We start from the raw sequence: 245,314 nt of genomic DNA on the forward strand, positions 1-245,314 counted from the left end.
AATCAAGTAATTGTAATTCTTTATAGTCCACTACTGCTTTTTAACTACAGTATAAGACGATGGCCAGGGAACCAACAGCTAACGCTGTTAAAACTGCAGCTCCATGTAATTCTCATTGATAGAAAGTGATCAGAATTAGCTCTATCCATTTCTGACACGCTTTATCCCAAGCGTGGGGGGGGTGGGGGGGGTCCATCTCCAGCTTTCTACGGGCGAGAGGAGAATTAGCTCTAATTAACTTAAAAATGATGAAGAATTTAAAGACAATTTTAGAAGGATTGTTTGTCTAAAATATATTAAAATAAATTAATACTTTCACTAGGAAAGAGAGACGGTTACATCCTGAACTATTGCAAAGAGAGAACATGTAGTTAGTGAGTGGCGGCCATGTTGGCACGGCCAAATATGGCTTCTATAAAGAAATATATAAACTAAACCAAAGCAGAACGTTTAGGTTTGTAGGCTCGTTCTAGTTCAGTTTCATAACACTTTACCTTGATGATTTCAACTTCTAGAATGTTTTACTTTGGTGTTTTGATGCTTAAATAAGCACTTTGGTTGCATTTTTAATTTCTCAAGGTTTCTGAAAGGTTTAGACATTTAGTAATTGCCCTCAAAAGCCAAACATGGGTCACGTTAACACACGTCCCTCTATTGCTGCAACCGGTGTACTGCAAAGCCTCCTACGTTTAAACATATTATTACATCATCTTCGGCCTCAGTGGTCTATCAGCGGTGGATGGATTCAACCCCTCGAGGCTTCGTACTTTCAGATGACATCAATGCAGAGTGAGGGCGTATTAGACCTGGGTTGATTTTTTAAAGGTTTTAATGAATCATAGGTCAGTTTTAGGTGAGTAATTAAAAGATTAAATAAAATGGAACGGACCTTGAGAACCGATGGAGATCACTGATATAAAGGACAATCAAGTCTAGCTAATCAAAAGGGAGGAAAACATCCCATGTGGCCTTTCTTCTCAGAGAGATGACCTCTGCTGCCTCATCTATGTAGTGATAGAAAGTGAGTTTGTGGCCCCTGGTGTGAGTCAAATCTCCTGGGGCTCCGTTTCACAGCTTTAGTTTAAGTTTCAACAAACAAAGCTCTAGAGATTTCTGTACGTGTTGGGACTTGTACGGTAGCTGCTACATTCAGTATTGAGTTTTTTGATGCTGTCTGCTACCACAGATGCTACTGAGTAAATGTGCACACATTTAAGGGACATTTTGGAACCCCTTTGAGCTTGGTACTGGATTGACTATACTTTGTCTTTTTTAATCCCCCTTTCAATTATTTTTTCTGCCAAATAAACCCTGCTAATATAGAAGCAGGAAAGAAAACTTCTACAGCTTAGTCTAATCTGGAGATCTGAAGTTTCAACATGAGGCTGGCACTTATAATCATCAAACAATAATAACTTTTATACTCTGTATCAAGGTCAGCAGAGGATGCCTTTATTCCACCTGTTTGGAAATGAAATGGTCTTAAAACATGCCTTGACATGACCTAACATGCCCTATCATGAAAAAACATTGTGGTTTGATCAAAGTTTCAATGTTTTGATATGTGTTCCATGTAAAAACACCTGCTGGGCAGAACCGAAACAGGTGTCCCACATCACCAAGTCGTGTTCACAAATGCACGAGAAGCTGGACGCACCGATGAGGCAAGCTGACAGCTGAGAGCAAACATCTGCCCGTGGGACGGGGCTGAGGGGGCACGCATCATGGTTTCATAACGTCGTTTCCTCGTCTGTAGTGCAACAGGCGAGGCTCAGGCCCAACTGCAAAGTGTGCAAGTTCAGTAGCGTCAGTGCCAGCGCTGGCCATTGTTTAACATGTTTAAAGTAAATGTCAAGCGATAAGGATATGGCTGCTGTGGTGAAAGATGAGGTGTAACAGAAGACAGGGTCTGACGGGGAAAGTCCTTAACAAGAGATACTGCAACGGTGTCGGATTAGCAGGGATGAGGGATTTTTTATACGCTCACTTTGGACACAACACGGGTATTTCTGGTTCAGCTGACACACTGTTGGAGCAGTAAGGTTTGGTTATTCACTCGCAGCCCACACACATCCTGACGGCTGCTCAACAGAGTTTCTAAAAAGTGACGACTCACGCTCACACCTGCTGGCTTGCATCATCCCAAGTTTGAAGACAGAGCCTGAGGCCGCTGGAGGAGGTCGACAGGTGGCCTAACCACAAGCGAACCTGATCAATCATAGCATATTCCCCACAACACCTCACAACAATATTTCTGGTGGTTTTTTTGATGTTTAAATCAGCCCTTCACAACAAGCAGAGACAATAAGCCAAGAAGATGTTTGTTGTGTTTCCTGTTGATTTGCGATCAAAGAAGCTGAAATTAAGTGATGAACCTGGAAAAAATGGCAGAGGGTTACAGAAAGTACAAACCATTTGGGATGAAAACTAAACCCAGTTATTGGAACTGAAAGGAAAATAACAAGTACTTTGCCCAAGATAAGAGCCGTGACACATACTTGGTCAAATATGAGTGAAATAAAACTTTCAAAACAATAAAAGTAAAACTAAAATGAAAGTCCCTTCCAGCAAGCCTAAGACTCTCTGTCTAGACATAATGCTCCTCTCAGAAACTGTTTGCCCTTTTACAAAACTTCTCTGAGTTGTTTTTTTGTCACCTAAATGTTTTACATCAGGCTTAACCTACGCGGTGCCGGGGGGCTCCAGGGGGCCCTCAAGGACCACATGGGGGGGGCCTCAGCGTCTTCTGAAAACAGCATAACTCACTAGTGGTCTAAGTTTGAAATGTTATTTTATTCTGATGCTCTTCTTTTTTTAATCAGACTTGGATTTATAGAGCTTTCAAAATGAAAATATGTTAAATAAATTTAGAAATTAAAGGAAACATAAAAAATGTATATTATGCATAAAGTTCTGGTAAACACGGACACCTCAGTACATGAAGGAGCTCTACACTGGAAAAATGATCTAGAAATAAGTAAAAATTTCATAAATTCTGTGTATTTACCCTTAATTTGAGTAGATAAATGAGATGATCTGCCAATAGAATGAGTATTTTTACTCTTAAAATAAGAAAATTAGATAAAAGGCACTTGAAATAAGACAATGTAATTGTGTTTTCTTATTTTAAATGTAAATTGTCTTGTTCCATTGACAAAATGTCTCTTTTACCTCCTCAATTCAAAAACAAATGCACTTATTTTAATAAAAATGACTTATCTAGATTTTTACTTTTTCCAGGGTAAGCCCTAAAAAGGTTGGTGACCCCTGCTTTAGATCTTTAAAGCAATTTCAAATATTGGAAAGAAATCCTTTTTTATATATTATGATTTAATTCTTTCTATAATCCACATTTCTATTTTATTGGAACTTTTCGTGTTTAAGACTAAAAAGAAAGACAGCAACACTTTGCAAACCAGCCTTCTTAAGGGACCCATACATCGTGCAACAGGAAGCCGATCCTAAAGGGTCCAGTAGAAATCCAGCAGTGACCTCTCCAACCCTGGATGCTCATTTAGTGCCATGCCATTAATTGGGATCTCTTCTACTTCAAGTTGAGCTCCCTAAACCGAGTGGTCCTCTGATTAAAGCTGCTTCCAGAGAAAGGACAGAAAACTCCAGCCTGGGTTGGTTTGATCAGAGCCAACGATGCTCCAGAATCAAGCATGTTAGAAATGTCTGGAGCGTCAACCTGCTCGGATGTCAGCAGTGAGGGAAGAGCGTCGTCCTTAAAGCTGGGAAACCTTTTTCAGGCTCATAGATGTCGAGAAAAACGCCTCTCAGCTCTCGAGTTGCTTGATTTGGGGGAAAGATGTGTTGCCGTTTAAAAATCCTTTGGCTTATTTCCTGCTGTTTTTGGTTTCAAGTTGGTTCAGCCGGAGGTTCTGCTGGAAGCTTTGGCAGCAATCTAAATTCCACCTGCAATGTTGGCTCCATTATCATCTGTAACATTCTTACAGATAACAGTTCAGCTTTGGCAGGTTGTGGTTAAGCCAGTAAAGACACGGCAGCTGGATCAGCTTTCAGTTCCTACAAAACCTGCAGAAAATCGAATCAGTTTCTTCAAAAACTCCTCCGTAGAAGGAAGCATGAGGGACTAACAGTCTGACTCATCGTCCCTCCGACTCTGGGACCTGAACTTCTAAAAGAAATATCAACTACTTTCATAAAATAATACTAATAATAATAAAGAAAAAATAGGACTTTGGATCTCTAGGCAATGGTCAAGTTCTTTTCACATGCACATGTCCTATGGGATTAATCTATCCATGCACTGCAAAAAATGTAAATCTAAAGTCATTGAGGAGGTAAGTGAAAAACTTTCCAATGAAACAATTTACATAAAAAATAAGAAAAAACAATTGCATGTTATATAATCAAAGTAGGGCTGCTCAGTGGGTAGCGCTGCTGCCTTGCAGCAAGAAGGTTCTGGGTTCAATTCCCGGCCCAGGGTCTTTCTGCATGGAGTTTGCATGTTCTCCCTGAGCATGCGCGGGTTCTCTCTGGGTACTCCGGCTTCCTCCCACAGTCCCAAAACATGACTGTGAGGTTAATTGGCTTCTCTAAATTGTCCTTAGGTGTGATTGTGTGCATGAATGGTTGTTTGTCTCTGTGATGGACCGGCGACCTGTCCAGGATGGACCCCGCCTCTTGCCCGTTGACTGCTGGAGATAGGCACCAGCACCCCTCGTAACCCCACTTGGGACTGGAGTGTCAGATAATGGATGGATAATCAGAGTATTCATTCCAGCAGCAAATCACTTAATTTACCTTCTCAAATTAAGGGTAAATACTAGTGTTACACTGATACCGATACCAATATCGGACAGGGCCTCAATCCAGCACTAAAATAGTGGCATCAGTATCGGCGAGTATCAACAAATAGGGCAGTGATACCATTCTGAGAGTTTCTTCAACTATTGTTACTCATTCCAGGTAGGCAATAAAAAGTTCTACTGGATTCACTTTTAGTCTTTTTCCTGCTTCACAAAGGAAGGCAGCAGCTTGACAAAGCCATGATGGCAATTATTTTACATCCAAGTAGAATGCAGTTCTTCATATAAACACAGACACATCAAATTCAAACAGATGGTATCGGAATGGGGCAATACTCCACAGCCAGGTATTTTGGCCAAAAAATGCAACACTAGTAAATACACTTAAGACATTTTTATTTATTTATTTTGCAGTGTATAGGAGCTCCTGTTCGTTTCAGTCCACTCTAAAGATCCCCAAAATTCATAATTTCTCATTGCTTTGGTTATAGTCTTTGAATAATGCTCCTCTGAAGAAGCAGCGTCTTTAGGGATATCAGTCCTCTCTAAGGGTGCAAATGGCTGACCGAACAGTGTTTTCCTGTTACCTGCTGACGCAGTCTGAGACTCTTTAAATGCTCAACAAACAGGCGTTTTCATCAGATTTCATCTGTAATGATGCTTTTGAAATGGCCAAGATGGACCGGTGTGTGTGAGATGTTTGTCACAGCAAGAGTCGATTCAGTGTTTTTTTAAACTACAAGTTGTGATAAAAGGAGTGAAGGATTTTTTGTTTGGCTGCGACTCCTTCCAAGAGAGAACTAGCTGTGCTGCTGCCATCAACACCCTTGTTTATAGATTTAGGAGACAGTCTTGTTTTTCAGTGTAGTCCTGTTTCTCTCACTGTGACTAACTGGATGTGCTCTCTTCATCCTCTGACATGGGAGCTGGCTTGGAGCTCGTCTGCCTGGCTGTGTGTTTCCTGGACGGGGCCGCCTTTCTTTTTTTTTTTTATCTCTGCTTCTGTCTCCTTGAACCCCAGTGGGCCTCAGCAGATGGCCGCTCACACTGAGCCTGGTTCTGCTGGAGGTTTCTTCCTGTTCAAAGGGAGTTTTTCCTCTCCACTGTCGCTACAAGCATGCTTAGTGTGAGGGATTGCTGAAGAGTCAATGAGTCGATGCAATCAGCTGGTTTCCATAAGAGAGAAAACTTTGAACCAATTTGACTGGATGATCAGGTGAACTGGAAAGTGCCTTAAGATGTGTTGTATAAATACAGTATATGAATAAACTGAATAGAACATATCATTGAGTGTTTTGAATCTATATGAATGTTCCTTTATGATATGGGGGGGGGGGGGGGGGGGGGGGGGGACTTTTCACTGTAGCTTGCATCCATTGGGCCACGTTTAACTAGAGGGGTTTCCTCCCGTTTTTAAAAAATGAAACCATTTGAAACGTGCTTTCTGTGTTCATTCAGGTTTTTTTTTTCCTATTATTTGTTTTAAAGATCAGAAAAAAATCAATCAGGGGGAGAATACTAATCAACCAGAAAAAGAAAAGACACTGAGCCAAAGAAGGATAATGTAGACCAAGTTTTAATACCAGAAATGAACCCAAACACCATCAAACCTCAGACTCCACCATGATTCAGGTCCTTCATTTCAGTAGCTTTCTGATTTACGGCACAATATGGCACACACTCACTCCTTTCTTTCACTCCCTCACACACACACACACCTCATACACGTTTCTCCATCCTCGTGGGGACTTTTATTGACTTCCATTCATTTGTAACCCATTTCTACAGCCTAACCGTGAACCTAACCCTAACAGAAGCCAATTCACAACTTACTCCTAAACCAAACCCTAAAACAGCATTTATACCCGACCAGACATTAGTCCCCCCCAGGGCACTCAGTCCCCACGATGTGCTGGGATTTATGGTAAACAGTCCCCTCACACACACACACATTCTCTTAAGTCCATCTAATATTATCATCCAAATATTTATATTCTGTCTGTTCATTAAGCTAAATCACTACTTGAATTTGTACACCGCTGGGCGAAGATGAGTCAACCATCAGTACATTTAAAACAGACTTTTCTTTTTTAATAATTAAAGCATTTCTCCAGTTTATTGGCTCGTTAAGCTCCAGGCCGATCGAAGCGTCGCTTTCAGAGTTAGAGGCTCATTTTAAAGTTCCACGTCCGTATTTCAGCTCCAACCATCGTCTGCAGCTGATGAAGACGAAACAAACACGCATGATGATGAGCGAGGATTGGCACGGGAAATAACAGTCCTGAGAGGATGTATGAAATAACTACTTTGACTCTTCTGATAGAGTTCTGCATTAGGAATCACATTCCTCAGAGTTTAAATAAACGGATGGAGGATGAAGCAACGCCGCGCCTCTGATCCGGGGCGTTTTTCACCAACTCATTCCGCTTTTCCTTCCCTGATGCTGCAGAGCCACCGACTGAGGGTGGCGGTTTACCCGCGTCTCTCAGATCGGCTTTTGTTTTCTTAAGGGTGTGGGAGGTTCATCCGATCCTCTATCAGAGTGTTGTCTAGACCTTGTGCTTCCATGCATTGCTTCACGGTTGTTATGACTCCTGTCAGACGCCTGTCCAGAGCGGACAGGTGAGGTTCGGCCAGGACGGGATAAATGGGATCAAAAGCAAGAGCTTGTCGCATGGTGGAGCTCAGAACTCCACCTTTCAGGAAGTTCAACCTGTTCCAGGTGGAAACGCGAATCCTGTAACAGAAAAAAATAAAAATCGTGCAAAAAGGATTTTAGTGAAGGACAACTAGATAAGCTGGATCTGATGGGAGCCTGAGGAGACTTACATGCAGCACTGGTAGAGTGGTGCCAGGATGCTTCGCTCATCCAGAGCTGCATTCCCAAAGCTGCAGAACAGAAACACAAACATGGAGATTAAAATGTCTAGCTTGGGCTTTAAAGTACACCGCCCTGTTTTTTACCCTTTGTCACATGTTATGTGCATCGGGCACATTAATTATTTTTCCTTCTATTGTTGCATAGACCTTAGTTGAATCACTTATTTTATTGAGTCTTGATAATTCTTTTTTCTTTAGTAAATTGATGACGTTAATTTGCGTGATATTGGTCGCCTGTAAGGCTGGGTTTAGTCTCTCTCTCTCTCTCTCCCTTCCAGCCTTCTGGACGATCCATCGTCACAGAGAGCGCGTCCGGACGCGATGCGCACGTCTCCTGTCTTTGTAGGCCGCCGCTGACCTCTCCAGCCTGCCATGCGGTATTTTTGTTCGTTAGCCTTTGTTTTTTGCTGATATTTTTGTAACTTTGACCTGGTGGGAACCGGTTGTCCTGTTTTCGTTCTTTTTTTATTTTTATTAGAGTTTAAACCGTTAGTTCGTTACTAGCAGAGGCTTCGGCGGCCCTCTGCTGTAACATTTTGTTTCTTTGGATCGGCTCACCAGGCCCAACTTTCTGTTCATAATTTGGGTTTTTTTCTTTTCTTTTTTCTTTCTTAGAGTTTCTTTTTGGACACGGGGAACTAGGGGAAAAAATCTGACTCTCTGTTTTTTGTCTCTTTGCAGAACACCTGATCTAAAAAGAAGTTCCAGAGATTAAGAATAAAATGGTGGCCTGGGCGGTCGTAACATCACGTTACAGCCAAACTTCCACGTGTTTCACCCACCAGGTACTCGAAGGCCTCGGAGGTCGGGACTCGGGTCCGGTGACCCCACTCAGAGTCATGGCTGTGTTAGCGCCCACTCAAACCCACTGTGTTATTATCACACCTCTAACTGTGGAACACCTAGCATCCCATCATCTTAACACAGAACCACAAAGAACACGGTCAGGATCCGGTTATTTGGTCTAGAACAGGAGTCGCCAACCTGCGGCTCCAGAGCGCTCTTTAGCGCCCCCCTGTGGCTCACTGCAGCTTTTTCAAAGTAAAAAATATGAAAAAAAGATGGATTTTTGATTGTTTTAATATAGTGTGCAGAAGGTAAAACATTATTTATGTTTTTCAATGCTGTAAAAATTTATAAAAAATAAACTCATTCTTATCAACAATTGTGTCATAGCCTGTGACACGTTTCTGGGCAGCGCGGAGCCAGATAAGTGGCTGTTGTAAACAAACTGGTGGGTTCAATGTAATTAAATTATATCGTAGTAATGTATTATTTTCGTTTACTATTTATCTTATCAAAAGGCTGCGGTTTATTGCACTGTTGCCCCGATAATGAGGGGAAAAGAGGATTTGCGGTTTGAAGTGAACTGCATTTTTTCCCACCTTAAGTTTTGAAATTACAGGAGTGCTATTATGCACTTTTTTTTTTTCAAAGCCTCAAAATAAAAATAATACCAAAAATCGTATTTCTTTATTGTATTTCTATAATTCCATCGATTCCAGATATAATAATACATTAATAATGTGATGGAAGTTAAAGTTAAAGCATCAAATATGAAACAGCAGATTTGTCACATTTCCTTCAGGATTTGCTGCAGTAAAAAAGAAACATTTAATCATGAATGCTTATTATGTATTTAAGCCTAATTAGTCATTTTGATAGTGGTTTAATAAACACTTAGAGCCCTTAGGGGGCTTAAAGTAAAATTTAATATTTTTGCTGCTGCAGACAGATCTTATTTCGGTCCAATACGGCTCTTTTTGCCGACCCCTGATATAGAGGTCCAAACGAACGATGGCTCAGAAAAAAAGACAAAGAAAGTGTGAAAAACTGTGCTTAGACCAGACTGTGACATATAAACTAATTTAATAGACAGACTAGACTAAGCTGGTTCTGTGGGTGTTTGGTATGACTCAGTTATAAAGCGGTTTTAGTGGCGGGAAGTTGTTTGAAAAAGAGATGGGCAAACTGGAAGACATCAAAAGGAGGCATGAGTGAAAATATTAAGGGATTTCAAATGCAAGATGTCAAACTGGATAAACAAGATCCTTACAGTGCTGGTACGTTTACTAAAAGTAAGAATTTTACTGTAAATCTTTAAGAGTGACTAATTTGTTTTTCCGTGTTGTGGGAATGGTTCCAGTATCAGTTACTGTAAAAGCGGTGGTTCATGTTCATTTACTGTCTGCTTCAAGATAAACCAAACAACCAATTAAAGGAAAATTAAACATTCAAAGGATTTTATTCCCTCTAAAAAATCTCCATCTCTAGAAAAAAAAAAGGTTTCCAACAGCTGTACAGTTCTCACCTCTTGGCGTTGTCGAGCAGAATGAGCATGCTGGCTCCTCCGTCATCCTGGAAACTCTCGTAGTGATGGCGATCGGCGTTGCCGATCAGATAATCAAAGATAGCCGTATCAATAACATCAAGCAGCCTCGGCCCCGCATCGTACGGGGGCATTTTCTTCACCGCCTCGCAGTAGCTTTCATCATACTCCCACCTACATGAGAAACAAACATCAAAGCTCTCTGATACCAAATATATGCAATTTGTTAGCCTTGATCAGCGAGTCCCTTCCTGCCACCTCTTCAAAGATAAGATAAGTGGTTACTGTGGCATTTAAGAGGAAACGTCATTAAGTTGAAGACATCACAGATAGTAAATCAAGAGCTGTATTTGTTCAAAACACGTGAAATGCATTTGTCCGATGGGTCTTTCCCTGGGGAGGCATAGCAGATCTATCTGTCACAACAGATGATAATGGGCATGAAACTAAGGTACTATCAGATGGACTATTACTACATGATGCAGCTGTGAATGCAGCTGTGAATGCATCAGTGCCAGATGAGGGAACCTCCTCCAGTCTGGATGCAGTTAGAGAAACAAGCTTATAGGAGAATGTGATGCCATCTAATAATGTGTTTTAAAGAAATGGGAGACATAAATGCACCGATTCATTCTGCGACATATTATGCCAGCTTTAGCAGAGTTCTACAGTTACCTTTATCTGAATGCATCTATACAGATATGAGGAGTTAAATCCACATATGAGTAACCTGATGAGCCCGACTGATGAGGTTTAATCTGTGGGTTTAGTTTACGACTAATCTGTTCAGAAGGAGTAGGGACATTCAGGAGCACCGTCCGAGCTGATTGGGTGAAGCGCCACCTAAGCACCCGCCTACCTATCTTTGGTTTTAGCCAATCACAGTAACACATGAAGAAGCAGCAGGCAGCATAAAAAAACACAAAAACTCATGATATTCTTGCTGAATGAAATAAAATAGTCATGGATTCTGCAAAAATTTAAATAATAGGGGCACCGGTGAGCACCTCGTCCCGCACTGCCATCTTTATTTAGGTTCACCTTAAACCATAGAGGTACGGGATTAGTCCAGGGTTTATACAGGAATTAGTTACTTTAATTTAATGCTTTTTAATGCTCTTAGAAATCATTTTAATGCAACAAGTACCCAAGACTCTCTATCTCATATACACTATATTGCCAAAAGTATTTGCTCACCCATCCAAATTATTGGAATCAGGTGTTCCAATCACTTCCATGGCCACAGGTGTATAAATTCAAGCACCTAGGCATGCAGACTGTTTTTACAAACATTTGTGAAAGAATGGGTCGCTCTCAGGAGCTCAGTGAATTCCAGCGTGGAACTGTGATAGGATGCCACCTGTGCAACAAATCCAGTCGTGAAATTTCCTCGCTCCTAAATATTCCACAGTCAACTGTCAGCTGTATTATAAGAAAATGGAAGTGTTTGGGAACGACAGCAACTCAGCCACGAAGTGGTAGGCCACGTAAACTGACGGAGCGGGGTCAGCGGATGCTGACGCGCATAGTGCGAAGAGGTCGCCAACTTTCTGCAGAGTCAATCACTACAGACCTCCAAACTTCATGTGGCCTTCAGATTAGCTCAAGAACAGTGCGCAGAGAGCTTCATGGAATGGGTTTCCATGGTCGAGCAGCTGCATCCAAGCCATACATCACCAAGTGCAATGCAAAGCGTCGGATGCGGTGGTGTAAAGCACGCCGCCACTGGACTCTAGAGCAGTGGAGACGCGTTCTCTGGAGTGACGAATCGCGCTTCTCCATCTGGCAATCTGATGGACGGGTCTGGGTTTGGCGGTTGCCAGGAGAACGGTACTTGTCTGACTGCATTGTGCCAAGTGTAAAGTTTGGTGGAGGGGGGATTATGGTGTGGGGTTGTTTTTCAGGAGCTGGGCTTGGCCCCTTAGTTCCAGTGAAAGGAACTCTGAATGCTTCAGCATACCAAGACATTTTGGACAATTCCATGCTCCCAACTTTGTGGGAACAGTTTGGAGCTGGCCCCTTCCTCTTCCAACATGACTGTGCACCAGTGCACAAAGCAAGGTCCATAAAGACATGGATGACAGAGTCTGGTGTGGATGAACTTGACTGGCCTGCACAGAGTCCTGACCTCAACCCGATAGAACACCTTTGGGATGAATTAGAGCGGAGACTGAGAGCCAGGCCTTCTCGTCCAACATCAGTGTGCGACCTCACAAATGCGCTTCTGGAAGAATGGTCAAAAATTCCCATAAACACACTCCTAAACCTTGTGGACAGCCTTCCCAGAAGAGTTGAAGCTGTTCTAGCTGCAAAGGGTGGACCGACGTCATATTGAACCCTATGGATTAGGAACGGGATGTCACTTAAGCTCATATGTGAGTCAAGGCAGGTGAGCAAATACTTTTGGCAATATAGTGTATATATATATACAATACAGCAAAATCCTTCAGGGTTCCTACAGCATAAGGCAAGTTAAATTCAAGACTTTTTAATGCCACTTGAAATAAAAATGTAAGACCAAATTCACAAGAAACACAAGAAAAACCTGCTTGCTACAGCTTAACCCAAAGGTTTATTCTAACATAAACCACTGAACTAATGTTTCAAATGTTGAAAAGCTTCCCATACAGGAAGAAAGCTAAAATCACACAAATGACAGATATATTTGAACAATTATTTAACTGAATTCACTAACTTTGTTTTAGCAGGGAATAAAAAAAATCAGTTTTAAAGCCCCAACATAACCAGTGCTAAGTCTTTTTAGCAGCTATTTTTCTTTGTATGGTTTTCTTAGTATGTTTGATTTGGTGATAAGTGGAGGCGTTGCAGAGACAAGGGTGGAACTAAACTGAGAAATACCGGCTGTTTGACTCCACTGCCTTAATTCCCATCGTTCTGAGCTTGAATGACTTCTTGCACTAAATCCACTGAGCCTCATGTATGTTTCCTGGTTTTATCCATGGAGAAAAGTCTTGGCTGGAGACAATTTTGGTTACATTTATACTTGCTCATATTTTCCAGACAAAAAGTTAATGGCGCATCTCCCAAATGTCCCGGCCGCAACAACGCTTTTATTGGTTCCGCTATCGGGACGGAACCAATAATGGCGAGCCGTTATTTTTTTTTTGTTATAAAAAAAAAAAAAATTGTCAATTTTAACGTCTTCTTTTCAGAACATACGGCTTTGCGATCAACCGGAGGCAGTTCCGCACAAACACGCAGAACAGTTATATCTGATACGATATATCTGATCTAATTGTTTTTATTAACTTTTTTTCCTTAAATAAAGCATTTTAAATGCCACTATCATCACATTTAATAATTTTTTATGCCAATTAAGGCCTTAATTTAAAAAAAAATAATAATTTAAAGGCTTAATGATTGTTAATGACCCGCGGAAACCCTGGAGCCGCTCCGTTTTGGGTCTGTCTGGAACAGATGAAGCAGGAAAAGATGAATTGTAGTGTGACTGTGAAACACTACGACAGAGATCCCAGCTTGCAGGCGTTAGCATATTAGCCTTATGTCAGCCAGTTTATATATAGATTTTAAAATGACAATATCTAAAAGAAAATTTGAAATTAAAGGAACAATAAACTACTTTTATTGTGCATAACGTTTAGATGACTCCACAAGTTCATAGGTCAGTATTTATAGTCCTTCCTATGACTCAGTACCCATGAAGGAGCTTAGCCTTAAAAAGGATGGTGACCCCGGGTTCAACACTGATATCTGCTGATTTAAAAGTATCGAGAACATTCAACCTAAACAGGAAAATTTGGTCTTTTCTTGACCTTGCCTTCCATGGAGGTGGAAGTTTCATTTGACGTTTTTTTTTTCCACTGCAACCTTTGCAAGTTTTGGCAAAAGGACAAGTTTCACCCACTTCTCCAAATTGCATCATCACTGGTGAAGAAAAGTGGTACCAAAGGTTTCAAAAACCTCCATGTTGAAACTTTTCCTCTATTCTATATTTATATTTTCCAGTGCCATGGGTGGTGATAAAGTTAGCGGCTGTTAGATCCATTAGCCAGTTGTTTCAGTAGGGACCCCTTCCCGCTGTCTCTGAGGTAGCTGGTGGAGCGAGCCTCTATCTGAGAAGCCGTTGTCCTGCAGAAATATGGAGCTCCATTCATGGAAAATCGTAAATCCATTTCAGGGCTGTTTACTTCAAATTTGCAGCTGGTTTAAAAGATAATTATAATTATTCAATGCTTAATTAATTAATTGCTGAAATTACCCTAAAGACTTCTGTCCTCCAGATGAATCGACTTTACTGATTTTCTTTTGCGTTCCGTCTGTCTGCAGTTTCTGTGTCTTAAAGCAGGTGTTACTGAAAAGAACACCTGCTTGTAACATATTTATGTTGTTAATTTTTATTAGAGGGATAAATGATTAAATCTTAATAAATAATGCATCCATGCATCCAAGTACATCCGTATAGTTAATTCATACTGAATATTCTTCCCCTCCCAAAATGAGTCACTGCTGAAACTCAAAGAAATACGCAATGAAAAAAATATTGATATTAAAATTTGATTTGTATCTATGTTGGACTTTGATTTTTAGAAATTTGATTTTTTGAATTTACTAATAAATTAAAAAGTATTTAATAAAAAAATAAATAAATAAAACATTAATCCTGGTTTAACTGTATTTTCTAAGGGCAACATGTTCTTCATTATGACTACACCCTTAAGGATTCATTAATTTTCGGATAGTTTCGTTCTTGACAAGACTGCAAGTGAGTAATCGTAGCTTGTTAACTTTTTGTTTTCCTAAAAATTAAAAGCATATGTGAGGGTAAACAGTTTAAGGATCAGTTTGATGCAGAAATGTCAGAATGTTTTCTGTGGTTTAGACATAATTGTGTCAGTCTATTACCACTGTCTGCAACTATCTTTAGCCCCAACACCGTGGCTCTGACCAAAACAAATGAAAAATATTTTAATTATCAAGGCAACAGTGGTTGTCATGCGTATCTGCATGAAAATATCTTAACAGCACATAACTATTGTTTTCCAGCTTTAACTATATGTGTTATATTTTTAAGGTGGACTGTGTCCTTTATATCTATGGTGGCTCACACAGCTTGACTTATTCAGATTATTTTTTTTTATGTTAAATTATGATTTTCTTTTAAATGCTAAAAAATAGAAAATCTTTGATTTCATTGGCTTTCAAAATGTATAAAATTTTTGTTATGGTTCTTGGCAAATTGAATTGTGTGGTGGCCAGAGCGTGTGAACGGTGCGGAGCGCCACACAATTCCCGCTCAGGAGGATGTTTGCTCATTCGCTCCGCCGCTCAAAGTTGCTCCGTTCAAAATCAGCTCCGCGCTCACCTTAACTTTCCTGCCACTCCGGCGAAATCGCTCCACGCTCGCTCAAATTTTCAGCAGGCATTTTCTGACATTTTTCCTTCCTTGTAATGATGCCAGGGCCCTGGGACTCATGGCGTTTGATTTAATGATGCGACCGATACACGTTGAAGTTATTCTGTCAAAGCTCAGATTCTCCGGTCTGGAAAAGACTGGACCTATGGCTGGGCGATATATCGAATATACTCAATATATCTCCAGTTTTCCATCGCATGACGACATTAGGCCGTCAGCAATTATTTCATTGAGTTTTATTTTTCCCACATGCTTTAAATGCATCATAAACCCCTCCTCAGATTATTTTCTGAGCGGCAGGCACACTACAGTTCCTTTAAATCAAGACTAAAAACACATTTGTTTAGGATTTCCTTCGACTGTTCTAGTTAAACAGTTCAACTAAAACATATTTTCTTTAATCCAACTGTTTTTAATATTCTTTTTTTGTTTCTGCATTTTTTAATCTTATTTTATTTATTTTTTATTTTTTTATTTTTTCCTACTTGCTTTGATTCTGTTTTATCTTCCTGTATTTTAATCATGTAAAGCACTTTGCATTGTCTTTGTACTGAATTGTGCTATACAAATAAATCTGCCTTGCCTTACAGCAACCAGCAGATGAAATCTGGCGACAGCAGGTCTTTCAGCTGAGCAAAATATGGCAGAGGTTTGAATTTCACGCCGAGGACGTCGAACAAAAGGCGCTAATCTGTAAGATATGCTGCAAAACTATTGCTGCAAGAGGTAGCAATGTTTGCCTTTGTGGCTCACAGTCTTGTATTATTCTTCATTTCTGTTGAGTGAGTGTGTTTGGAAAAAGCTGGCTCTTTGTCGCATGTAAATCTGTACTAGTCTGCATCCATTTGTGTTTATAACTTGAAGACTGAGGCGTTCCTAAAGGTTATCTTCTTCCTCAATGTTTGACAGCACTGTTTATCCCTTTCTTTCTCTGCCTTTTCTTCCTCTTTAATGTTGATTTTTATCATGTTGGCTCCTTTGTTTTCCTTCAGTCGTATTTGAAGTGCTGGGAGAAAGAGCTACTTCTTAATGTCCTCTTTTTTTCACAGTCTTGTCTTAAATTTATTTCTTTGCACCCTTGCACATAATTCATTGACTTTCTTCAACCCTTTCTCTTCTCTTGATTTTTGTTTCATTCCCTTTCTTTTAATGACTACTCTTTGTACTTCACTGGGGCACAGGAGAACAAAGAAGAAGAAAAAATCAGTTTCTGACCTCCCTCAGTCTCTCTGCTCCTGTTATTTGGGGCAGTTTCTCTTTCTCTCCCTGTAAATGTTAACCACAGAAACGAACATTACTGATACATTTTAAGCAGGGATTCATTAAAAAGCCTGACCAATGTAACTAAAGGAAAAGTCTGACTTAAAGGTGCGGCCTTCATTTGATCCAATGGACTTTTTGTCAATTTCAGTAAATAATTGATGACTGTACTTTGCATGAACTTAAAAACTTAGTGGCCTTCATGCACAGCAGGTAAAGAGAAGTTATTTGGAAAATTCACCAACAGAGCGAAGAGTTTTCAATTCATCACTACAGAAACAATCAGAGGGAAATCTAGTTAGTGATGCTTAAGTGCAAACATGTAAAATCTAATTTTTCTGCAATAAAACTAAAACATTTTTATTTTAAATGCAGAAAACAGGTGAACTCAATTAAGGTTATACTAATTTTTAGAGATCTAGTCCTTTAACATGCAGCCAAAACCTAATAGGGAAATAAAACTTAGAGGTGTAGTTTAAATTATATTTACATTTCCATGTTGCTGGGAGTTATTCTTTTGGTATATATGTGCTTTCCCCCTTCAATACATTTTTGTTTCCTTACTGGTTATTCCTAAAAATGGATGCGCTAAGAAAGATCATCTAACCAGGTTCTAAAGCATGTTGCTGCATTTCATTTGGTCTCTACAAAAAAATAAGACACCTACTACTGCAACTAAAAACAGTTAAACTTCTGGTTGCTCATGTTCTCAATTGTTCATATTTGGCAACTTGGAGCACTTTTACTAGAATAACAATGACAGAAATACTTTTATACTTTGCTGCATATGACAGCAATAAAATGTACAGACTTAAAATGATCAAAAATTTGCATCTTAATGAATGAGTAGATTTTCCAAAAATAATAAAGAACGACAACAGTCAAAGGAGCAAAGTTTTGGACTAAGGCTGCAACTAACAATTATTTTGCAAATTGATTGATCTGTTCATTTTTTTATTTTTTTTATTAATCGATTAATAAAAGGATAGCCAAAGGTTCCTTAAAGAAGATTTTTTTATGAAGGTAAATCAGATTAAACTAAAAGTTTTTCATTTGAGGAGTTATGGATAGAGCGTATTGACAATTTTATTTTATTTTTTTTCAATTTTATCTTAAATGTTAAATGTTTATATATTATTTTTTACAGTTTTTCTAAGTGGGTTTCTCTGTCAGCTAAAGGCAGGTTTCAAAGTCTCTATGCTCAATTAAAAGATAAATCGATTACTAAATTAGCTGATTATTATTTCAAGAATTGATTAATATGATTAACAGTTTCAGCTCTAAATCAGTCCAGGTCATTCGTGTAGCAGTGCTTGACCGACGGAGGCCCAATATTTAATGGTGAGGAAAGACAAAATTGACGTTTTGGTGGCTTTATTAAACTCCAGCTTATTCAACTCCACACCAACATCTTTTCACACTAAAAAGAACAAACAACATGTTTTACCAAACTCTATTCAGGTGACATGAAGGAAGGAACCATAAAAAGGGATTATTGAGAAAAATTAAGCAAAAAAATACACATCCAAACCCACACAATAAACTAAACACCCAAAGTAATAATTACATGCATACAAATAAATACAATTAAACAAATCTAAAGTCAATCAAAAAAAAACCTAAAATTTAACAAAACTCATCCAAAGCTACCCGCCTGATCATCAAATGCATTGCAGCACCTGGAGCATTTCTACCTTTTCCTGCCACGCCCTGCTGAGGAGCCAAACCAGGAAAAGGTCGGTACTTTGACTTAACATAACAGGAAACCAATATCAGTCATTCTGCTTCACAAGAATGAATGCCAAAAACGTCCAAACAAAACTACAAAAAAGAACTCAAACAACCCAACTCTTTGTTCCAACTTATTACATAACACTAAATCAATAATCATATTTCATGGTGTAATGGGACTCCTGGTCCCCATTACAAGCATCCACTGAACAGTTCAAAAGGTGAAAGTTCAAAAGTTCTGAACATTCAGAGGTGGTTTAGTTGAACCGACTCTCTGACTCAACATTAGGGGGCGCTCCAGTTAACATTTCCAACTGAGGAGGTTGTAAACTCCTACTTGTGAGTAGAAATGGAAGGAGCCATACTAGGCTGTGTTCATGGCTTAAACTCAAATGCAAACCAGTAATGTCGGTCTCTGGTTTTCAACTTCAAGCTAAGTGTGAAGGAAAAGGAACTACTCCATAGATTAGACTCTTGTCATCTAAATGATTAGCCTTAATTTTCTACTCACCCCCATGCTGAACAACACTCTGGAGTACTTTTTTGATATCTCAAATGCATCTGGAGATCTGGGAGGCTTCTTGCTGTCTGCTGACATTCAAATAATGGAGGTCTATGGTGCCCGAGGCAGAAAGGTCCATAAAAGTCCATAAAAAACGTGTCAATATTCCTCCATACTGCTCGTCCAATGTATTCCAAGTGTCCTGAGTGGGTAGCGTCCAGAATTTACTCGAAACGAAGTCATTTAGAATGTTTTTAGAGCATAAACAGTAGTGTATAGGATTTCCTGAAAGCGCGCTCACGACTCTACGGAAACCGCGGCAGACCAAACCAGATGAAAGTGCGCATTCAGCGTCTGCTCTGCCGATAATGCAAGCGTAGAAGAAGAAATGTGCTGTTTACCTGTGCAAAGAAAGAAACAGCGAAAGAAAAATGTCTGAGGACTTCAGTGTTGAGGAAGAGCATGAGTTCTTTGCTGAGCTGAATGCGCACTTTTATCTGGTTTGGTCTGCCGGCTTCCGTAGACTCGTGAACGTGCTTTCAGGAAATCCTATACACTACTGTTTATGCTCTAAAAACATTCTAAATGACTTCGTTTCGAGTAAATTCTGGACGCTACCCACTCAGGACACTTGGAATACATTGGACGAGCAGTATGGAGGAATATTGACACGTTTTTTGTGGACTTTTATGGACCTTTCTGCCTCGGGCGCCATAGACCTCCATTATTTGAATGTCAGCAGACAGCAAGAAGCCTCCCAGATCTCCAGATGCATTTGAGATATCAAAAAAGTACTCCAGAGTGTTGTTCAGCAAGGGGGTGAGTAGAAAATGAAGGCTAATCATGTTTTGGGTGTACTATTCCTTTAAGCTTAAACCAAATGCAAACCAGTAATGTCGGTCTCTGGTTTTCAACTTCAAGCTAAGTGGGAAGAAAAAGGAACTACATCCTTATATTTGACTCTTGTCATCTAAACTGTTCTCAACTTTAAGTTAATATATTCACATTTAAACTGCTTATATACAATAAGCCACTTAATGGGGTCTTTGGATCCTCTACAGGCTTCAAATAACCAATAAAAACAGCTTAATGTTTAATGTGTAAAAAATATGAATAAAAAACAACCAAAACTATAAACATTGGGTATGAAGACTGTTAATATTAGGGCTGTGAAAATGTATCACATTAAAGGTATAGTGGAGGATGTTCTTTTTCTGGGTGGATCATCTAAATCAGTGGTTCTCCTAACTGTCAGTCATTCTGGTGATATGTTTATGTAAGGCCGTCCTTCGTGCTCGTCCCATTAGCCATCTTTTTTCTGTGACCTTTCAGCCACATATCTGTGGTGAGCTCCGGTTTCAGAAAGTCACTGAAGATCACCGTGAAAATGGCCGAGGGGTTGGAAGAGAAAAAGCGTATTAGAAGAAAAGAAAGGCCTCAGAAGAGGCAGATATCTGCTCAATTGATTAGTTTTTGATATACATTAAACTTTAACCCCCCCCCCCCTTTTCTTTTTTTCTCTATCTTAATTTATTTAATATTATTTTTATACAACTTCTTATTCTACTGTATTTTTACTCTGGGTTATATCCATTACCTGACTGATGGTAATAATTATAGTACCTATTCCAGAATCTGTATTACACATGTGTACACTCAATAAAATAAACTGTGCTTAAAAAAAGAAGAGGCAGATATATCCCATAATGCTTTGCATGGAGAGCTCTCCTCGCAAAGCATTATGGAATTTGCTGTCACAGCGGCCCGTTGTCGACTAATATCAAAGATGACGCAGTCACTGCGAGGTGGAGGAGGAGTTACGTGACCAACTGGGAGCAAAAAGTAGTGATCATCTGTCCAAACGGTCAGTTAACCGAGTTCACCATTAAGTCCACTATATAGTCCCCCCCCTCTATATGGTGATGGAGGGATTTAGGAGAGATGGACGCTCACGCATGAGTTACAGGGTTAAGCATTTGCATTTGTCATTTAAAGCGGAGAAGGCGGGTCTTTTCAAAAACTCCACTATACCTTTAATCATTATTGAAATAATCAACTATTTTAGTGATCAATCATTCACTGGAGTAAAAGAATAATAAATACCATTAGCTAAAGGGATAACCCACTTAGAGCAATAATTACACCAATTATTTGAAAGAAAATACATAAAACATATTTCCTTTAAGACTAAAAACCTTTTTGTCTGAATATTCAGAACTCCTCCAGAAGCATAACTTTAGATTCATTTGGTTTATAGTCTGTTTAAAATTGTTTTAAGGCACCTTTTATTATCTTTATTAATCGATTAATTGGAAAAATCAATCAACAGTTGAAATGATGAGCAAAACAATCGTTAATTGTAGCCGTCGTTTTTCATATTCATGATTTATTAATTTTATTTCGGTCTCAACCAACAGTCTGGTATTAATATCTGTTTTTTTCTGTACAGCTCAGCCTTCCCTTCTGTAAGCATATAAACCATCCATATCTATCAGTGAGCAGCGGATGCTTAAAACCACAGGTAGCAAAAAGTCTTGCTTGTTTACTCTTATCTAACTGTGCAACAGCACCAGTGATCAGCTAGAGAAAATGATCCTTACTATATTACTTTACTACTATATCATTAATTCTTCTGTTTTTCAGGGTTATTATTTTTTTCCTATTTGAGGTTGTTTCTATAAAAACAATGTAAATATACACAAACTGATTGTTTCAGCTGATTTTCCTTTCCTTTAGGCATCCCAGGTAGAAGCTGATATTGATTTATATATTCCTTCTCATTTCAACAAGAGTTGCAAGTCCATCAGAATATTAGCAGTTTGGGTATTTTCAGCTGGATAGGATCTGTTGTGTTTAGCTGGGAGAGAATAAGCAGAACAGAGATTGATGTGTGAGATAAAGAGCAAGGATCTGTGGAAAATCGCTGCTAATCATGCTAGGAATATCAGTCAATGGTTTATATGAACAACAAGCAATAACACTGGATATTTGTTTTTCAAAGCTTGAAGAAAATTCAGATCTGAACATGTTTAACCAAAGGAGCTGGACGCTGCTTTTTGAGGTTCCAGACTGACAAACTTTAAGGACTTTGTAACATTCGTGTGGACAGAAGTGAGCTATGGACAATAGTTTAGGCAGTAATCAGGCCTGGACAGCCTCTTAATGCTGGACTTGGCCTAAAAATGTGAAAAAAGTTCTCCTTACAGGCCCCTTCCCCTTGCTTTCTTTATCCCTCGCTCCACAGCCCCTCCACCACTGTGGAGCCTGCTGTGAGCATGCAGGCTAGTAAGCTGGGCTACGATGCAATAAATAGCTTTGTGCTCAGACTGCATGCAGCAGGAGCAGCAAAAACACACGTGCTGCTTCATTTTTGATGCCTGTACAAGTTTAGTCCTGACACGCGGCTGAAGCATCTTTGCTGCTCTAGCTGTGTGGTCGAAAATTGGGTTTGATGTGCGATGGGCGGAGCCATCTTTTCTTTGCCTGGAACAATGGCAGCTATATTTACTGTGATCAGTGGGTAAAAAGTAGTTTTAATATGTTTTTAATTGAGAAAGTCCAGCTGGAAATTTAATCTGTGCAGTCAGTTCATCAAGAATACAATCCTGCCTTCAAATATTATTTCTCTGTCGGAGCCGCTCAGACCCCCACATACCAGCGGTGCGCTGTCACTGGGAATCCCATTCAACGGCAGCCTCTGGCCCAATTGCCTCTTCGTGGTTTTCCCGCTACTGTGTGGGCGGCTGGAAGGCATTTTTCATGAACGTGATCCTAACTGCAGGCACCAGGATAATAAAGCAAACATATTTTGCTGGCAGGTTTCTACATTTCAGTTAATTTAGGCATTAATAAACTGTTTCAGAGGAGTGATCAAAGCGCTCTGCATCAGCAGGGCTGTGTCTGACTCCCTGCCAGCTCCCAGATCAGCTTCTCTGATTGGTTGATGTGGCGCTTTTAGCAGAAGTTAAATTTTTTCAACTCAAGCAGCTGCTGCTTCTGAACCGTGTTGCGCTGCTCCTGCTGCTTAAAACGCACTGCAGGAACTTTTGGTGCACCAAGATGCAAGTCGACCATCAACTTTGCATGTAAACTAGCTGCATCTGCTGCTTGCGGTGTGAACGTAATCAGCAGATAGTTCTTCAGTTTGAACGTTGGCACATGCTGTGTGAGGGAGGGGTATAAGCAGCACATATGCGAGTGAGGCTGACACTCCTTCTGGCTCGAACTGGTTGTTTCTGACTGAAAGAGATGAATTTCTGCTAAATGCAGAAAGACCAGTGGGAGGAAGTGCTTGATTATCTGTCAGATAACAGAGGTAATTTTAGCTCATAACTTACCAAAAGTTACCTACTGCACCTGTAATGTAATGTAATGTTAAATTTGATTTTTGCCAGTAATTAGGATGGATCAGTCTGATGAAAGCATCTGAGGAATAAGACCCAGAACAGATCACTTTTCTTCAGCACTGTGGTTAATGCTCCATTTTTTTCTGCTAGAATGCAGCATATTCCTTATCTTATACCAAACTAAACATAAGCAACTCGAAATCATGTTAACCACGAGTTTCCACTCCATCTACCCAGAGGAAAGTCAAAGTGAGCCTCAGAGGAGTCTTGGGGAATTAGGGGAAGTTTGCGTTTACAAAAGGGAATTAGTTGCTGACTACAGATCTGTGTCTAACGTCCTCCACCAGAGGAGATGATATCCACGGCCCATTGCATTCAATGCATTTTCTTCATAATCATCAAACCAAACACGTTGGCGTCACAGAACATTTCCCAACAGCAACACTCACCTGGCCAGCTTCCCCTCTCTGTACGTGCGCCCCCACGGGTGTCTGTGTTTCTGCAGGGGCCAAACGTCAGGCAGCCAGAGGGTCACAGAGCCCTCCATGACCTCACCCTCCGCACACGCCGGCTCCGTCTCGCGGCAGTAGTAGCACTTTCCGTAGAAACAGGTGTTATTTCCTGAGGGGGGGGCAAGGTGAAAATGAATGAATGGATTTTTACTGCCATCAATAAAACAGAATCAGGTCAGAGTTTACATCTCGGCGAGAGACGCTTGAAAGGAATTGATCAAATAAATAAAAAATTTTAAATGTTTGAGGCTAAAACATGGAAGTCAGCTCTTAGAAATGTTTACATTTTCCAGGTTTATGGGCAGCTGTAAACTTGCTGGGTTTTTAGTCATTTAAAAGTGAACTTTGAAGTTGTAGGTGAATGAGATAACAGACGCGATCAAATTTCTTCATCTGCATGGCATCAGCTGTTAGCATCAAGAGGAAGGATAAACAACGAAGCTCAATCCGTCATGGACTCAGAGATCAATCACTAAAACAGGCTGAACAAACAGTGACTGACCACAAGGTGTTCAGATCGCCATGTTGTTTTTTTCTCTTTAATGTGATGTCATAATGACCTGCTTTAGCACAGCTGGTTGCAGTTCAGCAAAAGCCTGTTAATCAGCAATCAATGAAAATCAGCTGTCAGGGCTTGATGTTAACCATCGCCCGATCTCCCTGGGAAAGGCAAGGCAAGGCAAGGCAAGGCAAATTTATTTGTATAGCACAATTCAGTACAAAGACAATGCAAAGTGCTTTACATGATTAAAATACAGGAAGATAAAAGCAAGTAGGAAAAAATAAATGAAATAAAATAAAAAATGCAGAATATTAAAAACAGTTGGACTAAATATGTTTTAGTTGAACTGTTTAACTAGAACAGTGGAAGGCAATCCTAAACAAATGTGTTTTTAGTCTTGATTTAAAGGAACTCAGGCTTTCTGCACTTTTACAGTTTTCTGGAAGTTTGTTCCAGATAAGTGGAGCATAGGAACTAAATGTTGCTTCTCCATGTTTAGTTCTGGTTCTAGGTATGCAGAGCAGGCTGGAGCCAGAAGACCTGAGTGGTCTGGAGGGTTGATACACTGATAGCAAGTCTGTGATGTATTTAGGTGCTAAGCCATTCAGAGATTTATAGACTAACACAAGTATTTTAAAGTCTATTCTCTGAGATACAGGGAGCCAGTGGAAGGACTTTAGAACTGGGGTGATGTGCTCTACTTTCTTAGTCTTAGTGAGGACACGGGCAGCAGTTTTTATTGTTGGGAGAGTAAAAATTTCATTGCATTTGCCCGCCGGGCTAACTATCAGACCAATCTTTTTTTTTGCCAGTTAAGGCGTTAAGCAGTATTTTCAGTGAGAAAGAGGCTTTACTGAGGGTTTGGGGGTAAACCTGAAGAGACCACATGTGTTTCAGATTTGATAAAATATGGGTTTCTGAGGTGGGTTGGTAGGAGAATGTTAGCATTCTCCTACCAACCTGCTTAGTAGAGTAGATTCAGATCCACTCATTTTATGAAATGATTCACTAAAAACAGGGTTCCTACAGCATAAGGCAAGTTAAATTTAAGACTTTTTAATGCCACTTGAAATAAAAATTTAAGACCAAATTCACAAGAAACACAAGAAAAACCTGCTTGCGACAACTTAACCCAAAGGTTTATTCTAACATAAACCACTGCACTAATGTTTCAAATTATGAAAAGCTTCCCATACAGGAAGAAAGCTAAAAACACACAAATGACAGATATATTTGAACAATTATTTAACTGAATTCACAAACTTTGTTTTAGCAGGGAACAAAACAAATCAGTTTTAAAGCTCCAACATAACCAGTGCTAAGTCTTTTTTGCAGCTATTTTTCTTTGTATGGTTTTCTATGTTTGATTTGGTAATAAGTGGAGGCGTTGCAGAGACAAGGGTGGAACTAAACTGAGAAATACCAGCTGTTTGACTCCACTGCCTTAATTCCCATCGTTCCGAGCTTGAATCACTTCTTGCAGAAAATCCACTGAGCCTCATGTATGTTCCCTGGTTTTATCCATGGAGAAAACTCTTGGCTGGAGACAATTTTGGTTACATTTACACTTGCTCATATTTTCCAGACAAAAAGTAAATGGCGCATCTCCCAAATGTCCCGGCAGCAACAACGCTTTTATTGGTTCCGCTATCGGGACGCAACCAATAATGGCGAGCCTTTATTAGTTTTTTTATGAAAAAAAAAAAGTAAAAGTTAACGTTTTATTTAGATTACAAAAATAAATCGTAATAAAAATAATCCTATTTATGATGTTTTAAAAATTAAGATGTATGAAAGACTAATTTTAATACCAATTAAGGCCTTAGTTTTATTTTGAAGAATTTAATGCCCTTTCAGACTTTTTAAGGACCTGAGGGAACCATGTCACCCCTACCCAGCTTTTTTTTTTGTTTTGTTTTTTTGTGGGGGAGGGGGTGTTAGACCAATCTTTTTTTTTTGCCAGTGGGAAGGGGAGCCAAACGCCAATTGTTAGCGGGTTGACCCATGTTTGAAAACAGGCGTTAAGCGGTATTTTCAGTGAGAAAGAGGCTTTACTGAAGTGACCACATGTGTTTCAGATTTGATAAAATATGGGTTTCTGAGGTAGGTTGGTAGGAGAATGTTAACATTTAAAGGCCTAGTAGTAGAATAGAGACAGATCCACTCATTTTATGAAATGATTCACTAAAAAACCCATAAACATACAATAAGCTCCTGATTTTAAGGACAAAGTTTACTCTTCTAAGTGGGAACCTCTGCTGTACTGCAGAACTCTCCCTCTACATTCACGTTGGAAAAGTGTCTCATATATTTAAAATCCTCCTTTCTACCCATGTGATTTTTTTTTTTTTGTTGTTGTTGTGTTTCTTTGTCACTTTAAAACTCAGACTTTTACTTCTGATGTAAACTGATCTGATTAACTGCTGCAAAATGATGTGAAAACAATGTGTGATTAAGCTCAAAATCTGATTGGTCTCTGGTCTGAACTAAATATAACACTTTTAACACTTTAAATCTAGTTCAGTTTTTTACTCACATGTAATTACTTTTATTTTATTAGTTAATTTTATTTATTAATGTTTTAGAGTGGGATTTATAGTTTTTTATCAGTAACCCTTATTCTACTGATGCTTCGAGTCTGCTACTTTATTTTTTTTTATTTTGGTTATTAGCAAAGGATTTTAAAAGATGAGGATATTATATTTTTGAAATAATTTCATGTGAAACAAAGAAAACAATTTACCATTCTTAAAAGAATTTAATAAAGCTGAAAAATAATTTTGCAACAGAGAATAAACTGACAAAAACCCAAAAAAGAATGCTTTTAGTTAGTTTGAAAACATAAAAGATAGTTCTGGCTGGTAATATTTTTTCCATTTTAACAAAACATTTTAATTTAATTTGATATAATTTCACTTTTTGATGCGACACAGCAGTTGGTTTGGGTTTTTTTTTAAAGGTGTGAGCATTAATCATCAGAAGTAACAGAAATAAAAGCTTAGACTGAATCACACTGAATAGTTAATATGTTTTAGTTTCACCTTTTAAACCGAACTACAGAAATAAATGATTGTTTTTGATGAAGGTCTGATTCAAAGAGTTGCACCTGTACCATCAATGTGAAAAATGAAACCACCTACGCAGCAATATGAAAAGACTTTATCAGTCATCTGCTCCAGTCTGTTATCCACACAGCGCTGAAGCTGATCCTCCGGGTCTTTGGTAGAACTGGGTTCTCCTGCGTTCTTACAGGGGTGTGAACATTTTTTTGTCCCTCGCAGTTTCAAATTTAGCTAATTTACTTCACTTCATATTATCAGGAAAAAAAAAAGTGTAAAATTTCATTGAAAATGTGAGTAAATACAGAAAACTTTTTCAGTTGAGTATTTCACACGTTAAGAGTGTGTAGCCGACCTGGTTCTCTGTTTAAAAGTTATTACCAGGTTATAAATGAACAAACCACGTTTCCTAGAAAGCTGAGCTCGATGTTTGAGCTAAAATGAAGATAAAAAAAATTTACCTGACCTACAGATATTATAATTTAAATAGAGACTTTAGTTTGGCTTAAAGATTTTTTTAACACCTGATAAAATATTTTAAAAAAAACTAAAACACAGTCATCTATCAGTGTGGAAAGGCTTTTAAAAATCTCAAACTTACGACGTGATCCGTAATCCACAACAGGAGAAAACAAGCAGCAACGCTGAATGTTCAATTCAGTTTATTTCTATAGCTCATCATCTGAAGGCACTTTATAGTTCACCAGATCATCCAGTCAAATTGATTCAAAGGTTTCTATCTAAGGAAAACCAGTTGATTGCTTTAAATCATTGACTCTAATGCAATCCTTCACACTGAACATGCTTGTAGCGACAGTGGAGAGGAAAAACTCCCTTTTAACAGGAAGAAACCTCCTCAGAACCGCCTCAGAACCAGGCTCAGTGTGAGCGGCCATCTGCTGAGGCCCACTGGGGTTCAAGGAGACAGAAGCAGAGATAGAAAAAGAAGCAGAGATACAAAAAGCAGCTGTAAAAGGCGGCCCCGTCAAAGAAAACACACAACCAGGCAGACGAGCTCCATTTTCTTATATTTTGTTTTATTATGTTTAGTTTGTATCATATTTATTTAGTTTCTACTCTAAATTTATCATTTCTAGATTTTCAGCTAGAAATTCAAGAAGATTGCCCGCTTAAGTTAGATAAGAGAAAAGCAGGGATTTTGAGAAGACAGTATGGCTTCCAGACACATAAAGTGGGATTAAAGTTAGTGGACAGTTTTTCTGCAATTTCAACAGCTTGGATCTGATTGCACCTGTTGCATTGATAGTGGTTTTTTTCTAACTCTTCTTGCTAAAGTTCCCCCTAAATGCTTACATTTTTATTATTTAATTAAAAAAAATAAAAAAGCTTTGATCTGCATCACTAATAATAGTTCGCAAAGCAAGATCAGAAAACCCCTCTGGTTTTTATGCCTATATTAAGAATGCACTCTACTCAGGATTCTTTTCCACTAGACTACCGCTAAGCAATCACTGAAAAAAATTTTTTTTAACCTTTTTATTCATTTAAAGTTAACTAAATTGGCCTGAAGTTGTTAGAGGTGTTATTTGAGGGATCAGCTTTTGGTAAAGTCATAAAAAAAAAAAAAGAATTCTACCTAAAGGTCTATTTCTATGCAGCTGCATGCTTACATTTTATAGGGTATTCATCTGGGAATAGACTTTAGAGGCTAGATTGACTATTAAAGAGCTTTACTCAAAATTAATCAGCTGAACTGATGCCAGCATATTTCCTCGGTTTCCTCCTGGTGGGAATACTTATTACATAGGCTTTGTGTGTTTTAGTCGGTTGGTTCCTCGGTACCGGCTTGTTTTGTTTGTATGATCGCCATTGTTGAAAATGACTCGCGAAGACGGACCAGCTAGAAGAGCACTGGGACCTTTTTTCCACCTGGATCCCCGCTCTTTTTCGTCCACATCTAGTTCCTCATTGTCCCTCTTGCGCTGTGTCATGGAATAACATGAAATAACATTGACCACGCTTCAAAATTAGGCATAAATCAAAAATATCTGCGTTATATACACACACTGCTGCGGAAGGATAAGCAGCCCTTAAGCCACCCGTGGAGGATCAGGAATCAGAAAGGTGAAATAACTTTTTTTTTCACTTTTACCCGATGTATTCCAGCATCCAGCTGCCATGCACGTGGGCATTGTCAGTTTCACTATAGCTCTGGTGAATTTCAATGGTGAAGTCCTCTGGAAATCTTCAATAATTGTTGTTGATTGCAGATGTGTCTAGTAGTTCCCATTGATTTAGCTTGTAAAGCGGGGAGAATGGCGCTAGGCTAACCGCACCGTGACGTCACTGCTGGAAGATGGCAGGAGGGAGGGGTTACTATTAGGGGTGTAAACCCATCATGGCGATTCGATTAGGGCTGCAACAACAAATCAATAAAATCAATAAAAATCTACTTATAAAAGAGTTAGCAACAAATTATTCATTGATTAGTTGTGTTGCGTGATTAATGCGTCATCCACCGCCATCACTGCCACTTGATTGAAAAGGGGAAAAAAATACGACAGAGCGAGCCAGAGCAAAGGTGAGCAAAGGCTGTTTTCAAAAGGCAGTAACGTCAACTGTTCTAATGAGCGATACCACAAACACAGTTCGAGCAAAGTCCTCTAAAGTTTGGGAGCATTTTACGCTTTGTAAAGCAAAAAAAGTCGTAACATGCAACTTTTGCAAAAACAAATTAACATGGCACGGAAGCACCACTGTTATGACGCAGCACCTGAAAAGAAAACACGTTGGAGCCTTCAATGGCAGTGAAGAGAGCTGATCAGCAGGATGAGCGGCCATGTTTGTTTCATTTTAAAGTGGGGAAACGTAACATTAGTTTCTCAGGTAGCTCATCTGATGCTTTCCTTACCGTGTTAGTAGGTTACAGACAGTGATAAGGTTGGCTACTTATTTTACTTTTAATTTCATTTGAATTAGCTTAAGCAGCGTTTATATTTTCTTTATAAATAAATTAACTTGCAAATTATGAGGGCAAGACTTTTAAAGTTTAAATCTTCTGGCAAAGATAAAGTAAAGATCCTGCATAGGGCTGGGCGATATAGAAAAAAAGCTTATCGATAAAAAAAAATGCATATTGATCGATATCGATAATTATTGAAAAGATTTGAAACCATATTTTATGTGCAGCTCTGCCTGGACGTTTTATAATATTGCTAAATGATTTAATTTAATAAAAAACACAAACACAGACTTCCAATTAAATATTTATTTAACCAACTTTTTTTAACAATATCAGAATTGTTTTAAAGAAAAATAACTTAAGAGACCTGAGTTATGTTATTAAATACTGACAAAGAATAAACTAAAGTGACCAAAAGTCATTTTACAGATGACTGTGGTTTGTTTTTTGTCCGACTTGCCATGACCGAAATACTGCCAAACTGGCGAACTAAAAAAACCCTTCTTTGGAACAATTTCCTCCGCCTCTCCTTGCTGCACATCTTCATGTGCTCTGTGTTGTGGTTTGAGAGGGCGGCGCTTTGTGACGGCGTGCCTGGGTCCGCGATTGTGATTGGTTGGGAGGAAGTAGTGACTAGCATAAACCTACATGCTAGGCTACAATGAGAAGGAAGGAAAACTGCGTTTCTTTATCGAACTTTTATCGACTCTCTTTTTTTCTATTGCGCCACACGTCTATCGATCAATATAAATCGTTATTGAATTATCGCCCAGCCCTAATCCTGCAATTTATGGAAGTAAAGCAGAATCAAATCCAGCAAGATCAGTAATATGTCAATTCATTTTATGCCACATTCCCATGTAAATATCTGTCTTTGGAGGATGTGTTTTTTAGCACCCCTAGTTCTCTCATTTTTTTTTCCAAATACAATTTATAATCTGAATCACAGGGCTATTTTTATCTCTATGGTTCAGTATTTTCTCAAGTAGCAACTTTAACTGCTATACTTTCCTGTCTTAAAAGGCAGAACTCTTCTAGTCTAAAAAAACCTCATTTGTTGAAATGGGAGACAAATTTGAAGAGTTAATTCAGAAAGTAAATCAAAATATTTGTATTTTACAGTAATGGAAAATGAATGAGCAATTAACTGAATATTTAAAATTTAAATGGCACATCAAAAAGAATATTAGAATTTTTTAAATTAAGACTACAACTTTTCATTTATGTCTATAGAATGATAAATGAGGAAGTTTCAAAAATGCAAAACTACTGCAGAACTCAATCTTTGAGAAAAAATATTTATAAATCAAAACATTTCTAATTATTTACACAAAGCATTAAATAACGTTAAAAAATTTTAAATTCTAATTATATGCTGCAGGGGTGTAATTCAACAGTGTCCTTCTCATTACAGAAGAAGGATCCTGGAACTTCAACACCCTCTGAGCGTCTTTGCTCTGCAGCAGGAAACATAGCCTCCAAAAAAAGAGCCATTCTTAGCCAGGAGCACGTCGACATGCTAACCTTTTTGCTTTTCAATGCCAAGTTCCTGAGTAAAGCCAGTTAGTGACTGTGTGCAACTCTGGGTGACTAAATTAGTGTCATGGAAGGCTATGTTTATTTGTTCTATATATTGATAGTATTATTAAGCAAACAAATTCTGTTATTGAGTTTTGTTGTGTGGATATATTTATCCTATTGTTATTTGTTATTATTAGTTTTATATTATTGCAAATGGATAAAAATGCCTGTCTTTTTTTGCGCTTTATGAAACAAAGTACCTTCTATTTTGTGGATGTATAGCTACATTTCTCATGTAAGTTTATATAGTTTTAACAAAAACATTTATTTTTCATATTGCAACAGTACAGTTAATGAGCAACCTGTACTTGTGTGCTTGTTTGTTCTGTCTAAAATGTTTATTTTGGAATAAAGAGGTTAATATTAAAAATATTTTTTGTCTGATTCATCGATTAATCGAAAAAAAATAATCGGCCGATTCATCGATTTTTAAAATAATCGTTAGTTGCAGCCCTAGATTAGATTCAGTATCAATTTCCTGACCCAACGATTCGATTATTTTCAATACTCGAGAATACACCACGATTCGATTTGATTAATGGGTAAATTTTTTTTTTACCTTACAATGTTTTAAATTTGAAATAAATCAATGAAAGCTGTAATATCGTCATGCATTTTATTTAAGAAACAACAGGAACTAACAGAAGTAGCACAGCTGTACTCCACCTAGGCCTATGAAAACCTCATTCACTGAAGAAGAATAATAAGGCCTCTGTGTTTATGCGAGTGTGTGTGTGCATTAGAGACTGACATTTTGGAGTCAGTATTAGTAACAATCACGTGATTGGGACGGTACAGGATTAAACATTAACGGGAGCAGACGGGAGCGGGAGCAAACCAATAGTAACTAAAAAAAAACTAGGATTGATGCCAAAAAATAAAATAAAATAGAAAGAAAAAAAATCCAGTACTGGCGCCGCCATTTTGTAGTTTTTTTCCTTGAAGCCTACACTATAATGCGAATCAAAAAAACTACATGACCCAAAAACCAACAGTGCTTCTGCTCTGAGTTTTTCACCCGCGCTCAAAAACAACAATGGAGGGACCAACAGTTACTACAGTTAGAAACAGGAACTTAACTGACCCTTCATAGAAATTCAGATTCAATGTATTGGCAGAAATCTTATTGAAGACAACAAGAATGGGAGTGGTGCAGGAGCAGGGGTCATTCTGAATGGGAGTGGGAGTAATTTCACCAGGAGTGGGACGGGACAGGATTTAGATTTCTATTCTGGCGCGGGATCGGGACGGGACACCATTTTTTTCTGTGGGAGTGGGACGGGACAGGAGTGAAAATCCACTCCCGTGTCAGTCTCTAGTGTGCAAGCAGAAAGAGGGTAGGGAAAAGTAAGCGCGGTAGGAGAGCAAAATAGGTTTAGCGCCACCGCAGCACGGGAGTCAGGATTACGTCCAGGAGTGAATGGATAAAAATAGACCGGAGGAAAAAAAACAAAAACATGAATCGATACTCTTGGAGACATGTCGATGCATCGACACAGAATTATTATTATTTATACTTCTAGTTACTATATTTGGGCAAAAATGGCTGCTCACAAACTTAATGATCGCAACGAAAATTATTGCTTTTATTTCTTTACTTATTAACGCTAAATTCATTAAATTACCACAAACGTATTAGTTTCAGGTATAAATAATGAACCATTGGTTATTCCTTACTGACTGAACTTTTCCTTTAATGAGGATGAAACTGACCCTGTAAATTTAGTCTGACAAAATGCTCAAATTATAATGCTTAAATTCAACAGTAAAGCTTTTAAATTTTACAAACTAATAGTTTGAAATGTGTAAAAATAATAAATATTTTGAAATTTTAATGAGACCGTCTCAAGCTGATTTTTAAAATAAGGATTAAGGCAATAAAAGGCGCCTCACGCCCTTTATCACCTTTCCCCAGAAAACGGGATAACACACTTGTCCAGTGTGACGCCTTTATCACGTTTTCAGGGAAATGAAACCAGCCGTTTTATCCCGGCTGTTTGTCCAGTGTGACGGAGCCAGAACCACAACGGACGGAGGATTTATTTGACTGTCAATAAGTTCAAACTGAATCAGAACGAGAGCAAAGCTGGACACAGAAACAGAAAGGTCTTTTATCCCACATGTTAACCACGATGACTCAGAGGATAGAAAACAGAAAACCTCTTACAAGAAATTTGCATGTGGAGTGAAAGGAAAAGGGCGGTTGGAAGGGCACGAACTCACCCTGCATGAGGAAAGTGCTGAGCAGCTGATCAGTGGCCACGGGTTTGATCTCTGTACGCAGGTTGACGTAGCGACCGACCACCAGAGGCGCCCTCCTGAACCCAAGGATCCTGAAGACACACCAGGAAGGAAATATCCAAGGATTACAGATGAATGAGTGCGAATAACGCCCAGCAGTGATGCTCACTCGCCTGTCCAGGTGAAAAGCAGCCACCTCTGCGTTGTGTCTGTCGTATCCTGCGTATGGCTCTCCTTCAACCACATAATCTCTGTTGTATCTGAGCAGGAAAAACAGCGTAAGAACCTGAACAAGAACATTTGTAACTGAATGTCTGACTCCGTCTGACCTCTTGGGTTTAAAGACCACTTTCTGAGCTCCGTCCAGCACCAGCAAGGCTTTGAGCTGGGTGCCCTTATAGCCCACATCGGCGCGCTCTATCCTGGCTGTGCTCAGCGAGGTCAGCACAGCAGCCAGCTCAGGGGTCTCCTCCGGGTACACCTCTCTGGGGCCCACCCACTGACTCGCTATCTCCCACGGAGACTGGAGAGTGTGTGTGAGGCGAGCTCCTCGAGGCAGAGAGAGACCCGACTCCATCTGCGAGGATTATCATGCAACCGACAATAGAAAACTATCGTTAATAATGTAAAGATGGCACATCTCTGTTGAATATGCTCCATGTAAACAGCAGGAGGGAAATCCTGATCTTTCTCTCTGTCGGTAGTTAAAGCTCCATCCAGATGCTGACCTTACGAAACGCCCGCAGGTCCCGGCGGCTGGCTGCAGAGCCCTCGCCTCCATCTAGCAGGAAGATCTTGGCCAGGCCCAGCAGGAGGAGCACGGCACACAGCACCACCACGCGCTGTTTGAGCTTCATCTCCGCGCCACCTGCCCCCCGCCGCGTTGGTCCCTCGCAGTGGTCCCCCCCTCACCGCTGATGCATGGCTCCTGTAAGTGACCGTCTCCCACCAGCCAAGCCCACCCTGGAGGAGGAAACCTTCCAAGAGACGAGAGATCCGCTGCCTTTCCCCGTCTTACCTAGGAGGGGATGAGGGGAAAAATGAGAGGAGGGACGGAACCAGGACAGCTGTGCTGCTGGTGATGTTGAGAAAGAGATTGATTTGCTGCCTCGATGGTCCACTTCCCCTCCTAGGGGCAGATGACGACCCAGTTCTGCAGCTCGGCGAAAGCCTGCACAGCGTATAACCCTGTTTCCAAAAAAAACACAGGACCTAAAAGTGGAGAGCAGATAAAACAGGAGGGACTGCTATGGAAACCCTTCAGCTCTAAGCTAAACCCTGTAGCCAGCTGCAATAAAAAAAATAAAAATCTATCATTGTTTCCGGGAGACAGAGTCAAAAACCTGACCTGCAGTCTGATGGCAAAAATCCCTAATGCTCTCCTGAAATAAAGGACATCATCCTCTAGGCCACAGAGGGAGCATCCAGGTTTTTATCTCAGCTGACAATAGCTCATCACGGTGAAAGAGCGCAAACTTCCATTAAAGCTCAGCAGCATAAAGAGGTTAAGAAGCAGCATATGCTTCAATACCCATGATGATACCGTGTGACATTCAGAGCAGGAAAAACACTGAGCTTGCAAAACTAAAACAGTCTGAGAGAAGTGATGCAGCACACAGCTGTTCCTCCACCCTACCTGCACCAGATCAAATGTTTTACTCCTTTACACACACAGGACAACTTCACCTGCAAGACTCCAGGAAAACATCTACCTGTGATGTCATTGCTTGATACTCCAATGACATGAAAAGCCCCAAAACTTTATTCATTTCCAACAAATCTGGACTTTATTGTAAATTAGCAGAAGAGCCACTGAGGAAAGAAAAGAAAGTTTTCTAAAAGCCATAAAATGGATGCAGCAATAGCGCGGATGATATTCTGCTCGGGCGAGATAATGTAAACTAAGAGCTGCGCCTATCGATTTTTGTTCCTTTATTTTTTTTTTTTTTTTTTAAATATATAATTCTGGTATATTAACATTTTTAAATAAATAAACATTTGAATTACAGAAAAAAAATGTATTTTCATTTTATATGCATTAAATATTCCAAAGAGTCAAAGTTAGAAAATAATCCACTGGACTTTGTTTCCAAGTTTGGAGACGTTTCGCTTCTCATCCAGGAAGCTTTTAAATTCAAAATGTTTGGATTAGCGCCGAGCTCCAGGCTTTTATAAAAGCCTTTATATGGCTTAGAAAACATGCATGTTGAAGCTAGAAAACCAACCTATTACAAGGCTTTTGTTAGGCTGCGATTGAGGTCTTCGTGAGCGGGGAGGAGCGCTGACGGACGATGTGGAATCTGGGGGTCAATCTGAAGGATCAGAGGTAGAACTGGGTAATTAATCAGTTTTATCAATAGAGAAAATCTGGATTTATTTTGCCCACCAATGCACTTCTTGGGCTGATCTACCAGTGTGGGATTCCCCAACTGCAAACAGTTAGTTATATTTTTTATCTTTTTACAAGCAGGTTTCACAGATTTACCTGCATTAATATCAACTTCCAGAGGGGATGAATAGATATAAATGCTAGTTTTAAAAGTAATATAAGTTCATTTTTTTTTTAAACTAGAATATTACAATTTAGTAGGAACTACTTTGCAAAGAATTTACAGAAAATTCATTTAAAAGCAGACAGAAACGTAACGTAAAGGTGTGACAGCTGTTACCACAGCAAAAGGTTTTCTATTATATGTTGACTTTAAAAACAGATGCATGCCACACCTTTCAGATAACTCTTGATTATAACTTTCTCCTTCATCTTGGTCAGACACAGTCCAAGTTATATAAATATGAAGGCTGTTGTTTAAACACAATATGTGGCTTTTGTGCTTTTAATTGCATTTCAGGAAGGAAAACAGCACAATAGTGTTATGGATGACAGGGTTAATAGATGTGGATCATAGTCAGGTCACATTATAAAAACCAGTAAAACCTGCACAATAAACTGGTTTATAGTCAGAGCATTTAATCTCTCATGGGTCCAAAGGAAACAACTATCCCAGAATCTCTGCTAATAGCCTCCTGATTCACACTGACCGGTTTCCTCCATTTAAACCTGGAATATCAGAGTAAAAACCTCGATCTGTTTGTTAAATGTTTCTGTAAATGAGGCTAAATCGCGGCTAGCAGTGGGAATTAGCCAGGTTACCTGCATCCCCAGCATGACGCGTTAGCCACGCAGGCAGCGGCGGTAAACAGTCGCTGCTGTTTAACAGCTCAGAGGAAAACCAAGCCAGCGGCTAATATCACCCACACAGCATGAGTCTGACACCTTTCATGTTTTCCGAAGCGACACGCGCGTTTTCACAGTTCGCTAAATCCTCCACACCCTCCCGGACAGAGCTAACAACTCAGCAAAGCGATTCTCATTGATGGTGTTAGCTAAAGATGTCGCTAGCAGGATAGCTTCTGCTGCTGCGGCTCACTTACCTTATGCTCTTTTTATGCGACTCATCATCAATGTGGCGGCCGCTGGTTTTCTTTGATAATGTGAAAGCAAACAATACGTCACTCTGGGTAAAAAATGAAAGCTAATGTCATTTTTCCACAGTCCACTCGCTCTATCTCCCCTCTCTCCTTCGATCCCTGCGCTGCTGTGAGGATTCTCTTCCTTCTCCTGGTGCTGCAGTGGCTGCAGCTGCCCGCCAGATGGCGGTGTTTCACCGTGGCGCTCAAACGCAACAGGCATCTCAATCATCGAAAAACAGAATGCTGTTTTCTTTTCTTATTTTTTTATACTATAACCAACGTGTAGATTGTTCCTTATGTTCCTAACAGAGCACTTCGCTCTCAATCTGCAGGTTCACTAGTGGTTCCTAGAATTTCTAAAAGTAGAATGGGAGGCAGATCTTTTATTTATCAGGCTCCTCTCCTGTGGAACCAACTACCAGTTTTAGTCTGTGAGGCAGACACCCTGTCTACTTTTAAGGCTAGGCTTAAAACTTTCCTTTTTGATAAAGCTTATAGTTAGAGTGGCTCAGGTTATCCTGAGCTATCTCTATAGTTATGCTGCTATAGGCTTAGACTGCTGGAGGACATAGGGACCCCTTTTTCATCATTCTGCTTCATTCTATCTCTATTCTCCCACTCTGCAGAATCTGTTAGTTCAATCTCTAACGTTCTGCTCTCTCTGCTTTTTCTCATAGTAGCTTCATCTGGTCTGTTCCTGTTTGGCTGTGACTCCATCCTGGAGAGAAATATCAGCTGTGCTGCTGCCATCATCACCTTTGTTTCTAGATGTTGGAGCTTGGCCTGTTTTTCAGTCTAAACCTGTTTCTCTGACTGTGACTGAGTGGATGTGCTCTCTTCATCCTCTGACATGGGAGCTGGCTCGGTGCTCGTCTGCCTGGGTGTGTGTTTCCTGGACGGGGCCGCCTTTTACAGCTGCTGTTTGTATTTCTGCTTCTGTCTCCTTGAACCCCAGTCGGCCTCAGCAGATGGCCGCTCACACTGAGCCTGGTTCTGCTGGAGGTTTTTTCCTGTTAAAAGGGAGTTTTTCCTCTCCACTGTTGCTACAAACATGCTTAGTGTGAGGAATTGTATTTGAGTCAATGAGTCGATGCAATCAGCTGGTTTTCCTTAGATAGAAAACTTTGAATCAGTTTGACTGGATGATCTGGTGAACTGGAAAGAGCCTTGAGATGACATGTGTTGTGAATTGGAGCTATAGAAATAAACTGAATTGAATTTACAACAGACAAGGTATCGGCATCAGATATATATAAACCTGGAAAACCTGTACATGCCAACTCAGGCTGCTTCCATGTTTACAGAAAGGACACAAAGAAAAACAAAAAAAATGTTTATCATATTATGCAGTTCTGCATCTTGTTCTTTGTCCTTCAATTTTAGAGATAAGAAGAGGTGGCAGAGTTCCTTTTGAAAAGTAAGGCAAAGATTGTTGGACTTTAAGAAAATTACATTTGTGAATGAAAAACTTTCCCATGATGATTATTACATTTAGTATTCTTTCAAATTTCGTTTCTTTTCTCAGAGTACAGACTGCTGTTGTTGAGTCACACAAGTTCACACGTGCGTGCAGGCATGTGTGTGAGACCCAAAACCACACAACCAATACATCTGATAGAAAACTATGAATATTTTAATAAACCATATTCAGAATGAGTATAACACATCATGCACCCTAACGTTTTTTTATGATTACAGAGGGAATTCCAGCATTTTATCAAACTCGACATTTATTTTCACACTCATTTCTGAACTCCTTTATCACTCATTTTTGAGTTTGATGTTTTTTTTACCTGCTATTTGTGGAGGTGGTGACCTGAATTTGTAGTAGTCCCTTGATGAAACATTGCTACATTATGTGCAATAAAGACAAACCAAACCACAAATTTTAATATAAAAATCCTATCCCTAAAATGCCATCACAACGTTTAGAATTTTAAGTGTGTCTCAGCCCCCCCCCCTTCAGTGTCCACCATATTGGATCAGTCCATTTGCTGCACATGTTCAGAAAGGTCCAAACAGACAGCAGCAAACCATTTGAAAACAAACCATGCAAAGAGCAGTGTTGCCAACTTAGCGCTTTAGTCGCTATATTTAGCCACTTTTCAGACCCCTCTAGCACTTTGAGTTCTAAAAAGCTCCTAGCGCCAAATCTAGAGACTTTTTTCAGCTACTGGAGACTTTGGAGACAACATCAAATAATGGATGTCTATTCTATTAACATTTCTCTATCTGTAGAATAGCTCTGTTTTATGTGTTGTCTTCTCCATTCAGAGGGCCCCCTGCCTGTCTTTGCCCAGGGCCCCAAATTTCCGAAATTCACCCCTGATTACAGCTGGATCTCAGTAAACTTGAATATAACCCATATATCACTTAGTAATTCAACACAGAGAGGGAAACTCATTTATAAAATAATTAGTTATACTTCCAAGTAGAAATCCGTATTAATCTTCATTATAAGGCTTATAGCTAAAGACTATCAATGTAGATTTCTAATACAAAATGATTATAGAATGCTTATGTTATATGCATAGGTTACCACATGATTAATGTCTATAATGTCCAGACAGACTAAACCACAAAGGTTATCATGATAGTTAATATGATTTACTAGACTGCTATTGTCAGAAATGTTAATAAGGTATAATGAAAGGAGCGGAACAAATATTGATATCATTAACCTTAAGATTAATATGAAAATAAGTCTTTTAAAGGTTTGTCAGAGATTCGTACCACTTGGCGTTGAGTTCAAGGCTTTATAGAGTGGACCAACAAAGTCTTGTTATTGTTTAGAAAACATGCTAATTGAAACGGACGAACGGGTCCATCTATTTGGAATGAGGGTCATTTGGCTTCTTTTGTCAGCCTGTAATGCCCCATACCTGTCTATGTCTCTGAAAGGGGGTCGTTAAAGGGAATTGTTGACCTGCAATTTGCATGTTTTCTAAACAAAAACGAGTTCTTGTTGGGCTACGGTACAAAGCCTTTAACTCAACGCCACTTCTCACATTTACAATTGAAAAAGCTTCCTGGATGGGAGGAGAAATGTCTTCAAACTTTGAAACAAAGTCCAGTGGATTGTTTAACTTGTTTGGAATGACTGACCTGGATGACTGAGAGTCTGCACCAGCAAACTCTGTATTTCATATAGAAACTAAGGTTACGGAGGCTGGAAGGAGAGTGGAGAGGCTCACTATGTTTCATCAAACTCATCTGAGTGCAAGATAACTTGGACCTTTGCTGAGATTCTGATTTCCTTTTCTAACACCACTTGGCCATCTGCCAGAAGAAATACCTATCAATACCCCTGGGAACTGGAAACTGGCTCCACCTAAAATCTCTAGAGAATATATGGCTGTTGTCAAGAAGAGGATAGGAAAACCAGAGTAACCAACCCTTCAGCCGAGTCACAGAGTTACGCCGTATAGATGCAGCAATTCATGCAAGAGAGTGAATAGGCATACCTGGATGGCATATCTGTGCTTTTCTTTAACTTGGTCTTATATTCTAGTTTTCTAAAAGCAAAAAAATAAAAAATAAATAAATAAATAATAATAACAATAATAATAATAATAATAATATGAACTTACTTTAACTACCAAAACTAAAAGTACCTGTTAACAATATCACTGCAAATAAGCCACATCATCCATTCAGGGCAGGGCAATAATATTTGATCAATATACAGTGGGGCAAAAAAGTATTTAGTCAGCCACCAATAGTGCAAGTTCTCCCACTCAAAAAGATGAGAGAGGCCGGTAATTTTCATCATAGATATACCTCAACTATGAGAGACAAAATGAGAAAAAAAATCCAGAAAATCACATTGTCTGATTTTTAAAGAATTTATTTGCAAAATATGGTGGAAAATAAGTATTTGGTCAGTTACAAACAAGCAAGATTTCTGGCTCTCACAGACCTGTAACTTCTTCTGTAAGAGGCTCCTCTGTCCTCCACTCGTTACCTTCATTAATGGCACCTGTTTGAACCCGTTATCAGTATAAAAGACACCTGTCCACAACCTCAAACAGTCACACTCTAAACTCCACCATGGCCAAAACTAGAGAGCTGTCAAAGGACACCCGAAACAAAATTATAGACCTGCACCAGGCTGGGAAGTCTGAATCTGCAATAGGTAAACAGCTTGGTGTGAAGAAATCAACTGTGGGATCAATTATTAGAAAATGGAAAACATACAAGACCACTGATAATCTTCCTCGATCTGGGGCTCCACGCAAGATCTCACCCCGTGGGGTCAAAATGATCACAAGAACGGTGAGTAAAAATCCCAGAACCACACGGGGGGACCTAGTGAATGACCTGCAGAGAGCTGGGACCAAAGTAACAAAGGCTACCATCAGTAACACACTACGCCGCCAGGGACTCAAACCCTGCAGTGCCAGACGTGTCCCCCTGCTTAAGCCAGTACAGGTCAAGGCCCGTCTCAAGTTTGCTAGAGAGCATTTGGATGATCCAGACGATGACTGGGAGAATATCATATGGTCAGATGAAACCAAAATAGAACTTTCTGGTAAAAACTCTACTCGTGCTGTTTGGAGGAGAGAGAATGCTGAGTTGCATCCAAAGAACACCATACCTACAGTGAAGCATGGGGGTGGAAACATCATGCTTTGGGGCTGTTTTTCTGCTAAGGGACCAGGACGACTGATCCGTGTGAAGGAAAGAATGAATGGGGCCATGTATCGTCACATTTTGAGTGAAAACCTCCTTCCATCAGCAAGGGCATTGAAGATGAAACGTGGCTGGGTCTTTCAGCATGACAATGATCCCAAACACACCGCTCGGGTAACGAAGGAGTGGCTTCCTAAGAAGCATTTCAAGGTCCTGGAGTGGCCTAGCCAGTCTCCAGATCTCAACCCCATAGAAAATCTTTGGAGGGAGTTTAAAGTCCATGTTGCCCAGCGACAGCCCCAGAACATCACTGCTCTAGAGGAGATCTGCATGGAGGAATGGGCCAAAATACCAGCAACAGTGTGTGAAAACCTTGTGAAGACTTACAGAAAATGTTTGATCTCTGTCATTGCCAACAAAGGGTATATAACAAAGTATTGAGTAACTTTTGTTATTGACCAAATACTTATTTTCCACCATATTTTGCAAATAAATTCTTTAAAAATCAGACAATGTGATTTTCTGGATTTTTTTTTTCTCATTTTGTCTCTCATAGTTGAGGTATATCTATGATGAAAATTACCAGCCTCTCTCATCTTTTTAAGTGGGAGAACTTGCACTATTGGTGGCTGACTAAATACTTTTTTGCACCACTGTATGAGAAATGGTCGATATCAGCAGAAAATATTAAAGATAAAATGTAAGAATTTCACTGAACTGAGCTGTAAGCAGAGAAAAAAGGATCTGCCTCTGCTGTGGCCTTTGCCTCCTAACCCCTCACACTCAAACGAAGCAGGGTTTGTGGTTTTCGGTGACTGTTTTTGTAATGTCATACGTTCCATCTAGACAGAATAAGGCTTACATTTTATTCCTTTAAAATGCAAAGCAACAAAAAAAAAAAAAAAAACTGATAATTATTAATATTGACTGATAGGGAAGGCTTTTATCTTGATACCCTTTTAGATATTCAGCCCTACATTCTATGCATAATTAGTAATAAATTACATTTAATCTTTGGCTGAAGTGATGAAATAAATTGTAGAACAGCTTAATGATATTTTCCTTTCAGATAAAACTTTGTGATTAAGAAACCACCGTAAGATGGGAACCACAGAGTCACATGTCCTGTTTTTAATTTTAGCGACCACAGAGGTTATTCCTGCTTCTTATCACGCTGACTTAAAATAAAAGTAATAATTTTTAAAGATCCACATTTGAATCACAAATTTTGACCTTTAACGGGCTGATCTGGTGGTCAGATATTATAACAACCCTTTCATCTATATATAAACAACATAAACCTTTTACTTTACCATAAATAGTTAGATATTTATATCTAAACAGCTTAGACAGAAAGAGGAAAGATGTCTGATCACAACTAAACCAACAACTTCCTGACCAGTGGTGGTTCTAGACCAAATGTACGAGGGGGCCAGGAGGGGGCCAGCGTGTTTTCATGGGGGCATAAAAAAGCATGAAATAAAAAACAGGGCAAGAGATTCCAATAAAAAGAAAATTGCATGAAGTATAAATTCTATTTAATTAGGTGTAAGTTGAATTCTATGTCTTATTAGGTCAATATACATTCATAATTTAGGAATTTTACATAAACAGGCACAGTTCAAAAGAATAACAAACAGAGAAGGGGTGCTTAAACATGAGGAACAGTTTTACTGTGGGGAACAAGAGGGAGCTACAAGCATGGGTCAACTGCAAGCTGCAGAGCAGTGTCATGTTGCCATGAATGAGAGGGTTGATAGTGTTGCAGAACTAGTGGAGGACGCCATGCATGTGAGTAACAGAACCAGCACACCAAGACATCCTACAGCCTTCATGAGAGGGTACTCTACCTATGCCTCCTCAATATTAACACAGAAAAAGCTCGCCTACTCCCAGCCTCCAGACCCCGTGGGAGTCAAATATAATCTACGCAGTGAAAATGATCAAGGAGACGGTAGCCCAGACGCCATTAGTTCAAACATATAACGATGCTGGAAGAGTACAAACCGTCAAATTTCCAGATCCTAAGAAAGGAGCACAAACCTGGATTAAGGAATTTTTAAATGCATTTAGTGGACAGATTTTAGTGATTGGTGACCTACGGACCTGCTTGGCAGCCCACCTACATGACATAGAGCTACATGACATAGAGGTACGGGCAGGGACGAGTAACTTGATATCATCCGCCCCACTAGCCCCTGTGTCGGGTCAGATTTGGGCAGCCCTGAGGGCAACCTATCCGATCAAAACAGACTGGAATCTTCTGAATGATACCACCCGGAAAACGGGAGAGAGTGCAGAAGCGTACGTTGGCAGGATGTTAAGATCATGGGAAGAACAAACGGAAACCAGCCCACTAACAGGCATGTTCCAAAAACTTTTCAAACACACAATGATACAAGGGTGCAAAGGGCAGGTGAAGGCAGAAATGTTAAAACTAGTTGCAGGTGACGCGATACCCATGGATCAGTGGACAGCGACACTGATCCATCACATGAAGATGGCCGATGAGGTGGAAAGGAAGGCTGCTTTAGAATTAAAACAACTGCAAAAACAACTAATGGCTGAGCAATTACGTGAGTTAAAGGACAAGAAAAAAGAAAAGAAAACTACAAAATCTCAAACGAGAGCCACTCAGACGAATGTGACTAACCCTGAATGTGTGACTCTTACCAGAATGCGTCCGGAGGGGGATTACCCGATGTACCAATACGCAGCGGCTGCACCGCTGGCTGAGAACCGTGGCAGAGGGAGGGGTAGATCGTACAATCCACACGAGAATACTATGACTTGCTGGTTCTGCGGTGGAACGGGACATAGAGCTAGGTGGTGTCCAAACACTAATCTTACACACCGATCGCAGTCACAGAGGAGCGAGCCAACAGATGGACAGAAATGCCAATGCCACCCCACCCCCGGCAAATGCCACAGTACTAGGGGGGCCGGGATCCCGTTAATGGTGTAGTTACAGAGGTAGATTTTGAGAAATTTCCAGCAACAATAATAGATCTTTTGATTGAGGGCAGTCACTGTCCTTTTATGGTCGATACGGGGGCCGGATACAGCAACCTAATACTCACGACCTCTCGAAAAGCTACACAGGTAATGGGATTTTCTGGAGAAAAACAAACTTGCCACTTTTCAGAACCCATTCGATGTTTCCTCTATTTAAAATTCTAACATGTCATTTTTTCATGAATTTCTGATTCAGAGACAGCGCCCCATAAATCTGTCACCCTGAGCGGTGGGGGGGGATCTCTGTTCCCATGCATAGAGATGTCTGTGGCATGCACTCACTTAACATAGACCTACGTAATCCTACAATAACATGACATTTACAGTTGATTTATTAAAAATGCTTTTCAGTAAAAGTCAACAGCAATAACTTTAATACCAAATGATAATTTCATTCAAAATTTATTTATTGAAAATGCTTAAAGGAATAGTGCACCCAAAACATGATTAGCCTTCATTTTCTACTCACCCCCATGCTGAACAACACTCTGGAGTACTTTTTTGATATCTCAAATGCATCTGGAGATCTGGGAGGCTTCTTGCTGTCTGCTGACATTCAAATAATGGAGGTCTATGGCGCCCGAGGCAGAAAGGTCCATAAAAGTCCACAAAAACGTGTCAATATTCCTCCATACTGCTCGTCCAATGTATTCCTAGTGTCCTGAGTGGGTAGCATCCAGAATTTACTCGAAACGAAGTTATTTAGAATGTTTTTAGAGCATAAACAGTAGTGTATAGGATTTCCTAAAAGCGCGCGCCTGCGAGTTCATGACGCTACAGAAACCGCGGCAGACCAAACCAGATGAAAGTGCGCACTCAGCTCGGCAAAGAACTCCTGCTCTTCCTCAACACTGAAGTCCTCAGACATTTTTCTTTCGTTGTTTCTTTCTTTGCACAGGTAAACAGCACATTTCTTCTTCTACGCTTGCATTATCGGCAGAGCAGACGCTGAATGCGCACTTTCATCTGGTTTGGTCTGCCGGCTTCCGTAGCGTCCTGAACGCGCTTTTAGGAAATCCTATACACTACTGTTTATGCTCTAAAAACATTCTAAATGACTTCGTTTCGAGTAAATTATGGATGCTACCCACTCAGGACACTTGGAATACATTGGACGAGCAGTATGGAGGAATATTGACGCGTTTTTTGTGGACTTTTATGGACCTTTCTGCCTCGGGCACCATAGACCTCCATTATTTGAATGTCAGCAGACAGCAAGAAGCCTCCCAGATCTCCAGATGCATTTGAGATATCAAAGAAGTACTCCAGAGTGTTGTTCAGCATGGGGGTGAGTAGAAAATGAAGGCTAATCATGTTTTGGGTGTACTATTCCTTTAACAATTCCTGTAATGAATGAATAGCACAATGAAAGAAATAATGTCTCATCTAAACATCCCTCACTTAACAATAAAAGTTAACAGTAACTCTCAACTCTCAATAACAGATGATACTCAGCCTCAGCAATGAACGAAATAATGTCTGTTCTGTAAGCTATTGGAAAAAATAAATTAACAAATGAGCTAATTAACAAAAATACCTCTTGTGTAGCAAAAATTATTCAAAATGTACCAAAAACGAACAAACATATCAATAGACTATCTTTACTTTCGGAGTCCAGGTGGTTTTTCAGATTCCTTGCACCTCCATTGGACACCGAGACATATGTGCATAAGGCCTCCCGTTTGTCTCGACCCGGTCTGAAAGCGGGGAAACTCTTTCGTAAATCATCAGTAAACATACATTAACAATTTCGCATGTTGTTGGCGTACTGACAGCCACGCTATATATATTCTGATTAAGAACAGGGCTGCCCGCACTGCCGCGGCTCAGGGATTACGTCACATGCAGCGTTGTGCGCAGTGCCCTAGTGCCTGTAAATTTAATGGTCCAATTAAGGTAATTTAAAAAAACAGGACATTTCCTCACTTTATAAAAAAAACCCGGTACGCTCGGGACAGGACGTGAAATACGGATATGTCCCGGGAAATACGGACGTTTGGTCACCCTAGTGTTAGGGGCAACTGTTGTCTCCTACACCGACGTCATTTTCCCAAACGGGAAGATTGTCAGAACCCAGACCTCTAATGAAAGTCAGTTTGGTCAATTCCCAAATAATGACGAGGCGAATGCACGTGTTTGGTGGGGGTGAGCAGTCCACCCAGAGGATCATTCTCTGATTGATGTAATGACGCGATGGGATGTTTGGTTAGCTTCTCTTCATTCTTACAGCAGCCCACCGGATCCTCTTCACGTCACACTAAACTATCTGAGATCCCCAGGGTAGATATGTGACATATAGCTATCAGGATGCATGGGACATCGTGGTTACATTTTTGCAGGATTCACATCAGACTGAGCTGGAGCTGCGAATGGGTTGTCTAATATTTATATTGGGCCAAAGGGATCAGTGCAGCAGCCATCTTGCCTCTAGAGCTGCAGATGATGTATCGGTTTCAGAAAGAAATGCACCACCATTTCCTCATGAAGGTCACTAACCGGGAGCAGGCGAAAAACCTGGGTCCAATGATAAAAAAAAGGCTGTAATTGCCACTGATTGGCAGGGTTCTCCCTTGATGACTACAGCTCCAGCTGCGACACCTACAAGCTCCTTTATGAGTAAACTTGGAGATGGTAAAAAGAAGCAGAACATTTGGGAGGGAGAATAGATTCAGAAGTGGCCCTAAGGTGGCCTTATGTGGATTCCCCGGTATGGATTGATGCGGTAGGTATACCAAGAGGAGTTCCAGATGAGTATAAATTGACCAACCAGATTGCAGCGGGTTTTGAGTCTATATTTCTTTGGATCATGCCTAAAAAATGTGGGTCACAGAAATGATGTACACTAAAACGTTTAACGCTTGTCGAACTACAGCCGTGATGGTTTTGAGGCTGTGCACGGACAGCTCTCAGCGACCTCCCTGAACAGGCTCGCCTTGGACATGGTCCTGGCTAAGGAAGGGGGGGGGGGGTAGTAATATTGGGGACAGTTTTTGTTCTTACATTCCAGAAAATACAAGTGGATCAATGATGAATGCTTTGAAAGGACTGAATCCCTATCAGTAAACTCATTATCCAATATGTTTGGTTCATGGTTTGGAAAACGGGGAAATCTTTTGGTGAATATTTTCAATTCCACCATTATTGTTGCTGTTGTGATAGCAGTTTGCTGTTGTGCGCCTTGTATCCGTGCTCTCATCCTTAGGTGCGTAGATAGAGCTATTAGCTCTTTTGATGGAAATAAATTGGGTGGAACGGCCACCTACCAGATGCCACTGACTCCTGTCGACACCTTTGCTAAGGGAATATGAGCAGGAGTAGCCGGTGATCCGACTGATGCGGACGGAGGAGGGTGATGTATGAAGGAGACGGAGCATTTAGATAATCAAGATGTATAGTGGGTAGATTTTAGTCATTAGTTTTCATTATGATAAATGTTTCATAGTTTTGGATCATAGAATAGAAATGAATGGGGACCACTGACCGTTACAGGCACATCAGCGGCACAGTGTTTTTTTATTTTTATTATTGTGATTTTATAAACTTTTCATAGAAACATTGAGTCTAGAATTAATGATGGATGGTGCCAGAGTCCTTATAGAGTAGGGCTAATCGCTTCTTTCAGGTGTGCCATGGAGATGCCCGTCGAATGTGGGAGGACGTCCATCGGGGGGGGGGACCACGGAGGACTTTGAATCATTTATGCTTAGGGTCTACAATATACTGATTCCATGATGTTAGAGTAGATTTTGTTGCTGTGCTTTTAGGCTTTTTCTTCCTTCCTTTTTATTTAGAATCCAGCTCATACACTTTTTGGGGTTTGAACTTTTTTTTAGAATTGTGATACATTAGGGCTCTCTCTGCAAGCGCACACCGGGGATCCACCTGAGAGATGGCGTTCGGTACCCTTGAGAGGGGGGCAAGGGTTTTTTCCGAACTACGCGACAGCTGGAAGGGGGTCCTTCGGTCCCATATAGGTTTCTAAGCACACACTTCAGGGTTGGGTGATTTTTTCCTGGGGAGGGGGGGTTGCCCAATTACAGATGCTCTCTGAGTCACCTGGTGATTCAAAGGATGTGTCACTTTCTGTGGTTTAAGTTACCTGTAAAAACAGTTACTTATCAGGGGGAGTTGTTAGATTTATTCTTTATTAATCATGTGTATTGTTAATCTGTTAGCCAGATTAGACGGAGTAGAAGGCCTTCCTTCACACGGTGGATGTCACTGTGTGAACAGAGGCCGTCTAATGAGGACCGTCTTCTTGTCTTTGGAAGATACACAGAATAAGGACACATCCTGGAGCCGGACTGATAGAGGAGAGCTGTCTGTAATCCTGAGGCATAGAGGCAAGATGCATAAACGTCAGGGCATTGATGATGTCTCAGTTTCTGACACGAACAGATAAGCATCCACCTGATGCAACACATAGACTCATGAGGTTTAAGAAGCAGGAGACGACCTCGTTCGGGGCTCAGTTTGCCGGATGCCAACGCTCGCTGACGTTTTGAGCCCACAGCTGTGCCGACTCCAAGCATTTTCTCTGTCCTGTAACGACCTGAACTGGAATAAACTTTGTTACTTTTTTACTCCTGTTTTTATTGTCCTTTTTATATAATTTTACCCAGTTTGAGTTCAGAATAATTATACCAGGTAACTTTCTCCCAGAAAAAGAACTGGAAGGGAAGTTCCGAGCCTTCAGGGGGACCTAACTTCCTTATTTAACGCTTGAATTAATTTAAGTTAAAAATACAGTTTTCTATAAAATCTGAATAAGAACACAAGAAAAACTGATAAATTCAGGTGTAACAAATACAGTCTTTCTTTTGTTTCCATTTAAATAAATATTTAGCAGATGACAACTGGGATCCAATCTCAATACCACTGAAACTATCACCTCATTGTTTTTAAACAGAATTTGCAAAGAAAAAACATGAAATAGATCCAAAGGACCAATCAGTAACCATGTCTGTTCCATCGCAGATTATCATTAGAATTTCTTTGAGAATTATGCCTTCAGTACAGGAACCATAAAACAGGGGCCAGGACATGACCTACAGGGGCACTGGCCCCCATTGGGCCCAGTCTAGAACCGCCCATGTTACCCACATTAAAACTCTTACATCTACTAATTTTACTTAAAAAGTTGACTTCATTTACTTCCATCCATAATCTCCTGACAGGATAAAGATGAATTAATAAAACATTTAACATTTAATAAAGAAGAACAACTTCCTGTTAGCGAATCGGTTTATTAAATTCCAACTATGTGCTTAAAGTGGTTTGCTAAATGCTAGTTGAAGTGATTTTAGTAAATCAAAAAGGTTTTAATAAGTTATCAAATTATTGATACCACTCCGTTATATTTGTATTATAAAGTAGTTTTATGGGGAAATAAATATAAAGAAGTGAAAACTGTGTGATACTTTATATTTCTGTATGTGTTCATGTAAAGAACGGTATGAGGAGATAAGATCACATAAATTTATTAATAAATAATATAATATTAATAAAACATTTAACATTTAATAAAGAACAACAACTTCCTGTTAGCGAATCGGTTTATTAAATTCCAACTATGTGCTTAAAGTGGTTTGCTAAATGCTAGTTGAAGTGATTTTAGTAAATCAAAAAGGTTTTAATAAGTTATCAAATTATTGATACCACTCCGTTATATTTGTATTATAAAGTAGTTTTATGGGGAAATAAATATAAAGAAGTGAAAACTGTGTGATACTTTATATTTCTGTATGTGTTCATGTAAAGAACGGTATGAGGAGATAAGATCACATAAATACCTTCAATCAACTGTTTCTTTTGAACAAAATGAGGGAGAAAATAATGATGCAGTGCTTTTTTTATATATATATTTATGTGTAAATGTAGGAAGTACATTTACATTGCTTCAATTATTTTATAAGCTATCATTTTTATATACCCTTTTTACCTTATTTATTGAAGCTCTTCCTGATGAGATTTAATTTCTTTCTATATTGGCAATGATGTGATTTTAAACTGTGGGAACGAACCATTGCAAAAATTCATAGTGGATTCTTTGATATCAGTAACTGGTTCATGACGAGATGAGGAATTTATTTCGCACAGGGAAGCTGAAAGTGTGCATGCTCAGAAAAACATAACTGGGAGCACGAAGTACCGCCTTAATGTGAACATGTCACCAGAATGATTGACGATTAGGAGGACCACTTATTTAGATGATCCACCCGTAAAAAAATCAAACAAAAAACTCCACTATACCTTTAATGAAACAGGTGATCAATCTGGTTTGCCAGGTAATTGGAAAGCATCCACACAGCATAATGCTGCCATCACCATGTTTCAGTGTTCAGACAACATTAATTACATTAATAATCTGGCTTCTTCCTACTTTACACCACCCCCAATAAAATACTCAAAAATAATTTAGCAAAACACATTCTGTGCTTGCGGTTAGCAGCCATTGGAGCGACTGAAATGGTCTGAGTGTCAAATATTTAAAAAAATAAAACACACAGAGCTGAATTGGAGTAAAAAATAAAAACAAAGAACACGGCAGAGTGTTTATTGGTTCTCAGTCTTCACACCAGGCAGCACATCACTCAAAGAGGTCACAGCGCTCGCCACAGTCATGACACAGGTAGACAGAGACACGGGGTGGGGAGGGGGGGGGGTCAGGAAGGGTCAAGCCGCCATCGTCCGGCACTCTGATCCAACCACGGCTGCTGCTGTCACTGGTAAATGATATCCAGCAGAGAATAAACAAACGTCCTCAGGTTGAACACTCTGCTCCACTTCAATCAGCTCAGCCATTTAAAACAGTTCATACAAAGGGAAGCTGTACATTAGCAGAGCGGATGGTCATTTAAAGGAAACCAGCTGGGAGAGCAGATCAAAGGAGGTTTAAAGGGTGACTAATACCAAAGGAGGGCAATGCTGGCTCAGACTGAAACATCCCAAAACAAATGTTTCCGTTACGTTGACCATGCCCTGTGCAGACTGGAATAGAAAACAATAATAATAATATTAATAATAATGTAAACCCAGGTAACAGTGAGGGGAAACATCACAAAAAGTGCTCGTCACGATCAATACACTCAAATTCACAGATGCCCATAAAGCACTTAATTGCTATGGTATAAAACTCAGTTACATTGGATGTTATTTCATTTTTCATTGTCAATTAGCATCAGATAAAGCAAAGAAAAGAAAAGTGATTGCTGTCAAGATTGGCGTCCATCCCAGCTACTTTGCTCCGCAGTCCTTCCTGCAGATTCTCACATTCTTCGTTTTGATTCTCCCTGGGCTGCGTGTCGTCACTCGCTAACGCAGCAGTTAGGAAGCAGGATCCAGGGTCAAGTCCAGTTTAACCCTGTTTTTTGATTTTTTTGTCCCTTTGGGTCAAAAACACCACCCGGATCCACAGTTTGTGGCACTGTCCCTCTTTCTGCTGCCGATCCGGCTCAGGGTCCCTCCTTTCTTCACTCGTCCAGTGCAAAACAAGCCGGCGTGGAGTCGTCAGTCACACGGCTGATTGGGCAAGCCGGTCGCCCGCCGCCGCCCAGCTGCTCAGCAGTGACAGGCGGCTTCATCTGGCTTTGATTACATTGCTTTTTCTTAAAAAAATAGACAAGTATGAACAGGCACCCAAATCCTCACACATCCTTGCTGCGACCGTCACATTACGTCTGCCTTTCTTTGGCGTCCTCATTCATTCCTCCACAGGTTCGTCCACATGAACATCACTGTTTTTTTCTTCCTGAACTCATTCTATCCAAATACATGTCTGAGCAAAACAAAAGTGGCTAATTTGAACTTAATCTGTACAGGATGTTGTGCTAAAGGAGAGTTTTCTTGGTGGGTGAGACCGTGACGTGGAAATGACCTCAGAGTTTAATTAAAGGAGGTAACAGAGAGACGGGCGCTGCACTAATCATTTCCCCCTCATAAAGCACCAGAGGCAGTGTGAGGGGGTAGGGTGGGGGGTCGGGCTGTGTAAACATACAGGTGCATCTAAATAAATTAGACCCTCACCAAAAGAATTGGCTTATTTCAGTTATTCAATTAAAAACCTGCCGGTTATAGAATATAAATTCATTCTAAACGAGCCGAGCTTTTATTGCTGTAAAGCTTAGAACCAAAGCAGATGCTCACACCTCCCTCTGGCAGCGTGAGCTACACACGGCCACCGCTAAGGACGCTTTCATCCAGGCAGATTAATGGAAGGTTTAGTGGAAGGAAAAAATATGTTGCAGGAAGGCGCCTTTTTTTTAGATTTTGGGTTCGATTCAGTCGTTTTCCCTATAAACTGTTCTCCAGTGAGTGTGGCGTAGTGCCAGAGGGAAGATGAGACACGACAGAGCAATACGGATCAGATGAAGGTAAAACTGCTGGTTTATGGCCTCTAAGCTACGCAGCAGTGATGCAGGAATTCAGGCAAAAAGGAGCAAAGATCAACTGCTGAGTAAATATACTTTACAGCTATTGGATATTTATTTTAGCAAGTTTATATTTCTTTACTAGCTTATGGAATGACTAAAGTTCGGATAAACTGCGCTGCTGTGTTTTTATTGCCGTAAACTTTTACAATTTGAACTGAAATAAACCAAAGAGTTTAATGATTTTCTAATGAATTGAGAAGCACCAGTAGAATGTAAACTAACGCCGGATTTAAAAAAGCAATTCTCTCTGAATACCTGCCCCCCCCCCCGCCGTCTATTCAGGTTTTTAAATTAGTAGTCCTGTGGCACACTGACTGCAGCTAATAACCCTCCAACGTCGCATCAACCTGAGGGAAATTAATCAGTGAAGTTAACCTCACTTGGCACCAATTTCAACCTATTAGGCTTTTATTTCTCCCCTCCAACCAAGACGCCATGTTGGTAGGGTCCAAAAGCCGAGCTGGGACTGGTTTAAGCTCAGAAAAATAAAAAAAGGATGATTTTTCTGAGTAAATGTTCCTAAAGTAGAAATAGAAAAAAACAGAAAAGCACTAACATTCGTAACAGACAAACCTGCATTGCTGTGCAATCGTCAACTAAACGGTAATACTGTGAACTGCACCATCCCTCCCAAAAAAAAGCAAATATTTGACCAACTTAGAAAAAAAAGACTAATTAAAGCAGAGTGAACGGCTCCGCGTGGCTTCGAGTGTCCGCTCCAACAACCAGAAGGACCAGAGGAGATAAAAACACCCGTCATCACTTCTCGCTTCTTTTCCTCCTGGACTTTTCACAGCTTCAAGTCTTTAGTGTTTTGTATTCCAAGTCCAGGAAACCCAGCATTTCCTCAACGATGATAACAGAAAAAAAATAAAAAAATAAAATAAAAAAAAAGCATCAATCTAACCGTAAACACGCCTTAGCTTAGATTCTGGGATGATCGTACCACTGTGGACCACAGACAAGGTTTCTGCACATTTAAAGAAGCTCCGCCCATCCTGATGCGTTTTACAAACATCTAGTAAATTCAGTAAATCACAAAAAAAAAAACACAAAAAAAGAGTAAGCTTTCCACTAAAAACTGTACACATTCTGGAAATAGTTTCTGCAGGAGCTGGAGCCCTTACATCGATGTAACGGGAGAACATTCTGTGTGTGTGATCTAAATAATGCTTCCTTTAGGCCAACAGGAGCCACTAAAACAATCAAATAAAAAGGTTTTCTGGAGCCTTCTGAGCCCAGCATGTTCTAACTGTGTGCACAACTGAACAGGAGCTGGAAATCCTGTCTGATGATGGAAGAAGATGTGATTAAAATAGGTTTCCAAGCTGCGGACGCTCAGTGTCGGGGCTCTACCAAAGTGCTGAACAAAAGACAGGGAGAGGGAGCAGTGGTGCGGGTCCTTGTTCAGTGGTCGGGACGTCCAAAGCGGTAACTTCTCTCCACACAGACCTGCGCTCACACACACAGACACACTAGGAACCCTGGTTAAGGCAGTGGTGGTAGGTGAGGCTGCAGTGAGGTCGGGGGCGGAGAATCGGTCTGTCGGGGCTCCTGGCAGTGAAAGCTTCCACTTCCTCGTCCTCCTAAATCCGTTTCCTCATCCCTCTCATCTCACCCGCGTCACTCAAATGACATCAGATTGGCTGGTACCTGGAGGAAAAATAAAAAATTAGAATGTAGGAGACTTTCCTACGATGTACTCTGTGTTTTTTTAAATCATTTTTTATTTACCTGTTGCCTGTTGCTCTGACAGGCAGCGCTAAGATGTTTGAACCAGAGCAGAGCATTCATCCTGTTCCCTGCCTGGTATTTGTAGGTGTTACCTAGGCAACAGAGACAGGGAAATGTGAAATGAGGAGTGTCTGATTTCCACCTGTGATCTCAGTGATTGGATGGCTGAAATAGACTAGAAATAAGTAAAAATGTCTTAAATTAAGGTATTTACCCTTAATTTAAGTATGGATATAAGATGATTTGTCAATAAAATTAGTATTTTTACTCCAAAAATAAGATATTTAGATAATATGCACTTGAAATAAGACAGGGCTCGATGTCAACCATCGCCCGATCTCCCGGGGCAAGTAGTTTTTATTGTCGGGAGAGTACAAATTTCATTGCATTTGCCTGCCGTGCAATGATCGCAAAAAAAAATATTTATCACTCAAAATTACTTCAAAATCACAGTAATTCGCTGAAAATGACCCACAAGCGTTGCCGGCGCCATTTTTGTTGTTTTGTACACATTCTTGCGTGATTTGAAAGAGCCGCGTGATTTTCCGCTAGATGGCGTGATTCAGCTCTTGGGGAGAGAATTCTGCAGAGCAGCAGCTGGATGATGAATTTAATCTATACTATAGAACACGCTAGATTAAAAATGATCAGTCAGGGATTAGGAAAATAATAATAATAACTGTATGCACACAGTGTAAATATTTCTATCATATGGCAGACTTCTGTACAGTGATGCAGGTCATACATAAAAAAATGTTCATTAATTTTTTTCTCTTAGACATTGGAGAGGTGCATTTAAATGTTATAGAGAATTTAAATTAAATTGTTATAATACATATACATCCGAAGATGCTTCTCTTTCATTCACCCTGAGTGAATGTAGCCTTGGCCAGGAGGAATCAATGTCATCAGGTGGCATCCACCGTTCACTGGCTGTTTCGACCCTGAACCACTACAGCCTCCCGGTGGTGGGTCGGCAGTGGTGGCCAAGTCACTGCCCATCTCCTCCTCCTGGCTTCCAGCTAACCTCCTCCCTCCTACTCCATAACCAGCATGAGGCTTTTAACTTTCTGCTCGGCTGTCCCAGCCAGTGTGGTTTCTAGAATCTTGTCGAGGTCTTGATCTAGTTGGTTCCATTCCTGGTTATCACTCATCTTGGGCCATTGTATTCGTTCCCTCGCAGGATGTGGTTGGCTCACTGGGTTGGAATGAGGTTCGTCCCTCCTGAGGTCTTGAGGTAACTCAGACCTTAAACTTAAATTGGTGAGTAGTAGTAGTGTAAGTTTTTAACCTGTCAAGTTTTTTTTTTTAGATTTTTAACATAACAATTTATATTTTTCCAAGCACACAACAGTTTAAAGCAAAGTTTAGTTTGAAAAGAATGTGCAGGAAGGATTGAAAAGCATGTTAACACGGTAATGTAGGCTTGAGTTCATTATCTGACGCATGCATATACACACCAGGAACCTGGAAACTTAAAAAATACTGAATTACAAAAAACATTTAAAAAACAAACATGTTTCATTGAGATATATACAAAAATGAATATTAGGAACTATATTTATCAAACATTATACTGGGCAAGTAAAAATTGTTTCTGGGCAAATGAAATGCGAAAGTGTAAAAATCCTTAACGTCAACCTGTAAGACAATGCAATGTTTTTTTTTTATTTTAAACGTAAAGTAGTCTAGTTCCTTTAAAAGTGTCTCACTTACCTCCTCAATTCAAGAAAAAAATGACTTATTTAGATGTAAATGTTTTGCAGTGCGCTGCTTGGCTTCTAACGAGCCAGTTAAATTGAAAAGGAATGCATGATGGAAAGGCTGCTATTTTCACAAGGAACACCAGATTTAAGAAGCACGCACGCACAGATTTATCTTCCTACATAAAACACAGCTTGACCAAAATTATTCTACAGAGGTCCCCTAAACAGTAAATAAAACTCAAAGCTGTTTCAGATCAAAGAAGTTTGACCAAATACAGCATGTTGGCTAAATAAAACAAACATTAGCGGGTTTAGAGACGTATTCTTAGCGTGTCTGAGTCTCACCATGCTCCGAGTCGGTCAGCAAGAAGACATCAGGATGCTCTGGATCATCCGCCATCATGGCCATAAGGCCAACCACACACACGCTCTTGCTGGATGTGGACTTAAACTGACAGGAGAACAAATAAAACACACATTTAGCTTAATGTCTCAGAATGCATGCAGTGCAGCAGGAGATCAGAACAAACAACATTTTCAGGGTTGTCATTCTTCAATAATACACCATTTGTAGATTTTTTTTATTTTTAGACCATCACAGCCTCAGCACGTAGACAAATGAGGAACATTAGGTTTTTTTTTTGGTTTTTTTATTAACAGTGAATAAAACAGAACCCTGGGGTCTGCCTACATAATTATCTACCACATTCAATTCTGGGATTTACCAGGAAAACGTCTGTTTGTCAAATATGATCTATATTATCACACATGTGGATAAAAATGAAACCATCTGGTTAGAAAGACGTTTAACTGCATGACGGCCCAATAAAATGACTAAATAAACCATTTATAATAGCAAATTTACTTTGAAAAAGTATTCCAAACATTTTGATAGAAATTCTTATTTTTAAAAACGCAAATGCAATAAACTAAATATAAAAAATAATTTCTTTTTTTTTCTTTTAGGATTAACAGGAAAAACCCCACTGATAATAGGTTTGCTAAATTTAAATACTGTTGCAATTAATTTCTTGCTATTATATATATTATATATATATTATACTTTATGAGTTTTATAATCATATACACTCACCGGCCACTTTATTAGGTACACCAGTCCACCTGCTCGTTAACACTTAATTTCTAAGCAGCCAATCACATGGCGGCAACTCAGTGCATTTAGGCATGTAGACATGGTCAAGACAATCTCCTGCAGTTCAAACCGAGCATCAGTATGGGGAAGAAAGGTAATTTGAGTGACTTTGAACGTGGCATGATTGTTGGTGCCAGAAGGGCTGGTCTGAGTATTTCAGAAACTGCTGATCTACTGGGATTTTCACGCACAACCATCTCTAGGGTTTACAGAGAATGGTCCGAAAAAGAAAAAACATCCAGTGAGCGGCAGTTCTGTGGGCGGAAATGCCTTGTTGATGCCAGAGGTCAGAGGAGAATGGCCAGACTGGTTGGAGCTGATAGAAGGGCAACAGTGACTCAAATAACCACCCGTTACAACCAAGGTGGGCAGAAGAGCATCTCTGAACGCACAGTACGTGGAACTTTGAGGCAGATGGGCTACAGCAGCAGAAGACCACACCGGGTGCCACTCCTTTCAGCTAAGAACAGGAAACTGAGGCTACAATTTGCACAAGCTCATCGAAATTGGACAATAGAAGATTGGAAAAACGTTGCCTGGTCTGATGAGTCTCGATTTCTGCTGCGACATTCGGATGGTAGGGTCAGAATTTGGCGTCTACAACATGAAAGCATGGATCCATCCTGCCTTTTATCAACGGTTCAGGCTGGTGGTGGTGGTGTCATGGTGTGGGGAATATTTTCTTGGCACTCTTTGGGCCCCTTGGTACCAATTGAGCATCGTTGCAACGCCACAGCCTACCTGAGTATTGTTGCTGACCATGTCCATCCCTTTATGACCACAATGTACCCAACTTCTGATGGCTACTTTCAGCAGGATAATGCGCCATGTCATAAAGCTGGAATCATCTCAGACTGGTTTCTTGAACATGACAATGAGTTCACTGTACTCAAATGGCCTCCACAGTCACCAGATCTCAATCCAATAGAGCATCTTTGGGATGTGGTGGAACGGGAGATTAGCATCATGGATGTGCAGCCGACAAATCTGCGGCAACTGTGTGATGCCATCATGTCAATATGGACCAAACTCCCTGAGGAATGCTTCCAGCACCTTGTTGAATCTATGCCACCAAGAATTGAGGCAGTTCTGAAGGCAAAAGGGGGTCCAACCCGTTACTAGCATGGGGTACCTAATAAAGTATATATATATATATATACTTTATTATATATATAGAGAGAGAGAGAGATTTTTTATTTTTTTTTTACCCACACACAGGAAAGGAAGGGGACATATTCTGGAGATGTTATCCAGTCCTTTTACCTCCTGAAGCCCTGATAATTAGGCGGTATGCTCTCCTTTGTCTCTGCACTTCCTTAAAAGCCACTTACCTAAATGAAGATGCCTCTTTTTGGAAGAATAAGTGCTAAAAGCTGTGAGCGAAGCCTCGTATTCATGGCTCCTATTATACACTGAGAGCTGCCATCTGTGCCCCCTGGCTGCAGCACACTGACGGCCATCCTCTGAACATCGCGTTTACTCAGTTATCCTCACTTTGTCCTCTTATCTGAGGAGATAAATTATTTCGTCTCTTTTTGCCTTCATTTTCTTTTTCAAAACAAGTAAAAGCCGAGTGTTTTTCTCTGAGTTCATTCAGTAATTAAACTGTTTTAGAAGTGAGTGGGTAATGGCTATCACATGTGGAATTCCTATAAAACAAACCAGTGTTTTTAAGACACTCCAATCACAACTGCAGCTCATAAGATGAACTCAGTATTTCTCTTCTGTTTTCTCGCTCCCGCCGTCCTGTAATAATCTGAACTAACGTCAATCTCCGGAGACAAATATGTGAGCAATGTGGGGATGTTTGGGTCCGACTTACATGCTTCCTCTCTGTGGCCTTCAGGGACTTGGCAGGATAGTAGTAAAGCTGAGTTCCACAAAGCGCAACCCAGTATTTAGTCCAAGATGCCACCTGGATGCAAAAAAGACAAACTAAGATAAATGCTTCTACCTTTAACATGAAAAAAAATGTATGTGAAATGAATCGATAATAAAAAGAACAATTTACACCATTCAAGAAATAATGAAAATAAATAAAATAGGGAAGATGCAAAAAAAGGAACACAGAAGTTATTAATTTTAGGTGATAGGCTAGAATGGTGATATAAAAAAAAACAAAAAAAAAACAAATAAATTATTAAATCACATAGCAAAGTTTCATGCATATACAAATTTATTTGGCTAAAACAAAGAAACTAGAGCTATTTACTCCGTGCTTATTTTTTGAGACAACAGTAATGGAGAAAAAAATAAAAACACTCTGCAGGTGATGATTTTATTTATTATGAAAAACAATAAAAAAAAAAAAAACTTCTGTAGAAAATTGACCTGATTAATGGTCGTTCCACCATTAGTGCCCACATATGTCCAACTTTTGTTTTTATTGCTGTTCTTTTTGTTTTTTCCATATTTATGAACTGATTGAAATCTACCATATTGAAGGTTATAAAATGTGAATAATTCAATTAATAATTCACAAAGGGTGTTTTAGAGATGCAAACCTTGGCTTATCACAAAGTCCTAATGATATTTATCCAACGCTGCAACATATATTTAAAAAGAGTGGAAGAGGACTATAACCAGCTTAAGTTACCATCTTTAAGGATATGTAACTAAACTAAAACAACAAGCATTTTAAAAATAAAATTCTATTACGACACAAAACTTACCATATGAACATATTTAAGCAACCTTCAGTGACCCGTTATTCCTCTACTTCTGATTAGGGAGCATTTCTGCCCCAGTAAAAGCAAACCAATCACACAACCGCTGGAATCAATTTAACATTTTATATGATGTGTAAACATGTAAACATCTAAGCCACATATAATTGTTTTGAAAAGAAAAAGCTTTTCCAAAGATTTCTCTTAAAGAAATCCTACTAAAGTGATTTTGTTGACAGGAAGCTTAGCGAGCAACCATTGCAGCCTGCTTGCTGTAATGTTGGCAGTGATCATCTTTAGATTTCTGCTCATTTTCAACCTCAACTTGTGCGATTTTATTTTTTCTTTCATGAGAGTGCATTGATTTATCACAGCCCAAAGAATTTACGTATGAATTACTAAATTCTGTTTCATAAACTTTAGCGCATTGGATATAAATGCTTTTTAGTTGTCTTATGCTATTCATCCACAGGCTAAGTCTCTTTGACACAATCACTCATCTGTGCTGAGAAACTATGGAGCTTAATATTTACAGGGTTTGTACAGGAATGTACGGAAGAGGATTAGGGCCACTGAAAAAAAAAAAAAAGTTAACTGATTTTTAAATTTTATTTCAGTTTAACATGGGAAAAAAGTCAGAATTCTGACTTTTTTCTCAGAATTCTGACTTTAATCTCAGAATTGTGGATTTTAATGTAGATGGGCAGTATGAAGGAAGAGATGTGGAGCACTCAGCTTCACTGACAAAGATGTGAGTTGTTTGAGGTGGCCAGTGACACACTGGTGGAAAATGACGGAATTAGTCAGGATTCTGAGAAAAAAGTCAGAATTCTGAGATTAAAGTCAGAATTCTGACTTTTTTCCCATATTAAACTGAAATAAAATTGAAAAATCAGTTAACTTTTTTTTTTTCAGTGGCCCTAATCCTCTTCCGTAGGAATGTGTAACTCTGATTTAATGCTTTTTAATGCTCTTACAAATAATTTTAATGCCATCAACAAGTACCTGTGATTGTCATATATATATATATATATTTTTTTTTTAAATAAAGCATTTTAAATGCCACAATAATCACATTTAATGAATTTTAATGCCAATTAAGGCCTTAATTTAAAAAAATGATAATTTAAAGACTTTTAATGACCCCTGATTTAAGGCGCGTTACCTTAAAACATTTTATTCAAATGAGTTTGGACAAAAGTTGTCGAAAGAGGAATTTCTTCACCATAATCACTAAGAAAGCCAACCCTAATAATAAGACATTTAAAATATTGCAATATATTCAGTAATCACTCTGACTGTAATCAGTATGAGATCGCAGTGCGATGAGTTTCTCTGCATGATGTGGCGTCTGGCTGAGCCTCGCTATGGAGCTCAGACAGAAGCAGGAGAATAAAGCAGAGAATAAAAACAAAATGCAAACCGAAAACCTTATTTTTACATCAAAATCGTGAAGGTTGGCATCTCTGGTGTCTGTTTAATTTTCCTATAGGACGCTTGAATACATTAGATAGATTTCTCACTATTTCATGTTTTTTTGTTTTTTGTTTAATCAGATAATTATCGTCTAGTACTAAAATCTGTTTGATGATGTGAAGCCTTTAAATGTAAAAAAAAATAAATAAATAAAATAAAATAAAAAAGAAGAGATAGAAATGAGCAATATGCAGTTTTATAGCAGCTTAGAGTCTCTGTGAGGACCAGCAGCTGCTCTACTGATCCAGCTTTTACTACCAGGCTGCTTCTGACGGGGTTTTTATATGAAAAGCACACAGGCGACCATTTTACAGGAATATGTTGACGTGTTCTTACGGTTGGCTTCTTGCCCTCCTTGAGCACCGTCTTCCGTCTTAACACCCCCTGGACGGTGACAGCTCCGGGATACAAGTGAACGGCAAGCTCCTCTGACTCAGCCGAGCTGCACCGGGACAGAGACAAACATCACAGGCGGCGTAAACAAACTGGTCACATGCACCGCCATGCAGATCAACGTACCAGAATCAACCAGGAAGAGAATGAAAGCAGAAACAATCTGCAGAGCCACCTTTAACGTGTCTTTATGGAACCGTTTTATGATACAGTTCTCCATCTCGCTTTGACAGGGCTGAATTTCACAGATATAAATCTTAATGGTTGTATTTATAGAGACGGGGGGGCAGACGTTAGTAAGGTGGTGTGCAGATTGTGTCTGTCTGGAGGATCAGAGCAGGAAACTCAGTGAAGAAGCCTGATAGAAAAAGAACCACCAGCTTGATAAACACCCTCCAGAGAAATGGTTGGAAGCAGAAAGCTGTCGTCCCTCTATGAAAAGGATTATGACATAATGACCATCAGGTCATACTGGCAGATTCGCTCAAGGAAATAAATGCTTAGTTTGAGCTCACAACATGTAAAGCGACAAGAGAATTCTCTCTTTGAATCCATTAAAGTTTTCAATATCGGAGCTTCAGACAAGTTGATCCTTGCTCTCCTGCTGAGCTTCCTCTGGTTCCTACACATTTAGACACCACATTTTACGGAGTTCTCAGTTCTTTACGGCCAATCAGATTCATCTACAATGAACAGGCTGCAAATATAAACCCAGAAACAAGGAAGGGAGGAAGGAAGGAAGGAAACGAAAACTATAAAGAAAGATAAATCACAATGACGGAAAATTAAAGGAGAATAATTAGGAAGGAAGGAAGGAAGGAAGGAAGGAAGGAAGGAAGGAAGGAAGGAAGGAAGGAAGGAAGGAAGGAAGGAAGGAAGGAAGGAAGGAAGGAAGGAAGGAAGGAAAAACCACAGGAAAAAAGAAGGAAGGAAGGAAACACCAGACGAAAAAGGAAGGAAGGAAGGAAGGAAGGAAACGAAAACTATAAAGAAAGATAAATCACAATGACGGAAAATTAAAGGAGAATAATTAGGAAGGAAGGAAGGAAGGAAGGAAGGAAGGAAGGAAGGAAGGAAAAACCACAGGAAAAAAGAAGGAAGGAAGGAAACACCAGAGGAAAAAGGAAGGAAGGAAGGAAGGAAACGAAAACTATAAAGAAAGATAAATCACAATGACGGAAAATTAAAGGAGAATAATTAGGAAGGAAGGAAGGAAGGAAGGAAGGAAGGAAGGAAGGAAGGAAGGAAGGAAAAACCACAGGAAAAAAGAAGGAAGGAAGGAAACACCAGAGGAAAAAGGAAGGAAGGAAGGAAGGAAACGAAAACTATAAAGAAAGATAAATCACAATGACGGAAAATTAAAGGAGAATAATTAGGAAGGAAGGAAGGAAGGAAGGAAGGAAGGAAAAACCACAGGAAAAAAGAAGGAAGGAAGGAAACACCAGATGAAAAAGGAAGGAAGGAAGGAAAGAAACGAAAACTATAAAGAAAGATAAATCACAATGACGGAAAATTAAAGGAGAATAATTAGGAAGGAAGGAAGGAAGGAAGGAAGGAAGGAAGAAAGGAAGGAAGGAAGGAAGGAAAAACCACAGGAAAAAAGAAGGAAGGAAGGAAACACCAGAGGAAAAAGGAAGGAAGGAAGGAAGGAAGGAAACGAAAACTATAAAGAAAGATAAATCACAATGACGGAAAATTAAAGGAGAATAATTAGGAAGGAAGGAAGGAAGGAATGAAGGAAGGAAGGAAGGAAGGAAAAACCACAGGAAAAAAGAAGGAAGGAAGGAAACACCAGAGGAAAAAGGAAGGAAGGAAGGAAGGAAACGAAAACTATAAAGAAAGATAAATCACAATGACGGAAAATTAAAGGAGAATAATTAGGAAGGAAGGAAGGAAGGAAGGAAGGAAGGAAGGAAGGAAGGAAGGAAGGAAGGAAGGAAGGAAGGAAGGAAGGAAGGAAGGAAGGAAGGAAAAACCACAGGAAAAAAGAAGGAAGGAAGGAAACACCAGAGGAAAAAGGAAGGAAGGAAGGAAGGAAACGAAAACTATAAAGAAAGATAAATCACAATGACGGAAAATTAAAGGAGAATAATTAGGAAGGAAGGAAGGAAGGAAGGAAGGAAGGAAGGAAGGAAGGAAGGAAGGAAGGAAGGAAGGAAGGAAAAACCACAGGAAAAAAGAAGGAAGGAAGGAAAAACCACAGGAAAAAGGAAGGAAGGAAGGAAACGAAAACTATAAAGAAAGATAAATCACAATGACGGAAAATTAAAGGAGAATAATTAGGAAGGAAGGAAGGAAGGAAACACCAGAGGAAGGAAGGAAGGAAGGAAGGAAACACCAGAGGAAAAAAGGAAGGAAGCAAGGATGGAAGCACCAGAGGAAAAAAGGAAGGAAGGAAGGAAACACCAGAGGAAAAAAAGAAGGAAGGAATGTAGGAAGGAATGACAGAAGGATTCCATTAAGGGAATGAGATGAGGAATAAAGCCTGGAAAGAAAAACGTGTTTCCATTTTTATTCTGTTTTTCCACATTTGTTCAAACCTGAAAAACATCTAAAATAAATTCCAGACTTTTCTATTATTTTCCAGAAGGAAAACCAGGCTTTCTTGTAGATGGCCAATGGTGCATTTAGGTACCAATCTAAACTACATCATTCAAAATAAACTTGCAATAAAAACCTTTAATTGCTCTAATTTGAAACATTAGTTGACAAAATATTGCTGTCATGTCCAGAAAACTAAGCCATTTAAAAAGAAATAAAAATATCCTGATAGGAAGCAAAATTATGAAAGATCAGACTTGCAGCCAAATAGAAACTATTGATAGGTTCAATCATTATCAATCATTAAAACACAGACTCCTTTATCATCTTTAATATCTCCATCCTGAACCAGATTTTCAAATGTTTAACAAAAGCTGTAACTATGACTGTAACTCCTAACAGGTGGCTTTTAATTACCCTTCTTAGAGGATTCCTATCTGCAAACAGATTTTGCAGGTGTTGTTCAATCAGAGTTCCATGAAGCCCTCGAAAGCAACAGATTATAAGTCAAAATATGACCTGTCAAAACTCCTAGAAAGTCAGGATAGAGAATCGTTGTTCCAAGGAGCTTAAAGTTCAGCACCTCATGCTGTAGAGATTCTTTTGGTTTGTAGTAGCCTAAACATCGACTGCAGGGAAGTTAGTTTTTTATTTCAATATTAACCTCTGAGCAATAACAGATGAATGTTTTTTTCACTTAATAGTATGAATTCCTTAGTTTCTATGTGGTACCTAAATGCACCATAATGGCTGGTCTCTTTGTACCCGATTTGTTTTTTTTTAGCTGATTTGTTTTTTTAAATGATTCTCATCTTGTGAGCTCAAAAACATGTATCTTTGGGCAAATGCATCTCGGGAAAAAGAGTTTTTTTTACCCCCCTCTTTTGACACCATGAAAAATATCCCACAATAATAATGCCTTCCATTCTCTAATGATATTAAAAATATTAGATGAGGGACAGTCGGTCTCTGCTTCCATAGAAAACCTCTTCACTGATTCTAGAAGCTGCTCTGCTCTACTTCAGCAATCAGGACCTGCATGTGGAGCCAGATGCATCTGCTGGGGTTTAATCAAAACACCCTAAAACTGCATAAAGAACTAAGATGCTGGTTCCCTCAGAAGCCTCACCATCACCAGATAATCTATATGTTGCAGCATCCATTAGGCTAGGAGTGGGCGATGTGACAGAAATATCATTTTAGAGTAAAAAAAACACAATTTTTACGCAAATTTTCTATAAAAGGAAAAAGCTCCAAAAGAAAAATATTCAGGGCTTTGAAGCTTAAAAATATTTTTGGAAAATAATTCAATCCATGTTTGCTTTTTGATATGAATTACAATGAAACAAATGCATAAAACTGAATATTAAACTGAAGACTATTGCTCTATCTGCATTTTTATTTAAAAAGAAAATGTAACGAACAACTGCCCTCTAACTAATCAATATTACTCTGTAAAGCTAATGGGAAAAAAATGGTTGAATTTGAACTAAATGATAAAACTGCAAAAATCAGCCTCATAATGCCGGAAAGATGTGACAAAAGTATTTAGACCCTTACAGAGTTCTTTCTTTTTTGATGATTATATTTATTCAACTTAAACATTTCAGATCCTCAAACAATTTGGCATCAAAGATAAAAAACAATTTTTTAAAAATAATTATTTATTTTCTTCAGGGGAAAAAAAATAAAAAGATGTGGCCGGTGAAGGTACCAGATTGACTCGGGGGCCTGCGCCTTTTGAAATGCGTCAGAGCATTCGCCATCTTAAATGTGGCAAATCTGCAGTTTCTCAGTCACTTAAACAGTATCAGAGGGACTTTAATCTCTGAATATACTTTGTATTCGTAGTATACAAAGTATTCGTAGATTTTGTAATATTACAAGTTTATTTTTTGTATCCCTTTAGCTTGATTCTCCTGAATTTATTGTCGTTACAAATGCAGACCGCGGGCTCAGTGTAGTTTGTTTGAGTTGCGTTGCCATAATGTCACGTCATCGGGAGGCGCAAGGCCCATGGCGAATTCGGTGACGTCATCGGAAGGCGCAGGGACCATGGAGAATTTCTTCGTAAAATTGTCCGTTTACAAACCGCAATCCCGCTTTCGAATAAAGCCTACACCCCGCTATAATTACTTTAGTAAGCTGTCCAGACCAATCAAAATGTTTTGCGCAATTGTGCAAACGTTAAAACTATTATGTATTGTGACGTCATCAAAAGGCGCAGGCCCCCCCGAGTCAATCTGGTACCTACACCGGCGGCAAACCGGCCGGTGACCGAAATGAAGAAGAAAAAAGTTTGCCATCGGCCACTTCTTCCGGAGCTGTTTGTTAGTAGCTGTTTGTTTGTTAGTAGCTGTTTGTTAGTAGCTAACTGACGTTTTGTAATTCTTTCCGCGATGCATTGATCGCACTGATTGCGATCTTTTAGCCTGATTAGTGTTTCCTAACAGGTTGTTTCTAAAGGATTCCCTGGGCTACATGTTTGAGACTAATCTGGATGTTACTGGAGACATCAGGAAAGAAAAAATGCTGTTGATCACAGTTTATGAAAAATTGCACAAATGGGGCCTTTTGGTTTCATTACTTCTTACTCCTAAAACACAAAAGCTTTTTGTTTTAATTCAAGTTTTTTTTACATATTGAGATTTTTTTGATTTTATATAGGACACTATAAATCATTACAGAAAAATTAAGCTAAATCAGAGGAAATCTGTAAAGAAAACACTTTTTAATCCAACTGCACTGTATGCATGGCAAAAACAATCTAGAAATAAGTAAAAATGTCATAAATCAAGTGTATTTACCCTAATTTGAGTAGGTAAATAAAATGATTTGCTAATGGAATTAGTATTTTTGCTCTTAGAATAAGATGATTAGATAATATGCACATGAAATATTAAATGTAAATTGCTCCATTGGAAATGTGTGTCACATACATTCTCAATCCAAGAAGAAATGCACTTATTTAAAAAAAAAAGAAGACTTTTTTTAGATTTAATTTTTTTGCAGTCTGAAGGTCTTTGTATTTTCCTAAAATTCAAATGTTTGTGTTTTTCTGGAGTAAAGCCTTACTATTTCTTAATAACAAGGATGTTAATAATTCTCAATTGTATTACGGCTGAAGGTGTCTGAAGTGAAGTTGTTATAGACTATTATTAGCTGAAGGTTTCTTCCTGTTAAAAGGGAGTTTTTTCTCTCCACTGTCGCTACAAGCATGCTTAGAGTAAGGGATTGCTGAAGAGTCAATAAGTCGATACAATCAACTGGTTTTCTTTAGATAGAAAACTTTGAATCAATCTGATTGGATGATCTGGTGAACTGGAAAGTGACCTGAGATGACATGATGTGAATTGGTGCTATAGAAATAAACTATTTAAGGCCAGATAGCATGATGTCTCTGCTCTGGCAGATAAAATGTTGTCATATTGCACACCCCTATTTTAACCTGCAGCTCTTTTTTAAATCATTTTATTCAGTCCACCTCCTCTTTAACCCCCAACATGTGTTTCAGTGACAAACATGCAAGAAATTGAAGGAAGCTGCAGTTAGAGCACAGAATTCACTGCAGCAAAAGTCAGGAATCTGTAACCCCCACAGAGAGCCTCGTGATTTCACCAACACTCGCACTACTTCCAAAAACCAAAGATTATCCCCAACACTACGCAGGCTAAGCATCAGCACGCAGCGGCCTGGCAGCGAATGAAGCGTGCGAAAAACCATAAAAACAAAAGGGTTCAGAGAGAGTCTGGTTGAGATCGAGTTGGTTCTGCTGGAGGTGGGTGTACCTGCTGGGCCTCAGGACTCCTCTGTACGGGATGCGGGCCACACGGGTCACTGGGCCCAGAGAGTGATAGAACCGAGTCCTGTTCAGAAATTGGATGAGATAGGAGGACAGGATAGGGTACGGGGCACGGGACACTGTTAAGCTGTGTGGTTTATTTAGCTAGTTTTCTAATTTCCTGTTCAAACGGCACAGGTTAGCTGTAAATGAGGAGCTGTCAGTCGGTTAGAAGATTTAAAAATGGATGTGGTGACCTTGGAGGGGAAAAAAAAAACCACAAACATAAAGAAGAAAATGGTGCTGTGGAGAACAGGTTAGGATGATCTTCAGGCCAGTAGACTTCATTTCAGATCAGATCAGTGCTGCTCTTTAGCCTTCGCACATTAGTAGAAAGATTTATGCGTTTGAGGCTGCTGGAGAGGCAGTAGCGTCTGCAGTTCATTGCTCTTTTTTAGAGCAGCAGTAGAGGGGGTGAGGCATGACAGCATGATGGCCTGAAAGCAACGCTGTGCATGGTGAATTTCAAATTTATTGCAAATCATTTTGCACAGGATTTAAAAAACAAAAACAAACAAAAACAACTGATCACAGCAATGAAAGTGCTGAATGATTTCTGTTTTAAATGATGAACTGGTGGGAAAAGCACTGCAGAAATGGATGCATTACCTCTCAAAAGCTGGCCAAGACATCTCTTCACTGAGCTCGGAGCCCTCACTGCTCCCTGTACCGGGGACAGAAACCATAAGGTGAATGTCACCGTGAGACAATCTGGGTACGGCTTTGGTTTCAACGTTACAGGCTTTAGTCTCACCGAGCGAAATGCCACTGGACAGAGTAGAGCTCTCTGCCTGTCCCCTGCTGGGACTGTGGCTCTCCAACACACTGTCATCCAGCAGATGACGGGAGCCAGCGTTGGGAAATGTGGCACTTTTAAACTCTACTGTGTTCATCTTATGGATAAAACTGAGGAGAGACATACAGCAGAGCAAGTGATATAAAGGGGACCTGCCAGCTTTGGCTCACGAACTGTCGCCTCTTGCTTCCCAGCTAACTTAAGGCCATTAATGAAAACATAAATAAATGAATGAATAAATGAATGAATGAAAGAATGGGAGAATGACAGGGAAAGCAGACTGACTTGTAGCCCAGGCTGTGGCACTTCCTGTGTCCGTAGGGCAGCAGATTCCTTGGAGATGGAGGCGTGGCCGGGACTTCGGCCGCTACCGAACCTTTTCGGCCACAGAGAGGAGAAGACGACGCTTCCTGGCCTGAAAAAGTGAAAAAAAAGGAGACAATTAGAAATGTATAAGAGATGTAAGATGATGGGCTTTAGCGCTAAAATCTTCCCTACCAACAAGATCTTCTTTGGAGGCGTTGGCTCGAGGGGTGCTGGTGCCTGGCTCGATCTTCTGTGACAACCTGAGCAAAAATTCAATTAACCATTCAATCAATAATGATCACTGTGATAAAGACCAAGAACTGGTATCAAATAAGATAATTAACTATTTAGATGGTCTATAAGCAGATTTTTAAGTAACCCCATATCTGAAGATAAAGGATTGAACTTAAACTGAATCTTTTTCCCTCCACCTGATAATTATTCAACACTTTTTGTCAGTTTGTTACATAAAACCCCTTTAAAATGTTTCCAAGGTCATTAAGGAAAAAAAATATTCTGCAAAGCACTGGAAACACTCTGTGTCGCTTTAGTAGTTGTGTTAAATCCAAGTGATAAAATTCTATATTTATTTTCCTTTCTATTATGTCTGTACATAAATGATCACATTGAGGTGATTATTTATTATTTATTTATTGTATTATATATATGTATATATGGGGTCACATTGAAATGTCCTTATTTTTGAAGGAAAAGCACTGTAATTTTCAATGAACATAACTTTAAACTAGTCTTAACTTTTAAGAAATACACTCTATACATTGCTAATGTATATTCTAGCTGCAAATGTCTGGTTTTTGGTGCAATACCTACATAGGTGTATAGAGGCCCGATTCCAGCAACTATCACTCCAGTGTTCTAATGGTACAATTTGTTTGCTCATTGGCTCAGAAGGCTAATTGATGATTAGAAAACCCTTGTGCAATCATGTTCACACATCTGAAAACAGTTTAGCTCTTTACAGAAGCTACAAAACTGGAGCATCACATTTGTCGGGTCAAACGCTCAAAATGGCCAAAAAAAGTGAACCTTTATCTGAAACTCGACAGTCTATTCTTATTCTTAGAAATGAAGGCTATTCCATGAGAGAAATTGCTAAGAAATTGAAGATTTCCTACAACGGTGTGTACTACTCCCTTCAAAGAAGAGCACAAACAGGCTCTAACCAGAGTAGAAAAAGAAGTGGGAGGCCGCGTTGCACAACTGAGCAAGAAGATAAGTACATTAGAGTCTCTAGTTTGAGAAACAGACGCCTCACAGGTCCCCAACTGGCATCTTCATCAAATAGTACCCGCAGTAGCCTGTTTGTGCTGTCCTCTGAAGGGAGTAGTTCACACCGCTGTAGGAAATCTTCAGTTTCTTAGCAATTTCTCGCATGGAATAGCCTTTATTTCTAGGAACAACCATAGACTGTCGAGTTTCAGATGAAAGTTCTCTTTTTCTGGCCATTTTAACGTTTAATTGACCCCAAAAATGTGATGCTCCAGAAACTCAATCTGCTCAAAGGAAGGTCAGTTTTGTAGCTTCTGTAACGAGCTAAACTGTTTTCAGATGTGTGAACATGATTGCACAAGGGTTTTCTAATCATCAATTAGCCTTCTGAGCCAATGAGCAAACACATTGTACCATTAGAACACTGGAGTGATAGTTGCTGGAAATGGGCCTCTATACACCTATGTAGATATTGCACCAAAAACCAAACATTTGCTGCTAGAATAGTAATTTCCACATTAGCAATGTATAGAGTGTATTTCTTTAAAGTTAAGACTAGTTTAAAGTTATGTTCATTGAAAATTACAGTGCTTTTCCTTCCAAAATAAGGACATTTCGATGTGACCCCAAACTTTTGAACGGTAGTGTATATAAATATATTTTTTTTCACACAGACAAGGTTTACACACATTAAAACAACTTAATATGACATGTAATAGCTGCCCATAACAGTGATATTAGTAAATATCTAAAAGACATTTTCTACTAAACCTGAAAGAGATCCACTCACAGGACGGAAAGGCGCATCTTTGAAATTATGAGGAATAAAAAATGATGCGAAACAGATTTATGTATTTTAAGGCTTTTAATTCCAATATACCCAGTTCCCTGAATGATGTTGCAAATCTGAAGGTTTTTTAAAAACGGAGAAACATAACAGCTGGATCCTTTAAACAGATTCACTCATGCATTTAAAAATGTTCCTTACTTGTAGTGTTCATCCTCCACAAACTTCTGCAGCTCCTCGATATACCTGACAGAGTTCAAATACTTCTGGATGTGAGGCAACACTGGGATGTCTGGGAGAGGAGCACACAGTTATAAGTCAGAGAATAAAACACATGAGAGTGAATTCAGTTTAAGACAGAAGGAAATTAATTTTCAATATAAAATACAAAGTAGTGCATAAAAAGAAGGAAACATTTTTTCCTTATTTTTTAACATTTATTGATACTTAAATATGGTTGAGGTCAAAAAGTTAAATAGCTTTCAGACAAGAGCAGATAAGGGAAATAATCCAGAAATTTGACTAAAGGCCAGATCACACCGGCAGCTAAACACTCTTTAATCTCTGATCTGATTTTTTTCCATGTCTCGCTGAGAGGCTCCGACTGGGCAGGGTGAGCAGATCTGTGCAGATTTTTTTATCTTACATCTCTGTTGTTTACAGAACTTATAACAATTCCCCTTATTTCCCTACGACAGATTAGAAAAGTTATTAAAAAATAAATAAATAAAAAACACTGTCGCATTCTATAAAGCAAAACCCCTCTAACAAGTCTGTGCAGCATCTCAAACCAGAACAGATAGAAAATGTTCATATATTAATAACATAATGAGATCTACGTCTAAAGAAAGAAAACGGCAATAAACGGCGTGGGACGGTTTCTATGCCGACTGAAGCAGAGAGATGATTCTCAGAGAGAAATCTGAAGTTTATCGGAGTTTTTCTTTCTTCTTTTCATAAACAGGTGAAACGATACGCTGCGCTTACCTGCTCTGTCTGCCCCTCCTTTTGTTTTTTTGTGAGGCTCAAAGAGGATCACTACTTTACCTGTTCTCTGTCCTCCTGAACTCCTATCAGGGGAAACTTTTCTATTTCTTAATGTTTCATTCTTTGTTTTTACACAATGTATGACTCCAAAACTTACTGAGCCCCTAAAGTGACATGGAGGGAAAAAATAAACTTTTGCGAGATCTCGCAAAAGTATTGCGAGATCTCGCAAAAGTGTTGCGGGATCTCGCAAAAGTATTGGGGGATCTCGCAAAAGTATTGCAAGATCTCGCAAAAGTATTGGGGGATCTCGCAAAAGTATTGGGGGATCTCGCTAAAGTATTGAGGGATCTCGCTAAAGTACTGTATTGCGGGATCTCGCTAAAGTATTGCGGGATCTCTCAAAAGTATTGGGGGATCTCGCTAAAGTATTGGGGGATCTCGCTAAAGTACTGTATTGCGGGATCTCGCTAAAGTATTGCGGGATCTCTCAAAAGTATTGGGGGATCTCGCTAAAGTATTGGGGGATCTCGCTAAAGTATTGAGGGATCTCGCTAAAGTACTGTATTGCGGGATCTCGCTAAAGTATTGCGGGATCTCTCAAAAGTATTGGGGGATCTCGCTAAAGTATTGGGGGATCTCGCTAAAGTATTGGGGGATCTCGCTAAAGTATTGGGGGATCTCGCTAAAGTATTGGGGGATCTCGCTAAAGTATTGGGGGATCTCGCTAAAGTATTGAGGAATCTCGCTAAAGTACTGTATTGCGGGATCTCGCTAAAGTATTGCGGGATCTCTCAAAAGTATTGGGGGATCTCGCTAAAGTATTGGGGGATCTCGCTAAAGTACTGTATTGCGGGATCTCGCTAAAGTATTGCGGGATCTCTCAAACGTATTGGGGGATCTCGCTAAAGTATTGGGGGATCTCGCTAAAGTATTGCGGGATCTCACTAAAGTACTGTATTGCGGGATCTCGCTAAAGTACTGCGGGATCTCTCAAACGTATTGGGGGATCTCGCTAAAGTATTGCGGGATCTCGCTAAAGTATTGCGGGATCTCGCTAAAGTATTGCGGGATCTCGATAAAGTATTGCGGGATCTCGCAAAAGTATTGCGGGATCTCGCTAAAAATAAACTTTTGCGAGATCCCACAATACTTTTGCGAGATCTTGCAAAACTATTGCGGGATCTTGCAAAAGTATTGCAGGATCTCACAAAAATTCTTTTTTTCCGCTCCATGTCCCTTTAGGGGCTCCGTAAAAACGGACTCTTTCCCCTTGTGATGAAAAGATTTTATTTTGTTTTTTCCCCCAAAGCGGATGTGTTTTACTTTGTAACCGCGTCTCTCTTCCCGTCAGACCCATAAAATTGCTGCTGAATTGCTGCTTAGTCCGACTAAAATAGACCTGGGCTCTATCTCAGTCAGAGCTCCAGAGCCCCCCTTGCATAAAATCGTGTCGGGTGTGATCATCCACATTGATTTTCAATGAGCGCTAAATGTCACAACCTCATCAGACGTGATTTTCTGTCGGATCGGATGCAACATCGGATAGAATGTGTTCTGGCCTTAACAGAGCAGATACCGGATGCTTTGGTCCATCAATCACTCTCAGCTTCTGAATATTTAAAGAACCACTTAACCTTAAATCGCCTCTGTTTGCAAAGAACCTGTACATAAAGATGCCATCTATCTATCTATCTATCTATCTATCTATCTATCTATCTATCTATCTATCTATCTATCTATCTATCTATCTATCTATCTATCTACCCACCCATCTATATCTATCCATATACATACATGTGAACGCACAGAGAAAACATCATTAAATGTGACAGTTATTGATTTGATAAGATATTAATTTCATATTTTAATAATTTAGTTTGTTCAATTTTGAATAAATTTTCTCTGTAGAAATAGGCTATAGGTTAAAAACTTTTTCATTCTTTTTCATTCATGTAAATGTACAACTTATTGTTGCAACCTTATTCCCAATCAGCACCGACTCACATAAAGGACTAAGTTATTGGACAGCCGTCCACTGAGGCGTCCACATTCAATGATTACATGTGGACCTACGAGTCTGACGTTATGAGGGAGTCTCACCGTAGGTACAAGATCTCTGCAGGTCTGATATGATACGCAGGATGTTGTTCATCAGGTTGGATCTCTGCTCGTTCTCCAGTATGCTGCCTGTAGAGGGGTAGGCCGAGTCGATGTACGTCAGGTCAGACAGGTACATCCCTAAAGGAAAGCAGGAGACAGAAGGAATGAAGTGATGCATTTAGGAGCAGAGCTTCTTTCAAAGCTGATAGGGTTTAAAGGGCCTTTAATCAATCAGAAGTGGAGCAAAGCCATTTCAATTCAATTCATTAAAATAGCAATAATTCACAACATGGCATCTTAATGCTCTTTACAGAGACAATTAAATCACAGAGTCAAGATTGGTTCAAAGTTTTCTCTCTAAGGAAAACCAGCTGATTGCATCGACGCACTGACTTTGCAGAATTGGTTCATTCCAGATGAGCTTGTGGCGACAGGACTCATTAAAGCAGAGCAACCATCACACCAAGCATGCATGCAGCAACACTGGAGAGGAAAACCTCTCCTCCAGCAGAACCAGGCTCAGTGTGAGCAACCTTCTGCTGAGGTATGAAATGGGGGAATGGCGCCTAGTGGTTAAGGCATTGCGCTTGGAATCCAGAGGTTCCGAGTTAAAGCCCTACTCCCACAAACCGCCACTCTGGGTCACTGAGCAAAGACCATTAACCCCTCACTGCTCCCAGAGCGCCGCACGATGGCAGCCCACTGCTACCCTAGCGGATGGGTTAAACTTAGTTAATTTTGTTACTCTGTAATTGTGACAGTGTAATGACAATAAAAGCTGGAAACAATAAAAATACATGTGTGGCGCCCACACATGGAGGTGATTTTGAAGTGAAGGAGCATCTTTCCTCCAACTTAGACGAAGACCATTTTATCACGAGTGAAATCTATTGCCAAACATTGTGCCAAAGGAGATATTTGATCATTTTTATGCCTATAGTTGACTTTGAAAGGCTTAAAACCTTCAAATAAGACCGAATTAGACAACATGAAATATACTAGCTTAATAATTCAAGTGTGAGCAGCTTCATTCAGTGGAAGTCCAGCAGGCTCAGACGTTTCTGCTCCCTGACTGGATCACAGATCCTCCATCTGACAGCCAATGGCTGTTAAAGACCGACTCCATAAATAAGGACATTACGGGACAAACCCAGGAGCCGCTTCCCACCGCTCGGACGGATTCATGAGCGATGAGCGCATTTCAGAAGCAGTCTGATCATATTGTCTGTCTTACACACGCTTGTCTTGCTCAATGTTTCTTTCACACGCCAGGGGAGAGATGAAACACAGATGTGCAAAGTTTATCACCGAACAGATGAGAAGAAAACCTTCAAATGTTTATCCTCCTGGAGAACAGAGCCGTTCTCAGATTCTTGTGTAAACTAATGGCTCAACTCCAGGACAAGAAGGCAAAACAAAGAAGTGCAGCTTTGTTGTGTGCAAAGAAAAGAACAGACGTTTTTCTATTATATTATTTACACAAATGCATCTGGTTTTTCTTATCAAACTACTGTTAATCTGATAACAGTAAATAAATAGTTCGGTATCATCTCCGTATGAATACAGCCCAAGATTTAAACCCTCAGAGATGTTTAACATTCTACAACATTAGCAAAGAATAAAGTTGGGAAATGTAAAGCAGGGCTAGGCTATAAAACAGCATTCCAAGCTAAAGACGTCTGCTAGCGTTCTGTTCAATGCATCATCTGACAATAAGTTGAACTATCCTCAACTAGAACTCAGTGGAGGAGTTGCAGGAACCATTGATGAAACAGAGACAGTGTAAAAACTAACATTAAGGACAGACTGGAAATGTTAAAAATCTGGATTAATCAGACCAAATGTAAACTTTTTAGGCATCAAATCTAAAAGCAATAAGGTGAACAAACCCATCACTCCAATAGTGGACCATGGTGTATAAAAGATTTCACAATTTAATCCTTTTCACAACACATGTCATCTCAAGGCTTTTTACAGTTCATCCAGATCATCCAGTAAGATTGATTCAAAGTTTTCTATCTAAGGAAAACCAGCTGATTGCATCGACCCATTGACTCATCAGCAATCCCTCACACTAAGCATGCTTGTAGCGACAGTGGAGAGGAAAATCTCCCTTTTAATAGGAAGAAACCTCCAGCAGAACCAGGCTCACTGGATTGGAGGTTCATCCTCCAGCAGGACGACATTCAGATTCACCCAAAGCTACGGGGAAGATGTTAGAAAAAGCTAAACAGTGCTGTGTTAAAACGGCCTATTTAAAGTCCAGACTAAAATCAAAATAAAATAAAATAAAGAGAGCCACAAAATATGGAAACAGATGTTCACGTATATGGTCGTTCTAATCAAACTAAGCTTAAAGTACTTTCATCTCCGCATGGATCCCACATCTTATTGTTTTTTTTTGGCGTTTTGTGTTGTTCCTGCATGCTTCCTTTTTTGGCTTTTTAACGTTACCACTTGCACAGCTGAATATTTCCATATATGGACAGTAACGGAAATTTCTCTTCCATTAAATTCTGCAGAGAATATAAAAAAAATAACTAGCAGCTGTAGTTACACTACGGCTGCAACTAACGATTATTTGGCAAATCGATTAATCTATTAAAAATTGTATAGCAAAAGGTTCCTTAAAGGAGACTTTTTATGAAATTAGAAACAGATGAAACTAAACTTTTCCACTGAATAGAGAATATTGACGGAAAGAAAATTTTTTTTTTTTTTATCTTAAATGCAACTTCTTTATATTTATTTATTTTTTTACAATCTTGGTATAATTACTATAAGTGAGTCGCTCCTTAGGCTAAAGGCATGTTTTAATGTCTCTATAATTTAGTTAACGATTAATTGATTACTAAATTAGTTGACGATTATTTTTATAATCGATTCTTCTGATCACTTGTTTCAGCCCTAAATAACAATAAAAAATGTAGGCAAACGTCAAATGCACAGAGCCCTTTTCATTTTTATTTAGAAAACTATATGAAAGATGCATAATATATTTATTTTCAATCGTTCTCTTTTTGGCATGTGCCAATTTGAGTTGGTTCTCACATAAAATTCTATAAAAAAACAAAAGAAATTTGGGTTCGATTTAATAAAATGTGAAAAAGGTTAGAGGGGTTTGCATACTTTTCCAGCACTTAGACCTGCATACAGAGCAGAGCCATATGAAATAAACTGAGATAAATAAATGGTGGGAAACCGAGAATCAGATTACAGGAACTTGGAGGCTGTAAGGGAGGATGATTAGAGCCACATAGGGGAGGAGGGAAAGATACTTTCTGGAAGCTTAACTGCTGTAGTTGCTTTTCTTTGAACATATCAGCCGTTAGTCATGTATAAATCCACACATCATCGCAGCAGAGAGTAATGCCCAGGGAACCTGTGGTCAGAAAGCATGGTTATAACGCGTTTACACGTGGTGAAAAAAAAAAAAGATCCATAAAAAGTCAGAGAAATAAAGTGGAGCCTTCTTTAAAGACCATCATTTTAGCATCCATCTTTCTAGGTCCCAGAAATGCAAATGGAAGAAATGATGAAACAAAACAAGTTGTCAACAAGTTGAAGCAACACTTAGGGCATGCATTCTGCTGCTTTAGCGCCACAAATCAGTTTTATCTGCCTGCCTGCTTGTGTCCAGCTGTTGGACAGGAAGGCGCCCGAAGACCCCGGCGGCATAACAAACAAACCCTCTGGTTGCTACAGAAGATGGCTGCTAAACAAGAGCTGCAGCTCAGGACGCAGTTTTTCTTTTAAAACTCCTTTTCTCAAACGAGAAGCATGACTGCTGTTGTTGAGGAGCTGAATGAAGTGGCTGTTTTTCTCCTTTTGGAGTTTCTTCTCCTCAAAGTGACATCAGATGGAGGCTGGGAACCCCCCTCCAAGAAAAAAAAAATAACCATGGAAGAGAGAGGGAGAAAAAAAAAAGCAAATCTCCCACACCCTCTTACCCCTTTCCCCCTCCCTCCCTCCCTCCCCCGGACCCTTTGTGAAAAGCTCAAGGCATCAGCGGTTGGACCTCAGTCTGCAGAAGAGGCTGGCTTTTGAACCATGCCCCAGCCTGAGCCCCGGGGCAGAAAGGCGCACCTTTAAGGAAGCAGGGCCCTGAGCTTCACCCCGGTGCCCCGCTGCTACGTACGGGACAGAGGGAGGGAGGGGGGAGCAGCTCAGACCCCTGGGACAAAGACGGACGGAGACACGAAGAGGGATGATTCCTGAGCGGCTCAACTCCATGAAACCTCAACACAACAGGCGCATTAAACCATAACCGGACCGAACCAGCACCGACCCACCGCTGCTGTCAACGCAGGTAAAAGTTGCAGAAGATTATGCTGGGAATGGTGTGTGTGTGTGTTTGTGCAGCTGTTACAGCTGTGCGAGACGTTTCGTGACTGGAGGCTCTTGCTGCAGACGCTTAGCAGAGCCGCTTTAGTCTGTGATATCATGTGTGCAGCATCTTTATGAATGCAGCACAGCTAAGGATCCCATCACGGTTTAAAAGGTTAAAAAATCTGAGGACTAAGCCTGAATACAGGCAGCGGGAGGGAGAGGAATGCGATTTAAACACATCCGCCAACACTCACAAAGGATGTCGATAGGATCAGATGGAGAAATCAGACGGCCTGCTGCAGGATTGTTTATTTCTTCACACTTCATTTTTATCTTTGGTAACCCAGCACCGTCTGAGTTCTGACTCTGAGCTGGAGCAAAAGAGCAGCTTACAAAGTAAAAGGTTTATATGAACAAAGTACAGATTGGTTTTCAGGACGTCCCATTGTGACCTGATATAAGGAGAGCCAGCAGCTCATCAATCACTCCCTGTAGATGAGAGATGCTTCAATCACATTGTTTTAAAAGACCAACATCAACATGCTGCGTTTTCACACTTTACTGTCATCAAATGTTCCCACATTAATCCGGTCTGCTGTGATGATAGAGCCCGAACTGACCGAGGGACGCGCACACAGCCCTTAAGGAAGAGGCTGAGAAAATATTTCATAACTTCCTCGGTTTTCCCTCGGAGTAATAAATCCTAATAGGAATAACTCCAATAACTCAGGCTGGAGCAGGAGGAGAAAAAGCTAAAAAAGATAAAGAGGAGGTCAGAGGCATAGCCAGAACATTCCATGCCGGGGCGCAGGAGCCTGGACCTTCAGAGGAAGAAGGAAGGGTGGAGCGGCTCTAAATGGCTCATTAGAACCAAACCAAACATAAACTCACTATCCTCTTAACCTTCCACCTCCTGCTGGACTCCTTTTCTATTTCAAGTTGTGAAAACTTCCTGGATGACGGCAGTCAGGTGGGATGTGGTGGAGCCCATCCAGCTGTGCTGCTGCAGCTGCACGCCGCTACGAAAATCAACATCGGTCTGCAACAATCAGCTGCGGCCTTCGGGTGACAGGCATGCATATAATCACATTTTACCGTTTGTATGCTCCACAGAAGCATGCTGGATCCACTAAAACCACTAATCTGGCCTTGCAGACCGCATGAGTTCAGGTCCGTCCACAGAACACCGCTAGAAGGCAACCAGCAAGTTATGGAAGCTTTAAATTGAACAAAGAGCCAAAAACAACAAGGTTGCAGCACAAACCCTGGAGCCACCCGATGGAGCTCACTCTTAACGAGGGTCTGGACACAGCTGGATGGACAGGTTACAACAGAGAGTGGGGGGTCAGCCAAAGGGGTCGGGGTAAAAACCCAGGAGGCATGTAACTCAGACGAGCCGCTGGACAGGAGAGCTCAAAGCTCACGCAGCTAATTTACGAGCGTCTCTGTTCTGATCCAGCTAATAGGATGCATGTGTTGATCGACGTAAGAGGCAGAAGGTTAGGAGCGACTCAGAGGAGAAATAAAAACGAGTCTGTCTGAGGTCACGAGTCGCCTCCTGGATCAGAGAGCTTTAAGGCGTTAAGCCAAACGATACATGGTAACTTTTTTAATTCTCTCCTGGCTCTCTGCTTTCTCCTCACTGCCCTCCAGAAGAATGAAAGATTTGGTCAAAATCAGCAGTCTGTCAAACCAGTTCAAGTAAGAAACCACCTGGGTACCGCATCACACAGGACACCGGGGGCTGAAATAAAGAAAGAAATAAAGCAACACAGAAAGGTGGCTGCAGTGGGAGAGAAATAACTCAGAGAGGCACAGAGGAATCAGCAAATTAACGGCTCAGCCCGGACATGTGACATGTAGAACAAAAACATAAAACATTCATTCGTCTCAGTAAGTAATAAACCAAAACACTATGAGATATAAAAGTTAAAAACGAATCAAAAGTCAACATTTTCTCTTCAAGCATGTGAGCGTTCAGGTTGTAAAAAAGCAACACCCCATAACCCAGAAGTTTTCACGCTAAAATACGACGGACATTAAAACTCGACTCCATTCCACTTATTTATAAATAAAAATACAACAGTATAAAAAAATCCAGTCCGCTATTTAGTGCTAACACATAATGACAGGTTTTTTTTATCAAGTCCATATTTTTGCACCAGCCCACCTAATATATTCACTGCACTGACAGCAGCGGGGGTGGGGTGGGGGGGAGGGTCCCGCGCCAGATATTGAAAAATAACCGGGATTTCTGAGCAGTTATTACGAGGAAAATCATCTTAATTGCATCGTATTTTTTCTGGACCAAAATAATTCACTTTGTAAGTTAATGAAGATTTTAAGCAGTCTAGCATTTTAGTAAATATGAATAAAATATAAAGCATTTAGCTTAAATTATCACTGTGAAGACTGAAGTGTAGGATCAAATCAAATGGTTTGTTTTTTTATGTACCTAGTGTTTATTAACTGACCTTTAATCCTGGTTTGCTCTAGTTTCAACACCTGATTTAGACCCAGTTTTAGTCCATGTTTTGCTCATAAGTTAAATAATTATTGCTCAGTTTAGTTTAATAATTTCCCGTTGGATTTTAGGACTAATTAAACCAACACTAAACTACACTAAGTGCTTAAAGCTTTCAGGTATTCCTCACAAACCCATGAGGTCCACAAAAAGAATCATTGCATTTTATTTTTCAAAAGATCAGACACCCAAGAAAAAGACCAACCACATTCAGAGAGGAGGTGCAGAACAACTCAGTTATCCAGGATTGATGTAAGAGGAACCAGAGCGATGTTCTCACTTTATTATTATTTATCTTATTCATGTTTTCTTATTCTGGTCCATTGAATACGTTTAAAAACTTAGTTTCCATTAAATTTACCAAAATTAAACATCAACAGAAGTGCTGTCTCATGTCATGGAGAGCTTTTATAGAATCTACAGCCTCTTAGAAGGTTTGAATCGTTTACCTGTTTTGTCAATTGTTAAAAAAAAAAACTGAAAAGACATATCTGTAAGCTCTAAACAAAAGCCCTAAGCCCCCAAAAATGGTAGAACCAGGAAATGGTCCCTTGGTTTACATCAAAGTTGAGCTTAAACAATTAATCGGATTAATCGTGGTTAATTAATTATTTAAATAACTGTTAACTAATTCAGTAATCGATTAATCATTAACTGGAGCATAGAGGCTCTAAAACGTGCCTTAAGGTGACAGAACAACCTGCTTAGAGCAGGAATTTTAATAAAAATGTAAAAATATACATAAATATCTTTTATTTATGTGAAACTGCTCCATCCAGAAAACCTCAAGGGGAAAAGTTTTAGTTTCACCTGGTTTAATTCTGTAAAAATAATCTTCTTTGAGGTACCTTTAGCCGTCCGATTATTAATCGATTAATATAAAAAAAAAATAAACAGGTTAATCGATTCAAAATAATCATTAGTTGCAGCCCTACATCAAAGTCCTCCCTTTAGGGGTCAAATGTGTTCTCACTTAGCTGCAGGTAGCAGCAGCAGCAGCAGCAGAGTGACATCACCAATCTGAATAATCAGAGCGTCCAGGACAAAAAGCACCTTAAAGGATGTTGGTTATAGATTAGAAAGGAATCATAATTCTTTCTAGGAAGAAGAAACCCGCCTATTTGGGAGAGAAAGATGGCCTTATATGAACCTCAGCCACTGGAGGCCCATAAAGATACCGCAGAACATATTATTATTCCATAGCCATGCATAAAGAGAAAGAGGGAGACCTGCTTCCCACAAAGACCGATTGAAGGAAAGGAAGGGTGGGTCTCCACGCCAAATCCCACTTATAGACCTCTGACCCCAACATCAGCCCACATCTTTAGAGCCTCTATACCCAAGAAGCCAACCAGAGAGGGGGGGGGGGGGGGGGCAAGAGGAGAAGAAACTTTCTTTAATTCAACATTTAAGTTTTTATTCTAAAATAGGATCGAGGTTAAAACTGTTAAAATCTTTTTTGCAGCCTGTTTTTCTCTAAAGCTTTGTGATGTTTTGCGCCTTAAAGACATTCTAAGGAGATCAGCTCAGCAATGATCAGCGCCAGGAGGAAGAAACATTTTATTTAAAGTTTTATAATGTTTGTATATAACCGTTTTAAACTCTGCCTTTTTTTTTTTTACTTTTTACCTTCGCTCTCACACAATGTAAAAAGAAACAAAACAAGAAGCTGAAGCAGCTTTAATACGATGCAATTAGAAGCAGGATTTCGCTTTCTTTTAGGGCGCCTTTTTTCAGGAGTTTTCCTTGTTATTCTTCATCAGTCATTGTGTGCTTGTGTTGGTAATTTCCACCCATTAATACTTTTTTAAAGTCTGTGGTTTTTATGCCCCCCCGTCTCATGCTGCGTTCCTCTCCAAAGCTGCTCCTCTGCTGTGATTTCCCTCCATCATTTATTTCAATTCAAACTTCCTTCCTTTTGTAGAACTGTGAAAAACGATCAGGCAGGACTACAAACATGGTTAATAATGTAGTCAACTCGCTCCTTAGACCAGTAGTGGTGGCGGGTGGCATCATGCACAGATGTTCTGCAGGGGGGACGTTTATATCCAGATGTTCAGACACAGAACACTGAATTATTCCTCTATTCATACCCAATCTTCACCTTTTGCTTATCCAGACATGGTCTTATCTTTTTTTGTTCTTCTTACCCTCTGCAAGCAATAATGAGTGTTTTAGGGTTGTGTTTTTCTTCTTCTTTTATGGCTTGGAGGTGGGAAAGTCTGAGCAGCAGATAGGAGGCAGAGGTGTCTTAGCAGGGGATTCTGAGTGGATATAAAAATCAGGCTGCAGAGCTGTAAATCATTGCAGGACGTCCCGACACCAGGACTCCCAAAACTATTACAATACAGACAGGATTTTGGAGGAGAAAACATTCCTCTTTATGGGTTTCCCCACATAGGGCAGTAAATTAAAAAAATCCCAAAACAACTTGCCGAAAATGATTTTTAGGCCGTTTTCTAATAATATATGATAACAAAGTTAGAGCCAACTTGTTGTAATATTACTATTAACATGTTTATGTTAAAGATACAGTGGAGGATGTTCTTCGTCCGGATGGATCCTCTAAATAAGTGGTCCTCCTAATTGTCAATCATTCTGGTGATGTGTTTACGTAAGGCCGTCCTACGCGCTCGTCCCCATTTTTGAGTCTGACATAGTGGAAAAATTGCAAATCTTCTTTTGGAAAGTATCTTGAATGAGTGATGCTAACAGCAACTATCAAACAGAGCGTGCACGAGGAGAAATGGGCTCGTGCACGCTCTCGCACGCACCCATTGGAACGGGTACAGTGCTTTATTTTTTTTAAATGGCGAGGGCGGATCTTTCCAAAAATCCTCCACAATACCTTTTATTCCTCGACAGTGCACCAGTTTCCTTTGACTAGATTACATAAAGTACTGGAGCGCTGCCCCTCTCCCACCTGTTGCTATGCAACTAAATCCTATCTCTGGAAATATTCCCTAAAACATGGGAAGTCTAAAAAGACGTGTGACTTGAAGAACTGCTTTTCATTGAGGCAATGGTGACGTTAATGAGGACGACTGACTTTGACAAGCAGCAGAGTGCAGGTATCCTGCAAACAGCCAAACAAAACGCACTAAATAGCAGCTTCCCTCCTCAGAGGAAAGGATTAAAAAAGCATTTTTTTATGTATCAAGTTCAAAACTACAATGAAATCAATAATTGAAATAAATAGCAAATATTATTGTACACGCCTTCAATAATGTTCCGTTATGTTAGCTAGGGCAGGGAGACTTTTGATGTGTTTTATAGAATAGCATAATATTCTGCTTATACTTTACCCTGAAATCAACATTCTTTTAATGATAATTCAATTTTCAATTCAGTTTATTTCTATAGCGCTGATTCACAACAAATTATCTCAAGGTCAGATTGATTTAAAGTTTTCTATCTAAGGAAAAGCAGCTGATTGCATCGACTCATTGACTCTTCAGCAATCCCTCACACTAAGCATGCTTGTAGCGACAGTGGAGAGGAAAAACTCCCTTTTAACAGGAAGAAACCTCCAGCAGAACCAGGCTCAGTGTGAGCGGCCATCTGCCGAGGCCGACTGGCTCGTTCATATTTTCGAGTTTTAACTCACAGCAGCTATGTCTGGCTAGCAGCATCATAAAATACTCAAATACCTACAGGATGATCAGCATCTGACCCTTTACACTCTTTCTGAAGGGACTCATGATTATTAAGTCCAAAAGTGCATATTTAAAACCCCGAAACACCCTTACTGATTCAGATTTCTATGCAAACACTTTAAACTGTACATATATTAATCAATTTGTTTGAGTAACAAATGATACCAGAGTTTTCACAGGCTGAACGCCAATAAATACAGAGTGACACAGGACCGTCGGAGTGCCGTATGGCTGCCTTTGTGAGGAACAACCATTCATATAGCACCTTCGACACAGACAGGGCTAGTTTTCCTCTCTGGAAGAAACAAAGCAGCCGGATGCTAAATGACTTCTCATTTCCTCTTGCACAACATCCAGAAAATAATGAAATATCAGTTTCCATGAACAGAATCAGCTGCCACACACAGACTCAAGATGGATGAGATACGGTTAGTCTCGAGATAAAGTACGATAAATGGAGCGTGGCAAAAGCCTTGTGGAAAGCTCGTTTATCTTGACATCACTTCATTTCTTGTGCCGGGGGTGTAAACGTCAGCGCATGTAAGGAAATAAATATGCAAGCCTGCTTTTGTTTGTGTGAAGCAGTCAAGAGACCCTGAAGTATTAAAGCATGATTCCACACAGGAGGGAAATCTGTTCCTTAGAAAACAGATCATCTTAAGCTGGAAATAAATGGGAAAACAAAAGGAAACCATTAATCAAAGTAGAGCAGTGGTTCTCAAACTTTTTCTGTCATTCCCCACTTTGGACAAGGGGGAATTTTCAAGCCCCGCCTGTCCCCATCGCCCCAACACAATGCTAATGAAATATGAAACGATCTTAAAATGTTCCAATTTTATTGAAGTAACAAGTAGTATCTAAATACAAACTACCTACATCAAATAACAGCAAGCTCAAAAATAAAGAAAATAAAAACAAAAATAAAGAAAATAAAAATGCAGCTCAAAGATAGAAAAAATTAAAGTGCCACTCTGCAATCTGTTAATAAAAGAAAAGAAGTGAAATCCATCTGGCAAGACAGGTCTATTTATCCCTGCATTAGTGGCTGCAATGAGCCTGTTTTGCATTGCACAGTTTATCAAAACGGGGTTGTCATGCTTTGTTTTCAGTGAAGCAACAGCTGAAAAGCCCATCTCACAGAGATATGATGTGGCAAAGGGAAGAAGAATGCACACAGCTCTCTGCCCGATGAGTGGATACTCCCTCTCCACTCCAAACCAGAAACATGAACATGTGGCTGTGTGAATCAAACGCCGTTATTTATTTAAGATAAAATATTTCAAATTCAGTTATTTATGATCAACCTGCGCCGTCAATCCCGGCGCATGTGCGCTTTATTTGCAGTCTGGACGCTGAGGGTAAACATGCTGTGTCTCTGACTGCAGCGCTGAGAGGGACTCCTGCGATAGCGGGGGAGAACGGGGTGGGGATGGGGGAGGCGCCCCACGGCAGCACCTGCCGCTGGAGGACAAGAAAAGGAACGATACGTGCTTTCACGTAAGAGTCTCCAAAAGTCGCTAGATTTGTCGCTAGTCGCTTTTTTGAAAAAGAGTCGCTGGAGGGGTCTGAAATATAGCGACAAAGTCGCTGAGTTGGCAACACTGGGGCGCGAAAGTTTATTCCGTTACAAATAATATGCCGACGTCACGTCAATCATTATTTTGGCACTTCAGTTCCAGGTGAAATTTTTCTCATATCTAATGTTCTTTTAATTAGACTGCATGTAGGCTAGTAATGATTACTTTGTGGGTTTGATTGGTCTAAAAAGCGGCAACATACAGCTATAAGGACAGTTTGCTCTCACACGTTCTACATTTATAGTCACACAACACACACCGGAACTTGGCGCGCCCCACCTGTCACGTCTCAATTCCCCACCAGTGGGTCGCGCCACACACTTTGAGAACCGCGGAAGTAGAGCATCTCTGGAGCTGAAGAGAATCTAATACCTTAATTTGCTTTAAACAAAGAGAAAAACGGTTTTGTTCATCTGGAGCTGATTTCAAGCTGTAAAGAGTGTTTGTGGTCAAATAAGAAGAGGAAGTATGTTCAACCCTTCAGACGGACCCTATAGCTGCCTTTACGTTCAAGGGACTAAATCCCAGAGAAAGGCAGGAAAGTAAAAGTGAGGAATTATGAATTCGAACCCGTTTGATCAAATAGAGAGTTATTAGCGAGGGATGAGACTTTGGAGCCACAGCAGAGATGTTCTCAGATGTTGCCAAACACAAGCCGGGCTAAATGAACAGCAAATCCACTTTTCCAGACATGATTTCACTACTTGCACCAAGATATTATGACAATAAATAATGTTTTTCAGTAAAACCGAGCCAACGAGACGAATAATAATTCACTTTAGCTTCAGGGGGAAAAGACTGTAGGTTCTATAAATCCTTTAACTACTTCCAGCACCCAACTTCCATATGGACTTTAACGCTGTTTTAAAAAGAGTAAGAGAGAAAGGAAAGAGTAAGAAGCTGCCAGAGAGGAAGGAATAGAGAATGATGACCGACTGCAGCCAAAATGATAAAAAAATTAGCCTTTTTGCATCTTAGGGAGGATCAACTGAAGTTGCGTTGATGGTAGGGGTGTGCAAAATAATCGTCATGATGATGCATCGTGATTCTAATTTCCGTGATCTACTGCATCGATTCTTGACGCCAAGTATCGATTATTAATTTTAAAAAATTTAAAAATAAAATTGCATGAATGGTTGGCGAACATCAGCCAAAAACAAGTGTAATACAACTTCCAGTCCAGTAGATGTCGCTGCGGATGTGTTGACGCACGCTGCCTTGTGTCACAAGCATTTCCGGCCACGGGATACTGCCACGAGTCATTCAAAAACAAAACATGGAGGAGAAAATATTGCAATGCATAGCAATAATTCAAGTATCGTGATGCATCGTGATAGAATCGCATCATGCATATGAATCGTGATTCAAATCGAATCGTGACGTCTTTGGCAATACCCACCCCTAGTTGATGGTGTCTTTTTTTGGTTCGTTCTTTGGTTTTTTCTTTTCAAAACAAAAACGAAAAAACAAAACAAGCATTTGGTTTTTCTGTTTTTCCGTTTTTAAAACCTAAATCGAAAAAATGAAAAATCGAATTTATAGAAAATCAACAGCGTTTGAGTTTTGTTTTGCCAGCTAAATGAAAATAAAGTACGGCTGTTGTTTTAATATGAAGCGGTACCAGAAATGAAGTGAGTCGCCAAAGAAAAATCATTTACAGCGGATGAAGACGGCATCAAAACAAACTATTTCTAAAACAAAAGGAAATGGCTGCACTTGAAGCGTTTTCTGCATTGATTATCGAACTTTTTGAGAGAGAAAAAACACTCATTAGTGATGCTTTGAGCCGCCATGGAGCTCCACATTACTCGGGAATGAGTGTCAGAAGGTTTTGTATGGAGCACAACTTGCGAAGACACAACAATGTGTCGGACGCCGATTTGGAACTTGGAATATTAAAGAGATCTTGTTGATCAGATTCAGATCATTAGCTCAATGAAATGCCAGTTCTAAGGAAGCATTTTAAACTCTACACCTTCATGTGACCTTTCAGCATATCCTGGAATGTCTCTGATATGTTCTGGTTTTATGAAAGACGTGAGGCCCTTCATAGTCGAAACAACAGCGTCAGAGGAATTCAAAAAGAAAAAAAGAAAAAAAAGCAGGAAGTAAACTGAAACAAATTTGTGGCTCTGGATGAACTCTGTGATCCTCTCATTTATGAACCTCTAAACCGTGAACTCTGATGCATCTTGTTAAACAGCGACTGTACTAAGCTAGGATTAGAAGAAAGGACACAGAGAAGATCTGATGCTGCTGTTTAAGTCATCAGCAGCTCTCGCTGAGGTCAGCAAGGATACAGTACCAGGTTATGCTGTCAGACACACTGTTAGAAAAACACGATGAAGATGAAGAACGTCTCTGGATAGTCATGCAAACACTCGGAGCATTCAATCACTCAGACAGCCGCAGAAACATACACACGCTGCCATGTAGCCTGCTTGCATGCACGCCAACAAGCTGCAGCACCGGCTGCAATCTGGTCCTTTCTCAACATTGTTCCAAGTGACATAACTGCCAGAATTCCTGAAGAACCACAATGGCGTCATGTGAGAGATGCACGGGACCCGGGCTTCAGGGTGGAGGCGTGGCTTAACCGCGAGGGGATGGAGGGGAGGACCGAACAGTTGGACACAGACAGAGGAGATGAATGGAGGTTTAGGAACAGGTCTCTGGCTGGTTTTATGTTTGTTCATTAAACAGAACCAGAATAGACGCGGTAGAGGAATGATGGTGCAGAGAGTTAGACATCAGAGATTCTTTGCTTTATTTCTCATCCCTGTGAGAGTGACGCAAACATTGTCTGTTACCCAGAATCCCTGTCAGCATTTAACCTGATTCTGAATAGAAACGTAGGGTGGGGTTGTTTTCCCGTTGGGGTTGTGCGATTTGAGAGAAAATGGCAGAGTAGAATTAGTCTCCACTGCTTTAATGTGCTGCGACCTCTGATGTTATATTAACCCAGGAATTTAAATCAGAACATATCTATGCCTAATTAATAACCCAAAGATTTTTACTCAGATCCAACTTTTTGAGAAGCCCTGCATCATTTTCTCCATTTATAATCATCAACCATTTTCTCTGTTGTCCATCAAATGAAATCCCAGGAAAAACAGAGATTAACTTAAAATTCAATTTCAATTCAGTTTATTTATATAGTGACAATACACAACATGTCATCTCAATACACCTCCAGCAGAACCAGGCTCAGTGTGAGCGGCCATCTGCCGAGGCCGACTGGGGTTCAAGGAGACAGAAGGAGACATAGAAATGCTTCTCATTTATAAAAGATTAGAAGTAAAAGTGTGATGACAGAGAATAGGATCTAAACTCTTCCTTAAACTAAGCCTTTATTTACTATTCGCATATGTATTCGGGATTATCGGCGACTAAAATATCAGTACTTGGGGTAAAAAAGAATCTGGTATCTGTGCATGAAACCGGCCAGCCCATCTCAGCTCAAAAGATTCATCATTACAGACACTATAATGCTCAATATTTAGGAATTTGGTTTAAAGCTTTATTTATATGTTTCATTTATATACAAACTGAGAAATAAACCAAGAGTTTAAGGAGTCATGCTGCTTCCAGAAGACCACATCTGTAGCAAGGCTCCCTGTGATGAACGAGCTGAAAGATCCACAATGGCTTCCTGGGTAGGCTTGTCCCGATCCGATCCACGTATCGGATCGGACGCCGATATTGGCAAAAAAATGCGTATCGGCAAAGCATGTAAAAATGCCGATCCAGTAAAAAAAAAAAATCCGGTCCGTATTTTCCAGTTTCACCTATTGAAACAATTCATTCCACTATTTTGCGCCAGTGTTCCCCGAATCCGGTCCGTATTTTCCAGAAGACCTTCAAAACACCCACAAGTCTTTTAGGGTCTGTCTCCCGGCCTAACCATTAAAACAGGTGAATTGGAAGATAGCGGGGAAAATGTCAGCCGTGTGGGATTATTTTATCCTGCACGATGTGTAGATGGAGACTAGGTGTGGAGGAGATTGGGGAGTATAAGGCATTTTTGTGTAATAGTTCACTATTATTTGCACTGATTTTTTTTTAAGCAGTGTCTTTTTTCAAGAGTACAGTCCTGATTCTTAGTTAATAGAGTATTTTCCATATTCTGTTTTGCATTTTTATTAAAACTTACAGTAATACTTGCACCTTTAACTGTTTACGGTTTTACTGTTCACTGTGCAATTTCAGATTGCTATTCATAATTTTGTCCAGTTTGTGTTTATCTCTTAATAAACAGGTAAGTTTGTTGTTACCAATCATTGTGTTTAATTCAATCTCACCTAATTCAGCTGGCTAGATGTTATCAAGAGTACTAAAACCCTTTTCAACATGAGTCTTACAACTAAGGCTAAATACTTTAACTTAAACTTAAATACATGCTCGGATAGGCTGGTATCGGCCAGTATCGGTATCGGATCGGAAGTCCAAAAACAATATCGGTATCGGATCGGAAGTGAAAAAACCTGGATCGGGACATCTCTATTCCTGGGAATCATTTTGCAGTCAGGTTTTATATTGTACAAAAATCGATAGAATGAGTTTCTTAAATGAAATCTTGAAATGATTTTAAAATCCAGGTTTTAGGACACATAGCAAAGACAGAGTGGAGGGACGTCTGGAAGCAGCAGGTCTTATTAGAGGGAGTGGAGAAGAAAAATGAGCTGGGTGTCAGCTGAGAACTCATCAGAGACCAAAAGCAAAAAAAAAACACTCTTCCACTTGGCTGGACAGAAGAGATTATTTTACTCCTTCCATCCAACAGTTATACATAAGGCAAGCTAGTACAGACGTTTTTGTCAATTAAAAGCAATAACATGAGTCCATTAGAGTGCAGTAGAAATTTGTTTTGGAATAATATACAATGAACACTTTGCTAATTTTGTTAGTCACTTTCCTTACATCACCCGGTCTTGTATTGTTTCAGAGAGACCTGGAGGGAGCCCCAGTAGCCGCCCATCAATCCATCTATCCAGCCAGCCAGCCGGCAGCGATGCAGGGGCTGATCTGGAGCCTGTGTGCCTTGCTCTGCCTCTCTCTGTGGGAGGAAATTTACTGCAGGAGCTCAAGGGAGGTGAGGGGAACCAGAGAGCTCTCCCTCCAGAGGAGTAAGAGGGCTGCTCATGATCTGGAGAAGAAGTGCTCCTATACTTTCCTGGTACCGGAGCAGAGAATCACAGGTAAAAATGCTGCCACTGGGAAGGACACCCTCACCAGCAGTTTTTACTTCCAACAACTTCTTGCCTCTCTTCTAAAAATGATAAATTTCCTCCTCTTAGGTCCAATCTGTGCCAGCACCACGGGCCCCGAGCCAGACAAAGACAGAGTGACCCGTATGGACATCTCAGATGTCCGGGAGGTTCTCAACAAACAGCGGCGTGAGATTGAGACGCTTCAGCTGGTGGTGGAGGTAGATGGTAACTTGGTGAACGAGATGAAGCTTCTGCGCAAAGAGAGCAGGAACATGAACTCCAGGGTGACCCAGCTCTACATGCAGCTGCTGCATGAGATCATCAGAAAGAGAGACAACTCCTTAGAGCTGGCCCAGCTGGAGAACCGCGTCCTGAACGTGACCTCGGAGATGATGCGACTGGCTTCGCGGTACAAGGAGCTGGAGGCCCGGTTTGCCACGATGGCCGGGGTGGTCAACAACCAGTCCGTTCTCATCGCCGCACTGGAGGAGCAGTGCATGAGGACGCTGGGACGGAGCGAACTGCCCCAAGTGCCTCCGTTGGTGCAGGTTGTGCCGCAGAACATACCCGTCGATAACCGCTTTACCAACGAAATCGTGAGGAACAATCGGAACTTCCTCAGAGACTCGCGGATGGACGCCCCCACCGCTAGCCCCTTTGGGATGGAACCTCCACCACCCCAGGGCACGATCACCTCCGACGGTATGCATCATTACTCCCCAAGCACCCAGCGGCCTAATGAATTTCAGCCGACATCTTCTATCCTTATATAACCTCTTAAGCAAAATTAGCAAAGAAAACAATCAAAATGTCTTTTCTGGCATCAGTCGGTGGTGCTGTGGCACAGTTGGCTCTCCCTTGGCGTGCTACAGAGGCTGTGAAATCATGCATTCCTCTGTTCCCACTTGGCTGTCTGCACTGACTACACTGCCCTCAACATATGTAGTGCATTAGTAGGACGGGATTAGGTCTCTTTGAGCAGCTTTGGGAGAGACTTCAGGGTATCAAACTACTTAGGTTTGGAGTTAAAATGCATGCTATATGGAAGGCTTGCTAAGGCAAAAGAATATGCACCAATCTGATGGATGATTTAAAATCCATCCGTGCACATGTTTAGTGCACTAGTGCTGATTTTCCACAGACAGTCTCATACCGACACCTTCAACAGCTCATCTATGAGGTTCAATCAATTTTTCAGCTTTTGAATTTCAGTTGCAGGGAATTCCTAAAACTGGGTTCAGGTTCAGGGAGTTTTATTTTGACTGGCAATGGGTGAATGCTGAGGAATGCTTAGCGTTACGCAACCCAAAAGTGAAATGGATGAAATCATTCATAAGATCCATGATGCAGATGGAACAAAAAAAAGAAAAAAAGACTCCTTTTTGTCTAAAGGGTCAAAATCTAAAGGGGTGAAATAAGATTTTATGATCCGGTTTATTGACATTATTAGGGCTGTCATGCTTACTTTAGCCCAACTGATACTTTAAAGTAAAACACAGGTGTTCATTTTAACTCTGGTTGGAAAACAAATGGATAGATTAGGAGCTGCAGGTATTGCTAGGAGACAACACAGTATGAAAACTAATCTAGAAGTTCTTTTTGGCATTAGTGAAAAAAAAACTAAATGCATGGACCAGGACTAACTCGATTACTAATTTTAACAACAACCATTTTACAGTAATAAAGGTTCTTCTTGTTATCTTTAATGCTTGAAAATAAAATCAAGTGAAAACCGAGAATCAAAAATTTCCCATTGTTAAAGGCAGGGTCTCGAATTTAGTAAGAAAGGGATGCTTTAACAACTCAACGCTGTTATCCATAGTGATCTGGTTTGCCAATTTATGGTATGATCCGCAGCTTTTTTCCTACTATTTGAACAATGCAGCTTATAAGAAGATGCAGCTTTTCTCTGGATTTTAGTGGAAGCCAAAGTTGGAAACAAAAGAATAAGGGGCCAATTTTCCGTTAGCACAAGAACATGCTAGCAGCAGGCAGTTGGAGAACAAATGTCTCTAATTCACACATTTTGACATTTATTTGCAGCGTTAAAGCTGCCGAACCAATAAAGAGACTGAGCTCAACTCCTGCAGAGCTGAAATAAAGAGCTGAAGAAGCTCCACCTTGCAGTAGAAGCTCTAACTGCTGCTAGCCGGAGCTAGCATTCTTCCTCGACCATAGTGTCACTAACTGATCCGTCCCAGAAACACGATCCGTACCCTCAGCTCATTTGCAAATTTGCAACCAGATATACATCAGGGTGTCTTATTTCTATCCTTAACACACTGAAGAATACTGATACACGTCTTTAAAAAATGTTTTATGACGTTTTCTGAGAAAACTTTGTTGCTTTTTAAACTACTTCTCTGACATCATGGGACATCCTTGGAGCAGTCCGGCAAAATATAATTAAACCATGTTTATCTGCGAATTAGTTGTTTCTTTCTTTATATTACGCACCGTATAGCAAAATGTTAATTTGAAAGGAAAAAATAAAACTCTAGAAGAGCGAGTAAAAGACTAGATTGATGTTTAAATCCAAAGCTGAAAAATTTAGCTCCTGGAAGGAGCGTAGGATCCCGTTTCCGGTGCAGATCGGACACAGACGAGTGATAAAACAGAAAGGATTTAAAATAATTTATTTTCTCAGGAAATACAATGTTAACCTTTAACACATTATAGTTTAGTACACTTACTATTTTTAAGGAGGAAAAACCGTAATTGAGGTATTTTTTACAAAATAAAATCAAGGGCGACCTGGATGAATGGTTGCGCAAATGAGCTGATGGTACGGATCATGCTTCTGGTAACTTGTTTATAACTGTATAACTTTTTGGACCTTATTATTGTCCAAGGGTGTCTGCTTATACTCAGCCAGTATGCCAAAATATGAGGCACTTTTTTTTTATTTTTTGATGATCTCCTTCAGTTTCCTTTTTTCCTTTGTGAAAGGTGAAGGAATGTGAAGGAAGTTTGATGGATACTTTGTCGTAGATTCCTCACTAAACGGTCATTCTCTTTTTCTCAAAAGACACGGGTCTTCATCACCTCTCAGTGATCTTTAGCAGCGATAACGACAGGTAGAGGGGGAAAAAAAGACAGGTAGAGGAGGTTGTTTTTAAAAGCCTCAAAGGAGGGAGAGCTGGAGCTGGAAACTTTTTTTCTAAGACGTAAAAAATGGCAGTTTTACTTTGACGATATTTGAATGAATCCCAACAGAAAGAGACAGCAATAAAAAATGTGAGGGTAGAAGCAGCATTTTTTCCATTTCACTATTTATGTTTAGCCTCCCACTTTAAGCAGACGGTGACACATCGAGCAGCCACTGCTTTTAAACGGCTTGTCTTCCATGCATGTTCGGTGCTGCTGTAATTACACCCTGCTGGACCACAGTTTGGTCTAGATGAACACGTTTTGAGTCAGCATGTACTGCTCCGTTTATTTTCAAGCTAAGCCTGAGGGAACCTGGTGAGGTTTGGAGAAGACACCGCCGGACTAAATGAAGCCTGTGGTTTTAGATTTCTGTCCAGAGGCGTTAAACTGGGTCCCTTCAGTTCACACAAAGCCTGTGTAATAAGTATTCCCACCAGGAGGAAACTGAGGAAATATGCCGGCATCAGTTCAGCTGATTAATTTTGAGTAAAGCTCTTTAATAGTCAATCTAGCCTCTAAAGTCTATTCCCAGATGAATACCCTGTAAAATGTAAGCATGCAGCTGCATAGAAATAGACCTTTAGGTAGAATTATTTTTTTATTTTTTTCAATGACTTCACTAAAAGCCGATCCTTCAAGTAACCACTTTAAAAGCTTCAGGGCCAATTTAGTTAACTATAACAAAAAAAAGGTTAAGGAACTTTTGTTTTTCAGTGATTGCTTAGCGGCAGCCTGAAGCTTGGATCTGGAAAAGAATCCTGAGTAGAGTGCATTCTTAATATAGGCATAAAAACCAGAGAACCAAAAGATGATTTCTGGTCTTGCTTTGTTTACTATTATTAGTGATGCAGATCAAAGTTTTTTTGTTTTGTTTTTTTTTTTTAAATTCAGAATAAAAATGTTAGCACTTAGAGAGAAGTTAAGCAAGAAGAGGTAGGAAAAAAAAAAGACTAATCAATGTAACGGGTGCAATCAGATCCAAGCTGTCAAAATAGCAAATAAACTGTCCACTAACTTTATCCCACTTTGTGTCTGGCAGCCATACTGTCTTCTCAAAATCCCTGCTTTTATCTTATCTAACTTAAGCGGGCAATCTAGCTGAAAATCTGGAAATTATAAATTTATAGTAGAAACTAAATAAATCTAATACAAACTAAACATATAAAAAAAAACTAAATATACAAAAACGGAGCTTGTCTGCCTGGCTGTGTGTTTCATGGATGGGGCTGCCTTTTGTATCTATGCTTATTTTTCTATGTCTGCTTCTGTCTCCTTGAACCCCAGTCGGCCTCAGCAGATGGCCGCTCACACTGAGCCTGGTTTTGCTGGAGGTTTCTTCCTGTTAAAAGGGAATTTTTCCTCTCCACTGTCGCTACAAGCATGCTTAGTGTGAGGGATTGCTGAAGAGTCAATGAGTCGATGCAATCAGCTGCTTTTCCTTAGATAGAAAACTTTGAATCAATCTGACTGGATGATCTGGTGAACTGTAAAGTGCCTTGAGATGACGTGTTGTGAATTGGCGCTATAGAAATAAACTGCATAGAAACTCACAGCTAGAGATGCAGAAATACCAAAATCAGGTCAGATGCCTCATGTATGTACACATCCTGGACATTAGCATTAATTTCCCACTAACTGCTAGCATTAGTTTACAAACAAATACTGGCTCCAATAAGTTGAAGTAAAATGCCATACAGTTAAGAAAAGGCACAAAAAGAAAAAAGAAGCAGTAGAGAGGGCAACAGTGGGAGCAGCAGTTCTACAACAGCCGGACAAATGAATGGCAGCTAGCTTTGGGTGGCCAGCCTTTGGAGAAGGAGTTATGTAAGTGTGTGGGTGTATCACCGAGAGAAATAAGATGACAGGAAAAGCAGCCTCTGCTTGACTACAGTTGAATCAGTCGGTTACCTTAACATGCAGACTGGTCTGTAAGCAGAGCTCTGCATCTCCAAAAACGTAGCAAGCACAGATCAGAACAGGGATATTTTTAATGAAGGCGAACCGTGAGTAATGTTCAGCAAAGTTAAGAGACATTAAGGCAGCCATACGCTGTATGATTTTTTTGCCGTTTTTGGGCCGATTCTCCAGACGTGTGAGAATGTTTTCGATCAGGCCGACTTTTACCACATCAGGAACCGTGAGGTCGGGAGAACATAAAACATGTTTGAAATTCAGTCAGAAGTCGTAAGGTTGTCGGAGGCAAATCGCTCAGTGGGCAAACAAGGATTCTTCTTCTTCTCAGATGAAAACCCAGAACCATGGCGGGGGTGCAATGAGTGAAATGGAGTTCTTTCTGTAAAATTGACAGACCGTAGTAGCCACATTTGCTCAGCCATGTCTTTGTCCAAATACATTGTCGCCAGGCTGCGACAATGTATTTTTGTTTTGTCGTACAGTTTGAACTGTAGCTACGTGCAACGATTGAAAACATCGCACAGTGTATGCCTGGCTTTAATAAAAAAACAACCACATCCCGACTATACTTTACACTTAAGTTCATCTTTGTCTGCTTAGCTTATCAGAGAGTATGATAAAAAAAAACTCTTAATTTAAACTAAGCTTCTATTTATTATCTGGATCAGAAATCTAAACCAGGGAATACTACAATGTCAGTTCTTCCACAAGTTTTAGGTTGAAAAACTCTTGCATCTGTGAATGCTTAGTCGCAATATATCCGCATGCTCTCTTTTTAAACCACTCAACTACCCCTAGATTATTTTTTTAAATGTAGTTCTCACACTGCTTTAAGAATTCATTCTCTCTCTTTTTCAAACCCTAGGACCTTTTAAGGATTGTTTCCAGGTGAGGAAGGCGGGTCACACCACAAACGGTATGTACCTGCTCAAGATCGACAACAGCGATCACCTGATCCAAGCCTGGTGTGAACATAGCCTCGACAACGGGGGATGGACGGTGTTACAAAAGAGGAAAGATGGCTCTGTCAACTTCTTTCGGAACTGGGACAACTATAAGGTAGGTTTAATAAACGGGATTCTGGTAAAGAAAGGACAGAGGAAACCTTCACCTTGTGAACCAGTCTGAGCAGTTCATTTCTGGGGGATTAAACGAGCATTATTCCATAAGGTTAGCCTCTTCCTGATAGAGCCAAGAATATGTCCTGAGAACTATAATAATTAGCTGCTAGCTTATGAGAATTTAAAGGGATTAATTACTGCTAAACATGCAGATGAAGAAAGAGATTATTTCCAGAAGGGAGAAACATGGATAAGAATCAAATGGTTGCCCTTCCAGGGAATTAAAAAATACATCAAATCTAGATTTCAAAGCTACTGGTCTTGGCTTTTCTTTTTAAAGGAAAATAAGGCAAGAGTTTCCCTGGATTATTAAATCAGGTCTTGAAACCAATACTCAGAGTCTGAAAAAGAAAAAAGGAAGTCTGTCTAAGCAGCTCTGACTTTGCATTGCTCCATCAGACCTCTGACAGATCGCCGGGGCCTCAGACGTTTACCTAATTTGCTGAGTGAAAGGTTGTGAATCACATTATGGTCTCAACTGGAAGCAGATGTGCACTCATGTTGCTTGATTACAAACCTCAGCTATATTACGACGCAGGACTCTGAAATTTCATCAACCTGATTTAGGTTTATTGTTTGTGTTGTTTGGACATGGCTGCCCTCACTTACCGTGTTATAAAATGTTCTCGTCTTTCCCCAGTTAACAAAACCACAGTAACTAAGCTTAAGTAGGATTCATTCCATGCTACAAAAAAAGGCAATAATATTTAAAACTGACTTCCTTTGCCTGCAGAAAGGGTTTGGCAACATAGACGGTGAACACTGGCTCGGGCTGGACAACATCTTCAACTTGGTGAAGCAGGGTGACTATAAGCTGATGGTGGAGCTGGAAGACTGGGCAGGGAAGAAGGTATACGCCGAGTACAGCAGCTTTTACCTGGAGCCTGAAAAGGAGGGTTACAAGCTGAGGCTGGGGACCTACCAAGGAAATGCTGGGGACTCCTTCAGCAGCAACAACGGCAAACAGTTCACCACACTTGACCGGGACAGGGACGAATTCGGCGGTAGGTCATTGTACCAGAAGTGTTACTGTTAAATACCTACTAATTCGCCTGGCTAAACCAGTGTCCTTCTTTCCTTTAGGCAACTGTGCACACTTCCATAAGGGTGGCTGGTGGTACAACGCCTGCGGTCAAACCAACTTAAACGGCGTTTGGTACAGCGGAGGAGTTTACCGCAGCAAATTTCAGGATGGGGTGTTCTGGGCGGCTTATGGAGGCGGTTTTTATTCTCTAAAGTCTGTCCGTCTCATGATCCGGCCAATTGACTGACTTTGAAATGTGGTTATCGCTTGCAGATCTTCATCTACACATTAATTATTAATATAAAAGGTAGAATCTTTCCAAAACAGTTAAAAATGACTGCCCTGACTATGACCTGGATAACTGAGAATCTTTACCAGCAAAAAGGTAGAATCAGACATTTCTATCATTAGATAACAGAGTGGAGAAAAGGGAGTTGACATCTGCCTGTTGCAAGAAAGTAAAGAGACTTCTTAAAGTATTGCCTTCCTAAAGAAATTACTCGCCTAGGAGATACTTGGTAATAGGCTATCAGTCTCCTCAAGGTCATTCTGTTAAGCCGGGCGTACATTGTACGACTTTTTTGTCCTTTTCAGGCCGATTCTCCTAACCTGGCTCCGCATATCCATCTGGAAACCTTCCGTTGAAGTAATTTTAAGAAGGGGCGAAAATACTGGTTAGCTGATTGGCCTATGTTGGTGATAGACGGGTCAAATAAACCAATCAAATCAACGAAGCATATGACGTACTAACAGATTGATGACGAAAACACAACCACAAGCCAGGCTACTCTTGCCGAAACCAGTCGGGAGAAGAAATACTCTTAATTCCGATAAAACTTGTTCGATAGCCACGCTAACGCTAGTTTCATCGGCTGAAGCCGCCATTTTCTTTAGACTGAACTGTCGCGCTTCTCGTTGCGTCACACTTCAACCCGCCTCAAAGCCAACGCTGATTGGACGTTCGTTTGGTGAACGGCTCCAAATGTTCTTTAACGGAGAGTCTCCAGACTGATTTGCGAGTGAAACCTTGAAAGCTCGCGAGATCAGGATGGTCTCACGAGGCTAGGATTCTTCAGTTGTACAAGAATTTTTTCGATCGGGCCGAGTTTCAGCCTCATCGTGAGTTCTGCGTCGTGTAGTATACAGGGGGTATCGAAGGGTGATTAGTTTCTCACGACCACCTCCCGATCAGGAATTGTAAGGTCAGGAGAAAATCAAACATGTCTGAAATTCAGTCGGCCGTCGTAAGGTGTTGGAGGAAAAATCCTGCTGTGGAAGCGCTACCAGATTTACCAGAACCTCGAACATTGCGCATGTGCAAACAAGGCAGTTCCTCCTCTTCTTCCGGATTGATGAGTCCGACCAGCACCATCTCTCGGCACCGAGTCCAACGTGTGGTTTTCAGACGTACAGTGTGAGCAGGTAGATCGCATCAGAGCGTCGGGTTGCATAGTATGCGAAAATGTATCTTGAGCTGTGAACTTTTATACCTGCGTTTTTGTCGTACAGTTTGAATTGTAGCTGCATGCAAGGATTGAAAATATCGCAGTGTATGCCCGGCTTTACGCTAACGTGCCTTACTTGATTCTGTCTTTTCAAGACCAAGTATTTTATAAAGGAGGAAACGAGATCCTGAGCAGCTAATGATGACTTATTGAAAGTAGTGCTTCTTATATCGAGTGGCACCAGATATTTGTGTAACTCAGTCCTAAAGGGCAATGGGAATTTATCCTATTTTATTTTATAAATGGGAAAATGTCTAAAAGGAAACCCAACAATGGAGCAAAGATCTTGCTAGATACATTTTTTTTTTCCATAAAAAAAAAAAATTAAATCCAGTTTAAAGTGAACTCAATGACGTGTGCTTGTCAAATGTGCATCAGGCTAAGCTGGCTTTAGTATGTAAATATTGTTGGCTTTAACTGTTTAATTTAAATGAAAAAAAGGTATGACTCGACTCAAGCCCTATGTTCACAGTGTTGCCACTCCGCCATCATGTTATTTATCAACATATTTATAGTAACTGTAGTCATTCCTGACAATGCCATATCTATTCTTGTAACATTACAATTGTTAATGTTTTATCTTGTGTACAGGTTCATTAAAAAACTTCTTAATTGTTGTACTAAGGGAAAATATAAAGAGTTAGGCTTTGAAAATGGATGGGAAAAATATGTGAACTTTCAGCCCTTCAAGACAAAAATAAAACATTTAAAAAATGTCTTTCAGTTGCACTTTTAGCAGTGTTCAGATGAACTGCAACACATGAACCCTGCAGAGGTACAATTGTTTTCTGACTTTTTGTGGTTGACCAATAAAAAGTAGTGCATGAAAGTGCATTATTGTGAGGTGAAAGGAAATTGGTACATGGCTTTTATTTCTTTTTCTCCAAAGTTGATCTTGAATAAAAAGAAAAAACCCCAATTGCCTTAAATGGTCCCATCATTCCTTGTGTATAATTTATTCTAACCCGCTCTGTGAAGGTCTCAGTGGTTTGTTAGAAAACATTAGGCTACACTAGTAGCAGGCTATTGCAACCAAAACATGATCTTTTTGCTCATATGGGACCCACAGACTTTTTTCTTTCCACCTCATTTTGTCCATTTCAGCTAAAAAATTAAATGAAATTCGAAAAAATCTGAAGTTAGCATAAAGACCTACTGTCGAAAAAATAGCCTTTGTTAACAAACAGCAAGATGAAAGGGACACAGTAGACATGTGATGCCTGTCAGCCTAAAGTAATTAGATAATAATTATGTCTGGCATCACCTTCACCCACAAATAAACTTTGTGGTGGAAGCATCAGGATGGAGATGCTTTTTTTTGCAGCGGTAACAAATAATCTAGTTGGAGTTAATTGGGCATAAATGAAGGACAAAAAGCTGCAAAAGATGCAAGACTAATGCATTAGTTTCTTCATCTCCATGCAGTAAAAGCTTAAGATAAAGCAATACACTAAATGCATGGCATTTGTTTTCTGAATTATATAGATATATATATAATTGTTCAATGATTTGAAAACTATGCATCATAAAATAAAATCCCTATAGGGATGTGAGTGGTTGCAAAGTGAAGCAGTTCATAAACCCTTTTGCTAAATAATGTTTAAATGATGAAACTAATACATTAATGATTGAATTACAGTATTTTCCCCCGACTATAGAGGCAGCTAACTATAAGCCGTGCCCACCAAAAAAAAAAAAAAAAAAAAACTTGAAACGTACATACATCAGCAGCACCATATGGAAACTCCTTTTGGACAAACTGTATTTACCTGTTTAAGGATCGCAATTCTTTTGGAGTCTCAACATATTATTACCTTTATTTGCTTTTATTTTACATTTCATTGGCGATCTAAAGTAGCAGAAAGTAGAAAACAATCATTGTCAGTCATGAAGGAAAGTGCTGCATTTTAAGACTGAGCTCTGCCATTTAACAAGGTGACGAAAAAGTCTAAACTTATTAGTATTCTTTTTATTACAGCCTGAGGGCAGCGGAGGACAAATGGAACATCTTAAAAATGACTTTTGTAGAGATTTTAGACAAATAAAGCAGTTATTCTACTTGTAGAAAACGAACGGTGTTGTTCACACGAATATAAAAGTAGAGTAGCTTAATGTCGTTAACTGACCAAGCTAAAAGAGGCTAACCTGTTATCTACTGAACACAGCTTGCCACAGAGCTCTCCCCCTTTTTATTATAGTATAAAGGACAATTTATACTTCTGACGCATAGCCTCTGCAACCATCAAATCTGTCTCTGTCTCGAAAAAACCCTGACAACGCGTCGGACGGTTGCGCAGACCCAAAGCGGAAGTGCGCAGACAAAAAGCAGCTGTGATTGGTCCTTGGTATGCCTTTTCCGGCTGTCTGTGTGGTCGTCCTTCTCGATTCGGTGCGATCTGCTGAAGTTCTCGCGAGATCAGGTACATACACCAGGCTGTAAGCCACTGATATCTACTGAACTGTCTCCCACCAAACCTGTAGGGGGACCTCTACATGTAGCCCCTGGAGAAGGGAAGAATGCTAGCTCCTGTTAGCTTGTTGGCTCGCAGCAATAAGAGCTTCTACTAAAAGACGGGGCTTCGTCAGCTCTTTATTTCAGTTCTGCAGGAGTTGAGACCAGTCCCTTAATTGGTTTGGCAGCTTTAATGCAGCAAATAAATGTCAAAATGTGTGAATTAGGGACATTTGTTCTCCGTTGTTCCTGCTGCTAGCATCATCGTGTGCTAAATGAAAATTATGCAGAAAGATAAGTAAGATTAAGATTAAGATCCACATAAGCTGCATGGTTCAAATCATGGATAAAAAGTAGTGGCTTATAATCCTTAAAATACGCTATATTAACATTGAGATCTCAACAGATATTGGATTTAATGTTTTAAAAACGCAATTGTTGTTTGCCCTGTTAGTCTATTTGTTGCCCTGATATAGATTGGCAACCTGTCCAGGGTGGACCCGCCTCTCGCCCGTAGACAGGCACCAGCTCCCCTTGCCACCCCAGCAGGGATAAAGCGTGATGGAAAATAGATGGATGGTTCTGAAGCGCTCTTACCTTTGCATTAAACATAAATAATACCGTATCAATTTACCTGAGTAATGTGGTAACACTGATTAGGGCAACTTATTTTTTACATTATTTGTGGAAAAAAGGAAATGCCAAAGTCATGTTAAACCTTGAAAGCACTATATCAATATAAAAAAGAACTTTGCAAAGGAAAACTGATCCTTATTAAACAGAGATGCAGATTATAGAGCAGACGTTAATTAAAACAGTCATGAAAGAATTCAGACTGAAAGCAAAGCTGCTAGAGACAGTAAGAACCATTAAGACCACGAGACATCTGCAGAAAACCCCGGGAGGAACATTCTTTTCACATGAAGCCATTGAGCTTAAACTTAAGAAAAAAATCAGCTTGTGTTGAAATTACTTGTTCCTGAACAGCTTCCTCCGGAGGCGCTGGATGTAAGAATAGATCGGACCTTTTGTTTAAAAAAACAAACAACTAACAGAGGAGCTACATCCAACTAAATGTGTCTCATAAAGACTGAATAAGAGCGAATTGACCAAAGTTGAAGAGTTTGCTCAAAAAACGCTGAATGCCTCCACAGTCGCAGGGGCCCGACCTTGGAGAAGACCAACTGTGCTGGCTCTCAACATGTAGATCCCAGCGTCAAAGGAGCCAGAAGGGAAATTATTCTCTTAGTTGGCTGGCTTTTTTGATCTGAGACAACACTTTAATCCCGATGTTTTCCATTACATTGGTGTTCCGTACACGTGTGTCCCTCTCCCACAGCAACCGTTTCTGCGAATAAACAGAAACGAGGCACTTGTGCATGTTTTTTGGCCCTCAGCGAAGTCCCTCTCCGCCAACAGACGCCAAACATTAAAAGAAACATGGACCAGCATATCATTAAGTCAAATAAATTCATGCAGGGATCATAAAATATTTACAAGGAATATTAAAAAAGTGACATGTGTTTCCATTGTTTCTCATTCATTGGATACAGAGGCTGCATCTGTATTTTTTTATTTTAACAACTCCAAATATAAAGTAAATCGGTGCAATTTCCAGCAAATACTTAGAGAACTGAATGCATCGTTCAGGTATATGCACCTGTATGTAGTTTCAGTCCCACAGTTAGTGGCAGCTGAAAGTGTTGGAGAATGAAGACTGCTGCTGAATAAGGTCAGACTTCATCCTGTCACGAGAACCACTCCAGCACTTATAAGACAGATTACAGTCTTTGAAGAACATTTTTTTGTTTTTTACTGTAAAATATCTCTAACATTGTCTTTTTTTGACACTGCACAACTAAAACATGGTTTGATGAGCAGATGAACACCTGAGCATTGCAGCACTGATGCATCTATTAAACCTGTAGCCTAATTTTCTGAATGTACTTCAGGCTGAAAATTCCCGTGCTGTTCGGGGGATGTGACGTCCAGCAATGCGACCTAGCAAACAATTGAAGCGTTATTCAAGATGATTTTGTGACCCTCAGAAGTGACCAGCATCCGGCTCAGCTTTATTAAGTAGAAGCAGAAGAGAGATGCAGTTCCGTGTTTTGGCCACAAGTGGCAGTGTCATCAGAAAAGCAGTCACAACTTTTAAAGGAAAAATCCGGAGAATTCAAACTTCTGAAATTACTTTAGACATGAAATGATTCCATCCTGTTCAATAAATGATCAGTGTTTTTAATTCAGAGTAATTTTCATGTGAATGTGCTTTACTGGAGGCATCCATGTTTGTCAAAGAACACTACTGCCACCTACTGGTTAGTGACGTCACGGTGCGGTATCGGCTGTTGATCAAGTGCCAGTGCTGTATCTGGTGTTTGTCACAACGAGCTATTATCTAAGTCATCTTGAAAACATTCTTCTTCCAAATGTTGGCTACATATTACGTGTTTTTTCTCTGGCCAGAAGTTCGATGGCAAATCCTCCCTCTTCAAGTTGGCGATCCAACGACCAACCCGTCCGTGGAGGATCAGGAATCAGAAAGGTGGAATAACTCTTTTTTTTCCACTTTTACCCGATGTATTCCAGCATCCAGCTGCCATGCACGTGGGCATTGTCAGTTTCACTATAGCTCTGGTGAATTTCAATGGTGAAGTCCTCTGGAAATCTTCAATAATTGTTGTTGATTGCAGATGTGTCTAGTAGTTCCCATTGATTTAGCTTGTAAAGCGGGGAGAATGGCGCTAGGCTTACCGCATCGTGACGTCACTGCTGGAAGATGGCAGGAGGGAGGGGTTAGTATATTTGGGCTAAAATGGCCGCTTCCAGACTCAGTGATCGTGAATCCGACCTGTGGTCCTTTGCCGCATTTCTCTCCCCCTCTCTCATGCCGCCTTTCCAATCAGCCTACTGTTGAAAAAAAAAAAAAAAAAAAAGCTTTCAACACCCATTTTCCCGAGGGTGGCTGATAAGAATGGCAGTAATGGTTAAAAGTGGTCCACTTTAGTCACAATTTAGATGCAAATGCAGCAAAGCATGCTTGAAAGTTACATAGGTGGTTCAGAACTGCACTTTGAAAACATAAAAAAAAAAAAACAAAGTTCAAACTACCCCCTTGTGAGCTCTGACTTTATTTTAGGCTCAGGAAAAAATAAACTGGGTTCTAATATGCAACAACACGCCGGGACACATTCCTGATTTCTGCAAGGCGTGGGGAAGCTTAAATTAGCAGAGATGCATTGGAAAAAAGCTCTGCTGTTTTCAATCTTTCTGTGTGATGGAGTGAATTTATGATTAAGGGAAATGTTCCAGAACAAGCCAGTGGCCATTTCCCTGCTCTCAGCCAACTTGGCTCTTTTCATCCTCCAAGACAGCCAGACGGTCACACAGAACATATGTGTTCACATTACAAAAAGGCACATCTCATAAGGAAACACCATCCCACTCATACATTAATACCCAGAGAGACTCCACCCTGTGACAGAGCAGCTGGTCACAAATCACCCAAACGCTTAGCAAACGGAAAGTCTTTCCCTCCTCAAACACACTGAAGACAGTTATGCTGGAGTTTGTGTCCAACTTCACGGCCCTAAATTTGCATTGGTCTCCAGGTCCGTCTGCGTTTGCCTCTATGGCGGCAAGGAGGAGATAAATGGGCACCTTCTGTGGTGACAATAAGACAAAGGTTTTCTATGCTCGTCTGTGTTTGTTTGTACAGATTTACGTCTGCATGTTTGAACCACGACGGCAGCGATGAAGGGGAAAAAAACAGTTTGACAGTAAAGAACATCAAAGTCATCATCAAGCCCAAACAAGAACAAACAGTACGGCAGTAAAACCACACACACGGACCGGAGCATTTTTCCTGCACTGCTCATAAGGGATCCCTGCGTGATGTCAGCGTCCAGCCAAAACAAAAGAAAGCTTTTACATATATTAAGGAAAAGGAGTAATCCCCCCCCCGTTTTCCTCCTGATTCATGCGTTTGTTCTTGCTAAAAAGAACCTTGAGATATTTCTCCACAGAGCACCGGAATTTATGAGCGGCTCGCACTCCTCCTCTCAGGTCAAAGCAGCCAAGCAAAACAAAAAAGCAAAGACAGTGAATGATGGAGAACAGAAAAAGGCCAACGCTACAGTGGAAACAAACAGCATCCTGAGAGGACGGAGAACAATAAACGATAAAACACATCTATATGGGTCCACTTAATAATCTGTAGGATGGGAATACCAGGCACAGCTGCAGAGGCTCAATACGCCATTAATCACTAACCTGAAAACAGACTTTAAAGCTGAAGAATCTACATAAAAAGCTTTGCTGCAGAACAATTGTTTCCCTTACCTAGGTACGGTATGCAAGAGACCATGCTCTGGCTGCTAATGAAGTCTCTCAGACGTTTGTAGTTGTCTTCTTTGGACATCAGGTAGTCGAGCCGATCGAACGTAGACTTGTCCTTTCGACTCAGCAACTGTGAGGTTGATGAAAAAATACCACAAAACCAAAAAGGACAAACAGGCAATCAGTGCAAAGAAGAAGAAAAAAACCCAAATAACTGGCCTTATTTCGCTGCCAGTGTCAGGTTGGCCCTTGTGTATAAGGAAACCACATATGGAATAAATAAAAGTATAGCTACTCACCGCCCATGTTTTTGTGAGCCTGAAGATGGGCGCACTTTGTAGCCCTGACACCACGGCCATGACGGCGTGCAGGTTGTTCATGTCACACAGTTTCTGGGAAAAGTTACACAACATCAATCATCTGCACTGCCAGAAGGTCCTAAACAGCGGAGTTATAGATCTCCCATAAAGCTACCCCCCCCCCCCCCCCCCCGAGCTTTTTTATTGTCATTTCACTGTCACAGGTCCAGAGCATCCCCTTGGGGAGCAGTGGGCCGCCATTGTGCGGCGCCCGGGGAGCAGTGTGGGGTTAAGAGTCTTGTTCATTGAGCCAGAGTGGCAGTCTGTGGGAGTGGTGCTTCAACTCAGAACCTCTGGATGCCAAGCCGATGCCCCACCCACTTATGGAGGATAAAAAGTGCCAAAATTAAATAAATAAATACAGCATTAAATAAATAATTAAATGTGTCAATAATTAATTAAATGTGGAATTAAATAAATAAATGTGTCATTCATGAATTAAAACCACATCACTAATATAAAGTGCCACAATTAAATAAATAAATACAGCGATAAACAATGAGATCAAAGTTAGGGGGCGGTTATCTAACACCTGATTGGTCACCCTGCACATTAAGGCGAAGCAAATCAATTACAGAGACTGTGATCCACAGGTAGTGAACATACTCTGATACAGTAGGTGGCGACTCGATTCGCGTTAACCCCGCCCCCTAACTTTGATGGGTGAGTTTGACAGATTCTTTTAATGGTTTCCATGCACTGCGACACAGGACCATGAAATAATTAAATGCACACTGAAATAATTATATATATATATTTTTTTATAAAATGAAGACGTATTTTATTAAATTAATGACACGTTTATATATTAAATTCCTTATTTATTTAATGAATTACACATTTAATTAATTGTTTATCACTGTATTTATTTATTTAATTGTGGCACTTTATATTAGTGACATGTTTTTAATTAATGAATGACATTTATTTATTTAATTCCGCATTTAATTAATTATTGACACATTTAATTATTTATGTAATGCTGTATTTATTTATCTAATTTTGGCACTTTTTATCCTCCATACCCACTAGGCCAGGGGTCACTAATTAAAAATCAGTGGAGTCTGAAAAAAGAAAATCAACAACCAGTAAAGATCCGGAGACATTTTTTATTCTAATCCGTAACTTCAAACAGCATTTAACACTGAAATAAAATGCAGGTGTTTATGCATCCATGTTATACTTAATAAAAAATGGAAAAAAATTTTATTTTAAAAATCTAAAGTGCTTTATGAAACAATCTTTCACAGTTTGGTATATAGACGATTTCCTGACTTCCATATCTTTTAGAAAACACCTGAACTGAACTTTTTTTTTTTTCCTTTTAAATGGCTCAATGAGAGCCGTGGGCTTTAGGCTGCCCTGGGAGGATTTTTAAACCTGGGTTTGAATGGAGACAAACCCATTCTCCAGCACATGTCAAGGTGCTCATTTTGATCCTGGATCCATCTTTATTTTCTATTATATTGATGGTGGAGAATGCCGTTTTCATCGTCTTCTCCTTCCTTCCCATCGCCCGTCTTGCCACAGGTTTGCCTGCTGTGTCTAAAAGTAGCAGCAGCAGCAACCCAGACTGACAGCTCATTGGCTAATGGATCATGTGCAGCCTGGAGCCGGACGCTCCGGAGGGCTTTACCGTATTAACAGGAGAAGCGGCGCAAGTGAAGTTAGTCACTGTCCTCGGACAACATGCGGTAATTTATAAATGTTTTAAGCCTGGTTGGGTCCGGATCCGGACCCCGGTCCGCTCATCTGTGACCTCTGCACTAGACCATCTATCAACTTTTATATATGTATGCATCCAACCACAGCAGTACACCTCCATTTGTTTTTGTTTTTTATTTTCTAATAACTCCTGCTTACTCCTTATTAAAGCCCAAGTGATACTTTTTTTTTTTATCAAAGCCACACAAACTCAAACACAGAATGTTTGCACATGGAGCTGTTATCTGAGGTGCTACAGCAGCTTTAGCATGCTCATTCTGTTTTGATATGACTTGTTGATCATTTAGCTCAGAGCTTACTGTGTCTCAGTATAAATAGTGCTATTTTGATCCTTTATATTAAACTTAGAGATCAGGACAGTAGCTAATTATAGCCTTTATTAACTGTAAATGTAATTTTACAAAGTAAATGTCACTTTATGTCAACAAAAACTTGCAATTCTAGCTCTTAATACTTTTCAGTTTGATAAAAGGATTTGGATAAACCCATGGGAAACACTCAGCAAACCATCCATGTAAATTAAAGAATTGATGTCATTGATGTTTACCTTGGCAGTGCGTATGTATAGACTCAGCACTTCAGCTCTGATCTTCAGCGTTTGGGCATGGAGGATCTCTCTTACCACCCAGAAACTCGTCTGAAAAAAAAAAAAAAAAACACAACAGGTTTACTGGAATGAGCAACACTTAAAAAAAATCCCCCAAAAAGAGTTCAAGGAAACGATAAGAAGTTCTAGACTCCAAAGCAGAATAAGAATTTCAGATATATTACAACAGGGATTGTTCTCCATCACTAGATCTCTCAATCTTTGAGCCAAAGCTGCAATAAGCTATGACATCACAGGACAGATCATAAACAGTTCTGCTCCATTTAGGTCAATAAGAAACCATCTCTGGATAAAAGGATCAGAATCAGTTGGTAGATCAGTTTCCACTGGTAGATATGACGCACCATAAGCCTGTGGGTAAAGGAGGTAAAAACGACATGTGTTTGTTCACAGGATTCAGCCAGACAGTGATGGATGTCGGAACTTTGTCTCTTTAGGGAAGCTGACAAATTTCTGGTAACACATACGCAGTTAAAGCAGTCAGCCAATCAATCTGGGCTTAAACCATCGGGGAACCTTTGGAAGAGGGTGAGCGAAAAGGGAGAGAGTTAAGTTCAGAACAGCAGTTGTCTGGACATTGTGTTCTGGAAAAATAAAACAAGCAGTTTCACAATTGTTGTGTCTTTTTCCAAGATGATCGTACTTTTAACCATGACAAATAATTAATTAAATCTCTCTTTTATATCCTTTTTTTAATACAAAAGATATATATATTTTTCCATACAAATAAGATATGAACGAGTCCTTTTCTGTCAGCAACTTTCCATCAAAGTTGACAAACATCCCATGTGGGGTTCCCTGAGGCTCCATCTTGGCGCCCGCCTATATTTTTATCTAAATGCTCTGCCATAGCTCAAATTATAACAATTAATAACTCAGGAGAGATCCCACTGCTCTATACTACAATGTCTCCAGGTGACAATGGACCTATCAGCTGCTCAGTAAATACAGAAATCAGTGCACAGGTGCCAGAACTTTCTCATGTTAAATAAAAGTAAGAACTGATGTAGTTTTTGGACCAAAGCTGTAGAGATGGACTCAGACTGGAACCTTCAGTCACATAAAAACACTAAAATTTCTATAACATGCAGAACATTTCTAGGATTAAAGGACTCATTTCTCAGCAAGACCTGGAAAATACAATCACCGCAATGTTGTTACACACAGGTCTGCTTAAAAAGTCCATCCCACAGCTACAGCTGATCTAGAAATCCTCATTAAAAACTACAAATTATTCTTACACTGGCTCCCTGTATCTCAGAGAACTGGGGTTCAGTTGAATGTAGTCACTCCTTCATAAAAGGTCTGGAAGAAAGGAGGGAAACAAACTCCGGTATGTTTAAACTGGGAGAAGATCTAAAGCTCCTGTCACACCTCCACTATTTATCCAGCGTATGCCTGACATCCCACAATCTTCTAAAACGCTGGCATACGCTGGACTTTCATAAGAAGTCTGAACAAGTCTAAAGCGCATGTCCAACGACAGCCTAACTTATGCATAACACGCGGCAGCACACTATGCCTCCTGAGAGGGGCAGCGATGCTCCCGGTCTGCATTAAAAGATTTGTCTGATTTCAGTATTAACCTAGCAGCTGTTTACCTCCTGCCAGAAAAAATAAATAAAAGTATAATGAAAGAGAAAGAAAGAAGGTTTGCAGTGGCAGCAGATTCAGCGCCATGTCAGCTGGGCAGTTTGCTGGTCGTAAGAGTGAATGCATCACTCCCCTTCTGGCTCACCCTATGATGGGAATAAAGTCTGGAGGAGAACTGATGGTTTCCTCCTGTGAACCCCCATTATACCAAAACGCTGCCAATACGCCATAATACAGTAGCTGGAAGTTAGAAACACGTTCAGCGTTCAGAAACGTTGATATGCGTTGGAAATGCATGCTCAAACTTTCTTGACGTACTCGCCGTATGTCGACGTGAGCCAGCGTGTTTCACCATGCTCATAACTTTTGCCAGATTTTTTATACGTCAGGCATAAGCTGGTCTAAATCGTCAAAGTGTGACAGGGGCTTTAAGATGTGTTCGACTTCCCAGTCTACCTGGACTGGATCCTTCAAGGACCATGACAGTATGGAGGCTGGAAGAGTTATGGCTATGGATTCAAACAGGTCCAGCTTTCTCCGGCTTTCACCGCCCGTACGTTCTGTCGCCTACCAACCTGACGGTTCACACACAAAGCAGGCAAAGAATGGATGCCGAACTTCTCACTACTGTTCTGGGCGCTACTAACATTTTTAAGGAGCTTCAGCAGCAGTTTTTCAGAAGCAAAGATAATATTTCTAGTCCCCACACTGCAGAGCTACTGGAATCTGAACGTAACTGTCAGCCAAAGCCATTTACACAGGGACAGATAAAAACCAAACTGCCACATATCTGACTCAATAACCATTTAGAAAAAATATTTTCATTAATTTTAGACTAAACTATTGACATACTTGTATTTTATTAAACTGCATGTACAATATTCACCACTGTTTGGCACCTTTTTCCTTTGAGCACAGAGCAGCAGGCTTGCTAGGACTCGCAATGAATCATGGGATACCAAAGGCTACGCCGGATACACCAGACCCTTCCTTCAAAACGGGCAAAAAGAAGGCTGGATTTGTCGTCCGCATAACGAGGAGTCCTCTAATCTGAACAAAGCTCAGACACGACATATTTATGACATATTTAGCCACTGAATTTGGCCTTTCGAGGACGCAGCCGCTGAATTCAGACTCAGTAATTTTTTATTCAGTATTCTATTCATACTATATTCATTCTATATTTTAATTTAGCTTGTGTATTTTACTATTTTAAAAGTATTAAATTACATAATGTTGATTTAATTACAATTAATCCCATCACAATATTCTATATATTAAAAAAAAAAATCAAAATTTGCAAAGTAATTGTTTTAACGACGTGTCCAGAATATTCCCAATCTAGCAGTCCTATATAATTGACAGTTTATTCAAAATGAAAATAAGTCATTTCCAGATAGCAAAGTGTGTAAAATGAGCTCAAATGAAAAAGAGCCACAAACAGAGAACATTTCAAGCTCCAACAAGACAAACCTAAACTTCAATAGTGCTCATCCTTTCACTTCCTTCACCGCTTTATACTTTTCCTGGTTTTGTACGTTCCAATGAGTAGGTGGCCAGCACAGGGACCCAGCTGTTAAATTGATCAGATATCTGGGCGGCTGAGAACATTACAGAGCAGTTTCTCTGTGACCAGACTGATGTTTCAGCCTCTAACAGGAAACATGTGTGAAAGGTTAGATGTGAAATACACGCTGGCTCAGATGTACCATATGTACCTACTAATGTTAACCATGGCGACAGGCAAATAAAAAAATGGAAATCTCAGTTTTGGTTTTTATTGCCATTAGGAGATACCTATGGTAGATTCTCTCACACACACTTTATAGGACGGTGCCTCAGCTTCTATTAGGAGTCATGTTCATGTTGTTGTTCAGGTGTTTACTGTTGATTAGTTGATTTAAGACAATTTGTGAATAAATATACAAGTTATTTTATTTCATATTTTGTTAATGTAAGTTAAAATGCATTTAAATATTATCCGGTACAAAATCATATAAGTTTTCTTTGTTTAAAAAGCCCTTTAACCGTCTGCTGCTGAATTCTTGTGTAAAACTGACTCCGAAATCCCGCGTGATTTTGTTAATCTCACGAGATCCCGAAAGGGCGGGAAAAAATAACTGACCGTTACTAAGGAAATATGCAGCGGGATTCTTACTGTAAAGGTGAACCTGAAGGGTGCTGAAGATTAAGAAACTGAAGTCTTTTCATGACAAGCAGCCAATGAGGTACGTTTAGTTTGGCTTATCAGAACTAAAGCTGGTTGGACCTGTAGTCTTCATATTTTCCTTTACATTTTGGTAAAATGTATTTTCATGTCCTGTGTGTTCAATTAAAGTTCTTACGGCGTCACGAGGCACGATGTCCCATGATGTTATGGTATGAGGAGGCTGCTTCTGCATGGGCTTCAATGAATAAACACCCGTTCCAAAGAATCAACCTCAGTGTTGCCAACTCCTCAGTAAGGAAAGTAGCTATCGGCTGTGCTAAAAGTCGCTAAAAATCGCTAAATGACGTCATCGCCTAATTTGCATAATCTGCCAAGGGAAGTGATGTGCATGTTATTGATGCTGTGGGAGAAATAATATTGTTACAGAAAGACAAAAAGTGAGTAAAAACACTATATAATAGTATTTTTACTCACTTTACTAAACAATATATAGAGCTACTTTTTTCTGCCCATTAATGTTTATTTATTTTTTTATTTATATATTTTAATTATTGTGATCAATTTGCGCTCTGACTGCAGCGCTGAGAGGGACTCCTGCGGGAGAACGGGGTTGGGATGGGGGAGGCGCCCCACGGCAGCAGCTGCCGCTGGAGGACAAGAGTAGGAACGATACATGCTTTCACCTAAGAGTCTCCAGTGACACCGTAAAAAGTCGCCAGATTTGTCGCTAGTCGCTTTTTTGAAAAATAGTCGCTGGAGGGGTCTGAAAAGTCGCTAAATATAGCGTCAAAGTGGCTGAGTTGGCACACTGATCGACCTGTGTCTGTGGTGTCGTGAAGAGAGCTACAAGTCATTTTCCTCTGATTGCAAGGCAGGTAGAAAAAAAAAAAGGAGGGCTCTTGTTAATTTGTAAAAAAAATCTTTCTGAGCAGGTGAGAGCTTTACAGAAATCCGACTGAAAAGCAGCCATAAATCCCTCATTGGTGCACCTCTAGCTACCCTCTGAAGCTCAAGGCTTTATGCTCATAAAACAGCACTAATCTGTGGAGCAGCCAAAGGCATCAGCTGCAGATTAACCAGTTTAGTGGCCTATTGGAAGAAACCAATGAATGGAAAAAAATCTGCAGCTAAAAAGCATTATAAGATCTGAATTATCATCATTCAACGTTTGGCTGGGGAGTATTAAAAATCTACAGAACAAACTGAGTTGTTGAAAAAATGGTGCTCTTATTAGGGCATAACATTTCATTGAGTAATGCTTAAGGAACAGGTAACAGAGCAATGATCCTTGCGGTTTATAAGTATCAGCAAATTGCTTCTTTATTGGCTCCTAAAAGCACTGAGTCAACAAAACTTAGAATAAAGGAAAAATAATGTGAGCTTAGCTCATGTGTAAGGGGCTTTCCAGGACACTCTGCAGTCTAAGACCGTCGATCCAAAAAGCTGATTTTCCTTGGATCCCAGCAGCCAAGTGTCTGCAGCAAACATCTTGAATCACCATTTGGGGTCGGCCATACATGAAGAAGTTTCCACAGAAACACATTCCTCTTGGATCGTTTGGAGGGCGGTGAAGTGGTTCTCAGAAAAGATTGGCAAAAACATTAGGAAGTGGATTAAAGGGCACGGTTACCCCCACAGCTTCCCCTTAACGTAACTGGGCACCGAGAGAGCAAGCATAAGATTCTTCAACATATTAATCTGTTTACAGCTGCTAGCAAAAAATATTCATACCCTGGGAACCTTATGATTTGTACGGGTGCTGGGAATCCTTGAAAATGCTTGAATTTTTACGTTGTGTTTTCAAGGTTTGAAAAGTGCTTATATTTTGGATGAAATGCTTGAAAATGCTTGAAACTGTAATTATTTCTTTCACAACAAATACCTATCTAACTGAATCGTGTGTTTATTAAATGGAGAAATAAAAGGTTGGAGAGCCCAAAAGAAACCTGCTCGCTTATGTGTGACTGCGATCTGCCAGTCTATTTCCATGTGTGACTCCGCCCCCATGAAACCACTACTGCACCATGCCGGGAGGTTGTCGTTTCAATGAACGTTGGCTGGAAGATGAAAAATACAAATTATGGATTAAACGGGGACAAACCCCACCAGTTGCGTCTTGTAAAGTCTGCAAAAAAGATGTGCAGCTTTTCACAATGGGCGAGTCTGCGCTCTCGAGTTACATGAAGAGTAAGTCAAAGACTTTTAAGTAAGCCAACTGAAGTAGCCTAGTACACGTTAACGTTAGCGCCTATTTGTTTACGCTAGTAACTGCTAGCTAGGAATTTACAGGCTAAGTTACTGAGTGACTGAGAGTACGGTGTGATAATGTAATGTTAGTATTGCAGTGTTTCTCGAGCACTATCTTGGCGAGGCAGTCGACTCGCCAAACTCACGCTAACGCCTCGCCAACGTTAAAAAACAAAACAAAAAAACGAAGTTTTAATTCATTGCCAGGCCCAGACCTTAAAACAGCATTGATAACTCTACGGCTGATAATACTGAATTGCGACCCCCTCTGGTTGGTTATATTACTACGCCATGGCAGAAGAGTAATTTTCTTTGATCATCCGAGGAGACGTGTGGGGGGAAAAAAGCGTTCGTCGTCTTCATCATTGGTGAACTATATGTGGAAAGGTAAGTAATTAATTAAAACTGATAATAGAAAATAAATATCTGCTTCGTCATCGTCCGTGCAAAACTGGTTCCGTAAGGTGCTGGAAAAACTTTTAGAATGGATCTTGAAAGTGCTTGAAAAGCGCTTGATTTTGACTTTGGAAAAGGTGTACGAACCCTGTAGTACGCATCGTAAGAACCCTGAACTTCTGCTTTTTGGGGGGAATATTGTGCTGAAGGTAGGGATGTAAATAAATAATCGACTTATGATTAATTAGTGATTAATGGTTGATTAGATGAAATTTTGTTTCATCTGATTAACAGGTAACGTCCACTAAGAATAAACTTCCTTCTGTGTTGTAGTGTCACTGTCGTCCACTAGAGGGCGTCCCTGTGTATTCTCAAGTAGCCGCTTAACAGTATTTGCAAGAGAAGTAACGCCAGAGCAAAGCGTGCTAGTGCAGAAAAGTGAATCAATCCAGAAGCCAGTCTGGGAATATTTACAACCTTTAATGATTTTAATCATTTTTAGGGCTGCGACTAACGATTTTGTCAGTTTATTAACCTGCCGATCATTTTTTTTGATTAGTCTATTAATAATATACAGAATTAAACCAGGTGAAACTAAAACTTTTAGACTTGTGGAGTACTGGATAGAGCATACTGAAAGTAGAAAAGTTTTTTTTTTTTATCTTAATTGCAAAATATTTATATATTTTTCACAATGTTGGTACAATTCCTGCTCTGAGTGGGTCGATCTGTCAGCTAAATTCATGTTTTAGAGTCTCTATACTCCAATTAACGATTAATCGATTACTAAATTAGTTGATGATTATTTCAATAATCGATCAATCATGATTAATTTGATAATTGTTTCAGCCCTATTCATTATATTAACACACTATAAACTGCTTATTTCTCCTTAAAACTCCTTAGTCACCTAAGTAACGCCCATTTAACAACCGGTTACGGCACAAAGTCTCTACTAACACTGAATGCTGGATTACACTGAAAAACAGACTACATCCCAGTTGCCATCCACTCAGCTGAAATGAAGAAGATGTCAGAGATTCATATTCTGGTCTTTTATTCGGAGCTTTAGATCCCCAGACTTTGGAAATTAAAGTGTTTTTACACATTTAATTAATAGTTTTTCTTTCAGTCCTGTTTTGTTTTTAAACACAAAAAACAGACGTCTTTAAAACACAAGCAGTTTAAGAATGTGTAAAAAAAAAAAACTTTTTGTCTGTTTATTCACTTAGGATTTAATGCAGCTGGAACAATTAATTGTTCTACTCTAATGAACTCTTTTTAATTCTGCATAATTTAAAAAAGAAAATATTTATCTCTCGATGTAATGGGAGAATCATCTGAATACAAGAGAGAACTTATGCTTATTAATTACTTGTTAATCAAACAATTAACTCAGTGAAAGTTAGATTAATTCATTAATAGAAAGTTTCCTTTTGATCAAATATTTTCTAATATTCCAAACTACAAAATAAGTGATGACTGCAGGTATGATTGATGTTGATATTTTATCGGGTCAATATTAACATCAGTCTTTATTTAAAGCTGCAGTATTAAGGGCTGCTTTTCCTCCTGCAGCAGTGTGTCGCAGTGAGCTTGTCTCAGGTATGATGCAGACATTTTTGATTTATGCTCCATATTGAAGCGTGGTCTGCGCTGTGTTATTCCACGCCACAACGCCAGAGGACCAATCAGGAACTAGCTGTGGGTCCAGATACGGCCGAGGCGGTGAGGAAGTGGGGGCAAGTTCGTGCGACAACGGAGCGACATTAGGGCGAAAAAGAGCGGGAATCCAGGTGGAAAAAAGGCTCCCAGCGTTCTTGTGCACCTCGCTCTTCTAGCGGGTCCATCTTTACGAGTCATTTTCCACAATGGCGGTCATACAAACAAAACAATTTGGTAAGGAACCAAACAGGAAATACGCATAGTGTGGAGCGGATGTAGAATTGACCAATCAGATGCCTCCTGTCTGCCGTCACTTGAGGTGCAGCAGAGTGTCAGCGGAGGGGGCGGAGATGTCTCTAGGTTCACTGTGATGCAGACGACCTAGTTTCAAGTAAAATCAGCCTTTAGTATCATATGCCATCATATCGTTATCAGGACATCCCTAACTCTGACGAATGCACTATTAGCTCATTATTATAGTGGTTACACAATAACTAGTGGGATATCCCACTGTAGGAGTTCCACTTAAACGCTTCCACCACAGAAACACATTCAATTCAAATAACTTTTTTTTTTTTTTTTATTGAATTGAAAAGTACCCATCACTGCTGAAAGACACCCAGGTTTGCTATTATGAAAAACTCACTGATATTTCTGCATTCCTCCTTGGTGACCTTCATGCTGTGTCCTCACTAATGTTACTACCGTTACTAATTCAATTTAAATTCTATTCAGTTTATTTCTATAGCTCCAATTCACAACATGTCATCTCAAGGTACTTTACAGTTCAACCAGATCATCCAGTCAGATTGATTCAAAGTTTTCTATCTAAGGAAAACCAGATGATTGCCTCTTCAGCAATCCCTCACACTAAGCATGCTTGCAGCGACAGTGGAGAGGAAAAACTCCCTTTGAACAGGAAGAAACCTCCAGCAGAACCAGGCTCAGTGTGAGCGGCCATCTGCTGAGGCCGACTGGGGTTCAAGGAGACAGAAGCAGAGACACAAAAGGCAACTATAAAAGGCGGCCTCGTCCAGGAAACACACAGCCAGGCAGACGAGCTCCGAGCCAGCCCCAAGTAAAGAAGTGTCAAACTTTTGCGACCCTCTTATGCATGTGAGTAGCTGAGGAACAGAAAGCAGGTTACCCACAGATATGCTTGTGAGAAATACATAAAACCATTTCACTTACAAGGAGACATAGAAGCTGCTCTATAAAAGCTGCCATGATAAACAGCTTAAAAAAGAAACACATCTGGGGGAACCGGGGTGATGATTTGAGACCAGGAGGATGGAGATGGAGGGCATCATGGAAAGACAAGCTGACATCTCTTCAAACCTCAGAGGCCAAGACTCATAAATCCCCCCAGACCACAGGAGGAAGAGTTTCCCTTCTTTGGGTTTCTGGGCGAGACGTTAGATCGGACTTGGCTGTGTTTGCAGAGGATGTTTGAGTCTCACCTGATTGAACCTGCGGGTGAAGGCCACGACGTTTGGAGCAGAGCTGTGCTTCTCCTTCTTGTTCCAGCCGCAGCTAGAAAGCTCCTGTAAACAGCAAACCAAATCCAGATTATGCTCCAACTCAAAGGGGATTCTGTTTACACATACATTTGACTAATGTATTTCACAGGAAAGAGGAGAAGGACCAGGTTACAGCAGAGGAAAGCAGATGATAGGAGGGAGGAGAAAGAATGAATTAGTGAAGACAAGACTCAGAGGGATAAAAGAGCGACAGGAAAAACAAACAGCTGAGGTCATCCAGGAACAGGTCTGTTTTCTATATATACACATAGAAGACAGATTATTCTGAGACACAGAGGAGGAAAAGCTACACGTGTTTCAGCACAATTCAGAACAAACATCCAGGATTAGTTTGGATGCTGAAAAAAACACTCAAAGAAACAAACAAATCAGTGACTTTAAAACAACTAACTCAACTTTAAGAGAAATTCTTCTACGATTTTGAGAAGTGAAGGTTTTAAAATAGTAAATTATTCTAAAACTCCACTAGAAATTCTGGATATTATTTCACAAAGAAATTTTCTTCATATGATGAAGATTATTCTGAACCGCTAATGGCTAAATACACAATTTAATTTCCTCTGGGACTTTTAAATCATTAATGAAAGAGCTGAAACAAAAACATGGGGCCTGCTGTTCCAGCAGAGCTTCTCATGTTAGCCACACAAAATGGATCCTAAAGACATAATCAATTAGTGTTAAAGTCGTAGGGAAGCAGCTGTTCTAATAGTTGCATTTCTCCCAAGTGGTGCTTGACTTTACACGAGGGAATAAATCAAATGCGATTGGTCAATTATCAAGGGGGTGGGATTTTTGTGGTGGAAGGGTCGCAATCAAGTTTGGTTTTGTCCGATTTGTTGGAAACATCTTGCTAACCAGTTAGCAACTTAGTGCTAGCAGGTTCCCAATGAGAAATTCCATTGGGACCAAGTAGCACTAAATTGGTGACTTAGAAACGACGCTGTCAAGGAACGCTATGGACAGAGGAAACATGCAAGAGGAGCAGAGTTTAGTGTCGGAGGTCGTGGATGAGTCTCCTCCGTCATCCATTTTTTATTTAGAGGAGGAAAGCGGGGACGAAGATGTTGATGAAGAGGACGCCAGGGCGGCAGAAGCTTGGTTTGGTGTAGAAGGCTTCCAGCCGTACATGTTTGAGCCCTTGCCTCGCAACGCTGCCAGTTCTGTTAGCTCTACGCCTGCCTAAGACACAGACGTCCATCCCCGTGAACACTGGGACGCAACTCAATGGGACAGGAAAGGATTCTGATTTCAACCGTTGCGTATATTAGCTGCAACATATGAATCAAGATGCTATGACCGAAAACATTTGATTGACCGATATTTTAAAACTCATGTAGCCGATAACAGATATCGATACCGATGTTAAAGCTGGACAAAAATAAGTAGTCATTTAAAATAGCAGTTTTGTTATCCATTTCTGACACTTTGAAAAATAATATACTCAAATATATTTTCATATGCTGATATCAAATTGATTTTTAAAAACGCGGTATCGATCTATTTTACTTTCAAAATCTGGTGAAATTTCATCGTTCTGTTACAAACTCTCGTGATATTTAGCAAATTCTTGTGAGATTTTGTTCGTAAAATAGATCGATACCGCGTCAATATATCAACATATAAAATATGGCAAAATTTCGTGAATTTTCGGGGGATTTCGTAGCATAACGATGACATATAGCACTATTTCATTAGTAAAAGAGATTGATATGGTGTTTTTAAATGGCAATATATCAGCATATGAAGATATTGGGATATTTTAATGTATCAATATTTTTTCCCTCGTCTTTAGAAGTTTTTAAGTCTGTAAAAAAGAAGTTTTTGAGGAAGAAGAAGAAGTAGTATTTTATTATCTTTTTTAGACTTTAGAAACTCAGAAGCTGATCAAATATCGGGTTAAATATCAGTGTGGTGGCCGATGTCCGATATTCAGTTTTAAGGCCGATACCGATAGGGAGCCGATTATATTGTGCATCCCTACAGATGACCATTATATACGATTGGCGGCATTAAGGTGTTCAGGCTGACCGGTCTGAATAAGGACTATTTTCAAATAAAAATGTTTTAACTTTTGGGACAATATCAATGTCTGATAAACAGTACATTTATATACAGGTAAGCCAGAATGATTTGACATTTAAATATGATTTCCCAAAACTAGAAATGTATTATCTTTTATCTTAATGATCCAAAAAAAAAAACCCATTTAACTAAACTTAAATAGTTAATAAAAAAGGAATTTATGTCCCCCTGAAGGCGATTACATCTCATCTTCCGGTTCTTTTCCTGGAAGCTACTTGGTTTAATTACTGTTACCTCAAAACTTGGTAAAACTATATAAAAATGACTAAAACCAGGAGTAAAATAGAGTTTATTCCAGTTCAGATCGTTATAGAACAGAGATATTGCTTGGAGTCTGCACACCAGTGGGCTAAAGTCATCAGTACGTAATGGCATCCAAGGTCATCTCCTGCTTCTGATACTTCATGAGTGTTTCATCAGGTGGATTATTAGCTGTTCCTGTCAGAAACTGACACGCCATCCATGCCCTGACCTTTGTGCCTCTACACCTCAGGATTTCAGATAGCTCTTCTTTATCAGTCTGGCTCCAGGATGTTATCCTGTGCTTGGTGTACAGATAAAAACACTGTCCTCATTAGACGGCCTCTGTACACACAATGTGATGCACCCTGTGAAGGAAGGCCGTCCACCTAATCTAATGTAGCTAAAAGTTAAACAATACACATGACTAATAAAGAATGAACCTAACGGCTTTAAAAGTGAAAAAAATTAAAATCTGCTCCAAAATTCTGATTGAAACATTGAATTTAAAATGCTCCCAGTGTTTATCTACAAAGAACAGAAGAAAAAAATATACGTATGTGTAATAAGCATGTTGAAAACGGCTATTAAATTCATCAGGGCAAGTTACAGTTTTAGATCATTTGCATGCCCCTTAGAAATGGAGTCTAGAAGCACTAGATCTATATCCAGCCATTCAGCAAAGATTCTGCTGATTGAAAAGTTTAAAGTTAATATACGTAGTTAACAATTATATTTAGGTTTATAAACTAAAAAATGTAAGTGCCAGTATCAGCATTAATGCCTCTATGTTGGGACAAAAAAAAAAAAAAAGTTTCTTTCACTCATGAATCTTTCATGAATTTCTTCTAGAAGCATTTTTGTTATTTTTCTTAATATATTCGGACAAGTTGCTGTTTCTTGTTATTACATTGAAATTAATTTTTGCCATCATAATATCCATATTTATTTAATATTACAAAGGTAAATAAGGTAATTTCCTGGATTCCAATGACACTATTGGATAGAAAAAATGATTTTCGAAGTCTTTCACAGAGTTCCCTACGAAGGGTTAAGGTTTTTTTTTATAAGCCTTATTCAGTAAAAAAATATGCAATAAAAAAATATGTTGGGATTAATAATTACGGATGCACGATATAATCGGCCCCCTATCGGTATCGGCCTTAAAACTGAATATCGGACATCGGCCACCCCACCGATATTTAACCCGATATTTGATCAGCTTCTGAGTTTCTAAAGTCTAAAAAAAAAAAAAAAAAAAAAATACTACTTCTTCTTCTTCCTCAAAAACTTCTTTTTTACAGACTTAAAAACTTCTAAAGACGAGGGAAAAAATATTGATACATTAAAATATCACAATGTCTTCATATGCTGATATATTGCCATTTAAAAACACCATATCAATCTCTTTTACTAATGAAATATTGCTATATGTCATCGTTATGCTACGAAATCCCCCGAAAATTCACCAAATTTTGCCATATTTTTATATGTTGATATATTGACCCGGTATCGATCTATTTTATTAAAAAATTCTCACAAGAATTTGCAAAATATCACGAGAGTTTGTAGCAGAACGATGAAATTTCACCAGATTTTGAAAGTAAAATAGATCGATACCGCGTTTTTAAAAATCTATTTGATATCAGCATATGAAAATATATTTGAGTATATTATTTTTCAAAGTGTCAGAAATGGATAACAAAACTGCTATTTTCAATGACTACTTATTTTTGTCCAGCTTTAACATCGGTATCGATATCGGTTATCGGCTACATGAGTTTTAAAATATCGGATATCGGCCAAAATCCCAATATCGTGCATCCCTAGTAATAATCAATAAAAAGTATATTTCATTAATATAGCTGGAATCTATAGAATATTTTTGCACATTTATTTTAAAATGTAACCCAATGTAAATAGATGTAATCTTTATTATTTATCTAAATATCGGCATAAAGGCATGTTGTCGTTAAAAGTAAATGGAAATAGAGTCATGCAGAGGCCCACCATCTGTCAAGAGACAAAAACAGCTGCATATAAATGATACTGGAGCCGAGACTGGAAAATGTTTGAGCTCTTACAGATTATGAGAGCTGAAAAGATTAAGTTGCTGAGATTTCTGTTTATTGTTTTTATATCCAAAAGTTAATAGATGACCTAATGCTGATGTTCTGAAGTAGCAGCAGCTGTGGGAGCAAAGCAGCCGTTTTCACTAAACCCCATTAAAACAAAGGGCAGCGACTTTGGAGGCTGAACAGAGAAAATTCACTCGTTCCTGTTTGAGTGTGAAGCTGGAGTCCGTTAGGCCGTCAGCTGCTGTCCTCAGCGGCAGAGACCACCCATACAGTCAGCAGCTGAGAGGAAGGGACGGGGACATAACGGTTGGGGGGAATGTAGTCCTCCTAAACCTCCGTCCTGCCCAGCTTACTCTGGATACGGACTAAACGGCTGAATCAGGCTGCAGCGCCTCCACGCAGTCACCCCTGTGACGCAGTGCGACTGTCTGGAAGCAACAGCGGCCAGCAAGCTTCTCACTGCTGAATGATCACAAGAAAAGCTTGTGATCATTCAGCGGTACGTCTCAGAGGCTGTAGATCAAATACAGACGTTAAATGAAGACGTTGCTGACTGAAGGTCAAACCTTCAGTCTATGTTGGAAGGTCTAAAATAAAACTCTGGAAAGATGGTCTTAGTTCTCTTTTAAAGATTTTTACCGCCGGCGTCAGAATCACGCTTGTTTATTTGTGGCGATGCTCTATAGACAGAGCTCAATCCTTCCAGGACATTTCATCTTTTTTTTCATTACTGATCTTAAAAAAAGGACAAAGGACTTTAATACGTTAAACCAGACCTGCTATATTTAGAGGCAGGTTGGTTTGTTTTCTCTGTGCCTCACGGCTCCTCCCTCTGCTCTGCCACCCAGGCAGGTGGATGCCATGGAAACAGATCAGACCTACAAGGATGTGCATAAGCTGAAAAATAAAATCCTACTTTAATAGTTTGGAATAATGTAACGGAAAATTAAGTTCAACTTTTGATGCAAACGGGTTTCAAAAAGAAGGTAGATGGAGCATTTTTTTTCCGAGCTGATCAAAGTTTCTACAAAGCTCTTAACTTTATGGAATGAGTCGTTTTCACTGCGGTCATAAAATGAGTTTCTATACAATTCTTCACTCTAAAGTTCGGCCATGTCTAAAACATAGATACTGAAATCCACAGTTAATGGCGGATATCTTTCGGTCGGTACTTTAGATATGAAACCTACAAAAACTACAGACGGCAAAAGAAGGGCACAGGAAACAAGGAAGGCAAAATGGACTCAGAAAAGAAAAAAAGGTTTTTGTGAAATTAAACCAATAAAATTGATTATGCTTTTATACAGTTTGAAATGATGCGCACACATTAAAAGAATGCCTATATAGTCTTTTCCTGTTTGGCTGTGACTCCATCCTGGAGAAAAACATCAGCTGTGCTGCTGCCATCAACAGCTTTGGTTATAGATGTTGGAGCTTGGCCTGTTTTCCAGTGTAGTCCTGTTTCTCTGACTGTGACTAACTGGATGTGCTCTCCTCATCCTCTGACATGGGAGCTGGCTCGGAGCTCGTCTGGCTGTGTGTTTCCTGGACGGGGCCACCTTTTACAGCTGCCGTTTGTATCTATGCTTCTTTTTCTATGTCTGCTTCTGTCTCCTTGAACCCCAGTGGGCCTCAGCAGATGGCCGCTCACACTGAGCCTGGTTCTGCTGGAGGTTTCTTCCTGTTCAAAGGGAGTTTTTCCTCTCCACTGTCGCTACAAGTATGCTTAGTGTGAGGGATTGCTGAAGACTCAATGAGTCAATGCAATAACTGTTTTTTTTTTTCTTTTAAATCAATCCGACTGTATGATCTGGTGAACTGTTAAGTGGCTTCCGAATGCGTGTTGTGAATTGTCGCTATATAAAAAAACTGAACTGAATTTTAACGTTCATTTATTCATTGCAGGTAGTTTCACAGTTGAAGGCTTTCAAAGCTCGGCTGTCATTAACTGGCACCATTAGGACGTCCAGTTGCTTCATATATTTCCTGCTCTACAGTCTCTCCAAAACTTGTTAGGATCGAATTTCTCATTTTTTTCCAGTGACTTTTCTACCTTCTACTTTTTACACTCTGACAAAATGCCTGGAAGCACGAGGGAGGGAAAAAAACTAACAGTGGAGAAAAGCTTTGAAAGGCGAAGGTTTTAAACGCGGCAGTAAAACAGTGCAGTAAAATAGCTTGCTCCACTAAACCACAGCCAGCCTGTCATTTCCTCATGCTGGTGGAGCTGAACAGCATTTTCTTTTCTTTTTAAGTGCAGTCCTTCAGGGCGGAGAGAAGCTGGTTGCATCAACACTTTTGCTGGAGTTTGATTAACATAAAAAAAACAATTACGTACCCTTTAAACCGAGCATTTAAGGGATATTATCAACTAATGCGATTAGATTGGATAAAAGATTCTCACAAACACAGACTCTGAGATGAAAGAGATCCACAACCCGACAATTACACACCCGATCTGCTATGCGTTGCATCAAAGTGAAGACTGCGCCGGCTGCAGATGAACCAAGAATTGCCATGAGCTCATGTAAGATGCCACAAGTATTCCCTTTGTTTTCTGTCTGCTCTGTGAGTGGAAAACTGTGTGGCGGGACCCCAGGGAGCCCCGCTTTTAGACCAGGGGCCAAGACAGGAAGCTCTGATAAAGATGAGGAGCTTTATGGGGAGAGAAAAACAGAGGAAGATGAGAGCAAGAAAAAAACAAGAGGTTTGCAGGGAAAAAAAAAAAAAAGAGAACATAGCACTGATGAGATTTACTGTGACTGACGGGAAGGACCGCCATAAAAAATGACACGATCCGTGTCTGTCGTTTGATTAGTGCTTTAGGATGAAGTGAGATGGAGGAACCCTGGGCCCGTTGCCTGGTTCGAACTAATTTATGGGTCTGCAGATCGGACTCCCTGCAGATCTACAGGCCAGAGAAAACACAGGAAGGCAGCAAAGATAAGAGACGCAGAGCAAGAGTAACAACCTGATCTAAAATCATTTTTCCTCGGCTTTAAACTTTCAGGCACCTTTGAACCAGCGGTCACCTTCGTCCCAAACCTTTTCTGCAAGGAACGGACATTTCTCCCACATGGATAGAGATGGACGGTGGTCTATAACGCCTCTGAGCAGCTTTCAGACCCACACATCTAAAAACCTTAAAAACTCAAGCTGCTTTTTTCACAACTGCTAAGGATTACTGAGAATGGTTGAATGATTTATTCATGCAATTTTCAGTTAGAATTTACAAAAAAAAAAAGGGAAATTCTTTTAATTTTTCATTAAGTGTACACTTTGAATCCCATCTCATTATGTGGGACCTTTCTGGAGAACTTCTTGAATGAATAAAAAAAAAAAAAAAAAAATTAAATGGAAATCTGCTTGGCTTGACACCCTGTGTGGAATCAGCTGAAATTAATAGAATGGAATAGGTATTTTTTGCGGGGTTTCAAACTTACAGATTTTATTCTTTTACTTGCACATTTTCTTTGTTTTCGAACTTGCAGTATTGTTTTGAACTTGCAGATTTTTGTTAACTTGCAGATTTTTTTTGGAGAAGCAGCGTTTAGTTCCTATGCTCCACTTATCTGGAACAAACTTCCAGAAAACTGTAAAAGTGCAGAAAGCCTGAGTTCCTTTAAATCAAGACTAAAAACACATTTGTTTAGGATTGCCTTCCACTGTTCTAGTTAAACAGTTCAACTGAAACATATTTTCTTTAATCCAACTGTTTTTAATATTCTTTTTTTGTTTCTGCATTTTTTATTTTATTTATTTATTTTTTTTTTTCCTACTTGCTTTGATTCTGTTTTATCTTCCTGTATTATAATCATGTAAAGCACTTTGCATTGTCTTTGTACTGAATTGTGCTATACAAATAAATTTGCCTTGCCTTGCCTTAGATGAAAACAATCTGAATCTCAGAGGATAAAATTCAATCTTATTTCTGCAGCATTTCAAGTCTGTTTTTACCAAGTCAAATTTTTTTCACTTTTTGAACAACGTTTTTTAGGTTTAAAACTTGTTTTTGTAAAAAAAAAAAAAAAAAAAAAAAAAAAAAAAAGCATTTTTTCCAGGTATTTTTTTTTTCTTTTGAACAAACTTTAAAGGAATAGTACACCCAAAACATGATTAGCCTTCGTTTTCTACTCACCCCCATGCTGAACAACACTCTGGAGTACTTTTTTGATATCTCAAATGCATCTGGAGATCTGGGAGGCTTCTTGCTGTCTGCTGACATTCAAATAATGGAGGTCTATGGTGCCCGAGGCAGAAAGGTCCATAAAAGTCCACAAAAAACGTGTCAATATTCCTCCATACTGCTCGTCCAATGTATTCCAAGTGTCCTGAGTGGGTAGCATCCAGAATTTACTCGAAACGAAGTCATTTAGAATGTTTTTAGAGCATAAACAGTAGTGTATAGGATTTCCTGAAAGTGCGCATCTGCGCGATCACGAGGCTACGGAAACCGCGGCAGACCAAACCAGCGCATTCAGCTCGGCAAAGAACTCATGCTCTTCCTCAACACTGAAGTCCTCAGACATTTTTCTTTCGTTGTTTCTTTCTTTGCACAGGTAAACAGCACATTTCTTCTTCTACGCTTGCATTATCGGCAGAGCAGACGCTGAATGCGCACTTTCATCTGGTTTGGTCTGCCGCGGTTTCCGTAGCCTCGTGCACACGCTTTTAGGAAATCCTATACACTACTGTTTATGCTCTAAAAACATTCTAAATGACTTCGTTTCGAGTAAATTCTGGATGCTACCCACTCAGGACACTTGGAATACATTGGACGAGCAGTATGGAGGAATATTGACACGTTTTTTGTGGACTTTTATGGACCTTTCTGCCTCGGGCGCCATAGACCTCCATTATTTGAATGTCAGCAGACAGCAAGAAGCCTCCCAGATCTCCAGATGCATTTGAGATATCAAAAAAGTACTCCAGAGTGTTGTTCAGCATGGGGGTGAGTAGAAAATGAAGGCTAATCATGTTTTGGGTGTACTATTCCTTTAAGGCCCAAATTAAGCCCCCTTTAAATCATCCAGTAGGGAAAGAGCTTTAATCGGAGCAGAGATACGACCAGGCTAAAGCTTTTAAAGCAATGTCACAGCTCTATTGGTAGAATTTGCAAAAAAATAAACCTGATTATTACACAAGTTATAATTAACAAGTTTACTACATATATCATATGTTGTATATTTGTATATACACGTATATACGTATGTATATTTAACAGATTAGAGCATTGCTCTTTCTGTTGCGTTGGTTCTAATTCAACTCCCACAGACTTCCGCTCCATGTCCCTGAGCAAGACCCTTAACCCCACACTGCTACCCGGGCGCCATCAGAGGCAGCCTACTGCTCCCCAAAGGGATGGGTTAAATGCAGTGAGTGGATTTCCCCACTGTGGGACAATAAAAGGGTTACAATCTTTGGAATCATCCAAAGATTCTTTTTATTGACCTTTCTTCATGAATTATCCGTTTGCATGAAAGCGTACCTAATAATGCATGAATACAACGTGCATAGTACTGAAAAAGAGGTCAGATCATGCAGTTAATGCATCTAAAGTCAGCTGCACTGAAGCTGTTAGCAGACGCCTGCTTTTCTTGTACAGTGCATCTGTTAAGCATCATTCTCCTCATAGCTGTTGGTTCACACTTTAAGAAGGCATTAAATACAATGAAGAAATGACTTTAACAGCGGTGGAGGAATTCTCTTCAGACAATGGAAAACGCGTCACCGTGGGTTTTCAGTCTCTTCTGCCAACGCATTATTTTCTCCCTCTTTTACAGAGATGAATGTGTCCAGAGGCCGGCGCTGACAGGCTGGAGTGTAGCAGGGGCTCCTTCTTGTTTTTGTTGCGTAGCAATCACTGTCCAAACAACACGTGCAGACTATGAGGAACGAAACCGTTCTAACAGGCGGGAGAGCGTCTAGAAACGTGATGGGATCTTCGACATACATCTTCCTATCAAATACAACCACAACTGAATTTATCTAAACTATCCTTATGCTTTCTTGGCATTTTATTGCTGAAAATAGACTCCATCACACCTCGCAACACAGTATCTCGCAAAACTGAATGCTGTCTTTAATAAAGAAGACAGTTTACAGCTTGTATAACTTTGTCAAAATGATGTAACTGTCAAAATAAAAACTTAAAAGCTTTATTATCTAAACAGCTGGCAACAAAAATCAGCACAGCTCTGAATGAAAGTGTCCAAATTCTGTTCCATTGATCTGTTTCCCATCGTCGTCGTTGTGATATTTATTTTTGTTGCAAAGTCTCAGGTGTGAATGGGCAGTAGGTGTGTAAAAGGTGAAATCACTGCTCTCATTCCCATCACTGGAACTTCAGCAAGGCAGCTTTTCGCAAAAGATTCTCAGAGGTTATGAAAATAGGTTTTGCTCTAATAAAAGGTGGCAAAAGCTGCAAGAAGAGTCCTTACAGGCTGAAATGGAGCTGCAGCAAAGCGGCCAAGAGCAAACAAAGTGTCATCAGGTCTAGAGGAGATGTCTAGAGCACGCGCTCAGCGACAAAGGGAGGAAAAAATAAAAGAGTAAAGAAATGGATAATTGGAACCAGGTCTGTGGTCTGATGAGAGAAAGAAACTCATTTAGATCTGATGCCGTCTTTTTTGTGTGTGGAAGCAACAGGGTGAGGATTAGAAAGACGTCCATCTCTTGCTCACAGTCAAGCATGTTGGGGGGAGTGTCATGGTTTGGCGCAGCGTGAGTGCTGCTTGCGGTGGGAAGCTGTACACCAGGAAACCGATAATATCAATGTGTGCTGGACTACAGCTTTTGAGTGGAACCCAAACCACTGACCAAACCTTCGTCCTTTCGGTTTACCAAAAATTAGGAGCAGAACTGAATCATGGTTTCCCAGGATTTGAGCCAAGAGAGCAAAGAAAACCTTCCCTTCAAAACATCCGATCTACCACCCTGATCGTTTCTACTTCTGTGGCTTAGTTTTATACGGAGGACCAACTCTGCCATATTTAAAAATAAATACAGAAATAAATAAATGCTCAATAAATATATAAGCATACAATTAATTGCCACCAAAAATACAATAAACAAATAAATGTAAGTAGAAATTAAATTATACAGTGCGACAGAAATGTATATGACTTTCTGACTCTCTAAGACACGCCCCCTCCTCATTTGCATAATCAGTCAGAAATGCAGACAGAAATAAATAGCAGCAAATAAATAACAAGGGTAAAAAAATACAAAGGAAGAATAAAACAGACAAAAATATTATAACATGCACATAAATAAATACTTACAAATATACCGTAAATTCTCTAATATTGGCCTGTATTCCAATAGCGGCCGGGACTCTAACATTGGCCGGTCTCGCTGTCAGAGGAGGTAAATAATGGCCGGTCTCTAATACAGGCCGGGGCTATAAACGTTTTTTCTGGGCATACCTCAACATTATACTTGTGGTAGTAACATACAAGAACCACAGCCCTGCGCTGCTGGACGACAGGCCCTGACTGCTGCCCGTCTGCGCGAGGAAGAGAACAGACACGCAGCAGAACATGAGGAGGAGCGCGAGTGATGAGGAGATTAAAGGGAGAGATGAAGAGGAGGAGGAAACTGAGGAGGAGAATTAAACAGAATTGGAGGATTTTTTTTTCTTTTTTACTTCAAACCAAGCGAGACATGGTAACTGTACTTTTTCAATAAATGAACCTAGTGTTTTATAGGTTCAAATAGACACAAAATCTCATTTTTATTCATTCCACTGGTAGTCTGTTTTGCTCAAATAGCAATAGAGGCCTGTCTCTAATTCTGGCCTCTTTCCAATAAAGGCCTGGACCGCGATGCACTTGAGTGAAATAAAGGCCCGGGCCTATATTAGAGGATTTACGGTAAGTAATTAAAAAATTATGTTGAAGATTATTAAGGACAAAAAAATAAATAAGGTAAATATTACAAAGGCAAATAAATAAAGAAGCTAATTTAAAGCTATCTGCCTGTACAGTGTCCTTGGGTGTTGTGATAAGGCGCTTTCAAATAAAAATGTATTATTATTAAAGAGTTATATACATTTATGTCTCACTGTATAATTTAATTTCTGCTTACATTTATTTGTTTATTGTATTTTTGGTGGCAATTAATTGTATGCCTATTTATTTCTGTATTTATTTTTAAATATGGCAGAGTTGGTCCTCCATAGCTTTACAAAATGCAGCTATGAATGACATTTTTATGGCCAGACCACAAAACAAAAAACAAAAAAAACAAGCTGTTCTGGGAAACCTTAGACTGTTGGCTTCATTCCAGACAAATCAGTGATAGTGGGGAGGTTGTTCTCAAGTCTGAACCGAGCTGAAATGTGAGCTTTGATCAATATCTAGTTGTTTTTTTGCCTTAAACATGTTTTAGTCTCAACCAAAGATCATTCGCATTAGAAGATCTTTGGGTTATCAGGCTCCTCTCTTTGGAACCAACTCCCAGTTTCAGTCCGTGAGGCAGACATCCTGTCTACATTTAAAACCTTCCTTTTTGATAAAGCTTATGGTAAGAGTGGGTCAAGTTCTCCTCAGCTATCTCTATAGTTATGCTGCTATAGGCTTAGACTGCTGGAGGACATAGGGACCATTTCTTCATCTGTTTCATTTCTATTCTCTCATTCTGCAGTGTTTGGGAGTCCCTAACTTTAGTCTCTTTCATTCTTTTTCTCTCTGCTTTTTCTCATCGTAGATTCATCTGGTCTGTTCCTGATTGGCTGTGACTCCATCCTGGAGAGAAATATCAGCTGCTGCCATCATGGTAGATGGCGAGTTGAGACATTTTTTTTTTTTAGTATTTAGTCCTGTTTCTCTCCTAGTATTATCTAGGTTTACACAGGAACAAGTAACTCTAGTTTAATGCTTTTAAATGCTCTTTTAATGCTCTTAGAAATATTTTTAATGCCAACAGCAAGTACCCATGACTCTCCACTTTTGTTGATATTTGTATTTTCCTATTCTCTGGCTTTTTCTCCACCTCGAGCTTCTTTTCCGAACATACGGCTTTACGATCAACCTGAAGCAGCTCTGCGCAAACATATTGCGATAATATATCTGAGGAAATTGTTTTTATAAATGTATTTTTATTTTATTTTAAATAAAGAATTTTAAATGCCACAATAATCACATTTAATGAATTGTAATGCCAATTAAGGCCTTAATTAAAAAAATTATAATTTAATGACTTTTAATGATTTTCAATGACCCGTGGAAACCCTGATTATAGATCAGTGGTTCTATGTTCCTTCTATAATGTGCTTTTCTGTTTCTCCTTGAAGCTCCATTTGGCCTAGGCAGAACATTAAACCTTTTCCTGCTGGAGGTTTCTACCCGTTAATAGAGAGTTTTTCCTCTCCACTGTTGCTGCATGTGAGGAACTACTGGACAATCAACCACACAATGCAAGAATATCTGCTGTCACCACGAGCCCATTCATCAGGATTCAATCCTGCAAAGTCAACGAGCCGATGGAAACGGATGGTTTTCCTCAGTAAACTAACCGATCCTACTGTATGATCTAATTCAGGGGTCTGCAACCTGCGGCTCCAGAGCCACATATGGCTCTTTGGACCCTCTACAGCGGCTCTTAATAGTGGCTAAAGTGTACATAAAGAGCTAAATAATTTACTGTAATATATACCGGTATCAATAGCTTTAGCGTTTTTTATAAGATGGAAAAGAATGAGATTAAAAGAACCAGAAATATGTTTTAAGAGACCTTTTTCTATGAATTAGCTTGAAAATTATACGTTTTAACATAAAAAATAGATGAATTGATTGTTTGAGATGGCAACAACTAATTTCCTGTACAAGATTTTTAAATTTTTTTTATATTTTGCGGCTCTAAACAACTTTTATTTGGTCGTACTCTGGGCAAAAGGGCTCTTTGGATATGAAAGGTTGCAGACCCCTGATCTAATTGAATCGTCTGTGTTCTGAATTGGCACTTTATAAATAAACTGAATTAAAACTACATTCGACTTTACTGCTTTTCCCATGTTCCTTATTTATCTTACATTTAATTCAGGGCATCATCCTCCTGGTTTTCTGGTCATTGTATCTTGATTGTTCGATGAAAATGTTAATATTTAGCTCTCACTAGAGAGTGTTCTGATCTTTGTGAGTTCTTCCTCAATTAAAGGTTGTAAAAATGTCCTTATTTTGGAGACAGGTCAGTGAAAACAAACGCTGAACTCATCTGAACAAAGTGAAATCCATGTCAGCAGAGCTTTACAGAATTTACAGTCAGAATTTTGACACTACATCACCTAATGGCTGTACGGTCTAACAGGAATGAATGATGAAGACCTTCTTACACACGAGGCTGACTGAATCCTCTCCGTTCAACAGACTGATGTACTTGCATCATAATCCGACACCTAAATGTGGTCAGAGATGGTGTCATTCTGAAGTGAATGTGGGGGTGACAGGCTCGTGAAAAAAAAAGCACTACCTGCCTTTGGCTGCAAGTCACGGTTCTCCGTGACCTTCTTCATGTTCTGGGGACATCTGCTCAGACATGTGAGGAAAGCCACGTACTTTTTGGCGGTAAGTAAAATGCAACCTGACTGCTGCTCCCTGAGAGCTGGAACAAAATCTGTCGGCCAAAGCCTCTAAATCAATCCGCTTGGCTGTTACCATGACTCCTGTATTAAAAACAAAAAGCCAGAGCTCTCCCCCTGAAGCCGCTCTCCATCACTCACTCGCTTTTTTTCCTCTCAGTCGCTTTTTCACAAACATCCAGCTGCAGTTCGCAATCGCTGTGTCAGACAACCAAAATACAGAAAAGGGATTTCTATTGTTTTCCCTTGAATCTAAGTTAAGGTTTTAATTCAACACGTAATTTCACCTCCTTTTCTGCTGAAGCAAAGGAACAGCTTAGCTTAAGCTGCCATGGTTTCGTAATTTAGACGGGGGGGGGGGGGGGGGGGGGGGGTATCCTTGTAGTCCCTCGTACCCGTTGCTCTCCCTCCTCCCTGTGATCCATGTTATCATATGTCATTATGATGGCATTTCACTTCGCTAACCAACAGCCAAGAAGCATAGCTGCCGTCCATCAGGGAGCCGTAAATTAACGGACAGCCTGCTCTGCACTATAGATTATTCTACTGTCCCAAATAAATACCGTCTGCTGCTCCTATTGATTATAGCAGCGCTCCAAACGGAGCAATCCATTCCTGGGCGCTGAATAAACGACTTTTACCATAAAGCTGTAATCGGGGACATGTGGGAATGGCTCTCATGAATCAGAGAAATCAGAAGTATTCGATTTGGTGTTTGCTTCGTCACAGTGAGAGCGATTTGAAGATGCTTCGGTTAAAGCAAAAAGCCAGCATCAAAGACAGCTGCAGGCCTCTCCAAGAACAGGATGTACGCTTTCCTACATCACATGAAGGACGACGTTTGCTTCCTGCCAAAACACGCTGGCTGGACTTAAAACCGCTGCAGAGATAAAGAACCTGCACCTCTACACATCCAGTCTGTGTTCAGACTTCAATACTTCAGATCTTCCATCATATTAATATTTGATTACAGCGAGCTGAATAAGAAGCAGTTTACAAAATAGGATTTCATGCTACAGTAGTCAAACCAACCTGCTGCTGAGTGAGAATTATCCCTCAGCTTAATTAGAAATAACATGTAGATCAATTCAACAAGCCTTCATCTGGTCATTTTCCTTCTCTTTTATAAGGAATCTATTAAATAGAATCTCTTCACATGAAGTAAGCAAATACAAGCTGAGAAAGTAACATACTCCTTATATTAGACATGTAGGAAACATGATAAATCAATTCACTGACACCCATCAGTATGGAAAGGGTCACAAAGCTATTTAAAGGAATAGTACACCCAAAACATGATTAGCCTTAATTTTCTACTCACCCCCATGCTGAACAACACTCTGGAGTACTTTTTTGATATCTCAAATGCATCTGGAGATCTGGGAGGTTTCTTGCTGTCTGCTGACATTCAAATAATGGAGGTCTATGGCGCCCGAGGCAGAAAGGTCCATAAAAGTCCACAAAAAACGTGTCAATATTCCTCCATACTGCTCGTCCAATGTATTCCAAGTGTCCTGAGTGGGTAGCATCCATAATTTACTCGAAACGAAGTCATTTCGAATGTTTTTAGAGCATAAACAGTAGTGTATAGGATTTCCTGAAAGCGCGCACCTGCGCGTTCCCTACGCTACGGAAGCCGGCAGACCAAGCCAGATGAAAGTGCGCATTCAGCGTCTGCTCTGCCGATAATGCAAGCGTAGAAGAAGAAATGTGTTGTTTACCTGTGCAAAGAAAGAAACAACGAAAGAAAAATGTCTGAGGACTTCAGTGTTGAGGAAGAGCATGAGTTCTTTGCCGAGCTGAATGCGCACTTTCATCTGGTTTGGTCTGCTGCCGTTTCCGTAGACTCGTGAACGCGCTTTTAGGAAATCCTATACACTACTGTTTATGCCACAAAAACATTCTAAATGACTTCGTTTCGAGTAAATTCTGGATGCTACCCACTCAGGACACTTGGAATACATTGGACGAGCAGTATGGAGGAATATTGACATGTTTTTTGTGGACTTTTATGGACCTTTCTGTCTCGGGCGCCATAGACCTCCATTATTTGAATGTCAGCAGACAGCAAGAAGCCTCCCAGATCTCCAGATGCATTTGAGATATCAAAAAAGTACTCCAGAGTGTTGTTCAGCATGGGGGTGAGTAGAAAATGAAGGCTAATCATGTTTTGGGTGTACTATTCCTTTAAGGGGAGCATCAATGAGGGCCCTCATCTACATGGAACAGCGGTGAACCTGCATAAGAGGGGCAGAAGCCTCGTTAACTGGAGGATAAAGGGATAAAGACTTGAAAATATTGCTTTAGAGCAGAAATTACATCAACATTGTAAAAAATATATATAAATATTTTGCATTTGAGTTTTAAAACACTTTTTAAACTGTCAGTATGATCTATCTCGGAAAAGTTTTAGTTTCACTTGGTTTAATTCTGTAAAAAACTTTAGCTATCTAATTATTAATTGCAGGATCGACGTTAAGGATTTTTACCTTTTTTCCAGGTTCCTGGTGTGTATCTGCATGCGTCAGATAATGAACTGAAGCCTACATTACCATGTTAACATGCTTTTAAATCCTTCCTGCACATTCTTTTCAAACTAAACTTTGCTTTAAACTGTTGTGTGCTTGGAAAAATATAAATTGTAATGTTAAAAATCTAAAAAAAATCCTGAAACCTGCCGACGGAATATGTCCGCTTTTATTACCGGTATCCTGGTGCCTGCAGTTTAAATTATTTAGATGAAAAACACCTGCCAGCCGCCGCGGTGAACCCGCAGGCTACCCGGCCCAGAGGCTGCTGATGAAGGGATTTCTACTGTCGGCGCACCGCTGGTATGTGGGGTTCTGAGCGCCTCCGACAGAAAAAGATAATCTGGATGAACTGACTGCAATTATTAAGTTTTCAGGTGGACTTTCTCACTTAAAACATATTAAAACTACTTTATTCCCACTGATCACAGCAAATATAGCTGCAAGATTTAGATTATTTAGATGAAAAAACACCTGCCAGCCGCCGCGCTGAAGAGGAGGAGACGCGCCCAGAGGCTGCTGTTGAATTAAGTTTTCAGGTAGAAAAATAGAGCGGGAGCAAAACTGAGTATGTTTGTGCTTTATTCATGTATTTATTACAAAGTATTAATCAAACCCATCAAAGTCCTCATCCTCTGTTTCTGAATTAAACAGCTGCGCTAAATCAGACATGCCAGTTTCCCATCTTCGCTGTCAGTCACTTTCCGTGCCGGGCGGCTCCTCAGAAATAATGCCGGCTTTTGCGAAAGCTTGAACAACAGAGCCAGCAGACACGTTAGTCCAAGCATCTACAATCCATCCGCAAACGGTGGCGTAACTTGCCCGGCGCTGCCTTCCACTTATCGTGAAACTGTGGTCTCCGTCTGTCATCCATCGCTCCCACGCCGCTCGCAGCCTTACTTTGAACGGCCGCTTCACACCGATGTCGAGCGGTTGAAGCTCCTTTGTCAGACCCCCGGGATAACGGCGAGCACAGCGTTTATTTGATTCACCATGTTTTTCTCATCAGCTGTGAGATGGGCACGCATGGAGTCACAGATTAACTGCGATGGTGATGCGTGGAAAAAAACACCTGTTCTCCTCACATACACCTCCCTCAGCTACGCTTTCATCATCTCCTCATCCATCCAGCCTTTTTCTTTGCGTTAATATCATATATCATCAGAGCGCTGTGTCTGTCTCGCTGTCAGCTCCCAGATCAGCTTCTCTGATTGGTTGATGCGGCGCGTCCAGCAGCAAAACTTCAATTTTTCCATCTCGAGCAGAAGCAGCGCGTTGGCGGTGCGTCAGATGCTTAAAGCTACGGGACCTTTTGCTGCACCTATACGCGCGTCAACCATTGACTTTGCATGTAAACTCGCTGCTTCTGCTGCACCTGCTGGGTCCGGTTCACACCGATGTGGAGCGGTTGAACAGCGAGCACAGCGTTAATTTGTTTCCCCATGTTTTTCACATCAGCTGTGAGATGGGCACGCATGGAGTTACATATTAACAGCGATGGTGATGAGTGGAAAAAAACACCTGGTCTCCTTACATTCAGCCACTCTTTCATCATCTCCTCAATGAGGTGGTCTCAAAAGTCGCAGTTACAACACACATAAGGCGCACCGCACCAAAGGGCGCACCGCACCATAGGGCGCACCGCACATTTTGAGGGGAAAAAAAGATGTTTAAGTGCGCCTTATAGTCGTGAAAATACGGTACGTTCAGACCGAACGCAGCAAAAGCAGCAAAATCGTGTCTGCTGCTTCCTTTTTGCTGCTTGTACCAGTTAGTTCTGACGCGCGGCTGAAGCAGCTTTGCTGCTCTGCCTGCGCGGTGCAAAAGTGTGTCTGGCGCGCGTTGGGCGGAGCTTCACTATCCTTTCTCTGCCTTGCAGCTATATTTACTGTGATCAGTGGGAATAAAGTAGTTTTAATATGTTTTTAAGTGAGAAAATACACCTGAAAACGTAATCAGTGCAGTCAGTTCATCCAGATTATCATCCTGCCTCCCAATATTTTTTCTGTCAGAGCCGCTCAGACCCCCACATACCAGCGGTGCGCCGACAGAAGGAATCCCTTCAACAGCTGCCTCTGGCCGGGTCGCCTCCTCGCGGTTCACCGCGGCGGCTGGTAGGTGTTTTTGATCTAAATAATCCGATCTGCAGGCACCAGAATAATAAAAGCCAACATATTCTGCCGGCAGATGTGTGCATTTTAAGTTAATTATGCGTTAATAAACTGTTTCAGAGGAGTGATCAGAGCGGTCTGTGTCATCAGCGATGTGTCTCTCTCCCAGCCAGCTCCCAGATCAGCTTCTCTGATTGGTTAACGCGGCGCGTCGAGCAGCAAAAATTCAAATTTTCCATCTCGAGCAGCAACGCGTTTGCGGCGCGTCACGCGCGTCAGGTGCTTAAACGCGCCCGACGCGCTGCTTCAGCTGCTCAGACGCGCTGCGCTTGCTGCTCGAAACGCGGGACCTTTTGCTGCGCCTTGACGCGCGTCAACCATTGACTTTGCATGTAAACTCGCTGCTTCTGTCGCGCCAGCTGTGTCCGGTGTGAAACGCAGCATTAGCCACAAAGCACCTCGATGATCCCAAAGATTTTTTGGGGAAATATTTTGTAAGCTTACATGACAAAACTTTTCAGAAGGTGTGCCTCGTCTTACATTTTTCTTATTTTCTAATAAAAACCACAAACTGGTTTTAGAAAGAAACGGATGTGGCATAGTGAAGGTCTAAACTACTTCCTGTAATGGATGGAGCCATGAAACCTGCAGAAAACCCTGAAACAAAACATCTGACAGTCAGTTTAGCTGATGAGCTCTATAGGATTAAGCAGCATTGCAAAGATCTGAATCACACCTGGAAATCCAACTCGGAAAAGTCAAATCTGAAAGTGACGCTGCAACATCCTCTGAAACAGGTTTTATCCAATCTGAATAAATTAATGCAGACATTTAAAGAAGAATGGGACAATAACGTTTAAGCCTCAGTAAAAGCTTTGCTTGGCCTTCCTACATTAATGGAATCACCAGTTTGGATGTTTTCAGGTAACTCAGCATGGTCCGCTGTAGAAAACCGTTGAAATGGAACAAAATGCAAAAACAGAGAAAACCTGTAAGAGGAAAGCCCTGCACCATCTTCTAACACGCAGCGTTTGGCTGGAACCTTCCAGGCTCCTCTCCGTACATCTGCTCCAAGTCAGCGTTGGAACGTTTTAAGCGATTAACATCTTCTGCTCTGCCGCAATGTTGTCTGGATCATTTAGCCAAGTAAACTGGGGAAAAAGTAAGTGAATAAGATGCTTTTCCCCTTGCCAAACTGTGGTAGTTATGATGTGTTTATGGGGAAACTAAGAGGATAAATAAACATTTTAACAACATTACTACCAGATTAAGTCATGGAGTCACTCTGATTAAAATCTGGAATAACAGGATTACAAAACAAGCCCAAGATAATCTGTGAAGACTTTCCTCCTAGTTTTCATCAATAACGATCAGCTCTACTGAGGATCATCAAAACATGACAATGTTCACTCTGCTATTGCTTCATTTAATGCACATTCATACTAAAAATCAAACCCTGCAAACAACATCTGGATTTACTGAGATTTTATAAAAGCAATAAAAATCCGCTGCATATATCCAACCAAACGCTAACTGCTTTAAAACATCACCAAAGTGACATCATACGGCCTGAAGGGAACAAGAGCAATTATTGCCTTGTTTCCACTCTCTCATCTGAAGGGAATCAGATCAGATATACAAGGCCTCAGAAAAGGATTCACACCTTTTAAACTCTTCCATGTTTTATTGTCAAACATAAAACTTCCAGTCATTTTTTGGGGACTTTATAAAACCTCAGCAGCGCTACATGGAGTACATCATTCAGTCTGATAGTCCAAATGGCTCCAGAAGGCATCCGATTGGCAAATAGAGTCCATTTGTATGCGTTTAATCTTAATGTGCATACAGCTGTTCTATGATGTCATTCAATTCAGTTTAATACTATAGCGCCAATTCACAACACATCATCTCAAGGTACTTTACAGTTCAACCAGATCATCCAGTCAAATTGATTCAAAGTTTTCTATCTAAGGAAAACCAGCTGATTGCATCGATTCATTGACTCTTCAGCAACCCCTCACACTAAGCATGCTTGTAGCGACAGTGGAGAGGAAAAACTCCCTTTGAACAGGAAGAAACCCCCAGCAGAACCAGGCTCAGTGTGAGCGGCCATCTGCTGAGGCCGACTGGGGTTCAAGGAGACAGAAGCAGAGATCGACAGGATCGCCTCTTCCATCATGATACATGTGCACCGTGCACAGCCAGATCCAAACAGCAGGGCTGGTTTAATTGGGCTTCTTATCAGCCGTTTAAAGGAAATGGACAATGACGGCAGCAGCGACGACAAAAACACGGTGGTGGCAGCATTGTGATGTGGGGATAGTTTACTCCCCTAGGCAAAGACGACCAAACAAGAAGTGCCATCACATGAAATCTCACTTAAACCCTTTAAATTCTGCTGTTTTAACGTGATCCAATGTGAAAAGCTGAATAGATATGATGACTTCTAAAAGGTAGTGTATAAGTTTATATCTATAGTACATTCAGAGGGGGAAAACAGGCTGGATGTCATTAAAAACACCACTGCACCTCTCAAAGAATCCAGTTATTTAATATTTTCCTATTTGGGCCGTGAATAGAGAGAAAAAGCAGGAATTCTTGGAAACACAGACGGGGGGCTGATTTTCTCATCATGTGTTTGCGAGGAAGACACGAGGAAGACAGCAGTGGAAACTCAAGCTTCGCTGACTTAATTCATAGCAGGGTAGCCGTTTCTCTGGGGGGGAGAGGAGAGAGAAAACAGGCAGAGAGCCTCCATACTCCACTCTGCCACCTGCTGGGATCATGTAGGGTCACTCTGCTCCTCCTCTTCCTCTATCCCACAGCTGTCATCGCCTTCTCACACCATCAACGCTTCCATGTAAAATATCCACTCTAGCTCAACCATTTTCATTTTGCATCATTAACATCTAGAACAACAAACTGAAATTCCTTGCTTTTATTTAATAAAAAAATAGAAACTAAACAAGGCTGAAAACAGAACATGCAGCATGGTGGTGATAAATGGAAGCCTTGCAGAAGCACGGAGGTTCTGTAAGGTGAAGCAAACGTACGTTAGCAGGGCTCAGGCTTTAAAGCACGGAGCTGAGCTGCAGTGGGCTCGCCGTTTTTATAAGGCTACAGTGGTAAACCGTAAAGCCTGCTAATCCATGCCTGCTGACAAGAAAGCTGCAGCAGCTCAAAGAGGAGGATGTACGAGATCACAGCAACTCTCCATTTGCTAAACAACAACAATGGGTGCGATGCTCTTCATCTTCATCACAGAGCTGGAGATTATTTTATTCCTCACGTGTATAAATGATCAACCAGCACATATGAAGAATTCAGGGATTATTTAAAAATCCCTAAAGTTTCCAATTCTGTTTCCTGCATATTTTATTAACATCTGAGTATTTCAGTAGAATGGATCCACCTTCATCCTACCTGAATCAAGGTGCGCAACATTTCAGTATTTAGCTTCAGATTTTTAGAGAGAAGTATAGGACAGCTTCTTTGCTTCATGGCGTCTCGATTAATTGACTCCCTTTTAAAATCTACGAATAAAAATGTTTTGGTGAATCGATTCCTTGATTAGGAAATGCTCAACATCTGAGTTTGGCTTACTGGTATTTGTGTTTTAGACCCAGTTTAAAAACAGCTGAAGACCAAATAGCGACTTGAGTAATGATGCGTACGATGTTTAAACTAGGGCTTCAAACTAACGACTATTTTGCTAATCGATTAATCTGTTGAGTATTTTTCCGATGGATCGAATAATAATCGGACAGCAAAAAGTTCCATGAAGAACATTTTTCAGAGTTAAACCAGGGGAAACTAAAACTTCTCTATTTGAGGACTTTTAGATAGAGCATGATCACAGAAGAATTATTATTATTATTTTTATCTATAGCTGGGCCTACGCTGTGCGATTTTTTTGGACCTTTTGGGCCGATTCTCCAGTTGTGTGAGAATTTTTCGATAGGGCCGACTTTTAGCCTGATTCTGCGTCATGTAGTGTACAGGGGGTAACGAGGGGCGATCAGTCTCTAACAAACAACTCCTCATCAGGAATCTTAAGGTCGGGAGAAAATTGAACATATTTGAAATTCAGTCGGCCGTCGTAAGGTGGTCGCGGGTAAATCTCTCAGTGCGCAAACAAGGATTCTTCTTCTTCGTCTTCCTGTCAGATTAAAACACGGAAGCATGGGGGGGTGGTGGGGGGGGTGGGGGGGGGGGGGGTTGTCAGTGAAATGCGGATCTTCCTGTAAAACTGACAGACCGTAGTAGCCATGTTTGCTCAGCCATTACTTTGTCCAAATATGTCATCACCTTTTCTTTTTAGGGCTTTTAGCACATAATTGCACAAATAGCCAAGGCAGCTCGTTTCACTCTAGTGAGATTCAGATTCCTCTTCTACTGGTTTGGCTTCTGGATAGATGAGTCCGAGTAGCGCCATCTCACTGCGAAGCAGAGTCCCACTTGGTTTTTAGACGTACAGTGTGAGCAGGTAGATGGCATCAGAGCGTCGGGTCACACAGTGTGAGGACAAACATCATGAGCTGTGAACTTTTTTAAAGCCTGCGGTTTCGTCTTATAGTCTGCGCTGTAGCTGCGTGCAAAGATTGAACAATTTTTTACAGTGTATGACTGGCTTTAAATGCGACAATCCTTTTTCTTTTTTTACAATTTTAGTATATTTCGTGGGTCACTTTATCAGCTGAAGACCTGTTTTACAGTATTTAACGATTAATCGATTAGTAAATCTTTTTATTTATCAGGCTCCTCTCCTGTGGAACAAACTACCAGATTAAGGCTAGGCTTAAAACTTTCCTTTTTGATAAAGCTTCTAGTTAGAGTGGCTCAGGTTATCCTGAGCTATCTCTATAGTTATGCTGCTATAGGCTTAGACTGCTGGAGGACATAGGGAGCCCTTTTTCATCATTCTGCTTCATTCTATCTCTATTCTCCCACTCTGCAGAATCTGTTAGTTCAATCTCTAACGTTCTGCTCTCTCTGCTTTTTCTCATAGTAGCTTCATCTGGTCTGTTCCTGTTTGGCTGTGACTCCATCCTGGAGAGAAATATCAGCTGTGCTGCTGCCATCAACACCTTTGTTTATAGATGTTGGGGATCAGCCTGTTTTTCAGTGTAGTCCTGTTTCTCTGACTGTGACTAAGTGGATGTGCTCTCTTCATCTTCTGACATGGGAGCTGGCTCTGAGTTTGTCTGTCTTGCTGTGTGCTTCCTTTTTCTCTGTCTGCTTCTGTCTCCTTGAACCCCAGTGGGCCTCAGCAGATGGCCGCTCACACTGAGCCTGGTTCTGCTGGAGGTTTCTTCCTGTTAAAAGGGAGTTTTTCCTCTCCACTGTCGCTACAAGCATGCTTAGTGTGAGGGATTGCTGAAGAGTCAATAAGTCGATGCAATCAACTGGTTTTTCTTAGAAAATTTATAATCAATCTGACTGGATGATCTGGTGAACTGGAAATTACCTTGAGATGACATGTTGTGAATTGGAGCTATAAAAATAAACTGAATTGAATTGATTAATGAGTTGACGATTATTTAAATGATCGATTAATTACGATTAATTGTTTCAGCCCTACTTTAAACCAAGCTGTTATCAGTACATAGAAATACCAGATAAAAATGACCAATATTCAATAATGTAAATAAAAACCTGAAGTTTCAAACATCATTAGACTTTTGTCCTTTAGAACGTGGAAAAAGCCAGAAAATGTCCCTTAGAAAGAAAAAATAACAAAAAAACACACACACCAGCTTTTTAAAGGCCAACAACAAATTTTGTCTCTCTAATATCTAGTTCTTCCTTCTCCTGACGTTAGGCGAGCCATCAGTCTCAGAGCGCAGTAAATGTTAAGACAGGCTGAGGTCCTGTGACCAGAGGGAAGTCTATAACAGTCAACACCTCTGAGTCCACTCAGTATTTATGTGCATCATCCTGCTGTGATGAAAACCCTGCAGTCAGAGACATATGGAGAGCAATCAAGTCCCTCCTCTTTGTCACATTTCAGTCTTTCTGTGTGAAAAGACACGTTTCTTATTAGCAGAAGAGACCTCCTATAAGGTCTTCCTCAGTGATTGTCTCCATCTTGCAGTCACAATAAAACACATTAAAGACGATGGCTGTGATGTAGAACAGTTTGGAAAAATGAAAGGAAAGTGTTATTATAACCTTCACAGTGAAGCGTAGGCGTTAAATCAGTGTTCCTGAGAAACATTTCAAGCATTTTAAATAGCATGATTCTGGGATGACTCATCCAAACTGGACTCAGCATCCACGGACAAGATGCTTTTAGTTTAAAGACCTAAATCAGGCAGCTGGATCCTGTTAGAAGCTTAAACAATATTAGAAGTCATGCCATAACTTTGCTAAAATGTTGAAATGATGCAGAAATACTTCTTTTTGGACAATGATGAGAGAAGCAGTCAATCTCTGCTTAAAACGACATTAATACATCTGGTTGTTGGTATCTGCACATTAATGAGGCTGGTTTTGCCAGAAGCTTCCTTCTTAAGCTATAATCCTTCATATAAATTCAAGATTGAATCAACTAATGATGAAACGTTTCCTGTTTCTAGCTAGGTAATGAGATTGCAATAAGCTGGTTCTGTGGCTGGAGAAAGCTCAGCCGTCTCGGCTGTAGAACCAGCGGAGAACTGCTTCTAGCTTCATCCCTGGTTTAACACTGCTTTGATTTTAAAAAAAAACAACAACAAAGAAATGTCAATAAGTCTTTTGATTAGCGATAAAAACACAAAGATTGTGGATAGCAGGCTGAGAACTGTATTAATCTAATGGCATCAGACCAGCTGTCATCCCTGCATAGTTTGGTAACTCACCTCTGGTTGGATGGCTTTGAACACAGGAGCATCCATGAGGGTAATCTGGCCCTAAGGAAACAAAACAGCAGCTGTTAGATCGGCTGAACAGCCGAACCCCTACGGTCGGTAGAAAGAGCTGCTAATAACTGCTTTTACATCCAGAGCCAATGTTTGCATTTCCATTATGCTGCTGCATCACTGCTTTGTGTTACTGCATGCATTATGCAAAACACACACGACGTCTTCTTGTTTGAACAACAAATCTTTTACAAACTACACAGAAAATCTGATTCATCAAAGGCTCTAAGCATACATTTAGAACCTTAAACAGATTTAAAATACCTTTAATTCTTAGTGAGAAAATCTGAGACATAAATGTAGATAATACTGCCATCCTGTGGTTCACGATGGTAGCGCAGGAAACAGCAGCGAAACATTTTAACCACAGATCAAGAAGAGATTCCTGTGTGAACCATTACAAAGGGAATTGGGAATCACAGAGTGAAGCCAGTTTGTTACAGACATGAGTCTGAAATAGATTTAGAGACAAAGTTTGGAAAGTTTGTGCATTGATCGATGGGGGAATTCTCTTAGCACTGCCAAACATCATTAATAATTACTGATCCAGACCTCGTTTCCTTCTCCTCCAGTCTTAGTCCAGCACTCCTAATCTGAGCTCGCTGAACACTTTGCTTTTAAACACGAGTTTAACAAGACAGGAGGAAAATCATTTGATACTCACTGCATACTCCTCTGGAGTGACCTTCAACACATCAAACACAACGGCATCAAAACTCTTCTTCAGCTCCGAGGACGTCTTATCGCTGAGGGACTCTGAGCTGCTGCTCCTCTGAGTGGGAGAAACAAACAAAGAAGAACAAAGTAAGAACTTGATGGAGCAGGACGGAGCAGGCTTTTCCAGGCCAGACAGAGAATCCCAGTTTTCTTCAAGCACTGACCCATTTCTAAACATTTCTATTCCTTTCCTCCAAGGACTAGAAAACTGTTATGGGAATATCTAATTGACGTTTCTTCTAGCTGTGTGCTTTATTTATTTGAGGGATCTTGTAGCTGCTGAAGCAAAAATAAAGTGGCGTTTAATAGGCCACATAGCATCTTGTAAATGCATGAATTGGTTGAAGCATAAATTATATTAAAATATAATTTTTATTTAAATAACAACAATAATTCCAAATTTCAAGGTGCTTTTTTGAGTTTTCCTATTTGATGCTTTCGTCACGTGAAGCACTTTGAATTGTGCTACAAATAAATGTGCCTATTATGCAACAGAATGGAATATGAGGCAATCTGTCAGTGAAAACACTACTTTAAGAACTTTAAGCTGCTGAACGTGGATGCAATCAGCTACCATCAAATAAAATTAAACCAATAATAACAGAGTTCCTACAGCATAAGGTAAGTTAAATTCAAGACTTTTTAAGACTTTTTAATGCCACTTGAAATAAAAAATTAAGACCAAATTCACAAGAAACGCTTGCGACAACTTAAGGTTTATTTTAACATAAACCACTGCACTAATGTTTCAAATTATGAAAAGCTTCCCATACAGGAAGAAAGCTAAAAACACACAAATGACAGATATATTTAACAATTATTTAACTGAATTCACAAACTTTGTTTTAGCAGGGAACAAAACAAATCAGTTTTAAAGCCCCAACATAACCAGTGCTAAGTCTTTTTTGCAGCTATTTTTCTTTGTATGGTTTTCTTAGTATGTTTGATTTGGTGATAAGTGGAGGCGTTGCAGAGACAAGGGTGGAACTAAACTGAGAAATACCAGCTGTTTCTCTGTAACTCCATTTTGAGGCTTTGTGTTTCGTGCTTCGCATGTGCGACTCCACTGCCTTAATTCCCATCGTTCCAAGCTTGAATGACTTCTTGCACTAAATCCACTGAGCCTCATGTATGTTTCCTGGTTTTATCCATGGAGAAAAGTCTTGGCTGGAGACAATTTTGGTTACATTTACACTTGCTCATATTTTCCAGACAAAAAGTTAATGGTGCATCTCCCAAATGTCCCGGCCGCAACAACGCTTTTATTGGTTCCGCTATCGGGACGGAACCAATAATGGCGAGTAGGGCTGCAACTAACGATTATTTTAAAAATCGATGAATCGGCCGATTACTTTTTCGATTAATCGATGAATCGGACAAAAAATATTTTTTATATTAACCTCTTTATTCCAAAATAAACATTTTAGACAGAACAAACAAGCACACAAGTACAGGTTGCTCATTAACTGTACTGTTGCAATATGAAAAATAAATGTTTGTGTAAAAACTACGCAAACTTACATGAGAAATGTAGCTGTACATCCACAAAATATAGGCTACTTTGTTTCATAAAGCGCAAAAAAAGACATTTTTGTTTTTAAAAGCCCCTAAGGGGTTCAAACAATAGGTCCCCCATTTCAACAAATGAGTTTTTTTTAGACTAGAAGAGTTCTGCCTTTTAGGACAGGAAAGTATAGCAGTTAAAGTTGCTGCTTGAGAAAATACTGAACCATAGAGATAAAAATAGCCCTGTGATTCAAATTATAAATTGTATTTGGAATAAAAATGAGAGAACTAGGGGTGGTAAAAAAACACATCCTCCAAAGACAGATATTTACATGGGAATGTGGCAGATAATTAATTGACATATTACTGATCCTGCTGGATTTTATTCTGCTTTACTTCCATAAATTGCAGGATCTTCTTTACTTTATCTTTGCCAGAAGATTTAAACTTTAAAAGCCTTGCCCTCATAATTTGCAAGTTAATTTATTTATAAAGGCTATTTTAATTATTGTGATCAATTTGCGCCATCAATCCCGGCGCATGCGCGCTTCATTTGCAGTCTGGACGCTGAAACATCCTGCCGCTCTGACTGCAGCGCTGAGAGGGACTCCTGCGGGAGAACGGGGTTGTGATGGGGGAGGCGCCTCACGGCAGCAGCTGCTGCTGCAGGACAAGAGTAGGAACGATACATGCTTTCACGTAAGAGTCTCTAAAAGCCACCAGTGACACCGTAAAAAGTCGCCAGATTTGTCGCTAGTCGCTTTTTTGAAAAATAGTCGCTGGAGGGGTCTGAAAAGTCGCTAAATATAGCGACAAAGTCGCTGAGTTGGCAACACTGCACACCTGCACCTGGCTCGCTCTGCCGTAATTTTCTTTTCTTCCCCCGTTTCAGTCAAGTGGCAGTGATGACGGCGGCGGGGGATGACGCATTAATCGCGCGACACAACTAATCGATGATGAAATTCGTTGCCAACACTTTTTAAAGTCGATTTTTATTGATTTTATCGATTTGTTGTTGCAGCCCTAATGCCGAGCCATTATTTTTAAATAATAAAAAAATGTTGTCAATTTTAACGTTTTATTTAGATTACAAAAATAAATCATTATAAAAATAATCGTATTTATGATGTTTTAAAAATTAAGACCTATGAAAGACTGATTTAAGAAATTTTAATACCAATTAAGGCCTTAGTTTTATTTTGAAGAATTCAATGCCTTTCAGACTTTTTAAGGACCCCTGATTAAGAATCCTAAATGTCCAACAGAATCAAACAGCAGCGAACACAGCGGCGCTAAAGATAAGGGATCCTGCAAAGAGAACGAGACGATACGCCATGGAGGAGAGGGGGGGGGCCTTACCTCAGAGGCTGTAGCAGCCGTGTTGGAGATGCTTGATTGGCCATTAGGGAGGTCCATCGTTCCCATACCATCCAGTTTAGCGCAGGAGACCATTCATCGCTCTTAGCTGCAGCAAGGCCTGCTCGGCTCTCTGGACACAAGCAACACATAAAAAACATTTTTCACAACATTCTGATCCCCACTGCTTTTAATACTAGAATGCTGCAGCAGCACCGCCTAGTGGAGAAACATACCCTAAACCAAAGCACCCTTAAAAAAAGAGCTGGTTTAATGTTTGCTGATGTTAGAGTGTATTTAGATTCTGCTTGTTTACCGTCCTCACTTTCACAGCCTGTTATCATATTCTAGAGCAAGAGAACAGAAGGAGCTTAGGCTTGAGCGTTGGTGAACGCTCGCATGTGCAAGGAGGAGGAGTTAGTTAGATCCACGCCACTAAACGGCTTAATAAACCTGCTGCCAGGCAGGAAAATCAGCCTGTTCAGGGAAAGTCTTAAAGTGCTGCAGAGATTATCTATAGCAGGATAGTAGCTTAAAATTTTAAAGTCATTTTCTCCAAAATGAGGTGGAAGGAAGGAAAGAAAATGGCTGCTTCAAATCGTAAAAGCCACCTCCATCATCTTATTTACCTTAAAACACAAACATGGTGGCTGCTGGTATGAAAACAGGGTTCCTACGAGTTTCCAAAAGTTACATTTAAGCCTTTTTAAGAACAATTAGGATAAAATAAAACCCATTTCACAAGAATAGGGAAAAAAAGAGCATTCCTGGAATTTAAGAAAATACATGTATTTAAATTAGACTAAATTTGAATTGCCCAGCACACACAGACTGTGTTAATATGTGTATAAACGAACAATTAAAGTGTCCTTCTTCGCCATGCGTCACTGCCGCTGCTGCTGATGAGCTAATAGCTCGTTAGCTATTGAGACCGGGAGTTTTTCCTGCATATAATACCCAAGACCACAGATTTCATACTTAAAGGAATTTTTAAGGTATTAAATTGAAATAAGTAACTTTAAGACTTGTTATAATGTAGGAGCCCTGATTAATGTTGCTGTCAAAGAAATAACGGATTTTAAATGTACAAATACGTTTATTTCGAACTTGATTCCAAAGTTAAAACTTAATCCTTTAAACTTCTAACATATAAGCTAAGTTAACAAATTTTGTTCAGTAATTCATTCCGGGCTTGAGCCACTTGCTAATCTGAAGGTTTACCAGGTATTTAAACCAAAATAATCCAGCCTTTTGTTTCTACAGTCTAATTACTTTAAATAAATAAACAGAGGCTGGTGTCCATCAGTATTCCCAGGTTTTATGGAAGATACAGCCTGTCCTGCCACACAGTATCACTTCCATCTTGGCCATTATAAAGGAAAAGTCCGCTCAAATACAGAATTCAAACTTCTGAAAGTCCTTTAAATCTGAAATGATTCCATCCTGTTCAATAAATGATCAGTGTTTTTAATTCAGAGTAATTTTCATGTGAATGTGCTTTACTGGAGGCATCCATGTTTGTCAAAGAACACTACTGCCACCTACTGGTTTGTGACGTCACTGTGCGGTATCGGCTGTTGATCAAGTCCCAGTGCTGTATCTGGTGTTTGTAACAACGCGCTATTATCCAAGTCATCTTGAAAACATTCTTCTTCCAAATGTTGGCTACATATTACGGGTTTTTTCTCTGGCCAGAAGTTCGATGGCAACTCCTACCTCTTCAAGTTGGCGATCCAACGACCAACCCGTCCGTGGAGGATCAGGAATCAGAAAGGTGGAATAACTTTTTTTTTCCACTTTTACCCGATGTATTCCAGCATCCAGCTGCCATGCACGTGGGCATTGTCAGTTTCACTATAGCTCTGGTGAATTTCAATGGTGAAGTCCTCTGGAAATCTTCAATAATTGTTGTTGATTGCAGATGTGTCTAGTAGTTCCCATTGATTTAGCTTGTAAAGCGGGGAGAATGGCGCTAGGCTTACCGCACCGTGACGTCACTGCTGGAAGATGGCAGGAGGGAGGGGCTACTATATATGGGCAAAAATGGCCGCTCCCAGACTCCGTGATTGTGACGAAAATTTAAATTTTTTTACTGATTAACGCTAAATTCCTTAAATCACGGCGAAGGTTTTAGTTTTAGGTATAAATAAAGATCCATGGATTATTCCTTGCTAACCGGAATTTTCCTTTAAAATGGAAAAGTCATAAGAACAGGATTAGGGATAAAATGCTGTGTAATGTTTGAGATCCTTCATTTATTTGGTTTCCTGCCGTCTTCATTCTGTATCCTGTCAATCAGCATCAGCTCTGAATGAAGCAGCAACGTGTTTGCTGTCAGGAAGACGGTTGCTGAAGTCCAGTCGGTTTAAATCTGCAGTTTCTGTGTTCAGCCACAGACCGATGCGACGTACATAAACCGACTGGCAGGTATTTCAGCTGAAAGGATAATAAATGAGATCCTAATTTATAGTATCGACTAATATCTGCTGATGTTTTCTGACAGCATCATTGTGAAATTCCCCTTTTAAATGGATTGTGCTTTAAGGACCATTAGCAGTCCAACAGACAGCATTACATCATGCCAGCTTCCCTCTTACTGTTGGACTGCAGGGCAGCATTGAACAGGAAGCAATCGCTCCCTTGTGTTTACAAGTCTGACTCTGCTGTTTATTAAATCTAATGTCTGTAATCAACATTCTTACTTCCTGCTTCATTTCCTTTTGAATGCCTTGTTGTGTTCCAGTCACACGGGGACAGATATGTCAGATTGTTTCATGGTATAGATAGGATTCTTTTCCCTTCCTCCTCTGGTCGGTCCCTGAACCTTTTCTGTGTTTTGGTAAAAAAAAGTCTGACCAAGTTTGGCTTTCTGGGATAGGCAGTCATTTTCCAGGATCATTTCCTTTAATAATCCTGCTTCTCATTCTTCGTGCTGTTAGCTAAGATTTAACAAGAAATGTTTCGCTATGCCTCGCAAATAAATTACGTTGCATTTTATAAAATAATGATTAAAATGTCTTGCAACTCAGTGAAAATGAAAAATAATGTTAATTCAATGTTTGAAGCTACAAAAAAAGTAGTCAAAACAAATCATTTTTAAAAGCCTCTCTTCCACACTACCAGACATTTAGCAAACCATCCACCCATCCCCCGCTGTGTTCTTAATTACTCCAATTAATGGGAAAGTCTACAATTAACAACATAATCTTAACAATTCCAAATATAAAAAAAAGGATTACACATTTTGGTTTTAAATTAACTTAAATATAACCTAACTATCCAAAGAAGAAAATTAAATTGGTAGAAATGACAAATTACAAAAAAATGAGCACACATGGCCACAAACATGTTTACCTCTTTTAAAATATTTTCAAATCATCATATTTCAGCCTTTTACTAAATGAGTTAAGGATGAATCAATTACTTTATTAGTTGATTATTATTTAAATAATCAAATAATCCAATTAATGAGCTTCCAGCCCTAAAGTCAACACATAAACAGATGCAGAAATCAAAGTACAGAAACACGTGATGAAAGAAGATTTAAGAACTAAGGATAAGGAAGTTTGTCTCATGTTTAATAAAAGGTCAACACAGTGGGACAATAAAGGGATTTTTCTTTCCATAACTTGGTCATCAATGCATCAAAGACCGGAGGAAAAAAGACCCGGTTCTGGATCCACTCAGAACCAAATGAACCCATCTGAGAGACCAAGTAGGGTGCGCAGGTAAATAAAGAATGAAACTAGGACTGAAACAATCCAATTAGTATCAATTATTGAAATAATCAACCGATTTAGTAATCAATTTAGCATTAATTGGAGTATAGAGACTCTAAAACATGCCTTTAGCTGACAGAGGAACCCACTTAGAGCAGGAATTATAGAAAAATGGTAAATATTAGGGATGGGACGATTTATGAAAACCGTCCAAACCGTTCGGTTCGACTGTCTCGGTTCGGTTCGCGTGTGTTGCGTTCGGTTCATGCGCTGCTCCTTTTTCTCATAGGCGAAGCGTTTACACTCCAGAGCAGAAGGTGGCGGTACTGCGACCAAAGCCAACCACCAGTAGTAAACAAGAAGAAGAAGAAGCGAAGCAGCGTAGCCGGGTGTAGCAGAAAAAAATCAGTTGTTGTGGAGAATTGTGTGGGTATGGCGAGTGGGAAAGAACAGGAGTTGGAAGACGCGCCAGCAGCACTTTATAGGTCTGCTGTATGGGACCACTTTGCATTTAGAGTGACCTACGATGACGGCGGAAAGAAAGTTGTGGATAAAAGTGCAACAGTGTGCAAGCATTGTGCAACACGTTTTGTTTATGCTAACAGCAACATGACCAACATGCCATGCTAACCCCGAAATCCCTCATACTCCGTCAGCGCTCCGCCCCGCTGCGCTCCAGACCGGCTGCTCAAAGCAAACCCTACAACCCCCGCTGTGGCTCCCGTCCGCTCCGCTCTGAGTTCCTTGGAGATCGTAGAGAGCATGCGCCAGATGATTAAATTCAAAGCAGCAAAACATGCGGAAATGATCCAGGGTTTCCTCGGATCATTAAAAATAATTACAATCCCTTAATTTTTGGGGATTTTTTCATTAATGTAATTAACTTTTATGGGATTTCGGGTGTAACTATCAACATATACCGAACCGAAAACCGTGACCACGAAACCGTGAACCGAACCGTGGATTTTGTGAACCGTTCTACCCCTAGTAAATATATATAAATATTTGGCCTTTAGGATAAAAAAAACTTTTTCTCCTGTCAATATGTTCTATCCAAAACTCCTCACGTGAAATTGATTTAGTTTGACCTGGTTTTATTCTTTTAAAAGTAATTGTTTTCAAGAAACCTTTTGCTATCCGATTATTAACTGATCAAAAACCCAAAAAAAATCTCATATCCTGTCCACAGAGTTGCTTTTAAACACTAGATTAAATCTATGTGACTGAAACATGTAGAATTCATTCAATGTAAAGCTTGAAAAATATAATAATAATAAATCATTATTATTATATATTTTTTTGTTTTGTTTTAGAAGGTAGGCGGAAAATAAAGTATATAAAAGGTTTAAATTATCTAAATAGAAAGTTAAACTTATGGTGTTAGATTTGGCAAAAGCGGCTATTATCAGCAATAAACAACCTACTAGAAGGTAGAGGAGCAGCAGTCTGAAGCCATTTAGTGGGATTGATAGCAGCTAATAACAGCCGTTTAATAAATGATTACATCCGAAGCAGGAGAAAAAAAACATTAAGAAAAATATTTATAACTTTTAATTCAGGAATAGTTTGTGAATTTGTTGAAACTGAAACCACAAAGCCACAAAAAAAGGACCCCAAAAGTAAAAGGAAAGTAAAGACTAAGAGTTGCTTTAATCAGTATTTATATAAACTAACAAATGCATCTTTTACTGCAGCATTAAAACAGACTCCAACATCACCTTAAAGGCAGAAACACACAGATACTAAAAGCATCTCCATGAAAAAAGAACAGGCCATACTGACCAGATATGTGTCAGATGCGCATATTTGCCAGAGGGAAAGTTGCTTGTTGGGCTGTATTCTCTGCTTTCCCTCTCTATAGGGTCCAGTCCTCCTTTCAGCTCTGCTTCTGCAGCCTGTTTGAAAATAAAGACACCAAAGATAGAAGCTGAAGGCGGAAAACAGAGAAGCAGGATGGTTTTATGAGAAAACAAAAAGGAGCATGCTGCAGCAGCAGACAGGCCAAAAAATGTCTGATAACTTATCCAATCATTGCACAAGAGCCTGGTCACTTTAAGTCAGAGTGCATACATCCGTCAGCCATCACACCATGACTACTGACAGGTGAAGTGAAAAGCATGCTGCAGTGGCACTCACACTGGGATGTATTACGCATTAGGTCATCTTCTGTCTCTGGCTTTGATGAGAAAAGTAAAAACTAGGGTAAGTTTCCAGTACGAGTTAGTCAAACACTGAGGTTTCTGTTCACATATTTTATTAACTACATTCCATCTTTCATCCTGTGCGTTTTTTCTCCCTACATGGCCAAAAGCTGTCAGCAGGTGGCTCCCTACTCTGAGGGATAACAGCTCAGCCTGCTAGCAGACTGAAGCTGGCCTTTAGACTTCATACAGAGTCTCAGATCTCCTTTTCATCCCCATGAACAGGAGATCAGAAGCAGATCAAACACAGGATCAACATTTATAATAATCAAAGTCAGCTTCCAAGCTTTGTTGGCCAAAACAAGCTTATTGCGGATATTCATTTACTAAATTCTGATTTCAACTTGGGTAAAAATGTAAGAAAATGCTGCTAAAAAAGATTTATAACATCAGGTCTGTCATTGTGACAACGTTTCTGCCTGCAGCAGAATAAAACCTCCAGCTGACAGCAGGTTTCTGCTTGTCAGCCGTCATTCATACTGGTGGAGCTGCTCCTCAGCTTCTCAAAGGGACAATTCAGGTTTCTGAAAGTGGACGGAGCAGCTGTCAGTGACCAGATATGGACAAATATCATAAGATGGAGTGAATAAAGAGGCTTTAGAGCAGAAACAGGAGGCGTCATAAAACAGACTTTATGTAAAACGCGTCTGGCAGAAAAATAGACCGATTCTGACTCTAATAACTTTTGTGCTCCCAAAAAAAGGATCACAAACTTCCAGGCAATGATAAGCAGCCCTCACTGCTGTTATAACGCTCCCTCCCTCGTCTAGCATCAACACACCTGCCAGGAGTGTTTTCCCTTTGATGACATAATTCCTCAAGGCTGAGTCTTTGGCTTCCTGAGGTTCAAAGTCCGTGGAATGTCAGATGCTGAAGCTTGCAGAGATAAGGAATTGGTTTGTATTTGGGAAGCTGCCAAATGCCGACATGAGCTATGAATGTTTTAGCATAATAATCATGTTAAATAAGGCAAGTTGGGAACTAGAAGAGGCAGAAAATACCAGAGGAAGATCCACAGAATAAGGAGAAATTCAAGTTAGGGCTCGTAGGAAGGAGATGTGTCATTAAGCGGAAAGTGACTCATTGCAGGTGCCCTGAATGAGCCGTTTCTCCCTCTATTCATATTCTAAGACATCACAAGAACATAAACTGCACTTCACACGCTAAAATGCAGGCCCTGCTGCTGAGAGGCACACTTAGCTGGCCTTTCTTTTTTTCTATATACATCCAGGATGCTTGTGCTAGCATATTTGTGCATGCAACACACTCCAGGTACTGCAACAACCTCTCTGGAGGCTCAGAAAGCAGGTCTTCTCCGCCTCCATTTAATAAACCCTCTTCCTCTGTCCTTCTATTCACCTCAACCTTCCTTTATAGCAAACTAAAAGTCTGCTAAAGCACTTGAGGTCAGAATGCATTTTACGCCATTATAACCTTCTACCTAAATGTGAGCTTGGACCTCATGACGATCTAATTATAGTGATGGTTAATATGTCTAAAATTGATTTTCAAAGGGTAGAAAATAGTCAGAAAAGAGACGTCGAGTGAAATGGAGGCTGTAGCTTATCAACATAACCAACCATCACCTCATCCAGGGTTATAAAAGCTCTCTGTGGTCAGACCAACTAGTGCATCAACACTGGGGATAAAACTTTAAAATGATCAAAGTGATAATCCTGATTCACATTAGAAAACCATAAAGATATGTAGTGGAGACTCCCAGCTCAGGATGCACACAGAATACGTGGAGAGAGGTTTCAACCACACAAAGAAACAAAAGACAATTTTGGAGGTTATAAAACACTCAGAAGAAGAAAGAGGATATAAGACATCAGAAAAAATGGGATGCTAATTAGTGGAAAGTCAATATCAACACATACAGCTGTCAGCAGTCTTTTCCATGTTGACAGAGGATAGAAAGCAGGATAACGTAGAAAGCAGGGCAACTTAGAAAGCAGGGTAACGTAGAAAGCAGGGCAACGTAGAAAGCAGGGTAACGTAGAAAGCAGGGCAACTTAGAAAGCAGGGTAACGTAGAAAGCAGGGTAACGTAGAAAGCAGGGCAACTTAGAAAGCAGGGTAACGTAGAAAGCAGGGCAACGTAGTAAGCAGGGTAACGTAGAAAGCAGGGTAACGTAGAAAGCAGGATAACGTAGAAAGCAGGGCAACTTAGAAAGCAGGGCAACGTAGAAAGCAGGGCAACGTAGAAAGCAGGGCAACGTAGTAAGCAGGGTAACGTAGAAAGCAGGGTAACATAGAAAGCAGGGCAACTTAGAAAGCAGGGTAACGTAGAAAGCAGGGCAACGTAGAAAGCAGGGCAACGTAGAAAGCAGGGTAACGTAGAAAGCAGGGCAACGTAGAAAGCAGGGTAACGTAGAAAGCAGTGTAACGTAGAAAGCAGGATAACGTAGAAAGCAGGGTAACACAGAAAGCAGTGTAACGTAGTAAGCAGGGTAACGTAGAAAGCAATGTAACGTAGTAAGCAGGGTAACGTAGAAAGCAGTGTAACGTAGTAAGCAGTAGGGCTGCAACTAACGATTATTTTAAAAATCGATGAATCGGACGATTATTTTTTCGATTAATCGATGAATCGGACAAAAAATATTTTTTATATTAACCTCTTTATTCCAAAATAAACATTTTAGACAGAACAAACAAGCACACAAGTACAGGTTGCTCGTTAACTGTACTGGTGCAATATGAAAAATAAATGTTTGTGTTAAAACTACGCAAACTTACATGAGAAATGTAGCTGTACATCCACAAAATATAGGGTACTTTGTTTCATAAAGCGCAAAAAAAGACATTTTTGTTTTTAAAAGCCCCTAAGGGGTTCAAACAATAGGCCCCCCCATTTCAACAAATTAGTTTTTTTAGACTAGAAGAGTTCTGCCTTTTAAGACAGGAAAGTATAGCAGTTAAAGTTGCTGCTTGAGAAAATACTGAATCATAGAGATAAAAATAGCCCTGTGATTCAAATTATAAATTGTATTTGGAATAAAAATGAGAGAACTAGGGGTGCTAAAAAACACATCCTCCAAAGACAGATATTTACATGGGAATGTGGCATATAATTAATTGACATATTACTGATCTTGCTGGATTTTATTCTGCTTTACTTCCATAAATTGCAGGATCTTCTTTACTTTAACTTTGCCAGAAGATTTAAACTTTAAAAGCCTTGCCCTCATAATTTGCAAGTTAATTTATTTATAAAGAAAATATAAACGCTGCTTAAGCTAATTCAAATGAAATTAAAGGTAAAATAAGTAGCCAACCTTATCCCTGTCTGTAACCTACTAACACGGTAAGGAAAGCATCAGATGAGCTACCTGAGAAACTAACGTTACGTTTCCCCACTTTAAAACCAAACAAACATGGTGCTTCCGTGCCATGTTCATTTCTTTTGAAAAAAGTTGCATGTTATCACTTTTTTCGCTTTACAAAGCGCAGGCTATTTTAATTATTGTGATCAATTTGCGCCGTCAATCCCGGTGCATGCGCGCTTCATTAGCAGTCTGGACGCTGAGGCTCTGACTGCAGCTGAGAGGGACTCCTGCGGGAAAACGCGGTTGGGGTGGGGGAGGCGCCCCACGGCAGAGTAGGAACGATACATGCTTTCACGTAAGAGTCTCCAAAAGCCGCCAGTGACACCGTAAAAAGTCGCCAGATTTGTCGCTAGAACGCTTTTTAAAAAAATGCTGGAGGGATCTGAAAAGTCGCTGAGGTGGCAACACTGCACCTGCGGCGCTGACTCGCTCTGCCTTTTTTTTTTTCTTCCTCTTTCAGTCAACAGGCAGTGATGACGGCGCGGCGGATGACGCAATAATCGCGCGACACAACTAATCGATGATGAAATTCGTTGCCAACGCTTTTAAAAGTCGATTTTTATCGATTTTATCGATTCGTTGTTGCAGCCCTAGTAAGCAGTGTAACGTAGTAAGCAGGGTAACGTAGAAAGCAGGGTAACTTAGAAAGCAGGGTAACGTAGTAAGCAGGGTAACGTAGAAAGCAGGGTAACGTAGAAAGCAGGGTAACGTAGAAAGCAGGGCAACTTAGAAAGAAGGGTAACGTAGAAAGAAGGGTAACGTAGAAAGCAGAGTAACGTAGTAAGCAGGGTAACGTAGAAAGCAGGGTAACGTAGAAAGCAGGGCAACTTAGAAAGCAGGGTAACGTAGAAAGCAGGATAACGTAGAAAGCAGGGTAACGTAGAAAGCAGGATAACGTAGAAAGCAGGGCAACTTAGAAAGCAGGGTAACGTAGAAAGCAGGGCAACGTAGAAAGCAGGGCAACGTAGAAAGCAGGGCAACGTAGAAAGCAGGATAACGTAGAAAGCAGGGCAACTTAGAAAGCAGGGTAACGTAGAAAGCAGGGCAACGTAGAAAGCAGGGCAACGTAGAAAGCAGGGCAACTTAGAAAGCAGGGTAACGTAGAAAGCAGGGTAACATAGAAAGCAGGGCAACTTAGAAAGCAGGGTAACGTAGAAAGCAGGATAACGTAGAAAGCAGGGCAACTTAGAAAGCAGGGTAACGTAGAAAGCAGGGCAACGTAGAAAGCAGGGCAACGTAGAAAGCAGGGTAACGTAGAAAGCAGGGCAACTTAGAAAGCAGGGTAACGTAGAAAGCAGGATAACGTAGAAAGCAGGGCAACTTAGAAAGCAGGGCAACGTAGAAAGCAGGGCAACGTAGAAAGCAGTGTAACGTAGTAAGCAGGGTAACGTAGTAAGCAGGGTAACTTAGAAAGCAGGGTAACTTAGAAAGCAGGGTAACGTAGATAGCAGTGTAATGTAGTAAGCAGGGTAACGTAGAAAGCAATGTAACATAGTAAGCAGGGTAACGTAGAAAGCAATGTAACATAGTAAGCAGGGTAACGTAGAAAGCAGTGTAACGTAGAAAGCAGGGTAACGTAGAAAGCAATGTAACATAGTAAGCAGGGTAACGTAGAAAGCAGTGTAACGTAGTAAGCAGGGTAATGTAGTAAGCAGGGTAACTTAGAAAGCAGGGTAACTTAGAAAGCAAGGTAACGTAGAAAGCAGAGTAACGTAGAAAGCAGGGTAACGTAGAAAGCAGAGTAACGTAGAAAGCAGGGTAAAATACATTTTCTTACAGGAAATATTAAACATTTACATCCAGCCTCAGTCGGCAACGTACAGCTGGGCTTCAGGGTCCAGACAACCCATCACCACTGAAGTGTCTTCCTGTTTTACAGACACGGCTTATTACATGTCACAAAGGAGTTTTTAAAAATAATTTCTCCATTAGCAGAAAAATAATAAAATATTTTTGTGCCCAAGCTTTGAAGCTCCAGTGAATAAGATTTATGCCCTCTGGTGCCTCACAGTTAGGTTTGTAATAACGACTAGTATTGCACCGATACCAGTAAGGGGCGGGGCCCTGATCCAGCACTAAAATGGTGGTATCGGTATCGGTGAGTACCAACAAATAGGGCACCGATACCATTTTGAGAGCCAAAAGTTTCTTCAACTATTGTCACCCATTCCAGGTAGGCAATAAAAAGTTCTACTGGATTCACTTTGTATTAGACTTTTTCCTGCTTCACAAAGGTAGGCAGCAGCTTGACAAAGCCATGATGGTGCTTATTTTACATCCAAGTAGTATGCAGTTCTTCATATATACACACACATCCATTTCAAACAGATGGTATCTATATCGGCCAATAGTGCACAGCCAGGTATCGGGTATTGCTATCGGGGCCAAAAAATAACGACTGCTGCGATGTGACAATGTCAACATCTTGCACCATGTGTCCCTTTGGGGGATGAGGAGGAGAACAAAACACTTTTGTCTTTTTATTCATATTCTTTAGCGCTGGAACCCTGGCAGCTCTAGGGATTCAATCACAATGAGAAACTAGCAGCACTTTGATCTATTCTTCCTGAAAAAAAAGGGTAATTAACACTCTTGAAAATCAGCAAAAAAAACATTATGAACCCAAGGAACTCATATGTCAGCAAAATGTATCTGGAAGAAGAACACAGCCGCCTGCTGGCAGGGTCTGAACGTAACCACCGCCAAATACGACTAATTGTTTCATTGGGCGAGTTAACGCCAGAACGCCATGCGCCAGAAGGAGAGGAAAAGTTTCGACTACAGTTGCGCTTCACATCCTTTCATCTTTTCTTTTAGTAAGTCTCTCCTCTGTCCATATAACACTTTTATTTATGGAAAATATAAAAAACAAATATTGCCTATTTTTTAATGGTTTTATTCATGGTGACTTTATTAAAATAAAAGTATTTTGCACTTTTATGAATGAAATTCAATGAATTTCTGAGTAACAACTTTATTTAATAAAACCACGTTAACATTTACTTCAACTTTGTTTGCATCCAACATAATGCATTAGTGAAGTAAGTTCCTTTATAATATTTTAGAGCAAATTATTTTCTTTTTACTACAGTGCATGCTAACAAATAAACTCCTGTGAGGACAGAGCAGGTCCTGGATTACACAGCCCAGTTACTAACATAACACACAATAAAAATTTATTTTTTGTGAATTCATTTTCAGTCATTAATTGCCTCCAGCTGCTAAAGATAAATTAATGTTGCTTCTTGTTTTCTTCCACCAATTATTTCTTCTCTTGGTTACTTTCTTTTCCTTTATTTTTGCTCTTTATGTCAAGCTTTCTGTCTCTTAAATATACATTTTTCACATTTAAGGGTGCATTTAACTGAAGGAGTGTGCAGTACTGGCGTCTCTCAGTGGATAAAGTCAGTTTGATGAGATTGTGGCAAACAAATAACATGTGATCCATAAACAGGCAAAGTTCTGCAAAATGAAGACCACCTGAGGCTTAAAATGTTTTAGAAACTTTCCATTCAGCTTCATGTTTGGAACCAACTGTTGTTTACTGTCAATTGTTTCTGATGCAAAGCTTTCAAAGCCATTTTCATCATTTATTAATCCGTGGTAGCCATAATACAACTGTCACACTGCTTCCCAGTCCTAGATGGCCCGGCAGAGTCAGGCATTCAGACCCAGACGCTTCTCTAAAGCGTGCACCAATATCACACCCAGAAACCTTCATGTTTCCTGCCTGAAGCTCCTAATGTGTCCGAGGAACTCGCTCTCAGATCCTCCATACAGGACTGTGTGATGCTGAACAAAACTTGAGCCGTCAGGGCTCCACTGAAGCCATCTGATATGTTTAGCATTCAGGATGTGACAGCCCTGCCAGTCGCAGTCTGCGGCGCCGCGTTTCACACCTACCAGCCCGTCTGGATCTCTCAGAGAGGGGACACTAAAAACGCCCGTGCTCGCAGATATGAGCAGTCAGCTAAAGCCTGCGTGTTTCTGTTTTCTATGCCCTCTCCTGGTTCTCTGTGCTGTTTGGGACACGTTTAAGGTTTAAGCGTTGCCTGGATGAAAGGAGGAAGAGTAAAAAAAAAAAAAAACAGCTGCAAAATGCAGCAAAGTGAGAGACTCAAAGTGGGTCAGTGTGCTGAGCTGAGTAGAGAAGGATGTGACAGCCCATTAAGTTGTGTTCCCATCTTCTTCTCTTTAGAGAGCACGGATTCAAAGAGCGCCGAAGGGTCAAAGTCAGAGCTTTTCTTTTTATGGCAGCAGGGTTCAGGGTTTTAAACATTACGCTGCTTTTCAGCAACAATAACAAGCCTTTTTTCATTAAAATTTGGGTAAAGCCCCTCATGACGCCTGCTGACCACCAGAGGGCCGAGTCAGCGGTTCGTCCAGCTCTAACTGGATACGTGGATCCTCATTAAGCTGCTCCGCGAGGGAAACAATATCGACCCGGAACCACGAGGGGCCGGGCTGATCACACATGTTCACTAATGAAGCGAGCGTCACAGCAGCTCGATATGCCATGCTTCCACTCAGCAGGTCAGCCATTCGAGCAGAGCTTGGTGGCTCAGCCTGTGGACTGACTGGTATGTGTGTGTGAGACTGTCTGTTGATTATAGCTGACAGCGCCTTCACATCATCACTTAACATGCCGCCGATGTTCTGGCCCCTCTGAAGGTCAACCAGAAAACAGAAGCAGCTCTACGCGTCTTTACACTCACAGGACAACGGAAGTCGATAAAATGTGTCACAGCAGCAGAACCGGCAGGTAAACGGTTCTGGCTCCAATAAAACATCTTCAACGTACGTCTTCTCTCGCCGTGTTTTAATAAAAGATGCAACTTCTAGCATCACCTTGTTTATTATGGAACTATACGACATATTTTATAAACATAATTATTCTGTGAAAAGATAGGAGTTAAACAGTTTTTAAATATTGACCTTGGTCTAATGAGTAGTGAGGTGCACCATTTGCTCTTCCTGCCTGGCAACCAGGACACCAGCATAGAAGGAGGGCAGACAGTAAAATAAAAGCTATTAAATCGATGGGAACATGGAAAAAAAAAGCATAATTTCCTTAATTTCAACAAGCAAATCCAAATCATACAATGTTGCTTATGCCGAAGGGTGAAGTGAGCATGTAAACACAAGCACCTTTAATTTGGTAAACATTTATCCTAAATTTGCACAGATGTAGAAATAATATTTTATAATTAGTGAGGGGGGGGTCTGGCTGCAGACCTGCACTGTCAGGACCCTTTGTTGCAGACCTGCACAATGCGGTCTCCTGCACCATCAGGACTGGACTTTAATCAAAGCCTTCAGTAATAGCTGCCCGATTTTATTAGAAGAAGAAGACTTGTTTTCTTGCGAGTTTAGTGCACAATTAAATGTACCTTTTCCCCATTTAAAGAGCAAGTAAACTGTGTCTTATCATAATTTATGGGTGATTTTCTTTTACTTATTCCAACATTATCTCTCTTACAGACGCATGTTTCAATGTGACTCCCACTGGAATGTCCCCTAAAGTCAAACACTGTAAAATCTGCTTTTCGACAATAAAAAAACTTATATAAAATAAAATAAAAGACATTTGACAGTTTGTTTAGTGTCTGCCGTTTTCTCCGGTGTCATGGGGAACAAACCCTGAAGCTATTGGCTCTTTTGGTCATGTATCAAGGTATTCAGTAGTTATAAAGTTCATTTGAAATCACACACCCTCCATTGGCAAATCAACTGGGTCCAACAGCAAAGGTAATAAACAAAAATATTTCTGTTGTGAAGACCCATAATTTATGGCAATAGTGACTCGTTTTCCTGACAGTAGGCTGACGGGTAAGGAGGTCTGAGAGAGAGGGAGACATATGGCGTTTGAACCCGGTTTCCTGACCCAACAATCCGATTATTTTCGATACTTAAGAATACACTAAGATACGATTCGATTAAATTTTTTTTTTTTTTTAACACCTTACAGGCTTTTAAATTTGAAATAAATCAATGAAATCTGTAATATCGTTCTGCATATTTTTTATTGAGAAACTACAGCAAATAACATAAGTAGAAAAGTTGCACTCCACCTATTCCTATTAAAACCTCATTCACTGAAAAATAATAATACCCCTGCGTTATAGATTCTGAAAGGTTTTGCATCAAAAATACTGCACAAAATCAGTGCAATGAGTGCAATGCAATACCTCGGCTCCAGACGTCCCGCCCCCTCCACAGACGCTCCGCTGCTCCTCTCCCAAATTGTAGCTGACGGCAGACAGGAGGCCGGCTTGGTTTGTTTTTATGATCGAAATTACAGAAAACAACTCGTGAAGTTTGACCCGCTAGAAGAGCGAGGTGCGCGAGAACGCTGGGACCCTTTTTCCACCTGGATCTCCGCTCTTTTTGGCCCTCATGTCCCTCCGTCATCGGACTAAACTCGCCCCCACTTCCTCGCCGCCTCGGCCGTATCTAGACCCACAGCGTGTAGCACAGACCACGCTTCAATATTGAGCATAAATCAAAAATGTCTGCATCAAGCTCCCTGCAACACACTGCTGTAAGAGTATAAGCAGGAAGCGAGGTAGGAGGGCAAAATAGGTTTAGCGCCACCGCAGCACGGGAGGGAGAATTACGCCCAGGAGCAAATGGATAAAAATAGACCGGAGGAAAAAAAAAAAAAAAATGGATTCTCTTGCGGACGTATCGATGCATCGGATCGTCAGCTGTTGGATCGATGCTTCGATACAAAACGATTATTATTTACACCCCTAGTAATTAATAATGTTTAAATGCTTTACATATTTACCTTTACTCTCTTCCTTTAATTTATTTACAGTTTTCATTTAAAAGCTGCCACACCCCCCCACCCCACCCCCTCCTCATCGTACAGCCGTCCCTCTAACCAGTCACCACAGTTTGCTATAAAACATATTAAACTATTGTCCCCTGTATAAACTGGTTCAGCTAATTAGTTGTTCATGTTTGGGGGATTTGTTTTCACTTGTAATGAAAAGGGATAGCAATGATTGACACTGATAGTATTTTAGTTGTCTTATTGAAAAGTTTAACTGTAAACACATAAAACAAATAGTTTTTACAGTCCCTCTAAAATGTCAGATGATGGGTTTTTACCCCCTACAGATGTTGAACCCATTCATCCTTCTTATAAATGTGTTTTAAGCTCTAATTTATCTGAGGAATTCCTGACTTTGAAATCTAAGCGCAGCCCTTACATCAGTCCAAGTCCAAGTCCAAGTATCGGTTACAGGGTGGGGGGGTCTCTTGTTTGCTGGGGGCAATGTACATATTCAGTGAAGCAGAGATATATTCAGAAACTCCTTCCCCTCAGGACGCCGGCCTGTAAGCCAGTGAAGCAGCATGAAGTTACAGCTGGAACTCATTTTCTAGATAATTCAGCTGTTTTAAAAAGCTGGACCGTCCAGCATTGAACAGTGAGAGGGAAGATGGCGAATGTATCGAACGAGATGCAGCTTCCACCAAATTCGGTGAGATCCTTATTTATCTACCCGTTTGCCAGAAGAACATCCCTGTTGTAGGATATGAACATTTCATGTCATGGTTATTGTGACTGTGACGAATCCACCTCGTCGCTTAAAACAACCTCTCTAACTTTGCGCGCCACACACACATTCCTGTTATACTGTGTTTGTGAGGACCAATACACTCGCGCTGAGACCAGTAGCTCCATGAACTTAAAACACACAAGCTGTTCCTGGTTACCTGCTGGCGTATTGAGGGTGCACACTTAATATTTCAGTGGGGTTAGCCGTGTGTGTGTGTGGGTGTGTGTCGGGGTGTGTGGGGGGTGTGGGTGTGTACGTGTTTATGCTATGGGGACTTGTCATCTTCCGTCTGGCTGCGTCTTTGCTGGGTTCAAACCCAGTTTGGTGTAATTGAATAAGTCAATGAATCTGTGTAAAAGAATTAAGTTGTAAAAATTATTTGTTTTTGTACATCAATTGTTTGTGGAGGTAATATATGGACAAAACTGATTAATGAGAAGAAATCAGAAATAAGAGAGCCTGAGATGAGGGGCTTAAACTATTTAACGAGGGCTGTGGGAAGAAAAGCGGCAATTTTTGTTTTCTGTTTCTTTGTTACATTGCTGGTAACTGGAGGGAGGCTGAGGCCCAGAGTATCTTGTACATGTTTAGTTTCTTTTGCACCCTGTTTTGAGTTTTTGAGCACAATAAATCACCAACACCGGTAACCCGACTGAGCCTGGATTCTTGGAGGCCAAAGAACCCCGTCACAGTGACCCAAATCATCACTGTTACTGTTATTATATAGTAAATTAAATCATTACTGTTAAATTGTATGTATTGTCCAATTGTTTATTTGAATTCTTATTCCGGATTAGTTGGAGACATACACTAGGCTATATCAGCCCCACCAAAAATATTTTTCACCAGCCGCCGCTGCTACACACTTAGCCCTGACCCTCGAGGGCATTTTTCTGGGAGGCAGGGGTTGTTTTCCTATGGGGTGAGTTCCACTTTAAGAACCTGAAAGGCACAAACAGCTGGAGCTAAACCAGTAAAGCCGGAGGCACAGAGAAACTGGCCTCCCATCCTCTATTTTGCTCAATGTGAGCAGCCTAATGCTGCGATAATGAGAAGCCAGGCTTCTCTGCTCTGTCCCTTCCTCTCACAGTGACAGTCACTTGGTATGTGCAGTCAGGCAGCTAGGGAACGCCTTTAATCAACACCTCCATCCATCCCATCTGTACCCCACAGCTCAGCTCTAACAGTGAATCATAGAAAAAAAACAACATCTGGCTTCCAAAGACAACATGTCTCTTTAAAATGATCCAAAAAAGGTCAGTAGAGCAGTGAGCCTCTGAGAGGAGGCATGAGGACGGTCCTCAGAGCAGCAGGCTGTCACATGTGGGAACAGGGCTGCGTAGTGAGTGTGTATGTGGTGCCTTCAGCTTGATTTGTGGCCCACATGGGAGCAGGCAGTCAGCCCAGTCCAAGTTCAACTCCAGCGCTGAGGCGACCTGAGCAAGGTGACAGATGAACGCAGGAGGAGGGGGAGGAAGCAGAGGAAGTGCGATCCTGGCAGCGACGCCGTTGTTTGCGGTCATTCCTTGCACGGACCGTTAACGAGGAAAGGCCAGGCGAACAATGCGGGGCAGCGGAGCAGTCAGCCAGAGCAGTGATGTTTAAGGAAACCGATAGGATCTCTATGTCTTCCTCTATGAGCCTCTGAGGACTGGCACGAGGCAGACAGGCAACTCATGCGGCCCGAGCCAGTCTGCTTTCAGCTGAAGTTAATGGTCTGAGAAATGTTAAGAAAATTCCTGCTTAAATATGTAAGCAAGAAAAAAACACAAGGAGAGGAAAATTCACTTTTCCTCACCCAGCTTCTGTCCGTCAGTACGCGCCTCACCCGCCAACTGCAGAGCGCTTTAATGGTGATACTAAGGGTCACACCAGAAACGAAACCGGTTAGGATGCACAAAGGCACACATGTCTTTACCCCCCTTTACTCCGTTACCCCGTAATCAAGTTACCTGCAACCAGCTGCTTTCTGAATGAACATCATCAAACTCATTAATCCGGTGGTTTGTATAAATGCAGCTGTTCAATTTGCTGGTGAAAATAAAGAACAAACATCATGGAAACCAGGGAGCAGAGCAGAAAGGCCTGGGAGAGAGATCTGAAGTTTGGAAGTGAACAAAATTAAGGACCTGAACATCTCAGAGGAGCACAGTTCAATTAATCACTTAATTTCAATTGAAGGAGAGTTGTACAAGTAGAGGAACTAACAATGCATCTGAACCGAGCTCAGGTGGAAGAAAATTACTCTAGAGAGAAGTTTCTTCTCCCAAACTACAGTTTGTTACAGGCCTAGGTATAAAGACGCTACATGAGACGGTGAGTTAACAGTGTTCAGCAGCCCACAGTGAATCGCTAAGATCACTGCGTCCTGCTGCTGTAAGGAGAAGGTAATCAGACTTAATTAGAAGATGGATGAAAACGTTCGACCAAATATAAATGCATGCCACGCTCTTCTGGTCTGAAATGTTTTTTCATTAAACTGTAATTAAGCATAGGCTCCATTACCTTTGAGTAAAAATGTTAACTAGGGATGCACAATATTGGCCGATATCCGATATGCCGATATTTTAAAACTCATGTAGCCGATAACCGATATCAATACCGATGTTAAAGCTGGACAAAAATAAGTAGTCATTGAAAATAGCAGTTTTGTTATCCATTTCTGACACTTTGAAAAATAATATACTCAAATATAATTTCATATGCTGATATCAAATTGATTTTTAAAAACGCGGTATCGATCTATTTTACTTTCAAAATCTCGTGAAATTTCATCGTTCTGTTACAAACTCTCGTGATATTTTGCAAATTCTTGTGAGATTTTGTTAGTAAAATAGATTGATGCCGCGTCAATATATCAACATATAAAAATATGGCAACATTTTGTGAATTTTTGGGGGATTTCGTAGCATAACGATGACATATAGCAATATTTCATTAGTAAAAGAGATTGATATGGTGTTTTTAAATGGCAATATATCAGCATATGAAGATATTGGGATATTTTAATGTATCAATATTTTTTCCCTCGTCTTTAGAAGTTTTTAAGTCTGTAAAAAAGAAGTTTTTAAGGAAGAAGAAGAAGTAGTATTTTTAGTTTTTGTTTTTAGACTTTAGAAACTCAGAAGCTGATCAAATATCGGGTTAAATATCGGTGGGGTGGCCGATGTCCGATATTCAGTTTTAAGGCCGATACCGATAGGGAGCCGATTATATCGTGCATCCCTAATGTTAATGACAGGTAACATTTTTCTCCTGTTCAATCAGACATTGCTGAAAGCTTAAACTTGAATGTTTGCAAGACTTTTATATTTAAAGTAATATGTAATGTAATTTGTTCAATAAATAAATGAAAAATGGCACCTGTCATTATTTTAAGAGTGTATTTATCGAGCATTTATTGTTATCAAGGTAAAACTGCACAATTTACCATGATATTGATTTGAGGTAATATCAGGCAGCCTTAATTAAGCATCTAATAAAAGATGCAACATCATGTATCTTGGTAGATGTAAGAATGCACCATATTATCGCCACGCTATTGGCTTCCGCCGATATTTGCTTTATAACTAAACAGCAGATGTTCTACCAACATATCAAGCAATACATAAGACACTGTTATTGTGATAAACATCTGAGAATTATGCATTCGCCAACAGCTGACAAGTCTGTCACAAAGGAGATTCTAAAGTAAAGATATCGATGATGACGACGCTTTAATGTTTCAGAAACCAACGCTGACTGTAAAGGACAGGAGGGAGCAGACTGCAGGGTTTCTGAAGTAGATCCAGGAAAAAAAAAGTCTGTTATTGGCAAGGTGAGTTTAAAATATCAGCATTTCAGGTGTAATATTGGCACATCCTGTATCCTTAGGGGACGTTTACGTTCAGGGTGTTTTAAAATTGGCTCCATGCACAAAACCCCTACATCCTGAACTTAAAGCAGCTTTATTGTTTCCCTTTCTTTCATTACTGGATGACCTGATTAATGAAGTGAGTGATCCAGGTGTGTGTGGCCATGGTTACCGAGGTCAGGCTCACCTGGATTAATCAGTTCATCCAGTAGAAAATGACAGGAAACAAAAACCCCATTTACCCTTGAAAAACTGATCCATGCTGAGACCGGTGCGGGGAGTTGCACCACGCTGTTTTGAAGCCATTATTTAAAATGTTGCGTGGAGAAGATTTCGATTGTTTGTTTATAGTTGTTCTTCTGTTTTGTGTTGGTTGGCAAGCAGCTTCCGGAGGGGCATTACCGCCAACTACTGGAATGGAGTGTGAATCGGGATTGGCAGCCAGACGGAGATGACGCGTTCATGCGCTCTTGTTATCAGAGAACCAAGCCAGGGAAAAACTGAGCCGAGCCCACCTCCGGAACTGGTCTGCAGTTAGCTCGGTTCAGTTCAGTTTTCTTTCCATTAACACACATGACAAGTTATCTCAGTCACTGAGCTCAGACCAGTCTCTGTACGGTTTTTCAAAGGGTAGTGTAAATGGGGTAATAAGAGCTGCCCTAAGTTCAGGATGTAGTGAAATTATTCATAGACTCCATCCTCACAACAAATAGCGTAACTTTTTGATTTGATCCTTGATTAATAAATTAAAGCAAAGCTTGAAATTGAAATTCAAGTTCATTTCACAGCAGATAAAAAAGTATGAAAATAAGAAACAATGAATAAAGAAAAGCAGCAACATCACGGTAAATATTAGATAAAATAAGTTTCATCAGACTTAACATGCTATCCAGTGAGCCGTTATCAACAGCGTGATTTATGCTGCTAATAACCGGAGCTCAACACACTGCAGGTCTGCGTCCTCAGGGCCGGTTCTAGCCCTTTGGTTGCCCTAGGCGAGATTGAGTTTCATCATGTTTTTAGTGATTAGGAAAATATTTAACAAATAAATAATTGTATTTTAAATTAAATGTAATTTTTAATAAATGTTGGCATCAGTAGTTTAATTATATATAGAGCAATATACAACTGTATTACTCATGTTTCTCGCCAAAAACAAAATTTCCCGTTTTCTTTACGTTACACTTGAACGCATCATGATAACCTAATTGTCGCTTTACTGAGCCAATCTGAACACATCATCACGCAGCACGTCTGAAACTTTATTTACTTTTCAAGCTAACTAGCTTGTATGCTTCCGATTACAACACGGATTTCACAATTACTATTTTTAACTGACCGGACAAGCTACAAAGTCTGTGTGCGCTAACCAGTGGTACTCTGAGTGGATGATTGAGATGGGCCCGACTGAGGCGGCAGGAGGAGGAGGAAAAGTTAAGTGCCAGACTTCACTTGTTTTACTTTTAATATCTGTTTGCTTACAATTTCATTCCAAAATATTGGTGTACATGCTGCAGTGATTGACGTCACGACTTCCGGGTTGGAGGGCGCTTGAAAAGTGATCAGAATCTTTTCCGATTTTCTCTTAAATGTGAAAAAATAAATAAAAAAAACGGTGGTATATTTATTTGTTCATATTTTGCTATTTATATATACGTAAGGTTAAGTCAAACTGACGGACGCTTCATAACCAGTTTAATTCGCTTTTTTTTCTAATTCTATGATTAATGGGAAGTAAGCCTAAGGGCGACGCTAGAGGGCGCCCCCAACACATTTGTCGCCCTAGGCAATTGCCTAGCTCGCCTGTAGCAATCGCCGGCCCTGTGCGTCCTCCTGAGTCCCGCTAATCTAAGAAATATAAAACAAACCTGCTGCTATTTAATCTCAATCAGACTGAAAGATGAAAGATTAAAATACGACAGCGGTCAGTGATTTAACAAACAAGGTCTCATTTAAGATTAATAATTCCGAACAACTACTTAAAGCTGGATGGTCCGTTGATTTGCAGGAGAGAAGAGGAGTCATGTTAGCAATAATGAGTATGAATATCAAACCTCTTTGGAAATGTTTGAAGCTCTTGCTGCATTTTTGCATCAGAGTTCCAGTTTTCTTGACATTTCCTTATCGGTGAACTGTTTTAACATCAGGGAAACTGAAAAAGGGAATAAAACAAAACTCTGCTTCTGACGCGCGGGACATCAACACACGACGGGCCGCATAAACAGCAAATATCCTGCGTCACCTGGCAGGAAGAGCGACAAACACGCACAGCTGGAAGGTCACCCAATAACTAGAGCTCAGATCCAGACGTCAGAGGAAGACGGATGAAAGAGTTCAGCTTTTAAGACAGCGGTGAATTTTAAAAATCGACGTCAAGGCAAAAAAAATCATTTAGATGAATTATGCCATATCTCCAACCACATTCCTGCATAAGAAGAAACATTTTCAGGTTTTATTCTGGTTCCAATGCACACTTCAGCTCTTTACATTTCCTGTCAAAAACAATTTAAAAAAGTGTTTCTTCCAGTTGATGGAATCACTAACCGAGGGTCGCAAGCTTCTCCTCTTTAGACAGAGAGATTTTACTCAACAGAACATGCGTGTTCTAACCTGACATGACTGTCCTGCATACAAACTTCCACAATCCAACTTCAACAATGACATTTCCGGACATGGAAAAGTAGGAATATCCAGGCGGAAACCTGACAAATCCTGGATGTAAAGGTCTGATCCTATCAAACAAAAGGACAGAGCTGCTTCATGTTTCTGCATAAAAACCCCTGATGTGTAACAGCTGTGGCTGCACACAATGCAACCTTTAAACTTTTAAAAGAGGCTAATGTTAAACGCAAACATAAAGCAAAGAGGGGGTTTATGATGTATAAGAGATTGGTGGACCTTTAAAAGGAAAACAGACGGCAAAGAATCGGCTTTTCAAAACATCCAAATCCTACCGCAGCTCAGAGTCAGGAGAAGTTTGCTCTCAAGTTAAGATACTAAACTCTAAGCAGATGTGCAAACGCTGAAACAATTAATGCTGCTGAACTGGGTTATTTTTTTTACATCTTATCAAGTAAAAACCAAAATGGTCAATGCAGTGACAAAACAGGATAAAAAATGCATAACTGCTAAGTGTGACTGTTTCCTCTATTTGGATATGAATAAATAAGACCAACTGAAATAAGGCTGAAACTGTCCAATCCTCAATCAATTCTCAAAATAATTCCTAAAGATGGAATTAACTTAAGATCTATTAAAAAATGAATTTACCAACATTATCACAGCCACAATGAACTAAAATGTTTTCAATTTGATGTTGAATGCTGTTATACTGCTAACAATAACAGTCATAATTCAGTTAAAAGCTAAAGCATTTTAATAGTTTGAGATCAGACCAGTATCAAAAAGAACCGACTGTTAATCCTGAGACACACAGACGCCCTGAACTGCAACTACAGCTGAAAAATGTACTGCATCTGCAGATAAGGCTGAAACTATTCATTAGAGAAACCAATTTAGAGCAGCAATTATAAGAATATAAAAAAAATATATTAACATTTTACATTTAATATAAAAAAAATAGTCAATATGCTCTATCCAGAATCCCTAAAGTGGAAAAGTTTTTAGTTTAACCTGATTTAATTTAGTAAAAAATCTTCTTTAAGGAATATTTGGCTATCAGATTAATAATTGATTATAAAAAAAATTAAACAGATTTGCTTTGCAAAATAACCTTTAGTTGCAGCCGTATTTGCCATTTTGGTCTTGTTGTATTCTATGAGAATAAGACTCTGGCTGTATCCAAACATCAACCCTAAAACCCCTCAATCACTATATATAGGGCCCTATAATTTCCGCTATCACGGAATCGCGGACAGAATCGCCGAATTGGGCAAATTAAAGTGGAATTTAGTGTAAACGCGGAATTTCTACGTTTGAAATGAAATTCTGTTTTTGTGTGGGAGAAGAAAGTCCGTCGGGAGGAGACGCACACCGGGGGACGGAATACTGGGCGACACGACCCCTCCCACTCCGTCATTTCCGCTCACCCTCCCCCATCAAAACATTGAAAAAATGGCGAAGCGGCTCTCCCCAGCTCCGCTTTCGGCGAAAAAAATGAGAAACACGACGCTAAGCCCAGAGTATAGAGCCGAGCAGTTCCCTCGTGACTTTTACGTGTCAGGTGAACTATTGTTCTGCAAGTTTTGTCAACATTCCATTGATTGGAAGCACAAAAATACATACATAAAACGGGAAAAACTGAATTTTCAAAAATTTAAACAGAAAAAAATTATTTTGGGAAAAAATTAAAATGGAATTTGGGAAAAAATTAAACGGATTTTATAGGGCCCTATATATAGAGCGGGGACTTTATAGTGAACTCAGTTAACTGACCATTTGGACAGATGGTCACAACTTTTCGCTCCCCGTTGATCACGTAACCCTGCCTCCCCGCACAGTGGCTGCGCCATCTTTGTTATTTGTCAGCGCTGTCGAGTAGCGAAAGCCGTAGGCGACAGCGGGCCGCTGTAACAACAAATCCCATGATGCTTTGCTAGGAGAGCTCCTCATAAAGCATTCTGATAGATCTCTGCTAATCTAGCGACTATCATGTGATCACTGCTTTTCAAGGGGCATTGTGGGAAATTCCAAGTCCACTACTTTTCATCCACTAGACCAGTAAAGGTCCAGAGACATTTTTATTTATAATCTGTTAATTTAAACGGAATTTAACGCTGAAATAAAATGAGGTTTTATGCATCGATGTTATACATTGATGACTTTTTAAATAAAAAAATATTTTAAAATAGAAATGTTTCCCATTTTAAAATCTAAAATGTTTTTTGAAGTCCAGAACAAAAATCATTCAGTTTGGTTTATAGACAATTTCCTGATTCCCATATTTTCTCAAACACCTGAACTGAGTGTTTGTTCTTTTTCTTTATTTTTTCTGTCTTAATGTTGGCAGTGGGCTTTAGGCTGCCCTGCAAGGCTTTAAACCTGGGTTTGAATGGAGACTAAGCCATTCTCAAGCACATATCAAGGTGCTCATTTTGAGCCTGGATCCAGATTTATTGTTGATTCTGTTCATGGTGGAGAATCCTGCTTCACAGCAGCAGGTTGAGCCAAACATCCTCTAAATGTGCAGGGTCATCTTTGAGCACGCCATTTCACTTTTCTGTCACCAGTTCACCGCAGTTCTTCCAGCAGTCCACACTTTCTTTCAACTTTTACTCGTCATCGTTACCCACCTCCCGGCTTGCTACAGGTTTGCCTGCTGTGTCTAAAAGCAGCTAGTGGCAACCGCCCTGACTGACAGCTCATTGGCTAATATGCATCACATGTATTCTGGTCCTGGAGGGCTTTACCGTATTAACAGGAGAAGCAGCACAAGTGAAATTAGACACCGTCGTCGGACAAGATGCGGTAATTTTTTTACATTTTTTAAATCAGGTTGGGTCCGGATTATCCAGCAGGTGGGTCCGGATCCGTACCGCAGTCTACTAAACCGTGACCTCTGGGCTAGATGTTCGGACACTCATCTAAAATGGCGTAATCATTATATAGTGGTTAGTGCTGACATTTGGACACAGTCACTAACTTTCTCACTCCCACCCGTCAGGCTGCACTGATGCGCTTTATTTGGGTTGGAAGAACTGATATCCTTATGGTGAGCACAGAGGAAAACATACAAGTCAAAAAACTTGCGATTGTTGGTCGCATTGAAAAACCCGAATTGCAAACTTTTGAAGTCACAGAAATTAACTTGAAAAGGTAATCAAGACGACTCTGTCAGCTTAGGAGGAAAAATAACTATCCGCTGTGCTTTTAGCATCTGTTTCCAATAGAAAAGCCCAGTAAGAAGTTTCTTCCAGCTCACATCGAGGTCAAAGAAAGCATGTGGAAGAAGAAGCTGCAGCTCATCCAACATGGTGCCGGCAGCTTCATGTTGTCAGGATGCTTTCCTGCTTGTGTTTCACAGAATCATGCGTTTCACTCGCTAGTCAAAGTCTCAACCTTCATACAATGAGATTTGATAGTATTAGCTACCTGCTAACATTTGGTTTTTACAGAGAAGGGTAAAAAATGTTGCCGCTGGATGTGCAAAGATGGTAAAGGAGCTGCAGCTGTTCTATAAAAGGATCGATAGATGAGCTGAACATATAAATACACGCCACGCTTATTTATAAAAACCTTTTCATCCACTTCAACATCTTGTTCTGCCCCATGCTGGACTATCTATCAGGTAAACTCTTGATAGAGTTATCATTGCAAACGGTGAAGGGTCAGCAATGTATAGACAAAGGATATTTATAGGATGACAAAACAAAAAAAACATTTAGTGTTTTAACCAGAACACGAGTTTAAATGCTCGCTTCCACTTTTGACCTAAAACCCAAGAGGCTTTGAAGTTGCTTCACTGAGCAAGACTGAGATAACAGGGTGCATGTGCAGCTTAGCACATGTTGACATGCAGAGAGAGGCTGCGCTCGCTGCACGCCTCACTTCCCCTAACATGGTACAGCCCTGGTTCCACCGCTACACCGACAACGAAGCAGAACAAGAGGGTGAAAACGAAGACAGACCAACGCCGAACACCTGTGATCTCCACGGGAACCAGAATGAGCTCTAAAACATTCACACACACACCGAGCCTCTGATCACACAGACAGAAATCAAGATCATCCAGATGATCTGAGGGAAGGAAAGGCTGAATCTGCCTTCATGACGGAGAAAGAGGGAAACAGGACAAAGACAGGAAGACCTGCTTCCATATGTGGCCCTGAACGCCCCCGCTTACTAATATGGAGAAGGAGTTACAATTCCCATCAGATAGCAGCAGGAGGAGGCCGAAGCTTTCATCTTCCCTCCGAGCTCAGAACAATATCACACAGTGTGCTTCTTCTCCCAGTCAGGGCGAGGACGTGAGTCTGAGACACAGAGAAAGCCAGTCTGCCTCCAAGAAGAGGAGCAACAGCTGAGAGCAGAGAAACAGCTGTACAGCTTTATTCCCCTCCCCCCCTTTGGCTCTTCTTCCTCATCCTCCCAGCTCTCCCCCCAAACGAGCCCCCGTTCTTGTTCGGATCCTCCTCTAAAACTACAGAAACCCAGAGCCTGCATTTCCTCTGCCTCCTCTGGCTTCCCCTCTGAGGACAGGAGCAGACAGGTTGCATGTGGAGCTACGCATTCATCTTTTCATTATAAATATCACAGACAAAGCTACAGGTACAAATGTCACCTTTGCTTTCCTTTTTTCACGTAATCCTTCCAAGTCCGGCAACTTTGGCTGGGTTCACAATGTCTTCTCCAAAACAAAGGTAGCCTGTCAGTCAAGTTTTTCTTCCCCTTTCATCTGAAAAGAATAAGTTAGCTCAGTAATACTAGACTTTAAAACCGCTTCAAATGAGATTCTATATCCTCAGACTCGTTTGGAGAAAGAAATGCAAGACTCTTTAAAAATCGGTGCCTTTGGTGACTTCATTCCCACACTGACAGTTGTCTTCCTGCAGGCATGTGTGTACAAGTCTGGGGTCTGCAAGTCAAGACCTGACCTATGGGAAAGCCTCCCAGGCGACAGGAAATGCGTTTCAGTCACAGAAGTCTGAATGGACCCTTTAAGAATCGCAGGAACAACTCGGCCTGTCTTGTGAATCGTGACCATTCACTATGAGCAGGAACCGTTTTCTAGACAAAAGCCTGTTTTAACATTTCATACCCAGTTAATATTTCAGAATCGAATATTTAAAAACAAATCGCAAAATGCAATTTTTAATCCTTTATGAAAGGCAGAAGCTATAGAAGCTCACTGGCACCATCAAATTAGCTAAATAATATAACCCAAACGCGATCTAAAGAATCGATGAGTAACAAAACATTGACATCTATTGGTCAAAAAACAGGATTCAAAGGTTTTCCAGGTTGGATTAACAACTGTTAGAGCCATAAACCACAAATAGAGAAAACATGCGGCTGTAGACCCAACAGGATTACTCCAAAAACTTAACGATGACTCATCCAGGAGGTCACAAAACAGACAGATACATGGGAATTTGGTCAACAATAAATATTAATCTCGGTCTTTTTCAGGCAGGAAGACAATTTATTCCATTCCCAAAACCAAAAGGATTCTTGGAGAAATGTCCAAACATTTCAGATCAGACTTAAAGCAGCTGAACACTACATTAATAAACAGGAACTACTAGTTGTTTGTCTATACAAAGGTAAAAAAAAGAAAGAAAAAACAATTATAGTTTTTATAATAACTTATGGCTCCTATCTAGTTTGGATGATTCCAATTATCCATCTCTCTAGATAATTGCTGAAACATTTGGATTAATAGATTATTGAAATAATTGTTTTTAGCTGGTGGACCTACTTAGAGCAGTAATTATGTAAAAATTTTACAAAGATGTATAAGAATTTTGCATTTAAGTTTAAAAAAAAATTCTGTCTGTCAGTATTCTCTATCCAGAACACCTCAAGTGGAAAAGTTTTAGTTTCGCCTGGTTTAATTCTGCTAAAATCTTCTTTAAGGAACCATTGGCTATTGGATAATTAATCATTTAACCATAATAATCATCAACAGATGAATCAATTTGCACAATAATCGTTATTTGCAGCCCTATATATATATTAATATCCTACTAATTTTTGGAACTGCATCAAGGTGCCGGACACACCTTCATTATCAGCCAACATGATTGGAGTTACTTTTTATTCTAGCATTAAAGTCGACTCAATGTCAAGAAGAATTTTGTCTGTCATCTTTACCTTAAGGTTTGCTGATCAGGCAAAATGTCTCATTAAATTAGTTGAATTATAGGCTAAAAGTGTCATTAGTTGGAGCTTTGGTTTCATTTCCATCTTTTGATAAAATAACTTTATTGATCTCATATTGGAGAAATTAACCTCTGCATTTAACCCCTCCCCTTGAGGAGCAGCGGGCTGCCATGGTGCGGCACCCAGGGAGCAGTGTGGAGTTAAGGGCCTTGCTTAGAGACCCAGGGTGGCAGTCTGTGGGAGCGGGACTCGAACTCAGAACCTCAGGATTTCCAAGCTCTATGCTCTAACAACTAAGCCGCCGCTCCCTCCAAACAGAAAATCTACTTCTGTGGCGTTTGAACCCATGAGCTTCTAGTTTGAGAGTGAACGCTTTAACATCTAACCACAGGTCCTGTCAAAATAAATCAATATTTTAAAAAGCACTTTTAGTATTCATTTAGGCCATCTTTGATCGCTAACTGTGTTTGTTTATCTGAGAAAACGTTCCTGTACGGGGCAAATACTTTTTCACAGCACAAAACTTGGACTTTCAAAGATGCAAAGATAAACAGCTGAAGAATCAGTGAGTTAGAGCTACACAGTCAGGCTTTTTTTAAGCTTTCTCAATTTTATTTTTTCTTTGAGGTTCAATAGAAAACACAAACAAATCCTGCAGATCATCTAATAGAGGTAATTTTGATTTCAAATTGAAAAAAAAAAAAGGACATGGTTATTCTGTCCAACTGTCAAAACATTCATGCATGATTTAATCAACCGATAAGAGAGCGTTTACAACTTATGAGTTGATTTGTTAGCTTTGATGAATTTACTGTAAAGGGAAAAAAAAAAAGAAAATTCAGAATCATCTGTATTTAATCTGCCAATCACTTATCAGAGCTAATCTAGGAGAATTTAGCTAAATCTGACATCTGAAAGACGAGGTTGATCCTCACAGTGAAGCGTCTTAAAGGGTCAAATGTGCAAAAGCAAAGACGTTGTGGAGCCGAGGAAGGAAAAAAGGAGGAGAGAAGAGAATGCCACGTCTGAGCGTGATGTATTGTCTTTGGCAGCAGAGCAGCCAAGAGTTCACGGATTTCCATGACATAGCCGTGTCCCGGCTCCAAGTCGAGTCAAAGCGCTCAGAGACGGATAGATGAGGCCGCATGCAGCGAGGTTAGAACGGACCCGCCGGATGTCGGATACAAAGCGGAGGATCGGGGACAATGAGCAGAGGAAGTGGAAGGGTGAGGCATCTGTCTGTTTATGCTCATTTCCACCCGTTTATAAATGCTTTCTATTTGTAGAGTCAAACAAATTCCCTTCACACTTGCTCTAATATGAAGACCCGTGTAGAGTCAATGTTCCAGCTCTTTTTTGGTTGTTTTTTTAAATATAAGCAAACATACAATTCAAAACTCGTGTCTATTAATTTAAACCCCTTTACCCCAATACCCCTGAATAACATGTCTCTGTGTCGCCCCGGGAAGGACTGGAGACCTGTCCAAGGTGGACCCCGCCTCTCACCCATAGACAGCTGGAGATGGGCACCGACGCCCCTGGGCACCCCAGCAGGGATCAGTGTGTCAGAGTAAATCTAAAGGAAGTCCATCCATCCATTCATCCATTCATCCATCTTCTAAGGAAAGCCTGTCGGTAACTGTGCCTTGTGTTGAATACGTATTTATCTATAATGAGAATAAAAGTCCTTAAATGGAGGGTTACATCCCTCCTAATCCCAGCTGAATTTTATAAAAGCAATGCAGGAAATAAAGCCGTTTAAATCAAAGCTTCAGGAATCTTTTTTTCTTTTTTATAATCAGTGTGTGCATGGCTGCCCATCGACCCCGCCTGAACCTCTGTGCATGCTCTCAGCTCTCTATGGCCTCTACTTCTCCTAAACAGTAGCTGTGATTACAACACAACAGGAACCACATGGCAAATGCACACCAACACACAATAAGGCGAGAGCCGGTGCAGCGTTACTTCCTCTATCGGCGTAGTGAGTAAAAAGGCAAGTAGCTCAGTCTCAACATAGCAACGTGGTGCAAGCCTCTGAGATTTGAGAGGTGAAATCCTGCATTATCCCTCCCTCTTATCTTCTTGCTACACGTTTGCACCCAGTCATGCTCACAGCTAATCAGGTGCTAGCCAAACCAGGCATCTACGACACCCACTCCAACCTACTCCCTGATGCATTAGGGGCCTGTTACACAGCCCTTATCAAACCCTACATCGTTTTTAGTTGGTGTTCAGAAACAACCTGAGCAACGCTGCAGACTGTGCTTCCTCCTCTCTGCAGCCCCAGAGATGTCGGATGTCTCTGTGGAGTCGACATTAGAGGGCAAAGAAAGACGCCCCTTTGCTTTCGCACTAGAGACGTGTTAACGGACGAGACGTGCATCAAAGGAAAAATACAACAACACAGAGACTGTGACGACATGTGACTTCACAGTTCCATCTGTGCTGAATGGATGTGCCAGACTCACGCATAAAGTTACCGTGGCAACAGAGCTCCAGCCCCGATTGGAGGTCATGCAGAGATGAAGGTTGACACAGACTGAAAAAGGCTTGCAGACTATCTTTAGCACCAAACATGAAGATAGCTCGTTCACTAACCCGTTCATGCGTGCAGGAGCTAAAAACATGTTAAAAACACGTCTTCCGGGGAGCGTGATGTAATGCAACATAATCTGGGAGAGAGAAAGAGAAGCAGGGCCGGCCGGCAGTGGATGACGCAGACGCCCGCCGCGGCTTTATCCCGCTCTCCTGTAAACAAACGGCTCTGACTCTGAGAGGGGAGTTTTATTTCACACATACATGGATGTAATCCCCAACTAATCACATTTGCAGACCTGGGACAGAGATGGGCCTGCTCATTAGGCAACGCTGGGATTAAGAGGAGGTGGCTACCAGTGGATGGTTTCTCTAACTCGCCACTACTCTGATTACATTACACAGAAACTGTAGTTACAGCGTTCCTACACAGCTAATGTTCCCAGGCAATGGCTAAGCAGAGCCATTTAATGGATAAATATCCAGGTTTACTGAGGATTTACAGCAGATGTATCTGTCAAGGACAGGAACCGTAGGAACGGATCCAAAATTCCCAAAACACTCCATAAACCCTGAGGGGGAAACTAAATGGACATAAAATCGGAGCCAGAAAGGAAGAAGGCAGGAACTGAGAAGGGAAAAAAAGAAGAAATGTAGAAAAGAACGGAAGAAAATCAATTTAGGAACATAATTAAGGATGGAAAACGGTTGGAAAGCAAAGGGGAGGAAGGGAGCTGGATGCTGAGCAAATAATATCACCTTATCTAAAATAAAGATTTTTTCCAGACAATATTATACTTCTACTTGGTTTTCTAGATTTATTAAATACTCAAAATGGTCAGAATCTAAACTCTAGCTGTAAAAAAATAAATGAAACTAATACAATTAAATGCTCTGATAAGGATTGAGCAAAGATCTAAAAGGCCCAGAAAAGTGAATCATACTGATCTAATTAAACCTTAAATTATCACTGAAACAATCAGATTAATTGCAATAAATCAATTATTGAAATAATTGTCATCTATATTAGTAATCGATTAATAGTTAGAGTCTGTAAATCATGTCTTTGAATTTAAGATCTAAATATTTATCATCTGTCAATCTGCTCCATTAAAAACTCCTAAGGAGCCCTACAGTAAACCCTCGTGGTCTTATTGTTCTGGGATTCACAATGAAATAACTCAAAATAGCCCTCAAATACTAAAATATTTCACAAATTTGCAAACCTTCCTATATTATGAAAAATGTGAATAATAGTGAATAATAAAGAATATCAAACACAGTGTAAATGTGTGCAGTATGGCCATTAAAGCTGCCTGCATGCGGCTTTTCATTGCTATTCTTCCTGTTTCTGCAGATTCTGTTGTTCTGTTAACATTAATTATTGCAGTCATTGTAAAATTTACCAAAAAAAAAAAAACTTTTTCCTTTCCAAGATGGCAGGACAAAAATCCTAAACTGATTATTACTGATTGTTATTTTAAAATCTATCAATATATCTTCAACATGTGAGGTGATCAGAGGATAAACACCTAAAGGTCAAACAATCAGGATTTACACATGAATAAACCACTGGTAGAACCTCTAGGTTATTCCAGCTAAATGTGCATCCAGGAAGAAGGCCGTACAGTTTAGTAATCAATTATAAAACATGAATCAAGTTCTAAGGATCAGTATTAAATACTAGTATGTCATCAGCATAAAGAGATCATCCAAATTCTCATCCAAATGCGTGTTTGAGGTAAACGGATCTGATTCCAGGACACTGAAACCAGCAGGACAGACAGGATGAAACTGCCTTCAGCATAAAATCCCACAAGATTCAAAAGGTTTAACAAAAGCTGCACCAGTGATAATCCTATCAGAGATTCTTAGTCTCCCAACAAACTGCTAATGTGTTGCAGGTGGAAACGTTATGCAACTGCGAGCCATTAAAATCACCAACTTTATACGATAAAACATTTTAACGATTTGTTCAATGACAATTCGATGGTTGCCCACATCACTAAGTCTGTCACAATACGATTCTGGTTCCGTTCACACGTCTATGGTCGATACGGTGTGATGTCACCTGCCAGTTTAACATTTACACTGATATCAACGGAAAAAGAAATTAATATGATCGGACCATTTTATTTCCAAGCTGTGGATTTGAATCAAATACAGAAAACTTTCATCAGATTATCGTGATTAACCAAATACAAATAATAAAAAAAAAACTGTCACCTAATTTAGTAATCGATTCCTTTTTAAGTGTAATTTATAGATTCTAAAACGTACTTTTAGGTGATGATACCAAAATATATTAAATATATTGACCGTTGATATGCTCTATTCAGAATTCAGGTGAAAATGTTTTAGTTTCCGCTCGTCTAAATTGCTAAAAAAATATTTTCTACAGAACGTTTACCATCAAATTATTAACCAAAAAAAAAAAGAAAAGAAACAATACACAGATGCATCCATTAGGAAATGTATCATTCGTTTCAGCCCTATACAGCTTTCTTCGGATTACAAAAAAATTAATTCAACCTACATTGAAACAATTAATCGGATTAATCATGACTAATCCATTATTGGAATAATCTGCAACTAATTTAATAATCAGTTAATCGTTAACTGAAGTATAGAGAGTGTTAAACGTGCCTTTAGCTGAAGGAGCAAGACACTTAGAGAAGTAGTTATACCAAGATTGTAAAAAAAGAGAAAACAAATAAACTTTTTGTCTGTCAATGTACTCTATCCAGAACTCCTCAAATGGAAGTGTTTTAGTTTCACCTGTTTTAATTCCATAAAAAAAATCTTCTTTAAGGAACCTTTGATTAATCGATTATTAGTTGCAGCCTTAGTTCCAACCATTACTGTAGTGCTGTGCCTTTTGAATTTCAAAATAAAGAAATATCTTAAAGATGAGGATAGGATAGGATAGGGATGAATGTTTTGACTTAACATCTGAGCCAATAATTATTTAATCAATATGTTGTTACACCTCTAGTAGCAACGTTAGCAGCTAGGCATCAGGGTGCCCATTGTTTATTGATCAATTAGAAGTTGATTCACCAGAAGGTTTATTTCTTGTCATTATTGTCATTACAAAATTTTAAAACCAATAGAAATATTATTCAAAAAAATCTTTAAAAATCTTTGATTAAAAGCCCGTCATCCCACCAGTGTAATATTTTGTAAAAATATAATATGCTCAATTTTGAATATTGTATTCAGTTTAAAAATAGTGTTTTAATTTACCAAGTTCTGAATGGATTAGCCCCACATCCACTTTCTATCTACATTAGACCTGGCAGACGTATTTACACCAGAGCCTCCTCCAGAGGAGATCTAGAGATCCTCCACAGAAGAACAACTTTTGGACAAACGGTTCTCTCAGTCAGGGGGGGGGGGGGGGGGGGGTCACTTCTGGAACAGCCTCCTAACAAACATCAGGGAATGTCCCACTTATTGCACATTTAAAAAGCACCTTAAACAGTGTCTTAAGAGTTCCCAGTCATTCACTCACCAACTTTATTGTTGTAATGTCATTGTCTGAACGTGTGTCTCTGTGTTTTGTCTGATATTGAATTATGTGATCTTGTGATGTTTGTCCTTCTGCCTAAGGATGACAGATGGAAATTTGCAACTATGCTACAATCTGGCTCATTTACAATCTGTACAGGAGTATAAGATTGTTCATTAATGTGCTCTGTCCTGATTAAATAAAGAAATAAATAAATAATCAAGCAGGTGGGTCTCTCACTTTACTGATATAAGATTCTGAATGAAGCCTAACAGACAAATGTAAATATTGTCCCATTTCCGCTACCCCTCTGAAACCGATCCGTGCCGAGTTCAGACCGAGCTTGGATCAGTTAAAGGAATAGTACACCCAAAACATGATTAGCCTTCATTTTCTACTCACCCCCATGCTGAACAACACTCTGGAGTACTTTTTTGATATCTCAAATGCATCTGGAGATCTGGGAGGCTTCTTGCTGTCTGCTGACATTCAAATAATGGAGGTCTATGGCGCCCGAGGCAGAAAGGTCCATGAAAGTCCACAAAAAACGTGTCAATATTCCTCCATACTGCTCGTCCAATGTATTCCAAGTGTCCTGAGTGGGTAGCGTCCATAATTTACTCGAAACAAAGTCATTTAGAATGTTTTTAGAGCATAAACAGTAGGGTTGTCAAAAGTATCGAAACTCAAAAAAGTATCGATACTGAAATGTTGTATCCGGATACAATACTCGTTTTTAAAAGTATCGATACAGTGCCGTCACCAGTGGCACCTAAGCAGTCATTCATCTAAAGTGCAGAATAGAGGACAATGCACTTTCAGAACACTGTGTGATTGAATAATTCTGTGCTCTTTTCGGTTTCAGACTTTTTTTTTGTAAGAGGTGCAGCTGCTGAGACTTATTTTTGTTTCTTAACTGGTTTGGCTAGTGTCATTGTTATGTGTGCAAAGCATAGCAAGGAAGGAACACTTAATTTTAATTTTATAAGTTTTTTATCAAGCTTGCATAATATTATGCACAGCATACAACCTTTATTGTGTTTATTTATTGTATTTTATTTATTAATGAAAATATTTCTGTTGAATTTTGGAGTCTTTGTTTTTATCCTTGTTGTATCGAAAATGGTATCGAGTATCGAATATTTCCCTTAGTATCGGTATCGAGTTGAAAAGTTTAGTATCTTGACAACCCTAATAAACAGTAGTGTATAGGATTTCCTGAAAGCGCGTTCACGAGTCTACGGAAACTGCGGCAGACCAAACCAGACGAAAGTGCGCATTCAGCTCGGCAAAGAACTCATGCTCTTCCTCAACACTGAAGTCCTCAGACATTTTTCTTTCGTTGTTTCTTTCTTTGCACAGGTAAACAGCACATTTCTTCTTCTACGCTTGCATTATCGGCAGAGCAGACGCTGAATGCGCACTTTCATCTGGTTTGGTCTGCCGGCTTCCGTAGCGTCGTGAACGCGCAGGCGAGCGCTTTTAGGAAATCCTATACACTACTGTTTATGCTCTAAAAACATTCTAAATGACTTCGTTTCGAGTAAATTATGGACGCTACCCACTCAGGACACTTGGAATACATTGGACGAGCAGTATAGAGGAATATTGACACGTTTTTTGTGGACTTTTATGGACCTTTCTGCCTCGGGCGCCATAGACCTCCATTATTTGAATGTCAGCAGACAGCAAGAACCCTCCCAGATCTCCAGATGCATTTGAGATATCAAAAAAGTACTCCAGAGTGTTGTTCAGCATGGGGGTGAGTAGAAAATGAAGGCTAATCATGTTTTGGGTGTACTATTCCTTTAACTGTGCCGAGCTCGGTTCTGTTATCATCCAAGAACTTCAAATACAAACGCTTTAAGAACTTTATTGGAAATTAAATCATCTTCCATGAATGTGCATTTTTAAATGCCAATGAAGACAGTTAAATAGGAGAAAGGGGAGACTGTATCATTTTCTTCTGAACAACACCGGAGCACTGCAGAAAGGCTGGATAGTCATGAGACTGAACCAAACCCCTCTGGGTCAGATGTGAAGAAAACAGCAGACTCACACAGCCACACAACATTTCACCATCACTGTTGGATTTCTCAAAGAAGAAAAAAAATCTAGAAGGAGTGAAAAGTACTTCTAGCGTTACAAAAGAGGGAGGCGGTGTGTGCGTGAGGTTAAAAAGGGGAAAATGTAATGGTGAACGGCCGGCGTGAGCATTCAGTCTGCAGCCCTTCTGGAGGTATTATACAGCAAAGAGCTGAGGTGGAAATATTGCTCCTAAAGATGCTTTCATGGGTACTATGCTTTATTTCAATTCATCTAATTCACAATGTAAACAAGTTATTACGAAGAGTAAACAATGAATAAACCCTGAATAATCTGAACTGCAATCAGGAAACACTGAAGGATAAAATCAAGTTTAGCTAGGGTGGTGCAAGCACTTTTCAGTGTTGGAGACTGCTGATAGGGCACGCTCACACAGCTGAGCTGGTAACAAACAAAGGAAGGTTAAACATATTCCTGATCTGCACCTTATACAGGCGCACCGCTAAACCCAATACCTCACAACCAACACATCCAATGCATTCAACCAATATAAAGAAATACATTATTGGTAAATTATACAGTATTCAAAAATCTCTACAGATAAAAGTATTTTTGTTGCATCTAGAAAAAAAATTGAATGCAACCAGTTGTCTTCTGAGGTACTGCTATTAGCATAAATTTGACCGATCTGTAACGAGCCTCCAGGTTTACTGGAGAACATTAGTGAAGATGTGGGAAAGCACCGTTCTATTAAACTCATGATTACAAAGAATAAATAAAGACAGAAAAAACGTACATGAACATGGCCGCCCATGTGTTTCACTGAGAGACAATATCAGCATTAATCAGAGAAGAATCTAAAAGGCCGAAGGAAAGTTTGGAAGATTAGCAGAGATCTGCTGTGTTTATGGAACAATCAGCTCACACAACTGGAACGGATCGCACTATAGTTTTTTATTTTTTAAGGTAGTGGAACAAAGGCTGGTATATTAACTGCATTAACAATATGATTAAAACTGAACAAAATGCAATTGTGAAATTACAGCGGTGTTGATTTTTGGTTGAGTTAAATGTAACAGGAGTAAGACAACTTTCTCTCTCCGGGCAGCAATATGTTGAAAAAGGCTTTTTGTCGCTGCACAGAAGATACGAGAGGATTGCAGAAAGCGCACAGATCAATGCAGGCGACTGGAAGTAAGAAGCTTCTTCACATAAAAGTCTTGTGACAATAGAATAGCTTTTAAAATCACAGAAACAATTACTTCTTGGAGAGAAACATCAAAAGATTCGACAAGCCCATGGTTAGTGTGTAAAATTGCAGCAGTGTTGATTTTTGGTCGAACTAAATTTAACAGGAGTAAGACAACTTTCTCTCTCCAGCTGGTAATGCGTTGAAAAAGGGGCTTTTGTCGCTGCACAGAAGATACGAGAGGATTTCAGGAAGCGCACAGATCAATGCAGGCGACTGGAAGTAAGAAGCTTTTTCACATAAAAGTCCTGTGACAATAGACTGAGTAAAATCAAGGAAACAATGAAATATTGGAGAAACATCTAAAGATTCTAAAAGCCCATGGTTAGCTTGTAAAATTGCCTGTTTTTGAAAGAGAGCCATAAGAAGTTTGTTTTACGTCGATTTATGTATGTGAATTTGGATATTTTTGGCCCCTTTGCAAAATGTCAATGTCAAATTTATTTATATAGCACTTTAAAAACAGGTATAAAATTGCACCAAAGTGCTTTACAAGAAAGAAAACAACACCAGTTAATGAAACAGAGTGTGAATCACTGCTTCAAATAAAAGCCGAAGAATAAAAATAAGTTTTAAGAAGCGATTTAAAATAATCCAGGCTGTGGGCGGGTTTATTTTAAGCGGTAAAGGGTTCCACGGAATTGGAGCAATAACTCCTTTCCTCTTGTCGAGTCCGAGGAACTGTCAGTAATGGTTGATTATTTGAACGTAGATTTCTCAACACAGACTGGAATTTAAAAAGATCTCTAAGATAAGGAGGAGCTAATCCATTTCAGACCTTACAAGTTAATAAAAGAACCTTAAAATCTATTCTATTCTCTATGTGTAGAGAGAAATACATGACCCCCAAACAGACGATCCCTACGGTAAAGCACGGTGAAGGCAGCATCATGCTTTGTCTTTTGCTGGAGGTTTCTTCCTGCTAAAAGGGAGTTTTCCTCTCTACTGTCGCTACATGCATGCTTGGTCTGAGGGATTGCTGAAGAGTCAGTGAATCGATGCAATCAGCCGGGATTTCTTTAGATAGAAAACTTTGAACCAATCTGACTATACGATCTAGTAGGGTTGTCAAAAGTATTGATACTGAAATGTTGTATCCGGATACGATACTCATTTTCAAAAGTATCGATACAGTGCCACCACCAGTGGCACCTAAGCAGTCATTCATCTAAAGTGCAGAATAGAGGAAAATGCAATTTCAGAACACTGTGTGATTGAATAATTCTGTGCACTTTTCAGTTTCAGACTTTTTTTTTGTAAGAGATGCAGCTGCTGAGAATTATTTTTGTTTCTTAACCAGTTTGGCTAGCCTCATTGCTATGTATGCAAAGCATAGCCAAGGAAGGAACGCTTAATTTTAATTTTATACGTTTTTATCAAGCTTGCTTAATATTCTGCACAGCATACAACCTTTATTGTATTTATTTATTGTATTTTATTTATTAATGAAAATATTTCTGTAGAATTTTGGAGTCTTTGTTTTTATCCTTGTAGTATCGAAAATGGTACAGAGTATCGAATATTTCCCTTAGTATCGGTATCGAGTTGAAAAGTTTAGTATCGTGACAACAACCCTACGATCTAGGGCTGGGCAATTAAGTGCAATTTGCGATATAATCACAATTTTAAAAAATGCAATTTACAAATTGCAGAGGCAGTTTTAGTCACAATACATTTAACATGAGTAATACCAAAAATTTCTCCTTCTGCCCCGTTAGGTGGCGGTAATATGATTAAAGGGGGTATACCGCCGCAGAGAAGGAAAGAGAGTTTTAGCTAGCGCCTAGATTAATGCATTATAGTAGAAAAACTTGTTTGTGCAAATTTTACAGTAAAGTCCTGCAGCACTAGACTCTGGACAAACAGGCTTATTAAAAAACTGAAACCTTGGAGAGGAAAACATCGATATGCTTGTTCTTAGTCCTAAGGATTATCGCAATAAAAATTGGTTCAAAGTAATCGCAATTTTGATTTTTGGCAAACTCTTTCAGCCCAAGTATGATCTGGTTGAAATGTCTCTGTAAAGTTCCTTGAGAGGAATCGGCACTATATTTATAAACTGAATTGAAAATAATTCACCAATCTTGAATGTTTTATCATTACTGTTTCTAATTAATTGTTTAGTCTCTAAATAAAAGTGTCCATCATGAGTAGAAATCTATCACAATAACAGTGATCTGATAAATGCCCACCCCAAGTCATAATAGATATGAAAAGTTAAATAAAGGGTAATCCTCTAAGTGTCACAATGACACAAAGCCTAGGGCCCCGTCCACACGAAGTCAAAACGAACACGAAGCGCTGATATTTTCCAAAACGTTTGCCGTAAAGACGGAGACGTAAAATAAATGTGAGCGTCCACACGAATGCATGAAAACGCTGCAAATGTATGCCAGGCCTGTAAGTGGCGCTGTGGTGCCAAAGCAAAAATAAGCGACGAAATGTTGGGCATGCGCACTAATATTTATACATGGTTGCCCTGCGGGTCCATTTTCGTGGTTAAGTCAAATTCAGAGCCATGCCTCTAATATCCCAAACACCAAGAAGCCCTTCAGATGTTTATCTATAGGAAGAAAAGTAAAACCATACAAGCTTTTAGTTGCACTCCCTGATGCTGCGCTTCTCTGTGAAGATCTATCTGATTAAATGTCAGTTTATTTTAGTGTGACGTAAAAAATGTGGGAAAACTGAAGATGCCATATCTCTTAGTGGTTGGAGCATTGTGCTTGGAATCCTGAGGTTCTGAGTTTGAGCCCCACTTCCACAGCCTCTGGGTCCCTGAGCAGAGACCCTTAACCCCTCACTGCTCCCCGGGGGCCGCACAATGGCAGCCCACTGCTCCCCAAGGGGATGGGTTAAATGCAGAGAGAGAATATTATTCCTCTGTACGCAGGGCGGATTTATAATTAGGCAAAACTAGGCAGGTGCCTGGGGCCCCAACTTCCTGGGGGCCTCATAAAACTCCTTTTACATGAATGGTAATACAGCTGTTACTTATTTCTGCACATTAATTATGTTTTTGATAAAAATCCTTTCACTAAAATGCCATCAGAATGCTTATAATATTAAGTGTGTCTCAGCCCCCCCCCTTCAGTGTCCACCATATTGGATCAGTCCATTTGCTGCACATGTTCAGAAAGGTCCAAACAGACAGCAGCAAACCATTAGAAAACAAGCGATGCAAAGAGCAGTGCTGCTAACTTAGCGCTTTAGTCGCTATATTTAGCCACTTTTCAGACCCCTCTAGCACTTTGATTTCTAAAAAGCTCCTAGCGCCAAATCTAGAGCTTTTTTTCTGCTACTGGAGACTTTGGAGACAACATCTAAAAGCAGCGAACTCTGCTCTCCAGAGCGAGTAGATTGGTAACCCCGCCTCCTGCTCTCCTCTATCTTGTCTGCTGTCATGATTCATGCAGCTATTATTTCATCCAAATGAAAAATGGAGAACAGATAAGCAGATCATGGCTTGTCTACAGTGAAAAGAAGGACTGGGTTATTTACTTTTGGAAACACAGGAAGGAGCAATCAGCTAAGCGAGCTTAGTGCTTGGAAAAAATCTTTCATTCCTTTAGAGACAGCATGAAAAGTCAGCTGAGTACAAAACATAGAGAGGAAAACAAGAAGAAAAGGGACAAGAAGAGAGGGACACAACCTAGAACAGATAATGGATGTCTATTCTATTAACATTTCTCTATCTGTAGAATGGGACTGTTTTATGTGTTGTCTTCTCCATTCAGAGGGGCCCCTGCCTGTCTTTGCCTAGGGCCCCAAATTTCCTAAATCCACCCATATGTACTTGTGGCAGTGTAATGACAATACAGTAAATTCAAATTCTATGTGATTGAGTTTAGAAAAGTGTAGCACCGATACTGATCCTAGTATCAGGCGGGGCACCAATTCAGCACTAAAATGGTGGTATCAGTATCGGCGAGTACCAACAAATAGGGCACAATACCATTCTGAGAGCCAAAAGTTTATTCAACTATTGTCACCCATTCCAGGTAGGCAATAAAAAGTTCTACTGGATTCACTTTGTTTTAGTCTTTTTCCTGCTTCATAAAGGGAGGCAGCAGCTTGACAAAGCCGTGATGGCAATTATTTTACATCCAAGTAGAATGCAGTTCTTTATATATAAACACACACATCAATTTCAAACGGATGGTATCAGAATGGGGCAATACTGCACAGCCAGGTATCAGGGCCAAAAAATGGCATCGGAGCAACAAGAGAAGCATATCTTTAACATTTTTAACTTAAATATTCTGTAGGTCTATTTCTAAATGGTGAGAAAAAAAAAAAAATATATATATATATATATATATACTTAAATATTCTGTAGGTCTATTTCTAAATGGTGAGAAAAAAAAAAAAATAAAAAATAATAATAATATATATATATATATATATATATATATATATATATATATATTCATTTTATATTTTATTTTTTTTTTCCCTGATTCTTTAGATTTTCCCGACATGCTGGTCAGGAGGAGCCAAAGCTGCCCCCGGTGGTTGAACCCCCCCGCCACACCCAGCCAGCCCGCTCCCCGGAGGAGCCCCGTGCAGCGGGGGGGGTCAGTCCGTGAGCAGCAGGTAGGGACCCTGCAGTAGCTGCTAGCAGCAGCAGGCTGTCCCACGGCTAACTAACCTCCACGCCCCGCCTGAACTCAGCCGCCTTTCAATCACACGCTGAAGATGAACGAAAAGAAAACATATAAAAATGAGCAAAGCTCAGCCCGAGGCTCTCCCCGCTGCTGTTCCTACGCCTCCATATTAGCATGTCACCGCTAACTAGCTTCACTCACTAGCCTGTGAGGAAGAGGGGCGCATGATTTACTGCTGGCATCACACCAACCCATCTCTGCACGCAGCGCGATGCTTTCTATCCACCTGGTTTGAGTAGAGACGCGATTAAAGGGAAGCATTTAACATCTTTGCATCTAGCTACAGATGCAAACTGTTTTAACCACAAACAGGATCCATCCCGTCATAAAGCGCATCGTTTCTACCAGCCCTCCATCAGGGATTCACGCTGATTAACTGCTAGAAAAAGGAGCATCCTGGGTGTAAAAACAAACACACCCAAAAGTACCCGCGGGGATTGTGTTAGCTAGCTAACACGACGCTGTTTGGGGGGGATTACCGAATGATGCAGCTCACGATAATCAACCCCCCCGGGAGAACCATTTGTGTTGCAGCTCACCTTAAGGCGCCCTTTCCCGCTGTCTCCGTGGGATGATATTCCATCAGAGGACGGCGCTCCGATGCCCGGAATAAACCACAGCGCTCCGCAGCACAACAGTGCGCCCCGCAACAGCTGTGCTCTGTTTTGAATGAGGACTGAGGAGGCGCACGGAGGACGGGCGGAGCTTCCAGGGTGCAAACTGGGGCAGGATGCCCGTCATCCTCAGCAGACCGCCTTTACTATCTTTAAGTACACTGGTCTTTTGTCGGCGTCATTGTTGACTCGTACAGTGGCGGTTCGACAGATGGTATCAACGTTTCTCTTTGTCTATTGTTGCAGGCGGGATGTAACAAAACAGAAAGCTTCTAGTTAGATTTGAAATTAAAGTTCAATTGTTTGGTTCTGCTGCCATCTAGTGGTTAGATGCGGTATATCAATTCAAAAACACAATGACCCTTTATAGGGCACCCATTGAAATAATTTGAAAACATAAAAAAATTATATTTTGATGTCAAAAATGAATGTCAGTGTAATAGCAAGAAACAAGAACTTTCCCAAATACATTAAGAAAAATAACAAAACACTGACAGTAAAAGATACTGCTGATACTGGAACTTACATTTCTTAGTTCATAAACCTAAATATAATTATTAAGTAGGCTTATTAACTTTTCAATTAGCTATTTACTTTTTTTCTTGAGTTAACTTTTTTTTCCAACTTAATTTACAGTACGTAATATATCATCAAGGGCTCATCTAATTGGTCAAATACCAAAATAAGATGTACAGCCATGTAGCAGGATCTTTGCTGAATGGCTGAATATAGATCTTATGCTTCTAGACCTCACTTGGGGATGGGGGGGGACTCCATTTGATCAAAAACTGTAACTTTCCCCATAAAGGGTTAAGGTAAATGAAGGGTTTTAACTTTTATAGTGGTTTCCAGGTCTTACAGCAACTCTTAATAGGTTTCAAAGACACTATTGTACGACATTCCATTGAAGACGATGTCTATAATGATGTTCATTTTATGAAGAATTGATGTTAACAGAATCATTTCTTGAGGTTCTAGAGGAGTTCCCAGAAGAGAACAAGCCCTCTTCATTAGTTTGTAAAGCTTAAAACAAAAATTCTACATGTAAATCAGAATATCACAGAATTTCAAACAAGCAAAATAATAACAGATCAGAACACTAGGGATGTATTTTCAATAATTCCCTTTGTTGGTTTTGATAATAGCATGTATCTCTCTTATAAAGCTATGATGCCATTATCATAAGACCATTTTTGAAAGGATTTTGAGCACAGAGATGATGCACAGAAGAGTACTTCCATGTATGCACTTAATTTTTTTGCTACTGGTTCAATAACAGTCAAGCATGAGAGTGGAAGCATTATGCTGAGATCTTTTAGGCTAGTGATTCACTGAAATGAATGAAGAGGTACAGACTCTTCCACTCTAAATCAGTATATAGGTCAATAAAGGGCAGTCGGGCGTTCCTGCATGATAATAATCCCAAACATACATCAGAAATGGTTTGCCTGATAAAGCAAAGTCAACATTAGTCTTCAGAAATATAAAGAATTGTTTTAATTCCCATAAAGCAGTTAAGGCTGTTTAAAATCAGAACCAGTAGCTGATATTTAACAAATTCAAGATCTCAACAAAGAGCCAAAAAAGCGGTTCTCTGCCCAACCAGCCTCAAGTATTCCTGACGTCTGTATCTAAGTGATGATGCAACCCGGTTGTCTCACCTTTGAACCAAGCTGTGCATCCCTAGTTCATCATTTAAAGCTTTGAATGACAGAAAAAGTAAAACTAAATTCAGACACTTGTATTGATCCTGGTTACTGTGCCCACATTTCTCTCAGGAAACAGTTTAAAAACATTGATGATGTCTTCCTGATCTAATCTAATCTGTACATCTTTACGGACCAAATATAGAAGAAGTAAAAGAAAAACAATGTACAACTTTTAATCAATTTATTGTTTTGAAAATGACTATTTTGTATATCATACAAATGTACACAGTTCTGGCAATCTTACATCTACAGACTGTAATGAGGCAAAGAGATGCATTCAAAGACACATTATTACCACCTCTTACATCTGATGATCCAGCTATTCTCCAAGCAGACAGTCTGGAGGAAAACATTTGTGGATAAACGGAAATAAAAATAGAATTACATGGGAACGTGTTAAATCACTCCCCAAATTTCAGCTGCCTTTCTTTTTCTAAACCGTGCAGCTCCTTGGCTCGATTCTTAAGCTCCTCTGCCTTCTTCTCGTCCTTCTCTGTTCCGTCCCCGAGCCTGCACATCCGACTGGCGTTGGCGCACCCCCACACGTGTCCCAGCTCACAGGCCCTGCTGGCGAACTTAAAGGCTTGACTCATGTTGGGTGCCAGCCCCTTGGAGTTGCCCTCGATGAACAGGGTGCTGAGGTTGAAGCAGGACGGAGCGAAGCCGCCGGCGCAGGCCTTTTCGTAGTACTCCCGAGCCACGGTGACATCAGGGCCCCCCTCCAGAGCTCGCCCGTCGTGGGCTAACAGACCAACGTTATGGCAGGCGTCGATGGACTTCTTTCCTCCGGTTTTGCAGGAGCGCATGAAGCAGGAGTAGGCTGTTTTTAGACACTCTGTCACTCCGCCTGGTGAACACATTCAGGACTTTATTAGAGATCCAATATAAAGCTAAAACAATCCATCCAATTAATAGCAATCAATTACTGAAAAACTGATCAACTCATTTAGTAAAAGAAGTGATTCGTTTACTACTTAGGGAATCATTTTAGCTTCACTAGATTCAAATTCTGTAGTAAAAAATTAATAAACTTGTAAGAACCTCGTTACTGATATGAACTTTGTCATTAAATTACAACATTGTAAGCAATTAATTTAACATTTTTAACATGTTTTTATAATTCATTTTCAAGTTCCCAGAATTATTTTAACTGAAGGAATTTATTTAACCAAGTAATTTTTTTTAGATTATTCAAAATTCATAATCACTAGACTAATCAATTACTATAAAAGTCTAAGAATTAATACTAATTATCAGCTTAAATCAAAATTGAATGAATGAATCAAAAGTACTTATTAAAGCGGAACGCCGTTTTTTCTTTACATTGGGCCCTTGATTTTACGTTATTACCAGGTAATGTCTTCCTATGTGCAACGACTTGAAGGCACAAACTAAACCATTCATAATTTATTCTTTATGGTACGCCAGCATTCATAACATGTAGGCGAATCACTGTCCCCCAGACATCCGCGGTATATTTTTAACATTTATATTTTTTTAAAACAAAGTGGAGTGTGTATGACGTCATCCGCGCGCCGGCTACCGTTCACTCTTCCTGTTCGCTGAACTGCTGCTAGTTTTCCTCACATGCCTGGAAGATGTCTAGTGCATTTGCCCAGAGTTTAACTGTTTTCATTTGGTCTACAAGGTTGCAATGCTTAACATGATGTATTTGTCCACAGAGGGAAACAATATATATATATATTTATACCCTCAAATGATGTGTTTGGTTTTAGATCAATTATAGTCAGATCTATGGCAAGAGAACTGCTAGAGAACTGTTTAAGTACCTTTTCCGGTGACATGGTACGCTCCAATCTTATAGCAGCTCTCTGAGTGTCCATTTGTCTCACAGTTATGTTTGAGGACCTGTGCTGCAGAATCATAGTTTTTCTTTACACCCTCCAAATAGTCTGCTAGCCTCTGGCACCCTATGGAGAAGCATCAGAAAGGGAGAGACAGTCAATGTGTAGAATAACACTGAAAGCAAATAAATAATAAAACATTTCTATCTACATATATACGTCTTGAGATATTGATTGATTGACTTTATTGATCTCACAGTGGATAAATTTACTCTTTACATCAGCTCAGATATTAAAAAAGAAGAAAAAGGTGCATGGGGTGTTTATATAGTATATACAGTGGGTCCACATATATAACATCACATAATTAAATAACACTAACTAAAGAAGTTTAACAAAATGCAATACCTTCAAGCAAAATAAACAGCAAAATAACATAAACTAAAATACCGGTAGTATTAGCAAATAAAATAAATTTTAAATAATATAAAATGATAAACAAAATAAACTCAGAACTGTAAAAAGTTAATAGCCGTAATAGAAAAACTGAACTATATGAAGGGGAATAAATATAAACATAACTGTGAAATAAGAAAAACATTATATAAGAAAAAATCATCCATCCAACATTTTAAAATAACATAGAATGGTATAATTAGAACCTAAGAATATAAAACTGGATAAAAGAGCTATTAGTTACCTTCAGGGTCCTTCTCCTTGTAGCACTGGAAGCTGTACTCTACCCCTAAATTATCCAGAAACTGTTTCACCTCATTTTCATCCTCAAAGTTAATAAGGCCCGCCATCTTTCTCAGGTCCGCCGCGCGCGCAGCACCAACGTGCTGAAGGCTGAGCCGCTTGACCTTGCTCTACTGCGAGGTTTTTGAATGTCAACTGGTCCGCTTCTTCTTCTGGAAAACTCAGAGTGGTTCTGCTAGAGTTGAAGCCGCTCTGAGAGTTAGCTAATTCTAGCTAACCTTTAAAAACCGAGGAGCATTAGCTCTTTCATAACTATCCTCTGCGGGCTTCCGTAGAGCAGCCGTCGGGTTCTACTAATGTACTTCCTGTGTCGTGACCTTTGTTTACAGACCTCTCTCTCTCTTGCTTCAGAACGAGGAAAAAAAGAAAAAGGAAACAGACGTCACTGGCGGTGAAATCTTCACTAGTTCCCCATTTCGCAGGTTTAGTGTCGCTTATGTTGTCGGTCGGTATGAATCCCGCCTCGTCTGACTGTTCGGGCTGTTTTAGCAGCGCGCGAGCTTTCCCAGCTCCGATGCAACAACAAGTGAGCTAGCTAGCTAGCTAGCAGGTTGTTGGGTTTAGGCTCACCGTCCGCCTCAGGTTCCTGCCCCCTCAGGTGTATCTGAACAGGCGGGTGAAAGGGAAAGTGAAAGGCTCCGTCCATCTGGCTCTTTCTGACTCCGGTCGCTGTTGGATTCACAGACTAAACCATGGCTATGGCCTCTTTGTTTTTAAACGCGGTAAGTATGCAGTTTCTTTTTCCACCAATCTTTTTTGGGTTCGTTTATAAAATCTGATTATCAAAGCTCTTTTCCTCGTGTATCCAGGATGATGCCTCTCCAGCCTCCCTGACAGACCTGTGCCTCACCTATGTGAGCCAGAACCTGGAGTGTTTCTGCACCAAGCTGCCTGATGGCTCCCTGTGCTTCAGGGAGGCTGTGATCTTCCCTCAGGAGCTGGCAGATCAGCTTCTGGCCAAGATGGCCACTGAAGGTAAACCTGATCTAAAAAAAAAACAACTAGTTTATGATGACAGATGTATTATCATTAAACAGCCTATAAAGCCAACAGCTTCATTTCCCCATAGAGGTATTTACATTTCTAAAACTCATTGTCACTTGAAGTTAAAGGTGTTTTGTTCTTCTAAAAGGAGCACACTCTCCATCTTTGTATTCTTCTTTTGTTGTCGAGGTGGAAAAAGTGTTTCCATTAAGATTTTTTCTTTTCTCATATGTTATTGTTGAAATTACTGCATTATTTATACTTTTTGCTTTGCTTTCTAAAGAAATAACACTTGAATATTTCTCATCCACCCACACAAATATGCCTAACAACATTCAAAATTATTAACCTCTTCAAAACTTGTAGTCAGATCAAGAGAAGGCGTTATTGACGTGATTACCCAGCATGCGATGCATACCAGGACTATAGGGCTGTGTCTCTATATAGGGCTATTCTACGGTGGCCCTGAAGTGCAAACTGCAACTACAAATCTAAAAGCGCAACTACATAAAGCAAAGCGCAATGTAGTTGCGCTTTTAGATTTGTAGTTGCAGTTTGTACTTCAGGGCCACCGTACTATAGAGCATAACATAGTGATTGGATTATTTTAAATGAGTGTCTGAACGTCTATTGGATGAAAAAGTAATGGACTTGAAATTTTCCACAATGCAACTTGAAAAGTAGTGATCAAGATGATCAAGATGGCGCAGGCACAGCATGCGGGGGGGCGAGACGCATGACCATTGGGGAGCGAGAAGTAGTGATCATCTCTCTGAACCGTCAGTTAACTCGGTTCACTATAAAGTCCATTATACAGGTGCTGGTCATAAAATTAGAATATCATGAAAAAGTAGATTGATTTCAGTAATTCCATTTAAAAAGTGAAACTTGTATATTATATTCATACATTACATACAAACTCATATATTTCAGATGTTTATTTTGTTTAATTTTGATGATTACAAATGACAACAAATGAAAATCTCAAATTCATCATATCAGAAAATTAGAATATTGTGAAAAGGTTCAAAATTGATGGCCCCTGGTGCCACACTCTAATCAGCTAATTAACTCAAACCACCTGCAAAAGCCTTTAAATGGTCTTTCAGTCTAGTTCTATAGGCTACACAATCATGGGGAAGACTGCTGACTTGACAGTTGTCCAAAAGACGACCATCGACACCTTGCACAAGGAGGGCAAGACACAAAAGGTCATCGCTAAAGAGGCTGGCTGTTCACAGAGCTCAGTGTCCAAGCACATTAATAGAGAGGCGAAGGGAAGGAAAAGATGTGGTCGAAAAAAGTGTACAAGCAAGAGAGATAACCGCACCCTGGAGAGGATTGTGAAACAAAACCCATTCAAAAATGTGGGGGAGATTCACAAAGAGTGGACTGCAGCTGGAGTGAGTGCTTCAAGAACCACCACACACAGACGTATGAAAGACATGGGTTTCTGCTGTCGCATTCCTTGTGTCAAGCCACTCTTGAACCACAGACAGCGTCAGAAGCGTCTTGCCTGGGCTAAAGAGAAACAGGACTGGACTGCTGGTGATTGGTCCAAAGTCATGTTCTCTGATGAAAGTAAATTTTGCATTTCCTTTGGAAATCAAGGTCCCAGAGTCTGGAGGAAAAGAAGAGAGGCACTTCATCCACGTTGCTTGAAGTCCAGTGTAAAGTTTCCACAGTCAGTGATGGTTTGGGGTGCCATGTCATCTGCTGGTGTTGGTCCATTGTGTTTTCTGAGGTCCAGGGTCAACGCAGCCACATACCAGGAAGTTTTAGAGCACTTCATGCTTCCTGCAGCTGACCAACTTTTTGGAGATGCAGATTTCATTTTCCAACAGGACTTGGCACCTGCACACAGTGCCAAAGCTACCAGTACCTGGTTGAAGGACCATGGTATCCCTGTTCTTAATTGGCCAGCAAACTCTCCTGACCTTAACCCCATAGAAAATCTATGGGGTATTGTGAAGAAGAAGATGCAATACACCAGACCCAACAATTCAGAAGAGCTAAAAGCCACTATTAGAGCAACCTGGGCTATCATAACACCTGAGCAGTGCCACAGACTGATCGACTCCATGCCACGCCGCATTGCTGCAGTAATACAGGCCAAAGGAGGCCCAACTAAATACTGAGTGCTGTACATGCTCATACTTTTCATATTCATACTTTTCAGTTGGCCAACATTTCTATAAATCCTTTGTTTTTATTGGTCTTCAGTAATATTCTAATTTTCTGATATGATGAATTTGAGATTTTCATTTGTTGTCATTTGTAATCATCAAAATTAAACAAAATAAACATCTGAAATATATGAGTTTGTATGTAATGTATGAATATAATATACAAGTTTCACTTTTTAAATGGAATTACTGAAATCAATCTACTTTTTCATGATACTCTAATTTTATGACCAGCACCTGTATATCCCAGCTCTGTATAGTGATTGAGGGATTTAGGAGTTATGGCGGACATCTAGACACAGCCTAGGACTCTAGAATCTATTCTTGAAATCTTTCAAAAGAATAAAATAACCTGCCTTGTTATCTACTTTCCAAGTGTAGAGACTGTATCTTCCTTATTCCGGTAAGTCTCTGAGATTGCAGGATTTGGTTTTCCTGCAGGTCTTCTGAATGACAGCACAGTGGGGGTGTTTAGGAACTGCGAGTATCTACGGTTGAGACGAGCCTGTATCCGTACAGCCCGGATCTCTGCCGAGGCCTTCCAGAAAGCTTTATGCCCGCACAGGCTGCTGGAGCTGGACGCCACCAGGGTCAACGCGGACCTCACCATCCCCGACATTCTGCATCGGCTGGCCACCAACAAATACTGTCAGGTGAAGTAATGGCCGACGTCACTCAGGCGGCTAAGTTCTCTCTTCTCACAATGTGAGGTTAATTTCCAGCTCCTTTTTTATTTTTACCCTCCAGGAGTCTCTTCAGCGACTAGTCTTAACCGGACTCACCATGTGCTCACTGGTGGAGCAAAGTCGCTATCGCTTCAGCACCCTGCTGGGTCTGCGCTCACTCTCTCTAGCTAACGTGGACTTCTACGACTCCGGGCTGGTGGACGTTTGCTCCCTGCCTCGGCTGGAGAGCCTGGATCTGTCCAATACCTCCGTCACCAACCTCAGCCCGCTGCTGGGCCTGAAGGAGCGGCTCCGCTCGCTGACACTACACCAGCTGAAGAGGCTGGAGATGAGCACAGCTCAGCTGCTGGGAGTCATCGGCCAACTGAATGTACTGCAGGTTAGTGCTAATCACTGTGCTGCTGTTTAACTTAAGAGGAAGCCTCATTACTTTTAGTGAGAGAACACCTGCTTGTGGTCAAAACGCAGCACCTGGACATAAGCGACGATAAGCAGTTTACCTCCGACGTGGCCCGTCAGCTGCTGGCACAGCGCGGGATCCTCCCAGCTCTCGTTTCCCTGGATGTGTCTGGGAGGAAGCAGGTGCGTGTCCATGACTGTTCCTCTGTCCCTAAACTCAAAAGGCCGCAGCCAATATATCTGTTTTCCTCCACGTGTCGCAGGTGACGGATGCGGCAGTCAGGGCGTTTGTTGAAGAGAGACCAGGGATGACCTTTGTCGGCCTTTTGGCCACGGATGCCGGCTTTTCCGACTTCCTCTCCGGAGAAGGAAACCTTAAGGTAGGAATGGAAACAAGATGGATCTAAGAGCCAACGAGGGGCAGAGATTCAACAGCTGAGCTCTTTTCTGCATGGAAACAGGTAACAGGAGAAGCTAACGAGACTCAGATCTGTGAGGCGTTGCGTCGCTACAGCGAGAGGGAGGGCTTCGTCAGAGAAGCTCTGTTTCATCTGTTCAGCCTAACTCATGTCATGGAGAAACCAAGGCCTGACATTCTAAAGGCAAGTCATAGGATGTTTATTTCTTTATTATTTACCAAGAGTTTACGAAACACATTCCTTAACGGGAAAAGATAAAACCATTTGTCTAGTCATGAAATAAATCTGTATGCCTACTACTAGGGATGCACGATATAATCGGCCCCCTATCGGTATCGGCCTTAAAACTGAATCAGCTTCTGAGTTTCTAAAGTCTAAAAAAAAAATAAAAATACTACTTCTTCTTCTTCCTCAAAAACGTCTTTTTTACAGACTTAAAAACTTCTAAAGACGAGGGAAAAAATATTGAAACACTAAAATATCACAATATTTTCATATGCTGATATATTGCCATTTAAAAACACCATACCAATCTCTTTTACTAATGAAATATTGCTATATGTCATTGTTATGCTACGAAATCCCCCGAAAATTCACGAAATGTTGCCATATTTTTATATGTTGATATATTGACGTGGTGTCGATCTATTTTACTAACAAAATCTCACAAGAATTTGCAAAATATCACGAGAGTTTGTAACAGAACGATGAAATTTCACGAGATTTTGAAAGTAAAATAGATCGATACCGCGTTTTTAAAAGTCTATTTGATATCAGCATATGAAAATATATTTGAGTATATTATTTTTCAAAGTGTCAGAAATGGATAACAAAACTGCTATTTTCAATGACTACTTATTTTTGTCCAGCTTTAACATCGGTATCGATATCGGTCATCGGCTACATGAGTTTTAAAATATCGGCATATCGGATATCGGCCAAAATCCCAAAATCGTGCATCCCTACCTACTACCATAAACAACAAATACCGGCCCAGTGCCTTCCCTCTACGCTTATAACTTAACCCTTTGATTTATTTATTTTTGTTTAGCTCGTAGTTTTAGGCATGAAGAACCATCAAGCCACTCTAAACGTCCAGCTGGCTGCCAGCGCGTGTGTCTTCAACTTGACAAAGCAGGACCTGGCAGCAGGAATGCCGGTCCGGCTGTTGAGCACCATCACCCAGCTCCTCCTGGAGGCCATGAGGGCGTTCCCAAACCACCAGCAGGTAAAGGAGCATATATCATCTATTCTTTTGTAGGGGTGGAACGGTTCACAAAATCCACGGTTCGGTTCACGGTTTCGTGGTCACGGTTTTCGGTTCGATTCGGTTGATTGTTACACCGAAATCCCATAAAAATTAATGAAATTAATGAAAAAATCCCCAAAAATTAATGAATTGTAATTATTTTTAATGATCCGCGGAAACCCTGCATCATTTCCGTATGTTTTGCTGCTTTGAATTTAATCATCTGGCGTATGCCCTCTACGATCTCCAAGGAACTCAGAGCGGAGCGGACGGGAGCCACAGTGGGGGCTGTAGGCTTTGCTTTGAGCAGCCGGTCTGGAGCGCAGCGGGGCGGAGCGCTGACGGAGTATGAGGGATTTCGGGCTTAGCATGACATGTTGGTCATGTTGCTGTCCGCCGTCATCGTAGGTCACTCTAAATGCAAAGTGGTCCCATACAGCAGACCTATAAAGTGCTGCTGGCGCGTCTTCCAACTCCTGTTCTTTCCCACTCGCCATGCCCACACAATTCTCCACAACAACTGATTTTTTTCTGCTACACCCGGCTACGCTACTTCGCTTCTTCTTCTTGTTTACTGGTAGTTGGCTTTGGTCGCAGTACCGCCACCTTCTGCTCTGGAGTGTACGCGAACCGAGTGTACCGAACAGTTCGGACGGTTTTCAAAAACTTATTCTTTTGTCATCACAAAGTGCATCTGTACTTAAGGTACCTTATTTTTATGGGAGTCTGATTTTGTGCAACAAATGCAGTAAGGCAGAGAAGTCTTGTCTATGAATTGTCATTTTTCACAGTTAGCTGGTTGAACAAAGTTTTAGGAAATTCTCAGTGTTTTTTTCCTTTTTTTTAGGAGACATTTCCTTTCTCCACTTGTTCAACAGAAGTCCTGCTGAGGAGCAGCATAGACTGTAATCTTCTAAATCAGACCCATCCTTATTCTGAATTAGTAAAGCTAAAGTGTCCTTAGCATGGTTCTTTTCCAGTGGTTTAGCAGACATCATAAAACTACAAAACTTATCTGTGTAAATCTGAAACTTTCTTTAAACGTGTTGGAACAGCTCAAAAATTTGAATACAACGAATTTCCAACAATCAAAACATTTAGCTTCCCTTTCATTGTTTTGACCTTTTTCAACTAGATTAATGGTTCTTGGTGGAATCTGTTTACCCAGAGCCGGAGGTTTTTACAGGTTCTGCTTTTTTTTTTGCTTTGTCTTTCTGCAGTTGCAGAAAAACTGCCTGCTGTCTCTGTGCAGCGATCGCATTTTACAGGAGGTACCATTCAACAGGTCAGAAACCTGCATCTACTTCATGGATGATGCACGTCCTACCATGTAGCATCCTCAGCTAAAAGGCCTGGATTGTGATTGGTCATGCATTTCTCCTCCCAAGGTTTGAAGCAGCCAAACTGGTGATGCAGTGGCTCTGCAACCATGAAGATCAAAACATGCAGAGGATGGCGGTGGCTATCATCTCCATACTGGCTGCTAAGGTACACATGCTGTTTGTGACTCTCTGCTCTTCATTCCTGGATCTTTTTAACGATTGTTTGCTCTTTTTTTTTTAGTTGTCCACAGAACAGACGGCCCAGCTGGGAGCAGAACTGTTCATCGTCAAGGTAACATTCCCCTCACAGCTGATTACTAATTCACCATGAATTATTGTCACTTTTGCACAAAATGCTTACAATACTCTCTTCCTGCTTTGCAGCAACTGCTGCACATTGTGCGTCAGAAGGCAAACCAGAACGTGGTGGATGCAACCCTGAAGTTTACACTGAGCGCTCTCTGGAACCTAACCGATGAATCGCCTACAACGTGTCGCCATTTTATCGAGAACCAAGGCTTGGATCTGTTCATTAAAGTGCTGGAGGTACGCAGAAATAAAGCTGCCTGTACAGCCACCTCTATAGGAGTTAATCCTGTGTAAATCTTTGCATAAAATATGTGGATATCAGTGTATGGTAATGTGTCCCCTCACCATCTCTGCAGTCTTTCCCAAATGAATCCTCCATCCAGCAGAAGGTTCTTGGTCTCTTGGTGAGTTTACACGCCTTTTGCTGCTCATCTGAGTAACTCTGTGCGCCTTTCTCTAAATTACGACCTCAACATTCCTACTTGGCCCTCTGCTGTGCAGAACAACATAGCCGAGGTCAGGGAGCTGCATGCGGAGCTGATGGTGCAGAGCTTCCTGGACCACATCAGCGCTCTGCTGCACAGCCCCGAGGTAGAGGTCAGCTACTTCGCCGCAGGGATCCTCGCACACCTGACATCACGAGGAGAGGAGGCCTGGGTGCTGAGCCCGGGTCTGCGGTGCACGCTGCTCGAGCAGCTGGTAGGAGTAAAGCAGAACTACTTTCAAGTTTAAATCTGGATCACATGAAGCACTGTGGTGATTTATCTGTGCATGCCTCTCTAGCATGCTGTCATTATGAAGTGGCCCACGCCCGAGTGTGAAATGGTGGCCTACAGGTGAGACACACATCCCACATGGCGATTGTTTTACAAATGTATCATGAATTTTTTTTTATATATAAAGTAAAAAGCATACGCCGGACAAATTGGTTATTTAAAGACCTTATAACATTTCATAATAGAAACTAAATCTCCCCTTCACTGGTTCTTCAGGTCCTTTAACCCGTTTTTCCCCCTGCTGGAGTGTTTCCACACACCGGGAGTCCAGCTGTGGGCAGCCTGGGCCATGCAACACGTGTGCAGCAAAAACGGTGAGACTTTGCAGAAGTGTTTATTGTGTGTATTTATCCAATTTACTGTTACATTACAACAAATATCACTGGATTTAAAAATTTTACCATCTAAATACTCCTTAATGACATCAAACCCAACCAATTGAAGATCTAAGGTTTACTAGGGAACGAACAGCTTTATCAAACCAAGGAAAACGGCAGCCGGCTCAGGAGGATGGGATGTTTTCAGCAGGGTTGGGCTGTAGAACAATATTTCTAGATTTGACCATTTCAGGGAGCTCTGCTCAAACAGTCCTCTGACAATGGAAAGATTTGAGCACAACTACTGACCTGCCAAGTAACGCTCATCTGCATGAAGGCTTGAACACACCAAATCAGATTTTGGATCTGATCCAACAGAAAATCATGTCGGACGAGGTTGTGGCGTTTAGCGCTCGCTGAAAGTCAATGGGGATAATCCCACCCGACACGATTTTATAGAAGCAGCAATTCAGCAGCAATTTCATGGGTCTGACAGGAAGAGAGGCACGATTACAAAGTAAGTTTTGAGGGAAAATACAAATAAAATCTGTTAATCTCACGGGGAAAGAATCAGTTTTGGAGTTGGATATCATGTTTATAGTAAGCAGGACAGACTGGTGCAAAAACAGTGAATGAAACATAAAAAAATACATGGTAGGAGTTCAGGAGGACAGAACAACAGATAAATCCTCACAGAAAAACAAAAGGAGGGGCAGACAGAGCAGGTAACCGCAGCGTTTCTCTCTCGCCTCTTTATGAGAAGAAGAAAGAAAAACTTGGATAAACTTCCCTGATCTCTCTCTGAGAATCACCTCTCAGTCGCCATAGAAACCGCCCCACAGCGTTTATTGTTAGGTTTTTCTTCTCTTTAGGCCTATCAGTGTTATTTTTTTTTTATAACTTTTCATAATCATCTCAAGGCAGATATGGCAAATTGTTTTAATTTGTGTAAAGCACAGAGACGGAAGTGGGTAAAAAATAAATCTATGCAGATCTGCCCACCCTGCCTAGTCGGAGTCTCTCTATACGCAGTCAGCGGGACAAATGGAAAAAAAATCGGATCAGAGAATTAAAGTCTTAACCAACCGCTGTGTTCAGGCCTTAAAGCTGGAGAAACTGAGCATTGTTCACAAAAGCAGTCGCAACTGCAGATAGTAACTATCAGGGGTGTGAGGGAAAAAAATCATTTTGTTGATATATCTTGATTTTCGGCTGCCCGATATAATATAAATTTTTCATTTCCTAGCATCGATTTTTTTTAAAAAAAAGAAAACATTTTACCTTAAACAATGAGGTAAATGGGTTACCTCTGCAGCCCTTTAGCTCTGCAGCGCAGCACCGTACCTGTAGTTGGGACAGTCACAGTGGAAGACGAGGACTGACTCAAACCCCAAACAACATGGATACCAAAATAAATAAATGATCAAAATGTTCCAATGAACATTTACAGCACTTGCTTATTTGTCTGTACATTCATTTTGACAGCTGCGAAAAATAACACTATATACAGTGATATTACAATATTGTGATAATATTCTTTGACCCAAGTATCGTGACGCGTGTCGTATCACAACACCCATCCCAATACTCACTCCTAGTAACTATGGAGGAGCTGCAGACAGTCATGGCTCATGTGAGGAGTGCTGACGGGGACAAAAAGATAAGCTGGTAAACGTAGAACAAAATAAGAATGGTTTTAAATCTGAACTTGCTTAGTGACAGGAAGAGAAACACTTTATCCACACTGAAGCACGGCGCTGGCAGTATCATGTTTGAAACTTCTCTTTATCAGTACAAGGAACTAAATCGGGGTTAATGGGAGGATAAATGCAGCTAAATCAGGGTTAATGGGAGGATAAATGCAGCTAAATCAGGGTTAATGGGAGGATAAATGCAGCTAAATCAGGGTTAGTGGGAGGATAAATGCAGCTAAATCAGGGTTAATGGGAGGATAAATGCAGCTAAATCAGGGTTAATGGGAGGATAAATGCAGCTAAATCAGGGTTAATGGGAGGATAAATGCAGCTAAATCCAGGATAATTCTGAATAAAACTTAAACATGGGGCAAAAGTTCTAGACTGGTTCAGATCAAAGCACATTGTCGGGTATTTTTGAAAATCTAATCTAAATTCTGCATAGATTGGAGCTTTTGTGGCTGAAGCGTGTTCCAGGATCCAAAAGAAATAAAATCTTCCACCGAATTCACGTTTTTTTAAAATTTTTATTTTAAAACAATAAAGACAAGGTAAACAAATACAAACGAAAAAATGCCTCCTTAACTTTCATAATTCTAAATCTTAGGCTCCACAGACCACCGTAGTGCCAACGGCATCAATCTAAGAATGGCTACTGTACCGGGCACCTCCGCAGAATCATTCAAAGCCACTAAGTAACGTCCTTTAATTATTCTAATTCGTCATTTTAACCTTGTACATATTTTAACAGAAATTATTAATATAACTCATGAATCTAAATTAAATATCAAATATTTTATCAATATGAAATAAAAACATGAAATATAAATATCAACCATATATATAATTTGGGGCAAATTCAAAACTAAGCATAAAATAAGCATCTGGCTCCTACGCATGTTAATGTGCTAAAATCCAACCAGGAGTTATTAATTTTTAAACTTGGTGTTCTTTACCCACTGACTGTTAAATGACTTTACTTTGTGTCAGTTAGTAGATTGGGAAAAACCCCAGTGACGTATATTCGGCTCCAGCTGCTCACCTCTTGGTCTTTGTGTTGCTGCAGCTTCTCGTTATTGCAGCATGCTGCTGGAGGAGGGGGGCCTGGACCAGCTGGAGCTCGTTCACACGCACCCACAGACCCACAGGGACGTCAAACTGCTGGCCGAGAGCATCCTGGACAGCCTGCAGCGCCACAGACCCCGCACAGGCCAGCCTGCACACACAGGGCGACGTCTGGCCCCCCAGTGACATCACTAAGGTGAAGGAGAACCCTGCGCTGTTGTTCTTCCTCTTTAAGCTCGCACGCAGCTTAGCAGCCGTTTCGTTTCTTCCCTTTCAGGCGACGGTGTTCCCTGATGAGGAAGAGGACGTGAAATGCGGCCTCGCAGCAGGAAACAGTTGTGTGAGAGTGCATGCGTGGGCGAGCCTGTTGCCCATCTCGCACACAGACCATCTTTATAAAGACATCAGAGACGATGCAAACCTTTGCACACACTAACCTTATTTATTTCTGTTGTGTTCAAAACAGAAACCTCACTGCGTGCCAGTCTCGTGTTGGAAAACTGAAATTGCTATAAGCTAAGTTTGTATTTGTGCTCTTCCTCCTGACTGTGGGCACTTGGATGTTTCTCAAACAGGAAACCATCAGGATGTGTCAGACTCCAAACACCTGAGCGGGGGGGCGGGGTTTGCTGCTTCTGATAAATTCTTTATAGTCGGAAATTATGGATAAATCTTTAAATATATGCATGACACCGCTGAGAGCTTTAGCATGCTGGTGTGAATGCTCGTACCATGGATTTTATAAACGAGATCAGCTGGACGAAGCCTCCAGATCTGCAGGCCATCTTTTTTTTTTTCTGCTGACACCTTTATCACCATGCTACAAGGAAAAATAAACTTCACCTGGGAACATTCAGAAGATGGAAATGCTCCTGAAGCTACTGATCATTTCCTGTAAAATTCAAAACAACCTTGAAGCTATAAATCATGTGAGAAACATACAAAGAAGAAAAACCAGAAGAAGATTTTACGGAAACGTCCACTTTGGTTTCTGGAGTCTAATGGATATAATGATGTGGTCGATGTGTGTTTGTATTTCTACATTTCTCTCCACCCCTCAAATCGCCTGAAAGAGCTCCGGTTTCTACACTGTGTTATCTCTATACAGTGAGAGCAGAATAGTAATCTACCAGGGTGGGGTTCAGGTGATTGCATAGAGAATTAATAAAAAAACAATTTAATATTTTCTCCTGGATATAAATAGAAATGATGTTGAGACGCCTCTGCAGTCCTCAGGGTTCCTACACATTGTCCCTTTATTTTGTAATGCCGTACTTTTCCCACCACTAAATCGTCAAACATATTTTTATTGTTGGTAAGACTCTGCACATTTGGGCTGAAAGTGTTGAACTACAGATGGTTTATCACACTGCTGAAGTTCATCATCATCCTCTCCAATTGAACACCTGCTGTGTTTTAAAATCTACCAAATAAATAATGCCTTGCAAATGTTTCTGAACTGTTGAAAACCTTTTTAGGAGACAAACATAAGCTTCAGTGTGTTCTGTTTTTAATAGGGATCTTATGCCATACATAAAGTAGCTCATATTTGTGAATGTAAAGATAATTATACCTGGGTATCAGCCTTTTCTTGCAAATAAAAAGTCTGAAACGTGCGGCATGTATGTGTATCCAGCCTCTATGAGTCCAAACTTTGTTGAGTCGTCTTCAACTGTGATTACTACGGAAGAGGATCAGGGCCACTGGGAAAAAAAAAATAAAAGTTAACTGATTTTTTTTATTTTATTTCAGTATAATATGGAAAAAAAAGTCAGAATTCTGACTTTAATCTCAGAATTCTGACTTTAATCTCAGAATTCTGACTTTTTTCTCAGAATTGTGACTTTAATCTCAGAATTGTGACTTTTTTCTCAGAATTCTGACTTTTTTCCCTGAAATAAAATTTAAAAATCAGTTTACTTTTTTTTTTTCAGTGGCCCTAATCCTCTTCCGTAGATTACAGCAACAAGTGTGTTGGGAGACAAAAACAGATTGATGGAGAGTGATTGTAAAGATTGTTTTCTAAATATGAATAATAATTGAACTTTATTGATCTCACATTGGATAAATTCACCTCTGCATTTAACTCATTTCCTCTGGGAGCTGTGGGCTGCCATTGTGGGGCGCCCGGGGAGCAATCGGGGGTTGAGGATCTTTGCTCAGGGACCCAGAGTGAAAATCTGTGGGAGGGGGGGCTTAAACTCAGGCCCTATGCCCTAACCACTGGTCGCCACCCCCCTCTATATTGGACATATTCTCAATCTGAAATTATTTTTTTTAATGTTTCTGTTGTGTCTGCCTTTAGGTTTTGAGTTGGTGCAGTTGGAGCATTTTTCATGTGGGTCATTCTTACTTTGTCCACTACATGGATTATGGTAAACTGCTGACTGTAAAGCTTTATTTAAAAAAAAAAAACGGTTCGATAATAGCGAGCTAGCAGGAGTCTGGCTGCTCCTTTGGTTAATGGTCACCTTGTGCAGCGTGTCATTTCAATTGGAGGGCAATGTCCATTTAGGTTTGTCGTTTTACAATGATTGATTTGTTCAAAACATGGTTTTATAACCTAGTAACTGTCCTAAACATCCACATTTTCCTTTGTTTTCTCTACACCACTGAGGCAACAACAGCTGGATTTATACTGATGAGACACAAGGGGGCAGTATTCAGTCATCTGGTGACTTCTTATGAATTTTGTCAACATTGTGCTTTTTTATATAATTTAAGTTCACAATAATGAACTACTTTGTGTTTTACCACATAACATATAAAATAAGCAGCCATTAAAAAAGATCAAAGGGTATCAATGCTTCTGCGAGGAGCTGTAGTCTTAATATATAATACAGATACTTTAAAGCATGGCTTGGTGTCTATCACACCCTTATTCTTGTTTAGAAAACATTTATTTCCCATCTTAATGCTGAATATGCATTTTTAATATAGTTTGATTCCAAAGCTTTCTAAAGTTGAGTTCACGTACATTTTTTATCTGTTCAGATGCTCTAATTAAAAGTAATCTTGGTATTTTTACTAGATTAATAGATTTAATAAAATGAAAAAGTAACTTAGACAGTTGGTGCTGATGCTGTGACTCTTTATGAACATCTGCAGGTCAAGGAGCTGAAAAGTTTGCTAACCACCCCAGTAAGAGGAAATGTAAAACCCACTTTCATATATCTTTATCTTTTTTTTTTTTACATTCAGACTCTGATTATAAAGTTAAATTTCCAGACTGTGAAGGAACCCTGCATCCAAAGGCTCCAGGTCTTAGTTTCTTACGTTTCCTTTTCAGTGCTAATAAAGTCAACCTGTTTTACAAACTGCGTAGCAGGTGTGGAGTAAAAATGAGCAGAGAGTTGATATGCAAGGAAGAACGCGTTTTATTTTACTCTGCAGAGTAAATGGCACAAACCAGCTGAATACAGCTGAGTGTGATTTAGAATCGCACCCCTACATTTAAAAAGAATCCACAGCATACACACACATGAACATTGAATCTTCCCAAGAGAAACACTTAAGTTCATCAAAGGACATAAATTTGCTCAGATAAACATTTCAGATAACTGTATTCCGTTCGCACCAGAAACAGGACGGGAGAACGATAAGAGCATAAGTTTTAACCATAGCTTGGAGGCGGCTTTATGAAATCCTTATTTCTCATGACCTTCCTTTCACCCTTGTCTAGAGTAGGGAGGGGAAGCACCTGCTTTCTGTCCCCCTAAACAGTACAGCATAGTGAATGGAACAGGATCTCTCTATCATTACTTCTGTTCAAACATTTTATCACACAATATAGGCCAAGGGAAAACCTTGATTCTACACAGGGAACCAACCAGAACATCGGTTTACACACATAAATAGAAGGCCACCAAAAAACCGTGCAGTCTGCATAACTACTGTAGACCAACTCACCTGCCCAGTGGATTATGGCCTAATGGTTTAGTTCAGGGGTTACCAACATGGTGCCCGCGGGCACCAAGGGGCCCTCAAGGACCACAAGGGGTGCTCTTAGAGTCTTCTGAAAATAGAACAACTCAACAGTGAGCTACGTTTGAAATTTCACTGTATTCTGTTGCTCTTCTTTTTTTAATTGGGTTATAGATCCTTTCATCATATATGGCATTTAAGAATTTATAGAGATTTCAAAAATGAAAATGTCTAAAAGAAAATTATAAATTTAAAGAAACGATAAAGATATGTATGAAGTTTAGGTGAACGTTGACCCTTGCCATTCATAGTTCAGTATTGGTAGCCCTTCCTGTGACTCAGTGCCCCTGAATTAGCCCTCAGCTGTAAAACGGTTGGTGACCGCTGGTTTAGTTGCATTTATAATTTGGTATTTGGTGAGCGCATGTATTATGCACCGACCTGGGACTGGATTAGCAGTTATATGAAATAGTTTGTTTGGTCAAATGCTGTCATGGGGCAGCCGAGACATGATTCAATAAACAATAAAAAATTAAACTATGTTGGCATAAATAGTTTTTTCTTTTTTTTGCCCATATCTAAATATACTGGCACCTTTAAACTATATATATATATATATATATATATATATACATATATATATATATATATCAATGATATCTCCTCAAATCAGAGATCAAGATGGTTTTTGAAAAATACAGAAAAATGTTATTTCTCAAAAAAACAAAAACAAAAATTGAGCTGTAAGTTTGTTTTTTGCTAGAGGTAGTATTTTTACACATGGTGAAGCAAACTGAAGGAATTTCAACATTTCTCTATGAACGCGTTTGATAACAGATTTGTATTATTTTATACTAAACTCTAAATCAAAGACAAATTACAGGCAGCTGATGTTTTAACAGATGAAAAAATAATGATGGATGCATTTTATAAAATGTATTTATTACATATTTAACCTGCTGATCATCCGGGTGATAGGATAACTCACTGTTAGTGATCTCTTGATAGGTGCAGCTTTACTCTCAGACCTTAACATTTAAACAGTGATAAATGCTGATAATTTATCTGACAAGAGAAGAGATCTGTGTGCATATACATTTAAAAAGACTTGATGTAACCGTTTTTCCTTGCTGTCTGAACAATGTAGCGGTCATCAAGTCAGTAACAGATGTGACTGAATGCTTAGAGTCATTGTCCATCTGGGAGACCAACTTATGTCAAGTCCTTCACCGTCTGCTTGATGTTGCTTCAATATTTCTGCACGATGTTCTTTCACTCAGATAATACCTCACATTTTCTTCCCATGAAGCCAAACGTTATGTCCTGAGGTGTCAAAAATATTATTACTCAAGTATGATTATAAATACTACGGTTTAAAAAAACTTCTGTAGAAGAGTATCAGCTTAAACGTTTTACTCAAGTAAAAGTGTAAAAGTACCATTTTAAAACTACTTAAAGTAATGCAGTAAGTAATGCATAACTTTCTTAGACTTAAATTTCTCAGCTTTAACCCTATAATGCCAAATGTATCATATTTGATACATACGGTTTCTGAAATGTTTTGCGTCTGACACCTTTTGCATAATTTAATGGTAAAAACTTTGCTCAAAATCCTATTGTACACAATCAGATATACCTGATAACAGCCAGTAGAAGACTACACATAAAATAATCTTGACTTATCGCATAGTAATAAATTATTAATATCAAAAATGTATTTCTGTTTTTTCGTTTTACATATTTTGTTAAAAGGCAAATAAGGATTTCAAACTAAAAAAAAGTAATTTTCTGTTTTGTTTTATTCTTGGATCAGGCTTTAAAGGGTTAATGGTAACAGTGTCAAATTGAACTTTGCATCATCTTGAAAAACTATTTATTTTCCTATTCGGTGAACAACAAGTTGGGGCAGCACCGAGTCCAACTACAAAGAAATTCAGTGATTGGATGAAACAAATTATTATTTTTTTAATACCAACAGGCTATAATGAAAATGAGCTTTAATGAAACAAAACCAATGAGTCTATTTTTAAAAATGTACAGAGTAGAAAGTAGAGATAATTTAAAAAATTATATATATAATGAGTAGAAGTAAAACATTTTCTAAAACAAATAATCCAGGAAAGTTTATATAGCATAGAAATTTCTACTTAAGGCAACACTGTATTTGTACTGTGGTTAGATCTATTTTAAACCATAACATAGAAAGGTAACCTATCAGAAGCACTATTTTTCATTTTTTAAAAAGTGCATAGATATTAATATGTGTAAATTCTTAATGTATTTATTCTTGCACTTTTCTTAAATTTGGGATATTGACTCATTTAGTGCTCCACATGGACCAAACTTCTAACATGAATTCTTATTTGACATCAGACGGTAACTATAGATTATGAACATTTGATCCTCATTCATGCGGCTGTCATTTGGGCAGGTTTTATTCCCCGATGTACCTCGGGGGTCTCTTCTCGATAAAGGCAGCCATGCCCTCCTTTCGGTCCCGTGTGGGGATGACCTGGGAAAGGACAGATGAATGATTTGCTCAGATTACAGGCATCAGTGTTTGCAGACAAGCTTTACCCAGCTGGTGTATAACCTGGAGTTTTAAGGAAAACAAAACAACGGAACTGTCCACAGATTTAGTTTAGATTTAGAGGCATTATAAGGAGACTTACCCTGGCGTAACACATTCTCTCTATGGCCATTGCTGACCCGATGTCAACCTGGAAGAAACATTCCTGTCACCCTTTGTTTTGATATAAAGATCTGTCAAATTCTGATGAATCCCTAAGGTACCTCGACGCCTCGATTTATGGCCTCTTTGGCCAAACGCACGGCAACAGGAGCCTGCAACCACAAAATGAATGCTGTTAGATTTATAGCTTTATTTACATCACAGATTTATTTCCCTCAAACCTTTTCATTTGAAACGTGAGGTTTAAAATGCAATATCCCTCAAAAAAGAACACACAATACATTAGGCTGATTTCATGATCCAGCAAATAACAAAATTAAAGAATTAGCAAAAAATATAGACACATAAATCATTGTAAAGTCTTCTTGGGCTTTAATAGCAGCTCTTATTAAAGACCTAGACTTAGACATTTTATTTGTCAGTTTGTTTACACAAGTGTAAAACAAAAAGAAATTTCGTTTGGAACAATTTCATCTTTTTTTAAAGTGCAGCCTTGAAAAATAGTAAAAAAAAAAGGCTAAATTTACAGCTCTAACATTTTTTTTAACATCTATTTACTTCGATAAGTCTTTATATCCTCGGCTTCCTTCGTCAGATCACAGATCAAAATAGCAGAATGAAGCTTTGCAGCTTTCCTTTTAGATTTAAAAGGGATTAAAAATATATTTAACTTTTTTGCTTTTAATTTAGTCATTTAATTGAGTCACTTTCTTAATGAAAGACAATCAGGATTAGAGCTGCAACTACCAATTGATTTGCAAATCGATTAATCTGTGGATTGTTTTTTTAGTTTAATGGATTAATAATTGAATAGCCAAAGGTTCCTGAAAGAAGATAATAAATGAAACCAGGTGAAACTAAAACTTTCCACTTGAGGAGTTCTGGGTAGAGCATAGTGACAGATGAAAACATTTCATTTTTTATCTTAAATGCACAATGTTTACAATTTTGATATAATTCCTGCTCTAAGTGCGTTGCTCTGTCACCTAAATGCATGTTTTACAGTCTCTATACTCCAGTTAATGATTATTCCATTCATAAATTAGTTGAAAGTTATTTAAATAACCAATGAATCATGATTAATCAGATTGTTTCAGCCCTCATCAGGACCCATTTTCAGTTTTCAGTCAGTTTGCCAGATTTTTATCTAAAATATAAAGGTAAAAAGGCCCACAGCATTACAGGTCCTCTACCTTACTCATCAAACAGTTACTACAGAGGTTAAAATTTGAATTTAGAATTCCTTATTTTACCAGAATAAATGTAAAGATCCAAACCATTAGCGACATTAGCTTTTAGTTATGTTGTTTGTTTTCCCCACAAATCATTAAACATTGGAGTACAGAAACTGGCTTTTGAATTATCAGTTTAGTAGATTGTTTTTTTTTTTTTTTTTTTGCTTTTTGCCTCTGGGCAAACTTAACTAAATAAGTTCTGTGTCATTCTTTGGAAAAATTAGATAGAATACAGATCCCTGAAAGGGATCTGCTTCTCTGCAGATGATGCGTTTGTTTTCGTTAGAGTTCTTGCATTAAGTTAAGGCAGAAATCATCTTCACGGACGTGAAGGCGGACTTAAAAATTCAATTTAGTGTATTTCTATAGCGCCAATTCACAGCACATGTCATCTCAAGGCTCTTTACAGTTCACCAGATCATCCAGTTCAATTGATTCAAAGTTTGTTGATTGCATCAACTCACTGACTCTTCAGCAATCCCTCACACTAAGCATGCTAGCGACAGTGGAGAGGAAAAACTCCCTTTTAACAGGAAGAAACCTCCAGCAGAACCAGGCTCAGTGTGAGCGGCCATCTGCTGAGGCTGACTGGGGTTCAAGGAGACAGAAGCAGAGATACAAAAAGCAACTGTAAAAGGCGGCCCCGTCCAGGAAACACAGCAGGACGAGCTCCGAGCCAGCTCCCATGTCAGAGGACAAAGGAGAGCACATCCAGTTAATCACAGTCAGAGAAACAGGACTACACTGAAAAACAGGCTGATCTCCAGCATCTATAAACAAAGGTGTTGATGGCAGCAGCACAGCTGATATTTCTCACCAGGATGGAGTCACAGCCAAACAGGAACAGACCAGATGAAGCTACTATGAGAAAAAGCAGAGAGAGCAGGATGTTAGAGATTGAACTAACAGATTCTGCAGAGTGGGAGAATAGAGATGGAATGAAGCAGAATGATGAAAAAGGGGTCCCTATGTCCTCCAGCAGTCTAAACCTATAGCAGCATAAAGCGTAGCATAAAATTAATTTGTTAATGTGGTAAAACACATGCACCTGAAAGGCTCGTCACTTGGAGAATTGCAGAGTAAAAATTATTAATCAAACCTCTCAAAAACTGATGTCTTATGAAATCAGCTCCTGACCAGGATTAGTGGATTTTAACCAGCCGGTCAGGAATCCCTAAAATCCAACAATCTTTCATGTAGACGATGTACAGTAGTAGCCATTCAAAATGTTCCCACTTTCCTTGGCTGGTCCTCGACTGGTCCCCCTTCAATTCCTTTTTAAACGTCAATATTTGTACTAAAATATTCTGTCATCATTTGCGGACATTAAGATCTAAAGAGAATGCAAGTGGTGGTCACTCCAGTGGCTGGGTGTTGGAGGGGATTTCGATTGGAGTTGCAGGGAAGTGGGCTGCCATTCTGCTGACATTTGAATGGCTGCTACTGTAAACAAGGAAAACTCAGCGTGGAGGATGTTCAGCATCACTGAGGTGTATAAACTCTGATATAACAAACACATAAGATGATGTTTAAAAGAGAAACAGATCTTTATAGTCATTTATAGTGTTAATTTTACCAGCCATTTTAAATTTAGTTTCAGTTTTAGTCCAGTTTCAGCATCGCTTGTTAGTTTTTATCACATTTAGTCGACATCATCCCATTTTTATTTAGTCTAGTTTTGTTGATGAAAATATTTTCGTTTAGTTTTCGTTAACGAAATTAACACTAGTCATGTAGAGACATGTCTGCGATTCCTTCAGGATGTGCTTTTAGAGGGGCCACTCACACAGAACAGGGGCTCCAACACCCTGGAAAAATTGTTATCAGCAAAAAATAATCAGGAAATGAAAATCGTAGCAGAACTTGGACACAGAGGTCCGATCAGTTTATACCTGGTAATATCTCTTCTGCTTCATCTGAATTTGTTTTGGGAATTTTCAGGAAATTCCTCCCTAATCTCACACTGATAGACTTTGATTCACCTTTATTCTGGTTATGATTTAAAATATGTTCCAACCTGGGGCAATATCTCTCTGGCCAGGGCCAGAGCTTCTTTATAAGCAGCGTCTCCAGTCTGGTTCGCCTCCACCGCTCTGTTCACCAGCCCCATCTCTAGAGCAGTCTGCCCCCCAACACGCCGACCTGAAAGCACAACAGCCTGCTGTTATCCAACAGATCCTGCAGGGACGCTTCAGCATTAGCTGCATTCTTTAACACCTGTGAATATGAGCTCCTTGGCGAGAGTAACGCCGACCATCCGTGGCAGCCGCTGACTGCCCCCTGCAGGACACACCCCTTCAAGGTGAACTTCTCACAGCTCGTCTGTCTCTCCACTAAAACAATCAATGGCGTTCAGGGTCATTTCTGTGACCTCTGGTGGACTCACCCGCTCCGGGGAGCAGCCCTCGCGTCGTCTCAATCAGACCCATCTGGGCAGAGTGTGCTGAAACACACACATGCAAACAGAGGACAGTTAAAGGACCACGTCTGAGTGATGCCTCTGTCAGAGAATCGGACACAAACACCTGCTCACCTTGCTCATCCGTGCTCGAATAATCACTGCAGCGCCACACCTAATATAACCCATCACATGCTGATGTATGTACTGAACAGCTGGCCAGATGGCTATCATTAGCCCCAAGGCTCTACGCCAGATCATTAAAGCACCCGAGACAAATTTAACCCCCTCCCACCTACATTTGTTGTTTTTCTGCTTTTCTACACCAAATTTTAAGATTTTAAGGAAAAGTCCGGTCAGCAAGGAATAATCAATGGATCATTATTTATACCTAAAACTAATACGTTCCCAGTGATTTAATGAATTTGGTGTTGATCAGTAAATAAAAAAAAATAAAAATAATTCACTATTTTTGGGAGCGGCCATCTTTGCCCAAATATAGTAACCCCTCCCTCCTGCCATCTTCCAGCAGTGACGTCACGGTGCGGTAAGCCTAGCGCCATTCTCCCCGCTTTACAAGCTAAATCAATGGGAACTACTAGACACATCTGCAATCAACAACAATTATTGAAGATTTCCAGAGGACTTCACCATTGAAATTCACCAGAGCTATAGTGAAACTGACAATGCCCACGTGCATGGCAGCTGGATGCTGGAATACATCGGGTAAAAGGGGGAAAAAACATTAGTTATTTCACCTTTCTGATTCCTGATCCTCCACGGACGGGTTGGTCGTTGGATCGCCAACTTGAAGAGAAGGAATTGGAAAGGTGAAATAACTTTTCTTTTTTTTTCCCCACTTTGAATGTGTCTAGTAGTTCCCATTGATTTAGCTTGTAAAGCGGGGAGAATGGCGCTAGGCTTACCGCACCGTGACGTCACTGCCGGAAGATGGCAGGAGGGAGGGGCTACTATATTTGGGTAAAAATCCCAGAATCAATGATCATGCCAAAAATATTGTTTTTATTTTTTTACTGATTAACATTAAATTCATTAAATCACTGTGAACATATTCGTTTTAGGTATAGATAATGATCCATTGGTCATTCCTTGCTGACCGGACTTTTCCTTAAGGTGTGAAACCTCCATCATCAACCATTAGTTAGTTACATTAAAACTGGAGAGTATTTCAGATGAACGTCACAATTCAACAACACAATCTTTAAACGTCTGAATACTTATGACTTATTTAGCTGACATGTTAAATTCCTCCTATATCCTAAAGTTACTGAATTATTCCCCCCCCCCCCCCCAAGATAACCTCATCCTTATGCCCAACCTCTGGAAAGTTGTTTTCCTAATTTATATGCATTTAAATTCGTGTTTTGAATAATTTTTCCAAATGTCTTCCACGCTAAAGACTTCTTGTTTCATAAATACCTTTAAGGTATATCAGTGCATCATTAATAACTTTGAAATGGGCCAGCATTCAGTGTTTTCAGACTTAACTATAATATAGCTTAACGCTTTTGACTTTATTAGGAAAGCATTTCAGATAAAAAGAGATTAATATGATAGCTCTCTCAGCAGCTCCTCTAATTAACATTTTCTTTTCCCAGCCAATCATTTCAGAGGCATTAAATGCATCATCTAATCTTGACTTTCAGATTTTTTAAAGCGTGAGATAATGTTTGTGATCTACAATCTGTTCTAAATTTTATCATGTTTTCCTCCTTTAATGCACTTTGTTCATTTGTAATCTGTAACACCCTCTAAGGCATTACCCTAACATTTAACAAGAAATATATGAATAATTATGTAATATTAAATGACCATTAAAGCGCACTGGATTTTATTCATTTAAACAAAAATATCATAAAAAGTACAAATAAATTTTTTTTCGATTCATAATTTGTGTTGGTCTGTCACAAAGTCCCTCCCCAAATAAAACTACATTCAGGTTTCGTTTAGTGTTTTTTATCACAAATTATGTAAAGTTGGACAGAGATTAATCATTTCTTGGAGTATATATCCACTCTGACATCTGGGAAATACCAACACCCACAGTGAGTAGCGCTGCGCCGAGCAACGCCGATGCAATCTGGGAACTGTCAGTGGAACACTAAGACTGAAAGTGGAAGTTCCTGTCCTCAGTCTCCCCGTTTAAACTCAGCAGCTGACCTCACATGACTGGATTACTGACAGCTGCAAAAGGAGAACATGACATCCCCATTCCAGCTGAATTAGCATCACCTGACAGAACTGAGACGGGCCTTTTCCAGCTCAGCTTTGACAGGTGAGGTCACTCACAGGCGGTGCGCAGGTCGCAGGCCAAGGCGAGCTCCAGTCCGCCTCCGAGGGCGACGCCGTCCATCGCTGCGATGGTGGGGGTGGGTAATGATGCTGCCAGGCAGTAAGAAAAAGGAGAAGGTTTACAACTCCACTAAGAAAATATCCAACACCAAATACGGGTTCTCTGCTACCTATCTGAGTCATAAGGGAGCGCAGGCCGTGCACAAACAGATCAGACTGGGAGTTGTTCATCAGAGCTCGTTCCTTCAGGTCTGCACCTGTGCAAACACATTATTACTGGTTAAACACAGAGACTTACTGGGAGCTATTATGCAGAGCTGAGCCTCTACCTGCACAGAAGACCCCTGGTACTAAACTCCTGAAGATCACCACACGAACTGCTGAGTCACTGGACAGAGTGGACACCAGCTCCCTCATCTGCACACAAACAGGAGTCCAGGTCTGCACTTGTAGTGCGAGTGTTTGTATACGTGTGATGTCGACAGCTCTGCTCACCTGTGACACAAAGACGTGACCGAGAGCGTTTCTCGCTTGGTGTCGGCACATCAGCACCTCCACTATACCTGAGGAGACATCAGGCGACGGGACACAGGAAAAAAACATCAGCCTCAATGGTTAATAATAAACTGATTTATAAAAGCTGAGGGTTCATGAGTTTCTGATGGTCAGCAGAGTCCGTCATCTTCTGCTCTGGTTATCTACACTGGAGTTAGTGCAGAAAGTGTGCTTGGATTAAACTGGTACACTGTGTTGAGCCGAAACAATCAGCCAGTTTGAGATTATTATTCAGAAAGGCAACATTTATTGTGCAGCTAAAGTAATATAGGGAACAAAAGAGCCATATTAATGTTATCCATTACATTTAAGGAAATATTCGGTGACCTCTGCAGGAATTCGCCCTCGAGGACCGACTTTAGGGATGCCTGCTTTAGACCATAGAAATGGTAAAAACGAAATATTTTACTACTTCATTTAAACCTTAATATTCAATTATGATACTACTGATGGATGAATGGATCTATTCATCCATCAACCTGTGACTTGACTGGTTGATGTTCAGCAGCAACATTGACAGCAACTTAGGTCAAAGAGAAATTTCTAAATTCCACATCAGATGTGGATCAAACTTTATGATTCACATCTGGAAGGTGTTCTGCTGTCATCATGAAATAAACCTTCACTAAAAACGCATAGTCTGGCAGCGATATTTATGGTACCTTAGTTTGAAGTGAATGAGTGGAGAGATTTTCAGGGGCTTTAATATTGAAATCCCACATGCATAAAGTTTGGTCACATCTGAAGATGTTCATCTATCATTCTGGAATTAAAGCATTTACTGAAAACGGTTTAGCAACAAAACTGAATGCAGCACAATCAGAGATAACCTGCAGGTTTTAAGGGGCTTTAATTTTGAAAATCCACTGGATTTATTTGCGCTTTGATTGTTGGAGGGCCTCGTCTGTCACCTGGAAAAGTAACTATGTAAAAAAAAAATCTAAAAGCAATAAATTAAATTTAATAAGAGTTAATTAAATGTATATTTCAAGATATTCACTGTCAGAACACTACAAAAATGGCACAAAGGTCAATTAATTAACGTATGTAATCAAATAACTGCTGTCATTTCCACATCTAATCTCTATGGAAGAGGATTAGGGCCACTGAAAAAAAAGTTAACTGATTTTTTAATTTTATTTCAGTTTATTATTGGAAAACAGTCAAAATTCTGACTTTAATCTCAGAATTCTGACTTTTTTTCTCAGAATTCTGACTTTAATCTCAAAATTCTGACTTTTTTATAGTCGGAATTCAGTCAGAATTCTTAGATTAAAGTCAGAATTCTGACTTTTTTCCAATACTAGACTGAAATACAATTTCAAAATCAGTTAACTTTTTTTTCCCCAGTGGCCCTAATCCTCTTCCTTAAATCTCAGGTGTCACTACCGTAATTCTTAGTGTTCGCGCGACCTAAAAAAAAAACGCGCGTCTTGATTCCGAAGGGGAGGCCTGCTGTGAAATAAAAGTTTAACCAATGGGTGACAGGTTTTAGAGAACAAAGTGATCCGTCCATCGGATAAAGGCTAAAATAATAACAAATCGCTAGAAAATGAGTCCATACCTTCATCCTGTCCCTCTAATCGCTTCATGTCCACCTCCACGGACCCCCCCACCTGTGTGTGCTGCCAGCGGCTCTCAGCGCGGCTGCAGGCCGCAGGAGAGCGGCTTCCCTTGGCCAGCAGTGGCGCTCCGGCCCGGTGTAACACACGGTGTTTGAGTGGGACAGCCACGGGCCGCCACCGTGAGCAGATGGGGACGAGCAGTCTGCGGAGGACAGCAGCCATCCTCTCTGCTGGAAGCAGTGAGAACAAGCAGAGGAAAGCTGCTGTGGAGCAGCAGGAAGTTTCTTCCTGAGAGAGGAGGGACTTAAACACACAGCAGCTGCAACAGTGGAGCACTTTTTCACTCCATGCTGCTCCATTTCTCTTACATTTTTTTTCTTTTTGAGGACAAAATCTGATTGTTTACGTTAGGTTATTTTTATTAAACAAAAATAATAATAAAAATAAAAACAAAGTTTCATTTTCCCCCCTGGCTACAGCTACAATGTACTAAAGAACAAGTCAGATGTTTTGCAGGATGTTTTATAGATTCTGCAGAGTGACACATGCTGCTGCACTCAGTCTATTTTAGGTTGACACCCTGCAAAGCAACCAACAGCCTGCAGAGGTCACCTGCTATTAAACGGTGCTTCATAAAAGGCCTCAGAACAGGCACGTCCACAGCACTGACCATTGCTGATTGGCTGATAAAAGTGAAGCCATGGTCCGCCATGCTGGTACTCCCCACTCCCACAGAGACCCACAGTCAAAGTGTCTACATGTGTAGCATTTGGCTGCAAAAACAAGCAGTTTTCTGGCCGTGGGAAGATGTTCCACAGTCAGTGGATGAACTAACCTAGAAAATCCACATATAAGCTGATCCATCCTATAGTAGGCTATAGTATGCAGCATAACATTATTCTGGCTATCTCGGACTGACTTAAAGTTATTGACTAAATTAGCCAGTATCATTGTATCTAATGTAGGAAAATAGAAAGTAGAGTAAATAGAAAGTAATTCACTGTGAAATGTCAATGTAGTAATTCGTCATTAAGCAGATGGTTTTCAGTTATTAAGCAGTGGTTTTTCTAGTGTTTGTTGTATTTCTCATTTTAAAAAATCCTGTGCTGAAATATATTACATGTTATACTGACAGAAAAAAAGCAACTCAAACATTTGACAGAGAGAGAATTACCAGCCATCTAAGTTTTTATTTACCATAACAATGTAATAAACTCATGTATATTACATTTACATCATCAATTTGGCACTATTTGCACATCTGTATTTTTTATGCTCCAATAACATAAATTTTATTGTGATTTATTTGTATAATATATTAAATTACATGATTTAGAGACCTCATTGGCCTTAAATTTGTCAGGACTCCTGTTTTGTGTCTGTGTTTTCTGTGTTTGTCTCCCTTCCTCCACCAGGAGGCGCCTGGTTCTAGTCCGCCTTCTCACACACCTGCGGATAGTTTCCTCCTTAAACGGAGTGTTCTTAAGCTGCTGACTGCCACTACTTCGGCGCCAGAGTGTTTGCCAGTTTAGGGTACTCTAGCCAACCTGAGTTTAACTTTGTTTTGTCTTTGCCTCTTGGCAGGAAGTCATCCTGCTGACTGGATTTCTTGGACCTTCACACCCTGGAAGGATAAACTGAGCTTCAAACTGAGCTGGAGTTTAAACAGGAGGTTCGGATCCACTTTCCCCAAGAGATCGTTTGAGCTTCTCACTGAGAAAGGGATTATTTTCCACAACGACCCGTTCAAGTACCGCAGGAAATCGGAGTGGCAGTCAGTATCTCCGTTCTACATCTATCAACCGCATTCTGGGTAAAACCTGTTCCGCCCTCCACCGAATCAGACAAACACGGGAACCTCAGCACACAGACAGGAGTCAAGGAAACAACTTCACTGGAAACTTCCGGTTGGGCAGTGTTCAGAGCAACACTTCTTCCCCTGTTCACTGTTTCAATAAAAACCTGTTAAAACTTTTACCTGGACTCTCAGTTCGGTTTTCTGCATTTTGGGTCAGAACTTTGAAACATCATGACAAAAATGACTATGCAATTAGAAGTTAAAGTAATCTACTGATTCTATGAAATAGCCAGTGTGTGCCAAAGTGATGAATTTATCTTTATTTTAAGTCTTAAGTTCCTCTTAAAATGAGAACACCATCATTGTTCGACGCTCACACATATTGTTTACATTGCGACCGGTCTAACTAGTGAGTATCAATATGGCGGCCGATGGCTTCACTTCATCCCCATACTACCAACGGGCAATCAGCAATCCAGTGAATAGATAGAGATCAGTGGTCCAAAATCAGTCCTTGAAGGCCACTGTCCTGCAGGTTTTAGAGTTTCTTTTTTATTCAACACAGCAGATTGTGATGATTACAGTTCAGCAACAACCTGTCAGCCTGCAATCAGCCATCAATGATTGAGAGCGAAGTGCTCTGTTAGGAACACAAGGAACAATCAGATCTCTGATATCAGATGGAGCTTGGCCATTTAAGGCTTTATATGTGAGAAGGAGGATTTTAAATTCTATTCTGGATTTAACAGGAAGCCAATGAAGAGAAGCCAGGATAGGAGAGATATGATCTCTCTTTTTCATTTTCATTAGAACTCTGGCTTCAGCATTTTGGATCAGCTGAAGGCTTTTAACTACAGTTTGTGGACTTCCTGATAGTAAAGAATTACAATAGTCCAGCCTTGAAGTAACAAATGCATGGACTAGTTTCTCAGCATCAATCCTGGACAGGAGATTGCTCATTTTTGCAATAATCTGCAGACTGACTGAACATTTTCTGAACATTACAGAAAATACCTGATTTCACTTATTATTGTCTCTAAGTTATGCTCAACAACATTTAGTTCAGGAGCTCTTTGATTTGTTTACTATTTGTTTTTTTTATTAATATACGATATGTATTTATATATAAATCAATGTTATGAATTCCATTGTTAATGTTTTTTTTTTTTTATTATTACTTTTGTTCTATTTCAGTTTATTTTACTGGCAGCTCATTTTTTTGGTCTTCAGTGGAAGGGTGTGTACATTTTCAAGTACCACTGTCTGTGCTTAAATTAAAAACACTGTTTATGTTACACCTTGAAAGTGTTTAGTTTCTTTTTTTCTTATTTGTGTTTTATCAGACTAACCCTACTGATTTAGTTTACTAATACTCATTTTGCTATTTTGTTTGTATATTGATGTTTGAAATAAAGGCTTAAAAAAAAATAGATGAGCATTTCACTAATCAAACCTTTTAAAGAGCAACAAAAAGCAGCCATTGTTGAATGAAAGACAGAGGAAGAACCTGTTTGTAATTTGCCACCAGCTGTTTATGGGATTCAGCAAGTATGTGGACAGCGCACAAAAATAAATGCTTTGAATGATAGAAAACGAACACCGCACTTCAATTCAATTCAATTCAGTTTATTTATATAGCGCCAAATTCACAACACATGTCATCTCAAGGCACTTTACAGTTCAACCAGATCATACAGTCAAATTGATACAAAGTTTTCTATCAAGGAAAAACAGTTGATTGCATTGACTCATTGACTCAAATACAATCCCTCACACTAAGCATGCTTGTAGCAACAGTGGAGAGGAAAAACTCCCTTTTAACAGGAAGAAACCTCCAGCAGAACCAGGCTCAGTGTGAGCGGCCATCTGCCGAGGCCGACTGGGGTTCAAGGAGACAGAAGCAGAGATACAAAAAGCAGCTGTAAAAGGCGGCCCCGTCCAGGAAACACACAGCCAGGCAGACGAGCTCCAAGGCAGCTCCCATGCCAGAGGACGAAGAGAGCACATCCACTCAGTCACGGTCAGAGAAACAGGACCACACTGGAAAACAGGCCGATCTCCAACATCTATTAACAAGGGTGTTGATAGAAGCAGCACAGCTGATGTTTTTTTTCCAGGATGACGTCACAGCCAAACAGGAACAGACGAGGCAAAGCTACTCTGAGGAAAAGCAGAGAGAGCAGAAGGCTAGAGATTGAACTAACAGATTCTGCAGAATAGGAGAACAGAGAGAGAATGAAGCAGAATGATGAAATGGGGGTCCCTATGTCCTCCAAAAGTCTAAGCCTATAGCAGCATAACTATAGAGATAGCTCAGGATAACCTGAGCCACCCTAACTATAAGCTTTATCAAAAATGAAAGTTTTAAGCCTAGCCTTAAAAGTAGACAGGGTCTCTGCCTCACGGACTAAAACTGGTAGTTGGTTCCACAGGAGAGGAGCCTGATAACTAAAAGATCTGCCTCCCATTCTACTTTTAGAAATTCTAGGAACCACTAGTAAACCTGCAGATTGAGAGCGAAGTGCTCTGTTAGGAACATAAGGAACAATCAGATCTCTGATATAAGATGGAGCTTGGCCATTTAAGGCTTTATATGTGAGAAGGAGGATTTTAAATTCTATTCTTGATTTAACAGGAAGCCAATGAAGAGAAGCCAGGATAGGAGAGATGTGATCTCTCTTTTTAATTTTCATCAGAACTCTGGCTGCAGCATTTTGGATCAGCTGAAGGCTTTTAACTACAGTTTGTGGACTTCCTGATAGTAAAGAATTACAATAGTCCAGCCTTGAAGTAACAAATGCATGGACTAGTTTCTCAGCATCACCCCTGGACAGGATATTTCTAATTTTTGCAATGTTCCTCAGATGAAAGAAGGAAATTCTAGAAACCTCTTTGATATGGGATTTAAATGACAGGTCCTGATCAAAAATAACACCAAGATTTTTTACTTTATTATCTGAAATCAGTTTAATCCCATCCAAATGAAGTGACTGGCTAATCAGTTTCTTTTTCAGAGACTCTGGTCCAAAGACTATAACTTCTGTTTTGTCTGCATTCAGAAGCAGAAAATTAAGAGTCATCCAGGTTTTTATGTCTTCAAGACATGCCTGTAATCTATGTAATGGGTTAGCTTCATCTGGATTTATAGACAGATATAGCTGGGTATCATCAGCATAACAGTGGAAATTAATCCCATGCTGTCTAATAATTCTACCAATTGGGAGCATGTATAAAGTAAAGAGAATTGGTCCTAGCACTGATCCCTGTGGTACTCCACAGGTAACCTTTGAGCGTGTTGAAGATCTATCATTAACATGAACAAACTGAATTCGATCAGATAGATAAGATTTAAACCAGTCTAGTGCTGTTCCTTTAATTCCAACAAAATATTCAAGTCTTTCTAAAAGAATATTATGGTCAACTGTATCAAATGCAGCACTAAGATCTAACAGGACGAGCACAGATACAAGTCCATTATCTGAGGCCATGAGAATATCATTAGTGACTTTCACCAGAGCTGTTTCAGTGCTATGATGAGCTCTAAAGCCAGACTGAAACTCTTCAAAAAGTTCATTATGGTGGAAGTGATCGCAAACTTGTTTGGCAACTACTTTTTCAAGAATTTTGGATAAGAAAGGAAGATTGGATATAGGTCTATAATTGACCAAGTCATCTGGGTCAAGAGACGGTTTCTTAAGCAGAGGTTTAATTACAGCAATCTTAAAAGCTTTAGGTACATATCCCTGTAACAGAGATAGATTAATCACATCTAAAATGGAGGAGGAGATCAAAGGGAATACCTCCTTAAATAACCTGGTTGGAACTGGATCTAACATACAAGTTGAAGGCTTAGATGAAGACAATAATTTTGCTAATTCAGAGAGTTCAACTGGATCAAAGCAGTCTAAACCCGGTTCAGATTCCATGACTACCTCAGGTACAATCGCGGATAGAGGAGTGCTTATGATCTTATTTTTAATAAGATCACTCTTATTTATAAAGAATCCCATAAAATCATTGCTGCTAAGAGCAGGTGGAATGGACGGTTCAACAGAGCTATGGCTCTGGGTGAGTTTGGCAACTGTATTAAAAAGAAATCTAGGATTATTCTTATTCTCCTCTATTAATGAGGAGATGTATGCTGCTCTTGCTTTACAAAGGGTCCTCTTATACAGCAGTAAACCATTTTTCCAGACTAGGAAGGACTCTCGCAGGCCTGTGGAGCGATATTTTCTCTCCAGTTTCCTAGCATTTTGCTTCAAAGTACGCAGCTCTGCATTAAACCAAGGAGCAAGCTTTCTATTTTTAACGGTTTTCATTTTCAAAGGAGCTGCGTTGTCTAAGGCAATACGCAGAGAACTAGCAACCCCCTCAACAAAATCATCAACCTGTGAAGGGGAATAAGCTAAGCTTTTGCACTCTGCAGCAAACTTAAACTGGACTCACCATCCCCCCAGTTAAATAAACAAGGTGGTGGCAGAATCATCCTGTGGGAATGTTTTTCTTTAGCAGGTCATAATGGATGGAAAAATGAATAAACATAAAACACTTTTTAGATTTATTTTTTACAAAAAAACAACCTTAAAACCCATTTTATTGTCCTGCCATCTCACATTTATGCTCTAGTTTGTGTTGTTCTGTCTCATAACAAATGTCACCATGTTCAAAAAGGTCGTGCGAAGCAGAGAAATTCTCACAGTGTGTTCTTAGATTATGACCGTGCATAAACACAGACGCACATGCAAGAGGCCTGCAGGCTGCAGCCGCTCCTGCCTTTTGCCGCTGAGGTAAGGTGTTCCATCAGACTGCTTCTGTCTAGGTTGACCATGCATTATTGAGCGCATCTTTACAAGTTATGCAATCGCTCGGTGACAGAATAGCTCTCATGGCACACCAGTTTTAGTGGAGAGAGCTGGGTGTCTGCATGCACATCCATGTGATCCACCCAACATGACAGAATCAGTCTACTTTCCATCACTGATTTATAGTGTCTGTTTTATTTTTTATCAGCTTTGTTTACTACTCTTAATTAACTCCGATGCCACTGAGTCTGTGTAATGAGTCATGCTAATTTGTAATTGTGATGTGAACTAATGATAGGTGAAGATCATGCAGAGTGCAGGTGTTTGCTGCAGAGTCAGGATCAAAACGTGGTTCTTGTTCTTACTACGCACATTAGTCATATAAATAAGAAATATTAAATAGAAATAGACTAATTGCAGATAAAAACATATTGTAATCTGATGTTTAATCTTGTCAGTGGAAATCGCAGCATGAGAATGGCCTATAGGCGGCAGTGCTGTGATGCGATACCTGGAGGATTTAGAGCAGAACAGGTTGTTCAGACTTGATGTCTGGCATGTTTTCATTCCTGAGACGGAAAGTGACCCTGGCAGCTTGAGAAGGAGGCGGTCTGAGTGACAGAAACTGAGCCTGATGGAGTCCGCTGCAGACAGTCTGCTGATGGAAAAGATGCACACGTTGGACAAGAATCACACCGGAACCGCGCTCTGACACAAACATGCCAAGATTACTCAGCCTTGTGTTCACCGTGAAGAAGGCAGTTGCCCTGTGTGGAATCAGGTTGGATGCTTTTTAATTGTGGGCCGGGTTGGATCAGTTTGCACTCTTTCCTGTCAGCAGTCTGCGTGGTTTACTGTTTGACCTGAGGCTGCCCACACACTGCTTTCTCTCTGTTCCTGCAGAGGTCACCCTCGGGTTCACAATTAGGTCTTACGTTCTTGCCTCTTTCTGTTGTTGTGCTTTTTCTGAATGAGGTTTAATTCTGATCTTTCTTTGGCTCCACTTCATTAAAGCATCTTTCTTTCCTTCCCACTTGTCCTCCTCTCTGCAGGGTGTATGGCAGACGGCCCTCCGTTCTCGGCCTCATCAAAGCCCAGAGCTGAATTTGAGCAGGGAGGCCTGGTGACAGGGCTACGAGGTTAAGCATGAGTCACGGGGACGACATGTCTGGAAGGAGGAAGATGGCACAGTGATGATCTGCTCAGGGCGAGTGCAATGTGTTTGACCTTTGTGTCTGATGATAGTGAAACATCTCTGTAAGCTTGGTCTGACCCTACAAGATTCTGCTCAACATCTCATTTGCAAAGTTTAAACCCAGATCAAGATTAGAGGCTGACTGATACAGGCTTATTAAGACTGATGCAAATAATGATTGTTTCTATTCTATTATTTATGTCTCAACAATTCCTGATATGTGTGTCGTGGTAAAAATGACACAATTATAATACATGTTGGAGGAGTCTCAATTTATAAAGAATATAAAAACCTTTATTAACAAAGAAAACAAACTATCAAACATACACTAATGAATCAGGGAATGCATTCACGTATCGGCCAATAGCAATGCAAGAAATGTAATCCCAAATATCAAAAATATTGGCAACCTCATTTGTTGGTCTACCTCTAATTGAGTCTGTTGAAAATATTTTCAGATAGAGCTGGAGTAACATTTTACATTAGATATGTCCCTGAAATAATTTAAAGTCCGCTCATATTCAGAATTCAAACTTCTGAAAGTTCTTTAAATATGAAATTATTCCATCCTGTTCAATAAATGATAAGTGTTTTTAATTAAGCGTCATTTTCATGTGAATGTTCTTTACTGGAGGCATCCATGTTTGTCAAAGAACACTACTGCCACCTACTGGTTTGTGACGTCACTGTGCGGTATCGGCTGTTGATCAAGTCCCAGTGCTGTATCTGGTGTTTGTCACAACGCGCTATTATCCAAGTCATCTTGAAAACATTCTTCTTCCAAATGTTGGCTACATATTACGGGTTTTTTCTCTGGCCAGAAGTTCGATGGCAAATCCTCCCTCTTCAAGTTGGCGATCCAACGACCAACCCGTCCGTGGAGGATCGGGAATCAGAAAGGTGAAATAACTCTTTTTTTTTCACTTTTACCCGATGTATTCCAGCATCCAGCTGCCATGCACGTGGGCATTGTCAGTTTCACTATAGCTCTGGTGAATTTCAATGGTGAAGTCCTCTGGAAATCTTCAATAATTGTTGTTGATTGCAGATGTGTCTAGTAGTTCCCATTGATTTAGCTTGTAAAGCGGGGAGAATGGCGCTAGGCTTACCGCACCGTGACGTCACTGCTGGAAGATGGCAGGAGGGAGGGGGTTACTATATTTGGGCAAAAATGGCCGCTCCCAGACTCAGTGATTGCAACAGAAATTATTATTTAATTGTTTACTGATTATCACTAAATTCATTAAATCACCACAAATGTATTAGTTTCAGGTATAAATAATTATCCATTGATTATTCCTTGCTGACCGGACTTTTCCTTCAAATAAATAAAAATTATTTGATGACGTTTGTCTTTATAACAGCTACGCAATCAAACATTATCTTCTTTGATTATTATGTGACTTAAAGACAGGAATGGTGAAAAGCATTGTGTCTGGCATAGTTGGTGTAAAAACTTTGTGTTATTTTCGAAAAACATTGAAAATAACCAGATGTCAGCTCTTAACATGTACTTTTATGGGCTATTTTGTTCATTATTTTTATCAAACAAAATGGTACTTTAAGTTGTAGAAAGAATTAAACTGAAGAAGAAAGTGAAGACATATATGATGATGTAATAAACTGTTTCTAAAACATGAGACACTGACAGATTTATATATTCCATAGTAATATTCTAGCAACCTAATGAATTACATTATGTTTATCCCTTTGTTTGGATTTAATCTTCTCAGGGAGAAAATCTGTTCCTTATTTATCTATTATTGTGAGAACAACAGTAGATGGTATGCAGGTGATTGCTTATTGCCACTTTATATGCCTCAGGAGTAAGTGTTAGTAAATATTACTAAAATCTGACTTTTCTTTTCATTTTAAGTTCAACTTATCGTTGTGTATACCTGAGAAAGGACAGGATGATGAGGCTCTTGTTATGTGAACCCCTCAGCACACGGCCAAAGTACGTAAAAGAAGTTCTTTTGGTGCGGATTGCGTTACCAGTATCTGTTGATACTGGAAAAACAATCGCTTTAAGTTTCCCAACTCTACAAGGACATCAAAGGATCGAGTGCCTTTCAGGAAGGTTTACCGGATTCCAAGGAACTGTGATATATTATCATTTTGTACCATTCAGTGTACAAAATTAAGCTGGAACCACATTGAAAGGTTATTCCACTAGTTACTAATTAAGGGGCAAGAAATATATAGGCCCCACTCTTCAGATTTCATTTGCAACATGTTTTATTTTCCTTAATCGAACTTTGTGCTGATCTTCACCTTTAAATCCCAATAAAATCCCCCAAACTGTACATTTCTAACATGATAACAATGGACAAGCCTTAAGGCCAATTTTAGGTCAGCTATTTCTAGCCACATTCTGATCCATTATAGGCTAAAAATAAAATACATTAACCACAAGTTCTGTCTCTTCTTATCCAATCCCTCCCTTTCCAGATTAGCCACTCAAACAAGCAGCCTAGAGCCAGTCAAGACGCTCAGATAAAACTCTGGTCTACATTCTATTAAATTTAGAAGATGGAACCGATTTAATGCTGAAAGAACGACGTCAGACCCCCGGCCTGAAGGATGCAAGCTGACGAGATAAGAATGATGACGATAGTGAGGCATGAAGAGTAAAGGAGAGGAGAGTCAGCTACCTTCTGCTGATAGGAAAGAGTTCAATATTGATTTCAATAAATGTTCCAAAGAAAAACTGAAGATGTGAGATTACAGAGAGGCAGCAAAGGTGATGTTTCATTGGCAGAGGTTGTCGTCTCCTTGGGTTGTCGTCTCCAGACAGTTGCCAGAAGAGAGGAAACACTCCCTAATTAAAAAATAAAGACGTTTCACTGGTCAGCCCGGGACATTTACCCTGCACGCAAGCCTCCATTAAGATGAGGAGTACGTGTATCCCTGCCACACAACTTCCTTCCACCTCATGCATCTTTGCATGTGGGCTAACACACAAAGGCCGCTGGAACTGACGCCATTTGGAGGATTCAGAGAGGAAAGTTGTGTTAAATATGCTGATGGTTAAGCTTTACCAATCCAGTTGTCTGATAACATGAGCCAATGGGGTCCACATAACAACAGGAGGAACCGACTGGCCGAGAGAAACCGACACGGATCAAATGGGCTCATTTTTCTCCAGCTGGCTCTGCACTCATTGGGGCTTTACTTTAATAGTGACACATCAGACCCAGATAGATCTTCATGTCTGACCTAATCAGCTTTGAAATGAAGGGATGTGTGTGTCCGATCTACAGTATGTGAACCTGCATCATAAAACTACCTCTGATTTATTTTCCTCAGCCACAGGTTGCTTGGCAGGAAGTTTTAAATTCTGCTTTCACCAAATGTATTCAAGATACAGATAGATACCTAATCCTAACCTAATCCATTTCTCTATAACTGATCTGTTTTTGCCATACAGTGCCCACTTAAAGGTATTGTGGAGGAGTTTTTGAAAGACCCACCCTCTCCACCTCGTGCACGCCCTGTATTAAATGTGCTGTTCTCATAACTCATACAAGCTTATTGTGTCCACTTAAAGCGGGGATTATATAGACTTTATAGCGAACTCAGTTAACTGCCCGTTCGGACAGATGATCACTGCTTTTTGTTCCATTGGTCACGTAACTCCTCCACCGTGCGGTACCTGCGCCATCTTTGTTATTAGTCACTGCTGTCGGGTAGCGGCAGTCTATGGCGACAGCAGGCCGCTGTGACAGCAAATCCCAGAATGCTTTGCGCAGAGAGCTCCCCGCGCAAAGCATTCTGGGATATATCTGCCTCTTCTGAGGCCTTTCTTTTCTTACACTTACGACCCTCGTCCATTTTCAAAAAATTGCGGTGAAAAAGGTGAGCTTCAATGACTGTCTGGAACCGCAGCTCACCACAGATATACGCCTGAAAGTGCGCAGAATAAGATAGCTAACGGGACGAGCACGTATGACGGCCTTAAGTAAACAAAATCACCAGAATGATTGACAATTAGGAGGACCACTTATTTAGATGATCCACCCGGAAATAAAAGATCGTCCTTTATACCTTTATACCTCATGTTAGACCACCACTGGGTGGGTGGTAAGGAAAATCATCAGTGGCTTTCTGTTTTTACAAATAGAAATTAGCTAAATCGGACCTGCAATTGTATGAACAACTCTAAACCAATTCTATCTCTAGCTGGAGATCTTTAGTGTTGTGTTTGTTTAGAGTCTGAACCACAGACATTTTTCTGCATCTTAGCTAAATGAATGAAGCTGTCATGAACCTCAAGTTTCACGTCTTCCCGTAGATTTTTTTTTAAAGGTGTGCTTTAAATGTAGTTGTTTTCTTTTTCTGGTTTTCATTATAGTTTGATTTATGTATATACATGGCTTTGTTTTGTTTTTGTACTGCACCTTTAGCAGCCTCTTTCTTGGTTATAAATTACAATAGAAATAAATTGGTTCGGTTTGACCAATAGGATTTGGATCTGGACTTTGAAAAGAACATCCTAACAGATTAGGTTTTAATCTGACCCATTCCCTTTGTGATGTGTTCTTACAGGTTTTCTTCTATTATTGTTTTGCATGTAGTTCATTCCTCATACCATCAATCCTTTTCTGCTTCCTTGACCCTGATGAAGAGCCGCTACTAAATGTTCACTCTGCGGATGTTCCATTGTTTGTCACACTCGGCTATTTGCTTGCAGTAAAAGTTCAATTTTTCCATCTTTGCTGTGAGCCCAGCATGGCTTGTGGAAAACTTTAAATGAAAAAGCTCATGACTTTCTTTTAATATTGGCTCTCTTATTGCAAATATCCCATAAGGGTCAGATTTGCGGAGTCCATAGCTGACCTGTCAGCAGATTCTTGCACCTCAGCTGTGGAGCTGCCTCTCTGATTAATGATCTCCCTGCCCAATCAGTCAGTGTTGTTGACCCTGCAATTGGTTCATACTTTGATCATTTTCAGTTTTTTGATTGAACAGTTCACAGCGGGATGATTTATCTATCTAAATTAGTTCTTAACATGATTGTTTTGGCTACATTTCTGCAAAAAGGAAGCTTAATGAATAAATATCACTTTCCATATTTGTATTAGTAAAAAAGAATAAGTTATTCAGGCATTCTGTTGGTGAATTATACGAAATCCCCTCAAAATGATCTGTAACAAGACAAAATAGGAAAAGGTTCAGAAGCTGTAATAATAAAAAATGTATCTATTCATCTAATTGAATCGACTCCACCTTTTAAAAAAAATCTGTTAAAGTGATCTTTCCGCAGTGCTAACTTACTAATTTACTGTCAATATGTAGGTGACATCTCATCTTATAAGATTTAATAAACTATATTCACATTCAATTTAAGACAGAGCAGTTAATCATAGAGTTATTTTTCTTTACTTAGACTCCAGTGGAGTAAAAGTGTTTTCAGGCTACATTCCCAGAGGTTTGGTAACTCGCATGGGGCTTCACATAAAGTGATTTTTCTTCATTAAAATCCTCTGCCTTTCCCTTTAATAGTTTTTGACCCCTTGTTAGTGAGCCTCCCAACCTCCCTTGATGGGAACGAGTGGCCTCAATGTTAATGTTTCTGCAAAAGCTCAGCAGGCCTCTTTGATCCAACTCATCATTGCTTTCGAGTCACAATCACTGCAGTCTCTGCAGACATTCTCTAAGGTTTTGCACTCTTCTGCAGCAGCACGCCCATGGCGCTGCAAGCTAAGTGATTCAAACACCATGGAAAGAGTTAAGTCTGTTAAGTCTGGGAGTTTGCAACTTTATCTTTGTCGTAAAAAGAATTTCTTCAGCCCATCTGCAGTGGATGTTTTACATTGGTTCTCATAATGTGCAAACCCCTGGTTAAAATGTCAGGTTTATGTCATGTAAATAAAAATTTGATTAATCGTGTTTTTTCCTATATGTAATATGAACATATTTTGTATAATTCAACCGAAAAAGTTCCAATTTAGGTCTCATTTGGCCAGAATACTTTCTTCCACATTTGCTGTTTCCCCAACATGACTTGTTGAAAACTATAAAAGAGAAAACTGAAGACTTTTCTTTTAATATTGACACTTTTAAAGAATATTTACTCGCTGTAAAAAGCAAGGATTTAGAACAAAAATGTGACAAAATATGAAAAATGTAAATACTTTAGCAGTATATTTTGTTTCCTGTTTTTATTTTGGATGTTGCTGACCTGCCAAAGCCCTGGTGCACTGCAGCAGCACAGTGTAGCTCCTGATTGATTATTCTAGCATGGCCGCTTTGTGTATGGTTGGAGTCTGAGCCCAACAAAGCATGTTTCAGTATGAGCAACTCATCGGAAAAAGAACCATAAAATGCAATCCCTGCTCTATTGGTCAATCAATCATTTCTATTTTCTTTTTATAAAATGCTGTTAAGCTTGCTTCCATTGAGGAATCGGGTGCAGAGACTGAACTGGAAAACACACTAGCAGAACAGATCATGGGGCATTACCAGAGTAACAGATACAATAAAGAAGTGTCGGCATACCAGAGTCACAAAAGGATCCAATATGCAATCGAATCCAGAGACACAGTAGAAAAAGTGGTAAGGAAACCAGACGGGCATCAGAAAAGATTTGGAACAGCTGTGGCAGAGAGAAAGCATGTCATGACCTTGGTGCTGATGACTGATTTCTCATTTCTTTCACCCGCCTAGCTCCGCACAGTTCCACCTGCTTCAGCCTCTGTTTAACCAGCATTTGAACCAATCATCACTGCCAGATTATTCAAGCCTCTGGTGAGAGTTATTGAGCGTTCCTGTGTTTCCTGATTGACTGAATGTTTCAATCTGATCTGTTTGCCTGACCTGTCTTTGGACTCCTGCTGGATATCTGCCTGTCTGTTTACAGAACCTGAAACTGTTCCCCGACTCCATTCTGTATTTCCCTTCGATACCTCTTCGTACCTCTGATCTCCTGGCTCTGACAACCGAGCACATCTTCAACACCAGCTTTGGCTTCACCCACTGGATTGTCCTGCCTTCCGTCATCTGCTCAGTTTTGATCTCCTGCCCGCCCCGACCTCCAGGCGACCAGTGCCTGGGACTCTCTGGGCAGCACCTGCCCTGTGTCGTTACCAGCCCAGTGGCTGCAAATTACCTCACCCTCTGGGCATGGGCTAAACTTTAAGACGAAGTAAGTGACTCACATGTTTATCCTCCACCAGATAGACGTGGTCACTAACCTGTGTTTCTCTCCTCCAGAGGTTCCTACCTTATACGCTGATGTTGTTCTTTGCAGTTCAGTCTTAAATAAACTTTTTGTTAAATCTAAATGTCTTTCCACTTCTAAAACTGGGTCATTTTGTTCTGAGCCTGACAAAGCAGAAGAGGAACAAAGTAATCCAGATGAAGCTGAACTCACACTGTTAATCTCAGCAGAGACTTCCTGACCTCCCTCTCCCCAGCTGGTCCAGTGATCGAAGGCCAAGCAGAAAACATTGTTCCACCTGAAAAGTAGCTGAACTCTCTTCCCCAGAACTGTGGGGTAAGCCCTCCTAGGGGGAGTGAAGTGGGATAACCCTGTAGCTTGAACACACCCTCTGGTCCCCTTTTTATGCCTAGGAAACACCACTCCAGTATGCTAGTCCAGATGCGCTAGTCGCATTTCCATTAATCATCAAAACAGCACAAATATTAATTAGGAAAATTCATTTGTCATGATTTTATCAAGAGCTCGGACCCACATGCAGAGAAACCAATACAGAGAGACCAGGAAAAAGTTTAACAGGTTTATTGAGAAGCTTGTGGAGGTTCCAGTGTTGCTCTGAACACTGCTCAACCGGAACTGAAAGGTGAGGGGAAGACACTGCGGTTAGTTCAGGTTCAGTGGGAAAATTGATTCTCGAACTTGAAGAGGAGAAAAGGTTTGCAGACTCACGTTTCCAGAAAAGTGGTTGACTCTGACTCCAGTCCGTGTGGGGTGTTCCAGTGTTTGTCTCATACGGTGGAGGGCGGACAGGGCTTACCCAGAATGCGGTTGTTTGTAGGAGAACGGAGAAACTGAGTGCCACTCAGATTTCCTGCGGTACTTGAACGGACTGTGGTGCCGATGAATCCCTTGCTCAATGTGAAACTCAAACGGTCCCTGGAGGAAAGTGGATCCAAAACTCCTATTTGAATCCCCAGCTCAGTTTGAGGCTCAGTTGATCCTTTCAGGGAGAGATGGTCCGAAACGTCCAGTTTGCAGGATGACTTCCTGCCAAGAGGCAAAGACAAAAATAGCAAGATTTAAACTCAGGTCGACAAAAACTCAGTTTGACTCAGCAAAACTCAGCTTGGCTAGAGTACCCAAAACTGGCAAACACTCTGGCATCGCGGTAGTGGCAGTTAGCAGCTTAAGAGCACTCTGTTAATGAGATAACCCTTTGCAGGTGTGTGAGGAGGTGAATCAGGACCAGGCGCCGCCTGGTGGAGGAAGGAAGACAAACACACAAAACACAAACCACACAGACAGGTGTCTAACATAATTAGCTAAATGGAAAGACTGCAATTGAAAAAAAATCTAATTTTCTGATAGGTAGTTACGCTTCTGTGAAGTGGTTTTCTGGTCGAAATGTTTGTATTTCACAAAACTGCAATGGAAACATTTTTCGTATCACAGGGGTCACGTGATCTGCAGCTGGACCCTACCAACTTGACAAAAGCAGAGGAAAAAGACCAGAAGTTGGAGGAGATGTATGGGTGATTGGCGGCCTGGTGGTTGGGGCAATGTGCTTGGAATCCAGGGGTTCTGAGTTTAAGCCCAACAGACTCCCACTCTGGGTCCCTGAGCAAAGACTCTTTAACCCCATACTGCTCCCCGGGCGCCGCACAATGGCAGCTTACTGCTCCCCAAGAGAATGGGTTAAAATGCTGAGAGTGAATTTCGTTGCTCTGTACTTGTGACAGTGTAGTGACAATAATAAAAAGGTCTTTGTGTTACATCTGTGTCTATCTCATTTGTTTACTTCCAAGTTATCGCATGAACATACGTATTCATAAGCAATTTGAATTCTGTTTGTTTTTTAATGGAAATACCACAATTGCAAAAGTTTGCCTTTTGGAACTTAGCTATATACACTCACCGGCCACTTTATTAGGTACTAGTAACGGGTTGGACCCCCTTTTGCCTTCAGAACTGCCTCAATTCTTGGTGGCATAGATTCAACAAGGTGCTGGAAGCATTCCTCAGGTAGTTTGGTCCATATTGACATGATGGCATCACACAGTTGCCGCAGATTTGTCGGCTGCGCATCCATGATGCGAATCTCCCGTTCCGCCAGATCCCAAAGATGCTTTATTGGATTGAGATCTGGTGACTGTGGAGGCCATTTGAGTACAGTGAACTCATTGTCATGTTCAAGAAACCAGTCTGAGAGGATTCCAGCTTTATGACATGGCACATTATCCTGCTGAAAGTAGCCATCAGAAGTTGGGTACATTGTGGTCATAAAGGGATGGACATGGTCAGCAACAATACTCAGGTAGGCTGTAGCGTTGCAACAATGCTCAATGGTACCAAGGGGCCCAAAGGGTGCCAAGAAAATATTCCCCACACCATGACACCACCACCACCAGCCTGAACCGTTGATACAAGACAGGATGGATCCATGCTTTCATGTTGTAGACGCCAAATTCTGACCCTACCATCCGAATGTCGCAGCAGAAATCGAGACTCATCAGACCAGGCAACGTTTTTCCAATCTTCTATTGTCCAATTTCGATGAGCTTGTGCAAATTGTAGCCTCAGTTTCCTGTTCTTAGCTGAAAGGAGTGGCAACCGGTGTGGTCTTCTGCTGCTGTAGCCCATCTGCCTCAAAGTTCCACGTACTGTGCGTTCAGAGATGCTCTTCTTCCCACCTTGGTTGTAACGGGTGGTTATTTGAGTCACTGTTGCCCTTCTATCAGCTCGAACCAGTCTGGCCATTCTCCTCTGACCTCTGGCATCAACAAGGCATTTCTGCCCACAGAACTGCCGCTCACTGGATGTTTTTTCTTTTTTGGACCATTCTCTGTAAACCCTAGAGATGGTTGTGCGTGAAAATCCCAGTAGATCAGCAGTTTCTGAAATACTCAGACCAGCCCTTCTGGCACCAACAATCATGCCACGTTCAAAGTCACTCAAATCACCTTTCTTCCCCATACTGATGCTTGCTTTGAACTGCAGGAGATTGTCTTGACCATGTCTACATGCCTAAATGCACTGAGTTGCCGCCATGTGATTGGCTGCTTAGAAATTAAGTGTTAACGAGCAGTTGGACAAGTGTACCTAATAAAGTGGCCGGTGAGTGTATTTACATTGTTTTGTGCACATTTGTGCACAGCTTCTTTCCCAACCATGAAATGTTGAAAAGACATTTCAGTCACAACAGCCCAAAAACATGCAGAGACCTGAGGTACTCAGGGCAGATCTCATCCACCCCCAAAGAGGTGGTCCAAAGCCACCTCTGTGACTCCAGTCTGGAAGATAAACACGTCCGTCTCTGAGCATCCAGTCTCTGCTTCTTCCAGGAAAGGTCTTCAAAGTATTCCTTCCACCATCCAACGAGGTAAGTCAAGGTAAGCAGATCCCTGTTCCCTCTAAAAACATTTTTAGCAAAGAAAGAACTATCAAAAACAAAACTAGAGTGAAAAAATAAAAAATAAATCTGCGAGAAATAAATCCAGGTACAGAAAAGAGAAAAACCCAAGAAAAAACATGATATCATGACGCAAATAACAAGAGTTGATTGTCAACAAAAATGGCAGAACAATATTGAACATAAATAAACAACAACAAAATGCTAAAACAACAACAAAAAAAGAGGTGGAGGTCTAAGTTGTAATCAACTGCAGCAATCCCTGTCTTATCTTTGTGGTTTACATTTTTCAGACCTTATTGTCATTCTTAGGTAATGTATTCAATGCTTTACTGCGACACCAGTTTTCACATTTATAAAGCATAGTTTTCTGATATTTGGGTAATCCAGCAGGATTAGAGGTTACATAAGCAAACAGATAAATGAATGCATTTCGACAGCCGAGCACATGACTTTACTTCCCTCCCTAATTAAAAATTCCACAATGCCAAACAATTAAAAGCCCAACATAGCAAATACAAACCAATCTAAATGCATTATACTGTCGAGATGCCTCTGGGGGACATGCATACGGAAGAAAAATGAACCAGTGGACCAGATGAGATAAGGCCTGTTAAGTCTAAGCGTGGTTAATATGGGCTGCTTTCGAGCAAGATTGCTCATATTATTTAATCTTTTGTTTTTCTAACATACACAGCTTTATTTGGGGACAGACCATTTAGCACCAGCTTAACTAATGATCTCTTTATCATCCATGTTTAAATGCTTAAGGCATTGGAGTAAAGTGGCATAGGTTCAAATGCTGACTGGTTATTTAGACTGGATATCTATCAACAGCCTGCAGCCAACATACCAACAATGACTATCTGTGTTTACCATTACCAGAAATGTTATATATTCAAACAGCCAACTTTTTCGTTCTTGCAAGAGATAGAAAGGTGTAAGAAGTGTCTTTTTTCAGCCAGCTGTATGGCAGTAAGCAGCAACAGATGCTGTACAGCATATATTATATTATCCCACCCAGGGGGCCAGGGCCAGCTGTGGCCTAGGCTGTATAGGCAAATGCTAATGCCGGGCATACATGGTGCGATATTTTCAATTGTTGCATGCAGCTGCAGCTCACACTGGACGACGCAACCGCAGAGTTTAAAAGTTCACAGCTCACAATGTTTGTTCACACACTGTGTGGCCCAATGCTCTGATGCGATCTATCTGCTCACACCGTACGTCTAAAAACATCGTCGGACTGAGATGGCACTACTCAGGCTCGTGTATCCGAAAGCCAAACGAGTAGAAGAGGAATATAAAGCTAACTAGAGCGAAACGCGCTGCTTTGGCAATTTGGGTATTTTTGTGCTGGAAGCCAAAAAAGAAAAGGTGCTGAAGTATTTGGACAAAGACATGGCTGAGCAGACGTAGATACTACGGTCTGTTCATTTTAGAGAAAGAACTCTATTTCCCTCATTGCACCCCCGCCATGCTTCTGGGTTTTCATCTGAGAGGAAGAAGAAGAAGAATCCTTGTTTGCGCACTGAGCGATTTGCCCACGACCACCTTATGAGGGCCGACTGAATTTCAAACATGCTTCATTTTCACCTGACCTCATGATTCCTGATGGGGCGGTAATGAAGAGGCTAATTGCCGCTCGTTACCCCCTGTACACCACACGATGCACAATCAGGATTTATTTATTCATTTGAATCTGTTTTTATTGTTTCTCAAAAAATAAAAGAAAAACTCCAGTCAAAGACTATTCAATTTTTTTATCTGAGCATGTAAACTAGCATTGCAATTTAGAGTGATGCATGTGGGGTCACTATGGAGTCAGAAAGGGGTCGAAAACTTCTTAATCTTAGTTCAAACTGAGAAAATAAAATTTTAAATTGAAAAAAGAATAGTATAATGATATTTAAAGTCAATTTCTTATGTTATAATGTTAGAAAAAACGAAAAAGCGTAATTAAAATACCAAACTGAATTATTAGTTTTTTCAAGCTGAGGGGAAGAAT

General features: G+C 40.1%; 6 protein-coding genes across 11 annotated transcripts; 2 read left to right on the forward strand and 4 right to left on the reverse strand.

Moving 5' to 3' along the window:
- Positions 1-6,333: 6,333 nt before the first annotated feature.
- Positions 6,334-37,672, reverse strand: fam20b (FAM20B glycosaminoglycan xylosylkinase). The gene is made up of 10 exons (XM_038309079.1): positions 37,469-37,672; positions 34,765-35,054; positions 34,366-34,613; positions 34,210-34,296; positions 34,019-34,128; positions 23,668-23,839; positions 9,967-10,158; positions 7,605-7,664; positions 6,717-7,512; positions 6,334-6,493 (listed from the first exon to the last, which is right to left on the reverse strand). Exons 2-9 carry the CDS (start codon positions 34,891-34,893, stop codon positions 7,281-7,283), a joined length of 1,230 nt encoding a protein of 409 aa, XP_038165007.1. The 5' UTR covers positions 34,894-35,054; positions 37,469-37,672; the 3' UTR covers positions 6,334-6,493; positions 6,717-7,280.
- A 14,878-nt stretch (positions 37,673-52,550) lies between these two features.
- Positions 52,551-194,793, reverse strand: ralgps2 (Ral GEF with PH domain and SH3 binding motif 2). Of its 6 annotated transcripts, none has more exons than XM_038309082.1 (21): positions 194,505-194,792; positions 156,009-156,121; positions 150,511-150,640; positions 147,593-147,700; positions 146,869-146,919; positions 120,331-120,414; positions 110,740-110,829; positions 108,408-108,500; positions 108,112-108,238; positions 75,306-75,443; positions 72,417-72,507; positions 70,391-70,458; positions 70,178-70,307; positions 69,851-70,002; positions 69,706-69,760; positions 69,044-69,121; positions 62,658-62,763; positions 60,002-60,094; positions 57,372-57,477; positions 55,321-55,412; positions 52,551-55,239 (listed from the first exon to the last, which is right to left on the reverse strand). In XM_038309082.1, exons 3-21 carry the CDS (start codon positions 150,601-150,603, stop codon positions 55,210-55,212), a joined length of 1,785 nt encoding a protein of 594 aa, XP_038165010.1. In that variant the 5' UTR covers positions 150,604-150,640; positions 156,009-156,121; positions 194,505-194,792; the 3' UTR covers positions 52,551-55,209. The 6 variants fall into 6 exon arrangements, with proteins under 6 accessions (XP_038165010.1, XP_038165011.1, XP_038165012.1 ...); XM_038309083.1 differs by lacking the exon at positions 194,505-194,792 and adding an exon at positions 177,979-178,082; XM_038309084.1 differs by lacking the exon at positions 156,009-156,121 and having other exon boundaries at positions 194,505-194,793.
- On the forward strand, positions 79,296-100,548 carry angptl1a (angiopoietin-like 1a). The gene is made up of 6 exons (XM_038309088.1): positions 79,296-79,614; positions 92,337-92,589; positions 92,689-93,303; positions 98,531-98,724; positions 99,520-99,790; positions 99,870-100,548. Exons 2-6 carry the CDS (start codon positions 92,403-92,405, stop codon positions 100,055-100,057), a joined length of 1,455 nt encoding a protein of 484 aa, XP_038165016.1. The 5' UTR covers positions 79,296-79,614; positions 92,337-92,402; the 3' UTR covers positions 100,058-100,548.
- Positions 194,794-196,454: 1,661 nt separating the features above from the next.
- On the reverse strand, positions 196,455-199,735 carry LOC119799259 (cytochrome c oxidase assembly factor 7). The gene is made up of 3 exons (XM_038309071.1): positions 198,794-199,735; positions 198,079-198,219; positions 196,455-197,135 (listed from the first exon to the last, which is right to left on the reverse strand). Exons 1-3 carry the CDS (start codon positions 198,897-198,899, stop codon positions 196,690-196,692), a joined length of 693 nt encoding a protein of 230 aa, XP_038164999.1. The 5' UTR covers positions 198,900-199,735; the 3' UTR covers positions 196,455-196,689.
- Positions 199,392-210,576, forward strand: zyg11 (zyg-11 homolog (C. elegans)). Its single transcript, XM_038309069.1, has 18 exons — positions 199,392-199,574; positions 199,662-199,827; positions 202,464-202,675; positions 202,770-203,087; positions 203,177-203,290; positions 203,371-203,487; positions 203,569-203,709; positions 204,578-204,754; positions 205,996-206,060; positions 206,164-206,263; positions 206,339-206,389; positions 206,482-206,643; positions 206,763-206,810; positions 206,908-207,105; positions 207,190-207,242; positions 207,399-207,496; positions 210,260-210,454; positions 210,536-210,576. Exons 1-17 carry the CDS (start codon positions 199,545-199,547, stop codon positions 210,442-210,444), a joined length of 2,235 nt encoding a protein of 744 aa, XP_038164997.1. The 5' UTR covers positions 199,392-199,544; the 3' UTR covers positions 210,445-210,454; positions 210,536-210,576.
- A 5,846-nt stretch (positions 210,577-216,422) lies between these two features.
- On the reverse strand, positions 216,423-225,242 carry echdc2 (enoyl CoA hydratase domain containing 2). The gene is made up of 11 exons (XM_038309061.1): positions 224,940-225,242; positions 223,316-223,383; positions 223,150-223,237; positions 222,991-223,077; positions 222,818-222,910; positions 220,496-220,552; positions 220,327-220,389; positions 220,127-220,251; positions 216,976-217,026; positions 216,855-216,902; positions 216,423-216,694 (listed from the first exon to the last, which is right to left on the reverse strand). Exons 1-11 carry the CDS (start codon positions 225,160-225,162, stop codon positions 216,617-216,619), a joined length of 981 nt encoding a protein of 326 aa, XP_038164989.1. The 5' UTR covers positions 225,163-225,242; the 3' UTR covers positions 216,423-216,616.
- Between the last annotated feature and the right edge of the window lie 20,072 nt (positions 225,243-245,314).

This window comes from Cyprinodon tularosa, unplaced genomic scaffold (assembly GCF_016077235.1).
Source record: "Cyprinodon tularosa strain WSP-4 unplaced genomic scaffold, ASM1607723v1 ctg656, whole genome shotgun sequence".
NCBI classification, from domain to species: domain Eukaryota; kingdom Metazoa; phylum Chordata; class Actinopteri; order Cyprinodontiformes; family Cyprinodontidae; genus Cyprinodon; species Cyprinodon tularosa.

Bases quoted from the DNA above. Each gene is read 5' to 3' on its own strand.
- fam20b (XM_038309079.1), bottom strand. From the start codon at position 34,893: ATGAAGCTCAAACAGCGCGTGGTGGTGCTGTGTGCCGTGCTCCTCCTG. The intron at 34,297-34,365 runs GTCAGACGGAGT...TTTCCTGCTCAG, and splicing joins GTGGTCTTTAAACCCAAGAG to ATACAACAGAGATTATGTGG. The intron at 34,129-34,209 runs GCGAGTGAGCAT...GTGTGTCTTCAG, and splicing joins GCTGCTTTTCACCTGGACAG to GATCCTTGGGTTCAGGAGGG.
- angptl1a (XM_038309088.1), top strand. From the start codon at position 92,403: ATGCAGGGGCTGATCTGGAGCCTGTGTGCCTTGCTCTGCCTCTCTCTG. The intron at 92,590-92,688 runs GTAAAAATGCTG...TCCTCCTCTTAG, and splicing joins ACCGGAGCAGAGAATCACAG to GTCCAATCTGTGCCAGCACC. The intron at 99,791-99,869 runs GTAGGTCATTGT...TCTTTCCTTTAG, and splicing joins GGACAGGGACGAATTCGGCG to GCAACTGTGCACACTTCCAT.
- ralgps2 (XM_038309084.1), bottom strand. From the start codon at position 150,603: ATGGTCTCCTGCGCTAAACTGGATGGTATGGGAACGATGGACCTCCCT. The intron at 60,095-62,657 runs GTAAGAACACGT...TTTTGCATCCAG, and splicing joins AGGAGGGCAAGAAGCCAACC to GTGGCATCTTGGACTAAATA. The intron at 55,413-57,371 runs GTGAGACTCAGA...TCTGTTGCCTAG, and splicing joins GCTGACCGACTCGGAGCATG to GTAACACCTACAAATACCAG.
- LOC119799259 (XM_038309071.1), bottom strand. From the start codon at position 198,899: ATGGCGGGCCTTATTAACTTTGAGGATGAAAATGAGGTGAAACAGTTT. The intron at 198,220-198,793 runs GTAACTAATAGC...GCTTCTCCATAG, and splicing joins CAAGGAGAAGGACCCTGAAG to GGTGCCAGAGGCTAGCAGAC. The intron at 197,136-198,078 runs GTACTTAAACAG...TGTGTTCACCAG, and splicing joins GTACCATGTCACCGGAAAAG to GCGGAGTGACAGAGTGTCTA.
- zyg11 (XM_038309069.1), top strand. From the start codon at position 199,545: ATGGCTATGGCCTCTTTGTTTTTAAACGCG. The intron at 203,710-204,577 runs GCAAGTCATAGG...ATTTTTGTTTAG, and splicing joins CAAGGCCTGACATTCTAAAG to CTCGTAGTTTTAGGCATGAA. The intron at 207,243-207,398 runs GTGAGACACACA...CTGGTTCTTCAG, and splicing joins TGTGAAATGGTGGCCTACAG to GTCCTTTAACCCGTTTTTCC.
- echdc2 (XM_038309061.1), bottom strand. From the start codon at position 225,162: ATGGCTGCTGTCCTCCGCAGACTGCTCGTCCCCATCTGCTCACGGTGG. The intron at 222,911-222,990 runs GTAGCAGAGAAC...ACTGCCTGGCAG, and splicing joins CTCCCTTATGACTCAGATAG to CATCATTACCCACCCCCACC. The intron at 217,027-220,126 runs GTTGGAACATAT...TTGTGGTTGCAG, and splicing joins CCAGAGAGATATTGCCCCAG to GCTCCTGTTGCCGTGCGTTT.